Raw genomic sequence first — 273,183 nt, forward strand, 5'->3', positions numbered from 1 at the left:
GCCATGAGCCATCCAGCTTCTGCACAGGCCATATTGGGTGAGAGCAGCCCCAGCACCTGGGCTTGCCCAGGCCTCACAGGGAAGTGCGAGGAGGAAGCGTGCCCTCCCGTGGTGCGAGGGCAGCTGTGACTTTGATGTGGAATGTCCCACTGTGACCCCAGCCCATGTCACCAAGGAGCTGCCAGGCCTCCTGCCACCCCTCCCACAGACCCTGAGAGCCTTTTCCACCTTGGCCAAGGGCAACTGTACTGGGTGTTGTAGGGTGCTGCCTCCACTCCACGCTGTGGCACAGCAAAAACCACGGTGGGGAGGTCCTTGGCTGGGGCTGCATTCCAGAAGCATTCCAGACGTTGAGGGAATTCTTCTGCTCCCCTATAGATCTCAAAGAACCTCACTTGGTTGCCGTGTACATGTGACCACTTTCCAGAGGAATGTGAAAGTCAGCTCATCCTCCCCCACCAACAGAGAGTAGTGTCTGTTTTCCCTGGTTTTTAGGTTGGCTTTAATTAACTAGAAGCCTCTTGTTTTCCTCCTAATCTTGATGGTAGGGGGAAGGGCAGCTGTGGTCTGGCACAGGAGGTGGGCCAGAGAGAGCTAAAAGCCAGGATTGCTTTTCTCCCTAGCACACTTCCTCCTTCTCTGACACTGGGTCCCCCAGTGTTAGTCCAGTTTCACCCCAAAACAGAGTCTTTCCGACCACCTCACGGCCTTCAGTGCCCCTAGCAGGAGGCGGGTAATGGTCTCCGCAGGCTCTGGCTGTGGCAAACAGCACAGGTTTTCTTCTTGTGCCATCGCGAGAGGGCCCACCCCTGGGCATCCTGAGCTTTCCTTGGGGCCTCTTGGGCCTCATGGGAGTGCTACAGCTCGAGGGCTTCTCCCCTCACTGTTGACATGAATGCAAGGACTCCAGTACACCAAATGCTCCAGCAGAGCTGCCTTCTGCTGCAGAGGCTGGCACCCAGCTGCTTGTGAGCACCAGAGGGAGAACAGTCTCATCCGGCACTCAGATAATCTCACCCGGCCTGTGTGTTTTTAGCCTGCTGCAAACAATTCAGGAGAGCTCCTCTAAGGCAGAAGAGGAGGGCAAGCAGGAAGAACTTCTTCAAGCCAGACCTCAAACCGCACTTTGTGTTTGCAGACATCAGAACAGGGCAGAACAGGTGAGCAGAGGAGCTGAGTCGTGGAGACTGCTGTCTCCAAAGAGCAGGCCAGGGGACCATGGTCTTTCAAGCTTGCCTGCTCATGCCTGGCAGGCAGAAGCTGTCCCCAGAAGCCAAAGGGGAGGAGTAGCACTCTGCTATGGTGGGGGCATGAGTGGATCACCCCTCCCTTGAACTTGCAGTGAATGAAGAGGGCCAACCGCACCCGGGGCTCTATTTGCAAGAGCGTAGCCAGCCGGGTGAAGGAAGTGATGCTTCCTCTGTCTTCAGCACTCGCGAGACCTCCCTTGGTGCCCTGGGTCCAAGGGTGGGGCTCCACCATGCAAGACAGGCTTTGATATGCTGGAGCAAATCCAGCGGAGGCTCCCAGGATGCTCAGGGGACTGGAGTACCTGGTGTCCAAGGAGAGGTGGAGAGGACTGTGTTTCTTCAGCCCATTGAAGAGAAAGCTTAAGGGGCAGTGTCCTTGGTGTCTGCAACTACCCAGGGTGAAGGGCTAGAGGCAACTTAGCCAGCTCTTCTCAGAGGCGCACAGTGACAGGATGAGAGGCACAAGGCACAGAGCTGCAAAAGGGTAGCTTCCAGCTGGGTGTTAGGAGAAATGTTTCCACCATGATGGTGGTGAAAGTTGGGAACAGGGCCCCAGAGAGGCTGTGGGATTTCTACCCTTGGAGTCATTCAGCCCTCAGGTGGACACACCCTGGGCAGCGGGCTCTACGTGGCCCTGCTTGGAGCGGGGCCTTGGACCAGAGCTCTCCAGAGGTCCTCTCCAGCCAACCCCGTTCAGTGGCTCCGTGCTGTGGTCTGGTTGAACTCCACTGGAGCATTGCATTTCATGGTTGCAGCTCTGAAAAACAGCCTTTCCCTGCCCTCATTCACCTTGTCACGAGCGACGTCAGCAAGAGAGAGTGGGGCCAGCAGGGAGCTGTGCTGAACCCCGGCCAGGCTATGACTGCAGGGTCCCTGCCTGGGGCCGTGCTTCTCCTGGGGCTTTCTGAGGGCAGACCAGACCAGTTGGGCTGGAGGACGCACAGGCCCTGCAGTTGCTGGCTTCTCCAGTGCTGCGAGTTGAGAGGGCCTGAGGGAGGTTAGAAGCAGCCTCAAATTTGTGCTCTGGTGCCAATGGAGGCTTGGCGGCATCACGGGACACTGCTGGAGGCTTGGCCACCCTCACCAGTGCCCCCGCTTGCAAAAGAGGAGCGGACTGCTGCCTTCGTGCACAGAGCAGAGGAGAAGAGGGGCAAGCCAGAGAGGCTGCCGCGGCTGCACAAAGAGTAAGTGTGCCCCAGCCCCAGCCCCGGCCTGGGAAACTTGAGCGGCAGCAGCTGTCCGAGGTGTGAGGAGCCCCAGTTCCTCAGCTCTGGGGCTGGGTATGGCGTCCGCTGATTTCTCACGGCATGGGAATGACCCGGGCTAGACTCTGATGCTAGGCAGCCCCAAGCTGCCTGGCGAGTTGGAGGCTGTGGGTACCAATGGGAGTGTGTGGGCAGGGGCTGGTAGAGAGCAGAGGCAGGAGAGCCTCAGCCAGAAGGGGAGAGAGCACTCTTCCCTGCTGTTGCAGCCATCTTTCCGTAGGAGCAAGCCACACCCTGCAGCTCTTGGAAACTTACCAAGTGCATTGGGAGGAGTGGAAACAGAGAGTAGAGCTGAACCCCAAGAGAAGCACTTCCTCTGGTAAATTTCTCCGGCTAGGGCTGGTGTTTCCCCTTCCTCTCTACTGGCCTTCCCTCCACACCCAGGAGCACCCAAGGGAAGGCGGGGGGGGGGGGTGTCTTCTGCGGGGGTCCCTCGTGGGAGAGCAAGAGGCTTTGGAGGCTGTGGCCGGGGACCAGGCACCCTTCCAGGCCAGGGGCAGGTGTTGGGCACCCAGGGGTAGGGTTTCCAGATGGCATCGGAACATTGTGGCTACCAAAGAGGAAAGGATTCCTCCAGGCTTTTGGCTCTCCCTTTTCATAACGAACACTCCATCCTTGCCTCCCCAAGTCTCCACACCCAGATGCCTTGCCCTGTGGATCGATGCCGGTTGGATCGTCTCTGCAGGCTGATTACCGGCACATGGGACCTTGTCATGTCCTTGCCTTGGACACTGGGGCCCCTGTCCCATCCTAGAAAGCCCAGAAATGCCAGCAGAAGCAGGTCCCAGAAGACCTGGCCTGCACTAGGCCTGCAGCCTTTCCGTGCCCTTCTGCCTGTGCCTAAAACCAAGCGGTTCCTTTCTAATGCCCTAGCCCCGGGCAGCAGATGACTCTCCAGGATCAAAGGGAGAGGTACCAGGACTTGCTGGCTGCGCAGAAGAAATGTGAACATTGCGGGGAAGTCTGGAAGCATGGTCCTGAGCCATCTTGCTAGCTGCGGAAGCCTGCCTGGGCCTGAAGAGCGACCAGTCCCAAGGCACTGCAGCTGTAGTGCCAAGTGGAGGCCTGTCAGCGTGGGAGCTCCCACGGCTGTTCTCAGTGTGGCGTCCATTGCAGCCATGCAGCTCTTAGCAAAGGAGGTATTAAAATCTACCTACCAGGGCAAAAGAAAAGTGGCAGGTGCTTGTTCACAGCTGCAGTAACCAGCCTGTGCCTCACAAGGGACAGTGCTGCAGGAAAGATGAAAGGAAGAGCTGTTAAAGCCCCTGTGCTCCTCCACAGTTATTTGCAGAGCCCTAACAGAATAACACCCATACATGGCCCGCAGCATACAGACATGCATGCCACAGAGTGGATGTGCATGCCCATCATGTTAAGGAAGTTAGGCTTGTCGGCCACCATAACAGGGCTCGACTCTAGGTTCCCGCAAGTAAAGTTCAGAGCCAAATCAAAACAAATGAAATTTTAATCACGTGCATGCCATAATTACAGCTCGAGCTGGGTGCCTCCTCAGAGGGACCCTAACATAAACAAATCCTGGGCAATTATAGTTTTTTCAACTTACATTTCCCACCCCTCACGTGGTATTTAGACCCATAGTAATTTTTTGGTCTGGGGTCTCCTGCTCCTCATTGGGTCTCATCGTCATTCTGAGGTAAGCTGTTTTTCTCCTTATTTTTGTTTTTTGCGGTCTCTGATGACGGTTGTACCTCTGTTTCTGTTGGGTCTTACTGTTGTGTCTTAAGGTCCTGAGGAGGAGGTGATTCTAAATCATAACAATTAACACTGCCCCAGCAGTGAGCTAAGGCTTTGTCCCTCAAGGTCCTAATGCCCTGCTCCGGTCTTATTTCAAAGTCTTGACACCCTCCCTTTCAGAGTGTGAGACGCATTCCTGCAGACACCCTCCCTTTCGGAATGTGAGACGCAGGAATGCAGACTGCTTGTAACTTCCTTCTCTTCCCAGCTTGAACCAGCTCTGAGGCCCTTTTCTTACTGGACTAAGTAAAAGTTCATTATTTTATCTAAGTGCAGCCTAAGGCTTCAGCAAATTTAGCTACTCATGCTAAGCAAGTTTTATATAAGTTGTGCTAAGCAGCTACCTCTAGACAGTTTCATTTCGTTATTCTTTAACAGTTCCCCCCTTTGTTTTTATGAAGCATCCCTGCTAATTCTTTAAACAGAGTTCTCGAAGCCTTTCAAGGCGTACTATCACGTTCCATAATCTTATGCATAATATGATCATAAGCAATAGGCATAACACAGTTAAAGTTAACACAAGTACTACTGGGTGCAACACATGATTATAAATCGCTGTTGTAGTTGGTGACCACCCTAGAAGATTTTCCCAGCCATGATGTTCTCCGTCCCTTTTCATCGTTTCCGAGACGTGGTGTATCTCTTCCGCATCATGATGAATGGTGATTAGAGTTTTCTGTCCACTGTTTCCGGTGCTTTCTAGCAGTCGACGCAAATCATCATGTTGTAGTAGTTTCTTTACCAGGGTGAGATTCATCCCAATGGGGGTAGGTAGTAAATTTTGAATTAATGTATAATTAGATTGTAACAATTGATAAGATCTAATAGGAGCTGAATAATTAAAGTCGCATCCCATAATCTTTGGTAAAGTTACAAATACAAATATTTGAGTGATTACTTATATCTACAACAGTTATCTATGAATATAAGATTACAAAGTGTTCTTACACATACACATTCTTCTGCAACATATACAAGTACAGTTCAACTTTAACAGCAAAATAAGAACATAGTATGACAGTATATGGCCTGTTCCATTTAGGTTTTAACTTGGATTTTTTGTGAAAATACTTTAACTAAAACTTTATCCCCAGGCTGTATACCAAGCACTTGTATTTCAGGTGGTGTGGATTGATATCATTGAGCATATATATATATATGTTTTAAGATTTTCAAACCTTTTTGCATACTTAGAACATACTGGGTTAGTCGTTCATCTCTGTCTAACAGGCTGGTCTTAGCTGGAATAATAAGTCTCTAGTACAGCTAAATGTCTCCCAAAGAGAATTTCTGCTGGTGTTAGTCCTACGGGTTGCCATGGGACATTTCAAACATCCCATAGAGCTAAGTTTAATGCTTCTGGCCATTTTAGGCTAGCATGTGTGCATTTCTTGCTATTTTTTCTTTTAATGTTCTATTCATTCTTTCTACTTGTCCTGAAGATTGTGGGTGATAAGGGGTACATAGGTTTCTTTTTATTCCTAATGATTTATATAACTGAGTGATTATGCTTGCCATAAAATGGGCACCCCTATCTGAATCAGTGGCTTCTTGGACCCTATACCTGGGTATGATTTCCTTCAGTAAGGCTTTTACCACTCCCCCTGTGTCAGCCTTTCTTGTTGGGAAAGCTTCTACCCAGCCTGATAACTGATCTACTATCACTAACAAGTGTTTGTACCCATTGGCAGATGGCATATCCGCATAATCTATTATGTAGCTTCTGGAAAGGGAAGTAAGCCCATGGTCGCCCCCCCTAAATCTGAGCTTGGCTTGTTATTTGAAAACTTCTGGCAGGTTGGGCAGCTATTTGTTATTCTTTTAGCAGCTGCATGAATTCCTGGAGCGGCCCATACTTTCTGTACCTGCTTAGCTATTGCCTCAGCTCCCCCATGAGCTTTATCGTGAAACCACCTAGCTGTAGTAATTAAATATTTTTTTTTTGGTAGAATTGGTTTTCCTCCAATTGTCCATATTCCATCATCACTTTGTTTTGCTTCCCACTGCTCCCATTGTTTTTTCTCTTCCACTGAGCAGTCTTTTTCATACATAGTTTTGGGGTCTATTAAGTTTGGCCACTCACTCTGGTCCATCCTTGGAACTGCCCCCATACATTCTTTCAGAGGCTGTCGAGCTGCAGCCTTCGCAGCAGCGTCGGCTAAAGCATTTCCTCTGCTAACTTCTGTAGTGTCTTTAGTATGGGCTGGGCAGTGTATTACAGCAATTTCTTTGGGCAGTTGAACTGCTTCCAGCAAATCACGTATTTCTTCTCCATTAGCTAATTTCTTTCCTGATGACGAAAAGAATCCTCGTTCTTTCCATAACATCCCTGTTGCATGACATACTCCAAATGCATATTTAGAATCGGTATAGATATTTACCCGCAAGTTCTTACCTATTTTTGCTGCTTGGGTCGATGCTATTAATTCTGCTCCTTGAGCACTTACAGACAGAGACAAAGGATTGGCCTCAAGTACCTCAAAGACATTAGTGACAGCATAGTCGGAGTGGTGCCTTCCATCCAAATAATAGGATGATCCATCTGTAAACAGAACTAAGTCCGGGTTCTCCAAAGGTTCCTCTTTAAGGTCCTCCCGGGGCTTGCTCAAGCTGACGATCACCTGCTCACAGGAATGATGCGGCTCTCCATCCTCTGGTAGAGGCAATAGTGTTGCTGGATTTAAGATATTGCATCTCTTTAAAGTCACATTATCTGCATGCAGTATTATCAGTTCATAGCGGTGAGCTCTCTGTGGGGATAGTGCTTGAGTCGCGTATTGTTTCATTAACAGTTCTACTTCATGTGGCACATACACAGTCAATGAGTGACCCAAAACTACAGGTCATGTTTTTTTCAATAAGAGCTGCCGTAGCTGCTATTGCTCTGATGCATCCTGGAGTGCCTTTAGCTACCTCATCTAGCTGCGTGGAGTAATAGGCCACTGGTCTACGGTGAGGACCTAGTTTTTGGGTGAGTACCCCACTTGCTACTCCCTGTCGTTCATGGACAAATAATTCAAATAGTTTGCTATAATCTGGTAATCCTAGAGCAGGGGCTGAAACCAATGCTTTTTTCACAGATGTAAAAGCTTTCTCCCTTTCTGGGCCCCAGGCCAAAGGCTCTATCTCCTCCTTTTTTGTTGCCTGTACTAGAGGCTTAGTAAGTTCTGCTAACCCAGGAATCCACGGTCAGCAAAATCCTACAGCTCCTAAAAATCCCCTAAGTTGTTTTTTTGTTACAGGATGAGGCATATTAAGAATTGTCTTCACTCGTTCTGAATCAACTAACCTGTGTCCTTCTTTTAAGATAAAACCCAAATATTTTACCTCTCGTTGACACAGCTGAAGTTTAGACAGAGATGCCCGATGCCCTTTTTCTGCAAGAGCGTTACATAGAGAAACAGTATCTTTTAAACATGTCTCATAATCTTTACTTGCTAATAACAAATCATCCACATATTGTATTAATATAGAATGTCCTGGAAGTTCGATAGCTGAGCGGTCATTTTTGAGTATATGCGAAAAAATAGTCGGAGACCCAGTAAATCCCTGTGGCAACCTCGTCCAAGTTAATTGTTGTCCCTTCCAAGTGAAAGCAAAGAGATCTTGGCTATCTTCAGCTATCAGTATACTAAAAAAGGCTGCCGTTAGGTCAATCACAGTAAAATAAGTTGCCCAATGAGGTATTTGTAGTAAAATGGTTGAGGGGTCGGGAACTACTGAATGTGGAGCAACTACATGTTGGTTTATAGCCCTTAAGTCTTGTACAAACCGATACTCCGGATCACCATCAGAATCTTGCCTGTTCTTTTTAACCGGCAGAATCGGAGTGTTGTACAGGGATTCACAGACTCTAAGGATACCCAGTTTCAAATAATGATTGATTTGTTTTTGGATACTCTTCTCTGCTTCCTTTGGAATAGGGTATTGTTTAACTGTGGGAGGCAACCCCCCCTTTGTTTTTATCAAGACTGGACTAGCTGATTTCAGTAGTCCAACATCCATTCCTGAAGAGCTCCATAACTTTTTAGAAACTGATTCTGAACTTGTTGGAATAGTTGACTCTGGTTCTGGTGTCTTAGCCAGAACACATGAGCCCATAATTATTAAATTTATCCCTTCCAGCTGTAAACAGATCTGAGTATCCGAGGCTTGCAGGAGATCTCTCCCTAAGAGGCAAGAGGGCGGGTCTGTGGAAATTATAAAACGTCCCCACACTGTTTTACCCCCAATAGTGAGCAATAAGGGCTTAGATAACATTCGTTCACCTTTTCCCATCACTCCTTGCATCATTATTTTATCTGATGACTTGCATCCTTTAGGCTCAAAATTTAAGAGGGAAAGGGTGGCTCCAGTATCTACTAGAAAGGGAACTTCTAAACCTTCTATATTTGCCATTACCTGCCCCTCAAATCCAAATTTATATCCCATAAATTTATCCCAATTTCCACAGTATTTTCTGAGTCTCCTATCTCCTGTCATTGTGGACTGACTGGGAATTGCCTGGTCTCATTCTTAGTGTTTGATTTTCTCGTGCTGGCCCCTCTATTCCCAAGTACACAGGGCCTCACTGGGCATTCCTGCTTCCAGTGTCCTTGTTCCCCACAATAATAACAAACATCATTAACTCTTATTTGTACACCACGTTCACTTTGATTCCATCTATCTCCTCCGGTTCTGCCACGCCCCCTCCCCTTGCCAGCCTGGCATATGCTCTTTAAAGTACTTTTGTGTATCAGGGGCTGCTTGATCTATAAAAACATTAATTGCGAGAGCATCATTGAAGTTTTGTGGGGTCATTCCTCCATATTTTAGCAGGGCTTACTGCAAAAGTCCCCCATAGTCGTGGGGGTGTTCATCTAATCACTGTCTGCATTCTTGCACTTCAGTCCAGTTTACTCCTAACTCTCTGCATGCTCTAATTACTTCTGCTAAATTTCAAAGTCCTGTTTGACACACAGCTCTATCTCCTGCATTATTACAATCCCAATTTGGATCATTTGCTAGCCAGAGGTTTCTATTCCCCTGGTTTGCTGTGCTTCTTCCACATCTTTAATTATCCCATTCTTTTGGTTGAAATAATTCCCTCAAAAGAATTTGGGTATCACTCCAGTTTGGGTTGTGCCCAGTGCATATATTAGAAAACAACTGGACACATTGCTCTGCATCTTTTCTTAATCTCTGCATTTTACCCCCGTCCCATAAGGCGAGATCGCCAGGGTCCCGGGGTTGATTAGTAAATACCCACAGCACAGGAGGGGGGGACTGGCCCCTCCCTTTCCCCCGGCTGTAAAGCGGCAGGATTAGTCAGCACATTGGAGATCATAGGATAGAATCCGGCAGCCGGTAGAGAAGAGGGAGAAGGAGGAGGAGAAGGAGTAGTAATGACAGATAGAACATCAGGCATATAAGGTGGAGCAGAAAATTTTGGAGCACAGTCCGGGATACTAGTATCTGCTAACACGAGTGTTACCTTCAGCAGGTTTCTTTCCTCCCTCCCTCCTGGCTCAAATGCTCCCGTGCCCATGCCCAGTTATCCCAAACATACCAGTAATCCATTTGAGTTGGAAACCTGTCTTCTAGACGATTTCACAAGAAAGTTAGTTCCTGCTGATCAAAAGTCCCTTGCGGTGGCCACCGTTCCGCTGGGTTTCCCTCCTTTGTCAGGAATGGGCAATCCTCCTGACGCAGTTGGATCAACCTTTTTTCCTTAGATTTTTTTGGTACTCCAGTTTTCCAAAATTTCGGCTAAGGGCGTCCCCTTTTCTATGCCGAAATTATTCCCCATATTGAGTTCCTGAAAAGTGCGTCTTAAGCAAGTCAAGCAGCGCACTTCCTTACCAGTAACACCAGTCCCTGTGTCTGGTGGGATCACACACTCTCTCTCACTCTCTGGGAACCGCACTCACACCACCCGAGTCTTTAACTGCTAGGACTGCTGTGCCTTCGCAGCGGGTGGCTTCATCAGCTGATGGGCGCCCTGGTTGGTTCCCAGGCTACACGCGCGCACACACACACACACACAGAGTACTGTTCACACTCACACCAGTCACAGTGACTCTAGATTTCTGTCTTACAGTCTTGCAGTGTGCCTTATGCTGATCAGGCTGCGCACCCCTCCTCCGGCTGGACCGAGCTGGGACTTACAACCCACTCAAACCCTGGGGATGGGACTCGCACCCGTCTCCCTGGGGATGGCACTCGCACCCGTCCCCTTGGTACACCTTACGGTGGCCAGCCCACGTACCCCCCTGCCTGGTACGCCTTACGGTGATCAGCCTGTGTACCCCTTCAGTGCACTGTTACCAGACCAGAATTTAGAATTTAGGTGGGAATTGAAGACTCACCTTCTCCGTGCCTCTCGTTGCCAAAGATCCCAGGTGAACTCACCTGATGGCGCCAGATGATCGTTTGGAGACGAGAGGCCCGGACAATGGTCACATAGGGTCCCATCTGGGGTGCCAAACTGTTAAGGAAATTAGGCTTGTTGGCCACCATAACAGGGCTCGACCCTAGGTTCCCGCAAGTAAAGTTCAGAGCCAAATCAAAACAAATGAAATTTTAATCACGTCCGTGCCATAATTATAGCTCGAGCTGGGTGCCTCCTAAGAGGGACCCTAACATAAACAAATCCTGGGCAATTATAGTTTTTTCAACTTACATTTCCCACCCCTCACGTGGTATTTAGACCCATAGTAATTTTTTGGTCTGGGGTCTCCTTCTCCTCATTGGGTCTCATCGTCATTCTGAGGTAAGCTGTTTTTCTCCTTATTTTTGTTTTTTGCGGTCTCTGATGACGGTTGTACCTCTGTTTCTGTTGGGTCTTACTGTTGTGTCTTAAGGTCCTGAGGAGGAGGTGATTCTAAATCATAACAATTAACACTGTCCCAGCAGTGAGCTAAGGCTTTGTCCCTCAAGGTCCTAATGCCCTGCTCCGGTCTTATTTCAAAGTCTTGACACCCTCCCTTTCGGAGTGTGAGACGCATTCCTGCAGACACCCTCCCTTTCGGAGTGTGAGACGCAGGAATGCAGACTGCTTGTAACTTCCTTCTCTTCCCAGCTTGAACCAGCTCTGAGGCCCTTTTCTTACTGGACTAAGTAAAAGTTCATTATTTTATCTAAGTGCAGCCTAAGGCTTCAGCAAATTTAGCTACTCATGCTAAGCAAGTTTTATATAAGTTGTGCTAAGCGGCTACCTCTAGACAGTTTCAGTTCGCTATTCTTTAACACACCAACTCCTAACCCACAGTCAGGACAGCGCGCATGCGCGCGCGCGCACACACACACACACACAACCACACATGACCCTTCCTTCACACCTGTGTTCATGTATGGAGTAATGCGGAAGAATGTCGAGGAGACAGGTGATGGGAACTAGGTAGACTGTCCCAGGAGGGAAAAGAAAGAGTGTAAGCTGTCCTGCACATCTAATCTCTTACAACCCCTAGCTTGGCATGCTTTAGTGGCTATAATATCACACAACCATTTCACAATCATAACATAATTCTGTTTATTGCGTGTGTGCCTGTTGCATAAAAACCTATTAGTTCCCCCTCCCCGGGTTCCTTGCCATGGACCGACGGTCAGTGGTGCCAGGGATTCTCCGATCTTCTTATTGCCTCGATTGGGATAACAGTGGGGAACTCCCGCATAGACCCAGAGGTAATATAAACACCTTCTAACGATCCTTGTGTGCTTTGTATTTGTGTATCCGTCCCTGCCTGGGGTCGGGGCGGCGCCCCTGCCTTGCACCCACAATTGCGATAGTCAGCAGGACACACAAATAACAATGCCATGGTCTAAGAAGGCGAAGGGGGAAGGCGAGAGCCGAGGGAAGTTGCTCACCCTCGACCACCTGGATGGCCCCAGACTGAGCAGTGGGGGCTGGTAGCCACATTTCTTGCCATGCTGGCAGTCCCAGCGGACTGGCTGGAGCTGGCAAAAGGAGAAGACGTCACCCCGAAGGCAGCTGAATCTGCTTTGTGAGCTATGCCCTTTCGAGCTGCCTCGGAAGCCTCTCAAAAGTTAGCCGGACGGCTTGGCTGGGTGTTGCTAGCTGCTATTAGAGCCTTCGATAATGATATAGTATCTTTGCAGCACCAAGTGAAAAAGTTGGAAAGGAGGTGGGGGATTTGCGAGATGCAAAAGCGATAGCCCAAGAAGTGATTACAGCATGAGCTGAGAAAAGCCAAGATTTAACCCATAAGATGGAGCAGCTAGCTTTATGGATGGCTAACAAGTGCCACGGGCATTATGGGAAGGTAGCTGCTTACTGTTTCTCAGGTGTGGGCGATTGTAACTCAGCCTTCCTGGGATCCAGAGGAGTGGGATGGTAGTATTTGGAGTACCTCATCTGACTTGGAAATTGAGTTTGATATCGAGCAAGAACCCAGTAACACTCAGGTGCGGCCGCTTGTTCAGATGCGGGGGGAGCGACAGATAAATAGGCATACCATAGAGCAGTCAAGGCCTCATACGCCAAAGGAATTATGTGAGTTTTTGACTACATTTCAGCAACAACCGGGGGAGTTATTACCAGCATGGATGGTGAGAGCCTGGGACAATGGGGCTGGATCATTAACGTTATTAAGGGAAGAGTTGAATTTAATGAGCCTGTTGTCCACGGACGCTCAAGTGCAGCATTATCTCTCCCAACTTACGTTTGCATGAGACAACGCTGGTTACCCTGTAGTTGCTCCTTCGCTGTATCAGTGGTTACGTGCCGCGGTGGTAGGGGCTTACCCGCCTGTGGGTGAGCTGGCTGCCATGGTGGGGACTTGGCGTACCATGGAAGAAGGAATAAATATGTTGCAACAGTTGAGGGCAGCCACTGGATTAGCGGACGGTAATGGTCCAGATGGTGTAGAAATAACACAGCAAATGAAAACGCAGCTATCGAAAGGGCCCCCAAGTGCCTTGAAACCATTCCTGTTAGGGATGGCGATGCCTGCTACTGGTACAGTAGGAGTGCTGGCGAATAATTTGCGAGACCTGGCTTTGGTGGGTGGACCAGATTCTACACAGCTAAGGGTGGCTCAGAAAGTTGGAGCAAAGAGACAGGGAGGAACGACTGAAGCGAGAGGAAAGGTCACACAAAAACAGGCGTGGACTGACTTGCTGCAGGTGGGGATATCGTGGGATGAGATCAGTGGCTTGCCCACTGCTGATTTATCCAAGCACTGGCAGCATTTGCCTGCCAATCAACAAAACTGAGCTAAGTCTGCTGCCCCACCTGCACCAAGTGCTCCCTGGAAGCTGCCTGCTAAGACACAATGAAGGAGAGGCAGGTGCCCTGAAATCCGAGCGTGGGTTGCAGCGCATCATCCGGGGGACCGATGCCCATACGTCCCCCGGCGAATTAGATGGCGCTCGGGAGGGGAAATAGCTGTGCTTGCTTTAGTAGATACGGGAGCAGAAGTTACAGCGTTACACAGTGCCCCAAACCTTGGAAAAGCAACAGCGCACATCTGCGGTTTGGGCGGCTCTGCCACCCTCGCTGTGCAGGCAATAGTTACTTTAGTGACTGGGAAAAGCCCTCCCTTCTCCACTCCAGTCTTATTGGCACCTATTCATGAATCTATTTTAGGAATTGATGTGTTCCTAGGTTGAGATATACACACAATGCAAGCATTGTTCTCTTTTGGAAGGAGTCCCTCACTGCCACAAGTGCGAGTAATCACTCTAATCAGAGGCTACCAAAATGGGACCCTGTAGATTTGCCTATACCACCTGTCGTTGTGCAAATAAAACAGTAGAGCACACCAGGAGGAGAAACAGAAATTCAGGAAACAATAGATGCTCTGTCCCATGCACAGATAATACACCTTGCCCTTTAAATCGGCCTTTAATAGCCCAGTGTGGCCTGTGCGGAAGCTGGATGGCTCATGGCGTATGACTGTGGACTACAGAGAACTGAATAAGGTGGTCCCACCCCTGATGGCAGTGGTCCCCAATATGGTGACCTTGTTAAAAGAAGTGGGCAAAAATTTGCAGGAATGGAAGGCTGTGGTGGATCTGGCAAATGCCTTTTCCCCTGTTGCTATATCCCCAGCCTCACAGGGACCACTTTGCCTTCACTTGGAATGCTAAGCAGTATACATTCCAGGTGCTTCCGCAGGGATATAGGCATAGCCCCATAATATGTCATCAAATGGTCGCTGCCGACCTCCCAACACCTCTCCCAGAATGCACTAGTCATCATTACATCAATCATATTTTGATAATGGGACCATCTGAAAATCAGGTGAAAGAGCAGCTAATGGCACTGGCACATGCTTTCCAGGATAGGGGGTGGGCCGTGAACCGAAAAAAGGTACAAGGACCAGATATTAGTGTTCACTTTCTAGGAGCAGTATGGACAGGACAAACGAAGGCCACTCCTGCCTGAAATGGTGCATAATACTACCCAGCAATATCCTGTCCCTACAACTGTAGAACAGCTGCAAGCTTTCCTAGGTCTCCTAGGATTCTGGCAAACTTTTATACCTCATTTAGCAGACTTGATGCGGCCCTTGCAGCGTTTAACAAAGCAAAGCAGTCAGTGGCAGTGGACTAAAGGCCTTGCACCCACAGTTCACCACCAGGAAAAGGCCAAGGGGCAGGAAAGCAGCATGCCTGTACTTGCCCTTCTCACCAAGGCTTCTTTAGACCTTCTTCCCCTCTTGCCTCGTGGAAGGGTTTGATTTTTTTACAGCTTTCTTGAATTAGGTTTTCAAAGATGTTGCAGTGGGGCACCTCTACAACGGCTGCGCAAAAGGGTCCAAGAGCCAGCGTGAGCCCAGCCTTTGGGAGGACAGAGCGGCAGAACGATGTCTTGGCAGAGCTGAGCGCAGCCAACAGGATGCACTGCTGGCACGTTCTTGGGAGTGGGGGTGGTGGTGTTTCTCCTGTGCTGGGTGACAGACCGCATAAGTGCCCACTCCATTCCTTGAGCGCCATGCACATTTATCTTTCCTTCTTTGGGTTAATGGCTGTAGTTACTCATTTCATGTACTTCTTCAACGGCCTAAGGTTCTGCTTTCAGAGCAGCCAAAGTGAAAAGAGCATTTTTCCCCACCTCTGGCTCTTTCAGTGTCTGAGGGTGTGGGGAAAAACAGTATCACTGGCAGACAAGACGACGCTGACCAGCACAGGTCAAAGCCCTTGGCATGCCAATCATTGCCCCGTATCAAGGCTGGAGTTCGGACAGGACTTCAGGAGGAGACTGCGGATGCACACAGTGAGGAAGTGCATAGAGACCCATCTGGGAAGCCTCCCCGCCTTGGTGCCGAATCCTACGAGGTGACTGTTCGCGGGTTGGTGCCGCCAGTGCCACTGCCCTCCAGGGCAGTCCCCATCTACTTCCAGAAGCACCCACCTACTTCCTCCTCCTCTTCCTGGAGGAGGAGGCCTAGGAGGCCCTGCAGCTCCATGTCCAGGCAAAGAGGCTGCACCCACAAATGGGGCTTGTCCAGAAAGTCACTGGGAGTGCACGTGCTCCAGGAACCGGTGTCAGCGCCCTAACAGCACCGTGCAGAGACTCACGTCCAGCTCCTCCATTAGCATTCGCATTCACATTCACATTAGCATTAGCATTAGTATCGGCCCTGCCTTCCCTGGGCCACCTGGCACTGTGTGGAGTCACAGCCTGACCCCTTCCCTTGGGAGAAGGATGACATCAGCAGGCGCACAAGAAAGAAACACCAGGGGCTGGACAGTCACAGCAGGGTGAGACTCCTGAGTGGGGCCAGGGAAGCAGTCCTCTTCCTTGGCCAGCAGCTCACCCCGCACCGCCCCCGCCCTCGCACAGTGTCATGAGGCAGGCCATCCTCAAGATCCTGGGGTTACAGCATCTACCCAAAGACTCCTCACACCGAACACAAAGCCCCAGCAAGGATCAGGGGAACAAGGACAGGCGGAGGAAGCCATGGGACCGAATCCATGAGGGAAGACCACGCTGAACTGCCTGCTCCTCTGGCCATCCTAGGAGAGCGATTTGGCCATTGTCCCAAGACAACTCTGTGCGACCTAAGGCGGTTATTGCCGAAAGGGCTGTAGGACTTGTGGGGATGCAGCTGTACCCTGACACCGCTGTTTTGCAGGAACAGAAGCCAAACACATACATTCACAGCCCTGGGCCTGAGACAGCTGTGGTTTTGAGTCTAAGCAGGAGCTTGAATCCATGAGGCACATGCTGCTCTGAGTGAGGCTTAAGCAGGTATGGAAATATTAAGCTGGCAAGTAAAAGAAGAAGAGGGAGGCAGTCAAGGACATTTCTTTCTTTTGTTAAACTCCCTTGCTGTGATGCATTCCTTGGGCTGAGCCCAAAAGCAAATCCTTGATGCACCATGCTCTTCCGGCCACGATAGCCCCTTTGCAGTCTGTCCGGGCAATATTCACAGGAGCCAGTTGCTCCTTCTGCTCGGCCTGTGTCTTTCAGATGAAGAAATACGGGCTGGTGGCAAATAAATACCAGCGTGGGGGGAAGGTATTTGCTTGTTAGCCTGTGTTCCCTCAGACACCTTTTGCCGGCTCCGGGTGTTCTGGAGCAATGGCAAGAGAGAGAAGCATTCCCCTTTGGGGCAAACGCCCTCGAGGCACACACAGGCAGTGGAGCTGTGGTGCAGAAAGATGGGAACCAGTTCTAGCAGTCTGCAGATGACTTCTCCTCCCTGCTCCCATCTCAACGGTCACCAAGAAGGGGCAGCCCAAGGAGGGAAGCATTCAGAAATGCTTGGTGACTGGGGTGTCAGGACAGAGAGGCAGACATGCATTTCGCTGCTGACCTGACCTTTCCCAGCAGTGGACCCATACGCTTCCTCCAAGATGTGGACTTTCTTTCTCTGCCTCTGTGAGGACACGCCAGAGGTAACCCAGTGCTGGAGAGTGCTGAGCAGGGCCAAGTGCTTGTGGTTTCCCCTTTCCTGGCTCTAGCCAGCTAAGCCCTGCTGAAGGACACTTCGCCCTGGCACTCCGTGGCCTGGGGTAGATTGCAAGCCTGGCACACCACGGGGGGCGCACGCTTGCTGCTCCTTGTTGGACGAGGCAAGAGGAAAGCACTTGAGGTGCCAGGTTAATGCCGATGAGCCATGGTGATCACAGGCAGAACTGTTTGCTCGTGGGCTCCAGTCCACCTTTCCAAGTGTGCTCCAGTGGCGCAATGGGCCAGCGCGCAGTACTTATACAGCAGTGCGAAGCAGAGGGATGCTGAGGGTGTGAGTTCAAGCCTCACCTGGAGCATGGGCTTTTGATCAAGCAGTGCTTGCCCTTCCCTTGGGCAGCGCAGCTTTCTAGCAGTGATATCTGTCGCAATACAGACATCCTGGGAACTCTCAATACAGACACCCTGGAACAGCAGAAGCACTCGGGGCCGTTCCAGGCTTGACCTGGGCTCTGCCCGCAGAGCACTCAGTTCGGCAGCCCCGAGGCAGAGCTGGGCTCTCCTCCCTTCTCTGCAGCAGGTGCACCTCTTCCCTGCAGCATCCAGACCCCACCCAGTGCTCAGAGGCTCTCGTTTTCCTTTGGCTTTTCAGCATTTCCCCTCCAGGCAGACACTCTCCCAGCACCAGCTGCCCAGCCTCGCTGTGGCAGATCCTTCCTAGGCAACCTTTCCACCTCCAGGCAGGCCAGGAGGAAGCACTCTTGGCTCCCCACAGCCGCGCACGGGGGTGGAGCTGCAGGCAAAAGCTGCTGCCTCACAGCTCCTCTCACTCTGCAGGCAAGGGAGAAAGGCAGCTCTGCCCTTCCACGGAGGGTGTCCTTCCCACAGCTAGCTTACAGCTTACAGCTGGGCCGGAGCAGGAATGAAGGGTTCAAGCGTGGTGGCATAACCTCAGAAAAGTCCCATGCTCTCCGCAAAGGAAAACATGTCCTCTTTCTCCCAGGGAAGAGCTCGTGGTGCTGGGTCTCTATGGAGTGGGATGGCAGTCGCGGTTGGGCTGGGGTTGCAGGGTGCTTGTGGTGTGGAGCTGAGAGTCTCCTTACTGCAAAATGGGGAGCAAGGGCAAGAGAAAGGGGAGTGAAAAGCTGGGTGCTTTCCAGGCAGGGTCTCTCAGTTCTCAAGCTTTGCCTGGAGAATGGAGAAGCTTGAATGCTTTCCCAGAGGCAGGCGTAGCTGCCACGGCAGCCCCACAGGAGAAGGCACTGCACAGTCACTAGAAACCAGGAAATCATTTTAGGCATGAGCCCACTGAAGGTTTGGAAGAGAGAGCACAGAAGAGCTTGTACCGCCTTCCTAGGCCTTGACATCTGTGGAAACAAACCCCTTGGCCCGTCCTTGCAGATGCCTCCCTTGTCTTTTCAAACTCTCCTTTCCGGGCAGCGGGCTTGGCAAAACCCTTGCTGTGACTCGGATTCGAACCGAGGTTGCTGCGGCCACAGCGCAGAGTACTAACCACTATACGATCACAGCTGCCCGTGTGATTGCCTTGCCTCCCTGGGCCATATTTCCCGCCTGCCTCTTTCAGGCAACAGGGTGGGAACAGCAAGGGCCTCCTAACTGCCCTTCCTGCAGCATCCTGCAGCATCCGTCCCCCATGCGTGCTCACGTGAGCAACGAAAGCTCACCTGACTCTGCAGCCCCATCATGCGCATTTGCCACCAGCCTCAACTGCCAGGACCCCACCACATGCCAGGAGAAGGGGCAGAACAGTAGCCTGCTTCTTAGCTAAGGGAGGCTGGAAGCCTCCTCGCAAGGCGGCAAGCCGACCCAGGGAAGCCCTTCCTTCCCCGGGAGTTACCTCCTTGCCCACCTGAACAGCCCGCTCTCAACACTCCTCAGCAAGCTGTTGGCCCCACAGCCTGTGAGTGCTGGGAACACAATCCTTGCGCCTGGCGACTCAGACCCTGCTCTCAGCAAATGTGTGCATATCCCCATTACCCTGGAGCAGCAAGGCTGAGCAGTCACAGCTGTCAGGTGAAGGCAAGCTAGCAGGGAGCAGTCAGGAAACGTGAGTCTGTGTCCTCGCAGACCAGCACCTGAACGGAGCAAGCCCTCACGTGCCTCCCTAGGGACTGGGCTGGTGTAGGGGGAAGGCAGGTGCATACCGCAGCGGATATGATGTGTGAGGTGATGTAGCTGAGTGGTGTAAGGAGCTGGATTTTGGCTCTGGTTTCTCAGAAAGGTGGGCTCGAAGCCCATGCCATCAGGTTTTGTTGTCTCAGGCTGCTGTGATTTCTGCCCAGCTGATCGTTCCGGAGCACTGTCCCAGCCCTTCTCAAGCTCTCCTTCTCCTCCGCTTTATCTCTTTGCTCTGGTTTTTCACTGTCCCCAGAGGCACAAAGGAGCAAAGGTGAGCCATCCCCCTGGTACCTCCCCGGAGTGACCCATCTGCTCGTCCTAGGAAGAGAGGCCAGGCAAGGCAGGGCTCCTGTGGGTGTTGATGCAGCCCTTTTGTCCCGCCTGCTCAGCTGTGTCCTCAGGGCTCCAAAAGGAGAGTTTTCCTTCTCAGACAAATGCTCTGCTCCAAGACCAAGAGTCAAAGCAGCTGCAGCAACTCCAAGCCAATCTTGGACCCTCCAGCCACTCAAGGGAGAAGACACAAGATTTGCCCGCTGCTACCTCGGCCTTAAGAGCTGGGGTGCCCTGAGAGGTCCTCAGCAGGACAGTTTCACGTCTCTTGGGCAAGTTGGAAAGTTCAGCCCCACACAGACAGCAGCATCACTTCTCGGGCGGGACCTAAGTCTCCTTTGTACAGCGGATGCATAAATTGTGGGGATTTACTTGGACAAGAAAACCATGATGGGATTAAATTAAATTAGGTGGGTCTAAGGAAATTAGATTAAAGTCTTCTGGGCACAGAGTTTGACTCAGGGTCTGGTCACACTTCCCTGGGCAGCAGCCCACTTGCTGGAGAGCTGGTGCTTTCTCTGCCTGGGAGTGGAAGCCCCGCTGGGGAAGGGGAAAAGGCAAATCCTGACTCTCTGCTGAGGACCAGGTGCTGCGGGCTCCTGTGGTCAGGCCCAAGCCAGAGCAAAAGGCTGAGCAGCAGCCTCCTCTGAGGCTTGCCTGCAGGCTCTTCGGGGTATGAGATGGAACTGCTGCTACGGGTGCCAAGAGGCCTCTACCCCAGGGCTCAGTCAGGCCTTGGCACATGGGTTGAGGCAGGGCAGCAGTGCCTGCAAGGGCAGCAGCACAAGAGCAGGCAGCCAGAGCCACTCACTGTGCAGAGGAGCAGTTTCCCGAGAGGAGTGTCACCCGGTGTGGCAAGCCCAGGTGTGCCACCAAAAGGAGGCCGTCCCTGGGTGGGCTCGAACCACCAGCCTCTCAGTTAACAGCCGAGCGCGCTCACCCATTGCGCCACAGAGACCTCCACCAAGGGCTGTCACAGTGATGCTTCCTTCTGTGTCATCACGCACCTCGGCGCTGAGGGACTGGCAGTGCCCCTGATCTTGGGCCCTATCCCAAGAGCCAGGGAAAGGCCGAGCCAGAGCCGCACCCCCGTTCCCAGGCTGCTACCCGCACTGAGAGCAGTGCAGCTCGAGGGCAGGTGCATGCACCGTGTGGTGGAGGTGGCTCAGGGACAAGCCTTTTCTCGCTCTCTTCCAGTGTCACTTTCCCACACACTCTGTGTCGAGAGAGAGCTGCTGGGCGCAGCTCTCCTTAGAGAGAGCGCCCTAGCAGAGCTCCACCTGCTCTGCCCCTGGTGCTGCAGCAGGACAGTGGCCACGCACGCAGCACTGCTGACCTGGCTGAGGTGACTCAGGGCGAGGGATTTGCTCCTCTCCCTCCGGCCCACCTGCATGGAGCAAGGTGTAGAAGTGGTGCCAGCAGTGGGAGGCTCATCTCCTGGACGGGCCCCAAGCACCCGGGGCCCACTGCCCATAGGTCCTGGGTGTTGTCTGCGCTTCCTGTGAGCCCCAGCACCATCAGACCCTGTCAGCGCCCTCAGGACCATTTCTCAGAGACTTCCAGAATAAGAAGTGCTTGGGGCAGGGGCTGTTTCAGAGCAGGCATTTGAGTGAGGCGCACGGTGGTTTCCTCGCTGCGTGGGGATGGACTGACCCTGGCAGAGGACAGACTCCCCTCCCAGGGAGCCAGTTCTGTGCCAATTGAGCACAGCAGTGTGTGAGACCTCCTGGCTCGAGATGGAAATACGGGCAGCTTCGTTCCACAGAGGCACACTTAGGAGAGCTGCAGCTGAGTTCAATGCAGGAGGGTGTTTTTGCCAAGGTGTTAGGAGCCATGCAGCTGGACTGGTGGTGTCCTCCCGGCAGCGTGTTGTGACTAGAGCCGGGGCCATCTCGGCAGCACAAAAGGGCATTTGAACATGCAGAAAGAGCCCCCAAGGCCCTTGCCTGGCTGCCACGCTGCCAATAGCTCATGGCGCAAACCTGTGTCCAGCGGTGACCAGCCCCCCCCCAGCACCACCTTGCGCTCCCTGGGCCTCCCCATTGCAGGGCACCCTCTGCCCAGAGGCCCAGGCCGAGGGCATCCTTCTCAGAAGGAAGGGAGAATGCCTGCCAAGTTGCCCGGGCAGGCTCCAGCTGCCGTGGCAATTTGTCTTGCTGCCCGGCTGTGGTTGGAGGGGCTGGTCCCCTGCAGGGCTGGGCTGGTGCCCACTGGAGGGTGCACAGGCACATTGGGCATCTCCTCCCTGGTGGTCTAGTGGTCAGGATTCGGCACTCTCACTGCCGCGGCCTGGGTTCGATTCCCAGCCAGGGAAAGGGCTCCCTATTGCCACAGCAAGCCAGGCCTTTCACCTTGGGGGCAGCCTGAAATGAAAGGAAGGGCACCCTCTCAGACCCACAACAGAAGAGCTCTCAGCAGCCACAAGGAACAGTTCGGGCATTGCATTGCCTCTGTTACAACAGCCATCCTGGGCTTCCTCCTGCATCCAGCTCCAGGGCACTCCTCCTGTCTTCTGCCAAATCCCCTTGCAGAATACCCTTTTCCTTGTGGCTCCTGGGAGGCACTGGGTGACACAGAAAGGGTCTCTGGCTCTGTGCGATGTGACCCACCTGCCGCAGGAGCTGCCTTCTCTTTCACACCTCAGCTCCCTGCACTACCCAGTCCCACAGAGGCAGGAGCAGGCGACTCTGCAGTAAAGCCCATGAGAGACCCTTCCCATGCTTCCCGGTGTATGGCACCACTGGCATGAGGGCTGGTGCTCTTGCACACTCACCGGGGCATTGGGAAGCTCCCCTTCCGTGGTCTCGACCCATCACTTGCCAGCTATGTCCAGGACAGGGTCCCTACCAGGCTCCCTGACCACTCAGCCCAGCCCTGCAACACAGCCGCCCGTCAGCGGCTCTGGGGCACCCTCAGACGGTCCCCCGTTGCCAGAGCACCAAATCCCAGAGCCAGCTTGGCCCCAATTCAGGAGCTGCCTGTCCTGACTTTGCCAGGCCCCACGGAGAGGGAGCTCCCACTTGCGATGCTGCCCCTTCCTCGCCCAGGGCTGAGCTAGCACTCGGATCTGGGGCCCGAAGACAGGAGAGAGGGAGCAGCACAGAGGCGGGCTGGCGAGCAGAGGCTAGACGGCCACCCTCACAGACAGGCAGACAAGCCCTGTGGGCAGAACTTGCTGTCAAATTGAAGGCATGATGCGTCATGTGAAGAAACAGGGAAGGGAAATGCTACACAGCAGAGGATTTGTGGCTCAATCACCCTTCGGGCCACGGGCCCAGCCTGCTCCTGCTGCACCGCTGCTCTGCCCCTGCCGTGGGCTCTGCCTGGGGTTTTCAGGGCAGGCGCTGCCTTTTGCAGGGCCAAGTGCCCAGATTTGGCTGGGGGGACCATTTCATTCCTCCTGGCTGGGCCTGGCCCTGCAGCTGGGAAATGTCCCCAGGAATCCCAAAGGCCTCATCCTTGGGCTGGAAGGGGGCAGTGCCTTTAGGCACTGTCTCTGGCCTGTGTCAACACTTGTGAGTGCACTGACTTTTGTGCAGCCAAGCGGTGCCTCTGGAGGCATAAGGGAAGCCATGTCTTTGTGGAGATTTCGGGGGAGAGCCTCAACGGTCTTGTGGAGGTGGCCTGGGGTTGATGGTGCGAGTGCAGAGGCACCCAAATGGAAGCCCTGCTCATCGGTGACTCAGGATGCCCAGTGCTCTGTTTGCCCCCACGCTCAACCGGCACAGGAGGCTGCACAGAAGAGCCGGTGAAGGGAGGAGACCCTGGTTGCAGGCCCTGCTGCCATGTTCTGACCCATCCCGGGGGGGAGGGATTGAAAAGAGCAAATAGCCTGCCCAGTGTTAGCCCGTTCTGCCCTTCTGTATGTGTGATGCTTCTCCCTCCCTCTAGCACCAGGGGAAAGCAAATTCCCTCCCTGGGCAGCTGTGCTCACAGGCTCTGTTTGAACCCCACCACGTGCGTTTGCGGTGATGGGACCCTGGAGCAGAAAGAGCCAGTGCTGGGCAGAGGGCTGCCCACAATGCCTGCTGGACACACCTGCCCTCCCCCTGCACCACCCACTGGCCAGCCAGCACCGGGGGCAGCTGTGTGCAGAGCGGGCTCTGCCTTTCCCTGGCGCTTGGGGTACGGGTTGGGATCAGGCACGTTCCCATTTCCCTGGCCCTGGGGGCTATGCCCAGGCAGAAGCCCACCCCTCTGAGACAGCTCCTCACAGGGCTCCTGGTAGCAGCTCCACCTGAACCAGCCAGGAGACGTCCCAGCACTTCTCAGCATGATGGCTTGCTTCACAAGTCCCAAATTCCTGCAAGAGAAAGTGTCGTTCACGTGAGAGGAGGGTACTTGTGTCGCCCATGCTCAGGCCTTTTCCACTGCGCACAGCACATCTCTGCTGGGGCCCCAGCATCAGGACCTGCCCCACACCTGTCCTTCGTGCCTCCTCAGTGCCGCTGGTGAGAAGTCAGTATCATCAGCTGGAGGTCTGCCTGGAGGCCTGTGCTTTGGCAGCCTCAACTGCCAGGACCCCACCACATGCCAGGAGAAGGGGCAGAACAAAAGTCTTCTCTCCAGTAGCCCGCCTCTTAGCTAAGGGAGGCTGGAAGCCTTCTCGCAAGGCAGGAAGCCGACCAAGGGAAGCGCTCCTTCCCTGGGAGCCTCCTTCTTGCCCACCTGAACACCTAGCACACGTTGCCCAGCACCCTGTCCTAATGCAGCCCAGGGTACCATTGGCCTTCCTGGCCACAGGAGCACATTGCTGGCTCATCGTCAACCAGCAGTCCGCCAGGACTCCCAGGTCCTTCTCGGCAGGGCTGCTCTCCAGCAGGTCAGCCCCCAGCCCGTACTGCTGCATGGGTTTTTTTCTCCCTGGGTGCATTCTCTCTGCACTTCCCTTTGTCGAACTTCATGAGGTTCCTCTCTGCCTCCCTCTCCAGCCTGTCGAGGTCCCTCCGAATGGCAGCACAGCCCGCTGGTGTACCAGCCACTCCTGCCAGTTTTGTGTCATCAGCAAACTTGCTGAGGGTGCACTCTGTGCCTCTGAGAGGAGGAAGGTGCAGGAAGAGTAGATGTGTGTGGATGGAGCTGGAGGGAATAGGCAAGACCCACCTGGAGGGGCATGGCACAGGGACATGCCCAGGTGCTTTGGTGGCACAGTGGTGAGCGTGGCTGCCTTCCAAGCAGCTGAGCCCAGTTTGATTCCTCTTCTCAGTGGCTCCCAGTGGAAGAACGAGAGGCAATGGGCACAAACTGAAGTACCGGAAATCCCCCTTAAGCGTACGAAAACCCTTTTTTACTGTACGGGTGAGGGAACACTGGCACTGGTTGCCCAGATAGGCTGTGGTGTACCTAACCAGCACCAGCCCTTGCTTTGCGGAGGCTGAGGAGTACAGCCAGGACCCTCCTCTTTATTCCTTCCCTCCTTTCTCCCTTCCTTTCTTCAGGGCAGAGCCCAGCGCGGCCCCCACAGCCAGCAATGACAGCGCAGCATCCCCGTCTGGGGCCATCGCACTGCTGAGCACCCTGGAAGTGCACGGGGTAGGCCCCAGCCAGGGGACCTCCCCGCCATGGCTCTCGCTGTGGCACAGCGTGGAGTGGAGGCAGCACCCTACAACACCCAGTACAGTCGCCCTTGGCCAAGGTGGGCAAAGGCTGTCAGGGTCTGTGGGAGGGGTGGCAGGAGGCCTGGCAGCTCCTTGGTGACATGGGCTGGGGTCACAGCCACAGCTGCCCTCCCACCACGGGAGGGCACACTTCCTCCTCGCACTTCCCTGGGAGGCCTGGGCAAGCCCAGGTGCTGGGGCTGCTCTCGCCACGGCTCTCCGCTGGAGCAGCTGCTTTGCAGTGCAAAGGAGAGGGCGAAGGGAGGCTGCATGACAGTGCTAGAGCCTGCCAGGGGGCGGGGGGGGGGGGAGTGCAAAGGAGGAGGAGGCGATCGGGAGGAGAAGTTTCCTACTCACCCTCCTGCTCCAGGGCCTAATCGAGTGTGAGGGGTCACGAAGATGGAGAACCTGTGGCCGGACGTGTTTCCAATGCTCAGGAATCTCGGCCATTACGATAAGGCTTGCAGGAGGTATTTCCTGAGTGCTGTAGACGGTATCAGCTAGGAGAAAGCCATGGAAAGGCTGGGCTCTGTGGGGGCGGTCTGGACAGGGCAAGTGGGCGCCACGAGAGGGCGGTCTGCTCATCTGTTCCTGGCCCAGGGGTGAGTTTGGCAGCCGGGAGTCCTGCAGGGGAGACTGCTGGGGCTCCCCTGAGCCTCGGCGACTCCTGTGGGCGCTGCAGCGTCCTCTCGCTGCTGTGGAAAGCTAGTCCCCGTTTCCCTAGCGGGTGGGTCAGCCTTTGGCATCCACACCTGAAAGGAGAGGAGCCTTGCTTAGAAGTGGGCGGAGGTGTCCTTGCCGTGCCCTTGCAGCTCAGCTCTGCAACTCCTGTCCTGTGGAGCACCTGGCGTGTTTTGAATTGGAGTGGCCGTATTTTTCATCTCACCTGCACTTGTCACCTGCCGGGTGAGCAGGGTGCTGAATGGTTGTGAGCTGGCTGACTTGGAGCATGATACCTCTTTGCCTTGCTTTCCAGAGATTGTTACCATTTGGGACAGCGTGTCCAAATACATTCTAGAGCACTTGGCACAGAACGAGGTGGGTCTTGTGTCCTGCTCCTCCCCTCATGAAAGCCTGACAGTTTGCCTCGTCCTGACATCCCTGTGCCATGGAGTGCCGTTGCGTCCCTCCCCTGAGAAGAGCAACGGCACCCCCGCAGGACACTGCCCTGGACAAAGTGCCACAGAGCAGCTTCTCTCGCACCAGAGGTAACAATGGAAGTCCCGATAGAGCAGAAGAGAGTGTTCAGCCCTCTCTGGGGCTCCTCTCTTCTCCAGTGCCAGCGCGGAAAGGCCAAAGCCTGCTACCCGTTTCAGGGTTTGTCCCTGCTGTTGGAAAGCCCTCCGACTGTGTGTAGGGGAGCAATGTTGGCTCAGCTGTTGCTTTTCCCAAGAGATTTTTGGGCAGAGCAGAGGAGCAAGAGCAAAGAAAGGTCTGCAGCATGTGCTTTCTCTCCAGAGCTTTCCCAAGTGCCCCATGTTGCCCTTTGCATGGTAGGGGTGGGCAGGGCACAGAGCGGCCGCCCCACGCTCTGGCAAGACACTGGTCAGTTTTCTCCTCTCCAGGAGGCTGATGCTTGTTCCTTCTCTCCCTCTGCTGTTCTCAGGGTGTCATGGTCTTAGAAGTGGGGACATTCTGTGTTCTTAACCACTACGAGTTCACCGTGAACGGTGAGGTTTCCATTGTTCGGAGACCCATGTTTCGTATATCGGAGGTTGTTGCCAAAGAATACCAGCTCCGATGCGCTCAAGAAGATGTTCCCAGTAAGGAGACAGATGAAAACCTTTGCCTGCCCTAGCACCGAGCTCGAGGGGCATGCAAACCGCTCTGAAGACATGGCCGAATGACTGTGTTCCTCCTCTGCTGCTGACTGGGTGACGTGAGAATCATCCCTCTGCGGTACGAGGATCTACCCGTGTGCGCCCGCAGGCCTTTTACAGCAGTGCAGTGTTCCTAACCAAGACCTCAGTGGTGTTCTTCTGGGCCATCTTGAGAAGACAGCACGTGGACTTTGTCTTCAATGTGGGGAGAAAGACCATGTGGAGCTGATTGGCGACAGGCTGCGAAGCTGTGCCAAAATGTTGCTTCCTTTTGAAGGCTGGTAATTGCAGGCCTTGTGTTGTGAGGACTGAGAATCACCTCGCTAAGCATGTCTTTGGGCTGGATGTGCCAGAAGAGCAAGCCTGGGCATGCGAGCCCCTTAGAGATGTGCAGGAAGCTGTTCCCCTTGTCGTGCAAAGCTATGCCCTCCACCCCGCAGCCACCCCAAAGGAGAGGGTACCTGAGGGTACCAGAGGAATGTGAAAGTCAGCTCATCCTCCCCCACCAACAGAGAGTAGTGTCTGTTTTCCCTGGTTTTTAGGTTGGCTTTAATTAACTAGAAGCCTCTTGTTTTCCTCCTAATCTTGATGGTGGGGGAAGGGCAGCTGTGGTCTGGCACAGGAGGTGGGCCAGAGAGAGCTAAAAGCCAGGATTGCTTTTCTCCCTAGCACACTTCCTCCTTCTCTGACACTGGGCCCCCCAGTGTTAGTCCAGTTCGCCAGAATCCTAGGAGACCTAGGAAAGCTTGCAGCTGTAGGGGCAGGGGAGGGGGGAGGGGAGAAGCCCTCGAGCTGTAGCACTCCCATGAGGCCCAAGAGGCCCCAAGGAAAGCTCAGGATGCCCAGGGGTGGGCCCTCTCGCGATGGCACAAGAAGAAAACCAGTGCCGTTTGCCACAGCCAGAGCCTGCGGAGACCATTACCCGCCTCCTGCTAGGGGCACTGAAGGCAGCGAGGTGGTTGGAAAGACTCTGTTTTGGGGTGAAACTGGACTAACACTGGGGGACCCAGTGTCAGAGAAGGAGGAAGTGTGCTAGGGAGAAAAGCAATCCTGGCTTTTAGCTCTCTCTGGCCCACCTCCTGTGCCAGACCACAGCTGCCCTTCCCCCACCATCAAGATTAGGAGGAAAACAAGAGGCTTCTAGTTAATTAAAGCCAACCTAAAAACCAGGGAAAACAGACACTACTCTCTGTTGGTGGGGGAGGATGAGCTGACTTTCACATTCCTCTGGAAAGTGGTCACATGTACACGGCAACCAAGTGAGGTTCTTTGAGATCTATAGGGGAGCAGAAGAATTCCCTCAACGTCTGGAATGCTTCTGGAATGCAGCCCCAGCCAAGGACCTCCCCGCCGTGGTTTTCGCTGTGCCACAGCGTGGAGTGGAGGCAGCTCCCTACAACACCCAGTACAGTTGCCCTTGGCCAAGGTGGAAAAGGCTCTCAGGGTCTGTGGGAGGGGTGGCAGGAGGCCTGGCAGCTCCTTGGTGACATGGGCTGGGGTCACAGTGGGACATTCCACATCAAAGACACAGCTGCCCTTGCACCACGGGAGGGCACGCTTCCTCCTCGCACTTCCCTGTGAGGCCTGGGCAAGCCCAGGTGCTGGGGCTGCTCTCACCCAATATGGCCTGTGCAGAAGCTGGATAGCTCATGGCGTATGACTGTGGATTACAGAGAACTGAATAAGGTGGTCCCACCCCTGATGGCAGTGGTCCCCAATATGGTGACCTTGTTAGAAGAAGTGGGCAAAAATTTGCAGGAATGGAAGGCTGTGGTGGATCTGGCAAATGCCTTTTCCCCTGTTGCTATATCCCCAGCCTCACAGGGACCACTTTGCCTTCACTTGGAATGCTAAGCAGTATACATTCCAGGTGCTTCCGCAGGGATATAGGCATAGCCCCATAATATGTCATCAAATGGTCGCTGCCGACCTCCCAACACCTCTCCCAGAATGCACTAGTCATCATTACATCAATCATATTTTGATAATGGGACCATCTGAAAATCAGGTGAAAGAGCAGCTAATGGCACTGGCACATGCTTTCCAGGATAGGGGGTGGGCCGTGAACCGAAAAAAGGTACAAGGACCAGATATTAGTGTTCACTTTCTAGGAGCAGTATGGACAGGACAAACGAAGGCCACTCCTGCCTGAAATGGTGCATAATACTACCCAGCAATATCCTGTCCCTACAACTGTAGAACAGCTGCAAGCTTTCCTAGGTCTCCTAGGATTCTGGCAAGCTTTTATACCTCATTTAGCAGACTTGATGCGGCCCTTGCAGCGTTTAACAAAGCAAAGCAGTCAGTGGCAGTGGACTAAAGGCCTTGCACCCACAGTTCACCACCAGGAAAAGGCCAAGGGGCAGGAAAGCAGCATGCCTGTGCTTGCCCTTCTCACCAAGGCTTCTTTAGACCTTCTTCCCCTCTTGCCTCGTGGAAGGGTTTGATTTTTTTACAGCTTTCTTGAATTAGGTTTTCAAAGATGTTGCAGTGGGGCACCTCTACAACGGCTGCGCAAAAGGGTCCAAGAGCCAGCGTGAGCCCAGCCTTTGGGAGGACAGAGCGGCAGAACGATGTCTTGGCAGAGCTGAGCGCAGCCAACAGGATGCACTGCTGGCACGTTCTTGGGAGTGGGGGTGGTGGTGTTTCTCCTGTGCTGGGTGACAGACCGCATAAGTGCCCACTCCATTCCTTGAGCGCCATGCACATTTATCTTTCCTTCTTTGGGTTAATGGCTGTAGTTACTCGTTTCATGTACTTCTTCAACGGCCTAAGGTTCTGCTTTCAGAGCAGCCAAAGTGACAAAGAGCATTTTTCCCCACCTCTGGCTCTTTCAGTGTCTGAGGGTGTGGGGAAAAACAGTATCACTGGCAGACAAACCGACGCTGACCAGCACAGGTCAAAGCCCTTGGCATGCCAATCATTGCCCTGTATCAAGGCTGGAGTTCGGACAGGACTTCAGGAGGAGACTGCGGATGCACACAGTGAGGAAGTGCATAGAGACCCATCTGGGAAGCCTCCCCGCCTTGGTGCCGAATCCTACGAGGTGACTGTTCGCGGGTTGGTGCCGCCAGTGCCACTGCCCTCCAGGGCAGCCCCCATCTACTTCCAGAAGCCCCCACCTACTTCCTCCTCCTCTTCCTGGAGGAGGAGGCCTAGGAGGCCCTGCAGCTCCATGTCCAGGCAAAGAGGCTGCACCCACAAATGGGGCTTGTCCAGAAAGTCACTGGGAGTGCACGTGCTCCAGGAACCGGTGTCAGCGCCCTAACAGCACCGTGCGGAGACTCACGTCCAGCTCCTCCATTAGCATTCGCATTCACATTCACATTAGCATTAGCATTAGTATCGGCCCTGCCTTCCCTGGGCCACCTGGCACTGTGTGGAGTCGCAGCCTGACCCCTTCCCTTGGGAGAAGGATGACATCAGCAGGCGCACAAGAAAGAAACACCAGGGGCTGGACAGTCACAGCAGGGTGAGACTCCTGAGTGGGGCCAGGGAAGCAGTCCTCTTCCTTGGCCAGCAGCTCACCCCGCACCGCCCCCGCCCTCGCACAGTGTCATGAGGCAGGCCATCCTCAAGATCCTGGGGTTACAGCATCTACCCAAAGACTCCTCCCACCGAACACAAAGCCCCAGCAAGGATCAGGGGAACAAGGACAGGCGGAGGAAGCCATGGGACCGAATCCATGAGGGAAGACCACGCTGAACTGCCTGCTCCTCTGGCCATCCTAGGAGAGCGATTTGGCCATTGTCCCAAGACAACTCTGTGCGACCTAAGGCGGTTATTGCCAAAAGGGCTGTAGGACTTGTGGGGATGCAGCTGTACCCTGACACCGCTGTTTTGCAGGAACAGAAGCCAAACACATACATTCACAGCCCTGGGCCTGAGACAGCTGTGGTTTTGAGTCTAAGCAGGAGCTTGAATCCATGAGGCACATGCTGCTCTGAGTGAGGCTTAAGCAGGTATGGAAATATTAAGCTGGCAAGTAAAAGAAGAAGAGGGAGGCAGTCAAGGACATTTCTTTCTTTTGTTAAACTCCCTTGCTGTGATGCATTCCTTGGGCTGAGCCCAAAAGCAAATCCTTGATGCACCATGCTCTTCCGGCCACGATAGCCCCTTTGCAGTCTGTCCGGGCAATATTCACAGGAGCCAGTTGCTCCTTCTGCTCGGCCTGTGTCTTTCAGATGAAGAAATACGGGCTGGTGGCAAATAAATACCAGCGTGGGGGGAAGGTATTTGCTTGTTAGCCTGTGTTCCCTCAGACACCTTTTGCCGGCTCCGGGTGTTCTGGAGCAATGGCAAGAGAGAGAAGCATTCCCCTTTGGGGCAAACGCCCTCGAGGCACACACAGGCAGTGGAGCTGTGGTGCAGAAAGATGGGAACCAGTTCTAGCAGTCTGCAGATGACTTCTCCTCCCTGCTCCCATCTCAACGGTCACCAAGAAGGGGCAGCCCAAGGAGGGAAGCATTCAGAAATGCTTGGTGACTGGGGTGTCAGGACAGAGAGGCAGACATGCATTTCGCTGCTGACCTGACCTTTCCCAGCAGTGGACCCATACGCTTCCTCCAAGATGTGGACTTTCTTTCTCTGCCTCTGTGAGGACACGCCAGAGGTAACCCAGTGCTGGAGAGTGCTGAGCAGGGCCAAGTGCTTGTGGTTTCCCCTTTCCTGGCTCTAGCCAGCTAAGCCCTGCTGAAGGACACTTCGCCCTGGCACTCCGTGGCCTGGGGTAGATTGCAAGCCTGGCACACCACGGGGGGCGCACGCTTGCTGCTCCTTGTTGGACGAGGCAAGAGGAAAGCACTTGAGGTGCCAGGTTAATGCCGATGAGCCATGGTGATCACAGGCAGAACTGTTTGCTCGTGGGCTCCAGTCCACCTTTCCAAGTGTGCTCCAGTGGCGCAATGGGCCAGCGCGCAGTACTTATACAGCAGTGCGAAGCAGAGGGATGCTGAGGGTGTGAGTTCAAGCCTCACCTGGAGCATGGGCTTTTGATCAAGCAGTGCTTGCCCTTCCCTTGGGCAGCGCAGCTTTCTAGCAGTGATATCTGTCGCAATACAGACATCCTGGGAACTCTCAATACAGACACCCTGGAACAGCAGAAGCACTCGGGGCCGTTCCAGGCTTGACCTGGGCTCTGCCCGCAGAGCACTCAGTTCGGCAGCCCCGAGGCAGAGCTGGGCTCTCCTCCCTTCTCTGCAGCAGGTGCACCTCTTCCCTGCAGCATCCAGACCCCACCCAGTGCTCAGAGGCTCTCGTTTTCCTTTGGCTTTTCAGCATTTCCCCTCCAGGCAGACACTCTCCCAGCACCAGCTGCCCAGCCTCGCTGTGGCAGATCCTTCCTAGGCAACCTTTCCACCTCCAGGCAGGCCAGGAGGAAGCACTCTTGGCTCCCCACAGCCGCGCACGGGGGTGGAGCTGCAGGCAAAAGCTGCTGCCTCACAGCTCCTCTCACTCTGCAGGCAAGGGAGAAAGGCAGCTCTGCCCTTCCACGGAGGGTGTCCTTCCCACAGCTAGCTTACAGCTTACAGCTGGGCCGGAGCAGGAATGAAGGGTTCAAGCGTGGTGGCATAACCTCAGAAAAGTCCCATGCTCTCCGCAAAGGAAAACATGTCCTCTTTCTCCCAGGGAAGAGCTCGTGGTGCTGGGTCTCTATGGAGTGGGATGGCAGTCGCGGTTGGGCTGGGGTTGCAGGGTGCTTGTGGTGTGGAGCTGAGAGTCTCCTTACTGCAAAATGGGGAGCAAGGGCAAGAGAAAGGGGAGTGAAAAGCTGGGTGCTTTCCAGGCAGGGTCTCTCAGTTCTCAAGCTTTGCCTGGAGAATGGAGAAGCTTGAATGCTTTCCCAGAGGCAGGCGTAGCTGCCACGGCAGCCCCACAGGAGAAGGCACTGCACAGTCACTAGAAACCAGGAAATCATTTTAGGCATGAGCCCACTGAAGGTTTGGAAGAGAGAGCACAGAAGAGCTTGTACCGCCTTCCTAGGCCTTGACATCTGTGGAAACAAACCCCTTGGCCCGTCCTTGCAGATGCCTCCCTTGTCTTTTCAAACTCTCCTTTCCGGGCAGCGGGCTTGGCAAAACCCTTGCTGTGACTCGGATTCGAACCGAGGTTGCTGCGGCCACAGCGCAGAGTACTAACCACTATACGATCACAGCTGCCCGTGTGATTGCCTTGCCTCCCTGGGCCATATTTCCCGCCTGCCTCTTTCAGGCAACAGGGTGGGAACAGCAAGGGCCTCCTAACTGCCCTTCCTGCAGCATCCTGCAGCATCCGTCCCCCATGCGTGCTCACGTGAGCAACGAAAGCTCACCTGACTCTGCAGCCCCATCATGCGCATTTGCCACCAGCCTCAACTGCCAGGACCCCACCACATGCCAGGAGAAGGGGCAGAACAGTAGCCTGCTTCTTAGCTAAGGGAGGCTGGAAGCCTCCTCGCAAGGCGGCAAGCCGACCCAGGGAAGCCCTTCCTTCCCCGGGAGTTACCTCCTTGCCCACCTGAACAGCCCGCTCTCAACACTCCTCAGCAAGCTGTTGGCCCCACAGCCTGTGAGTGCTGGGAACACAATCCTTGCGCCTGGCGACTCAGACCCTGCTCTCAGCAAATGTGTGCATATCCCCATTACCCTGGAGCAGCAAGGCTGAGCAGTCACAGCTGTCAGGTGAAGGCAAGCTAGCAGGGAGCAGTCAGGAAACGTGAGTCTGTGTCCTCGCAGACCAGCACCTGAACGGAGCAAGCCCTCACGTGCCTCCCTAGGGACTGGGCTGGTGTAGGGGGAAGGCAGGTGCATACCGCAGCGGATATGATGTGTGAGGTGATGTAGCTGAGTGGTGTAAGGAGCTGGATTTTGGCTCTGGTTTCTCAGAAAGGTGGGCTCGAAGCCCATGCCATCAGGTTTTGTTGTCTCAGGCTGCTGTGATTTCTGCCCAGCTGATCGTTCCGGAGCACTGTCCCAGCCCTTCTCAAGCTCTCCTTCTCCTCCGCTTTATCTCTTTGCTCTGGTTTTTCACTGTCCCCAGAGGCACAAAGGAGCAAAGGTGAGCCATCCCCCTGGTACCTCCCCGGAGTGACCCATCTGCTCGTCCTAGGAAGAGAGGCCAGGCAAGGCAGGGCTCCTGTGGGTGTTGATGCAGCCCTTTTGTCCCGCCTGCTCAGCTGTGTCCTCAGGGCTCCAAAAGGAGAGTTTTCCTTCTCAGACAAATGCTCTGCTCCAAGACCAAGAGTCAAAGCAGCTGCAGCAACTCCAAGCCAATCTTGGACCCTCCAGCCACTCAAGGGAGAAGACACAAGATTTGCCCGCTGCTACCTCGGCCTTAAGAGCTGGGGTGCCCTGAGAGGTCCTCAGCAGGACAGTTTCACGTCTCTTGGGCAAGTTGGAAAGTTCAGCCCCACACAGACAGCAGCATCACTTCTCGGGCGGGACCTAAGTCTCCTTTGTACAGCGGATGCATAAATTGTGGGGATTTACTTGGACAAGAAAACCATGATGGGATTAAATTAAATTAGGTGGGTCTAAGGAAATTAGATTAAAGTCTTCTGGGCACAGAGTTTGACTCAGGGTCTGGTCACACTTCCCTGGGCAGCAGCCCACTTGCTGGAGAGCTGGTGCTTTCTCTGCCTGGGAGTGGAAGCCCCGCTGGGGAAGGGGAAAAGGCAAATCCTGACTCTCTGCTGAGGACCAGGTGCTGCGGGCTCCTGTGGTCAGGCCCAAGCCAGAGCAAAAGGCTGAGCAGCAGCCTCCTCTGAGGCTTGCCTGCAGGCTCTTCGGGGTATGAGATGGAACTGCTGCTACGGGTGCCAAGAGGCCTCTACCCCAGGGCTCAGTCAGGCCTTGGCACATGGGTTGAGGCAGGGCAGCAGTGCCTGCAAGGGCAGCAGCACAAGAGCAGGCAGCCAGAGCCACTCACTGTGCAGAGGAGCAGTTTCCCGAGAGGAGTGTCACCCGGTGTGGCAAGCCCAGGTGTGCCACCAAAAGGAGGCCGTCCCTGGGTGGGCTCGAACCACCAGCCTCTCAGTTAACAGCCGAGCGCGCTCACCCATTGCGCCACAGAGACCTCCACCAAGGGCTGTCACAGTGATGCTTCCTTCTGTGTCATCACGCACCTCGGCGCTGAGGGACTGGCAGTGCCCCTGATCTTGGGCCCTATCCCAAGAGCCAGGGAAAGGCCGAGCCAGAGCCGCACCCCCGTTCCCAGGCTGCTACCCGCACTGAGAGCAGTGCAGCTCGAGGGCAGGTGCATGCACCGTGTGGTGGAGGTGGCTCAGGGACAAGCCTTTTCTCGCTCTCTTCCAGTGTCACTTTCCCACACACTCTGTGTCGAGAGAGAGCTGCTGGGCGCAGCTCTCCTTAGAGAGAGCGCCCTAGCAGAGCTCCACCTGCTCTGCCCCTGGTGCTGCAGCAGGACAGTGGCCACGCACGCAGCACTGCTGACCTGGCTGAGGTGACTCAGGGCGAGGGATTTGCTCCTCTCCCTCCGGCCCACCTGCATGGAGCAAGGTGTAGAAGTGGTGCCAGCAGTGGGAGGCTCATCTCCTGGACGGGCCCCAAGCACCCGGGGCCCACTGCCCATAGGTCCTGGGTGTTGTCTGCGCTTCCTGTGAGCCCCAGCACCATCAGACCCTGTCAGCGCCCTCAGGACCATTTCTCAGAGACTTCCAGAATAAGAAGTGCTTGGGGCAGGGGCTGTTTCAGAGCAGGCATTTGAGTGAGGCGCACGGTGGTTTCCTCGCTGCGTGGGGATGGACTGACCCTGGCAGAGGACAGACTCCCCTCCCAGGGAGCCAGTTCTGTGCCAATTGAGCACAGCAGTGTGTGAGACCTCCTGGCTCGAGATGGAAATACGGGCAGCTTCGTTCCACAGAGGCACACTTAGGAGAGCTGCAGCTGAGTTCAATGCAGGAGGGTGTTTTTGCCAAGGTGTTAGGAGCCATGCAGCTGGACTGGTGGTGTCCTCCCGGCAGCGTGTTGTGACTAGAGCCGGGGCCATCTCGGCAGCACAAAAGGGCATTTGAACATGCAGAAAGAGCCCCCAAGGCCCTTGCCTGGCTGCCACGCTGCCAATAGCTCATGGCGCAAACCTGTGTCCAGCGGTGACCAGCCCCCCCCCAGCACCACCTTGCGCTCCCTGGGCCTCCCCATTGCAGGGCACCCTCTGCCCAGAGGCCCAGGCCGAGGGCATCCTTCTCAGAAGGAAGGGAGAATGCCTGCCAAGTTGCCCGGGCAGGCTCCAGCTGCCGTGGCAATTTGTCTTGCTGCCCGGCTGTGGTTGGAGGGGCTGGTCCCCTGCAGGGCTGGGCTGGTGCCCACTGGAGGGTGCACAGGCACATTGGGCATCTCCTCCCTGGTGGTCTAGTGGTCAGGATTCGGCACTCTCACTGCCGCGGCCTGGGTTCGATTCCCAGCCAGGGAAAGGGCTCCCTATTGCCACAGCAAGCCAGGCCTTTCACCTTGGGGGCAGCCTGAAATGAAAGGAAGGGCACCCTCTCAGACCCACAACAGAAGAGCTCTCAGCAGCCACAAGGAACAGTTCGGGCATTGCATTGCCTCTGTTACAACAGCCATCCTGGGCTTCCTCCTGCATCCAGCTCCAGGGCACTCCTCCTGTCTTCTGCCAAATCCCCTTGCAGAATACCCTTTTCCTTGTGGCTCCTGGGAGGCACTGGGTGACACAGAAAGGGTCTCTGGCTCTGTGCGATGTGACCCACCTGCCGCAGGAGCTGCCTTCTCTTTCACACCTCAGCTCCCTGCACTACCCAGTCCCACAGAGGCAGGAGCAGGCGACTCTGCAGTAAAGCCCATGAGAGACCCTTCCCATGCTTCCCGGTGTATGGCACCACTGGCATGAGGGCTGGTGCTCTTGCACACTCACCGGGGCATTGGGAAGCTCCCCTTCCGTGGTCTCGACCCATCACTTGCCAGCTATGTCCAGGACAGGGTCCCTACCAGGCTCCCTGACCACTCAGCCCAGCCCTGCAACACAGCCGCCCGTCAGCGGCTCTGGGGCACCCTCAGACGGTCCCCCGTTGCCAGAGCACCAAATCCCAGAGCCAGCTTGGCCCCAATTCAGGAGCTGCCTGTCCTGACTTTGCCAGGCCCCACGGAGAGGGAGCTCCCACTTGCGATGCTGCCCCTTCCTCGCCCAGGGCTGAGCTAGCACTCGGATCTGGGGCCCGAAGACAGGAGAGAGGGAGCAGCACAGAGGCGGGCTGGCGAGCAGAGGCTAGACGGCCACCCTCACAGACAGGCAGACAAGCCCTGTGGGCAGAACTTGCTGTCAAATTGAAGGCATGATGCGTCATGTGAAGAAACAGGGAAGGGAAATGCTACACAGCAGAGGATTTGTGGCTCAATCACCCTTCGGGCCACGGGCCCAGCCTGCTCCTGCTGCACCGCTGCTCTGCCCCTGCCGTGGGCTCTGCCTGGGGTTTTCAGGGCAGGCGCTGCCTTTTGCAGGGCCAAGTGCCCAGATTTGGCTGGGGGGACCATTTCATTCCTCCTGGCTGGGCCTGGCCCTGCAGCTGGGAAATGTCCCCAGGAATCCCAAAGGCCTCATCCTTGGGCTGGAAGGGGGCAGTGCCTTTAGGCACTGTCTCTGGCCTGTGTCAACACTTGTGAGTGCACTGACTTTTGTGCAGCCAAGCGGTGCCTCTGGAGGCATAAGGGAAGCCATGTCTTTGTGGAGATTTCGGGGGAGAGCCTCAACGGTCTTGTGGAGGTGGCCTGGGGTTGATGGTGCGAGTGCAGAGGCACCCAAATGGAAGCCCTGCTCATCGGTGACTCAGGATGCCCAGTGCTCTGTTTGCCCCCACGCTCAACCGGCACAGGAGGCTGCACAGAAGAGCCGGTGAAGGGAGGAGACCCTGGTTGCAGGCCCTGCTGCCATGTTCTGACCCATCCCGGGGGGGAGGGATTGAAAAGAGCAAATAGCCTGCCCAGTGTTAGCCCGTTCTGCCCTTCTGTATGTGTGATGCTTCTCCCTCCCTCTAGCACCAGGGGAAAGCAAATTCCCTCCCTGGGCAGCTGTGCTCACAGGCTCTGTTTGAACCCCACCACGTGCGTTTGCGGTGATGGGACCCTGGAGCAGAAAGAGCCAGTGCTGGGCAGAGGGCTGCCCACAATGCCTGCTGGACACACCTGCCCTCCCCCTGCACCACCCACTGGCCAGCCAGCACCGGGGGCAGCTGTGTGCAGAGCGGGCTCTGCCTTTCCCTGGCGCTTGGGGTACGGGTTGGGATCAGGCACGTTCCCATTTCCCTGGCCCTGGGGGCTATGCCCAGGCAGAAGCCCACCCCTCTGAGACAGCTCCTCACAGGGCTCCTGGTAGCAGCTCCACCTGAACCAGCCAGGAGACGTCCCAGCACTTCTCAGCATGATGGCTTGCTTCACAAGTCCCAAATTCCTGCAAGAGAAAGTGTCGTTCACGTGAGAGGAGGGTACTTGTGTCGCCCATGCTCAGGCCTTTTCCACTGCGCACAGCACATCTCTGCTGGGGCCCCAGCATCAGGACCTGCCCCACACCTGTCCTTCGTGCCTCCTCAGTGCCGCTGGTGAGAAGTCAGTATCATCAGCTGGAGGTCTGCCTGGAGGCCTGTGCTTTGGCAGCCTCAACTGCCAGGACCCCACCACATGCCAGGAGAAGGGGCAGAACAAAAGTCTTCTCTCCAGTAGCCCGCCTCTTAGCTAAGGGAGGCTGGAAGCCTTCTCGCAAGGCAGGAAGCCGACCAAGGGAAGCGCTCCTTCCCTGGGAGCCTCCTTCTTGCCCACCTGAACACCTAGCACACGTTGCCCAGCACCCTGTCCTAATGCAGCCCAGGGTACCATTGGCCTTCCTGGCCACAGGAGCACATTGCTGGCTCATCGTCAACCAGCAGTCCGCCAGGACTCCCAGGTCCTTCTCGGCAGGGCTGCTCTCCAGCAGGTCAGCCCCCAGCCCGTACTGCTGCATGGGTTTTTTTCTCCCTGGGTGCATTCTCTCTGCACTTCCCTTTGTCGAACTTCATGAGGTTCCTCTCTGCCTCCCTCTCCAGCCTGTCGAGGTCCCTCCGAATGGCAGCACAGCCCGCTGGTGTACCAGCCACTCCTGCCAGTTTTGTGTCATCAGCAAACTTGCTGAGGGTGCACTCTGTGCCTCTGAGAGGAGGAAGGTGCAGGAAGAGTAGATGTGTGTGGATGGAGCTGGAGGGAATAGGCAAGACCCACCTGGAGGGGCATGGCACAGGGACATGCCCAGGTGCTTTGGTGGCACAGTGGTGAGCGTGGCTGCCTTCCAAGCAGCTGAGCCCAGTTTGATTCCTCTTCTCAGTGGCTCCCAGTGGAAGAACGAGAGGCAATGGGCACAAACTGAAGTACCGGAAATCCCCCTTAAGCGTACGAAAACCCTTTTTTACTGTACGGGTGAGGGAACACTGGCACTGGTTGCCCAGATAGGCTGTGGTGTACCTAACCAGCACCAGCCCTTGCTTTGCGGAGGCTGAGGAGTACAGCCAGGACCCTCCTCTTTATTCCTTCCCTCCTTTCTCCCTTCCTTTCTTCAGGGCAGAGCCCAGCGCGGCCCCCACAGCCAGCAATGACAGCGCAGCATCCCCGTCTGGGGCCATCGCACTGCTGAGCACCCTGGAAGTGCACGGGGTAGGCCCCAGCCAGGGGACCTCCCCGCCATGGCTCTCGCTGTGGCACAGCGTGGAGTGGAGGCAGCACCCTACAACACCCAGTACAGTCGCCCTTGGCCAAGGTGGGCAAAGGCTGTCAGGGTCTGTGGGAGGGGTGGCAGGAGGCCTGGCAGCTCCTTGGTGACATGGGCTGGGGTCACAGCCACAGCTGCCCTCCCACCACGGGAGGGCACACTTCCTCCTCGCACTTCCCTGGGAGGCCTGGGCAAGCCCAGGTGCTGGGGCTGCTCTCGCCACGGCTCTCCGCTGGAGCAGCTGCTTTGCAGTGCAAAGGAGAGGGCGAAGGGAGGCTGCATGACAGTGCTAGAGCCTGCCAGGGGGCGGGGGGGGGGGGAGTGCAAAGGAGGAGGAGGCGATCGGGAGGAGAAGTTTCCTACTCACCCTCCTGCTCCAGGGCCTAATCGAGTGTGAGGGGTCACGAAGATGGAGAACCTGTGGCCGGACGTGTTTCCAATGCTCAGGAATCTCGGCCATTACGATAAGGCTTGCAGGAGGTATTTCCTGAGTGCTGTAGACGGTATCAGCTAGGAGAAAGCCATGGAAAGGCTGGGCTCTGTGGGGGCGGTCTGGACAGGGCAAGTGGGCGCCACGAGAGGGCGGTCTGCTCATCTGTTCCTGGCCCAGGGGTGAGTTTGGCAGCCGGGAGTCCTGCAGGGGAGACTGCTGGGGCTCCCCTGAGCCTCGGCGACTCCTGTGGGCGCTGCAGCGTCCTCTCGCTGCTGTGGAAAGCTAGTCCCCGTTTCCCTAGCGGGTGGGTCAGCCTTTGGCATCCACACCTGAAAGGAGAGGAGCCTTGCTTAGAAGTGGGCGGAGGTGTCCTTGCCGTGCCCTTGCAGCTCAGCTCTGCAACTCCTGTCCTGTGGAGCACCTGGCGTGTTTTGAATTGGAGTGGCCGTATTTTTCATCTCACCTGCACTTGTCACCTGCCGGGTGAGCAGGGTGCTGAATGGTTGTGAGCTGGCTGACTTGGAGCATGATACCTCTTTGCCTTGCTTTCCAGAGATTGTTACCATTTGGGACAGCGTGTCCAAATACATTCTAGAGCACTTGGCACAGAACGAGGTGGGTCTTGTGTCCTGCTCCTCCCCTCATGAAAGCCTGACAGTTTGCCTCGTCCTGACATCCCTGTGCCATGGAGTGCCGTTGCGTCCCTCCCCTGAGAAGAGCAACGGCACCCCCGCAGGACACTGCCCTGGACAAAGTGCCACAGAGCAGCTTCTCTCGCACCAGAGGTAACAATGGAAGTCCCGATAGAGCAGAAGAGAGTGTTCAGCCCTCTCTGGGGCTCCTCTCTTCTCCAGTGCCAGCGCGGAAAGGCCAAAGCCTGCTACCCGTTTCAGGGTTTGTCCCTGCTGTTGGAAAGCCCTCCGACTGTGTGTAGGGGAGCAATGTTGGCTCAGCTGTTGCTTTTCCCAAGAGATTTTTGGGCAGAGCAGAGGAGCAAGAGCAAAGAAAGGTCTGCAGCATGTGCTTTCTCTCCAGAGCTTTCCCAAGTGCCCCATGTTGCCCTTTGCATGGTAGGGGTGGGCAGGGCACAGAGCGGCCGCCCCACGCTCTGGCAAGACACTGGTCAGTTTTCTCCTCTCCAGGAGGCTGATGCTTGTTCCTTCTCTCCCTCTGCTGTTCTCAGGGTGTCATGGTCTTAGAAGTGGGGACATTCTGTGTTCTTAACCACTACGAGTTCACCGTGAACGGTGAGGTTTCCATTGTTCGGAGACCCATGTTTCGTATATCGGAGGTTGTTGCCAAAGAATACCAGCTCCGATGCGCTCAAGAAGATGTTCCCAGTAAGGAGACAGATGAAAACCTTTGCCTGCCCTAGCACCGAGCTCGAGGGGCATGCAAACCGCTCTGAAGACATGGCCGAATGACTGTGTTCCTCCTCTGCTGCTGACTGGGTGACGTGAGAATCATCCCTCTGCGGTACGAGGATCTACCCGTGTGCGCCCGCAGGCCTTTTACAGCAGTGCAGTGTTCCTAACCAAGACCTCAGTGGTGTTCTTCTGGGCCATCTTGAGAAGACAGCACGTGGACTTTGTCTTCAATGTGGGGAGAAAGACCATGTGGAGCTGATTGGCGACAGGCTGCGAAGCTGTGCCAAAATGTTGCTTCCTTTTGAAGGCTGGTAATTGCAGGCCTTGTGTTGTGAGGACTGAGAATCACCTCGCTAAGCATGTCTTTGGGCTGGATGTGCCAGAAGAGCAAGCCTGGGCATGCGAGCCCCTTAGAGATGTGCAGGAAGCTGTTCCCCTTGTCGTGCAAAGCTATGCCCTCCACCCCGCAGCCACCCCAAAGGAGAGGGTACCTGAGGGTACCAGAGGAATGTGAAAGTCAGCTCATCCTCCCCCACCAACAGAGAGTAGTGTCTGTTTTCCCTGGTTTTTAGGTTGGCTTTAATTAACTAGAAGCCTCTTGTTTTCCTCCTAATCTTGATGGTGGGGGAAGGGCAGCTGTGGTCTGGCACAGGAGGTGGGCCAGAGAGAGCTAAAAGCCAGGATTGCTTTTCTCCCTAGCACACTTCCTCCTTCTCTGACACTGGGCCCCCCAGTGTTAGTCCAGTTCGCCAGAATCCTAGGAGACCTAGGAAAGCTTGCAGCTGTAGGGGCAGGGGAGGGGGGAGGGGAGAAGCCCTCGAGCTGTAGCACTCCCATGAGGCCCAAGAGGCCCCAAGGAAAGCTCAGGATGCCCAGGGGTGGGCCCTCTCGCGATGGCACAAGAAGAAAACCAGTGCCGTTTGCCACAGCCAGAGCCTGCGGAGACCATTACCCGCCTCCTGCTAGGGGCACTGAAGGCAGCGAGGTGGTTGGAAAGACTCTGTTTTGGGGTGAAACTGGACTAACACTGGGGGACCCAGTGTCAGAGAAGGAGGAAGTGTGCTAGGGAGAAAAGCAATCCTGGCTTTTAGCTCTCTCTGGCCCACCTCCTGTGCCAGACCACAGCTGCCCTTCCCCCACCATCAAGATTAGGAGGAAAACAAGAGGCTTCTAGTTAATTAAAGCCAACCTAAAAACCAGGGAAAACAGACACTACTCTCTGTTGGTGGGGGAGGATGAGCTGACTTTCACATTCCTCTGGAAAGTGGTCACATGTACACGGCAACCAAGTGAGGTTCTTTGAGATCTATAGGGGAGCAGAAGAATTCCCTCAACGTCTGGAATGCTTCTGGAATGCAGCCCCAGCCAAGGACCTCCCCGCCGTGGTTTTCGCTGTGCCACAGCGTGGAGTGGAGGCAGCTCCCTACAACACCCAGTACAGTTGCCCTTGGCCAAGGTGGAAAAGGCTCTCAGGGTCTGTGGGAGGGGTGGCAGGAGGCCTGGCAGCTCCTTGGTGACATGGGCTGGGGTCACAGTGGGACATTCCACATCAAAGACACAGCTGCCCTTGCACCACGGGAGGGCACGCTTCCTCCTCGCACTTCCCTGTGAGGCCTGGGCAAGCCCAGGTGCTGGGGCTGCTCTCACCCAATATGGCCTGTGCAGAAGCTGGATAGCTCATGGCGTATGACTGTGGATTACAGAGAACTGAATAAGGTGGTCCCACCCCTGATGGCAGTGGTCCCCAATATGGTGACCTTGTTAGAAGAAGTGGGCAAAAATTTGCAGGAATGGAAGGCTGTGGTGGATCTGGCAAATGCCTTTTCCCCTGTTGCTATATCCCCAGCCTCACAGGGACCACTTTGCCTTCACTTGGAATGCTAAGCAGTATACATTCCAGGTGCTTCCGCAGGGATATAGGCATAGCCCCATAATATGTCATCAAATGGTCGCTGCCGACCTCCCAACACCTCTCCCAGAATGCACTAGTCATCATTACATCAATCATATTTTGATAATGGGACCATCTGAAAATCAGGTGAAAGAGCAGCTAATGGCACTGGCACATGCTTTCCAGGATAGGGGGTGGGCCGTGAACCGAAAAAAGGTACAAGGACCAGATATTAGTGTTCACTTTCTAGGAGCAGTATGGACAGGACAAACGAAGGCCACTCCTGCCTGAAATGGTGCATAATACTACCCAGCAATATCCTGTCCCTACAACTGTAGAACAGCTGCAAGCTTTCCTAGGTCTCCTAGGATTCTGGCAAGCTTTTATACCTCATTTAGCAGACTTGATGCGGCCCTTGCAGCGTTTAACAAAGCAAAGCAGTCAGTGGCAGTGGACTAAAGGCCTTGCACCCACAGTTCACCACCAGGAAAAGGCCAAGGGGCAGGAAAGCAGCATGCCTGTGCTTGCCCTTCTCACCAAGGCTTCTTTAGACCTTCTTCCCCTCTTGCCTCGTGGAAGGGTTTGATTTTTTTACAGCTTTCTTGAATTAGGTTTTCAAAGATGTTGCAGTGGGGCACCTCTACAACGGCTGCGCAAAAGGGTCCAAGAGCCAGCGTGAGCCCAGCCTTTGGGAGGACAGAGCGGCAGAACGATGTCTTGGCAGAGCTGAGCGCAGCCAACAGGATGCACTGCTGGCACGTTCTTGGGAGTGGGGGTGGTGGTGTTTCTCCTGTGCTGGGTGACAGACCGCATAAGTGCCCACTCCATTCCTTGAGCGCCATGCACATTTATCTTTCCTTCTTTGGGTTAATGGCTGTAGTTACTCGTTTCATGTACTTCTTCAACGGCCTAAGGTTCTGCTTTCAGAGCAGCCAAAGTGACAAAGAGCATTTTTCCCCACCTCTGGCTCTTTCAGTGTCTGAGGGTGTGGGGAAAAACAGTATCACTGGCAGACAAACCGACGCTGACCAGCACAGGTCAAAGCCCTTGGCATGCCAATCATTGCCCTGTATCAAGGCTGGAGTTCGGACAGGACTTCAGGAGGAGACTGCGGATGCACACAGTGAGGAAGTGCATAGAGACCCATCTGGGAAGCCTCCCCGCCTTGGTGCCGAATCCTACGAGGTGACTGTTCGCGGGTTGGTGCCGCCAGTGCCACTGCCCTCCAGGGCAGCCCCCATCTACTTCCAGAAGCCCCCACCTACTTCCTCCTCCTCTTCCTGGAGGAGGAGGCCTAGGAGGCCCTGCAGCTCCATGTCCAGGCAAAGAGGCTGCACCCACAAATGGGGCTTGTCCAGAAAGTCACTGGGAGTGCACGTGCTCCAGGAACCGGTGTCAGCGCCCTAACAGCACCGTGCGGAGACTCACGTCCAGCTCCTCCATTAGCATTCGCATTCACATTCACATTAGCATTAGCATTAGTATCGGCCCTGCCTTCCCTGGGCCACCTGGCACTGTGTGGAGTCGCAGCCTGACCCCTTCCCTTGGGAGAAGGATGACATCAGCAGGCGCACAAGAAAGAAACACCAGGGGCTGGACAGTCACAGCAGGGTGAGACTCCTGAGTGGGGCCAGGGAAGCAGTCCTCTTCCTTGGCCAGCAGCTCACCCCGCACCGCCCCCGCCCTCGCACAGTGTCATGAGGCAGGCCATCCTCAAGATCCTGGGGTTACAGCATCTACCCAAAGACTCCTCCCACCGAACACAAAGCCCCAGCAAGGATCAGGGGAACAAGGACAGGCGGAGGAAGCCATGGGACCGAATCCATGAGGGAAGACCACGCTGAACTGCCTGCTCCTCTGGCCATCCTAGGAGAGCGATTTGGCCATTGTCCCAAGACAACTCTGTGCGACCTAAGGCGGTTATTGCCAAAAGGGCTGTAGGACTTGTGGGGATGCAGCTGTACCCTGACACCGCTGTTTTGCAGGAACAGAAGCCAAACACATACATTCACAGCCCTGGGCCTGAGACAGCTGTGGTTTTGAGTCTAAGCAGGAGCTTGAATCCATGAGGCACATGCTGCTCTGAGTGAGGCTTAAGCAGGTATGGAAATATTAAGCTGGCAAGTAAAAGAAGAAGAGGGAGGCAGTCAAGGACATTTCTTTCTTTTGTTAAACTCCCTTGCTGTGATGCATTCCTTGGGCTGAGCCCAAAAGCAAATCCTTGATGCACCATGCTCTTCCGGCCACGATAGCCCCTTTGCAGTCTGTCCGGGCAATATTCACAGGAGCCAGTTGCTCCTTCTGCTCGGCCTGTGTCTTTCAGATGAAGAAATACGGGCTGGTGGCAAATAAATACCAGCGTGGGGGGAAGGTATTTGCTTGTTAGCCTGTGTTCCCTCAGACACCTTTTGCCGGCTCCGGGTGTTCTGGAGCAATGGCAAGAGAGAGAAGCATTCCCCTTTGGGGCAAACGCCCTCGAGGCACACACAGGCAGTGGAGCTGTGGTGCAGAAAGATGGGAACCAGTTCTAGCAGTCTGCAGATGACTTCTCCTCCCTGCTCCCATCTCAACGGTCACCAAGAAGGGGCAGCCCAAGGAGGGAAGCATTCAGAAATGCTTGGTGACTGGGGTGTCAGGACAGAGAGGCAGACATGCATTTCGCTGCTGACCTGACCTTTCCCAGCAGTGGACCCATACGCTTCCTCCAAGATGTGGACTTTCTTTCTCTGCCTCTGTGAGGACACGCCAGAGGTAACCCAGTGCTGGAGAGTGCTGAGCAGGGCCAAGTGCTTGTGGTTTCCCCTTTCCTGGCTCTAGCCAGCTAAGCCCTGCTGAAGGACACTTCGCCCTGGCACTCCGTGGCCTGGGGTAGATTGCAAGCCTGGCACACCACGGGGGGCGCACGCTTGCTGCTCCTTGTTGGACGAGGCAAGAGGAAAGCACTTGAGGTGCCAGGTTAATGCCGATGAGCCATGGTGATCACAGGCAGAACTGTTTGCTCGTGGGCTCCAGTCCACCTTTCCAAGTGTGCTCCAGTGGCGCAATGGGCCAGCGCGCAGTACTTATACAGCAGTGCGAAGCAGAGGGATGCTGAGGGTGTGAGTTCAAGCCTCACCTGGAGCATGGGCTTTTGATCAAGCAGTGCTTGCCCTTCCCTTGGGCAGCGCAGCTTTCTAGCAGTGATATCTGTCGCAATACAGACATCCTGGGAACTCTCAATACAGACACCCTGGAACAGCAGAAGCACTCGGGGCCGTTCCAGGCTTGACCTGGGCTCTGCCCGCAGAGCACTCAGTTCGGCAGCCCCGAGGCAGAGCTGGGCTCTCCTCCCTTCTCTGCAGCAGGTGCACCTCTTCCCTGCAGCATCCAGACCCCACCCAGTGCTCAGAGGCTCTCGTTTTCCTTTGGCTTTTCAGCATTTCCCCTCCAGGCAGACACTCTCCCAGCACCAGCTGCCCAGCCTCGCTGTGGCAGATCCTTCCTAGGCAACCTTTCCACCTCCAGGCAGGCCAGGAGGAAGCACTCTTGGCTCCCCACAGCCGCGCACGGGGGTGGAGCTGCAGGCAAAAGCTGCTGCCTCACAGCTCCTCTCACTCTGCAGGCAAGGGAGAAAGGCAGCTCTGCCCTTCCACGGAGGGTGTCCTTCCCACAGCTAGCTTACAGCTTACAGCTGGGCCGGAGCAGGAATGAAGGGTTCAAGCGTGGTGGCATAACCTCAGAAAAGTCCCATGCTCTCCGCAAAGGAAAACATGTCCTCTTTCTCCCAGGGAAGAGCTCGTGGTGCTGGGTCTCTATGGAGTGGGATGGCAGTCGCGGTTGGGCTGGGGTTGCAGGGTGCTTGTGGTGTGGAGCTGAGAGTCTCCTTACTGCAAAATGGGGAGCAAGGGCAAGAGAAAGGGGAGTGAAAAGCTGGGTGCTTTCCAGGCAGGGTCTCTCAGTTCTCAAGCTTTGCCTGGAGAATGGAGAAGCTTGAATGCTTTCCCAGAGGCAGGCGTAGCTGCCACGGCAGCCCCACAGGAGAAGGCACTGCACAGTCACTAGAAACCAGGAAATCATTTTAGGCATGAGCCCACTGAAGGTTTGGAAGAGAGAGCACAGAAGAGCTTGTACCGCCTTCCTAGGCCTTGACATCTGTGGAAACAAACCCCTTGGCCCGTCCTTGCAGATGCCTCCCTTGTCTTTTCAAACTCTCCTTTCCGGGCAGCGGGCTTGGCAAAACCCTTGCTGTGACTCGGATTCGAACCGAGGTTGCTGCGGCCACAGCGCAGAGTACTAACCACTATACGATCACAGCTGCCCGTGTGATTGCCTTGCCTCCCTGGGCCATATTTCCCGCCTGCCTCTTTCAGGCAACAGGGTGGGAACAGCAAGGGCCTCCTAACTGCCCTTCCTGCAGCATCCTGCAGCATCCGTCCCCCATGCGTGCTCACGTGAGCAACGAAAGCTCACCTGACTCTGCAGCCCCATCATGCGCATTTGCCACCAGCCTCAACTGCCAGGACCCCACCACATGCCAGGAGAAGGGGCAGAACAGTAGCCTGCTTCTTAGCTAAGGGAGGCTGGAAGCCTCCTCGCAAGGCGGCAAGCCGACCCAGGGAAGCCCTTCCTTCCCCGGGAGTTACCTCCTTGCCCACCTGAACAGCCCGCTCTCAACACTCCTCAGCAAGCTGTTGGCCCCACAGCCTGTGAGTGCTGGGAACACAATCCTTGCGCCTGGCGACTCAGACCCTGCTCTCAGCAAATGTGTGCATATCCCCATTACCCTGGAGCAGCAAGGCTGAGCAGTCACAGCTGTCAGGTGAAGGCAAGCTAGCAGGGAGCAGTCAGGAAACGTGAGTCTGTGTCCTCGCAGACCAGCACCTGAACGGAGCAAGCCCTCACGTGCCTCCCTAGGGACTGGGCTGGTGTAGGGGGAAGGCAGGTGCATACCGCAGCGGATATGATGTGTGAGGTGATGTAGCTGAGTGGTGTAAGGAGCTGGATTTTGGCTCTGGTTTCTCAGAAAGGTGGGCTCGAAGCCCATGCCATCAGGTTTTGTTGTCTCAGGCTGCTGTGATTTCTGCCCAGCTGATCGTTCCGGAGCACTGTCCCAGCCCTTCTCAAGCTCTCCTTCTCCTCCGCTTTATCTCTTTGCTCTGGTTTTTCACTGTCCCCAGAGGCACAAAGGAGCAAAGGTGAGCCATCCCCCTGGTACCTCCCCGGAGTGACCCATCTGCTCGTCCTAGGAAGAGAGGCCAGGCAAGGCAGGGCTCCTGTGGGTGTTGATGCAGCCCTTTTGTCCCGCCTGCTCAGCTGTGTCCTCAGGGCTCCAAAAGGAGAGTTTTCCTTCTCAGACAAATGCTCTGCTCCAAGACCAAGAGTCAAAGCAGCTGCAGCAACTCCAAGCCAATCTTGGACCCTCCAGCCACTCAAGGGAGAAGACACAAGATTTGCCCGCTGCTACCTCGGCCTTAAGAGCTGGGGTGCCCTGAGAGGTCCTCAGCAGGACAGTTTCACGTCTCTTGGGCAAGTTGGAAAGTTCAGCCCCACACAGACAGCAGCATCACTTCTCGGGCGGGACCTAAGTCTCCTTTGTACAGCGGATGCATAAATTGTGGGGATTTACTTGGACAAGAAAACCATGATGGGATTAAATTAAATTAGGTGGGTCTAAGGAAATTAGATTAAAGTCTTCTGGGCACAGAGTTTGACTCAGGGTCTGGTCACACTTCCCTGGGCAGCAGCCCACTTGCTGGAGAGCTGGTGCTTTCTCTGCCTGGGAGTGGAAGCCCCGCTGGGGAAGGGGAAAAGGCAAATCCTGACTCTCTGCTGAGGACCAGGTGCTGCGGGCTCCTGTGGTCAGGCCCAAGCCAGAGCAAAAGGCTGAGCAGCAGCCTCCTCTGAGGCTTGCCTGCAGGCTCTTCGGGGTATGAGATGGAACTGCTGCTACGGGTGCCAAGAGGCCTCTACCCCAGGGCTCAGTCAGGCCTTGGCACATGGGTTGAGGCAGGGCAGCAGTGCCTGCAAGGGCAGCAGCACAAGAGCAGGCAGCCAGAGCCACTCACTGTGCAGAGGAGCAGTTTCCCGAGAGGAGTGTCACCCGGTGTGGCAAGCCCAGGTGTGCCACCAAAAGGAGGCCGTCCCTGGGTGGGCTCGAACCACCAGCCTCTCAGTTAACAGCCGAGCGCGCTCACCCATTGCGCCACAGAGACCTCCACCAAGGGCTGTCACAGTGATGCTTCCTTCTGTGTCATCACGCACCTCGGCGCTGAGGGACTGGCAGTGCCCCTGATCTTGGGCCCTATCCCAAGAGCCAGGGAAAGGCCGAGCCAGAGCCGCACCCCCGTTCCCAGGCTGCTACCCGCACTGAGAGCAGTGCAGCTCGAGGGCAGGTGCATGCACCGTGTGGTGGAGGTGGCTCAGGGACAAGCCTTTTCTCGCTCTCTTCCAGTGTCACTTTCCCACACACTCTGTGTCGAGAGAGAGCTGCTGGGCGCAGCTCTCCTTAGAGAGAGCGCCCTAGCAGAGCTCCACCTGCTCTGCCCCTGGTGCTGCAGCAGGACAGTGGCCACGCACGCAGCACTGCTGACCTGGCTGAGGTGACTCAGGGCGAGGGATTTGCTCCTCTCCCTCCGGCCCACCTGCATGGAGCAAGGTGTAGAAGTGGTGCCAGCAGTGGGAGGCTCATCTCCTGGACGGGCCCCAAGCACCCGGGGCCCACTGCCCATAGGTCCTGGGTGTTGTCTGCGCTTCCTGTGAGCCCCAGCACCATCAGACCCTGTCAGCGCCCTCAGGACCATTTCTCAGAGACTTCCAGAATAAGAAGTGCTTGGGGCAGGGGCTGTTTCAGAGCAGGCATTTGAGTGAGGCGCACGGTGGTTTCCTCGCTGCGTGGGGATGGACTGACCCTGGCAGAGGACAGACTCCCCTCCCAGGGAGCCAGTTCTGTGCCAATTGAGCACAGCAGTGTGTGAGACCTCCTGGCTCGAGATGGAAATACGGGCAGCTTCGTTCCACAGAGGCACACTTAGGAGAGCTGCAGCTGAGTTCAACGCAGGAGGGTGTTTTTGCCAAGGTGTTAGGAGCCATGCAGCTGGACTGGTGGTGTCCTCCCGGCAGCGTGTTGTGACTAGAGCCGGGGCCATCTCGGCAGCACAAAAGGGCATTTGAACATGCAGAAAGAGCCCCCAAGGCCCTTGCCTGGCTGCCACGCTGCCAATAGCTCATGGCGCAAACCTGTGTCCAGCGGTGACCAGCCCCCCCCAGCACCACCTTGCGCTCCCTGGGCCTCCCCATTGCAGGGCACCCTCTGCCCAGAGGCCCAGGCCGAGGGCATCCTTCTCAGAAGGAAGGGAGAATGCCTGCCAAGTTGCCCGGGCAGGCTCCAGCTGCCGTGGCAATTTGTCTTGCTGCCCGGCTGTGGTTGGAGGGGCTGGTCCCCTGCAGGGCTGGGCTGGTGCCCACTGGAGGGTGCACAGGCACGTTGGGCATCTCCTCCCTGGTGGTCTAGTGGTCAGGATTCGGCACTCTCACTGCCGCGGCCTGGGTTCGATTCCCAGCCAGGGAAAGGGCTCCCTATTGCCACAGCAAGCCAGGCCTTTCACCTTGGGGGCAGCCTGAAATGAAAGGAAGGGCACCCTCTCAGACCCACAACAGAAGAGCTCTCAGCAGCCACAAGGAACAGTTCGGGCATTGCATTGCCTCTGTTACAACAGCCATCCTGGGCTTCCTCCTGCATCCAGCTCCAGGGCACTCCTCCTGTCTTCTGCCAAATCCCCTTGCAGAATACCCTTTTCCTTGTGGCTCCTGGGAGGCACTGGGTGACACAGAAAGGGTCTCTGGCTCTGTGCGATGTGACCCACCTGCGGCAGGAGCTGCCTTCTCTTTCACACCTCAGCTCCCTGCACTACCCAGTCCCACAGAGGCAGGAGCAGGCGACTCTGCAGTAAAGCCCATGAGAGACCCTTCCCATGCTTCCCGGTGTATGGCACCACTGGCATGAGGGCTGGTGCTCTTGCACACTCACCAGGGCATTGGGAAGCTCCCCTTCCGTGGTCTCGACCCATCACTTGCCAGCTATGTCCAGGACAGGGTCCCTACCAGGCTCCCTGACCACTCAGCCCAGCCCTGCAACACAGCCGCCCGTCAGCGGCTCTGGGGCACCCTCAGACGGTCCCCCGTTGCCAGAGCACCAAATCCCAGAGCCAGCTTGGCCCCAATTCAGGAGCTGCCTGTCCTGACTTTGCCAGGCCCCACGGAGAGGGAGCTCCCACTTGCGATGCTGCCCCTTCCTCGCCCAGGGCTGAGCTAGCACTCGGATCTGGGGCCCGAAGACAGGAGAGAGGGAGCAGCACAGAGGCGGGCTGGCGAGCAGAGGCTAGACGGCCACCCTCACAGACAGGCAGACAAGCCCTGTGGGCAGAACTTGCTGTCAAATTGAAGGCATGATGCGTCATGTGAAGAAACAGGGAAGGGAAATGCTACACAGCAGAGGATTTGTGGCTCAATCACCCTTCGGGCCACGGGCCCAGCCTGCTCCTGCTGCACCGCTGCTCTGCCCCTGCCGTGGGCTCTGCCTGGGGTTTTCAGGGCAGGCGCTGCCTTTTGCAGGGCCAAGTGCCCAGATTTGGCTGGGGGGACCATTTCATTCCTCCTGGCTGGGCCTGGCCCTGCGGCTGGGAAATGTCCCCAGGAATCCCAAAGGCCTCATCCTTGGGCTGGAAGGGGGCAGTGCCTTTAGGCACTGTCTCTGGCCTGTGTCAACACTTGTGAGTGCACTGACTTTTGTGCAGCCAAGTGGTGCCTCTGGAGGCATAAGGGAAGCCATGTCTTTGTGGAGATTTCGGGGGAGAGCCTCAACGGTCTTGTGGAGGTGGCCTGGGGTTGATGGTGCGAGTGCAGAGGCACCCAAATGGAAGCCCTGCTCATCGGTGACTCAGGATGCCCAGTGCTCTGTTTGCCCCCACGCTCAACCGGCACAGGAGGCTGCACAGAAGAGCCGGTGAAGGGAGGAGACCCTGGTTGCAGGCCCTGCTGCCATGTTCTGACCCATCCCGGAGGGGAGGGATTGAAAAGAGCAAATAGCCTGCCCAGTGTTAGCCAGTTCTGCCCTTCTGTATGTGTGATGCTTCTCCCTCCCTCTAGCACCAGGGGAAAGCAAATTCCCTCCCTGGGCAGCTGTGCTCACAGGCTCTGTTTGAACCCCACCACGTGCGTTTGCGGTGATGGGACCCTGGAGCAGAAAGAGCCAGTGCTGGGCAGAGGGCTGCCCACAGTGCCTGCTGGACACACCTGCCCTCCCCCTGCACCACCCACTGGCCAGCCAGCACCGGGGGCAGCTGTGTGCAGAGCGGGCTCTGCCTTTCCCTGGCGCTTGGGGTACGGGTTGGGATCAGGCACGTTCCCATTTCCCTGGCCCTGGGGGCTATGCCCAGGCAGAAGCCCACCCCTCTGAGACAGCTCCTCACAGGGCTCCTGGTAGCAGCTCCACCTGAACCAGCCAGGAGACGTCCCAGCACTTCTCAGCATGATGGCTTGCTTCACAAGTCCCAAATTCCTGCAAGAGAAAGTGTCGTTCACGTGAGAGGAGGGTACTTGTGTCGCCCATGCTCAGGCCTTTTCCACTGCGCACAGCACATCTCTGCTGGGGCCCCAGCATCAGGACCTGCCCCACACCTGTCCTTCGTGCCTCCTCAGTGCCGCTGGTGAGAAGTCAGTATCATCAGCTGGAGGTCTGCCTGGAGGCCTGTGCTTTGGCAGCCTCAACTGCCAGGACCCCACCACATGCCAGGAGAAGGGGCAGAACAAAAGTCTTCTCTCCAGTAGCCCGCCTCTTAGCTAAGGGAGGCTGGAAGCCTTCTCGCAAGGCAGGAAGCCGACCAAGGGAAGCGCTCCTTCCCTGGGAGCCTCCTTCTTGCCCACCTGAACACCTAGCACACGTTGCCCAGCACCCTGTCCTAATGCAGCCCAGGGTACCATTGGCCTTCCTGGCCACAGGAGCACATTGCTGGCTCATCGTCAACCAGCAGTCCACCAGGACTCCCAGGTCCTTCTCGGCAGGGCTGCTCTCCAGCAGGTCAGCCCCCAGCCCGTACTGCTGCATGGGTTTTTTTCTCCCTGGGTGCATTCTCTCTGCACTTCCCTTTGTCGAACTTCATGAGGTTCCTCTCTGCCTCTCTCTCCAGCCTGTCGAGGTCCCTCCGAATGGCAGCACAGCCCGCTGGTGTACCAGCCACTCCTGCCAGTTTTTGTGTCATCAGCAAACTTGCTGAGGGTGCACTCTGTGCCTCTGAGAGGAGGAAGGTGCAGGAAGAGTGGATGGAGCTCCATGTCACCATGGAGCTGGAGGGAATAGGCAAGACCCACCTGGAGGGGCATGGCACAGGGACATGCCCAGGTGCTTTGGTGGCACAGTGGTGAGCGTGGCTGCCTTCCAAGCAGCTGAGCCCAGTTTGATTCCTCTTCTCAGTGGCTCCCAGTGGAAGAACGAGAGGCAATGGGCACAAACTGAAGGAGGGCCCACCCCTGGGCATCCTGAGCTTTCCTTGGGGCCTCTTGGGCCTCATGGGAGTGCTACAGCTCGAGGGCTTCTCCCCTCCCCCCTCCCCTGCCCCTACAGCTGCAAGCTTTCCTAGGTCTCCTAGGATTCTGGCGAACTGGACTAACACTGGGGGACCCAGTGTCAGAGAAGGAGGAAGTGTGCTAGGGAGAAAAGCAATCCTGGCTTTTAGCTCTCTCTGGCCCACCTCCTGTGCCAGACCACAGCTGCCCTTCCCCCACCATCAAGATTAGGAGGAAAACAAGAGGCTTCTAGTTAATTAAAGCCAACCTAAAAACCAGGGAAAACAGACACTACTCTCTGTTGGTGGGGGAGGATGAGCTGACTTTCACATTCCTCTGGTACCCTCAGGTACCCTCTCCTTTGGGGTGGCTGCGGGGTGGAGGGCATAGCTTTGCACGACAAGGGGAACAGCTTCCTGCACATCTCTAAGGGGCTCGCATGCCCAGGCTTGCTCTTCTGGCACATCCAGCCCAAAGACATGCTTAGCGAGGTGATTCTCAGTCCTCACAACACAAGGCCTGCAATTACCAGCCTTCAAAAGGAAGCAACATTTTGGCACAGCTTCGCAGCCTGTCGCCAATCAGCTCCACATGGTCTTTCTCCCCACATTGAAGACAAAGTCCACGTGCTGTCTTCTCAAGATGGCCCAGAAGAACACCACTGAGGTCTTGGTTAGGAACACTGCACTGCTGTAAAAGGCCTGCGGGCGCACACGGGTAGATCCTCGTACCGCAGAGGGATGATTCTCACGTCACCCAGTCAGCAGCAGAGGAGGAACACAGTCATTCGGCCATGTCTTCAGAGCGGTTTGCATGCCCCTCGAGCTCGGTGCTAGGGCAGGCAAAGGTTTTCATCTGTCTCCTTACTGGGAACATCTTCTTGAGCGCATCGGAGCTGGTATTCTTTGGCAACAACCTCCGATATACGAAACATGGGTCTCCGAACAATGGAAACCTCACCGTTCACGGTGAACTCGTAGTGGTTAAGAACACAGAATGTCCCCACTTCTAAGACCATGACACCCTGAGAACAGCAGAGGGAGAGAAGGAACAAGCATCAGCCTCCTGGAGAGGAGAAAACTGACCAGTGTCTTGCCAGAGCGTGGGGCGGCCGCTCTGTGCCCTGCCCACCCCTACCATGCAAAGGGCAACATGGGGCACTTGGGAAAGCTCTGGAGAGAAAGCACATGCTGCAGACCTTTCTTTGCTCTTGCTCCTCTGCTCTGCCCAAAAATCTCTTGGGAAAAGCAACAGCTGAGCCAACATTGCTCCCCTACACACAGTCGGAGGGCTTTCCAACAGCAGGGACAAACCCTGAAACGGGTAGCAGGCTTTGGCCTTTCCGCGCTGGCACTGGAGAAGAGAGGAGCCCCAGAGAGGGCTGAACACTCTCTTCTGCTCTATCGGGACTTCCATTGTTACCTCTGGTGCGAGAGAAGCTGCTCTGTGGCACTTTGTCCAGGGCAGTGTCCTGCGGGGGTGCCGTTGCTCTTCTCAGGGGAGGGACGCAACGGCACTCCATGGCACAGGGATGTCAGGACGAGGCAAACTGTCAGGCTTTCATGAGGGGAGGAGCAGGACACAAGACCCACCTCGTTCTGTGCCAAGTGCTCTAGAATGTATTTGGACACGCTGTCCCAAATGGTAACAATCTCTGGAAAGCAAGGCAAAGAGGTATCATGCTCCAAGTCAGCCAGCTCACAACCATTCAGCACCCTGCTCACCCGGCAGGTGACAAGTGCAGGTGAGATGAAAAATACGGCCACTCCAATTCAAAACACGCCAGGTGCTCCACAGGACAGGAGTTGCAGAGCTGAGCTGCAAGGGCACGGCAAGGACACCTCCGCCCACTTCTAAGCAAGGCTCCTCTCCTTTCAGGTGTGGATGCCAAAGGCTGACCCACCCGCTAGGGAAACGGGGACTAGCTTTCCACAGCAGCGAGAGGACGCTGCAGCGCCCACAGGAGTCGCCGAGGCTCAGGGGAGCCCCAGCAGTCTCCCCTGCAGGACTCCCGGCTGCCAAACTCACCCCTGGGCCAGGAACAGATGAGCAGACCGCCCTCTCGTGGCGCCCACTTGCCCTGTCCAGACCGCCCCCACAGAGCCCAGCCTTTCCATGGCTTTCTCCTAGCTGATACCGTCTACAGCACTCAGGAAATACCTCCTGCAAGCCTTATCGTAATGGCCGAGATTCCTGAGCATTGGAAACACGTCCGGCCACAGGTTCTCCATCTTCGTGACCCCTCACACTCGATTAGGCCCTGGAGCAGGAGGGTGAGTAGGAAACTTCTCCTCCCGATCGCCTCCTCCTCCTTTGCACTCCCCCCCCCCCGCCCCCTGGCAGGCTCTAGCACTGTCATGCAGCCTCCCTTCGCCCTCTCCTTTGCACTGCAAAGCAGCTGCTCCAGCGGAGAGCCGTGGCGAGAGCAGCCCCAGCACCTGGGCTTGCCCAGGCCTCCCAGGGAAGTGCGAGGAGGAAGTGTGCCCTCCCGTGGTGGGAGGGCAGCTGTGGCTGTGACCCCAGCCCATGTCACCAAGGAGCTGCCAGGCCTCCTGCCACCCCTCCCACAGACCCTGACAGCCTTTGCCCACCTTGGCCAAGGGCGACTGTACTGGGTGTTGTAGGGTGCTGCCTCCACTCCACGCTGTGCCACAGCGAGAGCCATGGCGGGGAGGTCCCCTGGCTGGGGCCTACCCCGTGCACTTCCAGGGTGCTCAGCAGTGCGATGGCCCCAGACGGGGATGCTGCGCTGTCATTGCTGGCTGTGGGGGCCGCGCTGGGCTCTGCCCTGAAGAAAGGAAGGGAGAAAGGAGGGAAGGAATAAAGAGGAGGGTCCTGGCTGTACTCCTCAGCCTCCGCAAAGCAAGGGCTGGTGCTGGTTAGGTACACCACAGCCTATCTGGGCAACCAGTGCCAGTGTTCCCTCACCCGTACAGTAAAAAAGGGTTTTCGTACGCTTAAGGGGGATTTCCGGTACTTCAGTTTGTGCCCATTGCCTCTCGTTCTTCCACTGGGAGCCACTGAGAAGAGGAATCAAACTGGGCTCAGCTGCTTGGAAGGCAGCCACGCTCACCACTGTGCCACCAAAGCACCTGGGCATGTCCCTGTGCCATGCCCCTCCAGGTGGGTCTTGCCTATTCCCTCCAGCTCCATCCACACACATCTACTCTTCCTGCACCTTCCTCCTCTCAGAGGCACAGAGTGCACCCTCAGCAAGTTTGCTGATGACACAAAACTGGCAGGAGTGGCTGGTACACCAGCGGGCTGTGCTGCCATTCGGAGGGACCTCGACAGGCTGGAGAGGGAGGCAGAGAGGAACCTCATGAAGTTCGACAAAGGGAAGTGCAGAGAGAATGCACCCAGGGAGAAAAAAACCCATGCAGCAGTACGGGCTGGGGGCTGACCTGCTGGAGAGCAGCCCTGCCGAGAAGGACCTGGGAGTCCTGGCGGACTGCTGGTTGACGATGAGCCAGCAATGTGCTCCTGTGGCCAGGAAGGCCAATGGTACCCTGGGCTGCATTAGGACAGGGTGCTGGGCAACGTGTGCTAGGTGTTCAGGTGGGCAAGAAGGAGGCTCCCAGGGAAGGAGCGCTTCCCTTGGTCGGCTTCCTGCCTTGCGAGAAGGCTTCCAGCCTCCCTTAGCTAAGAGGCGGGCTACTGGAGAGAAGACTTTTGTTCTGCCCCTTCTCCTGGCATGTGGTGGGGTCCTGGCAGTTGAGGCTGCCAAAGCACAGGCCTCCAGGCAGACCTCCAGCTGATGATACTGACTTCTCACCAGCGGCACTGAGGAGGCACGAAGGACAGGTGTGGGGCAGGTCCTGATGCTGGGGCCCCAGCAGAGATGTGCTGTGCGCAGTGGAAAAGGCCTGAGCATGGGCGACACAAGTACCCTCCTCTCACGTGAACGACACTTTCTCTTGCAGGAATTTGGGACTTGTGAAGCAAGCCATCATGCTGAGAAGTGCTGGGACGTCTCCTGGCTGGTTCAGGTGGAGCTGCTACCAGGAGCCCTGTGAGGAGCTGTCTCAGAGGGGTGGGCTTCTGCCTGGGCATAGCCCCCAGGGCCAGGGAAATGGGAACGTGCCTGATCCCAACCCGTACCCCAAGCGCCAGGGAAAGGCAGAGCCCGCTCTGCACACAGCTGCCCCCGGTGCTGGCTGGCCAGTGGGTGGTGCAGGGGGAGGGCAGGTGTGTCCAGCAGGCATTGTGGGCAGCCCTCTGCCCAGCACTGGCTCTTTCTGCTCCAGGGTCCCATCACCGCAAACGCACGTGGTGGGGTTCAAACAGAGCCTGTGAGCACAGCTGCCCAGGGAGGGAATTTGCTTTCCCCTGGTGCTAGAGGGAGGGAGAAGCATCACACATACAGAAGGGCAGAACGGGCTAACACTGGGCAGGCTATTTGCTCTTTTCAATCCCTCCCCCCCGGGATGGGTCAGAACATGGCAGCAGGGCCTGCAACCAGGGTCTCCTCCCTTCACCGGCTCTTCTGTGCAGCCTCCTGTGCCGGTTGAGCGTGGGGGCAAACAGAGCACTGGGCATCCTGAGTCACCGATGAGCAGGGCTTCCATTTGGGTGCCTCTGCACTCGCACCATCAACCCCAGGCCACCTCCACAAGACCGTTGAGGCTCTCCCCCGAAATCTCCACAAAGACATGGCTTCCCTTATGCCTCCAGAGGCACCGCTTGGCTGCACAAAAGTCAGTGCACTCACAAGTGTTGACACAGGCCAGAGACAGTGCCTAAAGGCACTGCCCCCTTCCAGCCCAAGGATGAGGCCTTTGGGATTCCTGGGGACATTTCCCAGCTGCAGGGCCAGGCCCAGCCAGGAGGAATGAAATGGTCCCCCCAGCCAAATCTGGGCACTTGGCCCTGCAAAAGGCAGCGCCTGCCCTGAAAACCCCAGGCAGAGCCCACGGCAGGGGCAGAGCAGCGGTGCAGCAGGAGCAGGCTGGGCCCGTGGCCCGAAGGGTGATTGAGCCACAAATCCTCTGCTGTGTAGCATTTCCCTTCCCTGTTTCTTCACATGACGCATCATGCCTTCAATTTGACAGCAAGTTCTGCCCACAGGGCTTGTCTGCCTGTCTGTGAGGGTGGCCGTCTAGCCTCTGCTCGCCAGCCCGCCTCTGTGCTGCTCCCTCTCTCCTGTCTTCGGGCCCCAGATCCGAGTGCTAGCTCAGCCCTGGGCGAGGAAGGGGCAGCATCGCAAGTGGGAGCTCCCTCTCCGTGGGGCCTGGCAAAGTCAGGACAGGCAGCTCCTGAATTGGGGCCAAGCTGGCTCTGGGATTTGGTGCTCTGGCAACGGGGGACCGTCTGAGGGTGCCCCAGAGCCGCTGACGGGCGGCTGTGTTGCAGGGCTGGGCTGAGTGGTCAGGGAGCCTGGTAGGGACCCTGTCCTGGACATAGCTGGCAAGTGATGGGTCGAGACCACGGAAGGGGAGCTTCCCAATGCCCTGGTGAGTGTGCAAGAGCACCAGCCCTCATGCCAGTGGTGCCATACACCGGGAAGCATGGGAAGGGTCTCTCATGGGCTTTACTGCAGAGTCGCCTGCTCCTGCCTCTGTGGGACTGGGTAGTGCAGGGAGCTGAGGTGTGAAAGAGAAGGCAGCTCCTGCCGCAGGTGGGTCACATCGCACAGAGCCAGAGACCCTTTCTGTGTCACCCAGTGCCTCCCAGGAGCCACAAGGAAAAGGGTATTCTGCAAGGGGATTTGGCAGAAGACAGGAGGAGTGCCCTGGAGCTGGATGCAGGAGGAAGCCCAGGATGGCTGTTGTAACAGAGGCAATGCAATGCCCGAACTGTTCCTTGTGGCTGCTGAGAGCTCTTCTGTTGTGGGTCTGAGAGGGTGCCCTTCCTTTCATTTCAGGCTGCCCCCAAGGTGAAAGGCCTGGCTTGCTGTGGCAATAGGGAGCCCTTTCCCTGGCTGGGAATCGAACCCAGGCCGCGGCAGTGAGAGTGCCGAATCCTGACCACTAGACCACCAGGGAGGAGATGCCCAACGTGCCTGTGCACCCTCCAGTGGGCACCAGCCCAGCCCTGCAGGGGACCAGCCCCTCCAACCACAGCCGGGCAGCAAGACAAATTGCCATGGCAGCTGGAGCCTGCCCGGGCAACTTGGCAGGCATTCTCCCTTCCTTCTGAGAAGGATGCCCTTGGCCTGGGCCTCTGGGCAGAGGGTGCCCTGCAATGGGGAGGCCCAGGGAGCGCAAGGTGGTGCTGGGGGGGGGCTGGTCACCGCTGGACACAGGTTTGCGCCATGAGCTATTGGCAGCGTGGCAGCCAGGCAAGGGCCTTGGGGGCTCTTTCTGCATGTTCAAATGCCCTTTTGTGCTGCCGAGATGGCCCCGGCTCTAGTCACAACACGCTGCCGGGAGGACACCACCAGTCCAGCTGCATGGCTCCTAACACCTTGGCAAAAACACCCTCCTGCATTGAACTCAGCTGCAGCTCTCCTAAGTGTGCCTCTGTGGAACGAAGCTGCCCGTATTTCCATCTCGAGCCAGGAGGTCTCACACACTGCTGTGCTCAATTGGCACAGAACTGGCTCCCTGGGAGGGGAGTCTGTCCTCTGCCAGGGTCAGTCCATCCCCACGCAGCGAGGAAACCACCGTGCGCCTCACTCAAATGCCTGCTCTGAAACAGCCCCTGCCCCAAGCACTTCTTATTCTGGAAGTCTCTGAGAAATGGTCCTGAGGGCGCTGACAGGGTCTGATGGTGCTGGGGCTCACAGGAAGCGCAGACAACACCCAGGACCTATGGGCAGTGGGCCCCGGGTGCTTGGGGCCCGTCCAGGAGATGAGCCTCCCACTGCTGGCACCACTTCTACACCTTGCTCCATGCAGGTGGGCCGGAGGGAGAGGAGCAAATCCCTCGCCCTGAGTCACCTCAGCCAGGTCAGCAGTGCTGCGTGCGTGGCCACTGTCCTGCTGCAGCACCAGGGGCAGAGCAGGTGGAGCTCTGCTAGGGCGCTCTCTCTAAGGAGAGCTGCGCCCAGCAGCTCTCTCTCGACACAGAGTGTGTGGGAAAGTGACACTGGAAGAGAGCGAGAAAAGGCTTGTCCCTGAGCCACCTCCACCACACGGTGCATGCACCTGCCCTCGAGCTGCACTGCTCTCAGTGCGGGTAGCAGCCTGGGAACGGGGGTGCGGCTCTGGCTCGGCCTTTCCCTGGCTCTTGGGATAGGGCCCAAGATCAGGGGCACTGCCAGTCCCTCAGCGCCGAGGTGCGTGATGACACAGAAGGAAGCATCACTGTGACAGCCCTTGGTGGAGGTCTCTGTGGCGCAATGGGTGAGCGCGCTCGGCTGTTAACTGAGAGGCTGGTGGTTCGAGCCCACCCAGGGACGGCCTCCTTTTGGTGGCACACCTGGGCTTGCCACACCGGGTGACACTCCTCTCGGGAAACTGCTCCTCTGCACAGTGAGTGGCTCTGGCTGCCTGCTCTTGTGCTGCTGCCCTTGCAGGCACTGCTGCCCTGCCTCAACCCATGTGCCAAGGCCTGACTGAGCCCTGGGGTAGAGGCCTCTTGGCACCCGTAGCAGCAGTTCCATCTCATACCCCGAAGAGCCTGCAGGCAAGCCTCAGAGGAGGCTGCTGCTCAGCCTTTTGCTCTGGCTTGGGCCTGACCACAGGAGCCCGCAGCACCTGGTCCTCAGCAGAGAGTCAGGATTTGCCTTTTCCCCTTCCCCAGCGGGGCTTCCACTCCCAGGCAGAGAAAGCACCAGCTCTCCAGCAAGCGGGCTGCTGCCCAGGGAAGTGTGACCAGACCCTGAGTCAAACTCTGTGCCCAGAAGACATTAATCTAATTTCCTTAGACCCACCTAATTTAATTTAATCCCATCATGGTTTTCTTGTCCAAGTAAATCCCCACAATTTATGCATCCGCTGTACAAAGGAGACTTAGGTCCCGCCCGAGAAGTGATGCTGCTGTCTGTGTGGGGCTGAACTTTCCAACTTGCCCAAGAGACGTGAAACTGTCCTGCTGAGGACCTCTCAGGGCACCCCAGCTCTTAAGGCCGAGGTAGCAGCGGGCAAATCTTGTGTCTTCTCCCTTGAGTGGCTGGAGGGTCCAAGACTGGCTTGGAGTTGCTGCAGCTGCTTTGACTCTTGGTCTTGGAGCAGAGCATTTGTCTGAGAAGGAAAACTCTCCTTTTGGAGCCCTGAGGACACAGCTGAGCAGGCGGGACAAAAGGGCTGCATCAACACCCACAGGAGCCCTGCCTTGCCTGGCCTCTCTTCCTAGGACGAGCAGATGGGTCACTCCGGGGAGGTACCAGGGGGATGGCTCACCTTTGCTCCTTTGTGCCTCTGGGGACAGTGAAAAACCAGAGCAAAGAGATAAAGCGGAGGAGAAGGAGAGCTTGAGAAGGGCTGGGACAGTGCTCCGGAACGATCAGCTGGGCAGAAATCACAGCAGCCTGAGACAACAAAACCTGATGGCATGGGCTTCGAGCCCACCTTTCTGAGAAACCAGAGCCAAAATCCAGCTCCTTACACCACTCAGCTACATCACCTCACACATCATATCCGCTGCGGTATGCACCTGCCTTCCCCCTACACCAGCCCAGTCCCTAGGGAGGCACGTGAGGGCTTGCTCCGTTCAGGTGCTGGTCTGCGAGGACACAGACTCACGTTTCCTGACTGCTCCCTGCTAGCTTGCCTTCACCTGACAGCTGTGACTGCTCAGCCTTGCTGCTCCAGGGTAATGGGGATATGCACACGTTTGCTGAGAGCAGGGTCTGAGTCGCCAGGCGCAAGGATTGTGTTCCCAGCACTCACAGGCTGTGGGGCCAACAGCTTGCTGAGGAGTGTTGAGAGCGGGCTGTTCAGGTGGGCAAGGAGGTGACTCCCGGGGAAGGAAGGGCTTCCCTGGGTCGGCTTGCCGCCTTGCGAGGAGGCTTCCAGCCTCCCTTAGCTAAGAAGCAGGCTACTGTTCTGCCCCTTCTCCTGGCATGTGGTGGGGTCCTGGCAGTTGAGGCTGGTGGCAAATGCGCATGATGGGGCTGCAGAGTCAGGTGAGCTTTCGTTGCTCACGTGAGCACGCATGGGGGACGGATGCTGCAGGATGCTGCAGGAAGGGCAGTTAGGAGGCCCTTGCTGTTCCCACCCTGTTGCCTGAAAGAGGCAGGCGGGAAATATGGCCCAGGGAGGCAAGGCAATCACACGGGCAGCTGTGATCGTATAGTGGTTAGTACTCTGCGCTGTGGCCGCAGCAACCTCGGTTCGAATCCGAGTCACAGCAAGGGTTTTGCCAAGCCCGCTGCCCGGAAAGGAGAGTTTGAAAAGACAAGGGAGGCATCTGCAAGGACGGGCCAAGGGGTTTGTTTCCACAGATGTCAAGGCCTAGGAAGGCGGTACAAGCTCTTCTGTGCTCTCTCTTCCAAACCTTCAGTGGGCTCATGCCTAAAATGATTTCCTGGTTTCTAGTGACTGTGCAGTGCCTTCTCCTGTGGGGCTGCCGTGGCAGCTACGCCTGCCTCTGGGAAAGCATTCAAGCTTCTCCATTCTCCAGGCAAAGCTTGAGAACTGAGAGACCCTGCCTGGAAAGCACCCAGCTTTTCACTCCCCTTTCTCTTGCCCTTGCTCCCCATTTTGCAGTAAGGAGACTCTCAGCTCCACACCACAAGCACCCTGCAACCCCAGCCCAACCGCGACTGCCATCCCACTCCATAGAGACCCAGCACCACGAGCTCTTCCCTGGGAGAAAGAGGACATGTTTTCCTTTGCGGAGAGCATGGGACTTTTCTGAGGTTATGCCACCACGCTTGAACCCTTCATTCCTGCTCCGGCCCAGCTGTAAGCTGTAAGCTAGCTGTGGGAAGGACACCCTCCGTGGAAGGGCAGAGCTGCCTTTCTCCCTTGCCTGCAGAGTGAGAGGAGCTGTGAGGCAGCAGCTTTTGCCTGCAGCTCCACCCCCGTGCGCGGCTGTGGGGAGCCAAGAGTGCTTCCTCCTGGCCTGCCTGGAGGTGGAAAGGTTGCCTAGGAAGGATCTGCCACAGCGAGGCTGGGCAGCTGGTGCTGGGAGAGTGTCTGCCTGGAGGGGAAATGCTGAAAAGCCAAAGGAAAACGAGAGCCTCTGAGCACTGGGTGGGGTCTGGATGCTGCAGGGAAGAGGTGCACCTGCTGCAGAGAAGGGAGGAGAGCCCAGCTCTGCCTCGGGGCTGCCGAACTGAGTGCTCTGCGGGCAGAGCCCAGGTCAAGCCTGGAACGGCCCCGAGTGCTTCTGCTGTTCCAGGGTGTCTGTATTGAGAGTTCCCAGGATGTCTGTATTGCGACAGATATCACTGCTAGAAAGCTGCGCTGCCCAAGGGAAGGGCAAGCACTGCTTGATCAAAAGCCCATGCTCCAGGTGAGGCTTGAACTCACACCCTCAGCATCCCTCTGCTTCGCACTGCTGTATAAGTACTGCGCGCTGGCCCATTGCGCCACTGGAGCACACTTGGAAAGGTGGACTGGAGCCCACGAGCAAACAGTTCTGCCTGTGATCACCATGGCTCATCGGCATTAACCTGGCACCTCAAGTGCTTTCCTCTTGCCTCGTCCAACAAGGAGCAGCAAGCGTGCGCCCCCCGTGGTGTGCCAGGCTTGCAATCTACCCCAGGCCATGGAGTGCCAGGGCGAAGTGTCCTTCAGCAGGGCTTAGCTGGCTAGAGCCAGGAAAGGGGAAACCACAAGCACTTGGCCCTGCTCAGCACTCTCCAGCACTGGGTTACCTCTGGCGTGTCCTCACAGAGGCAGAGAAAGAAAGTCCACATCTTGGAGGAAGCGTATGGGTCCACTGCTGGGAAAGGTCAGGTCAGCAGCGAAATGCATGTCTGCCTCTCTGTCCTGACACCCCAGTCACCAAGCATTTCTGAATGCTTCCCTCCTTGGGCTGCCCCTTCTTGGTGACCGTTGAGATGGGAGCAGGGAGGAGAAGTCATCTGCAGACTGCTAGAACTGGTTCCCATCTTTCTGCACCACAGCTCCACTGCCTGTGTGTGCCTCGAGGGCGTTTGCCCCAAAGGGGAATGCTTCTCTCTCTTGCCATTGCTCCAGAACACCCGGAGCCGGCAAAAGGTGTCTGAGGGAACACAGGCTAACAAGCAAATACCTTCCCCCCACGCTGGTATTTATTTGCCACCAGCCCGTATTTCTTCATCTGAAAGACACAGGCCGAGCAGAAGGAGCAACTGGCTCCTGTGAATATTGCCCGGACAGACTGCAAAGGGGCTATCGTGGCCGGAAGAGCATGGTGCATCAAGGATTTGCTTTTGGGCTCAGCCCAAGGAATGCATCACAGCAAGGGAGTTTAACAAAAGAAAGAAATGTCCTTGACTGCCTCCCTCTTCTTCTTTTACTTGCCAGCTTAATATTTCCATACCTGCTTAAGCCTCACTCAGAGCAGCATGTGCCTCATGGATTCAAGCTCCTGCTTAGACTCAAAACCACAGCTGTCTCAGGCCCAGGGCTGTGAATGTATGTGTTTGGCTTCTGTTCCTGCAAAACAGCGGTGTCAGGGTACAGCTGCATCCCCACAAGTCCTACAGCCCTTTCGGCAATAACCGCCTTAGGTCGCACAGAGTTGTCTTGGGACAATGGCCAAATCGCTCTCCTAGGATGGCCAGAGGAGCAGGCAGTTCAGCGTGGTCTTCCCTCATGGATTCGGTCCCATGGCTTCCTCCGCCTGTCCTTGTTCCCCTGATCCTTGCTGGGGCTTTGTGTTCGGTGGGAGGAGTCTTTGGGTAGATGCTGTAACCCCAGGATCTTGAGGATGGCCTGCCTCATGACACTGTGCGAGGGCGGGGGCGGTGCGGGGTGAGCTGCTGGCCAAGGAAGAGGACTGCTTCCCTGGCCCCACTCAGGAGTCTCACCCTGCTGTGACTGTCCAGCCCCTGGCGTATGACTGTGGATTACAGAGAACTGAATAAGGTGGTCCCACCCCTGATGGCAGTGGTCCCCAATACGGTGACCTTGTTAGAAGAAGTGGGCAAAAATTTGCAGGAATGGAAGGCTGTGGTGGATCTGGCAAATGCCTTTTCCCCTGTTGCTATATCCCCAGCCTCGCAGGGACCACTTTGCCTTCACTTGGAATGCTAAGCAGTATACATTCCAGGTGCTTCCGCAGGGTTATAGGCATAGCCCCATAATATGTCATCAAATGGTCGCTGCCGACCTCCCAACACCTCTCCCAGAATGCACTAGTCATCATTACATCAATGATATTTTGATAATGGGACCATCTGAAAATCAGGTGAAAGAGCAGCTAATGGCACTGGCACATGCTTTCCAGGATAGGGGGTGGGCCGTGAACCGAAAAAAGGTACAAGGACCAGATATTAGTGTTCACTTTCTAGGAGCAGTATGGACAGGACAAACGAAGGCCACTCCTGCCTGAAATGGTGCATAATACTACCCAGCAATATCCTGTCCCTACAACTGTAGAACAGCTGCAAGCTTTCCTAGGTCTCCTAGGATTCTGGCAAACTTTTATGCCTCATTTAGCAGACTTGATGCAGCCCTTGCAGCGTTTAACAAAGCAAAGCAGTCAGTGGCAGTGGACTAAAAGCCTTGCACCCACAGTTCACCACCAGGAAAAGGCCAAGGGGCAGGAAAGCAGCATGCCTGCGCTTTACCCTTCTCACCAAGGCTTCTTTAGACCTTCCTCCCCTCTTGCCTCGTGGAAGGGTTTGATTTTTTTACAGCTTTCTTGAATTAGGTTTTCAAAGATGTTGCAGTGGGGCACCTCTACAACGGCTGTGCAAAAGGGTCCAAGAGCCAGCGTGAGCCCAGCCTTTGGGAGGACAGAGCGGCAGAGCGATGTCTTGGCAGAGCTGAGCTCAGCCAACAGGATGCACTTCTGGCACGTTCTTGGGGGGGTGGTGGTGGTGTTTCTCCTGTGCTGGGTGACAGACCAGGAGCACCCAAGGGAAGGGGTGGGGGGGGCGGTCTTCTGCGGGGGTCCCTCGTGGGAGAGCAAGAGGCTTTCGAGGCTGTGGCCGGGGACCAGGCACCCTTCCAGGCCAGGGGCAGGTGTTGGGCACCCAGGGGTAGGGTTTCCAGATGGCATCGGAACATTGTGGCTACCAAAGAGGAAAGGATTCCTCCAGGCTTTTGGCTCTCCCTTTTCATAACGAACACTCCATCCTTGCCTCCCCAAGTCTCCACACCCAGATGCCTTGCCCTGTGGATCGATGCCAGTTGGGTCATCCAAAGTCTCATGCCCCACCTGACTCCTCTGCAGGCTGATTACCGGCACATGGGACCTTGTCATGTCCTTGCCTTGGACACTGGGGCCCCTGTCCCATCCTAGAAAGCCCAGAAATGCCAGCAGAAGCAGGTCCCAGAAGACCTGGCCTGCACTAGGCCTGCAGCCTTTCCGTGCCCTTCTGCCTGTGCCTAAAACCAAGCGGTTCCTTTCTAATGCCCTAGCCCCGGGCAGCAGATGACTCTCCAGGATCAAAGGGAGAGGTACCAGGACTTGCTGGCTGCGCAGAAGAAATGTGAACATTGCGGGGAAGTCTGGAAGCATGGTCCTGAGCCATCTTGCTAGCTGCGGAAGCCTGCCTGGGCCTGAAGAGCGACCAGTCCCAAGGCACTGCAGCTCCAGGGCCAAGTGGAGGCCTGTCAGCGTGGGAGCTCCCACGGCTGTTCTCAGTGTGGCGTCCATTGCAGCCATGCAGCTCTTAGCAAAGGGGGTATTAAAATCTACCTACCAGGGCAAAAGAAAAGTGGCGGGTGCTTGTTCACAGCTGCAGTAACCAGCCTGTGCCTCACAAGGGACAGTGCTGCAGGAAAGATGAAAGGAAGAGCTGTTAAACCCCCTGTGCTCCTCCACAGTTATTTGCAGAGCCCTAACAGAATAACGCCCAAACATGACCCGTAGCATACAGACACACATGCAAAGAGTGGATGTGCATGCAGGAGCAGACCTCAGCAGTTCCTGAGTACCCAGCAGGATCAGTCTGTGCTGTGGGCAGGAGAGGGACCAGGACAGTGACAGGGCCCAGGGATGGGCCTTAGGGCCTGCTATATGCTGCGACGGGTGGGTGAGCAGAGGAAGGATGCGGGACAAATCTGTCTTCGGTGAGTTGGGGGCCTTGCCTCCTCCTTGGAGATGGCTGGCAGGCCTGGCGCTCTGTGAGGCCAGCTGGAGACCTCTCCAGGCACCCGTGGCTGAACAAAAGCCAAAGAGAGAAAGGGCAGCATTTGCAACACTGAAACCGAGGAAAGCAGAGGGAGAGCTACAGAGGCCCGGGTACGGCAAGCTTTTGCTAAAAAGCCCGACAGGCAAGAGTAACAATCTGTTGTGATGAGGCATAAATTTATCATCCCTCCCTTCAACAGGGAGCTGACAGCAAGCTTTTGTGCTTTTGGGGCCCAAAGTGACTGCACCGGTGTCTGAACACAATCACAGCCTGACACTCAGGACGTTACTCCCTGTGCCAGGCCACAGGGCAAAAGAGCAGCCTCTACTTGGTGTGATGGGAGCAGGAATTTGATGGCGGTGTTCTGCGGTGCCTGGGTTGAATACAAAGGTGTCGCCTGGTTCATTTAAAGCCTTTGAACCCTGAGTTGCAGAACTGGACACAGCTTCTACCCATCCCTTTCTTCTCCCACAAAGTGGGGCGCCCCGTGGTGATGCTGCAGTGGGCTCTGAGCAAGCTGCCTCAGGCTTTGGAGGCAGGAGAGCTGCCCCAGCTGGTGCAGTGCCAGGGAGCCCCAAGAGCACTGCACCATGGCAATTATTTTGTTTAACTGTGGCCCAAGTAATGCAAATACACAATCCTCTGTGGTGTTGCAGTGGGGCACCTCTACAACGGCTGCGCAAAAGGGTCCAAGAGCCAGCGTGAGCCCAGCCTTTGGGAGGACGGAGTGACATCTTGGCAGAGCTGAGCTCAGCCAACAGGATGCACTTCTGGCACGTTCTTGGGGTGGTGGTGGTGGTGTTTCTCCTGTGCTGGGTGACAGACTGCATAAGTGCCCACTCCATTCCTTGAGCGCCATGCACATTTATCTTTCCTTCTTTGGGTTAATGGCTGTAGTTACTCGTTTCATGTACTTCTTCAATGGCCTAAGGTTCTGCTTTCAGAGCAGCCAAAGTGAAAAGAGCACTTTTCCCCACCTCTGGCTCTTTCAGTGTCTGAGGGTGTGGGGAAAATCAGGAGCAGTATCACTGGCAGACAAGACGACGCTGACCAACACAGGTCAAAGCCCTTGGCATGCCAATCGTTGCCCCGTATCAAGGCTGGAGTTGGGACAGGACTTCAGGAGGAGACTGCGGATGCACACAGTGAGGAAGTGCATAGAGACCCATCTGGGAAGCCTCCCCGCCTTGGTGCCGAATCCTACGAGGTGACTGTTCGCAGGTTGGTGCTGCCAGTGCCAACACAACAAAACAACAACAAAACCATGATGGGATTAAATTAAATTAGGTGAGTCTAATGAAATTAGATTAAAGTCTTCTGGGCACAGAGTTTGACTCAGGGTCTGGTCACACTTCCTTGGCCGCAGCCCGCTTGCTGGAGAGCTGGTGCTTTCTCTGCCTGGGAGTGGAAGCCCCGCTGGGAAAGGGGAAAAGGCAAATCCTGACTCTCTGCTGAGGACAAGGTGCTGCAGGCTCCTGGCACCCGGCTGGCTACGCTCTTGCAAATAGAGCCCCGGGTGCGGTTGGCCCTCTTCTCCTCCGCTTTGGCTTCTGGGGACAGCTTCTGCCTGCCAGGCATGAGCAGGCAAGCTTGAAAGACCATGGTCCCCTGGCCTGCTCTTTGGAGACAGCAGTCTCCACGACTCAGCTCCTCTGCTCACCTGTTCTGCCCTGTTCTGATGTCTGCAAACACAAAGTGCAGTTTGAGGTCTGGCTTGAAGAAGTTCTTCCTGCTTGCCCTCCTCTTCTGCCTTAGAGGAGCTCTCCTGAATTGTTTGCAGCAGGCTAAAAACACACAAGCCGGGTGAAGTTATCTGAGTGCCGGATGAGACTGTTCTCCCTCTGGTGCTCACAAGCAGCTGGGTGCCAGCCTCTGCAGCAGAAGGCAGCTCTGCTGGAGCATTTGGCGTACTGGAGTCCTTGCATTCATGTCAACAGTGAGGGGAGAAGCCCTCGAGCTGTAGCACTCCCATGAGGCCCAAGAGGCCCCAAGGAAAGCTCAGGATGCCCAGGGGTGGGCCCTCTCGCGATGGCACAAGAAGAAAACCAGTGCCGTTTGCCACAGCCAGAGCCTGCGGAGACCATTACCCGCCTCCTGCTAGGGGCACTGAAGGCAGTGAGGTGGTTGGAAAGACTCTGTTTTGGGGTGAAACTGGACTAACACTAGGGGACCCAGTCTCAGAGAAGGAGGAAGTGTGCTAGGGAGAAAAGCAATCCTGGCTTTTAGCTCTCTCTGGCCCACCTCCTGTGCCAGACCACAGCTGCCCTTCCCCCACCATCAAGATTAGGAGGAAAACAAGAGGCTTCTAGTTAATTAAAGCCAACCTAAAAACCAGGGAAAACAGACACTACTCTCTGTTGGTGGGGGAGGATGAGCTGACTTTCACATTCCTCTGGTACCCTCAGGTACCCTCCCCTTTGGGGTGGCTGCGGGGTGGAGGGCATAGTTTCACACGACAAGGGGAACAGCTTCCTGCACATCTCTAAGGGGCTCGCATGCCCAGGCTTGCTCTTCTGGCACATCCAGCCCAAAGACATGCTTAGCGAGGTGATCCTCAGTCCTCACAACACAAGGCCTGCAATTACCAGCCTTCAAATGGAAGCAACGTTTTGGCACAGCTTCGCAGCCTATCGCCAATCATCTCCACATGGTCTTTCTCCCCCCATTCAAGCGCGCTGGTTCCCTGGGAAAGGTAGACCCCTCCGCCACTGGCTGCTCAAGGTCGCATTTTGATCCCCTGCAGAGTGCTGAGGGATCTTCCTAAATTTCTGCTGCCTCCGCACAGGCAGATTCCTGTAACTAAGGAGCGGCTTGCAAGGTATACCAGGGCACGGAATGCCAGGGCAAAGTGCCCCTCAGCAGTGGCAGCTGCAGTTGGTGCTGCAGGCCTGCCCTGAGATACCTTCCAGGAGGAGTCCCCTGAGATCTGCCGTGATGAGTAAGCAGAGGCACAAGAGAAGCAGCCTACCATGGCAGGCCTCGCATTTTAAGCTTGGCTCCAGTCACCTACTGCGGAGGCCCAAAGGAAAACCAACACACCGCTCTCACCAGTCAGCTGTGGCATGACCTTTTCCCTCGGTCTGCTTGGTGCGCTCTCTGTCCTTCGCCTCCCGGCCTTTGGCGGCCTTCCAAGAGCCTCTGGAGGAAGAGGCTGGTCTCAGAGGCGTGATCTCAGTTGCAGTGCTGGAAACAAGAAAGGGACCAGAGGGAAGCTGACACAAGAGCCTCGCAGAAACCTGCCACATGCTTGCCGCCAATCTGGAAAGATTAAGTCATGGAAAGACTTGTTGGCTGCCCTTCAGATTTCATTCTGACAGAGTGAACGGAAGAAACAGCTCCTTCAAAGAACTCCAAGAGCACCTCAGCCTTTTCTCCAAGAGGCTCACCTGGCCAACGACTTGCTTCCTTTGGTTTTCCACCCCTTTTGCTTTTTCTGGCCAGTGCCAGATAATGCGGGTGGCAAAGGCCTTTCTTGAGAAAGGAGGCGTGCAACGGGAGCACTCCCTGGAAGCAGGAAGGGAGAAGACTCTTCAGCAAGCGTCTTTGTGAGCAGTTGAGCACAAACACACGTGCACATGCACGCTCCCCTCTCTCTCAAGAGTCAGCTGGGACATGACCTTTTCTGTCCACCTGCTCTTTGTCACCAGTGTGTTCCAGGGATCCCTTGGAGGGAGATTCCACTTGTTTTTCCGGGGGAAGCTTCCAATCAAATCTGGAAAGGCGAAGACGACAGGTTGAAGAAAAGGCACCACTTTGGCACTTGCATTCACAATCCAGTCACAGAGAGATTTGAGAAGGCCAGCCAAGCCCATAGCTTTCCAAAGCAGACTATGCAATGTCCTTGAGAACTCTGTTAGAAACCGGAGAGACACAGTCAAGACCGCCACGGCCTGTGAGCACACAAGAGGCCCCACCAGTCCATGCCAGGGCTTCCCTATCCTAACGTGGAGAAAGTGTACTCCTGGCCTCCTCGCTGCCCCTGGAGACCATCTCGCATCTCCTCTTCCTATTCGCCAAGCAGGAGCTGAGAAGCAAATGTACTGTGGCAATACGAAGACACTGCCAGGTCCCCTGCGAAAAGCTGTGCTTGCTCTTCCTGATACCACCAGCTGTCTCGTCCCTGGGGTCTGAAACAGAGACAGAGCTACGTGAGAGCATTCCAGCGACATTACTGCATTGCTTGTAAAGGCAGCAACTCTTTCTGTGGTCAGGGAAGGGGCTGCCACCGGGACACCCTGAAACAAAGTTTTCTTTCCTAACGTTAGCCCTCAACTAGGAAAGCAGAAGATGCACAGCTCACAGTTGAGAATGAGGAACAACATTGCCAGGTGTTTTGCGAGGGCAAGATTCAAGACAGGCAAGCAGGACACTCCTCCTCTGTTACTGGAGAAGTCAGCCACAGGAGAAGGCATTCGGTTAGCCAGGGTTTCTGCAGACTGGATTTTGCCTCTTGGCTTGTTATGACCCTGCCCAGAAAGAGAACACCTGGCTCAGACGTGCTGTTAGCCTCACAGTCTCTCCAAGGATTCAGATGGTTGCATCCATTGCATGGAAGAGGACAGAGACCTGGCCCTTGCTTTGTCTTTGCCCAGTGGGTAAGACCTGGCATAGAACTAGGCGTAGCACGGGGAAGCGATCGACTTACCTCAAGGAGAGCTTCTAGCAGCTTTCCAGTGCCATCCACCATGAGGAGGAAGTCATCGTAAAATCACATGGTCGCTTCCTTGTTCTGTACAGAGAGAATGCCAATGGCCTTGAAGACAAAGTCCACGTGCTGTCTTCTCGAGATGGCCTGGAAGAATGCCATTGAGGTCTTGGTTAGGCAACACTGCACTGCTGTAAAAGGCCTGCGGGCGCACACGGGTAGATCCTCGTACCGCAGAGGGATGATTCTTACGTCACCTAGTCAGCAGCAGAGGAGGAACACAGTCATTCGGCCATGTCTTCAGAGCGGTTTGCATGCCCCTCGAGCTCGGTGCTAGGGCAGGCAAAGGTTTTCATCTGTCTCCTTACCGGGAACAATTTCTTGAGCACATCGGAGCTGGTATTCTTTGGCAACAACCTCCGATATACAAAACATGGGTCTCCGAACAATGGAAACCTCACCGTTCACGGTGAACTCCTAGTGGTTAAGAACATAGAGTGTCCCCACTAGGAAGAGACAGGAGGAGTGCCCTGGAGCTGGATGCAGGAGGAAGCCCAGGATGGCTGTTGTAACAGAGGCAATGCAATGCCCGAACTGTTCCTTGTGGCTGCTGAGAGCTCTTCTGTTGTGGGTCTGAGAGGGTGCCCTTCCTTTCATTTCAGGCTGCCCCCAAGGTGAAAGGCCTGGCTTGCTGTGGCAATAGGGAGCCCTTTCCCTGGCTGGGAATCGAACCCAGGCCGCGGCAGTGAGAGTGCCGAATCCTGACCACTAGACCACCAGGGAGGAGATGCCCAACGTGCCTGTGCACCCTCCAGTGGGCACCAGCCCAGCCCTGCAGGGGACCAGCCCCTCCAACCACAGCCGGGCAGCAAGACAAATTGCCACGGCAGCTGGAGCCTGCCCGGGCAACTTGGCAGGCATTCTTCCTTCCTTCTGAGAAGGATGCCCTCGGCCTGGGCCTCTGGGCAGAGGGTGCCCTGCAATGGGGAGGCCCAGGGAGCGCAAGGTGGTGCTGGGGGGGGGCTGGTCACCGCTGGACACAGGTTTGCGCCATGAGCTATTGGCAGCGTGGCAGCAAGGCAAGGGCCTTGGGGGCTCTTTCTGCATGTTCAAATGCCCTTTTGTGCTGCCGAGATGGCCCCGGCTCTAGTCACAACACGCTGCCGGGAGGACACCACCAGTCCAGCTGCATGGCTCCTAACACCTTGGCAAAAACACCCTCCTGCGTTGAACTCAGCTGCAGCTCTCCTAAGTGTGCCTCTGTGGAACGAAGCTGCCCGTATTTCCATCTCGAGCCAGGAGGTCTCACACACTGCTGTGCTCAATTGGCACAGAACTGGCTCCCTGGGAGGGGAGTCTGTCCTCTGCCAGGGTCAGTCCATCCCCACGCAGCGAGGAAACCACCGTGCGCCTCACTCAAATGCCTGCTCTGAAACAGCCCCTGCCCCAAGCACTTCTTATTCTGGAAGTCTCTGAGAAATGGTCCTGAGGGCGCTGACAGGGTCTGATGGTGCTGGGGCTCACAGGAAGCGCAGACAACACCCAGGACCTATGGGCAGTGGGCCCCGGGTGCTTGGGGCCCGTCCAGGAGATGAGCCTCCCACTGCTGGCACCACTTCTACACCTTGCTCCATGCAGGTGGGCCGGAGGGAGAGGAGCAAATCCCTCGCCCTGAGTCACCTCAGCCAGGTCAGCAGTGCTGCGTGCGTGGCCACTGTCCTGCTGCAGCACCAGGGGCAGAGCAGGTGGAGCTCTGCTAGGGCGCTCTCTCTAAGGAGAGCTGCGCCCAGCAGCTCTCTCTCGACACAGAGTGTGTGGGAAAGTGACACTGGAAGAGAGCGAGAAAAGGCTTGTCCCTGAGCCACCTCCACCACACGGTGCATGCACCTGCCCTCGAGCTGCACTGCTCTCAGTGCGGGTAGCAGCCTGGGAACGGGGGTGCGGCTCTGGCTCGGCCTTTCCCTGGCTCTTGGGATAGGGCCCAAGATCAGGGGCACTGCCAGTCCCTCAGCGCCGAGGTGCGTGATGACACAGAAGGAAGCATCACTGTGACAGCCCTTGGTGGAGGTCTCTGTGGCGCAATGGGTGAGCGCGCTCGGCTGTTAACTGAGAGGCTGGTGGTTCGAGCCCACCCAGGGACGGCCTCCTTTTGGTGGCACACCTGGGCTTGCCACACCGGGTGACACTCCTCTCGGGAAACTGCTCCTCTGCACAGTGAGTGGCTCTGGCTGCCTGCTCTTGTGCTGCTGCCCTTGCAGGCACTGCTGCCCTGCCTCAACCCATGTGCCAAGGCCTGACTGAGCCCTGGGGTAGAGGCCTCTTGGCACCCGTAGCAGCAGTTCCATCTCATACCCTGAAGAGCCTGCAGGCAAGCCTCAGAGGAGGCTGCTGCTCAGCCTTTTGCTCTGGCTTGGGCCTGACCACAGGAGCCCGCAGCACCTGGTCCTCAGCAGAGAGTCAGGATTTGCCTTTTCCCCTTCCCCAGCGGGGCTTCCACTCCCAGGCAGAGAAAGCACCAGCTCTCCAGCAAGTGGGCTGCTGCCCAGGGAAGTGTGACCAGACCCTGAGTCAAACTCTGTGCCCAGAAGACTTTAATCTAATTTCCTTAGACCCACCTAATTTAATTTAATCCCATCATGGTTTTCTTGTCCAAGTAAATCCCCACAATTTATGCATCCGCTGTACAAAGGAGACTTAGGTCCCGCCCGAGAAGTGATGCTGCTGTCTGTGTGGGGCTGAACTTTCCAACTTGCCCAAGAGACGTGAAACTGTCCTGCTGAGGACCTCTCAGGGCACCCCAGCTCTTAAGGCCGAGGTAGCAGCGGGCAAATCTTGTGTCTTCTCCCTTGAGTGGCTGGAGGGTCCAAGATTGGCTTGGAGTTGCTGCAGCTGCTTTGACTCTTGGTCTTGGAGCAGAGCATTTGTCTGAGAAGGAAAACTCTCCTTTTGGAGCCCTGAGGACACAGCTGAGCAGGCGGGACAAAAGGGCTGCATCAACACCCACAGGAGCCCTGCCTTGCCTGGCCTCTCTTCCTAGGACGAGCAGATGGGTCACTCCGGGGAGGTACCAGGGGGATGGCTCACCTTTGCTCCTTTGTGCCTCTGGGGACAGTGAAAAACCAGAGCAAAGAGATAAAGCGGAGGAGAAGGAGAGCTTGAGAAGGGCTGGGACAGTGCTCCGGAACGATCAGCTGGGCAGAAATCACAGCAGCCTGAGACAACAAAACCTGATGGCATGGGCTTCGAGCCCACCTTTCTGAGAAACCAGAGCCAAAATCCAGCTCCTTACACCACTCAGCTACATCACCTCACACATCATATCCGCTGCGGTATGCACCTGCCTTCCCCCTACACCAGCCCAGTCCCTAGGGAGGCACGTGAGGGCTTGCTCCGTTCAGGTGCTGGTCTGCGAGGACACAGACTCACGTTTCCTGACTGCTCCCTGCTAGCTTGCCTTCACCTGACAGCTGTGACTGCTCAGCCTTGCTGCTCCAGGGTAATGGGGATATGCACACGTTTGCTGAGAGCAGGGTCTGAGTCGCCAGGCGCAAGGATTGTGTTCCCAGCACTCACAGGCTGTGGGGCCAACAGCTTGCTGAGGAGTGTTGAGAGCGGGCTGTTCAGGTGGGCAAGGAGGTGACTCCCGGGGAAGGAAGGGCTTCCCTGGGTCGGCTTGCCGCCTTGCGAGGAGGCTTCCAGCCTCCCTTAGCTAAGAAGCAGGCTACTGTTCTGCCCCTTCTCCTGGCATGCGGTGGGGTCCTGGCAGTTGAGGCTGGTGGCAAATGCGCATGATGGGGCTGCAGAGTCAGGTGAGCTTTCGTTGCTCACGTGAGCACGCATGGGGGACGGATGCTGCAGGATGCTGCAGGAAGGGCAGTTAGGAGGCCCTTGCTGTTCCCACCCTGTTGCCTGAAAGAGGCAGGCGGGAAATATGGCCCAGGGAGGCAAGGCAATCACACGGGCAGCTGTGATCGTATAGTGGTTAGTACTCTGCGCTGTGGCCGCAGCAACCTCGGTTCGAATCCGAGTCACAGCAAGGGTTTTGCCAAGCCCGCTGCCCGGAAAGGAGAGTTTGAAAAGACAAGGGAGGCATCTGCAAGGACGGGCCAAGGGGTTTGTTTCCACAGATGTCAAGGCCTAGGAAGGCGGTACAAGCTCTTCTGTGCTCTCTCTCTTCCAAACCTTCAGTGGGCTCATGCCTAAAATGATTTCCTGGTTTCTAGTGACTGTGCAGTGCCTTCTCCTGTGGGGCTGCCGTGGCAGCTACGCCTGCCTCTGGGAAAGCATTCAAGCTTCTCCATTCTCCAGGCAAAGCTTGAGAACTGAGAGACCCTGCCTGGAAAGCACCCAGCTTTTCACTCCCCTTTCTCTTGCCCTTGCTCCCCATTTTGCAGTAAGGAGACTCTCAGCTCCACACCACAAGCACCCTGCAACCCCAGCCCAACCGCGACTGCCATCCCACTCCATAGAGACCCAGCACCACGAGCTCTTCCCTGGGAGAAAGAGGACATGTTTTCCTTTGCGGAGAGCATGGGACTTTTCTGAGGTTATGCCACCACGCTTGAACCCTTCATTCCTGCTCCGGCCCAGCTGTAAGCTGTAAGCTAGCTGTGGGAAGGACACCCTCCGTGGAAGGGCAGAGCTGCCTTTCTCCCTTGCCTGCAGAGTGAGAGGAGCTGTGAGGCAGCAGCTTTTGCCTGCAGCTCCACCCCCGTGCGCGGCTGTGGGGAGCCAAGAGTGCTTCCTCCTGGCCTGCCTGGAGGTGGAAAGGTTGCCTAGGAAGGATCTGCCACAGCGAGGCTGGGCAGCTGGTGCTGGGAGAGTGTCTGCCTGGAGGGGAAATGCTGAAAAGCCAAAGGAAAACGAGAGCCTCTGAGCACTGGGTGGGGTCTGGATGCTGCAGGGAAGAGGTGCACCTGCTGCAGAGAAGGGAGGAGAGCCCAGCTCTGCCTCGGGGCTGCCGAACTGAGTGCTCTGCGGGCAGAGCCCAGGTCAAGCCTGGAACGGCCCCGAGTGCTTCTGCTGTTCCAGGGTGTCTGTATTGAGAGTTCCCAGGATGTCTGTATTGCGACAGATATCACTGCTAGAAAGCTGCGCTGCCCAAGGGAAGGGCAAGCACTGCTTGATCAAAAGCCCATGCTCCAGGTGAGGCTTGAACTCACACCCTCAGCATCCCTCTGCTTCGCACTGCTGTATAAGTACTGCGCGCTGGCCCATTGCGCCACTGGAGCACACTTGGAAAGGTGGACTGGAGCCCACGAGCAAACAGTTCTGCCTGTGATCACCATGGCTCATCGGCATTAACCTGGCACCTCAAGTGCTTTCCTCTTGCCTCGTCCAACAAGGAGCAGCAAGCGTGCGCCCCCCGTGGTGTGCCAGGCTTGCAATCTACCCCAGGCCACGGAGTGCCAGGGCGAAGTGTCCTTCAGCAGGGCTTAGCTGGCTAGAGCCAGGAAAGGGGAAACCACAAGCACTTGGCCCTGCTCAGCACTCTCCAGCACTGGGTTACCTCTGGCGTGTCCTCACAGAGGCAGAGAAAGAAAGTCCACATCTTGGAGGAAGCGTATGGGTCCACTGCTGGGAAAGGTCAGGTCAGCAGCGAAATGCATGTCTGCCTCTCTGTCCTGACACCCCAGTCACCAAGCATTTCTGAATGCTTCCCTCCTTGGGCTGCCCCTTCTTGGTGACCGTTGAGATGGGAGCAGGGAGGAGAAGTCATCTGCAGACTGCTAGAACTGGTTCCCATCTTTCTGCACCACAGCTCCACTGCCTGTGTGTGCCTCGAGGGCGTTTGCCCCAAAGGGGAATGCTTCTCTCTCTTGCCATTGCTCCAGAACACCCGGAGCCGGCAAAAGGTGTCTGAGGGAACACAGGCTAACAAGCAAATACCTTCCCCCCACGCTGGTATTTATTTGCCACCAGCCCGTATTTCTTCATCTGAAAGACACAGGCCGAGCAGAAGGAGCAACTGGCTCCTGTGAATATTGCCCGGACAGACTGCAAAGGGGCTATTGTGGCCGGAAGAGCATGGTGCATCAAGGATTTGCTTTTGGGCTCAGCCCAAGGAATGCATCACAGCAAGGGAGTTTAACAAAAGAAAGAAATGTCCTTGACTGCCTCCCTCTTCTTCTTTTACTTGCCAGCTTAATATTTCCATACCTGCTTAAGCCTCACTCAGAGCAGCATGTGCCTCATGGATTCAAGCTCCTGCTTAGACTCAAAACCACAGCTGTCTCAGGCCCAGGGCTGTGAATGTATGTGTTTGGCTTCTGTTCCTGCAAAACAGCGGTGTCAGGGTACAGCTGCATCCCCACAAGTCCTACAGCCCTTTCGGCAATAACCGCCTTAGGTCGCACAGAGTTGTCTTGGGACAATGGCCAAATCGCTCTCCTAGGATGGCCAGAGGAGCAGGCAGTTCAGCGTGGTCTTCCCTCATGGATTCGGTCCCATGGCTTCCTCCGCCTGTCCTTGTTCCCCTGATCCTTGCTGGGGCTTTGTGTTTGGGTAGATGCTGTAACCCCAGGATCTTGAGGATGGCCTGCCTCATGACACTGTGCGAGGGCGGGGGCGGTGCGGGGTGAGCTGCTGGCCAAGGAAGAGGACTGCTTCCCTGGCCCCACTCAGGAGTCTCACCCTGCTGTGACTGTCCAGCCCCTGGTGTTTCTTTCTTGTGCGCCTGCTGATGTCATCCTTCTCCCAAGGGAAGGGGTCAGGCTGTGACTCCACACAGTGCCAGGTGGCCCAGGGAAGGCAGGGCTGATACTAATGCTAATGCTAATGTGAATGTGAATGCGAATGCTAATGGAGGAGCTGGACGTGAGTCTCCGCATGGTGCTGTTAGAGCGCTGACACCGGTTCCTGGAGCACGTGCACTCCCAGTGACTTTCTGGACAAGCCCCATTTGTGGGTGCAGCCTCTTTGCCTGGACATGGAGCTGCAGGGCCTCCTAGGCCTCCTCCTCCAGGAAGAGGAGGAGGAAGTAGCTGGGGGCTTCTGGAAGTAGATGGGGGCTGCCCTGGAGGGCAGTGGCACTGGCGGCACCAACCTGCGAACAGTCACCTCGTAGGATTCGGCACCAAGGCGGGGAGGCTTCCCAGATGGGTCTCTGTGCACTTCCTCACTGTGTGCATCCGCAGTCTCCTCCTGAAGTCCTGTCCCAACTCCAGCCTTGATACAGGGCAATGATTGGCATGCCAAGGGCTTTGACCTGTGCTGGTCAGCGTCGTCTTGTCTGCCAGTGATACTGTTTTTCCCCACACCCTCAGACACTGAAAGAGCCAGAGGTGGGGAAAAGTGCTCTTCTCACTTTGGCTGCTCTGAAAGCAGAACCTTAGGCCGTTGAAGAAGTACATGAAACGAGTAGCTACAGCCATTAACCCAAAGAAGGAAAGATAAATGTGCATGGCGCTCAAGGAATGGAGTGGGCACTTATGCGGTCTGTCACCCAGCACAGGAGAAACACCACCACCACCACTCCCAAGAACGTGCCAGAAGTGCATCCTGTTGGCTGTGCTCAGCTCTGCCAAGATGTTGCTCTGTCCTCCCAAAGGCTGGGCTCACGCTGGCTCTTGGACCCTTTTGCGCAGCTGTTGTAGAGGTGCCCCACTGCAACATCTTTGAAAACCTAATTCAAGAAAGCTCTAAGAAAATCAACCCCTTCCACGAGGCAAGAGGGGAAGAAGGTCTAAAGAAGCCTTGGTGAGAAGGGCAAGCACAGGCATGCTGCTTTCCTGCCCCTTGGCCTTTTCCTGGTGGTGAACTGTGGGTGCAAGGCCTTTAGTCCACTGCCACTGACTGCTTTGCTTTGTTAAACGCTGCAAGGGCCGCATCAAGTCTGCTAAATGAGGTATAAAAGCTTGCCAGAATCCTAGGAGACCTAGGAAAGCTTGCAGCTGTTCTACAGTCGTAGGGACAGGATATTGCTGGGTAGTATTATGCACCATTTCAGGCAGGAGTGGCCTTCGTTTGTCCTGTCCATACTGCTCCTAGAAAGTGAACACTAATATCTGGTCCTTGTACCTTTTTTTGGTTCACGGCCCACCCCCTATCCTGGAAAGCATGTGCCAGTGCCATTAGCTGCTCTTTCACCTGATTTTCAGATGGTCCCATTATCAAAATATCATTGATGTAATGATGACTAGTGCATTCTGGGAGAGGTGTTGGGAGGTCGGCAGCGACCATTTGATGACATATTATGGGGCTATGCCTATATCCCTGCGGAAGTACCTGGAATGTATACTGCTTAGCATTCCAAGTGAAGGCAAAGTGGTCCCTGTGAGGCTGGGGATATAGCAACAGGGGAAAAGGCATTTGCCAGATCCACCACAGCCTTCCATTCCTGCAAATTTTTGCCCACTTCTTCTAACAAGGTCACCATATTGGGGACCACTGCCATCAGGGGTGGGACCACCTTATTCAGTTCTCTGTAATCCACAGTCATACGCCATGAGCCATCCAGCTTCTGCACAGGCCATATTGGGTGAGAGCAGCCCCAGCACCTGGGCTTGCCCAGGCCTCACAGGGAAGTGCGAGGAGGAAGCGTGCCCTCCCGTGGTGCGAGGGCAGCTGTGACTTTGATGTGGAATGTCCCACTGTGACCCCAGCCCATGTCACCAAGGAGCTGCCAGGCCTCCTGCCACCCCTCCCACAGACCCTGAGAGCCTTTTCCACCTTGGCCAAGGGCAACTGTACTGGGTGTTGTAGGGAGCTGCCTCCACTCCACGCTGTGGCACAGCGAAAACCACGGCGGGGAGGTCCTTGGCTGGGGCTGCATTCCAGAAGCATTCCAGACGTTGAGGGAATTCTTCTGCTCCCCTATAGATCTCAAAGAACCTCACTTGGTTGCCGTGTACATGTGACCACTTTCCAGAGGAACGTGAAAGTCAGCTCATCCTCCCCCACCAACAGAGAGTAGTGTCTGTTTTCCCTGGTTTTTAGGTTGGCTTTAATTAACTAGAAGCCTCTTGTTTTCCTCCTAATCTTGATGGTAGGGGGAAGGGCAGCTGTGGTCTGGCACAGGAGGTGGGCCAGAGAGAGCTAAAAGCCAGGATTGCTTTTCTCCCTAGCACACTTCCTCCTTCTCTGAGACTGGGTCCCCTAGTGTTAGTTCAGTTTCACCCCAAAACAGAGTCTTTCCGACCACCTCACTGCCTTCAGTGCCCCTAGCAGGAGGCGGGTAATGGTCTCCGCAGGCTCTGGCTGTGGCAAACGGCACTGGTTTTCTTCTTGTGCCATCGCGAGAGGGCCCACCCCTGGGCATCCTGAGCTTTCCTTGGGGCCTCTTGGGCCTCATGGGAGTGCTACAGCTCGAGGGCTTCTCCCCTCACTGTTGACATGAATGCAAGGACTCCAGTACGCCAAATGCTCCAGCAGAGCTGCCTTCTGCTGCAGAGGCTGGCACCCAGCTGCTTGTGAGCACCAGAGGGAGAACAGTCTCATCCGGCACTCAGATAATCTCACCCGGCCTGTGTGTTTTTAGCCTGCTGCAAACAATTCAGGAGAGCTCCTCTAAGGCAGAAGAGGAGGGCAAGCAGGAAGAACTTCTTCAAGCCAGACCTCAAACTGCACTTTGTGTTTGCAGACATCAGAACAGGGCAGAACAGGTGAGCAGAGGAGCTGAGTCGTGGAGACTGCTGTCTCCAAAGAGCAGGCCAGGGGACCATGGTCTTTCAAGCTTGCCTGCTCATGCCTGGCAGGCAGAAGCTGTCCCCAGAAGCCAAAGGGGAGGAGTAGCACTCTGCTATGGTGGGGGCATGAGTGGATCACCCCTCCCTTGAACTTGCAGTGAATGAAGAGGGCCAACCGCACCCGGGGCTCTATTTGCAAGAGCGTAGCCAGCCGGGTGAAGGAAGTGATGCTTCCTCTGTCTTCAGCACTCGCGAGACCTCCCTTGGTGCCCTGGGTCCAAGGGTGGGGCTCCACCATGCAAGACAGGCTTTGATATGCTGGAGCAAATCCAGCGGAGGCTCCCAGGATGCTCAGGGGACTGGAGTACCTGGTGTCCAAGGAGAGGTGGAGAGGACTGTGTTTCTTCAGCCCATTGAAGAGACGGCTTAAGGGGCAGTGTCCTTGGTGTCTGCAACTACCCAGGGTGAAGGGCTAGAGGCAACTTAGCCAGCTCTTCTCAGAGGCGCACAGTGACAGGATGAGAGGCACAAGGCACAGAGCTGCAAAAGGGTAGCTTCCAGCTGGGTGTTAGGAGAAATGTTTCCACCATGATGGTGGTGAAAGTTGGGAACAGGGCCCCAGAGAGGCTGTGGGATTTCTACCCTTGGAGTCATTCAGCCCTCAGGTGGACACACCCTGGGCAGCAGGCTCTACGTGGCCCTGCTTGGAGCGGGGCCTTGGACCAGAGCTCTCCAGAGGTCCCCTCCAACCAACCCCGTTCAGTGGCTCCGTGCTGTGGTCTGACTGGTTGAACTCCACTGGAGCATTGCATTTCATGGTTGCAGCTCTGAAAAACAGCCTTTCCCTGCCCTCATTCACCTTGTCACGAGCGACATCAGCAAGAGAGAGTGGGGCCAGCAGGGAGCTGTGCTGAACCCCGGCCAGGCTATGACTGCAGGGTCCCTGCCTGGGGCCGTGCTTCTCCTGGGGCTTTCTGAGGGCAGACCAGACCAGTTGGGCTGGAGGACGCACAGGCCCTGCAGTTAATGGCTTCTGCAGTGCTGTGAGTTGAGAGTGCCTGAGGGAGGTTAGAAGCAGCCTCAAATTTGTGCTCTGGTGCCAATGGAGGCTTGGCGGCATCACGGGACACTGCTGGAGGCTTGGCCACCCTCACCAGTGCCCCCGCTTGCAAAAGAGGAGCGGACTGCTGCCTTCGTGCACAGAGCAGAGGAGAAGAGGGGCAAGCCAGAGAGGCTGCCGCGGCTGCACAAAGAGTAAGTGTGCCCCAGCCCCAGCCCCGGCCTGGGAAACTTGAGCGGCAGCAGCTGTTCGAGGTGTGAGGAGCCCCAGTTCCTCAGCTCTGGGGCTGGGTATGGCGTCCGCTGATTTCTCACGGCATGGGAATGACCCGGGCTAGACTCTGATGCTAGGCAGCCCCAAGCTGCCTGGCGAGTTGGAGGCTGTGGGTACCAGTGGGAGCGTGTGGGCAGGGGCTGGTAGAGAGCAGAGGCAGGAGAGCCTCAGCCAGAAGGGGAGAGAGCACTCTTCCCTGCTGTTGCAGCCATCTTTCCGTAGGAGCAAGCCACACCCTGCAGCTCTTGGAAACTTACCAAGTGCATTGGGAGGAGTGGAAACAGAGAGTAGAGCTGAACCCCAAGAGAAGCACTTCCTCTGGTAAATTTCTCCGGCTAGGGCTGGTGTTTCCCCTTCCTCTCTACTGGCCTTCCCTCCACACCCAGGAGCACCCAAGGGAAGGCGGGGGGGGGGGGGGTCTTCTGCGGGGGTCCCTCGTGGGAGAGCAAGAGGCTTTGGAGGCTGTGGCCGGGGACCAGGCACCCTTCCAGGCCAGGGGCAGGTGTTGGGCACCCAGGGGTAGGGTTTCCAGATGGCATCAGAACATTGTGGCTACCAAAGAGGAAAGGATTCCTCCAGGCTTTTGGCTCTCCCTTTTCATAACGAACACTCCATCCTTGCCTCCCCAAGTCTCCACACCCAGATGCTTTGCCCTGTGGATCGATGCCGGTTGGATCATCTCTGCAGGCTGATTACCGGCACATGGGACCTTGTCATGTCCTTGCCTTGGACACTGGGGCCCCTGTCCCATCCTAGAAAGCCCAGAAATGCCAGCAGAAGCAGGTCCCAGAAGACCTGGCCTGCACTAGGCCTGCAGCCTTTCCGTGCCCTTCTGCCTGTGCCTAAAACCAAGCGGTTCCTTTCTAATGCCCTAGCCCTGGGCAGCAGATGACTCTCCAGGATCAAAGGGAGAGGTACCAGGACTTGCTGGCTGCGCAGAAGAAATGTGAACATTGCGGGGAAGTCTGGAAGCATGGTCCTGAGCCATCTTGCTAGCTGCGGAAGCCTGCCTGGGCCTGAAGAGCGATCAGTCCCAAGGCACTGCAGCTCCAGGGCCAAGTGGAGGCCTGTCAGCGTGGGAGCTCCCACGGCTGTTCTCAGTGTGGCGTCCATTGCAGCCATGCAGCTCTTAGCAAAGGGGGTATTAAAATCTACCTACCAGGGCAAAAGAAAAGTGGCGGGTGCTTGTTCACAGCTGCAGTAACCAGCCTGTGCCTCACAAGGGACAGTGCTGCAGGAAAGATGAAAGGAAGAGCTGTTAAACCCCCTGTGCTCCTCCACAGTTATTTGCAGAGCCCTAACAGAATAACACCCATACATGGCCCGCAGCATACAGACATGCATGCCACAGAGTGGATGTGCATGCCCACCATGTTAAGGAAATTAGGCTTGTCGGCCACCATAACAGGGCTCGACCCTAGGTTCCTGCAAGTAAAGTTCAGAGTCAAATCAAAACAAATGAAATTTTAATCACGTGCATGCCATAATTACAGCTCGAGCTGGGTGCCTCCTCAGAGGGACCCTAACATAAACAAATCCTGGGCAATTATAGTTTTTTCAACTTACATTTCCCACCCCTCACGTGGTATTTAGACCCATAGTAATTTTTTGGTCTGGGGTCTCCTTCTCCTCATTGGGTCTCATCGTCATTCTGAGGTAAGCTGTTTTTCTCCTTATTTTTGTTTTTTGCGGTCTCTGATGATGGTTGTACCTCTGTTTCTGTTGGGTCTTACTGTTGTGTCTTAAGGTCCTGAGGAGGAGGTGATTCTAAATCATAACAATTAACACTGCCCCAGCAGTGAGCTAAGGCTTTGTCCCTCAAGGTCCTAATGCCCTGCTCCGGTCTTATTTCAAAGTCTTGACATCCTCCCTTTCGGAGTGTGAGACGCGGGAATGCAGACTGCTTGTAACTTCCTTCTCTTCCCAGCTTGAACCAGCTCTGAGGCCCTTTTCTTACTGGACTAAGTAAGAAAGTTCATTATTTTATCTAAGTGCAGCTTAAGGCTTCAGCAAATTTAGCTACTCATGCTAAGCAAGTTTTATATAAGTTGTGCTAAGCGGCTACCTCTAGACAGTTTCAGTTCGCTATTCTTTAACACACCAACTCCTAACCCACAGTCAGGACAGCGCACATGCGCGCGCGCACACACACACACACACACAACCACACATGACCCTTCCTTCACACCTGTGTTCATGTATGGAGTAATGCGGAAGAATGTCGAGGAGACAGGTGATGGGAACTAGGTAGACTGTCCCAGGAGGGAAAAGAAAGAGTGTAAGCTGTCCTGCACATCTAATCTCTTACAACCCCTAGCTTGGCATGCTTTAGCAGCTATAGTATCACACAACCATTTCACGATCATAACATAATTCTGTTTATTGCGTGTGTGCCTGTTGCATAAAAACCTATTAGTTCCCCCTCCCTGGGTTCCTTGCCATCACTGACAGTCAGTGGTGCCAGGGATTCTCCCATCTTCTTATTGCCTCGATTGGGATAACAGTGGGGAACCCCCGCATAGACCCAGAGGTAATATAAACACCTTCTAACGATCCTTGTGTGCTTTGTATTTGTGTATCCGTCCCTGCCTGGGGTTGGGGCGGCGCCCCTGCCTTGCACCCACAGTTGCGATAGTCAGCAGGACACACAAATAACAATGCCATGGTCTAAGAAGGCGAAGGGGGAAGGCGAGAGCCGAGGGAAGTTGCTCACCCTCGACCACCTGGATGGCCCCAGACTGAGCGGTGGGGGCTGGTAGCCACATTTCTTGCCACGTTGGCAGTCCCAGCAGACTGGCTGGAGCTGGCAAAAGGAGAAGACGTCACCCCGAAGGCAGTTGAATCTGCTTTGTGAGCTATGCCCTTTCGAGCTGCCTCGGAAGCCTCTCGAAAGTTAGCCGGACGGCTTGGCTGGGCCTTGCTAGCTGCTATTAGAGCCTTTGATAAATGATATCGTATCCTTGCAGCACCAAGTGAAAAAGTTGGAAAGGAGGTGGGGGATTTGTGAGATGCAAAAGCGATAGCCCAAGAAGTGATTACAGCATGAGCTGAGAAAAGCCAAGATTTAACCCATAAGATGGAGCGGCTAGCTTTGCGGATGGCTAACAAGTGCCACGGGCATTATGGGAAGGTAGCTGCTTACTGTTTCTCAGGTGTGGGCGATTGTAACTCAGCCTTCCTGGGATCCAGAGGAGTGGGATGGTAGTATTTGGAGTACCTCATCTGACTTGGAAATTGAGTTTGATATCGAGCAAGAACCCAGTAACACTCAGGTGCGGCCGCTTGTTCAGATGCGGGGGGAGCGACAGATAAATAGGCATACCATAGAGCAGTCAAGGCCTCATACGCCAAAGGAATTATGTGAGTTTTTGACTACATTTCAGCAACAACCGGGGGAGTTATTACCAGCATGGATGGTGAGAGCCTGGGACAATGGGGCTGGATCATTAACGTTATTAAGGGAAGAGTTGAATTTAATGAGCCCGTTGTCCACGGATGCTCAAGTGCAGCATTATCTCTCCCAACTTACGTTTGCATGGGACAACGCTGGTTACCCTGTAGTTGCTCCTTCGCTGTATCAGTGGTTACGTGCCGCGGTGGTAGGGGCTTACCCGCCTGTGGGTGAGCTGGCCGCCATGGTGGGGACTTGGCGTACCATGGAAGAAGGAATAAATATGTTGCAACAGTTGAGGGCAGCCACTGGATTAGCGGACGGTAATGGTCCAGATGGTGTAGAAATAACACAGCAAATGAAAACGCAGCTATCGAAAGGGCCCCCAAGTGCCTTGAAACCATTCCTGTTAGGGATGGCGATGCCTGCTACTGGTACAGTAGGAGTGCTGGCGAATAATTTGCGAGACCTGGCTTTGGTGGGTGGACCAGATTCTACACAGCTAAGGGTGGCTCAGAAAGTTGGAGCAAAGAGACAGGGAGGAACGACTGAAGCGAGAGGAAAGGTCACACAAAAACAGGCGTGGACTGACTTGCTGCAGGTGGGGATATCGTGGGATGAGATCAGTGGCTTGCCCACTGCTGATTCATTCAAGCACTGGCAGCATTTGCCTGCCAATCAACAAAACTGAGCTAAGTCTGCTGCCCCACCTGCACCAAGTGCCCCCTGGAAGCTGCCTGCTAAGACACAATGAAGGAGAGGCAGGTGCCCTGAAATCCGAGCGTGGGTTGCAGCGCATCATCCGGGGGACCAATGCCCATACGTCCCTCGGCGAATTAGATGGCGCTCGGGAGGGGAAATAGCTGTGCTTGCTTTAGTAGATACGGGAGCAGAAGTTACAGCATTACACAGTGCCCCAAACCTTGGAAAAGCAACAGCGCACATCTGCGGTTTGGGCGGCTCTGCCACCCTCGCTGTGCGGGCAATAGTTACTTTAGTGACTGGGAAAAGCCCTCCCTTCTCCACTCCAGTCTTATTGGCACCTATTCATGAATCTATTTTAGGAATTGATGTGTTCCTAGGTTGAGATATACACACAATGCAAGCATTGTTCTCTTTTGGAAGGAGTCCCTCACTGCCACAAGTGCGAGTAATCACTCTAATCAGAGGCTACCAAAATGGGACCCTGTAGATTTGCCTATACCACCTGTCGTTGTGCAAATAAAACAGTAGAGCACACCAGGAGGAGAAACAGAAATTCAGGAAACAATAGATGCTCTGTCCCATGCACAGATAATACGCCTTGCCCTTTAAATCGGCCTTTAATAGCCCAGTGTGGCCTGTGCAGAAGCTGGGATGGCTCATGGCGTATGACTGTGGATTACAGAGAACTGAATAAGGTGGTCCCACCCCTGATGGCAGTGGTCCCCAATATGGTGACCTTGTTAGAAGAAGTGGGCAAAAGTTTGCAGGAATGGAAGGCTGTGGTGGATCTGGCAAATGCCTTTTCCCCTGTTGCTATATCCCCAGCCTCGCAGGGACCACTTTGCCTTCACTTGGAATGCTAAGCAGTATACATTCCAGGTGCTTCCGCAGGGATATAGGCATAGCCCCATAATATGTCATCAAATGGTCGCTGCCGACCTCCCAGCACCTCTCCCAGAATGCACTAGTCATCATTACATCAATGATATTTTGATAATGGGACCATCTGAAAATCAGGTGAAAGAGCAGCTAATGGCACTGGCACATGCTTTCCAGGATAGGGGGTGGGCCGTGAACCGAAAAAAGGTACAAGGACCAGATATTAGTGTTCACTTTCTAGGAGCAGTACGGACAGGACAAACGAAGGCCACTCCTGCCTGAAATGGTGCATAATACTACCCAGCAATATCCTGTCCCTACAACTGTAGAACAGCTGCAAGCTTTCCTAGGTCTCCTAGGATTCTGGCAAACTTTTATGCCTCATTTAGCAGACTTGATGCAGCCCTTGCAGCGTTTAACAAAGCAAAGCAGTCAGTGGCAGTGGACTAAAAGCCTTGCACCCACAGTTCACCACCAGGAAAAGGCCAAGGGGCAGGAAAGCAGCATGCCTGCGCTTGCCCTTCTCACCAAGGCTTCTTTAGACCTTCCTCCCCTCTTGCCTCGTGGAAGGGTTTGATTTTTTTACAGCTTTCTTGAATTAGGTTTTCAAAGATGTTGCAGTGGGGCACCTCTACAACGGCTGTGCAAAAGGGTCCAAGAGCCAGCGTGAGCCCAGCCTTTGGGAGGACAGAGCGGCAGAGCGATGTCTTGGCAGAGCTGAGCTCAGCCAACAGGATGCACTTCTGGCACGTTCTTGGGGGGGTGGTGGTGGTGTTTCTCCTGTGCTGGGTGACAGACCAGGAGCACCCAAGGGAAGGGGTGGGGGGGGCGGTCTTCTGCGGGGGTCCCTCGTGGGAGAGCAAGAGGCTTTCGAGGCTGTGGCCGGGGACCAGGCACCCTTCCAGGCCAGGGGCAGGTGTTGGGCACCCAGGGGTAGGGTTTCCAGATGGCATCGGAACATTGTGGCTACCAAAGAGGAAAGGATTCCTCCAGGCTTTTGGCTCTCCCTTTTCATAACGAACACTCCATCCTTGCCTCCCCAAGTCTCCACACCCAGATGCCTTGCCCTGTGGATCGATGCCAGTTGGGTCATCCAAAGTCTCATGCCCCACCTGACTCCTCTGCAGGCTGATTACCGGCACATGGGACCTTGTCATGTCCTTGCCTTGGACACTGGGGCCCCTGTCCCATCCTAGAAAGCCCAGAAATGCCAGCAGAAGCAGGTCCCAGAAGACCTGGCCTGCACTAGGCCTGCAGCCTTTCCGTGCCCTTCTGCCTGTGCCTAAAACCAAGCGGTTCCTTTCTAATGCCCTAGCCCCGGGCAGCAGATGACTCTCCAGGATCAAAGGGAGAGGTACCAGGACTTGCTGGCTGCGCAGAAGAAATGTGAACATTGCGGGGAAGTCTGGAAGCATGGTCCTGAGCCATCTTGCTAGCTGCGGAAGCCTGCCTGGGCCTGAAGAGCGACCAGTCCCAAGGCACTGCAGCTCCAGGGCCAAGTGGAGGCCTGTCAGCGTGGGAGCTCCCACGGCTGTTCTCAGTGTGGCGTCCATTGCAGCCATGCAGCTCTTAGCAAAGGGGGTATTAAAATCTACCTACCAGGGCAAAAGAAAAGTGGCGGGTGCTTGTTCACAGCTGCAGTAACCAGCCTGTGCCTCACAAGGGACAGTGCTGCAGGAAAGATGAAAGGAAGAGCTGTTAAACCCCCTGTGCTCCTCCACAGTTATTTGCAGAGCCCTAACAGAATAACGCCCAAACATGACCCGTAGCATACAGACACACATGCAAAGAGTGGATGTGCATGCAGGAGCAGACCTCAGCAGTTCCTGAGTACCCAGCAGGATCAGTCTGTGCTGTGGGCAGGAGAGGGACCAGGACAGTGACAGGGCCCAGGGATGGGCCTTAGGGCCTGCTATATGCTGCGACGGGTGGGTGAGCAGAGGAAGGATGCGGGACAAATCTGTCTTCGGTGAGTTGGGGGCCTTGCCTCCTCCTTGGAGATGGCTGGCAGGCCTGGCGCTCTGTGAGGCCAGCTGGAGACCTCTCCAGGCACCCGTGGCTGAACAAAAGCCAAAGAGAGAAAGGGCAGCATTTGCAACACTGAAACCGAGGAAAGCAGAGGGAGAGCTACAGAGGCCCGGGTACGGCAAGCTTTTGCTAAAAAGCCCGACAGGCAAGAGTAACAATCTGTTGTGATGAGGCATAAATTTATCATCCCTCCCTTCAACAGGGAGCTGACAGCAAGCTTTTGTGCTTTTGGGGCCCAAAGTGACTGCACCGGTGTCTGAACACAATCACAGCCTGACACTCAGGACGTTACTCCCTGTGCCAGGCCACAGGGCAAAAGAGCAGCCTCTACTTGGTGTGATGGGAGCAGGAATTTGATGGCGGTGTTCTGCGGTGCCTGGGTTGAATACAAAGGTGTCGCCTGGTTCATTTAAAGCCTTTGAACCCTGAGTTGCAGAACTGGACACAGCTTCTACCCATCCCTTTCTTCTCCCACAAAGTGGGGCGCCCCGTGGTGATGCTGCAGTGGGCTCTGAGCAAGCTGCCTCAGGCTTTGGAGGCAGGAGAGCTGCCCCAGCTGGGGCAGTGCCAGGGAGCCCCAAGAGCACTGCACCATGGCAATTATTTTGTTTAACTGTGGCCCAAGTAATGCAAATACACAATCCTCTGTGGTGTTGCAGTGGGGCACCTCTACAACGGCTGCGCAAAAGGGTCCAAGAGCCAGCGTGAGCCCAGCCTTTGGGAGGACGGAGTGACATCTTGGCAGAGCTGAGCTCAGCCAACAGGATGCACTTCTGGCACGTTCTTGGGGTGGTGGTGGTGGTGTTTCTCCTGTGCTGGGTGACAGACTGCATAAGTGCCCACTCCATTCCTTGAGCGCCATGCACATTTATCTTTCCTTCTTTGGGTTAATGGCTGTAGTTACTCGTTTCATGTACTTCTTCAACGGCCTAAGGTTCTGCTTTCAGAGCAGCCAAAGTGAAAAGAGCACTTTTCCCCACCTCTGGCTCTTTCAGTGTCTGAGGGTGTGGGGAAAATCAGGAGCAGTATCACTGGCAGACAAGACGACGCTGACCAACACAGGTCAAAGCCCTTGGCATGCCAATCGTTGCCCCGTATCAAGGCTGGAGTTGGGACAGGACTTCAGGAGGAGACTGCGGATGCACACAGTGAGGAAGTGCATAGAGACCCATCTGGGAAGCCTCCCCGCCTTGGTGCCGAATCCTACGAGGTGACTGTTCGCAGGTTGGTGCTGCCAGTGCCAACACAACAAAACAACAACAAAACCATGATGGGATTAAATTAAATTAGGTGAGTCTAATGAAATTAGATTAAAGTCTTCTGGGCACAGAGTTTGACTCAGGGTCTGGTCACACTTCCTTGGCCGCAGCCCGCTTGCTGGAGAGCTGGTGCTTTCTCTGCCTGGGAGTGGAAGCCCCGCTGGGGAAGGGGAAAAGGCAAATCCTGACTCTCTGCTGAGGACAAGGTGCTGCAGGCTCCTGGCACCCGGCTGGCTACGCTCTTGCAAATAGAGCCCCGGGTGCGGTTGGCCCTCTTCTCCTCCGCTTTGGCTTCTGGGGACAGCTTCTGCCTGCCAGGCATGAGCAGGCAAGCTTGAAAGACCATGGTCCCCTGGCCTGCTCTTTGGAGACAGCAGTCTCCACGACTCAGCTCCTCTGCTCACCTGTTCTGCCCTGTTCTGATGTCTGCAAACACAAAGTGCAGTTTGAGGTCTGGCTTGAAGAAGTTCTTCCTGCTTGCCCTCCTCTTCTGCCTTAGAGGAGCTCTCCTGAATTGTTTGCAGCAGGCTAAAAACACACAAGCCGGGTGAAGTTATCTGAGTGCCGGATGAGACTGTTCTCCCTCTGGTGCTCACAAGCAGCTGGGTGCCAGCCTCTGCAGCAGAAGGCAGCTCTGCTGGAGCATTTGGCGTACTGGAGTCCTTGCATTCATGTCAACAGTGAGGGGAGAAGCCCTCGAGCTGTAGCACTCCCATGAGGCCCAAGAGGCCCCAAGGAAAGCTCAGGATGCCCAGGGGTGGGCCCTCTCGCGATGGCACAAGAAGAAAACCAGTGCCGTTTGCCACAGCCAGAGCCTGCGGAGACCATTACCCGCCTCCTGCTAGGGGCACTGAAGGCAGTGAGGTGGTTGGAAAGACTCTGTTTTGGGGTGAAACTGGACTAACACTAGGGGACCCAGTCTCAGAGAAGGAGGAAGTGTGCTAGGGAGAAAAGCAATCCTGGCTTTTAGCTCTCTCTGGCCCACCTCCTGTGCCAGACCACAGCTGCCCTTCCCCCACCATCAAGATTAGGAGGAAAACAAGAGGCTTCTAGTTAATTAAAGCCAACCTAAAAACCAGGGAAAACAGACACTACTCTCTGTTGGTGGGGGAGGATGAGCTGACTTTCACATTCCTCTGGTACCCTCAGGTACCCTCCCCTTTGGGGTGGCTGCAGGGTGGAGGGCATAGTTTCACACGACAAGGGGAACAGCTTCCTGCACATCTCTAAGGGGCTCGCATGCCCAGGCTTGCTCTTCTGGCACATCCAGCCCAAAGACATGCTTAGCGAGGTGATCCTCAGTCCTCACAACACAAGGCCTGCAATTACCAGCCTTCAAATGGAAGCAACGTTTTGGCACAGCTTCGCAGCCTATCGCCAATCATCTCCACATGGTCTTTCTCCCCCCATTCAAGCGCGCTGGTTCCCTGGGAAAGGTAGACCCCTCCGCCACTGGCTGCTCAAGGTCGCATTTTGATCCCCTGCAGAGTGCTGAGGGATCTTCCTAAATTCCTGCTGCCTCCGCACAGGCAGATTCCTGTAACTAAGGAGTGGCTTGCAAGGTATACCAGGGCACGGAATGCCAGGGCAAAGTGCCCCTCAGCAGTGGCAGCTGCAGTTGGTGCTGCAGGCCTGCCCTGAGATACCTTCCAGGAGGAGTCCCCTGAGATCTGCCGTGATGAGTAAGCAGAGGCACAAGAGAAGCAGCCTACCATGGCAGGCCTCGCATTTTAAGCTTGGCTCCAGTCACCTACTGCGGAGGCCCAAAGGAAAACCAACACACCGCTCTCACCAGTCAGCTGTGGCATGACCTTTTCCCTCGGTCTGCTTGGTGCGCTCTCTGTCCTTTGCCTCCCGGCCTTTGGCGGCCTTCCAAGAGCCTCTGGAGGAAGAGGCTGGTCTCAGAGGCGTGATCTCAGTTGCAGTGCTGGAAACAAGAAAGGGACCAGAGGGAAGCTGACACAAGAGCCTCGCAGAAACCTGCCACATGCTTGCCGCCAATCTGGAAAGATTAAGTCATGGAAAGACTTGTTGGCCGCCCTTCAGATTTCATTCTGACAGAGTGAACGGAAGAAACAGCTCCTTCAAAGAACTCCAAGAGCACCTCAGCCTTTTCTCCAAGAGGCTCACCTGGCCAATGACTTGCTTCCTTTGGTTTTCCACCCCTTTTGCTTTTTCTGGCCAGTGCCAGATAATGCAGGTGGCAAAGGCCTTTCTTGAGAAAGGAGGCGTGCAACGGGAGCACTCCCTGGAAGTAGGAAGGGAGAAGACTCTTCAGCAAGCGTCTTTGTGAGCAGTTGAGCACAAACACACGTGCACATGCACGCTCCCCTCTCTCTCAAGAGTCAGCTGGGACATGACCTTTTCTGTCCACCTGCTCTTTGTCACCAGTGTGTTCCAGGGATCCCTTGGAGGGAGATTCCACTTGTTTTTCCGGGGGAAGCTTCCAATCAAATCTGGAAAGGCGAAGACGACAGGTTGAAGAAAAGGCACCACTTTGGCACTTGCATTCACAATCCAGTCACAGAGAGATTTGAGAAGGCCAGCCAAGCCCATAGCTTTCCAAAGCAGACTATGCAATGTCCTTGAGAACTCTGTTAGAAACCGGAGAGACACAGTCAAGACCGCCACGGCCTGTGAGCACACAAGAGGCCCCACCAGTCCGTGCCAGGGCTTCCCTATCCTAACGTGGAGAAAGTGTACTCCTGGCCTCCTCGCTGCCCCTGGAGACCATCTTGCATCTCCTCTTCCTATTCGCCAAGCAGGAGCTGAGAAGCAAATGTACTGTGGCAATACGAAGACACTGCCAGGTCCCCTGCGAAAAGCTGTGCTTGCTCTTCCTGATACCACCAGCTGTCTCGTCCCTGGGGTCTGAAACAGAGACAGAGCTACGTGAGAGCATTCCAGCGACATTACTGCATTGCTTGTAAAGGCAGCAACTCTTTCTGTGGTCAGGGAAGGGGCTGCCACCGGGACACCCTGAAACAAAGTTTTCTTTCCTAACGTTAGCCCTCAACTAGGAAAGCAGAAGATGCACAGCTCAGAGTTGAGAATGAGGAACAACATTGCCAGGCAAGATTCAAGACAGGCAAGGAGGACACTCCTCCTCTGTTACTGGAGAAGTCAGCCGCAGGAGAAGGCGTTCGGTTAGCCAGGGTTTCTGCAGACTGGATTTTGCCGCTTGGCTTGTTATGACCCTGCCCAGAAAGAGAACACCTGGCTCAGACGTGCTGTTAGCCTCACAGTCTCTCCAAGGATTCAGATGGTTGCATCCATTGCATGGAAGAGGACAGAGACCTGGCCCTTGCTTTGTCTTTGCCCAGTGGGTAAGACCTGGCATAGAACTAGGCGTAGCACGGGGAAGCGATCGACTTACCTCAAGGAGAGCTTCTAGCAGCTTTCCAGTGCCATCCACCATGAGGAGGAAGTCATCGTAAAATCATATGGTCGCTTCCTTGTTCTATACAGAGAGAATGCCAATGGCCTTGAAGACAAAGTCCACGTGCTGTCTTCTCGAGATGGCCTGGAAGATTGCTATTGCGGTCTTGGTTAGGCAACACTGCACTGCTGTAAAAGGCCTGCGGGCGCACACGGGTAGATCCTCGTACCGCAGAGGGATGATTCTTACGTCACCTAGTCAGCAGCAGAGGAGGAACACAGTCATTCGGCCATGTCTTCAGAGCGGTTTGCATGCCCCTCGAGCTCGGTGCTAGGGCAGGCAAAGGTTTTCATCTGTCTCCTTACCGGGAACATCTTCTTGAGCACATCGGAGCTGGTATTCTTTGGCAACAACCTCCGATATACAAAACATGGGTCTCCGAACAATGGAAACCTCACCGTTCACGGTGAACTCCTAGTGGTTAAGAACATAGAGTGTCCCCACTAGGGAGAGACAGGAGGAGTGCCCTGGAGCTGGATGCAGGAGGAAGCCCAGGATGGCTGTTGTAACAGAGGCAATGCAATGCCCGAACTGTTCCTTGTGGCTGCTGAGAGCTCTTCTGTTGTGGGTCTGAGAGGGTGCCCTTCCTTTCATTTCAGGCTGCCCCCAAGGTGAAAGGCCTGGCTTGCTGTGGCAATAGGGAGCCCTTTCCCTGGCTGGGAATCGAACCCAGGCCGCGGCAGTGAGAGTGCCGAATCCTGACCACTAGACCACCAGGGAGGAGATGCCCAACGTGCCTGTGCACCCTCCAGTGGGCACCAGCCCAGCCCTGCAGGGGACCAGCCCCTCCAACCACAGCCGGGCAGCAAGACAAATTGCCACGGCAGCTGGAGCCTGCCCGGGCAACTTGGCAGGCATTCTCCCTTCCTTCTGAGAAGGATGCCCTCGGCCTGGGCCTCTGGGCAGAGGGTGCCCTGCAATGGGGAGGCCCAGGGAGCGCAAGGTGGTGCTGTGGGGGGGCTGGTCACCGCTGGACACAGGTTTGCGCCATGAGCTATTGGCAGCGTGGCAGCCAGGCAAGGGCCTTGGGGGCTCTTTCTGCATGTTCAAATGCCCTTTTGTGCTGCTGAGATGGCCCCGGCTCTAGTCACAACACGCTGCCGGGAGGACACCACCAGTCCAGCTGCATGGCTCCTAACACCTTGGCAAAAACACCCTCCTGCATTGAACTCAGCTGCAGCTCTCCTAAGTGTGCCTCTGTGGAACGAAGCTGCCCGTATTTCCATCTCGAGCCAGGAGGTCTCACACACTGCTGTGCTCAATTGGCACAGAACTGGCTCCCTGGGAGGGGAGTCTGTCCTCTGCCAGGGTCAGTCCATCCCCACGCAGCGAGGAAACCACCGTGCGCCTCACTCAAATGCCTGCTCTGAAACAGCCCCTGCCCCAAGCACTTCTTATTCTGGAAGTCTCTGAGAAATGGTCCTGAGGGCGCTGACAGGGTCTGATGGTGCTGGGGCTCACAGGAAGCGCAGACAACACCCAGGACCTATGGGCAGTGGGCCCCGGGTGCTTGGGGCCCGTCCAGGAGATGAGCCTCCCACTGCTGGCACCACTTCTACACCTTGCTCCATGCAGGTGGGCCGGAGGGAGAGGAGCAAATCCCTCGCCCTGAGTCACCTCAGCCAGGTCAGCAGTGCTGCGTGCGTGGCCACTGTCCTGCTGCAGCACCAGGGGCAGAGCAGGTGGAGCTCTGCTAGGGCGCTCTCTCTAAGGAGAGCTGCGCCCAGCAGCTCTCTCTCGACACAGAGTGTGTGGGAAAGTGACACTGGAAGAGAGCGAGAAAAGGCTTGTCCCTGAGCCACCTCCACCACACGGTGCATGCACCTGCCCTCGAGCTGCACTGCTCTCAGTGCGGGTAGCAGCCTGGGAACGGGGGTGCGGCTCTGGCTCGGCCTTTCCCTGGCTCTTGGGATAGGGCCCAAGATCAGGGGCACTGCCAGTCCCTCAGCGCCGAGGTGCGTGATGACACAGAAGGAAGCATCACTGTGACAGCCCTTGGTGGAGGTCTCTGTGGCGCAATGGGTGAGCGCGCTCGGCTGTTAACTGAGAGGCTGGTGGTTCGAGCCCACCCAGGGACGGCCTCCTTTTGGTGGCACACCTGGGCTTGCCACACCGGGTGACACTCCTCTCGGGAAACTGCTCCTCTGCACAGTGAGTGGCTCTGGCTGCCTGCTCTTGTGCTGCTGCCCTTGCAGGCACTGCTGCCCTGCCTCAACCCATGTGCCAAGGCCTGACTGAGCCCTGGGGTAGAGGCCTCTTGGCACCCGTAGCAGCAGTTCCATCTCATACCCCGAAGAGCCTGCAGGCAAGCCTCAGAGGAGGCTGCTGCTCAGCCTTTTGCTCTGGCTTGGGCCTGACCACAGGAGCCCGCAGCACCTGGTCCTCAGCAGAGAGTCAGGATTTGCCTTTTCCCCTTCCCCAGCGGGGCTTCCACTCCCAGGCAGAGAAAGCACCAGCTCTCCAGCAAGCGGGCTGCTGCCCAGGGAAGTGTGACCAGACCCTGAGTCAAACTCTGTGCCCAGAAGACTTTAATCTAATTTCCTTAGACCCACCTAATTTAATTTAATCCCATCATGGTTTTCTTGTCCAAGTAAATCCCCACAATTTATGCATCCGCTGTACAAAGGAGACTTAGGTCCCGCCCGAGAAGTGATGCTGCTGTCTGTGTGGGGCTGAACTTTCCAATTTGCCCAAGAGACGTGAAACTGTCCTGCTGAGGACCTCTCAGGGCACCCCAGCTCTTAAGGCCGAGGTAGCAGCGGGCAAATCTTGTGTCTTCTCCCTTGAGTGGCTGGAGGGTCCAAGACTGGCTTGGAGTTGCTGCAGCTGCTTTGACTCTTGGTCTTGGAGCAGAGCATTTGTCTGAGAAGGAAAACTCTCCTTTTGGAGCCCTGAGGACACAGCTGAGCAGGCGGGACAAAAGGGCTGCATCAACACCCACAGGAGCCCTGCCTTGCCTGGCCTCTCTTCCTAGGACGAGCAGATGGGTCACTCCGGGGAGGTACCAGGGGGATGGCTCACCTTTGCTCCTTTGTGCCTCTGGGGACAGTGAAAAACCAGAGCAAAGAGATAAAGCGGAGGAGAAGGAGAGCTTGAGAAGGGCTGGGACAGTGCTCCGGAACGATCAGCTGGGCAGAAATCACAGCAGCCTGAGACAACAAAACCTGATGGCATGGGCTTCGAGCCCACCTTTCTGAGAAACCAGAGCCAAAATCCAGCTCCTTACACCACTCAGCTACATCACCTCACACATCATATCCGCTGCGGTATGCACCTGCCTTCCCCCTACACCAGCCCTCTTCAGACAGCTCTTCAGACAGCTGTCCAGCTGGCTACACGAGCCGCCCTTTGCAGAGTTGTCCTTTCCTCATCACCAGCCCCTGCACATGCTGTGAAACCAGCCCGTAACTTCCTTCAGTTCCGTTCTTTGCCATCCCCAAGAACTGATAGCTCTGAAACGGCAAATACAGAGAGTGAATTTGCCTCCCCACTCCTAGGGAGGCACGTGAGGGCTTGCTCCGTTCAGGTGCTGGTCTGCGAGGACACAGACTCACGTGTCCTGACTGCTCCCTGCTAGCTTGCCTTCACCTGACAGCTGTGACTGCTCAGCCTTGCTGCTCCAGGGTAATGGGGATATGCACACGTTTGCTGAGAGCAGGGTCTGAGTCGCCAGGCGCAAGGATTGTGTTCCCAGCACTCACAGGCTGTGGGGCCAACAGCTTGCTGAGGAGTGTTGAGAGCGGGCTGTTCAGGTGGGCAAGGAGGTGACTCCCGGGGAAGGAAGGGCTTCCCTGGGTCGGCTTGCCGCCTTGCGAGGAGGCTTCCAGCCTCCCTTAGCTAAGAAGCAGGCTACTGTTCTGCCCCTTCTCCTGGCATGCGGTGGGGTCCTGGCAGTTGAGGCTGGTGGCAAATGCGCATGATGGGGCTGCAGAGTCAGGTGAGCTTTCGTTGCTCACGTGAGCACGCATGGGGGACGGATGCTGCAGGATGCTGCAGGAAGGGCAGTTAGGAGGCCCTTGCTGTTCCCACCCTGTTGCCTGAAAGAGGCAGGCGGGAAATATGGCCCAGGGAGGCAAGGCAATCACACGGGCAGCTGTGATCGTATAGTGGTTAGTACTCTGCGCTGTGGCCGCAGCAACCTCGGTTCGAATCCGAGTCACAGCAAGGGTTTTGCCAAGCCCGCTGCCCGGAAAGGAGAGTTTGAAAAGACAAGGGAGGCATCTGCAAGGACGGGCCAAGGGGTTTGTTTCCACAGATGTCAAGGCCTAGGAAGGCGGTACAAGCTCTTCTGTGCTCTCTCTCTTCCAAACCTTCAGTGGGCTCATGCCTAAAATGATTTCCTGGTTTCTAGTGACTGTGCAGTGCCTTCTCCTGTGGGGCTGCCGTGGCAGCTACGCCTGCCTCTGGGAAAGCATTCAAGCTTCTCCATTCTCCAGGCAAAGCTTGAGAACTGAGAGACCCTGCCTGGAAAGCACCCAGCTTTTCACTCCCCTTTCTCTTGCCCTTGCTCCCCATTTTGCAGTAAGGAGACTCTCAGCTCCACACCACAAGCACCCTGCAACCCCAGCCCAACCGCGACTGCCATCCCACTCCATAGAGACCCAGCACCACGAGCTCTTCCCTGGGAGAAAGAGGACATGTTTTCCTTTGCGGAGAGCATGGGACTTTTCTGAGGTTATGCCACCACGCTTGAACCCTTCATTCCTGCTCCGGCCCAGCTGTAAGCTGTAAGCTAGCTGTGGGAAGGACACCCTCCGTGGAAGGGCAGAGCTGCCTTTCTCCCTTGCCTGCAGAGTGAGAGGAGCTGTGAGGCAGCAGCTTTTGCCTGCAGCTCCACCCCCGTGCGCGGCTGTGGGGAGCCAAGAGTGCTTCCTCCTGGCCTGCCTGGAGGTGGAAAGGTTGCCTAGGAAGGATCTGCCACAGCGAGGCTGGGCAGCTGGTGCTGGGAGAGTGTCTGCCTGGAGGGGAAATGCTGAAAAGCCAAAGGAAAACGAGAGCCTCTGAGCACTGGGTGGGGTCTGGATGCTGCAGGGAAGAGGTGCACCTGCTGCAGAGAAGGGAGGAGAGCCCAGCTCTGCCTCGGGGCTGCCGAACTGAGTGCTCTGCGGGCAGAGCCCAGGTCAAGCCTGGAACGGCCCCGAGTGCTTCTGCTGTTCCAGGGTGTCTGTATTGAGAGTTCCCAGGATGTCTGTATTGCGACAGATATCACTGCTAGAAAGCTGCGCTGCCCAAGGGAAGGGCAAGCACTGCTTGATCAAAAGCCCATGCTCCAGGTGAGGCTTGAACTCACACCCTCAGCATCCCTCTGCTTCGCACTGCTGTATAAGTACTGCGCGCTGGCCCATTGCGCCACTGGAGCACACTTGGAAAGGTGGACTGGAGCCCACGAGCAAACAGTTCTGCCTGTGATCACCATGGCTCATCGGCATTAACCTGGCACCTCAAGTGCTTTCCTCTTGCCTCGTACAACAAGGAGCAGCAAGCGTGCGCCCCCCGTGGTGTGCCAGGCTTGCAATCTACCCCAGGCCACGGAGTGCCAGGGCGAAGTGTCCTTCAGCAGGGCTTAGCTGGCTAGAGCCAGGAAAGGGGAAACCACAAGCACTTGGCCCTGCTCAGCACTCTCCAGCACTGGGTTACCTCTGGCGTGTCCTCACAGAGGCAGAGAAAGAAAGTCCACATCTTGGAGGAAGCGTATGGGTCCACTGCTGGGAAAGGTCAGGTCAGCAGCGAAATGCATGTCTGCCTCTCTGTCCTGACACCCCAGTCACCAAGCATTTCTGAATGCTTCCCTCCTTGGGCTGCCCCTTCTTGGTGACCGTTGAGATGGGAGCAGGGAGGAGAAGTCATCTGCAGACTGCTAGAACTGGTTCCCATCTTTCTGCACCACAGCTCCACTGCCTGTGTGTGCCTCGAGGGCGTTTGCCCCAAAGGGGAATGCTTCTCTCTCTTGCCATTGCTCCAGAACACCCGGAGCCGGCAAAAGGTGTCTGAGGGAACACAGGCTAACAAGCAAATACCTTCCCCCCACGCTGGTATTTATTTGCCACCAGCCCGTATTTCTTCATCTGAAAGACACAGGCCGAGCAGAAGGAGCAACTGGCTCCTGTGAATATTGCCCGGACAGACTGCAAAGGGGCTATTGTGGCCGGAAGAGCATGGTGCATCAAGGATTTGCTTTTGGGCTCAGCCCAAGGAATGCATCACAGCAAGGGAGTTTAACAAAAGAAAGAAATGTCCTTGACTGCCTCCCTCTTCTTCTTTTACTTGCCAGCTTAATATTTCCATACCTGCTTAAGCCTCACTCAGAGCAGCATGTGCCTCATGGATTCAAGCTCCTGCTTAGACTCAAAACCACAGCTGTCTCAGGCCCAGGGCTGTGAATGTATGTGTTTGGCTTCTGTTCCTGCAAAACAGCGGTGTCAGGGTACAGCTGCATCCCCACAAGTCCTACAGCCCTTTCGGCAATAACCGCCTTAGGTCGCACAGAGTTGTCTTGGGACAATGGCCAAATCGCTCTCCTAGGATGGCCAGAGGAGCAGGCAGTTCAGCGTGGTCTTCCCTCATGGATTCGGTCCCATGGCTTCCTCCGCCTGTCCTTGTTCCCCTGATCCTTGCTGGGGCTTTGTGTTTGGGTAGATGCTGTAACCCCAGGATCTTGAGGATGGCCTGCCTCATGACACTGTGCGAGGGCGGGGGCGGTGCGGGGTGAGCTGCTGGCCAAGGAAGAGGACTGCTTCCCTGGCCCCACTCAGGAGTCTCACCCTGCTGTGACTGTCCAGCCCCTGGTGTTTCTTTCTTGTGCGCCTGCTGATGTCATCCTTCTCCCAAGGGAAGGGGTCAGGCTGTGACTCCACACAGTGCCAGGTGGCCCAGGGAAGGCAGGGCTGATACTAATGCTAATGCTAATGTGAATTTGAATGCGAATGCTAATGGAGGAGCTGGACGTGAGTCTCCGCATGGTGCTGTTAGGGCGCTGACACCGGTTCCTGGAGCACGTGCACTCCCAGTGACTTTCTGGACAAGCCCCATTTGTGGGTGCAGCCTCTTTGCCTGGACATGGAGCTGCAGGGCCTCCTAGGCCTCCTCCTCCAGGAAGAGGAGGAGGAAGTAGCTGGGGGCTTCTGGAAGTAGATGGGGGCTGCCCTGGAGGGCAGTGGCACTGGCGGCACCAACCTGCGAACAGTCCCCTCGTAGGATTCGGCACCAAGGCGGGGAGGCTTCCCAGATGGGTCTCTGTGCACTTCCTCACTGTGTGCATCCGCAGTCTCCTCCTGAAGTCCTGTCCCAACTCCAGCCTTGATACAGGGCAATGATTGGCATGCCAAGGGCTTTGACCTGTGCTGGTCAGCGTCGTCTTGTCTGCCAGTGATACTGTTTTTCCCCACACCCTCAGACACTGAAAGAGCCAGAGGTGGGGAAAAGTGCTCTTCTCACTTTGGCTGCTCTGAAAGCAGAACCTTAGGCCGTTGAAGAAGTACATGAAACGAGTAGCTACAGCCATTAACCCAAAGAAGGAAAGATAAATGTGCATGGCGCTCAAGGAATGGAGTGGGCACTTATGCGGTCTGTCACCCAGCACAGGAGAAACACCACCACCACCACTCCCAAGAACGTGCCAGAAGTGCATCCTGTTGGCTGTGCTCAGCTCTGCCAAGATGTTGCTCTGTCCTCCCAAAGGCTGGGCTCACGCTGGCTCTTGGACCCTTTTGCACAGCCGTTGTAGAGGTGCCCCACTGCAACATCTTTGAAAACCTAATTCAAGAAAGCTCTAAGAAAATCAACCCCTTCCACGAGGCAAGAGGGGAAGAAGGTCTAAAGAAGCCTTGGTGAGAAGGGCAAGCACAGGCATGCTGCTTTCCTGCCCCTTGGCCTTTTCCTGGTGGTGAACTGTGGGTGCAAGGCCTTTAGTCCACTGCCACTGACTGCTTTGCTTTGTTAAACGCTGCAAGGGCCGCATCAAGTCTGCTAAATGAGGTATAAAAGCTTGCCAGAATCCTAGGAGACCTAGGAAAGCTTGCAGCTGTTCTACAGTCGTAGGGACAGGATATTGCTGGGTAGTATTATGCACCATTTCAGGCAGGAGTGGCCTTCGTTTGTCCTGTCCATACTGCTCCTAGAAAGTGAACACTAATATCTGGTCCTTGTACCTTTTTTCGGTTCACGGCCCACCCCCTATCCTGGAAAGCATGTGCCAGTGCCATTAGCTGCTCTTTCACCTGATTTTCAGATGGTCCCATTATCAAAATATCATTGATGTAATGATGACTAGTGCATTCTGGGAGAGGTGTTGGGAGGTCGGCAGCGACCATTTGATGACATATTATGGGGCTATGCCTATATCCCTGCGGAAGTACCTGGAATGTATACTGCTTAGCATTCCAAGTGAAGGCAAAGTGGTCCCTGTGAGGCTGGGGATATAGCAACAGGGGAAAAGGCATTTGCCAGATCCACCACAGCCTTCCATTCCTGCAAATTTTTGCCCACTTCTTCTAACAAGGTCACCATATTGGGGACCACTGCCATCAGGGGTGGGACCACCTTATTCAGTTCTCTGTAGTCCACAGTCATACGCCATGAGCCATCCAGCTTCTGCACAGGCCATATTGGGTGAGAGCAGCCCCAGCACCTGGGCTTGCCCAGGCCTCACAGGGAAGTGCGAGGAGGAAGCGTGCCCTCCCGTGGTGCGAGGGCAGCTGTGACTTTGATGTGGAATGTCCCACTGTGACCCCAGCCCATGTCACCAAGGAGCTGCCAGGCCTCCTGCCACCCCTCCCACAGACCCTGAGAGCCTTTTCCACCTTGGCCAAGGGCAACTGTACTGGGTGTTGTAGGGAGCTGCCTCCACTCCACGCTGTGGCACAGCGAAAACCACGGCGGGGAGGTCCTTGGCTGGGGCTGCATTCCAGAAGCATTCCAGACGTTGAGGGAATTCTTCTGCTCCCCTATAGATCTCAAAGAACCTCACTTGGTTGCCGTGTACATGTGACCACTTTCCAGAGGAACGTGAAAGTCAGCTCATCCTCCCCCACCAACAGAGAGTAGTGTCTGTTTTCCCTGGTTTTTAGGTTGGCTTTAATTAACTAGAAGCCTCTTGTTTTCCTCCTAATCTTGATGGTAGGGGGAAGGGCAGCTGTGGTCTGGCACAGGAGGTGGGCCAGAGAGAGCTAAAAGCCAGGATTGCTTTTCTCCCTAGCACACTTCCTCCTTCTCTGAGACTGGGTCCCCTAGTGTTAGTTCAGTTTCACCCCAAAACAGAGTCTTTCCGACCACCTCACTGCCTTCAGTGCCCCTAGCAGGAGGCGGGTAATGGTCTCCGCAGGCTCTGGCTGTGGCAAACGGCACTGGTTTTCTTCTTGTGCCATCGCGAGAGGGCCCACCCCTGGGCATCCTGAGCTTTCCTTGGGGCCTCTTGGGCCTCATGGGAGTGCTACAGCTCGAGGGCTTCTCCCCTCACTGTTGACATGAATGCAAGGACTCCAGTACACCAAATGCTCCAGCAGAGCTGCCTTCTGCTGCAGAGGCTGGCACCCAGCTGCTTGTGAGCACCAGAGGGAGAACAGTCTCATCCGGCACTCAGATAATCTCACCCGGCCTGTGTGTTTTTAGCCTGCTGCAAACAATTCAGGAGAGCTCCTCTAAGGCAGAAGAGGAGGGCAAGCAGGAAGAACTTCTTCAAGCCAGACCTCAAACTGCACTTTGTGTTTGCAGACATCAGAACAGGGCAGAACAGGTGAGCAGAGGAGCTGAGTCGTGGAGACTGCTGTCTCCAAAGAGCAGGCCAGGGGACCATGGTCTTTCAAGCTTGCCTGCTCATGCCTGGCAGGCAGAAGCTGTCCCCAGAAGCCAAAGGGGAGGAGTAGCACTCTGCTATGGTGGGGGCATGAGTGGATCACCCCTCCCTTGAACTTGCAGTGAATGAAGAGGGCCAACCGCACCCGGGGCTCTATTTGCAAGAGCGTAGCCAGCCGGGTGAAGGAAGTGATGCTTCCTCTGTCTTCAGCACTCGCGAGACCTCCCTTGGTGCCCTGGGTCCAAGGGTGGGGCTCCACCATGCAAGACAGGCTTTGATATGCTGGAGCAAATCCAGCGGAGGCTCCCAGGATGCTCAGGGGACTGGAGTACCTGGTGTCCAAGGAGAGGTGGAGAGGACTGTGTTTCTTCAGCCCATTGAAGAGACGGCTTAAGGGGCAGTGTCCTTGGTGTCTGCAACTACCCAGGGTGAAGGGCTAGAGGCAACTTAGCCAGCTCTTCTCAGAGGCGCACAGTGACAGGATGAGAGGCACAAGGCACAGAGCTGCAAAAGGGTAGCTTCCAGCTGGGTGTTAGGAGAAATGTTTCCACCATGATGGTGGTGAAAGTTGGGAACAGGGCCCCAGAGAGGCTGTGGGATTTCTACCCTTGGAGTCATTCAGCCCTCAGGTGGACACACCCTGGGCAGCAGGCTCTACGTGGCCCTGCTTGGAGCGGGGCCTTGGACCAGAGCTCTCCAGAGGTCCCCTCCAACCAACCCCGTTCAGTGGCTCCGTGCTGTGGTCTGACTGGTTGAACTCCACTGGAGCATTGCATTTCATGGTTGCAGCTCTGAAAAACAGCCTTTCCCTGCCCTCATTCACCTTGTCACGAGCGACATCAGCAAGAGAGAGTGGGGCCAGCAGGGAGCTGTGCTGAACCCCGGCCAGGCTATGACTGCAGGGTCCCTGCCTGGGGCCGTGCTTCTCCTGGGGCTTTCTGAGGGCAGACCAGACCAGTTGGGCTGGAGGACGCACAGGCCCTGCAGTTAATGGCTTCTGCAGTGCTGTGAGTTGAGAGTGCCTGAGGGAGGTTAGAAGCAGCCTCAAATTTGTGCTCTGGTGCCAATGGAGGCTTGGCGGCATCACGGGACACTGCTGGAGGCTTGGCCACCCTCACCAGTGCCCCCGCTTGCAAAAGAGGAGCGGACTGCTGCCTTCGTGCACAGAGCAGAGGAGAAGAGGGGCAAGCCAGAGAGGCTGCCGCGGCTGCACAAAGAGTAAGTGTGCCCCAGCCCCAGCCCCGGCCTGGGAAACTTGAGCGGCAGCAGCTGTTCGAGGTGTGAGGAGCCCCAGTTCCTCAGCTCTGGGGCTGGGTATGGCGTCCGCTGATTTCTCACGGCATGGGAATGACCCGGGCTAGACTCTGATGCTAGGCAGCCCCAAGCTGCCTGGCGAGTTGGAGGCTGTGGGTACCAGTGGGAGCGTGTGGGCAGGGGCTGGTAGAGAGCAGAGGCAGGAGAGCCTCAGCCAGAAGGGGAGAGAGCACTCTTCCCTGCTGTTGCAGCCATCTTTCCGTAGGAGCAAGCCACACCCTGCAGCTCTTGGAAACTTACCAAGTGCATTGGGAGGAGTGGAAACAGAGAGTAGAGCTGAACCCCAAGAGAAGCACTTCCTCTGGTAAATTTCTCCGGCTAGGGCTGGTGTTTCCCCTTCCTCTCTACTGGCCTTCCCTCCACACCCAGGAGCACCCAAGGGAAGGCGGGGGGGGGGGGGGTCTTCTGCGGGGGTCCCTCGTGGGAGAGCAAGAGGCTTTGGAGGCTGTGGCCGGGGACCAGGCACCCTTCCAGGCCAGGGGCAGGTGTTGGGCACCCAGGGGTAGGGTTTCCAGATGGCATCAGAACATTGTGGCTACCAAAGAGGAAAGGATTCCTCCAGGCTTTTGGCTCTCCCTTTTCATAACGAACACTCCATCCTTGCCTCCCCAAGTCTCCACACCCAGATGCTTTGCCCTGTGGATCGATGCCGGTTGGATCATCTCTGCAGGCTGATTACCGGCACATGGGACCTTGTCATGTCCTTGCCTTGGACACTGGGGCCCCTGTCCCATCCTAGAAAGCCCAGAAATGCCAGCAGAAGCAGGTCCCAGAAGACCTGGCCTGCACTAGGCCTGCAGCCTTTCCGTGCCCTTCTGCCTGTGCCTAAAACCAAGCGGTTCCTTTCTAATGCCCTAGCCCTGGGCAGCAGATGACTCTCCAGGATCAAAGGGAGAGGTACCAGGACTTGCTGGCTGCGCAGAAGAAATGTGAACATTGCGGGGAAGTCTGGAAGCATGGTCCTGAGCCATCTTGCTAGCTGCGGAAGCCTGCCTGGGCCTGAAGAGCGATCAGTCCCAAGGCACTGCAGCTGCAGGGCCAAGTGGAGGCCTGTCAGCGTGGGAGCTCCCACGGCTGTTCTCAGTGTGGCGTCCATTGCAGCCATGCAGCTCTTAGCAAAGGGGGTATTAAAATCTACCTACCAGGGCAAAAGAAAAGTGGCGGGTGCTTGTTCACAGCTGCAGTAACCAGCCTGTGCCTCACAAGGGACAGTGCTGCAGGAAAGATGAAAGGAAGAGCTGTTAAACCCCCTGTGCTCCTCCACAGTTATTTGCAGAGCCCTAACAGAATAACACCCATACATGGCCCGCAGCATACAGACATGCATGCCACAGAGTGGATGTGCATGCCCACCATGTTAAGGAAATTAGGCTTGTCGGCCACCATAACAGGGCTCGACCCTAGGTTCCTGCAAGTAAAGTTCAGAGTCAAATCAAAACAAATGAAATTTTAATCACGTGCATGCCATAATTACAGCTCGAGCTGGGTGCCTCCTCAGAGGGACCCTAACATAAACAAATCCTGGGCAATTATAGTTTTTTCAACTTACATTTCCCACCCCTCACGTGGTATTTAGACCCATAGTAATTTTTTGGTCTGGGGTCTCCTTCTCCTCATTGGGTCTCATCGTCATTCTGAGGTAAGCTGTTTTTCTCCTTATTTTTGTTTTTTGCGGTCTCTGATGATGGTTGTACCTCTGTTTCTGTTGGGTCTTACTGTTGTGTCTTAAGGTCCTGAGGAGGAGGTGATTCTAAATCATAACAATTAACACTGCCCCAGCAGTGAGCTAAGGCTTTGTCCCTCAAGGTCCTAATGCCCTGCTCCGGTCTTATTTCAAAGTCTTGACATCCTCCCTTTCGGAGTGTGAGACGCGGGAATGCAGACTGCTTGTAACTTCCTTCTCTTCCCAGCTTGAACCAGCTCTGAGGCCCTTTTCTTACTGGACTAAGTAAGAAAGTTCATTATTTTATCTAAGTGCAGCTTAAGGCTTCAGCAAATTTAGCTACTCATGCTAAGCAAGTTTTATATAAGTTGTGCTAAGCGGCTACCTCTAGACAGTTTCAGTTCGCTATTCTTTAACACACCAACTCCTAACCCACAGTCAGGACAGCGCACATGCGCGCGCGCACACACACACACACACACAACCACACATGACCCTTCCTTCACACCTGTGTTCATGTATGGAGTAATGCGGAAGAATGTCGAGGAGACAGGTGATGGGAACTAGGTAGACTGTCCCAGGAGGGAAAAGAAAGAGTGTAAGCTGTCCTGCACATCTAATCTCTTACAACCCCTAGCTTGGCATGCTTTAGCAGCTATAGTATCACACAACCATTTCACGATCATAACATAATTCTGTTTATTGCGTGTGTGCCTGTTGCATAAAAACCTATTAGTTCCCCCTCCCTGGGTTCCTTGCCATCACTGACAGTCAGTGGTGCCAGGGATTCTCCCATCTTCTTATTGCCTCGATTGGGATAACAGTGGGGAACCCCCGCATAGACCCAGAGGTAATATAAACACCTTCTAACGATCCTTGTGTGCTTTGTATTTGTGTATCCGTCCCTGCCTGGGGTTGGGGCGGCGCCCCTGCCTTGCACCCACAGTTGCGATAGTCAGCAGGACACACAAATAACAATGCCATGGTCTAAGAAGGCGAAGGGGGAAGGCGAGAGCCGAGGGAAGTTGCTCACCCTCGACCACCTGGATGGCCCCAGCCTGAGCGGTGGGGGCTGGTAGCCACATTTCTTGCCACGTTGGCAGTCCCAGCAGACTGGCTGGAGCTGGCAAAAGGAGAAGACGTCACCCCGAAGGCAGTTGAATCTGCTTTGTGAGCTATGCCCTTTCGAGCTGCCTCGGAAGCCTCTCGAAAGTTAGCCGGACGGCTTGGCTGGGCCTTGCTAGCTGCTATTAGAGCCTTTGATAAATGATATCGTATCCTTGCAGCACCAAGTGAAAAAGTTGGAAAGGAGGTGGGGGATTTGTGAGATGCAAAAGCGATAGCCCAAGAAGTGATTACAGCATGAGCTGAGAAAAGCCAAGATTTAGCCCATAAGATGGAGCGGCTAGCTTTGCGGATGGCTAACAAGTGCCACGGGCATTATGGGAAGGTAGCTGCTTACTGTTTCTCAGGTGTGGGCGATTGTAACTCAGCCTTCCTGGGATCCAGAGGAGTGGGATGGTAGTATTTGGAGTACCTCATCTGACTTGGAAATTGAGTTTGATATCGAGCAAGAACCCAGTAACACTCAGGTGCGGCCGCTTGTTCAGATGCGGGGGGAGCGACAGATAAATAGGCATACCATAGAGCAGTCAAGGCCTCATACGCCAAAGGAATTATGTGAGTTTTTGACTACATTTCAGCAACAACCGGGGGAGTTATTACCAGCATGGATGGTGAGAGCCTGGGACAATGGGGCTGGATCATTAACGTTATTAAGGGAAGAGTTGAATTTAATGAGCCCGTTGTCCACGGATGCTCAAGTGCAGCATTATCTCTCCCAACTTACGTTTGCATGGGACAACGCTGGTTACCCTGTAGTTGCTCCTTCGCTGTATCAGTGGTTACGTGCCGCGGTGGTAGGGGCTTACCCGCCTGTGGGTGAGCTGGCTGCCATGGTGGGGACTTGGCGTACCATGGAAGAAGGAATAAATATGTTGCAACAGTTGAGGGCAGCCACTGGATTAGCGGACGGTAATGGTCCAGATGGTGTAGAAATAACACAGCAAATGAAAACGCAGCTATCGAAAGGGCCCCCAAGTGCCTTGAAACCATTCCTGTTAGGGATGGCGATGCCTGCTACTGGTACAGTAGGAGTGCTGGCGAATAATTTGCGAGACCTGGCTTTGGTGGGTGGACCAGATTCTACACAGCTAAGGGTGGCTCAGAAAGTTGGAGCAAAGAGACAGGGAGGAACGACTGAAGCGAGAGGAAAGGTCACACAAAAACAGGCGTGGACTGACTTGCTGCAGGTGGGGATATCGTGGGATGAGATCAGTGGCTTGCCCACTGCTGATTCATTCAAGCACTGGCAGCATTTGCCTGCCAATCAACAAAACTGAGCTAAGTCTGCTGCCCCACCTGCACCAAGTGCCCCCTGGAAGCTGCCTGCTAAGACACAATGAAGGAGAGGCAGGTGCCCTGAAATCCGAGCGTGGGTTGCAGCGCATCATCCGGGGGACCGATGCCCATACGTCCCTCGGCGAATTAGATGGCGCTCGGGAGGGGAAATAGCTGTGCTTGCTTTAGTAGATACGGGAGCAGAAGTTACAGCGTTACACAGTGCCCCAAACCTTGGAAAAGCAACAGCGCACATCTGCGGTTTGGGCGGCTCTGCCACCCTCGCTGTGCGGGCAATAGTTACTTTAGTGACTGGGAAAAGCCCTCCCTTCTCCACTCCAGTCTTATTGGCACCTATTCATGAATCTATTTTAGGAATTGATGTGTTCCTAGGTTGAGATATACACACAATGCAAGCATTGTTCTCTTTTGGAAGGAGTCCCTCACTGCCACAAGTGCGAGTAATCACTCTAATCAGAGGCTACCAAAATGGGACCCTGTAGATTTGCCTATACCACCTGTCGTTGTGCAAATAAAACAGTAGAGCACACCAGGAGGAGAAACAGAAATTCAGGAAACAATAGATGCTCTGTCCCATGCACAGATAATACGTCTTGCCCTTTAAATCGGCCTTTAATAGCCCAGTGTGGCCTGTGCAGAAGCTGGGATGGCTCATGGCGTATGACTGTGGATTACAGAGAACTGAATAAGGTGGTCCCACCCCTGATGGCAGTGGTCCCCAATATGGTGACCTTGTTAGAAGAAGTGGGCAAAAGTTTGCAGGAATGGAAGGCTGTGGTGGATCTGGCAAATGCCTTTTCCCCTGTTGCTATATCCCCAGCCTCGCAGGGACCACTTTGCCTTCACTTGGAATGCTAAGCAGTATACATTCCAGGTGCTTCCGCAGGGATATAGGCATAGCCCCATAATATGTCATCAAATGGTCGCTGCCGACCTCCCAGCACCTCTCCCAGAATGCACTAGTCATCATTACATCAATGATATTTTGATAATGGGACCATCTGAAAATCAGGTGAAAGAGCAGCTAATGGCACTGGCACATGCTTTCCAGGATAGGGGGTGGGCCGTGAACCGAAAAAAGGTACAAGGACCAGATATTAGTGTTCACTTTCTAGGAGCAGTACGGACAGGACAAACGAAGGCCACTCCTGCCTGAAATGGTGCATAATACTACCCAGCAATATCCTGTCCCTACAACTGTAGAACAGCTGCAAGCTTTCCTAGGTCTCCTAGGATTCTGGCAAACTTTTATACCTCATTTAGCAGACTTCATGCAGCCCTTGCAGCGTTTAACAAAGCAAAGCAGTCAGTGGCAGTGGACTAAAAGCCTTGCACCCACAGTTCACCACCAGGAAAAGGCCAAGGGGCAGGAAAGCAGCATGCCTGCGCTTTACCCTTCTCACCAAGGCTGCTTTAGACCTTCCTCCCCTCTTGCCTCGTGGAAGGGTTTGATTTTTTTACAGCTTTCTTGAATTAGGTTTTCAAAGATGTTGCAGTGGGGCACCTCTACAACGGCTGTGCAAAAGGGTCCAAGAGCCAGCGTGAGCCCAGCCTTTGGGAGGACAGAGCGGCAGAGCGATGTCTTGGCAGAGCTGAGCTCAGCCAACAGGATGCACTTCTGGCACGTTCTTGGGGGGGTGGTGGTGGTGTTTCTCCTGTGCTGGGTGACAGACCAGGAGCACCCAAGGGAAGGGGTGGGGGGGGCGGTCTTCTGCGGGGGTCCCTCGTGGGAGAGCAAGAGGCTTTCGAGGCTGTGGCCGGGGACCAGGCACCCTTCCAGGCCAGGGGCAGGTGTTGGGCACCCAGGGGTAGGGTTTCCAGATGGCATCGGAACATTGTGGCTACCAAAGAGGAAAGGATTCCTCCAGGCTTTTGGCTCTCCCTTTTCATAACGAACACTCCATCCTTGCCTCCCCAAGTCTCCACACCCAGATTCCTTGCCCTGTGGATCGATGCCAGTTGGGTCATCCAAAGTCTCATGCCCCACCTGACTCCTCTGCAGGCTGATTACCGGCACATGGGACCTTGTCATGTCCTTGCCTTGGACACTGGGGCCCCTGTCCCATCCTAGAAAGCCCAGAAATGCCAGCAGAAGCAGGTCCCAGAAGACCTGGCCTGCACTAGGCCTGCAGCCTTTCCGTGCCCTTCTGCCTGTGCCTAAAACCAAGCGGTTCCTTTCTAATGCCCTAGCCCCGGGCAGCAGATGACTCTCCAGGATCAAAGGGAGAGGTACCAGGACTTGCTGGCTGCGCAGAAGAAATGTGAACATTGCGGGGAAGTCTGGAAGCATGGTCCTGAGCCATCTTGCTAGCTGCGGAAGCCTGCCTGGGCCTGAAGAGCGACCAGTCCCAAGGCACTGCAGCTCCAGGGCCAAGTGGAGGCCTGTCAGCGTGGGAGCTCCCACGGCTGTTCTCAGTGTGGCGTCCATTGCAGCCATGCAGCTCTTAGCAAAGGGGGTATTAAAATCTACCTACCAGGGCAAAAGAAAAGTGGCGGGTGCTTGTTCACAGCTGCAGTAACCAGCCTGTGCCTCACAAGGGACAGTGCTGCAGGAAAGATGAAAGGAAGAGCTGTTAAACCCCCTGTGCTCCTCCACAGTTATTTGCAGAGCCCTAACAGAATAACGCCCAAACATGACCCGTAGCATACAGACACACATGCAAAGAGTGGATGTGCATGCAGGAGCAGACCTCAGCAGTTCCTGAGTACCCAGCAGGATCAGTCTGTGCTGTGGGCAGGAGAGGGACCAGGACAGTGACAGGGCCCAGGGATGGGCCTTAGGGCCTGCTATATGCTGCGACGGGTGGGTGAGCAGAGGAAGGATGCGGGACAAATCTGTCTTCGGTGAGTTGGGGGCCTTGCCTCCTCCTTGGAGATGGCTGGCAGGCCTGGCGCTCTGTGAGGCCAGCTGGAGACCTCTCCAGGCACCCGTGGCTGAACAAAAGCCAAAGAGAGAAAGGGCAGCATTTGCAACACTGAAACCGAGGAAAGCAGAGGGAGAGCTACAGAGGCCCGGGTACGGCAAGCTTTTGCTAAAAAGCCCGACAGGCAAGAGTAACAATCTGTTGTGATGAGGCATAAATTTATCATCCCTCCCTTCAACAGGGAGCTGACAGCAAGCTTTTGTGCTTTTGGGGCCCAAAGTGACTGCACCGGTGTCTGAACACAATCACAGCCTGACACTCAGGACGTTACTCCCTGTGCCAGGCCACAGGGCAAAAGAGCAGCCTCTACTTGGTGTGATGGGAGCAGGAATTTGATGGCGGTGTTCTGCGGTGCCTGGGTTGAATACAAAGGTGTCGCCTGGTTCATTTAAAGCCTTTGAACCCTGAGTTGCAGAACTGGACACAGCTTCTACCCATCCCTTTCTTCTCCCACAAAGTGGGGCGCCCCGTGGTGATGCTGCAGTGGGCTCTGAGCAAGCTGCCTCAGGCTTTGGAGGCAGGAGAGCTGCCCCAGCTGGGGCAGTGCCAGGGAGCCCCAAGAGCACTGCACCATGGCAATTATTTTGTTTAACTGTGGCCCAAGTAATGCAAATACACAATCCTCTGTGGTGTTGCAGTGGGGCACCTCTACAACGGCTGCGCAAAAGGGTCCAAGAGCCAGCGTGAGCCCAGCCTTTGGGAGGACGGAGTGACATCTTGGCAGAGCTGAGCTCAGCCAACAGGATGCACTTCTGGCACGTTCTTGGGGTGGTGGTGGTGGTGTTTCTCCTGTGCTGGGTGACAGACTGCATAAGTGCCCACTCCATTCCTTGAGCGCCATGCACATTTATCTTTCCTTCTTTGGGTTAATGGCTGTAGTTACTCGTTTCATGTACTTCTTCAACGGCCTAAGGTTCTGCTTTCAGAGCAGCCAAAGTGAAAAGAGCACTTTTCCCCACCTCTGGCTCTTTCAGTGTCTGAGGGTGTGGGGAAAATCAGGAGCAGTATCACTGGCAGACAAGACGACGCTGACCAACACAGGTCAAAGCCCTTGGCATGCCAATCGTTGCCCCGTATCAAGGCTGGAGTTGGGACAGGACTTCAGGAGGAGACTGCGGATGCACACAGTGAGGAAGTGCATAGAGACCCATCTGGGAAGCCTCCCCGCCTTGGTGCCGAATCCTACGAGGTGACTGTTCGCAGGTTGGTGCTGCCAGTGCCAACACAACAAAACAACAACAAAACCATGATGGGATTAAATTAAATTAGGTGAGTCTAATGAAATTAGATTAAAGTCTTCTGGGCACAGAGTTTGACTCAGGGTCTGGTCACACTTCCTTGGCCGCAGCCCGCTTGCTGGAGAGCTGGTGCTTTCTCTGCCTGGGAGTGGAAGCCCCGCTGGGGAAGGGGAAAAGGCAAATCCTGACTCTCTGCTGAGGACAAGGTGCTGCAGGCTCCTGGCACCCGGCTGGCTACGCTCTTGCAAATAGAGCCCCGGGTGCGGTTGGCCCTCTTCTCCTCCGCTTTGGCTTCTGGGGACAGCTTCTGCCTGCCAGGCATGAGCAGGCAAGCTTGAAAGACCATGGTCCCCTGGCCTGCTCTTTGGAGACAGCAGTCTCCACGACTCAGCTCCTCTGCTCACCTGTTCTGCCCTGTTCTGATGTCTGCAAACACAAAGTGCAGTTTGAGGTCTGGCTTGAAGAAGTTCTTCCTGCTTGCCCTCCTCTTCTGCCTTAGAGGAGCTCTCCTGAATTGTTTGCAGCAGGCTAAAAACACACAAGCCGGGTGAAGTTATCTGAGTGCCGGATGAGACTGTTCTCCCTCTGGTGCTCACAAGCAGCTGGGTGCCAGCCTCTGCAGCAGAAGGCAGCTCTGCTGGAGCATTTGGCGTACTGGAGTCCTTGCATTCATGTCAACAGTGAGGGGAGAAGCCCTCGAGCTGTAGCACTCCCATGAGGCCCAAGAGGCCCCAAGGAAAGCTCAGGATGCCCAGGGGTGGGCCCTCTCGCGATGGCACAAGAAGAAAACCAGTGCCGTTTGCCACAGCCAGAGCCTGCGGAGACCATTACCCGCCTCCTGCTAGGGGCACTGAAGGCAGTGAGGTGGTTGGAAAGACTCTGTTTTGGGGTGAAACTGGACTAACACTAGGGGACCCAGTCTCAGAGAAGGAGGAAGTGTGCTAGGGAGAAAAGCAATCCTGGCTTTTAGCTCTCTCTGGCCCACCTCCTGTGCCAGACCACAGCTGCCCTTCCCCCACCATCAAGATTAGGAGGAAAACAAGAGGCTTCTAGTTAATTAAAGCCAACCTAAAAACCAGGGAAAACAGACACTACTCTCTGTTGGTGGGGGAGGATGAGCTGACTTTCACATTCCTCTGGTACCCTCAGGTACCCTCCCCTTTGGGGTGGCTGCAGGGTGGAGGGCATAGTTTCACACGACAAGGGGAACAGCTTCCTGCACATCTCTAAGGGGCTCGCATGCCCAGGCTTGCTCTTCTGGCACATCCAGCCCAAAGACATGCTTAGCGAGGTGATCCTCAGTCCTCACAACACAAGGCCTGCAATTACCAGCCTTCAAATGGAAGCAACGTTTTGGCACAGCTTCGCAGCCTATCGCCAATCATCTCCACATGGTCTTTCTCCCCCCATTCAAGCGCGCTGGTTCCCTGGGAAAGGTAGACCCCTCCGCCACTGGCTGCTCAAGGTCGCATTTTGATCCCCTGCAGAGTGCTGAGGGATCTTCCTAAATTCCTGCTGCCTCCGCACAGGCAGATTCCTGTAACTAAGGAGCGGCTTGCAAGGTATACCAGGGCACGGAATGCCAGGGCAAAGTGCCCCTCAGCAGTGGCAGCTGCAGTTGGTGCTGCAGGCCTGCCCTGAGATACCTTCCAGGAGGAGTCCCCTGAGATCTGCCGTGATGAGTAAGCAGAGGCACAAGAGAAGCAGCCTACCATGGCAGGCCTCGCATTTTAAGCTTGGCTCCAGTCACCTACTGCGGAGGCCCAAAGGAAAACCAACACACCGCTCTCACCAGTCAGCTGTGGCATGACCTTTTCCCTCGGTCTGCTTGGTGCGCTCTCTGTCCTTTGCCTCCCGGCCTTTGGCGGCCTTCCAAGAGCCTCTGGAGGAAGAGGCTGGTCTCAGAGGCGTGATCTCAGTTGCAGTGCTGGAAACAAGAAAGGGACCAGAGGGAAGCTGACACAAGAGCCTCGCAGAAACCTGCCACATGCTTGCCGCCAATCTGGAAAGATTAAGTCATGGAAAGACTTGTTGGCCGCCCTTCAGATTTCATTCTGACAGAGTGAACGGAAGAAACAGCTCCTTCAAAGAACTCCAAGAGCACCTCAGCCTTTTCTCCAAGAGGCTCACCTGGCCAATGACTTGCTTCCTTTGGTTTTCCACCCCTTTTGCTTTTTCTGGCCAGTGCCAGATAATGCAGGTGGCAAAGGCCTTTCTTGAGAAAGGAGGCATGCAACGGGAGCACTCCCTGGAAGTAGGAAGGGAGAAGACTCTTCAGCAAGCGTCTTTGTGAGCAGTTGAGCACAAACACACGTGCACATGCACGCTCCCCTCTCTCTCAAGAGTCAGCTGGGACATGACCTTTTCTGTCCACCTGCTCTTTGTCACCAGTGTGTTCCAGGGATCCCTTGGAGGGAGATTCCACTTGTTTTTCCGGGGGAAGCTTCCAATCAAATCTGGAAAGGCGAAGACGACAGGTTGAAGAAAAGGCACCACTTTGGCACTTGCATTCACAATCCAGTCACAGAGAGATTTGAGAAGGCCAGCCAAGCCCATAGCTTTCCAAAGCAGACTATGCAATGTCCTTGAGAACTCTGTTAGAAACCGGAGAGACACAGTCAAGACCGCCACGGCCTGTGAGCACACAAGAGGCCCCACCAGTCCGTGCCAGGGCTTCCCTATCCTAACGTGGAGAAAGTGTACTCCTGGCCTCCTCGCTGCCCCTGGAGACCATCTCGCATCTCCTCTTCCTATTCGCCAAGCAGGAGCTGAGAAGCAAATGTACTGTGGCAATACGAAGACACTGCCAGGTCCCCTGCGAAAAGCTGTGCTTGCTCTTCCTGATACCACCAGCTGTCTCGTCCCTGGGGTCTGAAACAGAGACAGAGCTACGTGAGAGCATTCCAGCGACATTACTGCATTGCTTGTAAAGGCAGCAACTCTTTCTGTGGTCAGGGAAGGGGCTGCCACCGGGACACCCTGAAACAAAGTTTTCTTTCCTAACGTTAGCCCTCAACTAGGAAAGCAGAAGATGCACAGCTCAGAGTTGAGAATGAGGAACAACATTGCCAGGCAAGATTCAAGACAGGCAAGGAGGACACTCCTCCTCTGTTACTGGAGAAGTCAGCCGCAGGAGAAGGCGTTCGGTTAGCCAGGGTTTCTGCAGACTGGATTTTGCCGCTTGGCTTGTTATGACCCTGCCCAGAAAGAGAACACCTGGCTCAGACGTGCTGTTAGCCTCACAGTCTCTCCAAGGATTCAGATGGTTGCATCCATTGCATGGAAGAGGACAGAGACCTGGCCCTTGCTTTGTCTTTGCCCAGTGGGTAAGACCTGGCATAGAACTAGGCGTAGCACGGGGAAGCGATCGACTTACCTCAAGGAGAGCTTCTAGCAGCTTTCCAGTGCCATCCACCATGAGGAGGAAGTCATCGTAAAATCATATGGTCGCTTCCTTGTTCTATACAGAGAGAATGCCAATGGCCTTGAAGACAAAGTCCACGTGCTGTCTTCTCGAGATGGCCTGGAAGATTGCTATTGCGGTCTTGGTTAGGCAACACTGCACTGCTGTAAAAGGCCTGCGGGCGCACACGGGTAGATCCTCGTACCGCAGAGGGATGATTCTTACGTCACCTAGTCAGCAGCAGAGGAGGAACACAGTCATTCGGCCATGTCTTCAGAGCGGTTTGCATGCCCCTCGAGCTCGGTGCTAGGGCAGGCAAAGGTTTTCATCTGTCTCCTTACCGGGAACATCTTCTTGAGCACATCGGAGCTGGTATTCTTTGGCAACAACCTCCGATATACAAAACATGGGTCTCCGAACAATGGAAACCTCACCGTTCATGGTGAACTCCTAGTGGTTAAGAACATAGAGTGTCCCCACTAGGGAGAGACAGGAGGAGTGCCCTGGAGCTGGATGCAGGAGGAAGCCCAGGATGGCTGTTGTAACAGAGGCAATGCAATGCCCGAACTGTTCCTTGTGGCTGCTGAGAGCTCTTCTGTTGTGGGTCTGAGAGGGTGCCCTTCCTTTCATTTCAGGCTGCCCCCAAGGTGAAAGGCCTGGCTTGCTGTGGCAATAGGGAGCCCTTTCCCTGGCTGGGAATCGAACCCAGGCCGCGGCAGTGAGAGTGCCGAATCCTGACCACTAGACCACCAGGGAGGAGATGCCCAACGTGCCTGTGCACCCTCCAGTGGGCACCAGCCCAGCCCTGCAGGGGACCAGCCCCTCCAACCACAGCCGGGCAGCAAGACAAATTGCCACGGCAGCTGGAGCCTGCCCGGGCAACTTGGCAGGCATTCTCCCTTCCTTCTGAGAAGGATGCCCTCGGCCTGGGCCTCTGGGCAGAGGGTGCCCTGCAATGGGGAGGCCCAGGGAGCGCAAGGTGGTGCTGTGGGGGGGCTGGTCACCGCTGGACACAGGTTTGCGCCATGAGCTATTGGCAGCGTGGCAGCCAGGCAAGGGCCTTGGGGGCTCTTTCTGCATGTTCAAATGCCCTTTTGTGCTGCCGAGATGGCCCCGGCTCTAGTCACAACACGCTGCCGGGAGGACACCACCAGTCCAGCTGCATGGCTCCTAACACCTTGGCAAAAACACCCTCCTGCATTGAACTCAGCTGCAGCTCTCCTAAGTGTGCCTCTGTGGAACGAAGCTGCCCGTATTTCCATCTCGAGCCAGGAGGTCTCACACACTGCTGTGCTCAATTGGCACAGAACTGGCTCCCTGGGAGGGGAGTCTGTCCTCTGCCAGGGTCAGTCCATCCCCACGCAGCGAGGAAACCACCGTGCGCCTCACTCAAATGCCTGCTCTGAAACAGCCCCTGCCCCAAGCACTTCTTATTCTGGAAGTCTCTGAGAAATGGTCCTGAGGGCGCTGACAGGGTCTGATGGTGCTGGGGCTCACAGGAAGCGCAGACAACACCCAGGACCTATGGGCAGTGGGCCCCGGGTGCTTGGGGCCCGTCCAGGAGATGAGCCTCCCACTGCTGGCACCACTTCTACACCTTGCTCCATGCAGGTGGGCCGGAGGGAGAGGAGCAAATCCCTCGCCCTGAGTCACCTCAGCCAGGTCAGCAGTGCTGCGTGCGTGGCCACTGTCCTGCTGCAGCACCAGGGGCAGAGCAGGTGGAGCTCTGCTAGGGCGCTCTCTCTAAGGAGAGCTGCGCCCAGCAGCTCTCTCTCGACACAGAGTGTGTGGGAAAGTGACACTGGAAGAGAGCGAGAAAAGGCTTGTCCCTGAGCCACCTCCACCACACGGTGCATGCACCTGCCCTCGAGCTGCACTGCTCTCAGTGCGGGTAGCAGCCTGGGAACGGGGGTGCGGCTCTGGCTCGGCCTTTCCCTGGCTCTTGGGATAGGGCCCAAGATCAGGGGCACTGCCAGTCCCTCAGCGCCGAGGTGCGTGATGACACAGAAGGAAGCATCACTGTGACAGCCCTTGGTGGAGGTCTCTGTGGCGCAATGGGTGAGCGCGCTCGGCTGTTAACTGAGAGGCTGGTGGTTCGAGCCCACCCAGGGACGGCCTCCTTTTGGTGGCACACCTGGGCTTGCCACACCGGGTGACACTCCTCTCGGGAAACTGCTCCTCTGCACAGTGAGTGGCTCTGGCTGCCTGCTCTTGTGCTGCTGCCCTTGCAGGCACTGCTGCCCTGCCTCAACCCATGTGCCAAGGCCTGACTGAGCCCTGGGGTAGAGGCCTCTTGGCACCCGTAGCAGCAGTTCCATCTCATACCCCGAAGAGCCTGCAGGCAAGCCTCAGAGGAGGCTGCTGCTCAGCCTTTTGCTCTGGCTTGGGCCTGACCACAGGAGCCCGCAGCACCTGGTCCTCAGCAGAGAGTCAGGATTTGCCTTTTCCCCTTCCCCAGCGGGGCTTCCACTCCCAGGCAGAGAAAGCACCAGCTCTCCAGCAAGTGGGCTGCTGCCCAGGGAAGTGTGACCAGACCCTGAGTCAAACTCTGTGCCCAGAAGACTTTAATCTAATTTCCTTAGACCCACCTAATTTAATTTAATCCCATCATGGTTTTCTTGTCCAAGTAAATCCCCACAATTTATGCATCCGCTGTACAAAGGAGACTTAGGTCCCGCCCGAGAAGTGATGCTGCTGTCTGTGTGGGGCTGAACTTTCCAACTTGCCCAAGAGACGTGAAACTGTCCTGCTGAGGACCTCTCAGGGCACCCCAGCTCTTAAGGCCGAGGTAGCAGCGGGCAAATCTTGTGTCTTCTCCCTTGAGTGGCTGGAGGGTCCAAGATTGGCTTGGAGTTGCTGCAGCTGCTTTGACTCTTGGTCTTGGAGCAGAGCATTTGTCTGAGAAGGAAAACTCTCCTTTTGGAGCCCTGAGGACACAGCTGAGCAGGCGGGACAAAAGGGCTGCATCAACACCCACAGGAGCCCTGCCTTGCCTGGCCTCTCTTCCTAGGACGAGCAGATGGGTCACTCCGGGGAGGTACCAGGGGGATGGCTCACCTTTGCTCCTTTGTGCCTCTGGGGACAGTGAAAAACCAGAGCAAAGAGATAAAGCGGAGGAGAAGGAGAGCTTGAGAAGGGCTGGGACAGTGCTCCGGAACGATCAGCTGGGCAGAAATCACAGCAGCCTGAGACAACAAAACCTGATGGCATGGGCTTCGAGCCCACCTTTCTGAGAAACCAGAGCCAAAATCCAGCTCCTTACACCACTCAGCTACATCACCTCACACATCATATCTGCTGCGGTATGCACCTGCCTTCCCCCTACACAAGCCCTCTTCAGACAGCTCTTCAGACAGCTGTCCAGCTGGCTACACGAGCCGCCCTTTGCAGAGTTGTCCTTTCCTCATCACCAGCCCCTGCACATGCTGTGAAACCAGCCCGTAACTTCCTTCAGTTCCGTTCTTTGCCATCCCCAAGAACTGATAGCTCTGAAACGGCAAATACAGAGAGTGAATTTGCCTCCCCACTCCTAGGGAGGCACGTGAGGGCTTGCTCCGTTCAGGTGCTGGTCTGCGAGGACACAGACTCACGTTTCCTGACTGCTCCCTGCTAGCTTGCCTTCACCTGACAGCTGTGACTGCTCAGCCTTGCTGCTCCAGGGTAATGGGGATATGCACACGTTTGCTGAGAGCAGGGTCTGAGTCGCCAGGCGCAAGGATTGTGTTCCCAGCACTCACAGGCTGTGGGGCCAACAGCTTGCTGAGGAGTGTTGAGAGCGGGCTGTTCAGGTGGGCAAGGAGGTGACTCCCGGGGAAGGAAGGGCTTCCCTGGGTCGGCTTGCCGCCTTGCGAGGAGGCTTCCAGCCTCCCTTAGCTAAGAAGCAGGCTACTGTTCTGCCCCTTCTCCTGGCATGTGGTGGGGTCCTGGCAGTTGAGGCTGGTGGCAAATGCGCATGATGGGGCTGCAGAGTCAGGTGAGCTTTCGTTGCTCACGTGAGCACGCATGGGGGACGGATGCTGCAGGATGCTGCAGGAAGGGCAGTTAGGAGGCCCTTGCTGTTCCCACCCTGTTGCCTGAAAGAGGCAGGCGGGAAATATGGCCCAGGGAGGCAAGGCAATCACACGGGCAGCTGTGATCGTATAGTGGTTAGTACTCTGCGCTGTGGCCGCAGCAACCTCGGTTCGAATCCGAGTCACAGCAAGGGTTTTGCCAAGCCCGCTGCCCGGAAAGGAGAGTTTGAAAAGACAAGGGAGGCATCTGCAAGGACGGGCCAAGGGGTTTGTTTCCACAGATGTCAAGGCCTAGGAAGGCGGTACAAGCTCTTCTGTGCTCTCTCTCCCAAACCTTCAGTGGGCTCATGCCTAAAATGATTTCCTGGTTTCTAGTGACTGTGCAGTGCCTTCTCCTGTGGGGCTGCCGTGGCAGCTACGCCTGCCTCTGGGAAAGCATTCAAGCTTCTCCATTCTCCAGGCAAAGCTTGAGAACTGAGAGACCCTGCCTGGAAAGCACCCAGCTTTTCACTCCCCTTTCTCTTGCCCTTGCTCCCCATTTTGCAGTAAGGAGACTCTCAGCTCCACACCACAAGCACCCTGCAAGCACCCCAGCCCAACCGCGACTGCCATCCCACTCCATAGAGACCCAGCACCACGAGCTCTTCCCTGGGAGAAAGAGGACATGTTTTCCTTTGCGGAGAGCATGGGACTTTTCTGAGGTTATGCCACCACGCTTGAACCCTTCATTCCTGCTCCGGCCCAGCTGTAAGCTGTAAGCTAGCTGTGGGAAGGACACCCTCCGTGGAAGGGCAGAGCTGCCTTTCTCCCTTGCCTGCAGAGTGAGAGGAGCTGTGAGGCAGCAGCTTTTGCCTGCAGCTCCACCCCCGTGCACGGCTGTGGGGAGCCAAGAGTGCTTCCTCCTGGCCTGCCTGGAGGTGGAAAGGTTGCCTAGGAAGGATCTGCCACAGCGAGGCTGGGCAGCTGGTGCTGGGAGAGTGTCTGCCTGGAGGGGAAATGCTGAAAAGCCAAAGGAAAACGAGAGCCTCTGAGCACTGGGTGGGGTCTGGATGCTGCAGGGAAGAGGTGCACCTGCTGCAGAGAAGGGAGGAGAGCCCAGCTCTGCCTCGGGGCTGCCGAACTGAGTGCTCTGCGGGCAGAGCCCAGGTCAAGCCTGGAACGGCCCCGAGTGCTTCTGCTGTTCCAGGGTGTCTGTATTGAGAGTTCCCAGGATGTCTGTATTGCGACAGATATCACTGCTAGAAAGCTGCGCTGCCCAAGGGAAGGGCAAGCACTGCTTGATCAAAAGCCCATGCTCCAGGTGAGGCTTGAACTCACACCCTCAGCATCCCTCTGCTTCGCACTGCTGTATAAGTACTGCACGCTGGCCCATTGCGCCACTGGAGCACACTTGGAAAGGTGGACTGGAGCCCACGAGCAAACAGTTCTGCCTGTGATCACCATGGCTCATCGGCATTAACCTGGCACCTCAAGTGCTTTCCTCTTGCCTCGTCCAACAAGGAGCAGCAAGCGTGCGCCCCCCGTGGTGTGCCAGGCTTGCAATCTACCCCAGGCCACGGAGTGCCAGGGCGAAGTGTCCTTCAGCAGGGCTTAGCTGGCTAGAGCCAGGAAAGGGGAAACCACAAGCACTTGGCCCTGCTCAGCACTCTCCAGCACTGGGTTACCTCTGGCGTGTCCTCACAGAGGCAGAGAAAGAAAGTCCACATCTTGGAGGAAGCGTATGGGTCCACTGCTGGGAAAGGTCAGGTCAGCAGCGAAATGCATGTCTGCCTCTCTGTCCTGACACCCCAGTCACCAAGCATTTCTGAATGCTTCCCTCCTTGGGCTGCCCCTTCTTGGTGACCGTTGAGATGGGAGCAGGGAGGAGAAGTCATCTGCAGACTGCTAGAACTGGTTCCCATCTTTCTGCACCACAGCTCCACTGCCTGTGTGTGCCTCGAGGGCGTTTACCCCAAAGGGGAATGCTTCTCTCTCTTGCCATTGCTCCAGAACACCCGGAGCCGGCAAAAGGTGTCTGAGGGAACACAGGCTAACAAGCAAATACCTTCCCCCCACGCTGGTATTTATTTGCCACCAGCCCGTATTTCTTCATCTGAAAGACACAGGCCGAGCAGAAGGAGCAACTGGCTCCTGTGAATATTGCCCGGACAGACTGCAAAGGGGCTATCGTGGCCGGAAGAGCATGGTGCATCAAGGATTTGCTTTTGGGCTCAGCCCAAGGAATGCATCACAGCAAGGGAGTTTAACAAAAGAAAGAAATGTCCTTGACTGCCTCCCTCTTCTTCTTTTACTTGCCAGCTTAATATTTCCATACCTGCTTAAGCCTCACTCAGAGCAGCATGTGCCTCATGGATTCAAGCTCCTGCTTAGCAGCTTTTCCCTTGTTTCTTTCCTTGACCCGTCTTGGTGGGTCTTGTCTTGGGACAATGGCCAAATCGCTCTCCTAGGATGGCCAGAGGAGCAGGCAGTTCAGCGTGGTCTTCCCTCATGGATTCGGTCCCATGGCTTCCTCCGCCTGTCCTTGTTCCCCTGATCCTTGCTGGGGCTTTGTGTTCGGTGGGAGGAGTCTTTGGGTAGATGCTGTAACCCCAGGATCTTGAGGATGGCCTGCCTCATGACACTGTGCGAGGGCGGGGGCGGTGCGGGGTGAGCTGCTGGCCAAGGAAGAGGACTGCTTCCCTGGCCCCACTCAGGAGTCTCACCCTGCTGTGACTGCCCAGCCCTTGGTGTTTCTTTCTTGTGCGCCTGCTGATGTCATCCTTCTCCGAGGGAAGGGGTCAGGCTGTGACTCCACACAGTGCCAGGTGGCCCAGGGAAGGCAGGGCCGATACTAATGCTAATGCTAATGTGAATGTGAATGCGAATGCTAATGGAGGAGCTGGACGTGAGTCTCCGCATGGTGCTGTTAGAGCGCTGACACCGGTTCCTGGAGCACGTGCACTCCCAGTGACTTTCTGGACAAGCCCCATTTGTGGGTGCAGCCTCTTTGCCTGGACATGGAGCTGCAGGGCCTCCTAGGCCTCCTCCTCCAGGAAGAGGAGGAGGAAGTAGCTGGGGGCTTCTGGAAGTAGATGGGGGCTGCCCTGGAGGGCAGTGGCACTGGCGGCACCAACCTGCGAACAGTCACCTCGTAGGATTCGGCACCAAGGCGGGGAGGCTTCCCAGATGGGTCTCTGTGCACTTCCTCACTGTGTGCATCCACAGTCTCCTCCTGAAGTCCTGTCCCAACTCCAGCCTTGATACAGGGCAACGATTGGCATGCCAAGGGCTTTGACCTGTGTTGGTCAGTGTCGTCTTGTCTGCCAGTGATACTGTTTTTCCCCACACCCTCAGACACTGAAAGAGCCAGAGGTGGGGAAAAGTGCTCTTTTCACTTTGGCTGCTCTGAAAGCAGAACCTTAGGCCGTTGAAGAAGTACATGCAACGAGTAGCTACAGCCATTAACCCAAAGAAGGAAAGATAAATGTGCATGGCACTCAAGGAATGGAGTGGGCACTTATGCGGTCTGTCACCCAGCACAGGAGAAACACCACAACCCCCACCCCCAAGAACGTGCCAGAAGTGCATCCTGTTGGCTGAGCTCAGCTCTGCCAAGATGTCGCTCTGTCCTCCCAAAGGCTGGGCTCACGCTGGCTCTTGGACCCTTTTGCGCAGCCGTTGTAGAGGTGCCCCACTGCAACATCTTTGAAAACCTAATTCAAGAAAGCTGTAAAAAAATCAAACCCTTCCACGAGGCAAGAGGGGAGGAAGGTCTAAAGAAGCCTTGGTGAGAAGGGTAAAGCGCAGGCATGCTGCTTTCCTGCCCCTTGGCCTTTTCCTGGTGGTGAACTGTGGGTGCAAGGCTTTTAGTCCACTGCCACTGACTGCTTTGCTTTGTTAAACGCTGCAAGGGCTGCATCAAGTCTGCTAAATGAGGCATAAAAGTTTGCCAGAATCCTAGGAGACCTAGGAAAGCTTGCAGCTGTTCTACAGTTGTAGGGACAGGATATTGCTGGGTAGTATTATGCACCATTTCAGGCAGGAGTGGCCTTCGTTTGTCCTGTCCATACTGCTCCTAGAAAGTGAACACTAATATCTGGTCCTTGTACCTTTTTTCGGTTCACGGCCCACCCCCTATCCTGGAAAGCATGTGCCAGTGCCATTAGCTGCTCTTTCACCTGATTTTCAGATGGTCCCATTATCAAAATATCATTGATGTAATGATGACTAGTGCATTCTGGGAGAGGTGTTGGGAGGTCGGCAGCGACCATTTGATGACATATTATGGGGCTATGCCTATATCCCTGCGGAAGCACCTGGAATGTATACTGCTTAGCATTCCAAGTGAAGGCAAAGTGGTCCCTGCGAGGCTGGGGATATAGCAACAGGGGAAAAGGCATTTGCCAGATCCACCACAGCCTTCCATTCCTGCAAATTTTTGCCCACTTCTTCTAACAAGGTCACCATATTGGGGACCACTGCCATCAGGGGTGGGACCACCTTATTCAGTTCTCTGTAATCCACAGTCATACGCCAGGGGCTGGACAGTCACAGCAGGGTGAGACTCCTGAGTGGGGCCAGGGAAGCAGTCCTCTTCCTTAGCCAGCAGCTCACCCCGCACCGCCCCCGCCCTCGCACAGTGTCATGAGGCAGGCCATCCTCAAGATCCTGGGGTTACAGCATCTACCCAAAGACTCCTCCCACCGAACACAAAGCCCCAGCAAGGATCAGGGGAACAAGGACAGGCGGAGGAAGCCATGGGACCGAATCCATGAGGGAAGACCACGCTGAACTGCCTGCTCCTCTGGCCATCCTAGGAGAGCGATTTGGCCATTGTCCCAAGACAACTCTGTGCGACCTAAGGCGGTTATTGCCGAAAGGGCTGTAGGACTTGTGGGGATGCAGCTGTACCCTGACACCGCTGTTTTGCAGGAACAGAAGCCAAACACATACATTCACAGCCCTGGGCCTGAGACAGCTGTGGTTTTGAGTCTAAGCAGGAGCTTGAATCCATGAGGCACATGCTGCTCTGAGTGAGGCTTAAGCAGGTATGGAAATATTAAGCTGGCAAGTAAAAGAAGAAGAGGGAGGCAGTCAAGGACATTTCTTTCTTTTGTTAAACTCCCTTGCTGTGATGCATTCCTTGGGCTGAGCCCAAAAGCAAATCCTTGATGCACCATGCTCTTCCGGCCACGATAGCCCCTTTGCAGTCTGTCCGGGCAATATTCACAGGAGCCAGTTGCTCCTTCTGCTCGGCCTGTGTCTTTCAGATGAAGAAATACGGGCTGGTGGCAAATAAATACCAGCGTGGGGGGAAGGTATTTGCTTGTTAGCCTGTGTTCCCTCAGACACCTTTTGCCGGCTCCGGGTGTTCTGGAGCAATGGCAAGAGAGAGAAGCATTCCCCTTTGGGGTAAACGCCCTCGAGGCACACACAGGCAGTGGAGCTGTGGTGCAGAAAGATGGGAACCAGTTCTAGCAGTCTGCAGATGACTTCTCCTCCCTGCTCCCATCTCAACGGTCACCAAGAAGGGGCAGCCCAAGGAGGGAAGCATTCAGAAATGCTTGGTGACTGGGGTGTCAGGACAGAGAGGCAGACATGCATTTCGCTGCTGACCTGACCTTTCCCAGCAGTGGACCCATACGCTTCCTCCAAGATGTGGACTTTCTTTCTCTGCCTCTGTGAGGACACGCCAGAGGTAACCCAGTGCTGGAGAGTGCTGAGCAGGGCCAAGTGCTTGTGGTTTCCCCTTTCCTGGCTCTAGCCAGCTAAGCCCTGCTGAAGGACACTTCGCCCTGGCACTCCGTGGCCTGGGGTAGATTGCAAGCCTGGCACACCACGGGGGGCGCACGCTTGCTGCTCCTTGTTGGACGAGGCAAGAGGAAAGCACTTGAGGTGCCAGGTTAATGCCGATGAGCCATGGTGATCACAGGCAGAACTGTTTGCTCGTGGGCTCCAGTCCACCTTTCCAAGTGTGCTCCAGTGGCGCAATGGGCCAGCGTGCAGTACTTATACAGCAGTGCGAAGCAGAGGGATGCTGAGGGTGTGAGTTCAAGCCTCACCTGGAGCATGGGCTTTTGATCAAGCAGTGCTTGCCCTTCCCTTGGGCAGCGCAGCTTTCTAGCAGTGATATCTGTCGCAATACAGACATCCTGGGAACTCTCAATACAGACACCCTGGAACAGCAGAAGCACTCGGGGCCGTTCCAGGCTTGACCTGGGCTCTGCCCGCAGAGCACTCAGTTCGGCAGCCCCGAGGCAGAGCTGGGCTCTCCTCCCTTCTCTGCAGCAGGTGCACCTCTTCCCTGCAGCATCCAGACCCCACCCAGTGCTCAGAGGCTCTCGTTTTCCTTTGGCTTTTCAGCATTTCCCCTCCAGGCAGACACTCTCCCAGCACCAGCTGCCCAGCCTCGCTGTGGCAGATCCTTCCTAGGCAACCTTTCCACCTCCAGGCAGGCCAGGAGGAAGCACTCTTGGCTCCCCACAGCCGCGCACGGGGGTGGAGCTGCAGGCAAAAGCTGCTGCCTCACAGCTCCTCTCACTCTGCAGGCAAGGGAGAAAGGCAGCTCTGCCCTTCCACGGAGGGTGTCCTTCCCACAGCTAGCTTACAGCTTACAGCTGGGCCGGAGCAGGAATGAAGGGTTCAAGCGTGGTGGCATAACCTCAGAAAAGTCCCATGCTCCCCGCAAAGGAAAACATGTCCTCTTTCTCCCAGGGAAGAGCTCGTGGTGCTGGGTCTCTATGGAGTGGGATGGCAGTCGCGGTTGGGCTGGGGTTGCAGGGTGCTTGTGGTGTGGAGCTGAGAGTCTCCTTACTGCAAAATGGGGAGCAAGGGCAAGAGAAAGGGGAGTGAAAAGCTGGGTGCTTTCCAGGCAGGGTCTCTCAGTTCTCAAGCTTTGCCTGGAGAATGGAGAAGCTTGAATGCTTTCCCAGAGGCAGGCGTAGCTGCCACGGCAGCCCCACAGGAGAAGGCACTGCACAGTCACTAGAAACCAGGAAATCATTTTAGGCATGAGCCCACTGAAGGTTTGGGAGAGAGAGAGCACAGAAGAGCTTGTACCGCCTTCCTAGGCCTTGACATCTGTGGAAACAAACCCCTTGGCCCGTCCTTGCAGATGCCTCCCTTGTCTTTTCAAACTCTCCTTTCCGGGCAGCGGGCTTGGCAAAACCCTTGCTGTGACTCGGATTCGAACCGAGGTTGCTGCGGCCACAGCGCAGAGTACTAACCACTATACGATCACAGCTGCCCGTGTGATTGCCTTGCCTCCCTGGGCCATATTTCCCGCCTGCCTCTTTCAGGCAACAGGGTGGGAACAGCAAGGGCCTCCTAACTGCCCTTCCTGCAGCATCCTGCAGCATCCGTCCCCCATGCGTGCTCACGTGAGCAACGAAAGCTCACCTGACTCTGCAGCCCCATCATGCGCATTTGCCACCAGCCTCAACTGCCAGGACCCCACCGCATGCCAGGAGAAGGGGCAGAACAGTAGCCTGCTTCTTAGCTAAGGGAGGCTGGAAGCCTCCTCGCAAGGCGGCAAGCCGACCCAGGGAAGCCCTTCCTTCCCCGGGAGTCACCTCCTTGCCCACCTGAACAGCCCGCTCTCAACACTCCTCAGCAAGCTGTTGGCCCCACAGCCTGTGAGTGCTGGGAACACAATCCTTGCGCCTGGCGACTCAGACCCTGCTCTCAGCAAACGTGTGCATATCCCCATTACCCTGGAGCAGCAAGGCTGAGCAGTCACAGCTGTCAGGTGAAGGCAAGCTAGCAGGGAGCAGTCAGGAAACGTGAGTCTGTGTCCTCGCAGACCAGCACCTGAACGGAGCAAGCCCTCACGTGCCTCCCTAGGAGTGGGGAGGCAAATCCTGACTCTCTGCTGAGCACAAGGTGCTGCGGGCTCCTGTGGTCAGGCCCAAGCCAAAGCAAAAGGCTGAGCAGCAGCCTCCTCTGAGGCTTGCCTGCAGGATCTTCAGGGTATGAGATGGAACTGCTGCTACGGGTGCCAAGAGGCCTCTACCCCAGGGCTCAGTCAGGCCTTGGCACATGGGTTGAGGCAGGGCAGCAGTGCCTGCAAGGGCAGCAGCACAAGAGCAGGCAGCCAGAGCCACTCACTGTGCAGAGGAGCAGTTTCCCGAGAGGAGTGTCACCCGGTGTGGCAAGCCCAGGTGTGCCACCAAAAGGAGGCCGTCCCTGGGTGGGCTCGAACCACCAGCCTCTCAGTTAACAGCCGAGCGCGCTCACCCATTGCGCCACAGAGACCTCCACCAAGGGCTGTCACAGTGATGCTTCCTTCTGTGTCATCACGCACCTCGGTGCTGAGGGACTGGCAGTGCCCCTGATCTTGGGCCCTATCCCAAGAGCCAGGGAAAGGCCGAGCCAGAGCCGCACCCCCGTTCCCAGGCTGCTACCCGCACTGAGAGCAGTGCAGCTCGAGGGCAGGTGCATGCACCGTGTGGTGGAGGTGGCTCAGGGACAAGCCTTTTCTCGCTCTCTTCCAGTGTCACTTTCCCACACACTCTGTGTCGAGAGAGAGCTGCTCGCAGCTCTCCTTAGAGAGAGCGCCCTAGCAGAGCTCCACCTGCTCTGCCCCTGGTGCTGCAGCAGGACAGTGGCCACGCACGCAGCACTGCTGACCTGGCTGAGGTGACTCAGGGCGAGGGATTTGCTCCTCTCCCTCCGGCCCACCTGCATGGAGCAAGGTGTAGAAGTGGTGCCAGCAGTGGGAGGCTCATCTCCTGGACGGGCCCCAAGCACCCGGGGCCCACTGCCCATAGGTCCTGGGTGTTGTCTGCGCTTCCTGTGAGCCCCAGCACCATCAGACCCTGTCAGCGCCCTCAGGACCATTTCTCAGAGACTTCCAGAATAAGAAGTGCTTGGGGCAGGGGCTGTTTCAGAGCAGGCATTTGAGTGAGGCGCACGGTGGTTTCCTCGCTGCGTGGGGATGGACTGACCCTGGCAGAGGACAGACTCCCCTCCCAGGGAGCCAGTTCTGTGCCAATTGAGCACAGCAGTGTGTGAGACCTCCTGGCTCGAGATGGAAATACGGGCAGCTTCGTTCCACAGAGGCACACTTAGGAGAGCTGCAGCTGAGTTCAATGCAGGAGGGTGTTTTTGCCAAGGTGTTAGGAGCCATGCAGCTGGACTGGTGGTGTCCTCCCGGCAGCGTGTTGTGACTAGAGCCGGGGCCATCTCGGCAGCACAAAAGGGCATTTGAACATGCAGAAAGAGCCCCCAAGGCCCTTGCCTGGCTGCCACGCTGCCAATAGCTCATGGCGCAAACCTGTGTCCAGCGGTGACCAGCCCCCCCCCAGCACCACCTTGCGCTCCCTGGGCCTCCCCATTGCAGGGCACCCTCTGCCCAGAGGCCCAGGCCGAGGGCATCCTTCTCAGAAGGAAGGGAGAATGCCTGCCAAGTTGCCCGGGCAGGCTCCAGCTGCCGTGGCAATTTGTCTTGCTGCCCGGCTGTGGTTGGAGGGGCTGGTCCCCTGCAGGGCTGGGCTGGTGCCCACTGGAGGGTGCACAGGCACGTTGGGCATCTCCTCCCTGGTGGTCTAGTGGTCAGGATTCGGCACTCTCACTGCCGCGGCCTGGGTTCGATTCCCAGCCAGGGAAAGGGCTCCCTATTGCCACAGCAAGCCAGGCCTTTCACCTTGGGGGCAGCCTGAAATGAAAGGAAGGGCACCCTCTCAGACCCACAACAGAAGAGCTCTCAGCAGCCACAAGGAACAGTTCGGGCATTGCATTGCCTCTGTTACAACAGCCATCCTGGGCTTCCTCCTGCATCCAGCTCCAGGGCACTCCTCCTGTCTCTCCCTAGTCCCACTCTATGTTCTTAACCACTAGGAGTTCACCGTGAACGGTGAGGTTTCCATTGTTTGGAGACCCATGTTTTGTATATCGGAGGTTGTTGCCAAAGAATACCAGCTCCGATGTGCTCAGGAAGATGTTCCCGGTAAGGAGACAGATGAAAACCTTTGCCTGCCCTAGCACCGAGCTCGAGGGGCATGCAAACCGCTCTGAAGACATGGCCGAATGACTGTGTTCCTCCTCTGCTGCTGACTAGGTGACGTAAGAATCATCCCTCTGCGGTACGAGGATCTACCCGTGTGCGCCCGCAGGCCTTTTACAGCAGTGCAGTGTTGCCTAACCAAGACCGCAATAGCAATCTTCCAGGCCATCTCGAGAAGACAGCACGTGGACTTTGTCTTCAAGGCCATTGGCATTCTCTCTGTATAGAACAAGGAAGCGACCATATGATTTTACGATGACTTCCTCCTCATGGTGGATGGCACTGGAAAGCTGCTAGAAGCTCTCCTTGAGGTAAGTCGATCGCTTCCCCGTGCTACGCCTAGTTCTATGCCAGGTCTTACCCACTGGGCAAAGACAAAGCAAGGGCCAGGTCTCTGTCCTCTTCCATGCAATGGATGCAACCATCTGAATCCTTGGAGAGACTGTGAGGCTAACAGCACGTCTGAGCCAGGTGTTCTCTTTCTGGGCAGGGTCATAACAAGCCAAGCGGCAAAATCCAGTCTGCAGAAACCCTGGCTAACCGAATGCCTTCTCCTGTGGCTGACTTCTCCAGTAACAGAGGAGGAGTGTCCTCCTTGCCTGTCTTGAATCTTGCCCTCGCAAAACACCTGGCAATGTTGTTCCTCATTCTCAACTCTGAGCTGTGCATCTTCTGCTTTCCTAGTTGAGGGCTAACGTTAGGAAAGAAAACTTTGTTTCAGGGTGTCCCGGTGGCAGCCCCTTCCCTGACCACAGAAAGAGTTGCTGCCTTTACAAGCAATGCAGTAATGTCGCTGGAATGCTCTCACGTAGCTCTGTCTCTGTTTCAGACCCCAGGGACGAGACAGCTGGTGGTATCAGGAAGAGCAAGCACAGCTTTTCGCAGGGGACCTGGCAGTGTCTTCGTATTGCCACAGTACATTTGCTTCTCAGCTCCTGCTTGGCGAATAGGAAGAGGAGATGCAAGATGGTCTCCAGGGGCAGCGAGGAGGCCAGGAGTACACTTTCTCCACGTTAGGATAGGGAAGCCCTGGCACGGACTGGTGGGGCCTCTTGTGTGCTCACAGGCCGTGGCGGTCTTGACTGTGTCTCTCCGGTTTCTAACAGAGTTCTCAAGGACATTGCATAGTCTGCTTTGGAAAGCTATGGGCTTGGCTGGCCTTCTCAAATCTCTCTGTGACTGGATTGTGAATGCAAGTGCCAAAGTGGTGCCTTTTCTTCAACCTGTCGTCTTCGCCTTTCCAGATTTGATTGGAAGCTTCCCCCGGAAAAACAAGTGGAATCTCCCTCCAAGGGATCCCTGGAACACACTGGTGACAAAGAGCAGGTGGACAGAAAAGGTCATGTCCCAGCTGACTCTTGAGAGAGAGGGGAGCGTGCATGTGCACGTGTGTTTGTGCTCAACTGCTCACAAAGACGCTTGCTGAAGAGTCTTCTCCCTTCCTGCTTCCAGGGAGTGCTCCCGTTGCACGCCTCCTTTCTCAAGAAAGGCCTTTGCCACCCGCATTATCTGGCACTGGCCAGAAAAAGCAAAAGGGGTGGAAAACCAAAGGAAGCAAGTCGTTGGCCAGGTGAGCCTCTTGGAGAAAAGGCTGAGGTGCTCTTGGAGTTCTTTGAAGGAGCTGTTTCTTCCGTTCACTCTGTCAGAATGAAATCTGAAGGGCAGCCAACAAGTCTTTCCATGACTTAATCTTTCCAGATTGGCGGCAAGCATGTGGCAGGTTTCTGCGAGGCTCTTGTGTCAGCTTCCCTCTGGTCCCTTTCTTGTTTCCAGCACTGCGACTGAGATCACGCCTCTGAGACCAGCCTCTTCCTCCAGAGGCTCTCGGAAGGCCGCCAAAGGCCGGGAGGCGAAGGACAGAGAGCGCACCAAGCAGACCGAGGGAAAAGGTCATGCCACAGCTGACTGGTGAGAGCGGTGTGTTGGTTTTCCTTTGGGCCTCCGCAGTAGGTGACTGGAGCCAAGCTTAAAATGCGAGGCCTGCCATGGTAGGCTGCTTCTCTTGTGCCTCTGCTTACTCATCACGGCAGATCTCAGGGGACTCCTCCTGGAAGGTATCTCAGGGCAGGCCTGCAGCACCAACTGCAGCTGCCACTGCTGAGGGGCACTTTGCCCTGGCATTCCGTGCCCTGGTATACCTTGCAAGCCGCTCCTTAGTTACAGGAATCTGCCTGTGCGGAGGCAGCAGGAATTTAGGAAGATCCCTCAGCACTCTGCAGGGGATCAAAATGCGACCTTGAGCAGCCAGTGGCGGAGGGGTCTACCTTTCCCAGGGAACCAGCGCGCTTGAATGGGGGGAGAAAGACCATGTGGAGATGATTGGTGATAGGCTGCGAAGCTGTGCTAAAACGTTGCTTCCATTTGAAGGCTGGTAATTGCAGGCCTTGTGTTGTGAGGACTGAGGATCACCTCGCTAAGCATGTCTTTGGGCTGGATGTGCCAGAAGAGCAAGCCTGGGCATGCGAGCCCCTTAGAGATGTGCAGGAAGCTGTTCCCCTTGTCGTGTGAAACTATGCCCTCCACCCTGCAGCCACCCCAAAGGGGAGGGTACCTGAGGGTACCAGAGGAATGTGAAAGTCAGCTCATCCTCCCCCACCAACAGAGAGTAGTGTCTGTTTTCCCTGGTTTTTAGGTTGGCTTTAATTAACTAGAAGCCTCTTGTTTTCCTCCTAATCTTGATGGTGGGGGAAGGGCAGCTGTGGTCTGGCACAGGAGGTGGGCCAGAGAGAGCTAAAAGCCAGGATTGCTTTTCTCCCTAGCACACTTCCTCCTTCTCTGACACTGGGTCCCCTAGTGTTAGTCCAGTTTCACCCCAAAACAGAGTCTTTCCGACCACCTCACTGCCTTCAGTGCCCCTAGCAGGAGGCGGGTAATGGTCTCCGCAGGCTCTGGCTGTGGCAAACGGCACTGGTTTTCTTCTTGTGCCATCGCGAGAGGGCCCACCCCTGGGCATCCTGAGCTTTCCTTGGGGCCTCTTGGGCCTCATGGGAGTGCTACAGCTCGAGGGCTTCTCCCCTCACTGTTGACATGAATGCAAGGACTCCAGTACACCAAATGCTCCAGCAGAGCTGCCTTCTGCTGCAGAGGCTGGCACCCAGCTGCTTGTGAGCACCAGAGGGAGAACAGTCTCATCTGGCACTCAGATAACTTCACCCGGCTTGTGTGTTTTTAGCCTGCTGCAAACAATTCAGGAGAGCTCCTCTAAGGCAGAAGAGGAGGGCAAGCAGGAAGAACTTCTTCAAGCCAGACCTCAAACTGCACTTTGTGTTTGCAGACATCAGAACAGGGCAGAACAGGTGAGCAGAGGAGCTGAGTCGTGGAGACTGCTGTCTCCAAAGAGCAGGCCAGGGGACCATGGTCTTTCAAGCTTGCCTGCTCATGCCTGGCAGGCAGAAGCTGTCCCCAGAAGCCAAAGCGGAGGAGAAGAGGGCCAACCGCACCCGGGGCTCTATTTGCAAGAGCGTAGCCAGCCGGGTGCCAGGAGCCTGCAGCACCTTGTCCTCAGCAGAGAGTCAGGATTTGCCTTTTCCCCTTCCCCAGCGGGGCTTCCACTCCCAGGCAGAGAAAGCACCAGCTCTCCAGCAAGCGGGCTGCGGCCAAGGAAGTGTGACCAGACCCTGAGTCAAACTCTGTGCCCAGAAGACTTTAATCTAATTTCATTAGACTCACCTAATTTAATTTAATCCCATCATGGTTTTGTTGTTGTTTTGTTGTGTTGGCACTGGCAGCACCAACCTGCGAACAGTCACCTCGTAGGATTTGGCACCAAGGCGGGGAGGCTTCCCAGATGGGTCTCTATGCACTTCCTCACTGTGTGCATCCGCAGTCTCCTCCTGAAGTCCTGTCCCAACTCCAGCCTTGATACGGGGCAACGATTGGCATGCCAAGGGCTTTGACCTGTGTTGGTCAGCATCGTCTTGTCTGCCAGTGATACTGCTCCTGATTTTCCCCACACCCTCAGACACTGAAAGAGCCAGAGGTGGGGAAAAATGCTCTTTTCACTTTGGCTGCTCTGAAAGCAGAACCTTAGGCCATTGAAGAAGTACATGAAACGAGTAACTACAGCCATTAACCCAAAGAAGGAAAGATAAATGTGCATGGCGCTCAAGGAATGGAGTGGGCACTTATGCAGTCTGTCACCCAGCACAGGAGAAACACCACCACCACCACCCCAAGAACGTGCCAGAAGTGCATCCTGTTGGCTGAGCTCAGCTCTGCCAAGATGTCACTCCGTCCTCCCAAAGGCTGGGCTCACACTGGCTCTTGGACCCTTTTGCGCAGCCGTTGTAGAGGTGCCCCACTGCAACACCACAGAGGATTGTGTATTTGCATTACTTGGGCCACAGTTAAACAAAATAATTGCCATGGTGCAGTGCTCTTGGGGCTCCCTGGCACTGCCCCAGCTGGGGCAGCTCTCCTGCCTCCAAAGCCTGAGGCAGCTTGCTCAGAGCCCACTGCAGCATCACCACGGGGCGCCCCACTTTGTGGGAGAAGAAAGGGATGGGTAGAAGCTGTGTCCAGTTCTGCAACTCAGGGTTCAAAGGCTTTAAATGAACCAGGCGACACCTTTGTATTCAACCCAGGCACCGCAGAACACCGCCATCAAATTCCTGCTCCCATCACACCAAGTAGAGGCTGCTCTTTTGCCCTGTGGCCTGGCACAGGGAGTAACGTCCTGAGTGTCAGGCTGTGATTGTGTTCAGACACCGGTGCAGTCACTTTGGGCCCCAAAAGCACAAAAGCTTGCTGTCAGCTCCCTGTTGAAGGGAGGGATGATAAATTTATGCCTCATCACAACAGATTGTTACTCTTGCCTGTCGGGCTTTTTAGCAAAAGCTTGCCGTACCCGGGCCTCTGTAGCTCTCCCTCTGCTTTCCTCGGTTTCAGTGTTGCAAATACTGCCCTTTCTCTCTTTGGCTTTTGTTCAGCCACGGGTGCCTGGAGAGGTCTCCAGCTGGCCTCACAGAGCGCCAGGCCTGCCAGCCATCTCCAAGGAGGAGGCAAGGCCCCCAACTCACCGAAGACAGATTTGTCCCGCATCCTTCCTCTGCTCACCCACCCGTCGCAGCATATAGCAGGCCCTAAGGCCCATCCCTGGGCCCTGTCACTGTCCTGGTCCCTCTCCTGCCCACAGCACAGACTGATCCTGCTGGGTACTCAGGAACTGCTGAGGTCTGCTCCTGCATGCACATCCACTCTTTGCATGTGTGTCTGTATGCTACGGGTCATGTTTGGGCGTTATTCTGTTAGGGCTCTGCAAATAACTGTGGAGGAGCACAGGGGGTTTAACAGCTCTTCCTTTCATCTTTCCTGCAGCACTGTCCCTTGTGAGGCACAGGCTGGTTACTGCAGCTGTGAACAAGCACCCGCCACTTTTCTTTTGCCCTGGTAGGTAGATTTTAATACCCCCTTTGCTAAGAGCTGCATGGCTGCAATGGACGCCACACTGAGAACAGCCGTGGGAGCTCCCACGCTGACAGGCCTCCACTTGGCCCTGCAGCTGCAGTGCCTTGGGACTGGTCGCTCTTCAGGCCCAGGCAGGCTTCCGCAGCTAGCAAGATGGCTCAGGACCATGCTTCCAGACTTCCCCGCAATGTTCACATTTCTTCTGCGCAGCCAGCAAGTCCTGGTACCTCTCCCTTTGATCCTGGAGAGTCATCTGCTGCCCGGGGCTAGGGCATTAGAAAGGAACCGCTTGGTTTTAGGCACAGGCAGAAGGGCACAGAAAGGCTGCAGGCCTAGTGCAGGCCAGGTCTTCTGGGACCTGTTTCTGCTGGCATTTCTGGGCTTTCTAGGATGGGACAGGGGCCCCAGTGTCCAAGGCAAGGACATGACAAGGTCCCATGTGCCGGTAATCAGCCTGCAGAGGAGTCAGGTGGGGCATGAGACTTTGGATGACCCAACTGGCATCGATCCACAGGGCAAGGCATCTGGGTGTGGAGACTTGGGGAGGCAAGGATGGAGTGTTCGTTATGAAAAGGGAGAGCCAAAAGCCTGGAGGAATCCTTTCCTCTTTGGTAGCCACAATGTTCCGATGCCATCTGGAAACCCTACCCCTGGGTGCCCAACACCTGCCCCTGGCCTGGAAGGGTGCCTGGTCCCCGGCCACAGCCTCGAAAGCCTCTTGCTCTCCCACGAGGGACCCCCGCAGAAGACCGCCCCCCCCACCCCTTCCCTTGGGTGCTCCTGGTCTGTCACCCAGCACAGGAGAAACACCACCACCACCCCCCCAAGAACGTGCCAGAAGTGCATCCTGTTGGCTGAGCTCAGCTCTGCCAAGACATCGCTCTGCCGCTCTGTCCTCCCAAAGGCTGGGCTCACGCTGGCTCTTGGACCCTTTTGCACAGCCGTTGTAGAGGTGCCCCACTGCAACATCTTTGAAAACCTAATTCAAGAAAGCTGTAAAAAAATCAAACCCTTCCACGAGGCAAGAGGGGAGGAAGGTCTAAAGAAGCCTTGGTGAGAAGGGCAAGCACAGGCATGCTGCTTTCCTGCCCCTTGGCCTTTTCCTGGTGGTGAACTGTGGGTGCAAGGCTTTTAGTCCACTGCCACTGACTGCTTTGCTTTGTTAAACACTGCAAGGGCCGCATCAAGTCTGCTAAATGAGGCATAAAAGTTTGCCAGAATCCTAGGAGACCTAGGAAAGCTTGCAGCTGTTCTACAGTTGTAGGGACAGGATATTGCTGGGTAGTATTATGCACCATTTCAGGCAGGAGTGGCCTTCGTTTGTCCTGTCCGTACTGCTCCTAGAAAGTGAACACTAATATGTAGTCCTTGTACCTTTTTTCGGTTCACAGCCCACCCCCTATCCTGGAAAGCATGTGCCAGTGCCATTAGCTGCTCTTTCACCTGATTTTCAGATGGTCCCATTATCAAAATATCATTGATGTAATGATGACTAGTGCATTCTGGGAGAGGTGCTGGGAGGCTGGCAGCGACCATTTGATGACATATTATGGGGCTATGCCTATATCCCTGCGGAAGCACCTGGAATGTATACTGCTTAGCATTCCAAGTGAAGGCAAAGTGGTCCCTGCGAGGCTGGGGATATAGCAACAGGGGAAAAGGCATTTGCCAGATCCACCACAGCCTTCCATTCCTGCAAACTTTTGCCCACTTCTTCTAACAAGGTCACCATATTGGGGACCACTGCCATCAGGGGTGGGACCACCTTATTCAGTTCTCTGTAATCCACAGTCATACGCCATGAGCCATCCCAGCTTCTGCACAGGCCACACTGGGCTATTAAAGGCCGATTTAAAGGGCAAGGCGTATTATCTGTGCATGGGACAGAGCATCTATTGTTTCCTGAATTTCTGTTTCTCCTCCTGGTGTGCTCTACTGTTTTATTTGCACAACGACAGGTGGTATAGGCAAATCTACAGGGTCCCATTTTGGTAGTCTCTGATTAGAGTGATTACTCGCACTTGTGGCAGTGAGGGACTCCTTCCAAAAGAGAACAATGCTTGCATTGTGTGTATATCTCAACCTAGGAACACATCAATTCCTAAAATAGATTCATGAATAGGTGCCAATAAGACTGGAGTGGAGAAGGGAGGGCTTTTCCCAGTCACTAAAGTAACTATTGCCCGCACAGCGAGGGTGGCAGAGCCGCCCAAACCGCAGATGTGCGCTGTTGCTTTTCCAAGGTTTGGGGCACTGTGTAACGCTGTAACTTCTGCTCCCGTATCTACTAAAGCAAGCACAGCTATTTCCCCTCCCGAGCGCCATCTAATTCGCCGGGGGACGTATGGGCATCGGTCCCCCGGATGATGCGCTGCAACCCACGCTCGGATTTCAGGGCACCTGCCTCTCCTTCATTGTGTCTTAGCAGGCAGCTTCCAGGGAGCACTTGGTGCAGGTGGGGTAGCAGACTTAGCTCAGTTTTGTTGATTGGCAGGCAAATGCTGCCAGTGCTTGAATGAATCAGCAGTGGGCAAGCCACTGATCTCATCCCACGATATCCCCACCTGCAGCAAGTCAGTCCACGCCTGTTTTTGTGTGACCTTTCCTCTCGCTTCAGTCGTTCCTCCCTGTCTCTTTGCTCCAACTTTCTGAGCCACCCTTAGCTGTGTAGAATCTGGTCCACCCACCAAAGCCAGGTCTCGCAAATTATTCGCCAGCACTCCTACTGTACCAGTAGCAGGCATCGCCATCCCTAACAGGAATGGTTTCAAGGCACTTGGGGGCCCTTTCGATAGCTGCGTTTTCATTTGCTGTGTTATTTCTACACCATCTGGACCATTACCGTCCGCTAATCCAGTGGCTGCCCTCAACTGTTGCAACATATTTATTCCTTCTTCCATGGTACGCCAAGTCCCCACCATGGCGGCCAGCTCACCCACAGGCGGGTAAGCCCCTACCACCGCGGCACGTAACCACTGATACAGCGAAGGAGCAACTACAGGGTAACCAGCGTTGTCCCATGCAAACGTAAGTTGGGAGAGATAATGCTGCACTTGAGCATCCGTGGACAACGGGCTCATTAAATTCAACTCTTCCCTTAATAACGTTAATGATCCAGCCCCATTGTCCCAGGCTCTCACCATCCATGCTGGTAATAACTCCCCCGGTTGTTGCTGAAATGTAGTCAAAAACTCACATAATTCCTTTGGCGTATGAGGCCTTGACTGCTCTATGGTATGCCTATTTATCTGTCGCTCCCCCCGCATCTGAACAAGCGGCCGCACCTGAGTGTTACTGGGTTCTTGCTCGATATCAAACTCAATTTCCAAGTCAGATGAGGTACTCCAAATACTACCATCCCACTCCTCTGGATCCCAGGAAGGCTGAGTTACAATCGCCCACACCTGAGAAACAGTAAGCAGCTACCTTCCCATAATGCCCGTGGCACTTGTTAGCCATCCGCAAAGCTAGCCGCTCCATCTTATGGGTTAAATCTTGGCTTTTCTCAGCTCATGCTGTAATCACTTCTTGGGCTATCGCTTTTGCATCTCACAAATCCCCCACCTCCTTTCCAACTTTTTCACTTGGTGCTGCAAGGATATGATATCATTTATCAAAGGCTCTAATAGCAGCTAGCAAGGCCCAGCCAAGCCGTCCGGCTAACTTTCGAGAGGCTTCCGAGGCAGCTCGAAAGGGCATAGCTCACAAAGCAGATTCAACTGCCTTCGGGGTGACGTCTTCTCCTTTTGCCAGCTCCAGCCAGTCCGCTGGGACTGCCAACGTGGCAAGAAATGTGGCTACCAGCCCCCACCGCTCAGTCTGGGGCCATCCAGGTGGTCGAGGGTGAGCAACTTCCCTCGGCTCTCGCCTTCCCCCTTCGCCTTCTTAGACCATGGCATTGTTATTTGTGTGTCCTGCTGACTATCGCAACTGTGGGTGCAAGGCAGGGGCGCCGCCCCAACCCCAGGCAGGGACGGATACACAAATACAAAGCACACAAGGATCGTTAGAAGGTGTTTATATTACCTCTGGGTCTATGCGGGGGTTCCCCACTGTTATCCCAATCGAGGCAATAAGAAGATGGGAGAATCCCTGGCACCACTGACTGTCAGTGATGGCGAGGAACCCAGGGAGGGGGAACTAATAGGTTTTTATGCAACAGGCACACACGCAATAAACAGAATTATGTTATGATCGTGAAATGGTTGTGTGATACTATAGCTGCTAAAGCATGCCAAGCTAGGGGTTGTAAGAGATTAGATGTGCAGGACAGCTTACACTCTTTCTTTTCCCTCCTGGGACAGTCTACCTAGTTCCCATCACCTGTCTCCTCGACATTCTTCCGCATTACTCCATACATGAACACAGGTGTGAAGGAAGGGTCATGTGTGGTTGTGTGTGTGTGTGTGTGTGCGCGTGCGCATGTGCGCTGTCCTGACTGTGGGTTAGGAGTTGGTGTGTTAAAGAATAGCGAACTGAAACTGTCTAGAGGTAGCCGCTTAGCACAACTTACATAAAACTTGCTTAGCATGAGTAGCTAAATTTGCTGAAGCCTTAAGCTGCACTTAGATAAAATAATGAACTTTCTTACTTAGTCCAGTAAGAAAAGGGCCTCAGAGCTGGTTCAAGCTGGGAAGAGAAGGAAGTTACAAGCAGTCTGCATTCCCGCGTCTCACACTCCGAAAGGGAGGATGTCAAGACTTTGAAATAAGACCGGAGCAGGGCATTAGGACCTTGAGGGACAAAGCCTTAGCTCACTGCTGGGGCAGTGTTAATTGTTATGATTTAGAATCACCTCCTCCTCAGGACCTTAAGACACAACAGTAAGACCCAACAGAAACAGAGGTACAACCATCATCAGAGACCGCAAAAAACAAAAATAAGGAGAAAAACAGCTTACCTCAGAATGACGATGAGACCCAATGAGGAGAAGGAGACCCCAGACCAAAAAATTACTATGGGTCTAAATACCACGTGAGGGGTGGGAAATGTAAGTTGAAAAAACTATAATTGCCCAGGATTTGTTTATGTTAGGGTCCCTCTGAGGAGGCACCCAGCTCGAGCTGTAATTATGGCACGCACGTGATTAAAATTTCATTTGTTTTGATTTGACTCTGAACTTTACTTGCAGGAACCTAGGGTCGAGCCCTGTTATGGTGGCCGACAAGCCTAATTTCCTTAACATGGTGGGCATGCACATCCACTCTGTGGCATGCATGTCTGTATGCTGCGGGCCATGTATGGGTGTTATTCTGTTAGGGCTCTGCAAATAACTGTGGAGGAGCACAGGGGGTTTAACAGCTCTTCCTTTCATCTTTCCTGCAGCACTGTCCCTTGGGAGGCACAGGCTGGTTACTGCAGCTGTGAACAAGCACCCGCCACTTTTCTTTTGCCCTGGTAGGTAGATTTTAATACCCCCTTTGCTAAGAGCTGCATGGCTGCAATGGACGCCACACTGAGAACAGCCGTGGGAGCTCCCACGCTGACAGGCCTCCACTTGGCCCTGCAGCTGCAGTGCCTTGGGACTGGTCGCTCTTCAGGCCCAGGCAGGCTTCCGCAGCTAGCAAGATGGCTCAGGACCATGCTTCCAGACTTCCCCGCAATGTTCACATTTCTTCTGCGCAGCCAGCAAGTCCTGGTACCTCTCCCTTTGATCCTGGAGAGTCATCTGCTGCCCGGGGCTAGGGCATTAGAAAGGAACCGCTTGGTTTTAGGCACAGGCAGAAGGGCACGGAAAGGCTGCAGGCCTAGTGCAGGCCAGGTCTTCTGGGACCTGCTTCTGCTGGCATTTCTGGGCTTTCTAGGATGGGACAGGGGCCCCAGTGTCCAAGGCAAGGACATGACAAGGTCCCATGTGCCGGTAATCAGCCTGCAGAGATGATCCAACCGGCATCGATCCACAGGGCAAAGCATCTGGGTGTGGAGACTTGGGGAGGCAAGGATGGAGTGTTCGTTATGAAAAGGGAGAGCCAAAAGCCTGGAGGAATCCTTTCCTCTTTGGTAGCCACAATGTTCCGATGCCATCTGGAAACCCTACCCCTGGGTGCCCAACACCTGCCCCTGGCCTGGAAGGGTGCCTGGTCCCCGGCCACAGCCTCGAAAGCCTCTTGCTCTCCCACGAGGGACCCCTGCAGAAGACCCCCCCCCCCGCCTTCCCTTGGGTGCTCCTGGGTGTGGAGGGAAGGCCAGTAGAGAGGAAGGGGAAACACCAGCCCTAGCCGGAGAAATTTACCAGAGGAAGTGCTTCTCTTGGGGTTCAGCTCTACTCTCTGTTTCCACTCCTCCCAATGCACTTGGTAAGTTTCCAAGAGCTGCAGGGTGTGGCTTGCTCCTACGGAAAGATGGCTGCAACAGCAGGGAAGAGTGCTCTCTCCCCTTCTGGCTGAGGCTCTCCTGCCTCTGCTCTCTACCAGCCCCTGCCCACACGCTCCCATTGGTACCCACAGCCTCCAACTCGCCAGGCAGCTTGGGGCTGCCTAGCATCAGAGTCTAGCCCGGGTCATTCCCATGCCGTGAGAAATCAGCGGACGCCATACCCAGCCCCAGAGCTGAGGAACTGGGGCTCCTCACACCTCGGACAGCTGCTGCCGCTCAAGTTTCCCAGGCCGGGGCTGGGGCTGGGGCACACTTACTCTTTGTGCAGCCACGGCAGCCTCTCTGGCTTGCCCCTCTTCTCCTCTGCTCTGTGCACGAAGGCAGCAGTCCGCTCCTCTTTTGCAAGCGGGGGCACTGGTGAGGGTGGCCAAGCCTCCAGCAGTGTCCCGTGATGCCGCCAAGCCTCCATTGGCACCAGAGCACAAATTTGAGGCTGCTTCTAACCTCCCTCAGGCCCTCTCAACTCGCAGCACTGGAGAAGCCAGCAACTGCAGGGCCTGTGCGTCCTCCAGCCCAACTGGTCTGGTCTGCCCTCAGAAAGCCCCAGGAGAAGCACGGCCCCAGGCAGGGACCCTGCAGTCATAGCCTGGCCGGGGTTCAGCACAGCTCCCTGCTGGCCCCACTCTCTCTTGCTGACGTCGCTCGTGACAAGGTGAATGAGGGCAGGGAAAGGCTGTTTTTCAGAGCTGCAACCATGAAATGCAATGCTCCAGTGGAGTTCAACCAGTCAGACCACAGCACGGAGCCACTGAACGGGGTTGGTTGGAGGGGACCTCTGGAGAGCTCTGGTCCAAGGCCCCGCTCCAAGCAGGGCCACGTAGAGCCTGCTGCCCAGGGTGTGTCCACCTGAGGGCTGAATGACTCCAAGGGTAGAAATCCCACAGCCTCTCTGGGGCCCTGTTCCCAACTTTCACCACCATCATGGTGGAAACATTTCTCCTAACACCCAGCTGGAAGCTACCCTTTTGCAGCTCTGTGCCTTGTGCCTCTCATCCTGTCACTGTGCGCCTCTGAGAAGAGCTGGCTAAGTTGCCTCTAGCCCTTCACCCTGGGTAGTTGCAGACACCAAGGACACTGCCCCTTAAGCCGTCTCTTCAATGGGCTGAAGAAACACAGTCCTCTCCACCTCTCCTTGGACACCAGGTACTCCAGTCCCCTGAGCATCCTGGGAGCCTCCGCTGGATTTGCTCCAGCATATCAAAGCCTGTCTTGCATGGTGGAGCCCCACCCTTGGACCCAGGGCACCAAGGGAGGTCTCGCGAGTGCTGAAGACAGAGGAAGCATCACTTCCTTCACCCGGCTGGCTACGCTCTTGCAAATAGAGCCCCGGGTGCGGTTGGCCCTCTTCATTCACTGCAAGTTCAAGGGAGGGGTGATCCACTCATGCCCCCACCATAGCAGAGTGCTACTCCTCCCCTTTGGCTTCTGGGGACAGCTTCTGCCTGCCAGGCATGAGCAGGCAAGCTTGAAAGACCATGGTCCCCTGGCCTGCTCTTTGGAGACAGCAGTCTCCACGACTCAGCTCCTCTGCTCACCTGTTCTGCCCTGTTCTGATGTCTGCAAACACAAAGTGCAGTTTGAGGTCTGGCTTGAAGAAGTTCTTCCTGCTTGCCCTCCTCTTCTGCCTTAGAGGAGCTCTCCTGAATTGTTTGCAGCAGGCTAAAAACACACAAGCCGGGTGAGATTATCTGAGTGCCGGATGAGACTGTTCTCCCTCTGGTGCTCACAAGCAGCTGGGTGCCAGCCTCTGCAGCAGAAGGCAGCTCTGCTGGAGCATTTGGTGTACTGGAGTCCTTGCATTCATGTCAACAGTGAGGGGAGAAGCCCTCGAGCTGTAGCACTCCCATGAGGCCCAAGAGGCCCCAAGGAAAGCTCAGGATGCCCAGGGGTGGGCCCTCTCGCGATGGCACAAGAAGAAAACCAGTGCCGTTTGCCACAGCCAGAGCCTGCGGAGACCATTACCCGCCTCCTGCTAGGGGCACTGAAGGCAGTGAGGTGGTCGGAAAGACTCTGTTTTGGGGTGAAACTGGACTAACACTAGGGGACCCAGTCTCAGAGAAGGAGGAAGTGTGCTAGGGAGAAAAGCAATCCTGGCTTTTAGCTCTCTCTGGCCCACCTCCTGTGCCAGACCACAGCTGCCCTTCCCCCTACCATCAAGATTAGGAGGAAAACAAGAGGCTTCTAGTTAATTAAAGCCAACCTAAAAACCAGGGAAAACAGACACTACTCTCTGTTGGTGGGGGAGGATGAGCTGACTTTCACGTTCCTCTGGAAAGTGGTCACATGTACACGGCAACCAAGTGAGGTTCTTTGAGATCTATAGGGGAGCAGAAGAATTCCCTCAACGTCTGGAATGCTTCTGGAATGCAGCCCCAGCCAAGGACCTCCCCGCCGTGGTTTTCGCTGTGCCACAGCATGGAGTGGAGGCAGCTCCCTACAACACCCAGTACAGTTGCCCTTGGCCAAGGTGGAAAAGGCTCTCAGGGTCTGTGGGAGGGGTGGCAGGAGGCCTGGCAGCTCCTTGGTGACATGGGCTGGGGTCACAGTGGGACATTCCACATCAAAGACACAGCTGCCCTTGCACCACGGGAGGGCACGCTTCCTCCTCGCACTTCCCTATGAGGCCTGGGCAAGCCCAGGTGCTGGGGCTGCTCTCACCCAATATGGCCTGTGCAGAAGCTGGATAGCTCATGGCATATGACTGTGGATTACAGAGAACTGAATAAGGTGGTCCCACCCCTGATGGCAGTGGTCCCCAATATGGTGACCTTGTTAGAAGAAGTGGGCAAAAGTTTGCAGGAATGGAAGGCTGTGGTGGATCTGGCAAATGCCTTTTCCCCTGTTGCTATATCCCCAGCCTCGCAGGGACCACTTTGCCTTCACTTGGAATGCTAAGCAGTATACATTCCAGGTGCTTCCGCAGGGTTATAGGCATAGCCCCATAATATGTCATCAAATGGTCGCTGCCGACCTCCCAGCACCTCTCCCAGAATGCACTAGTCATCATTACATCAATGATATTTTGATAATGGGACCGTCTGAAAATCAGGTGAAAGAGCAGCTAATGGCACTGGCACATGCTTTCCAGGATAGGGGGTGGGCCGTGAACCGAAAAAAGGTACAAGGACTACATATTAGTGTTCACTTTCTAGGAGCAGTACGGACAGGACAAACGAAGGCCACTCCTGCCTGAAATGGTGCATAATACTACCCAGCAATATCCTGTCCCTACGACTGTAGAACAGCTGCAAGCTTTCCTAGGTCTCCTAGGATTCTGGCAAACTTTTATGCCTCATTTAGCAGACTTGATGCGGCCCTTGCAGCGTTTAACAAAGTAAAGCAGTCAGTGGCAGTGGACTAAAGGCCTTGCACCCACAGTTCACCACCAGGAAAAGGCCAAGGGGCAGGAAAGCAGCATGCCTGTGCTTGCCCTTCTCACCAAGGCTTCTTTAGACCTTCCTCCCCTCTTGCCTCGTGGAAGGGTTTGATTTTTTTACAGCTTTCTTGAATTAGGCTTTCAAAGATGTTGCAGTGGGGCACCTCTACAACGGCTGCGCAAAAGGGTCCAAGAGCCAGCGTGAGCCCAGCCTTTGGGAGGACAGAGCGGCAGAGCGATGTCTTGGCAGAGCTGAGCACAGCCAACAGGATGCACTGCTGGCACGTTCTTGGGGGTGGTGGTGGTGGTGTTTCTCCTGTGCTGGGTGACAGACCGCATAAGTGCCCACTCCGTTCCTTGAGCGCCATGCACATTTATCTTTCCTTCTTTGGGTTAATGGCTGTAGTTACTCATTTCATGTACTTCTTCAACGGCCTAAGGTTCTGCTTTCAGAGCAGCCAAAGTGACAAAGAGCATTTTTCCCCACCTCTGGCTCTTTCAGTGTCTGAGGGTGTGGGGAAAAACAGTATCACTGGCAGACAAGACGACGCTGACCAGCACAGGTCAAAGCCCTTGGCATGCCAATCGTTGCCCTGTATCAAGGCTGGAGTTGGGACAGGACTTCAGGAGGAGACTGCGGATGCACACAGGAAGTGCATAGAGACCCATCTGGGAAGCCTCCCCGCCTTGGTGCCGAATCCTACGAGGGGACTGTTCGCGGGTTGGTGCCGCCAGTGCCACTGCCCTCCAGGGCAGCCCCCATCTACTTCCAGAAGCCCCCACCTACTTCCTCCTCCTATTCCTGGAGCAGGAGGCCTAGGAGGCCCTGCAGCTCCATGTCCAGGCAAAGAGGCTGCACCCACAAATGGGGCTTGTCCAGAAAGTCACTGGGAGTGCACGTGCTCCAGGAACCGGTGTCAGCGCCCTAACAGCACCATGCGGAGACTCACGTCCAGCTCCTCCATTAGCATTCGCATTCACATTCACATTAGCATTAGCATTAGTATCGGCCCTGCCTTCCCTGGGCCACCTGGCACTGTGTGGAGTCGCAGCCTGACCCCTTCCCTTGGGAGAAGGATGACATCAGCAGGCGCACAAGAAAGAAACACCAGGGGCTGGACAGTCACAGCAGGGTGAGACTCCTGAGTGGGGCCAGGGAAGCAGTCCTCTTCCTTGGCCAGCAGCTCACCCCGCACCGCCCCCGCCCTCGCACAGTGTCATGAGGCAGGCCATCCTCAAGATCCTGGGGTTACGGCATCTACCCAAACACAAAGCCCCAGCAAGGATCAGGGGAACAAGGACAGGCGGAGGAAGCCATGGGACCGAATCCATGAGGGAAGACCACGCTGAACTGCCTGCTCCTCTGGCCATCCTAGGAGAGCGATTTGGCCATTGTCCCAAGACAAGACCCACCAAGACGGGTCAAGGAAAGAAACAAGGGAAAAGCTGCTAAGCAGGAGCTTGAATCCATGAGGCACATGCTGCTCTGAGTGAGGCTTAAGCAGGTATGGAAATATTAAGCTGGCAAGTAAAAGAAGAAGAGGGAGGCAGTCAAGGACATTTCTTTCTTTTGTTAAATTCCCTTGCTGTGATGCATTCCTTGGGCTGAGCCCAAAAGCAAATCCTTGATGCACCATGCTCTTCCGGCCACAATAGCCCCTTTGCAGTCTGTCCGGGCAATATTCACAGGAGCCAGTTGCTCCTTCTGCTCGGCCTGTGTCTTTCAGATGAAGAAATACGGGCTGGTGGCAAATAAATACCAGCGTGGGGGGAAGGTATTTGCTTGTTAGCCTGTGTTCCCTCAGACACCTTTTGCCGGCTCCGGGTGTTCTGGAGCAATGGCAAGAGAGAGAAGCATTCCCCTTTGGGGCAAACGCCCTCGAGGCACACACAGGCAGTGGAGCTGTGGTGCAGAAAGATGGGAACCAGTTCTAGCAGTCTGCAGATGACTTCTCCTCCCTGCTCCCATCTCAACGGTCACCAAGAAGGGGCAGCCCAAGGAGGGAAGCATTCAGAAATGCTTGGTGACTGGGGTGTCAGGACAGAGAGGCAGACATGCATTTCGCTGCTGACCTGACCTTTCCCAGCAGTGGACCCATACGCTTCCTCCAAGATGTGGACTTTCTTTCTCTGCCTCTGTGAGGACACGCCAGAGGTAACCCAGTGCTGGAGAGTGCTGAGCAGGGCCAAGTGCTTGTGGTTTCCCCTTTCCTGGCTCTAGCCAGCTAAGCCCTGCTGAAGGACACTTCGCCCTGGCACTCCGTGGCCTGGGGTAGATTGCAAGCCTGGCACACCACGGGGGGCGCACGCTTGCTGCTCCTTGTTGGACGAGGCAAGAGGAAAGCACTTGAGGTGCCAGGTTAATGCCGATGAGCCATGGTGATCACAGGCAGAACTGTTTGCTCGTGGGCTCCAGTCCACCTTTCCAAGTGTGCTCCAGTGGCGCAATGGGCCAGCGCGCAGTACTTATACAGCAGTGCGAAGCAGAGGGATGCTGAGGGTGTGAGTTCAAGCCTCACCTGGAGCATGGGCTTTTGATCAAGCAGTGCTTGCCCTTCCCTTGGGCAGCGCAGCTTTCTAGCAGTGATATCTGTCGCAATACAGACATCCTGGGAACTCTCAATACAGACACCCTGGAACAGCAGAAGCACTCGGGGCCGTTCCAGGCTTGACCTGGGCTCTGCCCGCAGAGCACTCAACTCAGTTCGGCAGCCCCGAGGCAGAGCTGGGCTCTCCTCCCTTCTCTGCAGCTCAGAGGCTCTCGTTTTCCTTTGGCTTTTCAGCATTTCCCCTCCAGGCAGACACTCTCCCAGCACCAGCTGCCCAGCCTCGCTGTGGCAGATCCTTCCTAGGCAACCTTTCCACCTCCAGGCAGGCCAGGAGGAAGCACTCTTGGCTCCCCACAGCCGCGCACGGGGGTGGAGCTGCAGGCAAAAGCTGCTGCCTCACAGCTCCTCTCACTCTGCAGGCAAGGGAGAAAGGCAGCTCTGCCCTTCCACGGAGGGTGTCCTTCCCACAGCTAGCTTACAGCTGGGCCGGAGCAGGAATGAAGGGTTCAAGCGTGGTGGCATAACCTCAGAAAAGTCCCATGCTCCCCGCAAAGGAAAACATGTCCTCTTTCTCCCAGGGAAGAGCTCGTGGTGCTGGGTCTCTATGGAGTGGGATGGCAGTCGCGGTTGGGCTGGGGTTGCAGGGTGCTTGTGGTGTGGAGCTGAGAGTCTCCTTACTGCAAAATGGGGAGCAAGGGCAAGAGAAAGGGGAGTGAAAAGCTGGGTGCTTTCCAGGCAGGGTCTCTCAGTTCTCAAGCTTTGCCTGGAGAATGGAGAAGCTTGAATGCTTTCCCAGAGGCAGGCGTAGCTGCCACGGCAGCCCCACAGGAGAAGGCACTGCACAGTCACTAGAAACCAGGAAATCATTTTAGGCATGAGCCCACTGAAGGTTTGGAAGAGAGAGAGCACAGAAGAGCTTGTACCGCCTTCCTAGGCCTTGACATCTGTGGAAACAAACCCCTTGGCCCATCCTTGCAGATGCCTCCCTTGTCTTTTCAAACTCTCCTTTCCGGGCAGCGGGCTTGGCAAAACCCTTGCTGTGACTCGGATTCGAACCGAGGTTGCTGCGGCCACAGCGCAGAGTACTAACCACTATACGATCACAGCTGCCTGTGTGATTGCCTTGCCTCCCTGGGCCATATTTCCCGCCTGCCTCTTTCAGGCAACAGGGTGGGAACAGCAAGGGCCTCCTAACTGCCCTTCCTGCAGCATCCTGCAGCATCCGTCCCCCATGCGTGCTCACGTGAGCAACGAAAGCTCACCTGACTCTGCAGCCCCATCATGCGCATTTGCCACCAGCCTCAACTGCCAGGACCCCACCGCATGCCAGGAGAAGGGGCAGAACAGTAGCCTGCTTCTTAGCTAAGGGAGGCTGGAAGCCTCCTCGCAAGGCGGCAAGCCGACCCAGGGAAGCCCTTCCTTCCCTGGGAGTCACCTCCTTGCCTACCTGAACAGCCCGCTCTCAACACTCCTCAGCAAGCTGTTGGCCCCACAGCCTGTGAGTGCTGGGAACACAATCCTTGCGCCTGGCGACTCAGACCCTGCTCTCAGCAAACGTGTGCATATCCCCATTACCCTGGAGCAGCAAGGCTGAGCAGTCACAGCTGTCAGGTGAAGGCAAGCTAGCAGGGAGCAGTCAGGAAACGTGAGTCTGTGTCCTCGCAGACCAGCACCTGAACGGAGCAAGCCCTCACGTGCCTCCCTAGGAGTGGGGAGGCAAATCCTGACTCTCTGCTGAGCACAAGGTGCTGCGGGCTCCTGTGGTCAGGCCCAAGCCAAAGCAAAAGGCTGAGCAGCAGCCTCCTCTGAGGCTTGCCTGCAGGATCTTCAGGGTATGAGATGGAACTGCTGCTACGGGTGCCAAGAGGCCTCTACCCCAGGGCTCAGTCAGGCCTTGGCACATGGGTTGAGGCAGGGCAGCAGCACAAGAGCAGGCAGCCAGAGCCACTCACTGTGCAGAGGAGCAGTTTCCCGAGAGGAGTGTCACCCGGTGTGGCAAGCCCAGGTGTGCCACCAAAAGGAGGCCGTCCCTGGGTGGGCTCGAACCACCAGCCTCTCAGTTAACAGCCGAGCGCGCTCACCCATTGCGCCACAGAGACCTCCACCAAGGGCTGTCACAGTGATGCTTCCTTCTGTGTCATCACGCACCTCGGTGCTGAGGGACTGGCAGTGCCCCTGATCTTGGGCCCTATCCCAAGAGCCAGGGAAAGGCCGAGCCAGAGCCGCACCCCCGTTCCCAGGCTGCTACCCGCACAGAGAGCCGTGCAGCTCGAGGGCAGGTGCATGCACCGTGTGGTGGAGGTGGCTCAGGGACAAGCCTTTTCTCACTCTCTTCCAGTGTCACTTTCCCACACACTCTGTGTCAAGAGAGAGCTGCTGGGCGCAGCTCTCCTTAAAGAGAGCGCCCTAGCAGAGCTCCACCTGCTCTGCCCCTGGTGCTGCAGCAGGACAGTGGCCACGCACGCAGCACTGCTGACCTGGCTGAGGTGACTCAGGGCGAGGGATTTGCTCCTCTCCCTCCGGCCCACCTGCATGGAGCAAGGTGTAGAAGTGGTGCCAGCAGTGGGAGGCTCATCTCCTGGACGGGCCCCAAGCACCCGGGGCCCACTGCTCATAGGTCCTGGGTGTTGTCTGCGCTTCCTGTGAGCCCCAGCACCATCAGACCCTGTCAGCGCCCTCAGGACCATTTCTCAGAGACTTCCAGAATAAGAAGTGCTTGGGGCAGGGGCTGTTTCAGAGCAGGCATTTGAGTGAGGCGCACGGTGGTTTCCTCGCTGCGTGGGGATGGACTGACCCTGGCAGAGGACAGACTCCCCTCCCAGGGAGCCAGTTCTGTGCCAATTGAGCACAGCAGTGTGTGAGACCTCCTGGCTCGAGATGGAAATACGGGCAGCTTCGTTCCACAGAGGCACACTTAGGAGAGCTGCAGCTGAGTTCAATGCAGGAGGGTGTTTTTGCCAAGGTGTTAGGAGCCATGCAGCTGGACTGGTGGTGTCCTCCCGGCAGCGTGTTGTGACTAGAGCCGGGGCCATCTCGGCAGCACAAAAGGGCATTTGAACATGCAGAAAGAGCCCCCAAGGCCCTTGCCTGGCTGCCACGCTGCCAATAGCTCATGGCGCAAACCTGTGTCCAGCGGTGACCAGCCCCCCCCCCAGCACCACCTTGCGCTCCCTGGGCCTCCCCATTGCAGGGCACCCTCTGCCCAGAGGCCCAGGCCGAGGGCATCCTTCTCAGAAGGAAGGGAGAATGCCTGCCAAGTTGCCCGGGCAGGCTCCAGCTGCCGTGGCAATTTGTCTTGCTGCCCGGCTGTGGTTGGAGGGGCTGGTCCCCTGCAGGGCTGGGCTGGTGCCCACTGGAGGGTGCACAGGCACGTTGGGCATCTCCTCCCTGGTGGTCTAGTGGTCAGGATTCGGCACTCTCACTGCCGCGGCCTGGGTTCGATTCCCAGCCAGGGAAAGGGCTCCCTATTGCCACAGCAAGCCAGGCCTTTCACCTTGGGGGCAGCCTGAAATGAAAGGAAGGGCACCCTCTCAGACCCACAACAGAAGAGCTCTCAGCAGCCACAAGGAACAGTTCGGGCATTGCATTGCCTCTGTTACAACAGCCATCCTGGGCTTCCTCCTGCATCCAGCTCCAGGGCACTCCTCCTGTCTCTCCCTAGTGGGGACACTCTATGTTCTTAACCACTAGGAGTTCACCGTGAACGGTGAGGTTTCCATTGTTCGGAGACCCATGTTTTGTATATCGGAGGTTGTTGCCAAAGAATACCAGCTCCGATGTGCTCAAGAAGATGTTCCCGGTAAGGAGACAGATGAAAACCTTTGCCTGCCCTAGCACCGAGCTCGAGGGGCATGCAAACCGCTCTGAAGACATGGCCGAATGACTGTGTTCCTCCTCTGCTGCTGACTAGGTGACGTAAGAATCATCCCTCTGCGGTACGAGGATCTACCCGTGTGCGCCCGCAGGCCTTTTACAGCAGTGCAGTGTTGCCTAACCAAGACCGCAATAGCAATCTTCCAGGCCATCTCGAGAAGACAGCACGTGGACTTTGTCTTCAAGGCCATTGGCATTCTCTCTGTATAGAACAAGGAAGCGACCATATGATTTTACGATGACTTCCTCCTCATGGTGGATGGCACTGGAAAGCTGCTAGAAGCTCTCCTTGAGGTAAGTCGATCGCTTCCCCGTGCTACGCCTAGTTCTATGCCAGGTCTTACCCACTGGGCAAAGACAAAGCAAGGGCCAGGTCTCTGTCCTCTTCCATGCAATGGATGCAACCATCTGAATCCTTGGAGAGACTGTGAGGCTAACAGCACGTCTGAGCCAGGTGTTCTCTTTCTGGGCAGGGTCATAACAAGCCAAGCGGCAAAATCCAGTCTGCAGAAACCCTGGCTAACCGAACGCCTTCTCCTGCGGCTGACTTCTCCAGTAACAGAGGAGGAGTGTCCTCCTTGCCTGTCTTGAATCTTGCCTGGCAATGTTGTTCCTCATTCTCAACTCTGAGCTGTGCATCTTCTGCTTTCCTAGTTGAGGGCTAACGTTAGGAAAGAAAACTTTGTTTCAGGGTGTCCCGGTGGCAGCCCCTTCCCTGACCACAGAAAGAGTTGCTGCCTTTACAAGCAATGCAGTAATGTCGCTGGAATGCTCTCACGTAGCTCTGTCTCTGTTTCAGACCCCAGGGACGAGACAGCTGGTGGTATCAGGAAGAGCAAGCACAGCTTTTCGCAGGGGACCTGGCAGTGTCTTCGTATTGCCACAGTACATTTGCTTCTCAGCTCCTGCTTGGCGAATAGGAAGAGGAGATGCGAGATGGTCTCCAGGGGCAGCGAGGAGGCCAGGAGTACACTTTCTCCACGTTAGGATAGGGAAGCCCTGGCACGGACTGGTGGGGCCTCTTGTGTGCTCACAGGCCGTGGCGGTCTTGACTGTGTCTCTCCGGTTTCTAACAGAGTTCTCAAGGACATTGCATAGTCTGCTTTGGAAAGCTATGGGCTTGGCTGGCCTTCTCAAATCTCTCTGTGACTGGATTGTGAATGCAAGTGCCAAAGTGGTGCCTTTTCTTCAACCTGTCGTCTTCGCCTTTCCAGATTTGATTGGAAGCTTCCCCCGGAAAAACAAGTGGAATCTCCCTCCAAGGGATCCCTGGAACACACTGGTGACAAAGAGCAGGTGGACAGAAAAGGTCATGTCCCAGCTGACTCTTGAGAGAGAGGGGAGCGTGCATGTGCACGTGTGTTTGTGCTCAACTGCTCACAAAGACGCTTGCTGAAGAGTCTTCTCCCTTCCTGCTTCCAGGGAGTGCTCCCGTTGCACGCCTCCTTTCTCAAGAAAGGCCTTTGCCACCCGCATTATCTGGCACTGGCCAGAAAAAGCAAAAGGGGTGGAAAACCAAAGGAAGCAAGTCGTTGGCCAGGTGAGCCTCTTGGAGAAAAGGCTGAGGTGCTCTTGGAGTTCTTTGAAGGAGCTGTTTCTTCCGTTCACTCTGTCAGAATGAAATCTGAAGGGCAGCCAACAAGTCTTTCCATGACTTAATCTTTCCAGATTGGCGGCAAGCATGTGGCAGGTTTCTGCGAGGCTCTTGTGTCAGCTTCCCTCTGGTCCCTTTCTTGTTTCCAGCACTGCGACTGAGATCACGCCTCTGAGACCAGCCTCTTCCTCCAGAGGCTCTTGGAAGGCCGCCAAAGGCCGGGAGGCGAAGGACAGAGAGCGCACCAAGCAGACCGAGGGAAAAGGTCATGCCACAGCTGACTGGTGAGAGCGGTGTGTTGGTTTTCCTTTGGGCCTCCGCAGTAGGTGACTGGAGCCAAGCTTAAAATGCGAGGCCTGCCATGGTAGGCTGCTTCTCTTGTGCCTCTGCTTACTCATCACGGCAGATCTCAGGGGACTCCTCCTGGAAGGTATCTCAGGGCAGGCCTGCAGCACCAACTGCAGCTGCCACTGCTGAGGGGCACTTTGCCCTGGCATTCCGTGCCCTGGTATACCTTGCAAGCCGCTCCTTAGTTACAGGAATCTGCCTGTGCGGAGGCAGCAGGAATTTAGGAAGATCCCTCAGCACTCTGCAGGGGATCAAAATGCGACCTTGAGCAGCCAGTGGCGGAGGGGTCTACCTTTCCCAGGGAACCAGCGCGCTTGAATGGGGGGAGAAAGACCATGTGGAGATGATTGGCGATAGGCTGCGAAGCTGTGCTAAAACGTTGCTTCCATTTGAAGGCTGGTAATTGCAGGCCTTGTGTTGTGAGGACTGAGGATCACCTCGCTAAGCATGTCTTTGGGCTGGATGTGCCAGAAGAGCAAGCCTGGGCATGCGAGCCCCTTAGAGATGTGCAGGAAGCTGTTCCCCTTGTCGTGTGAAACTATGCCCTCCACCCTGCAGCCACCCCAAAGGGGAGGGTACCTGAGGGTACCAGAGGAATGTGAAAGTCAGCTCATCCTCCCCCACCAACAGAGAGTAGTGTCTGTTTTCCCTGGTTTTTAGGTTGGCTTTAATTAACTAGAAGCCTCTTGTTTTCCTCCTAATCTTGATGGTGGGGGAAGGGCAGCTGTGGTCTGGCACAGGAGGTGGGCCAGAGAGAGCTAAAAGCCAGGATTGCTTTTCTCCCTAGCACACTTCCTCCTTCTCTGACACTGGGTCCCCTAGTGTTAGTCCAGTTTCACCCCAAAACAGAGTCTTTCCAACCACCTCACTGCCTTCAGTGCCCCTAGCAGGAGGCGGGTAATGGTCTCCGCAGGCTCTGGCTGTGGCAAACGGCACGGGTTTTCTTCTTGTGCCATCGCGAGAGGGCCCACCCCTGGGCATCCTGAGCTTTCCTTGGGGCCTCTTGGGCCTCATGGGAGTGCTACAGCTCGAGGGCTTCTCCCCTCACTGTTGACATGAATGCAAGGACTCCAGTACGCCAAATGCTCCAGCAGAGCTGCCTTCTGCTGCAGAGGCTGGCACCCAGCTGCTTGTGAGCACCAGAGGGAGAACAGTCTCATCTGGCACTCAGATAACTTCACCCGGCTTGTGTGTTTTTAGCCTGCTGCAAACAATTCAGGAGAGCTCCTCTAAGGCAGAAGAGGAGGGCAAGCAGGAAGAACTTCTTCAAGCCAGACCTCAAACTGCACTTTGTGTTTGCAGACATCAGAACAGGGCAGAACAGGTGAGCAGAGGAGCTGAGTCGTGGAGACTGCTGTCTCCAAAGAGCAGGCCAGGGGACCATGGTCTTTCAAGCTTGCCTGCTCATGCCTGGCAGGCAGAAGCTGTCCCCAGAAGCCAAAGGGGAGGAGTAGCACTCTGCTATGGTGGGGGCATGAGTGGATCACCCCTCCCTTGAACTTGCAGTGAATGAAGAGGGCCAACCGCACCCGGGGCTCTATTTGCAAGAGCGTAGCCAGCCGGGTGAAGGAAGTGATGCTTCCTCTGTCTTCAGCACTCGCGAGACCTCCCTTGGTGCCCTGGGTCCAAGGGTGGGGCTCCACCATGCAAGACAGGCTTTGATATGCTGGAGCAAATCCAGCGGAGGCTCCCAGGATGCTCAGGGGACTGGAGTACCTGGTGTCCAAGGAGAGGTGGAGAGGACTGTGTTTCTTCAGCCCATTGAAGAGACGGCTTAAGGGGCAGTGTCCTTGGTGTCTGCAACTACCCAGGGTGAAGGGCTAGAGGCAACTTAGCCAGCTCTTCTCAGAGGCGCACAGTGACAGGATGAGAGGCACAAGGCACAGAGCTGCAAAAGGGTAGCTTCCAGCTGGGTGTTAGGAGAAATGTTTCCACCATGATGGTGGTGAAAGTTGGGAACAGGGCCCCAGAGAGGCTGTGGGATTTCTACCCTTGGAGTCATTCAGCCCTCAGGTGGACACACCCTGGGCAGCAGGCTCTACGTGGCCCTGCTTGGAGCGGGGCCTTGGACCAGAGCTCTCCAGAGGTCCCCTCCAACCAACCCCGTTCAGTGGCTCCGTGCTGTGGTCTGACTGGTTGAACTCCACTGGAGCATTGCATTTCATGGTTGCAGCTCTGAAAAACAGCCTTTCCCTGCCCTCATTCACCTTGTCACGAGCGACATCAGCAAGAGAGAGTGGGGCCAGCAGGGAGCTGTGCTGAACCCCGGCCAGGCTACGACTGCAGGGTCCCTGCCTGGGGCCGTGCTTCTCCTGGGGCTTTCTGAGGGCAGACCAGACCAGTTGGGCTGGAGGACGCACAGGCCCTGCAGTTAATGGCTTCTGCAGTGCTGTGAGTTGAGAGTGCCTGAGGGAGGTTAGAAGCAGCCTCAAATTTGTGCTCTGGTGCCAATGGAGGCTTGGCGGCATCACGGGACACTGCTGGAGGCTTGGCCACCCTCACCAGTGCCCCCGCTTGCAAAAGAGGAGCGGACTGCTGCCTTCGTGCACAGAGCAGAGGAGAAGAGGGGCAAGCCAGAGAGGCTGCCGCGGCTGCACAAAGAGTAAGTGTGCCCCAGCCCCAGCCCCGGCCTGGGAAACTTGAGCGGCAGCAGCTGTCCGAGGTGTGAGGAGCCCCAGTTCCTCAGCTCTGGGGCTGGGTATGGCGTCCGCTGATTTCTCACGGCATGGGAATGACCCGGGCTAGACTCTGATGCTAGGCAGCCCCAAGCTGCCTGGCGAGTTGGAGGCTGTGGGTACCAATGGGAGCGTGTGGGCAGGGGCTGGTAGAGAGCAGAGGCAGGAGAGCCTCAGCCAGAAGGGGAGAGAGCACTCTTCCCTGCTGTTGCAGCCATCTTTCCGTAGGAGCAAGCCACACCCTGCAGCTCTTGGAAACTTACCAAGTGCACTGGGAGGAGTGGAAACAGAGAGTAGAGCTGAACCCCAAGAGAAGCACTTCCTCTGGTAAATTTCTCCGGCTAGGGCTGGTGTTTCCCCTTCCTCTCTACTGGCCTTCCCTCCACACCCAGGAGCACCCAAGGGAAGGCGGGGGGGGGGGGGGGGTCTTCTGCGGGGGTCCCTCGTGGGAGAGCAAGAGGCTTTGGAGGCTGTGGCCGGGGACCAGGCACCCTTCCAGGCCAGGGGCAGGTGTTGGGCACCCAGGGGTAGGGTTTCCAGATGGCATCGGAACATTGTGGCTACCAAAGAGGAAAGGATTCCTCCAGGCTTTTGGCCTCGGACACTGGGGCCCCTGTCCCATCCTAGAAAGCCCAGAAATGCCAGCAGAAGCAGGTCCCAGAAGACCTGGCCTGCACTAGGCCTGCAGCCTTTCCGTGCCCTTCTGCCTGTGCCTAAAACCAAGCGGTTCCTTTCTAATGCCCTAGCCCCGGGCAGCAGATGACTCTCCAGGATCAAAGGGAGAGGTACCAGGACTTGCTGGCTGCGCAGAAGAAATGTGAACATTGCGGGGAAGTCTGGAAGCATGGTCCTGAGCCATCTTGCTAGCTGCGGAAGCCTGCCTGGGCCTGAAGAGCGACCAGTCCCAAGGCACTGCAGCTCCAGGGCCAAGTGGAGGCCTGTCAGCGTGGGAGCTCCCACGGCTGTTCTCAGTGTGGCGTCCATTGCAGCCATGCAGCTCTTAGCAAAGGGGGTATTAAAATCTACCTACCAGGGCAAAAGAAAAGTGGCGGGTGCTTGTTCACAGCTGCAGTAACCAGCCTGTGCCTCCCAAGGGACAGTGCTGCAGGAAAGATGAAAGGAAGAGCTGTTAAACCCCCTGTGCTCCTCCACAGTTATTTGCAGAGCCCTAACAGAATAACGCCCAAACACAGATGGCAGCATATAGACATGTATGCCACAGAGTGGATGTGCATGCCCACCACCTCCTAACCCACTGTCAGGACAGCGCACGCACACACACACAAACACATGCGACCCTTCCTTCACACAAGTGTGTGTAATGCCCCATGGGCCAGCGCAGCTGCTCACTCACCCAGGTGGGGCTCTGAGGTTGGGGAGCAGATCCCCTTTTCCCTCCTGCACGGCCCCTGCTGGGCCACTCTTCAACTCAGCGGGGCTCTGCAGGGAGGGCTGGGCCTGGTACCCACATGCCTGTGGTCTCTGTGCATTTCAGGGAGGGCCAGGGAGAGTAGGCCCCACAGGGCTGATGAGTGGGGAGCACCCCACTCACCCAGGGGAGGAAGGCAGAGCCCCGGCCCACCCCAGGAGCTGTATGAGGCCATGAACTCCCCCCCTCCTAGGGCTGGGGGCATCCCCATCCCCACAGGCTGTTCTCCTTCTCCCCACAGGGCATGACAGAGAGCCATGTCTTGCTCCTTCCCGGGATCGAGCCCTGTCTTGCTCTGTCATTTGCCTCAGGGATACTCCCAGGCCCCTCCTGTCCCCTGGACCTGCTAGGCCAGGAGCACCTCCAAGGTCCAGCTCTGCAACCCTGCTGTGGTATGTGGTGGGGAGACAGGCCACCAGGACTCTTGGGTCCTCCATGGCTCTGCGAGTCCCTGGCTGCAGCAGAAAAGAGAGTGGCTGAGCTCCTCAGGCAGGGGCAGGTCCAGTCTGTGCTGTGGGCAGGAGAGGGACCAGGACAGCGACAGGGCCCAGAGATGGGCCTTGGGGCCTGCTGTATGCTGGGGTGGGTGGGTGAGCAGAGGAAGGCTGGGAGGGGGTGAGTTGTGGGCCTTGCCTCCTCCTTGGGGATAGCTGGCAGGCCTGGGGCTCTGTGAGGCCAGCTGGGGCCCCAGAGTGAACCAGCAGGAGCAAGTGACCCTCCTGTGCCCCCCGCTGAAATGGAGCAGCACACATGGACACCCCCACACGCCTGTGTTCATGTATGGAGTAATGCGGAAGAATGTCGAGGAGACAGGTGATGGGAACTAGGCAGACTGTCCCAGGAGGGAAAAGAAAGAGTGTAAGCTGTCCTGCACATCTTATCTGTTACAACCCCTAGCTTGGCATGCTTTAGCAGCTATAGTATCACACAACCATTTCACGATCATAACATAATTCTGTTTATTGCGTGTGCGCCTGTTGCATAAAAACCTATTAGTTCCCCCTCCCCGGGTTCCTCGCCATGGACTGACAGTCAGTGGTGCCAGGGATTCTCCCATCTTCTTATTGCCTCGATTGGGATAACAGTGGGGAACCCCCGCATAGACCCAGAGGTAATATAAATGCCTCCTAACGAACCTTGTGTGCTTTGTATTTGTGTATCCGTCCCTGCCTGGGGTTGGGGTGGCACCCCTGCCTTGCACCCACAATTGCGATAGTCAGCAGGACACACAAATAACAATGCCATGGTCTAAGAAGGCGAAGGGGGAAGGCGAGAGCCGAGGGAAGTTGCTCACCCTCGACCACCTGGATGGCCCCAGACTGAGCGGTGGGGGCTGGTAGCCACATTTCTTGCCACGTTGGCAGTCCCAGCGGACTGGCTGGAGCTGGCAAAAGGAGAAGACGTCACCCCGAAGGCAGTTGAATCTGCTTTGTGAGCTATGCCCTTTCGAGCTGCCTCGGAAGCCTCTCAAAAGTTAGCCGGACGGCTTGGCTGGGTGTTGCTAGCTGCTATTAGAGCCTTTGATAAATGATATAGTATCTTTGCAGCACCAAGTGAAAAAGTTGGAAAGGAGGTGGGGGATTTGCGAGATGCAAAAGCGATAGCCCAAGAAGTGATTACAGCATGAGCTGAGAAAAGCCAAGATTTAACCCATAAGATGGAGCAGCTAGCTTTATGGATGGCTAACAAGTGCCACGGGCATTATGGGAAGGTAGCTGCTTACTGTTTCTCAGGTGTGGGCGATTGTAACTCAGCCTTCCTGGGATCCAGAGGAGTGGGATGGTAGTATTTGGAGTACCTCATCTGACTTGGAAATTGAGTTTGATATCGAGCAAGAACCCAGTAACACTCAGGTGCAGCCGCTTGTTCAGATGCGGGGGGAGCGACAGATAAATAGGCATACCATAGAGCAGTCAAGGCCTCATACGCCAAAGGAATTATGTGAGTTTTTGACTACATTTCAGCAACAACCGGGGGAGTTATTACCAGCATGGATGGTGAGAGCCTGGGACAATGGGGCTGGATCATTAACGTTATTAAGGGAAGAGTTGAATTTAATGAGCCTGTTGTCCACGGACGCTCAAGTGCAGCATTATCTCTCCCAACTTACGTTTGCATGAGACAACGCTGGTTACCCTGTAGTTGCTCCTTCGCTGTATCAGTGGTTACGTGCCGCGGTGGTAGGGGCTTACCCGCCTGTGGGTGAGCTGGCCGCCATGGTGGGGACTTGGCGTACCATGGAAGAAGGAATAAATATGTTGCAACAGTTGAGGGCAGCCACTGGATTAGCGGACGGTAATGGTCCAGATGGTGTAGAAATAACACAGCAAATGAAAACGCAGCTATCGAAAGGGCCCCCAAGTGCCTTGAAACCATTCCTGTTAGGGATGGCGATGCCTGCTACTGGTACAGTAGGAGTGCTGGTGAATAATTTGCGAGACCTGGCTTTGGTGGGTGGACCAGATTCTACACAGCTAAGGGTGGCTCAGAAAGTTGGAGCAAAGAGACAGGGAGGAACGACTGAAGCGAGAGGAAAGGTCACACAAAAACAGGCGTGGACTGACTTGCTGCAGGTGGGGATATCGTGGGATGAGATCAGTGGCTTGCCCACTGCTGATTTATCCAAGCACTGGCAGCATTTGCCTGCCAATCAACAAAACTGAGCTAAGTCTGCTGCCCCACCTGCACCAAGTGCTCCCTGGAAGCTGCCTGCTAAGACACAATGAAGGAGAGGCAGGTGCCCTGAAATCCGAGCGTGGGTTGCAGCGCATCATCCGGGGGACCGATGCCCATACGTCCCCCGGCGAATTAGATGGCGCTCGGGAGGGGAAATAGCTGTGCTTGCTTTAGTAGATACGGGAGCAGAAGTTACAGCGTTACACAGTGCCCCAAACCTTGGAAAAGCAACAGCGCACATCTGCGGTTTGGGCGGCTCTGCCACCCTCGCTGTGCGGGCAATAGTTACTTTAGTGACTGGGAAAAGCCCTCCCTTCTCCACTCCAGTCTTATTGGCACCTATTCATGAATCTATTTTAGGAATTGATGTGTTCCTAGGTTGAGATATACACACAATGCAAGCATTGTTCTCTTTTGGAAGGAGTCCCTCACTGCCACAAGTGCGAGTAATCACTCTAATCAGAGGCTACCAAAATGGGACCCTGTAGATTTGCCTATACCACCTGTCGTTGTGCAAATAAAACAGTAGAGCACACCAGGAGGAGAAACAGAAATTCAGGAAACAATAGATGCTCTGTCCCATGCACAGATAATACACCTTGCCCTTTAAATCGGCCTTTAATAGCCCAGTGTGGCCTGTGCGGAAGCTGGATGGCTCATGGCGTATGACTGTGGACTACAGAGAACTGAATAAGGTGGTCCCACCCCTGATGGCAGTGGTCCCCAAAACGGTGACCTTGTTAGAAGAAGTGGGCAAAAGTTTGCAGGAATGGAAGGCTGTGGTGGATCTGGCAAATGCCTTTTCCCCTGTTGCTATATCCCCAGCCTCGCAGGGACCACTTTGCCTTCACTTGGAATGCTAAGCAGTATACATTCCAGGTGCTTCCGCAGGGATATAGGCATAGCCCCATAATATGTCATCAAATGGTTGCTGCCGACCTCCCAACACCTCTCCCAGAATGCACTAGTCATCATTACATCAATGATATTTTGATAATGGGACCGTCTGAAAATCAGGTGAAAGAGCAGCTAATGGCACTGGCACATGCTTTCCAGGATAGGGGGTGGGCCGTGAACCGAAAAAAGGTACAAGGACCAGATATTAGTGTTCACTTTCTAGGAGCAGTATGGACAGGACAAACGAAGGCCACTCCTGCCTGAAATGGTGCATAATACTACCCAGCAATATCCTGTCCCTACGACTGTAGAACAGCTGCAAGCTTTCCTAGGTCTCCTAGGATTCTGGCAAACTTTTATACCTCATTTAGCAGACTTGATGCGGCCCTTGCAGCGTTTAACAAAGCAAAGCAGTCAGTGGCAGTGGACTAAAAGCCTTGCACCCACAGTTCACCACCAGGAAAAGGCCAAGGGGCAGGAAAGCAGCATGCCTGTGCTTGCCCTTCTCACCAAGGCTTCTTTAGACCTTCTTCCCCTCTTGCCTCGTGGAAGGGGTTGATTTTCTTAGAGCTTTCTTGAATTAGGTTTTCAAAGATGTTGCAGTGGGGCACCTCTACAACGGCTGCGCAAAAGGGTCCAAGAGCCAGCGTGAGCCCAGCCTTTGGGAGGACGGAGCGACATCTTGGCAGAGCTGAGCTCAGCCAACAGGATGCACTTCTGGCACGTTCTTGGGGGTGGGGGTTGTGGTGTTTCTCCTGTGCTGGGTGACAGACCGCATAAGTGCCCACTCCGTTCCTTGAGCGCCATGCACATTTATCTTTCCTTCTTTGGGTTAATGGCTGTAGTTACTCGTTTCATGTACTTCTTCAACGGCCTAAGGTTCTGCTTTCAGAGCAGCCAAAGTGAAAAGAGCACTTTTCCCCACCTCTGGCTCTTTCAGTGTCTGAGGGTGTGGGGAAAAACAGTATCACTGGCAGACAAGACGACGCTGACCAACACAGGTCAAAGCCCTTGGCATGCCAATCGTTGCCCTGTATCAAGGCTGGAGTTGGGACAGGACTTCAGGAGGAGACTGCGGATGCACACAGTGAGGAAGTGCATAGAGACCCATCTGGGAAGCCTCCCCGCCTTGGTGCCGAATCCTACGAGGTGACTGTTCGCAGGTTGGTGCCGCCAGTGCCACTGCCCTCCAGGGCAGCCCCCATCTACTTCCAGAAGCCCCCACCTACTTCCTCCTCCTCTTCCTGGAGGAGGAGGCCTAGGAGGCCCTGCAGCTCCATGTCCAGGCAAAGAGGCTGCACCCACAAATGGGGCTTGTCCAGAAAGTCACTGGGAGTGCACGTGCTCCAGGAACCGGTGTCAGCGCTCTAACAGCACCATGCGGAGACTCACGTCCAGCTCCTCCATTAGCATTCGCATTCACATTCACATTAGCATTAGCATTAGTATCAGCCCTGCCTTCCCTGGGCCACCTGGCACTGTGTGGAGTCACAGCCTGACCCCTTCCCTTGGGAGAAGGATGACATCAGCAGGCGCACAAGAAAGAAACACCAGGGGCTGGACAGTCACAGCAGGGTGAGACTCCTGAGTGGGGCCAGGGAAGCAGTCCTCTTCCTTGGCCAGCAGCTCACCCCGCACCGCCCCCGCCCTCGCACAGTGTCATGAGGCAGGCCATCCTCAAGATCCTGGGGTTACAGCATCTACCCAAAGACTCCTCACACCGAACACAAAGCCCCAGCAAGGATCAGGGGAACAAGGACAGGCGGAGGAAGCCATGGGACCGAATCCATGAGGGAAGACCACGCTGAACTGCCTGCTCCTCTGGCCATCCTAGGAGAGCGATTTGGCCATTGTCCCAAGACAACTCTGTGCGACCTAAGGCGGTTATTGCCGAAAGGGCTGTAGGACTTGTGGGGATGCAGCTGTACCCTGACACCGCTGTTTTGCAGGAACAGAAGCCAAACACATACATTCACAGCCCTGGGCCTGAGACAGCTGTGGTTTTGAGTCTAAGCAGGAGCTTGAATCCATGAGGCACATGCTGCTCTGAGTGAGGCTTAAGCAGGTATGGAAATATTAAGCTGGCAAGTAAAAGAAGAAGAGGGAGGCAGTCAAGGACATTTCTTTCTTTTGTTAAACTCCCTTGCTGTGATGCATTCCTTGGGCTGAGCCCAAAAGCAAATCCTTGATGCACCATGCTCTTCCGGCCACGATAGCCCCTTTGCAGTCTGTCCGGGCAATATTCACAGGAGCCAGTTGCTCCTTCTGCTCGGCCTGTGTCTTTCAGATGAAGAAATACGGGCTGGTGGCAAATAAATACCAGCGTGGGGGGAAGGTATTTGCTTGTTAGCCTGTGTTCCCTCAGACACCTTTTGCCGGCTCCGGGTGTTCTGGAGCAATGGCAAGAGAGAGAAGCATTCCCCTTTGGGGCAAACGCCCTCGAGGCACACACAGGCAGTGGAGCTGTGGTGCAGAAAGATGGGAACCAGTTCTAGCAGTCTGCAGATGACTTCTCCTCCCTGCTCCCATCTCAACGGTCACCAAGAAGGGGCAGCCCAAGGAGGGAAGCATTCAGAAATGCTTGGTGACTGGGGTGTCAGGACAGAGAGGCAGACATGCATTTCGCTGCTGACCTGACCTTTCCCAGCAGTGGACCCATACGCTTCCTCCAAGATGTGGACTTTCTTTCTCCGCCTCTGTGAGGACACTCCAGAGGTAACCCAGTGCTGGAGAGTGCTGAGCAGGGCCAAGTGCTTGTGGTTTCCCCTTTCCTGGCTCTAGCCAGCTAAGCCCTGCTGAAGGACACTTCGCCCTGGCACTCCGTGGCCTGGGGTAGATTGCAAGCCTGGCACACCACGGGGGGCGCACGCTTGCTGCTCCTTGTTGGACGAGGCAAGAGGAAAGCACTTGAGGTGCCAGGTTAATGCCGATGAGCCATGGTGATCACAGGCAGAACTGTTTGCTCGTGGGCTCCAGTCCACCTTTCCAAGTGTGCTCCAGTGGCGCAATGGGCCAGCGCGCAGTACTTATACAGCAGTGCGAAGCAGAGGGATGCTGAGGGTGTGAGTTCAAGCCTCACCTGGAGCATGGGCTTTTGATCAAGCAGTGCTTGCCCTTCCCTTGGGCAGCGCAGCTTTCTAGCAGTGATATCTGTCGCAATACAGACATCCTGGGAACTCTCAATACAGACACCCTGGAACAGCAGAAGCACTCGGGGCCGTTCCAGGCTTGACCTGGGCTCTGCCCGCAGAGCACTCAGTTCGGCAGCCCCGAGGCAGAGCTGGGCTCTCCTCCCTTCTCTGCAGCAGGTGCACCTCTTCCCTGCAGCATCCAGACCCCACCCAGTGCTCAGAGGCTCTCGTTTTCCTTTGGCTTTTCAGCATTTCCCCTCCAGGCAGACACTCTCCCAGCACCAGCTGCCCAGCCTCGCTGTGGCAGATCCTTCCTAGGCAACCTTTCCACCTCCAGGCAGGCCAGGAGGAAGCACTCTTGGCTCCCCACAGCCGCGCACGGGGGTGGAGCTGCAGGCAAAAGCTGCTGCCTCACAGCTCCTCTCACTCTGCAGGCAAGGGAGAAAGGCAGCTCTGCCCTTCCACGGAGGGTGTCCTTCCCACAGCTAGCTTACAGCTTACAGCTGGGCCGGAGCAGGAATGAAGGGTTCAAGCGTGGTGGCATAACCTCAGAAAAGTCCCATGCTCCCCGCAAAGGAAAACATGTCCTCTTTCTCCCAGGGAAGAGCTCGTGGTGCTGGGTCTCTATGGAGTGGGATGGCAGTCGCGGTTGGGCTGGGGTTGCAGGGTGCTTGTGGTGTGGAGCTGAGAGTCTCCTTACTGCAAAATGGGGAGCAAGGGCAAGAGAAAGGGGAGTGAAAAGCTGGGTGCTTTCCAGGCAGGGTCTCTCAGTTCTCAAGCTTTGCCTGGAGAATGGAGAAGCTTGAATGCTTTCCCAGAGGCAGGCGTAGCTGCCACGGCAGCCCCACAGGAGAAGGCACTGCACAGTCACTAGAAACCAGGAAATCATTTTAGGCATGAGCCCACTGAAGGTTTGGAAGAGAGAGAGCACAGAAGAGCTTGTACCGCCTTCCTAGGCCTTGACATCTGTGGAAACAAACCCCTTGGCCCATCCTTGCAGATGCCTCCCTTGTCTTTTCAAACTCTCCTTTCCGGGCAGCGGGCTTGGCAAAACCCTTGCTGTGACTCGGATTCGAACCGAGGTTGCTGCGGCCACAGCGCAGAGTACTAACCACTATACGATCACAGCTGCCCGTGTGATTGCCTTGCCTCCCTGGGCCATATTTCCCGCCTGCCTCTTTCAGGCAACAGGGTGGGAACAGCAAGGGCCTCCTAACTGCCCTTCCTGCAGCATCCTGCAGCATCCGTCCCCCATGCGTGCTCACGTGAGCAACGAAAGCTCACCTGACTCTGCAGCCCCATCATGCGCATTTGCCACCAGCCTCAACTGCCAGGACCCCACCGCATGCCAGGAGAAGGGGCAGAACAGTAGCCTGCTTCTTAGCTAAGGGAGGCTGGAAGCCTCCTCGCAAGGCGGCAAGCCGACCCAGGGAAGCCCTTCCTTCCCCGGGAGTCACCTCCTTGCCCACCTGAACAGCCCGCTCTCAACACTCCTCAGCAAGCTGTTGGCCCCACAGCCTGTGAGTGCTGGGAACACAATCCTTGCGCCTGGCGACTCAGACCCTGCTCTCAGCAAACGTGTGCATATCCCCATTACCCTGGAGCAGCAAGGCTGAGCAGTCACAGCTGTCAGGTGAAGGCAAGCTAGCAGGGAGCAGTCAGGAAACGTGAGTCTGTGTCCTCGCAGACCAGCACCTGAACGGAGCAAGCCCTCACGTGCCTCCCTAGGAGTGGGGAGGCAAATCCTGACTCTCTGCTGAGCACAAGGTGCTGCGGGCTCCTGTGGTCAGGCCCAAGCCAAAGCAAAAGGCTGAGCAGCAGCCTCCTCTGAGGCTTGCCTGCAGGATCTTCAGGGTATGAGATGGAACTGCTGCTACGGGTGCCAAGAGGCCTCTACCCCAGGGCTCAGTCAGGCCTTGGCACATGGGTTGAGGCAGGGCAGCAGCACAAGAGCAGGCAGCCAGAGCCACTCACTGTGCAGAGGAGCAGTTTCCCGAGAGGAGTGTCACCCGGTGTGGCAAGCCCAGGTGTGCCACCAAAAGGAGGCCGTCCCTGGGTGGGCTCGAACCACCAGCCTCTCAGTTAACAGCCGAGCGCGCTCACCCATTGCGCCACAGAGACCTCCACCAAGGGCTGTCACAGTGATGCTTCCTTCTGTGTCATCACGCACCTCGGTGCTGAGGGACTGGCAGTGCCCCTGATCTTGGGCCCTATCCCAAGAGCCAGGGAAAGGCCGAGCCAGAGCCGCACCCCCGTTCCCAGGCTGCTACCCGCACAGAGAGCCGTGCAGCTCGAGGGCAGGTGCATGCACCGTGTGGTGGAGGTGGCTCAGGGACAAGCCTTTTCTCGCTCTCTTCCAGTGTCACTTTCCCACACACTCTGTGTCAAGAGAGAGCTGCTGGGCGCAGCTCTCCTTAGAGAGAGCGCCCTAGCAGAGCTCCACCTGCTCTGCCCCTGGTGCTGCAGCAGGACAGTGGCCACGCACGCAGCACTGCTGACCTGGCTGAGGTGACTCAGGGCGAGGGATTTGCTCCTCTCCCTCCGGCCCACCTGCATGGAGCAAGGTGTAGAAGTGGTGCCAGCAGTGGGAGGCTCATCTCCTGGACGGGCCCCAAGCACCCGGGGCCCACTGCTCATAGGTCCTGGGTGTTGTCTGCGCTTCCTGTGAGCCCCAGCACCATCAGACCCTGTCAGCGCCCTCAGGACCATTTCTCAGAGACTTCCAGAATAAGAAGTGCTTGGGGCAGGGGCTGTTTCAGAGCAGGCATTTGAGTGAGGCGCACGGTGGTTTCCTCGCTGCGTGGGGATGGACTGACCCTGGCAGAGGACAGACTCCCCTCCCAGGGAGCCAGTTCTGTGCCAATTGAGCACAGCAGTGTGTGAGACCTCCTGGCTCGAGATGGAAATACGGGCAGCTTCGTTCCACAGAGGCACACTTAGGAGAGCTGCAGCTGAGTTCAATGCAGGAGGGTGTTTTTGCCAAGGTGTTAGGAGCCATGCAGCTGGACTGGTGGTGTCCTCCCGGCAGCGTGTTGTGACTAGAGCCGGGGCCATCTCGGCAGCACAAAAGGGCATTTGAACATGCAGAAAGAGCCCCCAAGGCCCTTGCCTTGCTGCCACGCTGCCAATAGCTCATGGCGCAAACCTGTGTCCAGCGGTGACCAGCCCCCCCACAGCACCACCTTGCGCTCCCTGGGCCTCCCCATTGCAGGGCACCCTCTGCCCAGAGGCCCAGGCCGAGGGCATCCTTCTCAGAAGGAAGGGAGAATGCCTGCCAAGTTGCCCGGGCAGGCTCCAGCTGCCGTGGCAATTTGTCTTGCTGCCCGGCTGTGGTTGGAGGGGCTGGTCCCCTGCAGGGCTGGGCGCACAGGCACGTTGGGCATCTCCTCCCTGGTGGTCTAGTGGTCAGGATTCGGCACTCTCACTGCCGCGGCCTGGGTTCGATTCCCAGCCAGGGAAAGGGCTCCCTATTGCCACAGCAAGCCAGGCCTTTCACCTTGGGGGCAGCCTGAAATGAAAGGAAGGGCACCCTCTCAGACCCACAACAGAAGAGCTCTCAGCAGCCACAAGGAACAGTTCGGGCATTGCATTGCCTCTGTTACAACAGCCATCCTGGGCTTCCTCCTGCATCCAGCTCCAGGGCACTCCTCCTGTCTCTCCCTAGTCCCACTCTATGTTCTTAACCACTAGGAGTTCACCGTGAACGGTGAGGTTTCCATTGTTTGGAGACCCATGTTTTGTATATCGGAGGTTGTTGCCAAAGAATACCAGCTCCGATGTGCTCAGGAAGATGTTCCCGGTAAGGAGACAGATGAAAACCTTTGCCTGCCCTAGCACCGAGCTCGAGGGGCATGCAAACCGCTCTGAAGACATGGCCGAATGACTGTGTTCCTCCTCTGCTGCTGACTAGGTGACGTAAGAATCATCCCTCTGCGGTACGAGGATCTACCCGTGTGCGCCCGCAGGCCTTTTACAGCAGTGCAGTGTTGCCTAACCAAGACCTCAATGGCATTCTTCCAGGCCATCTCGAGAAGACAGCACGTGGACTTTGTCTTCAAGGCCATTGGCATTCTCTCTGTACAGAACAAGGAAGCGACCATGTGATTTTACGATGACTTCCTCCTCATGGTGGATGGCACTGGAAAGCTGCTAGAAGCTCTCCTTGAGGTAAGTCGATCGCTTCCCCGTGCTACGCCTAGTTCTATGCCAGGTCTTACCCACTGGGCAAAGACAAAGCAAGGGCCAGGTCTCTGTCCTCTTCCATGCAATGGATGCAACCATCTGAATCCTTGGAGAGACTGTGAGGCTAACAGCACGTCTGAGCCAGGTGTTCTCTTTCTGGGCAGGGTCATAACAAGCCAAGCGGCAAAATCCAGTCTGCAGAAACCCTGGCTAACCGAATGCCTTCTCCTGTGGCTGACTTCTCCAGTAACAGAGGAGGAGTGTCCTGCTTGCCTGTCTTGAATCTTGCCCTCGCAAAACACCTGGCAATGTTGTTCCTCATTCTCAACTCTGAGCTGTGCATCTTCTGCTTTCCTAGTTGAGGGCTAACGTTAGGAAAGAAAACTTTGTTTCAGGGTGTCCCGGTGGCAGCCCCTTCCCTGACCACAGAAAGAGTTGCTGCCTTTACAAGCAATGCAGTAATGTCGCTGGAATGCTCTCACGTAGCTCTGTCTCTGTTTCAGACCCCAGGGACGAGACAGCTGGTGGTATCAGGAAGAGCAAGCACAGCTTTTCGCAGGGGACCTGGCAGTGTCTTCGTATTGCCACAGTACATTTGCTTCTCAGCTCCTGCTTGGCGAATAGGAAGAGGAGATGCAAGATGGTCTCCAGGGGCAGCGAGGAGGCCAGGAGTACACTTTCTCCACGTTAGGATAGGGAAGCCCTGGCACGGACTGGTGGGGCCTCTTGTGTGCTCACAGGCCGTGGCGGTCTTGACTGTGTCTCTCCGGTTTCTAACAGAGTTCTCAAGGACATTGCATAGTCTGCTTTGGAAAGCTATGGGCTTGGCTGGCCTTCTCAAATCTCTCTGTGACTGGATTGTGAATGCAAGTGCCAAAGTGGTGCCTTTTCTTCAACCTGTCGTCTTCGCCTTTCCAGATTTGATTGGAAGCTTCCCCCGGAAAAACAAGTGGAATCTCCCTCCAAGGGATCCCTGGAACACACTGGTGACAAAGAGCAGGTGGACAGAAAAGGTCATGTCCCAGCTGACTCTTGAGAGAGAGGGGAGCGTGCATGTGCACGTGTGTTTGTGCTCAACTGCTCACAAAGACGCTTGCTGAAGAGTCTTCTCCCTTCCTGCTTCCAGGGAGTGCTCCCGTTGCACGCCTCCTTTCTCAAGAAAGGCCTTTGCCACCTGCATTATCTGGCACTGGCCAGAAAAAGCAAAAGGGGTGGAAAACCAAAGGAAGCAAGTCATTGGCCAGGTGAGCCTCTTGGAGAAAAGGCTGAGGTGCTCTTGGAGTTCTTTGAAGGAGCTGTTTCTTCCGTTCACTCTGTCAGAATGAAATCTGAAGGGCGGCCAACAAGTCTTTCCATGACTTAATCTTTCCAGATTGGCGGCAAGCATGTGGCAGGTTTCTGCGAGGCTCTTGTGTCAGCTTCCCTCTGGTCCCTTTCTTGTTTCCAGCACTGCGACTGAGATCACGCCTCTGAGACCAGCCTCTTCCTCCAGAGGCTCTTGGAAGGCCGCCAAAGGCCGGGAGGCGAAGGACAGAGAGCGCACCAAGCAGACCGAGGGAAAAGGTCATGCCACAGCTGACTGGTGAGAGCGGTGTGTTGGTTTTCCTTTGGGCCTCCGCAGTAGGTGACTGGAGCCAAGCTTAAAATGCGAGGCCTGCCATGGTAGGCTGCTTCTCTTGTGCCTCTGCTTACTCATCACGGCAGATCTCAGGGGACTCCTCCTGGAAGGTATCTCAGGGCAGGCCTGCAGCACCAACTGCAGCTGCCACTGCTGAGGGGCACTTTGCCCTGGCATTCCGTGCCCTGGTATACCTTGCAAGCCGCTCCTTAGTTACAGGAATCTGCCTGTGCGGAGGCAGCAGGAATTTAGGAAGATCCCTCAGCACTCTGCAGGGGATCAAAATGCGACCTTGAGCAGCCAGTGGCGGAGGGGTCTACCTTTCCCAGGGAACCAGCGCGCTTGAATGGGGGGAGAAAGACCATGTGGAGATGATTGGCGATAGGCTGCGAAGCTGTGCCAAAACGTTGCTTCCATTTGAAGGCTGGTAATTGCAGGCCTTGTGTTGTGAGGACTGAGGATCACCTCGCTAAGCATGTCTTTGGGCTGGATGTGCCAGAAGAGCAAGCCTGGGCATGCGAGCCCCTTAGAGATGTGCAGGAAGCTGTTCCCCTTGTCGTGTGAAACTATGCCCTCCACCCTGCAGCCACCCCAAAGGGGAGGGTACCTGAGGGTACCAGAGGAATGTGAAAGTCAGCTCATCCTCCCCCACCAACAGAGAGTAGTGTCTGTTTTCCCTGGTTTTTAGGTTGGCTTTAATTAACTAGAAGCCTCTTGTTTTCCTCCTAATCTTGATGGTGGGGGAAGGGCAGCTGTGGTCTGGCACAGGAGGTGGGCCAGAGAGAGCTAAAAGCCAGGATTGCTTTTCTCCCTAGCACACTTCCTCCTTCTCTGAGACTGGGTCCCCTAGTGTTAGTCCAGTTTCACCCCAAAACAGAGTCTTTCCAACCACCTCACTGCCTTCAGTGCCCCTAGCAGGAGGCGGGTAATGGTCTCCGCAGGCTCTGGCTGTGGCAAACGGCACTGGTTTTCTTCTTGTGCCATCGCGAGAGGGCCCACCCCTGGGCATCCTGAGCTTTCCTTGGGGCCTCTTGGGCCTCATGGGAGTGCTACAGCTCGAGGGCTTCTCCCCTCACTGTTGACATGAATGCAAGGACTCCAGTACGCCAAATGCTCCAGCAGAGCTGCCTTCTGCTGCAGAGGCTGGCACCCAGCTGCTTGTGAGCACCAGAGGGAGAACAGTCTCATCCGGCACTCAGATAACTTCACCCAGCTTGTGTGTTTTTAGCCTGCTGCAAACAATTCAGGAGAGCTCCTCTAAGGCAGAAGAGGAGGGCAAGCAGGAAGAACTTCTTCAAGCCAGACCTCAAACTGCACTTTGTGTTTGCAGACATCAGAACAGGGCAGAACAGGTGAGCAGAGGAGCTGAGTCGTGGAGACTGCTGTCTCCAAAGAGCAGGCCAGGGGACCATGGTCTTTCAAGCTTGCCTGCTCATGCCTGGCAGGCAGAAGCTGTCCCCAGAAGCCAAAGCGGAGGAGAAGAGGGCCAACCGCACCCGGGGCTCTATTTGCAAGAGCGTAGCCAGCCGGGTGCCAGGAGCCTGCAGCACCTTGTCCTCAGCAGAGAGTCAGGATTTGCCTTTTCCCCTTCCCCAGCGGGGCTTCCACTCCCAGGCAGAGAAAGCACCAGCTCTCCAGCAAGCGGGCTGCGGCCAAGGAAGTGTGACCAGACCCTGAGTCAAACTCTGTGCCCAGAAGACTTTAATCTAATTTCATTAGACTCACCTAATTTAATTTAATCCCATCATGGTTTTGTTGTTGTTTTGTTGTGTTGGCACTGGCAGCACCAACCTGCGAACAGTCACCTCGTAGGATTCGGCACCAAGGCGGGGAGGCTTCCCAGATGGGTCTCTATGCACTTCCTCACTGTGTGCATCCGCAGTCTCCTCCTGAAGTCCTGTCCCAACTCCAGCCTTGATACGGGGCAACGATTGGCATGCCAAGGGCTTTGACCTGTGTTGGTCAGCGTCGTCTTGTCTGCCAGTGATACTGCTCCTGATTTTCCCCACACCCTCAGACACTGAAAGAGCCAGAGGTGGGGAAAAGTGCTCTTTTCACTTTGGCTGCTCTGAAAGCAGAACCTTAGGCCATTGAAGAAGTACATGAAACGAGTAACTACAGCCATTAACCCAAAGAAGGAAAGATAAATGTGCATGGCGCTCAAGGAATGGAGTGGGCACTTATGCAGTCTGTCACCCAGCACAGGAGAAACACCACCACCACCACCCCAAGAACGTGCCAGAAGTGCATCCTGTTGGCTGAGCTCAGCTCTGCCAAGATGTCACTCCGTCCTCCCAAAGGCTGGGCTCACGCTGGCTCTTGGACCCTTTTGCGCAGCCGTTGTAGAGGTGCCCCACTGCAACACCACAGAGGATTGTGTATTTGCATTACTTGGGCCACAGTTAAACAAAATAATTGCCATGGTGCAGTGCTCTTGGGGCTCCCTGGCACTGCCCCAGCTGGGGCAGCTCTCCTGCCTCCAAAGCCTGAGGCAGCTTGCTCAGAGCCCACTGCAGCATCACCACGGGGCGCCCCACTTTGTGGGAGAAGAAAGGGATGGGCAGAAGCTGTGTCCAGTTCTGCAACTCAGGGTTCAAAGGCTTTAAATGAACCAGGCGACACCTTTGTATTCAACCCAGGCACCGCAGAACACCGCCATCAAATTCCTGCTCCCATCACACCAAGTAGAGGCTGCTCTTTTGCCCTGTGGCCTGGCACAGGGAGTAACGTCCTGAGTGTCAGGCTGTGATTGTGTTCAGACACCGGTGCAGTCACTTTGGGCCCCAAAAGCACAAAAGCTTGCTGTCAGCTCCCTGTTGAAGGGAGGGATGATAAATTTATGCCTCATCACAACAGATTGTTACTCTTGCCTGTCGGGCTTTTTAGCAAAAGCTTGCCGTACCCGGGCCTCTGTAGCTCTCCCTCTGCTCTCCTCGGTTTCAGTGTTGCAAATGCTGCCCTTTCTCTCTTTGGCTTTTGTTCAGCCACGGGTGCCTGGAGAGGTCTCCAGCTGGCCTCACAGAGCGCCAGGCCTGCCAGCCATCTCCAAGGAGGAGGCAAGGCCCCCAACTCACCGAAGACAGATTTGTCCCGCATCCTTCCTCTGCTCACCCACCCGTCGCAGCATATAGCAGGCCCTAAGGCCCATCCCTGGGCCCTGTCACTGTCCTGGTCCCTCTCCTGCCCACAGCACAGACTGATCCTGCTGGGTACTCAGGAACTGCTGAGGTCTGCTCCTGCATGCACATCCACTCTTTGCATGTGTGTCTGTATGCTACGGGTCATGTTTGGGCGTTATTCTGTTAGGGCTCTGCAAATAACTGTGGAGGAGCACAGGGGGTTTAACAGCTCTTCCTTTCATCTTTCCTGCAGCACTGTCCCTTGTGAGGCACAGGCTGGTTACTGCAGCTGTGAACAAGCACCCGCCACTTTTCTTTTGCCCTGGTAGGTAGATTTTAATACCCCCTTTGCTAAGAGCTGCATGGCTGCAATGGACGCCACACTGAGAACAGCCGTGGGAGCTCCCACGCTGACAGGCCTCCACTTGGCCCTGCAGCTGCAGTGCCTTGGGACTGGTCGCTCTTCAGGCCCAGGCAGGCTTCCGCAGCTAGCAAGATGGCTCAGGACCATGCTTCCAGACTTCCCCGCAATGTTCACATTTCTTCTGTGCAGCCAGCAAGTCCTGGTACCTCTCCCTTTGATCCTGGAGAGTCATCTGCTGCCCGGGGCTAGGGCATTAGAAAGGAACCGCTTGGTTTTAGGCACAGGCAGAAGGGCACGGAAAGGCTGCAGGCCTAGTGCAGGCCAGGTCTTCTGGGACCTGCTTCTGCTGGCATTTCTGGGCTTTCTAGGATGGGACAGGGGCCCCAGTGTCCAAGGCAAGGACATGACAAGGTCCCATGTGCCGGTAATCAGCCTGCAGAGGAGTCAGGTGGGGCATGAGACTTTGGATGACCCAACTGGCATCGATCCACAGGGCAAGGCATCTGGGTGTGGAGACTTGGGGAGGCAAGGATGGAGTGTTCGTTATGAAAAGGGAGAGCCAAAAGCCTGGAGGAATCCTTTCCTCTTTGGTAGCCACAATGTTCCGATGCCATCTGGAAACCCTACCCCTGGGTGCCCAACACCTGCCCCTGGCCTGGAAGGGTGCCTGGTCCCCGGCCACAGCCTCGAAAGCCTCTTGCTCTCCCACGAGGGACCCCCGCAGAAGACCGCCCCCCCCACCCCTTCCCTTGGGTGCTCCTGGTCTGTCACCCAGCACAGGAGAAACACCACCACCACCCCCCCAAGAACGTGCCAGAAGTGCATCCTGTTGGCTGAGCTCAGCTCTGCCAAGACATCGCTCTGCCGCTCTGTCCTCCCAAAGGCTGGGCTCACGCTGGCTCTTGGACCCTTTTGCACAGCCGTTGTAGAGGTGCCCCACTGCAACATCTTTGAAAACCTAATTCAAGAAAGCTGTAAAAAAATCAAACCCTTCCACGAGGCAAGAGGGGAGGAAGGTCTAAAGAAGCCTTGGTGAGAAGGGTAAAGCGCAGGCATGCTGCTTTCCTGCCCCTTGGCCTTTTCCTGGTGGTGAACTGTGGGTGCAAGGCTTTTAGTCCACTGCCACTGACTGCTTTGCTTTGTTAAACGCTGCAAGGGCTGCATCAAGTCTGCTAAATGAGGCATAAAAGTTTGCCAGAATCCTAGGAGACCTAGGAAAGCTTGCAGCTGTTCTACAGTTGTAGGGACAGGATATTGCTGGGTAGTATTATGCACCATTTCAGGCAGGAGTGGCCTTCGTTTGTCCTGTCCGTACTGCTCCTAGAAAGTGAACACTAATATGTAGTCCTTGTACCTTTTTTCGGTTCACGGCCCACCCCCTATCCTGGAAAGCATGTGCCAGTGCCATTAGCTGCTCTTTCACCTGATTTTCAGATGGTCCCATTATCAAAATATCATTGATGTAATGATGACTAGTGCATTCTGGGAGAGGTGCTGGGAGGTCGGCAGCGACCATTTGATGACATATTATGGGGCTATGCCTATATCCCTGCGGAAGCACCTGGAATGTATACTGCTTAGCATTCCAAGTGAAGGCAAAGTGGTCCCTGCGAGGCTGGGGATATAGCAACAGGGGAAAAGGCATTTGCCAGATCCACCACAGCCTTCCATTCCTGCAAATTTTTGCCCACTTCTTCTAACAAGGTCACCATATTGGGGACCACTGCCATCAGGGGTGGGACCACCTTATTCAGTTCTCTGTAATCCACAGTCATACGCCAGGGGCTGGACAGTCACAGCAGGGTGAGACTCCTGAGTGGGGCCAGGGAAGCAGTCCTCTCCCTTGGCCAGCAGCTCACCCCGCACCGCCCCCGCCCTCGCACAGTGTCATGAGGCAGGCCATCCTCAAGATCCTGGGGTTACGGCATCTACCCAAAGACTCCTCCCACCGAACACAAAGCCCCAGCAAGGATCAGGGGAACAAGGACAGGCGGAGGAAGCCATGGGACCGAATCCATGAGGGAAGACCACGCTGAACTGCCTGCTCCTCTGGCCATCCTAGGAGAGCGATTTGGCCATTGTCCCAAGACAACTCTGTGCGACCTAAGGCGGTTATTGCCGAAAGGGCTGTAGGACTTGTGGGGATGCAGCTGTACCCTGACACCGCTGTTTTGCAGGAACAGAAGCCAAACACATACATTCACAGCCCTGGGCCTGAGACAGCTGTGGTTTTGAGTCTAAGCAGGAGCTTGAATCCATGAGGCACATGCTGCTCTGAGTGAGGCTTAAGCAGGTATGGAAATATTAAGCTGGCAAGTAAAAGAAGAAGAGGGAGGCAGTCAAGGACATTTCTTTCTTTTGTTAAACTCCCTTGCTGTGATGCATTCCTTGGGCTGAGCCCAAAAGCAAATCCTTGATGCACCATGCTCTTCCGGCCACGATAGCCCCTTTGCAGTCTGTCCGGGCAATATTCACAGGAGCCAGTTGCTCCTTCTGCTCGGCCTGTGTCTTTCAGATGAAGAAATACGGGCTGGTGGCAAATAAATACCAGCGTGGGGGGAAGGTATTTGCTTGTTAGCCTGTGTTCCCTCAGACACCTTTTGCCGGCTCCGGGTGTTCTGGAGCAATGGCAAGAGAGAGAAGCATTCCCCTTTGGGGCAAACGCCCTCGAGGCACACACAGGCAGTGGAGCTGTGGTGCAGAAAGATGGGAACCAGTTCTAGCAGTCTGCAGATGACTTCTCCTCCCTGCTCCCATCTCAACGGTCACCAAGAAGGGGCAGCCCAAGGAGGGAAGCATTCAGAAATGCTTGGTGACTGGGGTGTCAGGACAGAGAGGCAGACATGCATTTCGCTGCTGACCTGACCTTTCCCAGCAGTGGACCCATACGCTTCCTCCAAGATGTGGACTTTCTTTCTCCGCCTCTGTGAGGACACTCCAGAGGTAACCCAGTGCTGGAGAGTGCTGAGCAGGGCCAAGTGCTTGTGGTTTCCCCTTTCCTGGCTCTAGCCAGCTAAGCCCTGCTGAAGGACACTTCGCCCTGGCACTCCGTGGCCTGGGGTAGATTGCAAGCCTGGCACACCACGGGGGGCGCACGCTTGCTGCTCCTTGTTGGACGAGGCAAGAGGAAAGCACTTGAGGTGCCAGGTTAATGCCGATGAGCCATGGTGATCACAGGCAGAACTGTTTGCTCGTGGGCTCCAGTCCACCTTTCCAAGTGTGCTCCAGTGGCGCAATGGGCCAGCGCGCAGTACTTATACAGCAGTGCGAAGCAGAGGGATGCTGAGGGTGTGAGTTCAAGCCTCACCTGGAGCATGGGCTTTTGATCAAGCAGTGCTTGCCCTTCCCTTGGGCAGCGCAGCTTTCTAGCAGTGATATCTGTCGCAATACAGACATCCTGGGAACTCTCAATACAGACACCCTGGAACAGCAGAAGCACTCGGGGCCGTTCCAGGCTTGACCTGGGCTCTGCCCGCAGAGCACTCAGTTCGGCAGCCCCGAGGCAGAGCTGGGCTCTCCTCCCTTCTCTGCAGCAGGTGCACCTCTTCCCTGCAGCATCCAGACCCCACCCAGTGCTCAGAGGCTCTCGTTTTCCTTTGGCTTTTCAGCATTTCCCCTCCAGGCAGACACTCTCCCAGCACCAGCTGCCCAGCCTCGCTGTGGCAGATCCTTCCTAGGCAACCTTTCCACCTCCAGGCAGGCCAGGAGGAAGCACTCTTGGCTCCCCACAGCCGCGCACGGGGGTGGAGCTGCAGGCAAAAGCTGCTGCCTCACAGCTCCTCTCACTCTGCAGGCAAGGGAGAAAGGCAGCTCTGCCCTTCCACGGAGGGTGTCCTTCCCACAGCTAGCTTACAGCTTACAGCTGGGCCGGAGCAGGAATGAAGGGTTCAAGCGTGGTGGCATAACCTCAGAAAAGTCCCATGCTCCCCGCAAAGGAAAACATGTCCTCTTTCTCCCAGGGAAGAGCTCGTGGTGCTGGGTCTCTATGGAGTGGGATGGCAGTCGCGGTTGGGCTGGGGTTGCAGGGTGCTTGTGGTGTGGAGCTGAGAGTCTCCTTACTGCAAAATGGGGAGCAAGGGCAAGAGAAAGGGGAGTGAAAAGCTGGGTGCTTTCCAGGCAGGGTCTCTCAGTTCTCAAGCTTTGCCTGGAGAATGGAGAAGCTTGAATGCTTTCCCAGAGGCAGGCGTAGCTGCCACGGCAGCCCCACAGGAGAAGGCACTGCACAGTCACTAGAAACCAGGAAATCATTTTAGGCATGAGCCCACTGAAGGTTTGGAAGAGAGAGAGCACAGAAGAGCTTGTACCGCCTTCCTAGGCCTTGACATCTGTGGAAACAAACCCCTTGGCCCGTCCTTGCAGATGCCTCCCTTGTCTTTTCAAACTCTCCTTTCCGGGCAGCGGGCTTGGCAAAACCCTTGCTGTGACTCGGATTCGAACCGAGGTTGCTGCGGCCACAGCGCAGAGTACTAACCACTATACGATCACAGCTGCCCGTGTGATTGCCTTGCCTCCCTGGGCCATATTTCCCGCCTGCCTCTTTCAGGCAACAGGGTGGGAACAGCAAGGGCCTCCTAACTGCCCTTCCTGCAGCATCCTGCAGCATCCGTCCCCCATGCGTGCTCACGTGAGCAACGAAAGCTCACCTGACTCTGCAGCCCCATCATGCGCATTTGCCACCAGCCTCAACTGCCAGGACCCCACCGCATGCCAGGAGAAGGGGCAGAACAGTAGCCTGCTTCTTAGCTAAGGGAGGCTGGAAGCCTCCTCGCAAGGCGGCAAGCCGACCCAGGGAAGCCCTTCCTTCCCCGGGAGTCACCTCCTTGCCCACCTGAACAGCCCGCTCTCAACACTCCTCAGCAAGCTGTTGGCCCCACAGCCTGTGAGTGCTGGGAACACAATCCTTGCGCCTGGCGACTCAGACCCTGCTCTCAGCAAACGTGTGCATATCCCCATTACCCTGGAGCAGCAAGGCTGAGCAGTCACAGCTGTCAGGTGAAGGCAAGCTAGCAGGGAGCAGTCAGGAAACGTGAGTCTGTGTCCTCGCAGACCAGCACCTGAACGGAGCAAGCCCTCACGTGCCTCCCTAGGGACTGGGCTGGTGTAGGGGGAAGGCAGGTGCATACCGCAGCGGATATGATGTGTGAGGTGATGTAGCTGAGTGGTGTAAGGAGCTGGATTTTGGCTCTGGTTTCTCAGAAAGGTGGGCTCGAAGCCCATGCCATCAGGTTTTGTTGTCTCAGGCTGCTGTGATTTCTGCCCAGCTGATCGTTCCGGAGCACTGTCCCAGCCCTTCTCAAGCTCTCCTTCTCCTCCGCTTTATCTCTTTGCTCTGGTTTTTCACTGTCCCCAGAGGCACAAAGGAGCAAAGGTGAGCCATCCCCCTGGTACCTCCCCGGAGTGACCCATCTGCTCGTCCTAGGAAGAGAGGCCAGGCAAGGCAGGGCTCCTGTGGGTGTTGATGCAGCCCTTTTGTCCCGCCTGCTCAGCTGTGTCCTCAGGGCTCCAAAAGGAGAGTTTTCCTTCTCAGACAAATGCTCTGCTCCAAGACCAAGAGTCAAAGCAGCTGCAGCAACTCCAAGCCAATCTTGGACCCTCCAGCCACTCAAGGGAGAAGACACAAGATTTGCCCGCTGCTACCTCGGCCTTAAGAGCTGGGGTGCCCTGAGAGGTCCTCAGCAGGACAGTTTCACGTCTCTTGGGCAAGTTGGAAAGTTCAGCCCCACACAGACAGCAGCATCACTTCTCGGGCGGGACCTAAGTCTCCTTTGTACAGCGGATGCATAAATTGTGGGGATTTACTTGGACAAGAAAACCATGATGGGATTAAATTAAATTAGGTGGGTCTAAGGAAATTAGATTAAAGTCTTCTGGGCACAGAGTTTGACTCAGGGTCTGGTCACACTTCCCTGGGCAGCAGCCCACTTGCTGGAGAGCTGGTGCTTTCTCTGCCTGGGAGTGGAAGCCCCGCTGGGGAAGGGGAAAAGGCAAATCCTGACTCTCTGCTGAGGACCAGGTGCTGCGGGCTCCTGTGGTCAGGCCCAAGCCAGAGCAAAAGGCTGAGCAGCAGCCTCCTCTGAGGCTTGCCTGCAGGCTCTTCGGGGTATGAGATGGAACTGCTGCTACGGGTGCCAAGAGGCCTCTACCCCAGGGCTCAGTCAGGCCTTGGCACATGGGTTGAGGCAGGGCAGCAGTGCCTGCAAGGGCAGCAGCACAAGAGCAGGCAGCCAGAGCCACTCACTGTGCAGAGGAGCAGTTTCCCGAGAGGAGTGTCACCCGGTGTGGCAAGCCCAGGTGTGCCACCAAAAGGAGGCCGTCCCTGGGTGGGCTCGAACCACCAGCCTCTCAGTTAACAGCCGAGCGCGCTCACCCATTGCGCCACAGAGACCTCCACCAAGGGCTGTCACAGTGATGCTTCCTTCTGTGTCATCACGCACCTCGGCGCTGAGGGACTGGCAGTGCCCCTGATCTTGGGCCCTATCCCAAGAGCCAGGGAAAGGCCGAGCCAGAGCCGCACCCCCGTTCCCAGGCTGCTACCCGCACTGAGAGCAGTGCAGCTCGAGGGCAGGTGCATGCACCGTGTGGTGGAGGTGGCTCAGGGACAAGCCTTTTCTCGCTCTCTTCCAGTGTCACTTTCCCACACACTCTGTGTCGAGAGAGAGCTGCTGGGCGCAGCTCTCCTTAGAGAGAGCGCCCTAGCAGAGCTCCACCTGCTCTGCCCCTGGTGCTGCAGCAGGACAGTGGCCACGCACGCAGCACTGCTGACCTGGCTGAGGTGACTCAGGGCGAGGGATTTGCTCCTCTCCCTCCGGCCCACCTGCATGGAGCAAGGTGTAGAAGTGGTGCCAGCAGTGGGAGGCTCATCTCCTGGACGGGCCCCAAGCACCCGGGGCCCACTGCCCATAGGTCCTGGGTGTTGTCTGCGCTTCCTGTGAGCCCCAGCACCATCAGACCCTGTCAGCGCCCTCAGGACCATTTCTCAGAGACTTCCAGAATAAGAAGTGCTTGGGGCAGGGGCTGTTTCAGAGCAGGCATTTGAGTGAGGCGCACGGTGGTTTCCTCGCTGCGTGGGGATGGACTGACCCTGGCAGAGGACAGACTCCCCTCCCAGGGAGCCAGTTCTGTGCCAATTGAGCACAGCAGTGTGTGAGACCTCCTGGCTCGAGATGGAAATACGGGCAGCTTCGTTCCACAGAGGCACACTTAGGAGAGCTGCAGCTGAGTTCAACGCAGGAGGGTGTTTTTGCCAAGGTGTTAGGAGCCATGCAGCTGGACTGGTGGTGTCCTCCCGGCAGCGTGTTGTGACTAGAGCCGGGGCCATCTCGGCAGCACAAAAGGGCATTTGAACATGCAGAAAGAGCCCCCAAGGCCCTTGCCTTGCTGCCACGCTGCCAATAGCTCATGGCGCAAACCTGTGTCCAGCGGTGACCAGCCCCCCCACAGCACCACCTTGCGCTCCCTGGGCCTCCCCATTGCAGGGCACCCTCTGCCCAGAGGCCCAGGCCGAGGGCATCCTTCTCAGAAGGAAGGAAGAATGCCTGCCAAGTTGCCCGGGCAGGCTCCAGCTGCCGTGGCAATTTGTCTTGCTGCCCGGCTGTGGTTGGAGGGGCTGGTCCCCTGCAGGGCTGGGCTGGTGCCCACTGGAGGGTGCACAGGCACGTTGGGCATCTCCTCCCTGGTGGTCTAGTGGTCAGGATTCGGCACTCTCACTGCCGCGGCCTGGGTTCGATTCCCAGCCAGGGAAAGGGCTCCCTATTGCCACAGCAAGCCAGGCCTTTCACCTTGGGGGCAGCCTGAAATGAAAGGAAGGGCACCCTCTCAGACCCACAACAGAAGAGCTCTCAGCAGCCACAAGGAACAGTTCGGGCATTGCATTGCCTCTGTTACAACAGCCATCCTGGGCTTCCTCCTGCATCCAGCTCCAGGGCACTCCTCCTGTCTCTCCCTAGTCCCACTCTATGTTCTTAACCACTAGGAGTTCACCGTGAACGGTGAGGTTTCCATTGTTTGGAGACCCATGTTTTGTATATCGGAGGTTGTTGCCAAAGAATACCAGCTCCGATGTGCTCAGGAAGATGTTCCCGGTAAGGAGACAGATGAAAACCTTTGCCTGCCCTAGCACCGAGCTCGAGGGGCATGCAAACCGCTCTGAAGACATGGCCGAATGACTGTGTTCCTCCTCTGCTGCTGACTAGGTGACATAAGAATCATCCCTCTGTGGTACGAGGATCTACCCGTGTGCGCCCGCAGGCCTTTTACAGCAGTGCAGTGTTGCCTAACCAAGACCTCAATGGCATTCTTCCAGGCCATCTCGAGAAGACAGCACGTGGACTTTGTCTTCAAGGCCATTGGCATTCTCTCTGTACAGAACAAGGAAGCGACCATGTGATTTTACGATGACTTCCTCCTCATGGTGGATGGCACTGGAAAGCTGCTAGAAGCTCTCCTTGAGGTAAGTCGATCGCTTCCCCGTGCTACGCCTAGTTCTATGCCAGGTCTTACCCACTGGGCAAAGACAAAGCAAGGGCCAGGTCTCTGTCCTCTTCCATGCAATGGATGCAACCATCTGAATCCTTGGAGAGACTGTGAGGCTAACAGCACGTCTGAGCCAGGTGTTCTCTTTCTGGGCAGGGTCATAACAAGCCAAGCGGCAAAATCCAGTCTGCAGAAACCCTGGCTAACCGAATGCCTTCTCCTGTGGCTGACTTCTCCAGTAACAGAGGAGGAGTGTCCTGCTTGCCTGTCTTGAATCTTGCCCTCGCAAAACACCTGGCAATGTTGTTCCTCATTCTCAACTCTGAGCTGTGCATCTTCTGCTTTCCTAGTTGAGGGCTAACGTTAGGAAAGAAAACTTTGTTTCAGGGTGTCCCGGTGGCAGCCCCTTCCCTGACCACAGAAAGAGTTGCTGCCTTTACAAGCAATGCAGTAATGTCGCTGGAATGCTCTCACGTAGCTCTGTCTCTGTTTCAGACCCCAGGGACGAGACAGCTGGTGGTATCAGGAAGAGCAAGCACAGCTTTTCGCAGGGGACCTGGCAGTGTCTTCGTATTGCCACAGTACATTTGCTTCTCAGCTCCTGCTTGGCGAATAGGAAGAGGAGATGCAAGATGGTCTCCAGGGGCAGCGAGGAGGCCAGGAGTACACTTTCTCCACGTTAGGATAGGGAAGCCCTGGCACGGACTGGTGGGGCCTCTTGTGTGCTCACAGGCCGTGGCGGTCTTGACTGTGTCTCTCCGGTTTCTAACAGAGTTCTCAAGGACATTGCATAGTCTGCTTTGGAAAGCTATGGGCTTGGCTGGCCTTCTCAAATCTCTCTGTGACTGGATTGTGAATGCAAGTGCCAAAGTGGTGCCTTTTCTTCAACCTGTCGTCTTCGCCTTTCCAGATTTGATTGGAAGCTTCCCCCGGAAAAACAAGTGGAATCTCCCTCCAAGGGATCCCTGGAACACACTGGTGACAAAGAGCAGGTGGACAGAAAAGGTCATGTCCCAGCTGACTCTTGAGAGAGAGGGGAGCGTGCATGTGCACGTGTGTTTGTGCTCAACTGCTCACAAAGACGCTTGCTGAAGAGTCTTCTCCCTTCCTGCTTCCAGGGAGTGCTCCCGTTGCACGCCTCCTTTCTCAAGAAAGGCCTTTGCCACCCGCATTATCTGGCACTGGCCAGAAAAAGCAAAAGGGGTGGAAAACCAAAGGAAGCAAGTCGTTGGCCAGGTGAGCCTCTTGGAGAAAAGGCTGAGGTGCTCTTGGAGTTCTTTGAAGGAGCTGTTTCTTCCGTTCACTCTGTCAGAATGAAATCTGAAGGGCAGCCAACAAGTCTTTCCATGACTTAATCTTTCCAGATTGGCGGCAAGCATGTGGCAGGTTTCTGCGAGGCTCTTGTGTCAGCTTCCCTCTGGTCCCTTTCTTGTTTCCAGCACTGCGACTGAGATCACGCCTCTGAGACCAGCCTCTTCCTCCAGAGGCTCTCGGAAGGCCGCCAAAGGCCGGGAGGCGAAGGACAGAGAGCGCACCAAGCAGACCGAGGGAAAAGGTCATGCCACAGCTGACTGGTGAGAGCGGTGTGTTGGTTTTCCTTTGGGCCTCCGCAGTAGGTGACTGGAGCCAAGCTTAAAATGCGAGGCCTGCCATGGTAGGCTGCTTCTCTTGTGCCTCTGCTTACTCATCACGGCAGATCTCAGGGGACTCCTCCTGGAAGGTATCTCAGGGCAGGCCTGCAGCACCAACTGCAGCTGCCACTGCTGAGGGGCACTTTGCCCTGGCATTCCGTGCCCTGGTATACCTTGCAAGCCGCTCCTTAGTTACAGGAATCTGCCTGTGCGGAGGCAGCAGGAATTTAGGAAGATCCCTCAGCACTCTGCAGGGGATCAAAATGCGACCTTGAGCAGCCAGTGGCGGAGGGGTCTACCTTTCCCAGGGAACCAGCGCGCTTGAATGGGGGGAGAAAGACCATGTGGAGATGATTGGCGATAGGCTGCGAAGCTGTGCTAAAACGTTGCTTCCATTTGAAGGCTGGTAATTGCAGGCCTTGTGTTGTGAGGACTGAGGATCACCTCGCTAAGCATGTCTTTGGGCTGGATGTGCCAGAAGAGCAAGCCTGGGCATGCGAGCCCCTTAGAGATGTGCAGGAAGCTGTTCCCCTTGTCGTGTGAAACTATGCCCTCCACCCTGCAGCCACCCCAAAGGGGAGGGTACCTGAGGGTACCAGAGGAATGTGAAAGTCAGCTCATCCTCCCCCACCAACAGAGAGTAGTGTCTGTTTTCCCTGGTTTTTAGGTTGGCTTTAATTAACTAGAAGCCTCTTGTTTTCCTCCTAATCTTGATGGTGGGGGAAGGGCAGCTGTGGTCTGGCACAGGAGGTGGGCCAGAGAGAGCTAAAAGCCAGGATTGCTTTTCTCCCTAGCACACTTCCTCCTTCTCTGAGACTGGGTCCCCTAGTGTTAGTCCAGTTTCACCCCAAAACAGAGTCTTTCCGACCACCTCACTGCCTTCAGTGCCCCTAGCAGGAGGCGGGTAATGGTCTCCGCAGGCTCTGGCTGTGGCAAACGGCACTGGTTTTCTTCTTGTGCCATCGCGAGAGGGCCCACCCCTGGGCATCCTGAGCTTTCCTTGGGGCCTCTTGGGCCTCATGGGAGTGCTACAGCTCGAGGGCTTCTCCCCTCACTGTTGACATGAATGCAAGGACTCCAGTACGCCAAATGCTCCAGCAGAGCTGCCTTCTGCTGCAAAGGCTGGCACCCAGCTGCTTGTGAGCACCAGAGGGAGAACAGTCTCATCTGGCACTCAGATAACTTCACCCGGCTTGTGTGTTTTTAGCCTGCTGCAAACAATTCAGGAGAGCTCCTCTAAGGCAGAAGAGGAGGGCAAGCAGGAAGAACTTCTTCAAGCCAGACCTCAAACTGCACTTTGTGTTTGCAGACATCAGAACAGGGCAGAACAGGTGAGCAGAGGAGCTGAGTCGTGGAGACTGCTGTCTCCAAAGAGCAGGCCAGGGGACCATGGTCTTTCAAGCTTGCCTGCTCATGCCTGGCAGGCAGAAGCTGTCCCCAGAAGCCAAAGGGGAGGAGTAGCACTCTGCTATGGTGGGGGCATGAGTGGATCACCCCTCCCTTGAACTTGCAGTGAATGAAGAGGGCCAACCGCACCCGGGGCTCTATTTGCAAGAGCGTAGCCAGCCGGGTGAAGGAAGTGATGCTTCCTCTGTCTTCAGCACTCGCGAGACCTCCCTTGGTGCCCTGGGTCCAAGGGTGGGGCTCCACCATGCAAGACAGGCTTTGATATGCTGGAGCAAATCCAGCGGAGGCTCCCAGGATGCTCAGGGGACTGGAGTACCTGGTGTCCAAGGAGAGGTGGAGAGGACTGTGTTTCTTCAGCCCATTGAAGAGACGGCTTAAGGGGCAGTGTCCTTGGTGTCTGCAACTACCCAGGGTGAAGGGCTAGAGGCAACTTAGCCAGCTCTTCTCAGAGGCGCACAGTGACAGGATGAGAGGCACAAGGCACAGAGCTGCAAAAGGGTAGCTTCCAGCTGGGTGTTAGGAGAAATGTTTCCACCATGATGGTGGTGAAAGTTGGGAACAGGGCCCCAGAGAGGCTGTGGGATTTCTACCCTTGGAGTCATTCAGCCCTCAGGTGGACACACCCTGGGCAGCAGGCTCTACGTGGCCCTGCTTGGAGCGGGGCCTTGGACCAGAGCTCTCCAGAGGTCCCCTCCAACCAACCCCGTTCAGTGGCTCCGTGCTGTGGTCTGACTGGTTGAACTCCACTGGAGCATTGCATTTCATGGTTGCAGCTCTGAAAAACAGCCTTTCCCTGCCCTCATTCACCTTGTCACGAGCGACATCAGCAAGAGAGAGTGGGGCCAGCAGGGAGCTGTGCTGAACCCCGGCCAGGCTACGACTGCAGGGTCCCTGCCTGGGGCCGTGCTTCTCCTGGGGCTTTCTGAGGGCAGACCAGACCAGTTGGGCTGGAGGACGCACAGGCCCTGCAGTTAATGGCTTCTGCAGTGCTGTGAGTTGAGAGTGCCTGAGGGAGGTTAGAAGCAGCCTCAAATTTGTGCTCTGGTGCCAATGGAGGCTTGGCGGCATCACGGGACACTGCTGGAGGTTTGGCCACCCTCACCAGTGCCCCCGCTTGCAAAAGAGGAGCGGACTGCTGCCTTCGTGCACAGAGCAGAGGAGAAGAGGGGCAAGCCAGAGAGGCTGCCGCGGCTGCACAAAGAGTAAGTGTGCCCCAGCCCCAGCCCCGGCCTGGGAAACTTGAGCGGCAGCAGCTGTCCGAGGTGTGAGGAGCCCCAGTTCCTCAGCTCTGGGGCTGGGTATGGCGTCCGCTGATTTCTCACGGCATGGGAATGACCCGGGCTAGACTCTGATGCTAGGCAGCCCCAAGCTGCCTGGCGAGTTGGAGGCTGTGGGTACCAATGGGAGCGTGTGGGCAGGGGCTGGTAGAGAGCAGAGGCAGGAGAGCCTCAGCCAGAAGGGGAGAGAGCACTCTTCCCTGCTGTTGCAGCCATCTTTCCGTAGGAGCAAGCCACACCCTGCAGCTCTTGGAAACTTACCAAGTGCACTGGGAGGAGTGGAAACAGAGAGTAGAGCTGAACCCCAAGAGAAGCACTTCCTCTGGTAAATTTCTCCGGCTAGGGCTGGTGTTTCCCCTTCCTCTCTACTGGCCTTCCCTCCACACCCAGGAGCACCCAAGGGAAGGCGGGGGGGGGGGGGGGGTCTTCTGCGGGGGTCCCTCGTGGGAGAGCAAGAGGCTTTGGAGGCTGTGGCCGGGGACCAGGCACCCTTCCAGGCCAGGGGCAGGTGTTGGGCACCCAGGGGTAGGGTTTCCAGATGGCATCGGAACATTGTGGCTACCAAAGAGGAAAGGATTCCTCCAGGCTTTTGGCCTCGGACACTGGGGCCCCTGTCCCATCCTAGAAAGCCCAGAAATGCCAGCAGAAGCAGGTCCCAGAAGACCTGGCCTGCACTAGGCCTGCAGCCTTTCCGTGCCCTTCTGCCTGTGCCTAAAACCAAGCGGTTCCTTTCTAATGCCCTAGCCCCGGGCAGCAGATGACTCTCCAGGATCAAAGGGAGAGGTACCAGGACTTGCTGGCTGCGCAGAAGAAATGTGAACATTGCGGGGAAGTCTGGAAGCATGGTCCTGAGCCATCTTGCTAGCTGCGGAAGCCTGCCTGGGCCTGAAGAGCGACCAGTCCCAAGGCACTGCAGCTGTAGTGCCAAGTGGAGGCCTGTCAGCGTGGGAGCTCCCACGGCTGTTCTCAGTGTGGCGTCCATTGCAGCCATGCAGCTCTTAGCAAAGGGGGTATTAAAATCTACCTACCAGGGCAAAAGAAAAGTGGCGGGTGCTTGTTCACAGCTGCAGTAACCAGCCTGTGCCTCCCAAGGGACAGTGCTGCAGGAAAGATGAAAGGAAGAGCTGTTAAACCCCCTGTGCTCCTCCACAGTTACTTGCAGAGCCCTAACAGAATAACGCCCAAACACAGATGGCAGCATATAGACATGTATGCCACAGAGTGGATGTGCATGCCCACCACCTCCTAACCCACTGTCAGGACAGCGCACGCACACACACACAAACACATGCGACCCTTCCTTCACACAAGTGTGTGTAATGCCCCATGGGCCAGCGCAGCTGCTCACTCACCCAGGTGGGGCTCTGAGGTTGGGGAGCAGATCCCCTTTTCCCTCCTGCACGGCCCCTGCTGGGCCACTCTTCAACTCAGCGGGGCTCTGCAGGGAGGGCTGGGCCTGGTACCCACATGCCTGTGGTCTCTGTGCATTTCAGGGAGGGCCAGGGAGAGTAGGCCCCACAGGGCTGATGAGTGGGGAGCACCCCACTCACCCAGGGGAGGAAGGCAGAGCCCCGGCCCACCCCAGGAGCTGTATGAGGCCATGAACTCCCCCCCTCCTAGGGCTGGGGGCATCCCCATCCCCACAGGCTGTTCTCCTTCTCCCCACAGGGCATGACAGAGAGCCATGTCTTGCTCCTTCCCGGGATCGAGCCCTGTCTTGCTCTGTCATTTGCCTCAGGGATACTCCCAGGCCCCTCCTGTCCCCTGGACCTGCTAGGCCAGGAGCACCTCCAAGGTCCAGCTCTGCAACCCTGCTGTGGTATGTGGTGGGGAGACAGGCCACCAGGACTCTTGGGTCCTCCATGGCTCTGCGAGTCCCTGGCTGCAGCAGAAAAGAGAGTGGCTGAGCTCCTCAGGCAGGGGCAGGTCCAGTCTGTGCTGTGGGCAGGAGAGGGACCAGGACAGCGACAGGGCCCAGAGAAGCTGTCCCCAGAAGCCAAAGCGGAGGAGAAGAGGGCCAACCGCACCCGGGGCTCTATTTGCAAGAGCGTAGCCAGCCGGGTGCCAGGAGGCTGCAGCACCTTGTCCTCAGCAGAGAGTCAGGATTTGCCTTTTCCCCTTCCCCAGCGGGGCTTCCACTCCCAGGCAGAGAAAGCACCAGCTCTCCAGCAAGCGGGCTGCGGCCAAGGAAGTGTGACCAGACCCTGAGTCAAACTCTGTGCCCAGAAGACTTTAATCTAATTTCATTAGACTCACCTAATTTAATTTAATCCCATCATGGTTTTGTTGTTGTTTTGTTGTGTTGGCACTGGCAGCACCAACCTGCGAACAGTCACCTCGTAGGATTCGGCACCAAGGCGGGGAGGCTTCCCAGATGGGTCTCTATGCACTTCCTCACTGTGTGCATCCGCAGTCTCCTCCTGAAGTCCTGTCCCAACTCCAGCCTTGATACGGGGCAACGATTGGCATGCCAAGGGCTTTGACCTGTGTTGGTCAGCGTCGTCTTGTCTGCCAGTGATACTGCTCCTGATTTTCCCCACACCCTCAGACACTGAAAGAGCCAGAGGTGGGGAAAAGTGCTCTTTTCACTTTGGCTGCTCTGAAAGCAGAACCTTAGGCCGTTGAAGAAGTACATGAAACGAGTAACTACAGCCATTAACCCAAAGAAGGAAAGATAAATGTGCATGGCGCTCAAGGAATGGAGTGGGCACTTAGGCAGTCTGTCACCCAGCACAGGAGAAACACCACCACCACCACCCCAAGAACGTGCCAGAAGTGCATCCTGTTGGCTGAGCTCAGCTCTGCCAAGATGTCACTCCGTCCTCCCAAAGGCTGGGCTCACACTGGCTCTTGGACCCTTTTGCGCAGCTGTTGTAGAGGTGCCCCACTGCAACACCACAGAGGATTGTGTATTTGCATTACTTGGGCCACAGTTAAACAAAATAATTGCCATGGTGCAGTGCTCTTGGGGCTCCCTGGCACTGCCCCAGCTGGGGCAGCTCTCCTGCCTCCAAAGCCTGAGGCAGCTTGCTCAGAGCCCACTGCAGCATCACCACGGGGCGCCCCACTTTGTGGGAGAAGAAAGGGATGGGCAGAAGCTGTGTCCAGTTCTGCAACTCAGGGTTCAAAGGCTTTAAATGAACCAGGCGACACCTTTGTATTCAACCCAGGCACCGCAGAACACCGCCATCAAATTCCTGCTCCCATCACACCAAGTAGAGGCTGCTCTTTTGCCCTGTGGCCTGGCACAGGGAGTAACGTCCTGAGTGTCAGGCTGTGATTGTGTTCAGACACCGGTGCAGTCACTTTGGGCCCCAAAAGCACAAAAGCTTCCCTCTGTTGAAGGGAGGGATGATAAATTTATGCCTCATCACAACAGATTGTTACTCTTGCCTGTCGGGCTTTTTAGCAAAAGCTTGCCGTACCCGGGCCTCTGTAGCTCTCCCTCTGCTCTCCTCGGTTTCAGTGTTGCAAATGCTGCCCTTTCTCTCTTTGGCTTTTGTTCAGCCACGGGTGCCTGGAGAGGTCTCCGCTCCTACGGCCTGGGGGGCTAGCCTATGTCCTAGAGGGCCATAGGCAGCATTAGTCTGCCCTGATTCTTCTGGGGGCAGAGGCTGGTTCCACAGTGTCCAGGAGATGCACAAGTGCTGTGGAACCCCAGTGCAGGGGGCAGCAGAAATGAGGTCCAAAGCCCTTGCCCCTTTACTCAGCTGAATGTCTGCAAGCGAAGCAGCTGCCTAGTAAGAGGCCGCACTTGCAGGGACAGTGCGCTGTTTGGAGCATCAGGTATTAGGAAAAGGAAGACAACAGAAGAAGAGGCTCCTCCCAGCAACAGACCAAAAGGACACGGCCGTCACCCAGCCCCTCAGGAAGGATTCACAAAGCCCCTTCCTGAGTCTGATGAAGGACAGGGAGATGCTTTGCTCCCGGTTCAGAGGAGACGCATGGACAGCCTTCAAGGACCCTAGAATTTGAGAAAGGCTGACAGGGCTGTCAAGCAGCCTTGAGCTGACCGTGGTTTACAGGGAGCAACTAGGTGCAGCTTTGAAAACCTAATTCGAGAAAGCTCTAAGAAAATCAACCCCGTCCACGAGGCAAGAGGGGAGGAAGGTCTAAAGAAGCCTTGGTGAGAAGGGCAAGCACAGGCATGCTGCTTTCCTGCCCCTTGGCCTTTTCCTGGTGGTGAACTGTGGGTGCAACGCCTTTAGTCCACTGCCACTGACTGCTTTGCTTTGTTAAACGCTGCAAGGGCCGCATCAAGTCTGCTAAATGAGGTACAAAAGTTCGCCAGAATCCTAGGAGACCTAGGAAAGCTTGCAGCTGTAGGGGCAGGGGTGGGGGGAGGGGAGAAGCCCTCGAGCTGTAGCACTTCCATGAGGCCCAAGAGGCCCCAAGGAAAGCTCAGGATGCCCAGGGGTGGGCCCTCTCGCGATGGCACAAGAAGAAAACCAGTGCCGTTTGCCACAGCCAGAGCCTGCGGAGACCATTACCCGCCTCCTGCTAGGGGCACTGAAGGCAGCGAGGTGGTTGGAAAGACTCTGTTTTGGGGTGAAACTGGACTAACACTAGGGGACCCAGTCTCAGAGAAGGAGGAAGTGTGCTAGGGAGAAAAGCAATCCTGGCTTTTAGCTCTCTCTGGCCCACCTCCTGTGCCAGACCACAGCTGCCCTTCCCCCACCATCAAGATTAGGAGGAAAACAAGAGGCTTCTAGTTAATTAAAGCCAACCTAAAAACCAAGGAAAACAGACACTACTCTCTGTTGGTGGGGGAGGATGAGCTGACTTTCACATTCCTCTGGTACCCTCAGGTACCCTCTCCTTTGGGGTGGCTGCGGGGTGGAGGGCATAGCTTTGCACGACAAGGGGAACAGCTTCCTGCACATCTCTAAGGGGCTCGCATGCCCAGGCTTGCTCTTCTGGCACATCCAGCCCAAAGACATGCTTAGCGAGGTGATTCTCAGTCCTCACAACACAAGGCCTGCAATTACCAGCCTTCAAAAGGAAGCAACATTTTGGCACAGCTTCGCAGCCTGTCGCCAATCATCTCCACATGGTCTTTCTCCCCACATTGAAGACAAAGTCCACGTGCTGTCTTCTCGAGATGGCCTGGAAGAACACCACTGAGGTCTTGGTTAGGAACACTGCACTGCTGTAAAAGGCCTGCGGGCGCACACGGGTAGATCCTCGTACCGCAGAGGGATGATTCTCACGTCACCCAGTCAGCAGCAGAGGAGGAACACAGTCATTCGGCCATGTCTTCAGAGCGGTTTGCATGCCCCTCGAGCTCGGTGCTAGGGCAGGCAAAGGTTTTCATCTGTCTCCTTACCGGGAACATCTTCTTGAGCGCATCGGAGCTGGTATTCTTTGGCAACAACCTCCGATATACGAAACATGGGTCTCCGAACAATGGAAACCTCACCGTTCACGGTGAACTCGTAGTGGTTAAGAACACAGAATGTCCCCACTTCTAAGACCATGACACCCTGAGAACAGCAGAGGGAGAGAAGGAACAAGCATCAGCCTCCTGGAGAGGAGAAAACTGACCAGTGTCTTGCCAGAGCGTGGGGCGGCCGCTCTGTGCCCTGCCCACCCCTACCATGCAAAGGGCAACATGGGGCACTTGGGAAAGCTCTGGAGAGAAAGCACATGCTGCAGACCTTTCTTTGCTCTTGCTCCTCTGCTCTGCCCAAAAATCTCTTGGGAAAAGCAACAGCTGAGCCAACATTGCTCCCCTACACACAGTCGGAGGGCTTTCCAACAGCAGGGACAAACCCTGAAACGGGTAGCAGGCTTTGGCCTTTCCGCGCTGGCACTGGAGAAGAGAGGAGCCCCAGAGGGGGCTGAACACTCTCTTCTGCTCTATCAGGACTTCCATTGTTACCTCTGGTGCAAGAGAAGCTGCTCTGTGGCACTTTGTCCAGGGCAGTGTCCTGCGGGGGTGCCGTTGCTCTTCTCAGGGGAGGGACGCAACGGCACTCCATGGCACAGGGATGTCAGGACGAGGCAAACTGTCAGGCTTTCATGAGGGGAGGAGCAGGACACAAGACCCACCTCGTTCTGTGCCAAGTGCTCTAGAATGTATTTGGACACGCTGTCCCAAATGGTAACAATCTCTGGAAAGCAAGGCAAAGAGGTATCATGCTCCAAGTCAGCCAGCTCACAACCATTCAGCACCCTGCTCACCCGGCAGGTGACAAGTGCAGGTGAGATGAAAAATACGGCCACTCCAATTCAAAACACGCCAGGTGCTCCACAGGACAGGAGTTGCAGAGCTGAGCTGCAAGGGCACGGCAAGGACACCTCCGCCCACTTCTAAGCAAGGCTCCTCTCCTTTCAGGTGTGGATGCCAAAGGCTGACCCACCCGCTAGGGAAACGGGGACTAGCTTTCCACAGCAGCGAGAGGACGCTGCAGCGCCCACAGGAGTCGCCGAGGCTCAGGGGAGCCCCAGCAGTCTCCCCTGCAGGACTCCCGGCTGCCAAACTCACCCCTGGGCCAGGAACAGATGAGCAGACCGCCCTCTCGTGGCGCCCACTTGCCCTGTCCAGACCGCCCCCACAGAGCCCAGCCTTTCCATGGCTTTCTCCTAGCTGATACCGTCTACAGCACTCAGGAAATACCTCCTGCAAGCCTTATCGTAATGGCCGAGATTCCTGAGCATTGGAAACACGTCCGGCCACAGGTTCTCCATCTTCGTGACCCCCTCACGCTCGATTAGGCCCTGGAGCAGGAGGGTGAGTAGGAAACTTCTCCTCCCGATCGCCTCCTCCTCCTTTGCACTCCCCCCCCCCCGCCCCCTGGCAGGCTCTAGCACTGTCATGCAGCCTCCCTTCGCCCTCTCCTTTGCACTGCAAAGCAGCTGCTCCAGCGGAGAGCCGTGGCGAGAGCAGCCCCAGCACCTGGGCTTGCCCAGGCCTCCCAGGGAAGTGCGAGGAGGAAGTGTGCCCTCCCGTGGTGGGAGGGCAGCTGTGGCTGTGACCCCAGCCCATGTCACCAAGGAGCTGCCAGGCCTCCTGCCACCCCTCCCACAGACCCTGACAGCCTTTGCCCACCTTGGCCAAGGGCGACTGTACTGGGTGTTGTAGGGTGCTGCCTCCACTCCACGCTGTGCCACAGCGAGAGCCATGGCGGGGAGGTCCCCTGGCTGGGGCCTACCCCGTGCACTTCCAGGGTGCTCAGCAGTGCGATGGCCCCAGACGGGGATGCTGCGCTGTCATTGCTGGCTGTGGGGGCCGCGCTGGGCTCTGCCCTGAAGAAAGGAAGGGAGAAAGGAGGGAAGGAATAAAGAGGAGGGTCCTGGCTGTACTCCTCAGCCTCCGCAAAGCAAGGGCTGGTGCTGGTTAGGTACACCACAGCCTATCTGGGCAACCAGTGCCAGTGTTCCCTCACCCGTACAGTAAAAAAGGGTTTTCGTACGCTTAAGGGGGATTTCCGGTACTTCAGTTTGTGCCCATTGCCTCTCGTTCTTCCACTGGGAGCCACTGAGAAGAGGAATCAAACTGGGCTCAGCTGCTTGGAAGGCAGCCACGCTCACCACTGTGCCACCAAAGCACCTGGGCATGTCCCTGTGCCATGCCCCTCCAGGTGGGTCTTGCCTATTCCCTCCAGCTCCATCCACACACATCTACTCTTCCTGCACCTTCCTCCTCTCAGAGGCACAGAGTGCACCCTCAGCAAGTTTGCTGATGACACAAAACTGGCAGGAGTGGCTGGTACACCAGCGGGCTGTGCTGCCATTCGGAGGGACCTCGACAGGCTGGAGAGGGAGGCAGAGAGGAACCTCATGAAGTTCGACAAAGGGAAGTGCAGAGAGAATGCACCCAGGGAGAAAAAAACCCATGCAGCAGTACGGGCTGGGGGCTGACCTGCTGGAGAGCAGCCCTGCCGAGAAGGACCTGGGAGTCCTGGCGGACTGCTGGTTGACGATGAGCCAGCAATGTGCTCCTGTGGCCAGGAAGGCCAATGGTACCCTGGGCTGCATTAGGACAGGGTGCTGGGCAACGTGTGCTAGGTGTTCAGGTGGGCAAGAAGGAGGCTCCCAGGGAAGGAGCGCTTCCCTTGGTCGGCTTCCTGCCTTGCGAGAAGGCTTCCAGCCTCCCTTAGCTAAGAGGCGGGCTACTGGAGAGAAGACTTTTGTTCTGCCCCTTCTCCTGGCATGTGGTGGGGTCCTGGCAGTTGAGGCTGCCAAAGCACAGGCCTCCAGGCAGACCTCCAGCTGATGATACTGACTTCTCACCAGCGGCACTGAGGAGGCACGAAGGACAGGTGTGGGGCAGGTCCTGATGCTGGGGCCCCAGCAGAGATGTGCTGTGCGCAGTGGAAAAGGCCTGAGCATGGGCGACACAAGTACCCTCCTCTCACGTGAACGACACTTTCTCTTGCAGGAATTTGGGACTTGTGAAGCAAGCCATCATGCTGAGAAGTGCTGGGACGTCTCCTGGCTGGTTCAGGTGGAGCTGCTACCAGGAGCCCTGTGAGGAGCTGTCTCAGAGGGGTGGGCTTCTGCCTGGGCATAGCCCCCAGGGCCAGGGAAATGGGAACGTGCCTGATCCCAACCCGTACCCCAAGCGCCAGGGAAAGGCAGAGCCCGCTCTGCACACAGCTGCCCCCGGTGCTGGCTGGCCAGTGGGTGGTGCAGGGGGAGGGCAGGTGTGTCCAGCAGGCATTGTGGGCAGCCCTCTGCCCAGCACTGGCTCTTTCTGCTCCAGGGTCCCATCACCGCAAACGCACGTGGTGGGGTTCAAACAGAGCCTGTGAGCACAGCTGCCCAGGGAGGGAATTTGCTTTCCCCTGGTGCTAGAGGGAGGGAGAAGCATCACACATACAGAAGGGCAGAACGGGCTAACACTGGGCAGGCTATTTGCTCTTTTCAATCCCTCCCCCCCGGGATGGGTCAGAACATGGCAGCAGGGCCTGCAACCAGGGTCTCCTCCCTTCACCGGCTCTTCTGTGCAGCCTCCTGTGCTGGTTGAGCGTGGGGGCAAACAGAGCACTGGGCATCCTGAGTCACCGATGAGCAGGGCTTCCATTTGGGTGCCTCTGCACTCGCACCATCAACCCCAGGCCACCTCCACAAGACCGTTGAGGCTCCCCCCGAAATCTCCACAAAGACATGGCTTCCCTTATGCCTCCAGAGGCACCGCTTGGCTGCACAAAAGTCAGTGCACTCACAAGTGTTGACACAGGCCAGAGACAGTGCCTAAAGGCACTGCCCCCTTCCAGCCCAAGGATGAGGTCTTTGGGACTCCTGGGGACATTTCCCAGCCGCAGGGCCAGGCCCAGCCAGGAGGAATGAAATGGTCCCCCCAGCCAAATCTGGGCACTTGGCCCTGCAAAAGGCAGCGCCTGCCCTGAAAACCCCAGGCAGAGCCCACGGCAGGGGCAGAGCAGCGGTGCAGCAGGAGCAGGCTGGGCCCGTGGCCCGAAGGGTGATTGAGCCACAAATCCTCTGCTGTGTAGCATTTCCCTTCCCTGTTTCTTCACATGACGCATCATGCCTTCAATTTGACAGCAAGTTCTGCCCACAGGGCTTGTCTGCCTGTCTGTGAGGGTGGCCGTCTAGCCTCTGCTCGCCAGCCCGCCTCTGTGCTGCTCCCTCTCTCCTGTCTTCGGGCCCCAGATCCGAGTGCTAGCTCAGCCCTGGGCGAGGAAGGGGCAGCATCGCAAGTGGGAGCTCCCTCTCCGTGGGGCCTGGCAAAGTCAGGACAGGCAGCTCCTGAATTGGGGCCAAGCTGGCTCTGGGATTTGGTGCTCTGGCAACGGGGGACCGTCTGAGGGTGCCCCAGAGCCGCTGACGGGCGGCTGTGTTGCAGGGCTGGGCTGAGTGGTCAGGGAGCCTGGTAGGGACCCTGTCCTGGACATAGCTGGCAAGTGATGGGTCGAGACCACGGAAGGGGAGCTTCCCAATGTCCTGGTGAGTGTGCAAGAGCACCAGCCCTCATGCCAGTGGTGCCATACACCGGGAAGCATGGGAAGGGTCTCTCATGGGCTTTACTGCAGAGTCGCCTGCTCCTGCCTCTGTGGGACTGGGTAGTGCAGGGAGCTGAGGTGTGAAAGAGAAGGCAGCTCCTGCGGCAGGTGGGTCACATCGCACAGAGCCAGAGACCCTTTCTGTGTCACCCAGTGCCTCCCAGGAGCCACAAGGAAAAGGGTATTCTGCGAGGGGATTTGGCAGAAGACAGGAGGAGTGCCCTGGAGCTGGATGCAGGAGGAAGCCCAGGATGGCTGTTGTAACAGAGGCAATGCAATGCCCAAACTGTTCCTTGTGGCTGCTGAGAGCTCTTCTGTTGTGGGTCTGAGAGGGTGCCCTTCCTTTCATTTCAGGCTGCCCCCAAGGTGAAAGGCCTGGCTTGCTGTGGCAATAGGGAGCCCTTTCCCTGGCTGGGAATCGAACCCAGGCCGCGGCAGTGAGAGTGCCGAATCCTGACCACTAGACCACCAGGGAGGAGATGCCCAACGTGCCTGTGCACCCTCCAGTGGGCACCAGCCCAGCCCTGCAGGGGACCAGCCCCTCCAACCACAGCCGGGCAGCAAGACAAATTGCCACGGCAGCTGGAGCCTGCCCGGGCAACTTGGCAGGCATTCTCCCTTCCTTCTGAGAAGGATGCCCTCGGCCTGGGCCTCTGGGCAGAGGGTGCCCTGCAATGGGGAGGCCCAGGGAGCGCAAGGTGGTGCTGGGGGGGGGCTGGTCACCGCTGGACACAGGTTTGCGCCATGAGCTATTGGCAGCGTGGCAGCAAGGCAAGGGCCTTGGGGGCTCTTTCTGCATGTTCAAATGCCCTTTTGTGCTGCCGAGATGGCCCCGGCTCTAGTCACAACACGCTGCCGGGAGGACACCACCAGTCCAGCTGCATGGCTCCTAACACCTTGGCAAAAACACCCTCCTGCGTTGAACTCAGCTGCAGCTCTCCTAAGTGTGCCTCTGTGGAACGAAGCTGCCCGTATTTCCATCTCGAGCCAGGAGGTCTCACACACTGCTGTGCTCAATTGGCACAGAACTGGCTCCCTGGGAGGGGAGTCTGTCCTCTGCCAGGGTCAGTCCATCCCCACGCAGCGAGGAAACCACCGTGCGCCTCACTCAAATGCCTGCTCTGAAACAGCCCCTGCCCCAAGCACTTCTTATTCTGGAAGTCTCTGAGAAATGGTCCTGAGGGCGCTGACAGGGTCTGATGGTGCTGGGGCTCACAGGAAGCGCAGACAACACCCAGGACCTATGGGCAGTGGGCCCCGGGTGCTTGGGGCCCGTCCAGGAGATGAGCCTCCCACTGCTGGCACCACTTCTACACCTTGCTCCATGCAGGTGGGCCGGAGGGAGAGGAGCAAATCCCTCGCCCTGAGTCACCTCAGCCAGGTCAGCAGTGCTGCGTGCGTGGCCACTGTCCTGCTGCAGCACCAGGGGCAGAGCAGGTGGAGCTCTGCTAGGGCGCTCTCTCTAAGGAGAGCTGCGAGCAGCTCTCTCTCGACACAGAGTGTGTGGGAAAGTGACACTGGAAGAGAGCGAGAAAAGGCTTGTCCCTGAGCCACCTCCACCACACGGTGCATGCACCTGCCCTCGAGCTGCACTGCTCTCAGTGCGGGTAGCAGCCTGGGAACGGGGGTGCGGCTCTGGCTCGGCCTTTCCCTGGCTCTTGGGATAGGGCCCAAGATCAGGGGCACTGCCAGTCCCTCAGCGCCGAGGTGCGTGATGACACAGAAGGAAGCATCACTGTGACAGCCCTTGGTGGAGGTCTCTGTGGCGCAATGGGTGAGCGCGCTCGGCTGTTAACTGAGAGGCTGGTGGTTCGAGCCCACCCAGGGACGGCCTCCTTTTGGTGGCACACCTGGGCTTGCCACACCGGGTGACACTCCTCTCGGGAAACTGCTCCTCTGCACAGTGAGTGGCTCTGGCTGCCTGCTCTTGTGCTGCTGCCCTGCCTCAACCCATGTGCCAAGGCCTGACTGAGCCCTGGGGTAGAGGCCTCTTGGCACCCGTAGCAGCAGTTCCATCTCATACCCCGAAGATCCTGCAGGCAAGCCTCAGAGGAGGCTGCTGCTCAGCCTTTTGCTTTGGCTTGAGCCTGACCACAGGAGCCCGCAGCACCTTGTGCTCAGCAGAGAGTCAGGATTTGCCTCCCCACTCCTAGGGAGGCACGTGAGGGCTTGCTCCGTTCAGGTGCTGGTCTGCGAGGACACAGACTCACGTTTCCTGACTGCTCCCTGCTAGCTTGCCTTCACCTGACAGCTGTGACTGCTCAGCCTTGCTGCTCCAGGGTAATGGGGATATGCACACGTTTGCTGAGAGCAGGGTCTGAGTCGCCAGGCGCAAGGATTGTGTTCCCAGCACTCACAGGCTGTGGGGCCAACAGCTTGCTGAGGAGTGTTGAGAGCGGGCTGTTCAGGTGGGCAAGGAGGTGACTCCCAGGGAAGGAAGGGCTTCCCTGGGTCGGCTTGCCGCCTTGCGAGGAGGCTTCCAGCCTCCCTTAGCTAAGAAGCAGGCTACTGTTCTGCCCCTTCTCCTGGCATGCGGTGGGGTCCTGGCAGTTGAGGCTGGTGGCAAATGCGCATGATGGGGCTGCAGAGTCAGGTGAGCTTTCGTTGCTCACGTGAGCACGCATGGGGGACGGATGCTGCAGGATGCTGCAGGAAGGGCAGTTAGGAGGCCCTTGCTGTTCCCACCCTGTTGCCTGAAAGAGGCAGGCGGGAAATATGGCCCAGGGAGGCAAGGCAATCACACGGGCAGCTGTGATCGTATAGTGGTTAGTACTCTGCGCTGTGGCCGCAGCAACCTCGGTTCGAATCCGAGTCACAGCAAGGGTTTTGCCAAGCCCGCTGCCCAGAAAGGAGAGTTTGAAAAGACAAGGGAGGCATCTGCAAGGACGGGCCAAGGGGTTTGTTTCCACAGATGTCAAGGCCTAGGAAGGCGGTACAAGCTCTTCTGTGCTCTCTCTTCCAAACCTTCAGTGGGCTCATGCCTAAAATGATTTCCTGGTTTCTAGTGACTGTGCAGTGCCTTCTCCTGTGGGGCTGCCGTGGCAGCTACGCCTGCCTCTGGGAAAGCATTCAAGCTTCTCCATTCTCCAGGCAAAGCTTGAGAACTGAGAGACCCTGCCTGGAAAGCACCCAGCTTTTCACTCCCCTTTCTCTTGCCCTTGCTCCCCATTTTGCAGTAAGGAGACTCTCAGCTCCACACCACAAGCACCCTGCAACCCCAGCCCAACCGCGACTGCCATCCCACTCCATAGAGACCCAGCACCACGAGCTCTTCCCTGGGAGAAAGAGGACATGTTTTCCTTTGCGGGGAGCATGGGACTTTTCTGAGGTTATGCCACCACGCTTGAACCCTTCATTCCTGCTCCGGCCCAGCTGTAAGCTGTAAGCTAGCTGTGGGAAGGACACCCTCCGTGGAAGGGCAGAGCTGCCTTTCTCCCTTGCCTGCAGAGTGAGAGGAGCTGTGAGGCAGCAGCTTTTGCCTGCAGCTCCACCCCCGTGCGCGGCTGTGGGGAGCCAAGAGTGCTTCCTCCTGGCCTGCCTGGAGGTGGAAAGGTTGCCTAGGAAGGATCTGCCACAGCGAGGCTGGGCAGCTGGTGCTGGGAGAGTGTCTGCCTGGAGGGGAAATGCTGAAAAGCCAAAGGAAAACGAGAGCCTCTGAGCACTGGGTGGGGTCTGGATGCTGCAGGGAAGAGGTGCACCTGCTGCAGAGAAGGGAGGAGAGCCCAGCTCTGCCTCGGGGCTGCCGAACTGAGTGCTCTGCGGGCAGAGCCCAGGTCAAGCCTGGAACGGCCCCGAGTGCTTCTGCTGTTCCAGGGTGTCTGTATTGAGAGTTCCCAGGATGTCTGTATTGCGACAGATATCACTGCTAGAAAGCTGCGCTGCCCAAGGGAAGGGCAAGCACTGCTTGATCAAAAGCCCATGCTCCAGGTGAGGCTTGAACTCACACCCTCAGCATCCCTCTGCTTCGCACTGCTGTATAAGTACTGCGCGCTGGCCCATTGCGCCACTGGAGCACACTTGGAAAGGTGGACTGGAGCCCACGAGCAAACAGTTCTGCCTGTGATCACCATGGCTCATCGGCATTAACCTGGCACCTCAAGTGCTTTCCTCTTGCCTCGTCCAACAAGGAGCAGCAAGCGTGCGCCCCCCGTGGTGTGCCAGGCTTGCAATCTACCCCAGGCCACGGAGTGCCAGGGCGAAGTGTCCTTCAGCAGGGCTTAGCTGGCTAGAGCCAGGAAAGGGGAAACCACAAGCACTTGGCCCTGCTCAGCACTCTCCAGCACTGGGTTACCTCTGGCATGTCCTCACAGAGGCAGAGAAAGAAAGTCCACATCTTGGAGGAAGCGTATGGGTCCACTGCTGGGAAAGGTCAGGTCAGCAGCGAAATGCATGTCTGCCTCTCTGTCCTGACACCCCAGTCACCAAGCATTTCTGAATGCTTCCCTCCTTGGGCTGCCCCTTCTTGGTGACCGTTGAGATGGGAGCAGGGAGGAGAAGTCATCTGCAGACTGCTAGAACTGGTTCCCATCTTTCTGCACCACAGCTCCACTGCCTGTGTGTGCCTCGAGGGCGTTTGCCCCAAAGGGGAATGCTTCTCTCTCTTGCCATTGCTCCAGAACACCCGGAGCCGGCAAAAGGTGTCTGAGGGAACACAGGCTAACAAGCAAATACCTTCCCCCCACGCTGGTATTTATTTGCCACCAGCCCGTATTTCTTCATCTGAAAGACACAGGCCGAGCAGAAGGAGCAACTGGCTCCTGTGAATATTGCCTGGACAGACTGCAAAGGGGCTATCGTGGCCGGAAGAGCATGGTGCATCAAGGATTTGCTTTTGGGCTCAGCCCAAGGAATGCATCACAGCAAGGGAGTTTAACAAAAGAAAGAAATGTCCTTGACTGCCTCCCTCTTCTTCTTTTACTTGCCAGCTTAATATTTCCATACCTGCTTAAGCCTCACTCAGAGCAGCATGTGCCTCATGGATTCAAGCTCCTGCTTAGACTCAAAACCACAGCTGTCTCAGGCCCAGGGCTGTGAATGTATGTGTTTGGCTTCTGTTCCTGCAAAACAGCGGTGTCAGGGTACAGCTGCATCCCCACAAGTCCTACAGCCCTTTCGGCAATAACCGCCTTAGGTCGCACAGAGTTGTCTTGGGACAATGGCCAAATCGCTCTCCTAGGATGGCCAGAGGAGCAGGCAGTTCAGCGTGGTCTTCCCTCATGGATTCGGTCCCATGGCTTCCTCCGCCTGTCCTTGTTCCCCTGATCCTTGCTGGGGCTTTGTGTTTGGGTAGATGCTGTAGCCCCAGGATCTTGAGGATGGCCTGCCTCATGACACTGTGCGAGGGCGGGGGCGGTGCGGGGTGAGCTGCTGGCCAAGGGAGAGGACTGCTTCCCTGGCCCCACTCAGGAGTCTCACCCTGCTGTGACTGTCCAGCCCCTGGTGTTTCTTTCTTGTGCGCCTGCTGATGTCATCCTTCTCCCAAGGGAAGGGGTCAGGCTGCGACTCCACACAGTGCCAGGTGGCCCAGGGAAGGCAGGGCCGATACTAATGCTAATGCTAATGTGAATGTGAATGCGAATGCTAATGGAGGAGCTGGACGTGAGTCTCCGCATGGTGCTGTTAGGGCGCTGACACCGGTTCCTGGAGCACGTGCACTCCCAGTGACTTTCTGGACAAGCCCCATTTGTGGGTGCAGCCTCTTTGCCTGGACATGGAGCTGCAGGGCCTCCTAGGCCTCCTCCTCCAGGAAGAGGAGGAGGAAGTAGGTGGGGGCTTCTGGAAGTAGATGGGGGCTGCCCTGGAGGGCAGTGGCACTGGCGGCACCAACCTGCGAACAGTCCCCTCGTAGGATTCGGCACCAAGGCAGGGAGGCTTCCCAGATGGGTCTCTGTGCACTTCCTCACTGTGTGCATCCACAGTCTCCTCCTGAAGTCCTGTCCCAACTCCAGCCTTGATACAGGGCAACGATTGGCATGCCAAGGGCTTTGACCTGTGCTGGTCAGCGTCGTCTTGTCTGCCAGTGATACTGTTTTTCCCCACACCCTCAGACACTGAAAGAGCCAGAGGTGGGGAAAAGTGCTCTTTTCACTTTGGCTGCTCTGAAAGCAGAACCTTAGGCCGTTGAAGAAGTACATGAAACGAGTAACTACAGCCATTAACCCAAAGAAGGAAAGATAAATGTGCATGGCGCTCAAGGAACGGAGTGGGCACTTATGCGGTCTGTCACCCAGCGCAGGAGAAACACCACCACCACCACCCCAAGAACGTGCCAGAAGTGCATCCTGTTGGCTGTGCTCAGCTCTGCCAAGATGTTGCTCTGTCCTCCCAAAGGCTGGGCTCACGCTGGCTCTTGGACCCTTTTGCGCAGCTGTTGTAGAGGTGCCCCACTGCAACATCTTTGAAAACCTAATTCAAGAAAGCTCTAAGAAAATCAACCCCTTCCACGAGGCAAGAGGGGAAGAAGGTCTAAAGAAGCCTTGGTGAGAAGGGCAAGCACAGGCATGCTGCTTTCCTGCCCCTTGGCCTTTTCCTGGTGGTGAACTGTGGGTGCAAGGCCTTTAGTCCACTGCCACTGACTGCTTTGCTTTGTTAAACGCTGCAAGGGCCGCATCAAGTCTGCTAAATGAGGTATAAAAGCTTGCCAGAATCCTAGGAGACCTAGGAAAGCTTGCAGCTGTTCTACAGTCGTAGGGACAGGATATTGCTGGGTAGTATTATGCACCATTTCAGGCAGGAGTGGCCTTCGTTTGTCCTGTCCATACTGCTCCTAGAAAGTGAACACTAATATCTGGTCCTTGTACCTTTTTTTGGTTCACGGCCCACCCCCTATCCTGGAAAGCATGTGCCAGTGCCATTAGCTGCTCTTTCACCTGATTTTCAGATGGTCCCATTATCAAAATATCATTGATGTAATGATGACTAGTGCATTCTGGGAGAGGTGTTGGGAGGTCGGCAGCGACCATTTGATGACATATTATGGGGCTATGCCTATATCCCTGCGGAAGTACCTGGAATGTATACTGCTTAGCATTCCAAGTGAAGGCAAAGTGGTCCCTGTGAGGCTGGGGATATAGCAACAGGGGAAAAGGCATTTGCCAGATCCACCACAGCCTTCCATTCCTGCAAATTTTTGCCCACTTCTTCTAACAAGGTCACCATATTGGGGACCACTGCCATCAGGGGTGGGACCACCTTATTCAGTTCTCTGTAGTCCACAGTCATACGCCATGAGCCATCCAGCTTCTGCACAGGCCATATTGGGTGAGAGCAGCCCTAGCACCTGGGCTTGCCCAGGCCTCACAGGGAAGTGCGAGGAGGAAGCGTGCCCTCCCGTGGTGCGAGGGCAGCTGTGACTTTGATGTGGAATGTCCCACTGTGACCCCAGCCCATGTCACCAAGGAGCTGCCAGGCCTCCTGCCACCCCTCCCACAGACCCTGAGAGCCTTTTCCACCTTGGCCAAGGGCAACTGTACTGGGTGTTGTAGGGAGCTGCCTCCACTCCACGCTGTGGCACAGCGAAAACCACGGCGGGGAGGTCCTTGGCTGGGGCTGCATTCCAGAAGCATTCCAGACGTTGAGGGAATTCTTCTGCTCCCCTATAGATCTCAAAGAACCTCACTTGGTTGCCGTGTACATGTGACCACTTTCCAGAGGAACGTGAAAGTCAGCTCATCCTCCCCCACCAACAGAGAGTAGTGTCTGTTTTCCCTGGTTTTTAGGTTGGCTTTAATTAACTAGAAGCCTCTTGTTTTCCTCCTAATCTTGATGGTAGGGGGAAGGGCAGCTGTGGTCCGGCACAGGAGGTGGGCCAGAGAGAGCTAAAAGCCAGGATTGCTTTTCTCCCTAGCACACTTCCTCCTTCTCTGAGACTGGGTCCCCTAGTGTTAGTTCAGTTTCACCCCAAAACAGAGTCTTTCCGACCACCTCACTGCCTTCAGTGCCCCTAGCAGGAGGCGGGTAATGGTCTCTGCAGGCTCTGGCTGTGGCAAACGGCACTGGTTTTCTTCTTGTGCCATCGCGAGAGGGCCCACCCCTGGGCATCCTGAGCTTTCCTTGGGGCCTCTTGGGCCTCATGGGAGTGCTACAGCTCGAGGGCTTCTCCCCTCACTGTTGACATGAATGCAAGGACTCCAGTACGCCAAATGCTCCAGCAGAGCTGCCTTCTGCTGCAGAGGCTGGCACCCAGCTGCTTGTGAGCACCAGAGGGAGAACAGTCTCATCCGGCACTCAGATAACTTCACCCGGCTTGTGTGTTTTTAGCCTGCTGCAAACAATTCAGGAGAGCTCCTCTAAGGCAGAAGAGGAGGGCAAGCAGGAAGAACTTCTTCAAGCCAGACCTCAAACTGCACTTTGTGTTTGCAGACATCAGAACAGGGCAGAACAGGTGAGCAGAGGAGCTGAGTCGTGGAGACTGCTGTCTCCAAAGAGCAGGCCAGGGGACCATGGTCTTTCAAGCTTGCCTGCTCATGCCTGGCAGGCAGAAGCTGTCCCCAGAAGCCAAAGGGGAGGAGTAGCACTCTGCTATGGTGGGGGCATGAGTGGATCACCCCTCCCTTGAACTTGCAGTGAATGAAGAGGGCCAACCGCACCCGGGGCTCTATTTGCAAGAGCGTAGCCAGCCGGGTGAAGGAAGTGATGCTTCCTCTGTCTTCAGCACTCGCGAGACCTCCCTTGGTGCCCTGGGTCCAAGGGTGGGGCTCCACCATGCAAGACAGGCTTTGATATGCTGGAGCAAATCCAGCGGAGGCTCCCAGGATGCTCAGGGGACTGGAGTACCTGGTGTCCAAGGAGAGGTGGAGAGGACTGTGTTTCTTCAGCCCATTGAAGAGACGGCTTAAGGGGCAGTGTCCTTGGTGTCTGCAACTACCCAGGGTGAAGGGCTAGAGGCAACTTAGCCAGCTCTTCTCAGAGGCGCACAGTGACAGGATGAGAGGCACAAGGCACAGAGCTGCAAAAGGGTAGCTTCCAGCTGGGTGTTAGGAGAAATGTTTCCACCATGATGGTGGTGAAAGTTGGGAACAGGGCCCCAGAGAGGCTGTGGGATTTCTACCCTTGGAGTCATTCAGCCCTCAGGTGGACACACCCTGGGCAGCAGGCTCTACGTGGCCCTGCTTGGAGCGGGGCCTTGGACCAGAGCTCTCCAGAGGTCCCCTCCAACCAACCCCGTTCAGTGGCTCCGTGCTGTGGTCTGACTGGTTGAACTCCACTGGAGCATTGCATTTCATGGTTGCAGCTCTGAAAAACAGCCTGTCCCTGCCCTCATTCACCTTGTCACGAGCGACATCAGCAAGAGAGAGTGGGGCCAGCAGGGAGCTGTGCTGAACCCCGGCCAGGCTATGACTGCAGGGTCCCTGCCTGGGGCCGTGCTTCTCCTGGGGCTTTCTGAGGGCAGACCAGACCAGTTGGGCTGGAGGACGCACAGGCCCTGCAGTTAATGGCTTCTGCAGTGCTGTGAGTTGAGAGTGCCTGAGGGAGGTTAGAAGCAGCCTCAAATTTGTGCTCTGGTGCCAATGGAGGCTTGGCGGCATCACGGGACACTGCTGGAGGTTTGGCCACCCTCACCAGTGCCCCCGCTTGCAAAAGAGGAGCGGACTGCTGCCTTCGTGCACAGAGCAGAGGAGAAGAGGGGCAAGCCAGAGAGGCTGCCGCGGCTGCACAAAGAGTAAGTGTGCCCCAGCCCCAGCCCCGGCCTGGGAAACTTGAGCGGCAGCAGCTGTCCGAGGTGTGAGGAGCCCCAGTTCCTCAGCTCTGGGGCTGGGTATGGCGTCCGCTGATTTCTCACGGCATGGGAATGACCCGGGCTAGACTCTGATGCTAGGCAGCCCCAAGCTGCCTGGCGAGTTGGAGGCTGTGGGTACCAATGGGAGCGTGTGGGCAGGGGCTGGTAGAGAGCAGAGGCAGGAGAGCCTCAGCCAGAAGGGGAGAGAGCACTCTTCCCTGCTGTTGCAGCCATCTTTCCGTAGGAGCAAGCCACACCCTGCAGCTCTTGGAAACTTACCAAGTGCACTGGGAGGAGTGGAAACAGAGAGTAGAGCTGAACCCCAAGAGAAGCACTTCCTCTGGTAAATTTCTCCGGCTAGGGCTGGTGTTTCCCCTTCCTCTCTACTGGCCTTCCCTCCACACCCAGGAGCACCCAAGGGAAGGCGGGGGGGGGGGGTCTTCTGCGGGGGTCCCTCGTGGGAGAGCAAGAGGCTTTGGAGGCTGTGGCCGGGGACCAGGCACCCTTCCAGGCCAGGGGCAGGTGTTGGGCACCCAGGGGTAGGGTTTCCAGATGGCATCGGAACATTGTGGCTACCAAAGAGGAAAGGATTCCTCCAGGCTTTTGGCCTCGGACACTGGGGCCCCTGTCCCATCCTAGAAAGCCCAGAAATGCCAGCAGAAGCAGGTCCCAGAAGACCTGGCCTGCACTAGGCCTGCAGCCTTTCCGTGCCCTTCTGCCTGTGCCTAAAACCAAGCGGTTCCTTTCTAATGCCCTAGCCCCGGGCAGCAGATGACTCTCCAGGATCAAAGGGAGAGGTACCAGGACTTGCTGGCTGCGCAGAAGAAATGTGAACATTGCGGGGAAGTCTGGAAGCATGGTCCTGAGCCATCTTGCTAGCTGCGGAAGCCTGCCTGGGCCTGAAGAGCGACCAGTCCCAAGGCACTGCAGCTCCAGGGCCAAGTGGAGGCCTGTCAGCGTGGGAGCTCCCACGGCTGTTCTCAGTGTGGCGTCCATTGCAGCCATGCAGCTCTTAGCAAAGGGGGTATTAAAATCTACCTACCAGGGCAAAAGAAAAGTGGCGGGTGCTTGTTCACAGCTGCAGTAACCAGCCTGTGCCTCCCAAGGGACAGTGCTGCAGGAAAGATGAAAGGAAGAGCTGTTAAACCCCCTGTGCTCCTCCACAGTTATTTGCAGAGCCCTAACAGAATAACGCCCAAACACAGATGGCAGCATATAGACATGTATGCCACAGAGTGGATGTGCATGCCCACCACCTCCTAACCCACTGTCAGGACAGCGCACGCACACACACACAAACACATGCGACCCTTCCTTCACACAAGTGTGTGTAATGCCCCATGGGCCAGCGCAGCTGCTCACTCACCCAGGTGGGGCTCTGAGGTTGGGGAGCAGATCCCCTTTTCCCTCCTGCACGGCCCCTGCTGGGCCACTCTTCAACTCAGCGGGGCTCTGCAGGGAGGGCTGGGCCTGGTACCCACATGCCTGTGGTCTCTGTGCATTTCAGGGAGGGCCAGGGAGAGTAGGCCCCACAGGGCTGATGAGTGGGGAGCACCCCACTCACCCAGGGGAGGAAGGCAGAGCCCCGGCCCACCCCAGGAGCTGTATGAGGCCATGAACTCCCCCCCTCCTAGGGCTGGGGGCATCCCCATCCCCACAGGCTGTTCTCCTTCTCCCCACAGGGCATGACAGAGAGCCATGTCTTGCTCCTTCCCGGGATCGAGCCCTGTCTTGCTCTGTCATTTGCCTCAGGGATACTCCCAGGCCCCTCCTGTCCCCTGGACCTGCTAGGCCAGGAGCACCTCCAAGGTCCAGCTCTGCAACCCTGCTGTGGTATGTGGTGGGGAGACAGGCCACCAGGACTCTTGGGTCCTCCATGGCTCTGCGAGTCCCTGGCTGCAGCAGAAAAGAGAGTGGCTGAGCTCCTCAGGCAGGGGCAGGTCCAGTCTGTGCTGTGGGCAGGAGAGGGACCAGGACAGCGACAGGGCCCAGAGATGGGCCTTGGGGCCTGCTGTATGCTGGGGTGGGTGGGTGAGCAGAGGAAGGCTGGGAGGGGGTGAGTTGTGGGCCTTGCCTCCTCCTTGGGGATAGCTGGCAGGCCTGGGGCTCTGTGAGGCCAGCTGGGGCCCCAGAGTGAACCAGCAGGAGCAAGTGACCCTCCTGTGCCCCCCGCTGAAATGGAGCAGCACACATGGACACCCCCACACGCCTGTGTTCATGTATGGAGTAATGCGGAAGAATGTCGAGGAGACAGGTGATGGGAACTAGGCAGACTGTCCCAGGAGGGAAAAGAAAGAGTGTAAGCTGTCCTGCACATCTTATCTGTTACAACCCCTAGCTTGGCATGCTTTAGCAGCTATAGTATCACACAACCATTTCACGATCATAACATAATTCTGTTTATTGCGTGTGCGCCTGTTGCATAAAAACCTATTAGTTCCCCCTCCCCGGGTTCCTCGCCATGGACTGACAGTCAGTGGTGCCAGGGATTCTCCCATCTTCTTATTGCCTCGATTGGGATAACAGTGGGGAACCCCCGCATAGACCCAGAGGTAATATAAATGCCTCCTAACGATCCTTGTGTGCTTTGTATTTGTGTATCCGTCCCTGCCTGGGGTCGGGGTGGCACCCCTGCCTTGCACCCACAATTGCGATAGTCAGCAGGACACACAAATAACAATGCCATGGTCTAAGAAGGCGAAGGGGGAAGGCGAGAGCCGAGGGAAGTTGCTCACCCTCGACCACCTGGATGGCCCCAGACTGAGCGGTGGGGGCTGGTAGCCACATTTCTTGCCACGTTGGCAGTCCCAGCGGACTGGCTGGAGCTGGCAAAAGGAGAAGACGTCACCCCGAAGGCAGTTGAATCTGCTTTGTGAGCTATGCCCTTTCGAGCTGCCTCGGAAGCCTCTCAAAAGTTAGCCGGACGGCTTGGCTGGGTGTTGCTAGCTGCTATTAGAGCCTTTGATAAATGATATAGTATCTTTGCAGCACCAAGTGAAAAAGTTGGAAAGGAGGTGGGGGATTTGCGAGATGCAAAAGCGATAGCCCAAGAAGTGATTACAGCATGAGCTGAGAAAAGCCAAGATTTAACCCATAAGATGGAGCAGCTAGCTTTATGGATGGCTAACAAGTGCCACGGGCATTATGGGAAGGTAGCTGCTTACTGTTTCTCAGGTGTGGGCGATTGTAACTCAGCCTTCCTGGGATCCAGAGGAGTGGGATGGTAGTATTTGGAGTACCTCATCTGACTTGGAAATTGAGCTTGATATCGAGCAAGAACCCAGTAACACTCAGGTGCAGCCGCTTGTTCAGATGCGGGGGGAGCGACAGATAAATAGGCATACCATAGAGCAGTCAAGGCCTCATACGCCAAAGGAATTATGTGAGTTTTTGACTACATTTCAGCAACAACCGGGGGAGTTATTACCAGCATGGATGGTGAGAGCCTGGGACAATGGGGCTGGATCATTAACGTTATTAAGGGAAGAGTTGAATTTAATGAGCCTGTTGTCCACGGACGCTCAAGTGCAGCATTATCTCTCCCAACTTACGTTTGCATGAGACAACGCTGGTTACCCTGTAGTTGCTCCTTCGCTGTATCAGTGGTTACGTGCCGCGGTGGTAGGGGCTTACCCGCCTGTGGGTGAGCTGGCCGCCATGGTGGGGACTTGGCGTACCATGGAAGAAGGAATAAATATGTTGCAACAGTTGAGGGCAGCCACTGGATTAGCGGACGGTAATGGTCCAGATAGTGTAGAAATAACACAGCAAATGAAAACGCAGCTATCGAAAGGGCCCCCAAGTGCCTTGAAACCATTCCTGTTAGGGATGGCGATGCCTGCTACTGGTACAGTAGGAGTGCTGGCGAATAATTTGCGAGACCTGGCTTTGGTGGGTGGACCAGATTCTACACAGCTAAGGGTGGCTCAGAAAGTTGGAGCAAAGAGACAGGGAGGAACGACTGAAGCGAGAGGAAAGGTCACACAAAAACAGGCGTGGACTGACTTGCTGCAGGTGGGGATATCGTGGGATGAGATCAGTGGCTTGCCCACTGCTGATTTATCCAAGCACTGGCAGCATTTGCCTGCCAATCAACAAAACTGAGCTAAGTCTGCTGCCCCACCTGCACCAAGTGCTCCCTGGAAGCTGCCTGCTAAGACACAATGAAGGAGAGGCAGGTGCCCTGAAATCCGAGCGTGGGTTGCAGCGCATCATCCGGGGGACCGATGCCCATACGTCCCCCGGCGAATTAGATGGCGCTCGGGAGGGGAAATAGCTGTGCTTGCTTTAGTAGATACGGGAGCAGAAGTTACAGCGTTACACAGTGCCCCAAACCTTGGAAAAGCAACAGCGCACATCTGCGGTTTGGGCGGCTCTGCCACCCTCGCTGTGCGGGCAATAGTTACTTTAGTGACTGGGAAAAGCCCTCCCTTCTCCACTCCAGTCTTATTGGCACCTATTCATGAATCTATTTTAGGAATTGATGTGTTCCTAGGTTGAGATATACACACAATGCAAGCATTGTTCTCTTTTGGAAGGAGTCCCTCACTGCCACAAGTGCGAGTAATCACTCTAATCAGAGGCTACCAAAATGGGACCCTGTAGATTTGCCTATACCACCTGTCGTTGTGCAAATAAAACAGTAGAGCACACCAGGAGGAGAAACAGAAATTCAGGAAACAATAGATGCTCTGTCCCATGCACAGATAATACACCTTGCCCTTTAAATCGGCCTTTAATAGCCCAGTGTGGCCTGTGCGGAAGCTGGATGGCTCATGGCGTATGACTGTGGACTACAGAGAACTGAATAAGGTGGTCCCACCCCTGATGGCAGTGGTCCCCAAAACGGTGACCTTGTTAGAAGAAGTGGGCAAAAGTTTGCAGGAATGGAAGGCTGTGGTGGATCTGGCAAATGCCTTTTCCCCTGTTGCTATATCCCCAGCCTCGCAGGGACCACTTTGCCTTCACTTGGAATGCTAAGCAGTATACATTCCAGGTGCTTCCGCAGGGATATAGGCATAGCCCCATAATATGTCATCAAATGGTCGCTGCCGACCTCCCAACACCTCTCCCAGAATGCACTAGTCATCATTACATCAATGATATTTTGATAATGGGACCGTCTGAAAATCAGGTGAAAGAGCAGCTAATGGCACTGGCACATGCTTTCCAGGATAGGGGGTGGGCCGTGAACCGAAAAAAGGTACAAGGACCAGATATTAGTGTTCACTTTCTAGGAGCAGTATGGACAGGACAAACGAAGGCCACTCCTGCCTGAAATGGTGCATAATACTACCCAGCAATATCCTGTCCCTACGACTGTAGAACAGCTGCAAGCTTTCCTAGGTCTCCTAGGATTCTGGCAAACTTTTATACCTCATTTAGCAGACTTGATGCGGCCCTTGCAGCGTTTAACAAAGCAAAGCAGTCAGTGGCAGTGGACTAAAGGCCTTGCACCCACAGTTCACCACCAGGAAAAGGCCAAGGGGCAGGAAAGCAGCATGCCTGTGCTTGCCCTTCTCACCAAGGCTTCTTTAGACCTTCTTCCCCTCTTGCCTCGTGGAAGGGGTTGATTTTTTTACAGCTTTCTTGAATTAGGTTTTCAAAGATGTTGCAGTGGGGCACCTCTACAACGGCTGCGCAAAAGGGTCCAAGAGCCAGCGTGAGCCCAGCCTTTGGGAGGACAGAGCGACATCTTGGCAGAGCTGAGCTCAGCCAACAGGATGCACTTCTGGCACGTTCTTGGGGTGGTGGTGGTGGTGTTTCTCCTGTGCTGGGTGACAGACCGCGTAAGTGCCCACTCCGTTCCTTGAGCGCCATGCACATTTATCTTTCCTTCTTTGGGTTAATGGCTGTAGTTACTCGTTTCATGTACTTCTTCAACGGCCTAAGGTTCTGCTTTCAGAGCAGCCAAAGTGAAAAGAGCACTTTTCCCCACCTCTGGCTCTTTCAGTGTCTGAGGGTGTGGGGAAAAACAGTATCACTGGCAGACAAGACGACGCTGACCAGCACAGGTCAAAGCCCTTGGCATGCCAATCGTTGCCCTGTATCAAGGCTGGAGTTGGGACAGGACTTCAGGAGGAGACTGTGGATGCACACAGTGAGGAAGTGCATAGAGACCCATCTGGGAAGCCTCCCCGCCTTGGTGCCGAATCCTACGAGGTGACTGTTCGCAGGTTGGTGCCGCCAGTGCCACTGCCCTCCAGGGCAGCCCCCATCTACTTCCAGAAGCCCCCACCTACTTCCTCCTCCTCTTCCTGGAGGAGGAGGCCTAGGAGGCCCTGCAGCTCCATGTCCAGGCAAAGAGGCTGCACCCACAAATGGGGCTTGTCCAGAAAGTCACTGGGAGTGCACGTGCTCCAGGAACCGGTGTCAGCGCTCTAACAGCACCATGCGGAGACTCACGTCCAGCTCCTCCATTAGCATTCACATTCAAATTCACATTAGCATTAGCATTAGTATCGGCCCTGCCTTCCCTGGGCCACCTGGCACTGTGTGGAGTCACAGCCTGACCCCTTCCCTTGGGAGAAGGATGACATCAGCAGGCGCACAAGAAAGAAACACCAGGGGCTGGGCAGTCACAGCAGGGTGAGACTCCTGAGTGGGGCCAGGGAAGCAGTCCTCTTCCTTGGCCAGCAGCTCACCCCGCACCGCCCCCGCCCTCGCACAGTGTCATGAGGCAGGCCATCCTCAAGATCCTGGGGTTACAGCATCTACCCAAAGACTCCTCACACCGAACACAAAGCCCCAGCAAGGATCAGGGGAACAAGGACAGGCGGAGGAAGCCATGGGACCGAATCCATGAGGGAAGACCACGCTGAACTGCCTGCTCCTCTGGCCATCCTAGGAGAGCGATTTGGCCATTGTCCCAAGACAAGACCCACCAAGACGGGTCAAGGAAAGAAACAAGGGAAAAGCTGCTAAGCAGGAGCTTGAATCCATGAGGCACATGCTGCTCTGAGTGAGGCTTAAGCAGGTATGGAAATATTAAGCTGGCAAGTAAAAGAAGAAGAGGGAGGCAGTCAAGGACATTTCTTTCTTTTGTTAAACTCCCTTGCTGTGATGCGTTCCTTGGGCTGAGCCCAAAAGCAAATCCTTGATGCACCATGCTCTTCCGGCCACGATAGCCCCTTTGCAGTCTGTCCGGGCAATATTCACAGGAGCCAGTTGCTCCTTCTGCTCGGCCTGTGTCTTTCAGATGAAGAAATACGGGCTGGTGGCAAATAAATACCAGCGTGGGGGGAAGGTATTTGCTTGTTAGCCTGTGTTCCCTCAGACACCTTTTGCCGGCTCCGGGTGTTCTGGAGCAATGGCAAGAGAGAGAAGCATTCCCCTTTGGGGCAAACGCCCTCGAGGCACACACAGGCAGTGGAGCTGTGGTGCAGAAAGATGGGAACCAGTTCTAGCAGTCTGCAGATGACTTCTCCTCCCTGCTCCCATCTCAACGGTCACCAAGAAGGGGCAGCCCAAGGAGGGAAGCATTCAGAAATGCTTGGTGACTGGGGTGTCAGGACAGAGAGGCAGACATGCATTTCGCTGCTGACCTGACCTTTCCCAGCAGTGGACCCATACGCTTCCTCCAAGATGTGGACTTTCTTTCTCCGCCTCTGTGAGGACACGCCAGAGGTAACCCAGTGCTGGAGAGTGCTGAGCAGGGCCAAGTGCTTGTGGTTTCCCCTTTCCTGGCTCTAGCCAGCTAAGCCCTGCTGAAGGACACTTCGCCCTGGCACTCCGTGGCCTGGGGTAGATTGCAAGCCTGGCACACCACGGGGGGCGCACGCTTGCTGCTCCTTGTTGGACGAGGCAAGAGGAAAGCACTTGAGGTGCCAGGTTAATGCCGATGAGCCATGGTGATCACAGGCAGAACTGTTTGCTCGTGGGCTCCAGTCCACCTTTCCAAGTGTGCTCCAGTGGCGCAATGGGCCAGCGCGCAGTACTTATACAGCAGTGCGAAGCAGAGGGATGCTGAGGGTGTGAGTTCAAGCCTCACCTGGAGCATGGGCTTTTGATCAAGCAGTGCTTGCCCTTCCCTTGGGCAGCGCAGCTTTCTAGCAGTGATATCTGTCGCAATACAGACATCCTGGGAACTCTCAATACAGACACCCTGGAACAGCAGAAGCACTCGGGGCCGTTCCAGGCTTGACCTGGGCTCTGCCCGCAGAGCACTCAGTTCGGCAGCCCCGAGGCAGAGCTGGGCTCTCCTCCCTTCTCTGCAGCAGGTGCACCTCTTCCCTGCAGCATCCAGACCCCACCCAGTGCTCAGAGGCTCTCGTTTTCCTTTGGCTTTTCAGCATTTCCCCTCCAGGCAGACACTCTCCCAGCACCAGCTGCCCAGCCTCGCTGTGGCAGATCCTTCCTAGGCAACCTTTCCACCTCCAGGCAGGCCAGGAGGAAGCACTCTTGGCTCCCCACAGCCGCGCACGGGGGTGGAGCTGCAGGCAAAAGCTGCTGCCTCACAGCTCCTCTCACTCTGCAGGCAAGGGAGAAAGGCAGCTCTGCCCTTCCACGGAGGGTGTCCTTCCCACAGCTAGCTTACAGCTTACAGCTGGGCCGGAGCAGGAATGAAGGGTTCAAGCGTGGTGGCATAACCTCAGAAAAGTCCCATGCTCCCCGCAAAGGAAAACATGTCCTCTTTCTCCCAGGGAAGAGCTCGTGGTGCTGGGTCTCTATGGAGTGGGATGGCAGTCGCGGTTGGGCTGGGGTTGCAGGGTGCTTGTGGTGTGGAGCTGAGTCTCCTTACTGCAAAATGGGGAGCAAGGGCAAGAGAAAGGGGAGTGAAAAGCTGGGTGCTTTCCAGGCAGGGTCTCTCAGTTCTCAAGCTTTGCCTGGAGAATGGAGAAGCTTGAATGCTTTCCCAGAGGCAGGCGTAGCTGCCACGGCAGCCCCACAGGAGAAGGCACTGCACAGTCACTAGAAACCAGGAAATCATTTTAGGCATGAGCCCACTGAAGGTTTGGAAGAGAGAGAGCACAGAAGAGCTTGTACCGCCTTCCTAGGCCTTGACATCTGTGGAAACAAACCCCTTGGCCCGTCCTTGCAGATGCCTCCCTTGTCTTTTCAAACTCTCCTTTCCGGGCAGCGGGCTTGGCAAAACCCTTGCTGTGACTCGGATTCGAACCGAGGTTGCTGCGGCCACAGCGCAGAGTACTAACCACTATACGATCACAGCTGCCCGTGTGATTGCCTTGCCTCCCTGGGCCATATTTCCCGCCTGCCTCTTTCAGGCAACAGGGTGGGAACAGCAAGGGCCTCCTAACTGCCCTTCCTGCAGCATCCTGCAGCATCCGTCCCCCATGCGTGCTCACGTGAGCAACGAAAGCTCACCTGACTCTGCAGCCCCATCATGCGCATTTGCCACCAGCCTCAACTGCCAGGACCCCACCGCATGCCAGGAGAAGGGGCAGAACAGTAGCCTGCTTCTTAGCTAAGGGAGGCTGGAAGCCTCCTCGCAAGGCGGCAAGCCGACCCAGGGAAGCCCTTCCTTCCCTGGGAGTCACCTCCTTGCCCACCTGAACAGCCCGCTCTCAACACTCCTCAGCAAGCTGTTGGCCCCACAGCCTGTGAGTGCTGGGAACACAATCCTTGCGCCTGGCGACTCAGACCCTGCTCTCAGCAAACGTGTGCATATCCCCATTACCCTGGAGCAGCAAGGCTGAGCAGTCACAGCTGTCAGGTGAAGGCAAGCTAGCAGGGAGCAGTCAGGAAACGTGAGTCTGTGTCCTCGCAGACCAGCACCTGAACGGAGCAAGCCCTCACGTGCCTCCCTAGGAGTGGGGAGGCAAATTCACTCTCTGTATTTGCCGTTTCAGAGCTATCAGTTCTTGGGGATGGCAAAGAACGGAACTGAAGGAAGTTACGGGCTGGTTTCACAGCATGTGCAGGGGCTGGTGATGAGGAAAGGACAACTCTGCAAAGGGCGGCTCGTGTAGCCAGCTGGACAGCTGTCTGAAGAGCTGTCTGAAGAGGGCTGGTGTAGGGGGAAGGCAGGTGCATACCGCAGCGGATATGATGTGTGAGGTGATGTAGCTGAGTGGTGTAAGGAGCTGGATTTTGGCTCTGGTTTCTCAGAAAGGTGGGCTCGAAGCCCATGCCATCAGGTTTTGTTGTCTCAGGCTGCTGTGATTTCTGCCCAGCTGATCGTTCCGGAGCACTGTCCCAGCCCTTCTCAAGCTCTCCTTCTCCTCCGCTTTATCTCTTTGCTCTGGTTTTTCACTGTCCCCAGAGGCACAAAGGAGCAAAGGTGAGCCATCCCCCTGGTACCTCCCCGGAGTGACCCATTTGCTCGTCCTAGGAAGAGAGGCCAGGCAAGGCAGGGCTCCTGTGGGTGTTGAAGCAGCCCTTTTGTCCCGCCTGCTCAGCTGTGTCCTCAGGGCTCCAAAAGGAGAGTTTTCCTTCTCAGACAAATGCTCTGCTCCAAGACCAAGAGTCAAAGCAGCTGCAGCAACTCCAAGCCAGTCTTGGACCCTCCAGCCACTCAAGGGAGAAGACACAAGATTTGCCCGCTGCTACCTCGGCCTTAAGAGCTGGGGTGCCCTGAGAGGTCCTCAGCAGGACAGTTTCACGTCTCTTGGGCAAGTTGGAAAGTTCAGCCCCACACAGACAGCAGCATCACTTCTCGGGCGGGACCTAAGTCTCCTTTGTACAGCAGATGCATAAATTGTGGGGATTTACTTGGACAAGAAAACCATGATGGGATTAAATTAAATTAGGTGGGTCTAAGGAAATTAGATTAAAGTCTTCTGGGCACAGAGTTTGACTCAGGGTCTGGTCACACTTCCCTGGGCAGCAGCCCACTTGCTGGAGAGCTGGTGCTTTCTCTGCCTGGGAGTGGAAGCCCCGCTGGGGAAGGGGAAAAGGCAAATCCTGACTCTCTGCTGAGGACCAGGTGCTGCGGGCTCCTGTGGTCAGGCCCAAGCCAGAGCAAAAGGCTGAGCAGCAGCCTCCTCTGAGGCTTGCCTGCAGGCTCTTCGGGGTATGAGATGGAACTGCTGCTACGGGTGCCAAGAGGCCTCTACCCCAGGGCTCAGTCAGGCCTTGGCACATGGGTTGAGGCAGGGCAGCAGCACAAGAGCAGGCAGCCAGAGCCACTCACTGTGCAGAGGAGCAGTTTCCCGAGAGGAGTGTCACCCGGTGTGGCAAGCCCAGGTGTGCCACCAAAAGGAGGCCGTCCCTGGGTGGGCTCGAACCACCAGCCTCTCAGTTAACAGCCGAGCGCGCTCACCCATTGCGCCACAGAGACCTCCACCAAGGGCTGTCACAGTGATGCTTCCTTCTGTGTCATCACACACCTCGGCGCTGAGGGACTGGCAGTGCCCCTGATCTTGGGCCCTATCCCAAGAGCCAGGGAAAGGCCGAGCCAGAGCCGCACCCCCGTTCCCAGGCTGCTACCCGCACAGAGAGCAGTGCAGCTCGAGGGCAGGTGCATGCACCGTGTGGTGGAGGTGGCTCAGGGACAAGCCTTTTCTCACTCTCTTCCAGTGTCACTTTCCCACACACTCTGTGTCGAGAGAGAGCTGCTCGCAGCTCTCCTTAGAGAGAGCGCCCTAGCAGAGCTCCACCTGCTCTGCCCCTGGTGCTGCAGCAGGACAGTGGCCACGCACGCAGCACTGCTGACCTGGCTGAGGTGACTCAGGGCGAGGGATTTGCTCCTCTCCCTCCGGCCCACCTGCATGGAGCAAGGTGTAGAAGTGGTGCCAGCAGTGGGAGGCTCATCTCCTGGACGGGCCCCAAGCACCCGGGGCCCACTGCCCATAGGTCCTGGGTGTTGTCTGCGCTTCCTGTGAGCCCCAGCACCATCAGACCCTGTCAGCGCCCTCAGGACCATTTCTCAGAGACTTCCAGAATAAGAAGTGCTTGGGGCAGGGGCTGTTTCAGAGCAGGCATTTGAGTGAGGCGCACGGTGGTTTCCTCGCTGCGTGGGGATGGACTGACCCTGGCAGAGGACAGACTCCCCTCCCAGGGAGCCAGTTCTGTGCCAATTGAGCACAGCAGTGTGTGAGACCTCCTGGCTCGAGATGGAAATACGGGCAGCTTCGTTCCACAGAGGCACACTTAGGAGAGCTGCAGCTGAGTTCAATGCAGGAGGGTGTTTTTGCCAAGGTGTTAGGAGCCATGCAGCTGGACTGGTGGTGTCCTCCCGGCAGCGTGTTGTGACTAGAGCCGGGGCCATCTCGGCAGCACAAAAGGGCATTTGAACATGCAGAAAGAGCCCCCAAGGCCCTTGCCTGGCTGCCACGCTGCCAATAGCTCATGGCGCAAACCTGTGTCCAGCGGTGACCAGCCCCCCCCCAGCACCACCTTGCGCTCCCTGGGCCTCCCCATTGCAGGGCACCCTCTGCCCAGAGGCCCAGGCCGAGGGCATCCTTCTCAGAAGGAAGGGAGAATGCCTGCCAAGTTGCCCGGGCAGGCTCCAGCTGCCGTGGCAATTTGTCTTGCTGCCCGGCTGTGGTTGGAGGGGCTGGTCCCCTGCAGGGCTGGGCTGGTGCCCACTGGAGGGTGCACAGGCACGTTGGGCATCTCCTCCCTGGTGGTCTAGTGGTCAGGATTCGGCACTCTCACTGCCGCGGCCTGGGTTCGATTCCCAGCCAGGGAAAGGGCTCCCTATTGCCACAGCAAGCCAGGCCTTTCACCTTGGGGGCAGCCTGAAATGAAAGGAAGGGCACCCTCTCAGACCCACAACAGAAGAGCTCTCAGCAGCCACAAGGAACAGGGCACTGCATTGCCTCTGTTACAACAGCCATCCTGGGCTTCCTCCTGCATCCAGCTCCAGGGCACTCCTCCTGTCTTCTGCCAAATCCCCTCGCAGAATACCCTTTTCCTTGTGGCTCCTGGGAGGCACTGGGTGACACAGAAAGGGTCTCTGGCTCTGTGCGATGTGACCCACCTGCCGCAGGAGCTGCCTTCTCTTTCACACCTCAGCTCCCTGCACTACCCAGTCCCACAGAGGCAGGAGCAGGCGACTCTGCAGTAAAGCCCATGAGAGACCCTTCCCATGCTTCCCGGTGTATGGCACCACTGGCATGAGGGCTGGTGCTCTTGCACACTCACTAGGGCATTGGGAAGCTCCCTGCCAGCACCCACCCACTTGAGTACAGTAATGAAATGAAAGTTGATTTCACAGAGCACAACAGGGATGACCTCCTTTTTCTCTCAGAAAGAGTCATCATACTCCTGCCATCAAGTGATGGGGATGGAGCCAGCTGCACTTGGGACTGAAGGGCTGGCTGGGCACCAGGACAGGAGCTTTTCCTTATTGTGGTTGCAATAAATGCAGGGCCAGCGGGGGAGGAATGGGACAACAGCCTACCTCTTGCTCTGGATTTGCTCCCCCTTCCCTGGCCCTCTGGAACACAAACCCAACCACTCCTAACTAAGGACAGCAGCTCTCCTCTTCTCTGAGTCCAGGTGCCCATCCTGACTCCAGGGTTCCCTAGCCTGGACTTGATATACCTGTGAGGTTCATCAAGGGCTGGGTGATAAGTTTACTGTTTTCCCAGTATCATAGCAACATGGTCTGAGCTTTGGCCCCTCACACCCCCACCCCCAAGGATGAGCTGATGGACCCTCAGCCTCATGCACAGCACTGCTGCACACTAGTAGACAAGAGTGGTTTATCCTCACTGTCTCACCCTTTGTTGGTGCTGTGCCCTCTTCCCACACAGCTCTCCGCTCCTGCCATTGCATCCCAGCCCCCCAGGCAGACAGCCTGCTTGCTGTACTCCCTCAGCTGGGCTCGCTGCAGCTTATCTGCACTCCCAGGAGCTCTCTTTCTTCCTCTCTCTTCCCACAGTTTCTTCTCTCTAATCCTGTCTCTTACCCCCCTCCTTCCCACACAGCCCTTTCTCTGGTGCCCCAGCAGAGTCCAGGCCAGTTTTCAACCCTCCCTCTGAGCTGATTGCTGTCCCATGGCTCCAGTATCCTGTCCTGAGCCCTAAGGTCACAGAAATCTGATGCAGAGCAGTTAGATCCCATGGTAAGCAAGACGGTAACCCTGTGCCATCTCCGTCCTCCCTGCTGCTGCCCACACAAAGCCACTGCATCCCACACCTGCCTGAAAAGGCAGCTCAGTTCCTTCCCAGTCCCACAGCTGGTCCTCACCTGGCTCCCATTGCACACAGCTGCTTTCCAAATGCATCCAGCCACACCCCGGTGCTTACCCAGAATGCCTGTCTCCAGCCTCGTGGCCCTGCCAGGCAGGAGCCCATGCATGGTAGTTCAGTGCCAGTTCTGGATGCTTTGCAGCCTCTCATGCTGGAGGAGCCTTCCCTTGTGCCCTGAAGTTTGGGGAGGTCCCGGCTCGTCCTACCACCCCAAGGCCACAGCAGCCCCTCTCTCCTAAGGTGGAGTCTGGTGGATGTCCTGCTAGCCCTGCACTTTTTTTGTCCCAACTTTCTTGTCATCCTTTCTTTCTGTGACTAACCAATAAACCCCTACAATGGAAGAAGGGTCAGAGGAGATGGAAAAGGATGATATGCCCATTAAGCTCAGGGAAGAGTGTAGGGAGTGACTAACCACAGCTGTTGCAAAGAAAGCTGAATTTATCTCAACACAAATGGCACTGGAAGGTGGCCTTTTTTAAAACAGCTATATCAGTTGAGTGGATTAACTGGTTGTGTAAATGTTTCTCCCTGTGTTCATGAAAAGAGTGTGAATGTTCTGCAAGACTTGATGTGTTGCCTTCCTTAGTAGCTTCACAGAAGAGCTTCACAGAAAGTTGTTTTTATCTAGTTTCTACTTTTCTGGGGGAATTTCAGGTCTCATAAAGCTCCCTGGCATCTTCCAGCCTTTTACCTCTCCCCCAGAAAGCAGAAGTGGAGTGGCCGTCCTGCTCCTTCGCTTCTTCCACACCTTATTGCTGAATGTGGCCCTAAAATATAACCACATCTTATATAAATCCCCCCACCCCTGAGAAATGGCTTATTTGAATATATCTGAATTTTTTGGAAAATCAGTGTGTCACATGCACAGGATAAACTGCAGCCCAGGCCACAGACTGCAGGGAAGGCAGTGCAATGCAATACCGAGGAAGAGCTCCTGCCTGCCACCATGCTCAGCCTGAGGACAGTCCTCATGCTTGTGCTGATCCTCATCCTCCTCACCCCATACTCCCATCAGGCTGCTCTCACCTGCCACTGCTGCAGGTCAGGGGCTCAGGGACCCTGGGGCTCCCATTGGGGACGTCCTGTTGAGGAGATCAGGCAGAGAAACTTGGGGGGGAATGGGGACAGTTCCACTGCCAGGAGGAGCAACCCTGGAGGGCTCCAGGTCGAGGCAGGCCTGAATGTCCTGGGGCTGGTTGTCAATTCATTTCACTGATAAATGTGGAGCTTCATCTCTGGCTGCCTCAGGGAGATGCTGCAGGAATTGGGAGATGATGACTTTGGTGACCATTTCCCAGAGCTCAGCTGGATGAACAAAACGCTGGAGGGAGCCTGATCTGGGGAACATGTATGGCTGATTGAATCCTGGGAGCCTACCAAAACACATTGCAAGTTGTATCCCAGCTCGGAGCCCTGTCTCCCCATCCTCAGTCCTTATACCTGGTCCCCCAACCTCACTTGCAATTTGGTGGCTGCAGCACCCCTCATGAAAAGAGCGGTAGTGTGCCAGGGTCAGGGACATTCATATCTCCAGCTTTGTCAGCATTTCTGAGTTCTGCACTTGTCACCATAAAGGGAAATGAATCCCTGCCATGGGTGCACTGAACTGAGCCTCTGGCTGGAAAGTCCCAAATCCTGTGGCAGGAAGTCAGGCAAATGTTCAGAGCTTTCACATTTTCTTGATGCAATACAAGGGAGTATGGAGAAATTCCATTGTGTTACATACTGTATAGTATATGATGTAGTTGTCTAACAATACAACTTGCCCAGTGCTGTTTAACAGCATTTGCAATGTGTCTCTCCCTCATTTTCTTTTGCAGTGCTCTCCATATCCAGTGAATGTTGTTTTGATCATGTACATTAACCTGTTTGACTTCTTAAACTGCAGAGTTTCTGTGGGACTCCCAAAGACAATCCTTTGCCAGCAGTTGTATAAGTGCACTGGCCTCCCACCTCAGCCAGATCATTATGGTTAGGAACCAGAGCAGCTCTCACCTATCCCATCCTGCTCCAGAGACACCTCAGTGTGCTGAAAGATGGGATCCAGCTGGGATCACATGCCTGACTGTGGTAGGACAGTAGCCCTGTGGAATTCATAGTGGAGAAAAGACGAAACTTTGGTCCCCTCTGCACAACAATGCTAATACCAGGAGCTCAGGAAGACTCAAATGCACTGTTCAGCCTACATGAGGAAAGCAGTACCTGCCAGATGAGTCGTTGCTAAGTCCCCATCTGTGCTGGAGCCGCATACAGGTCTGCAAGGAAGGGGCAAAGTGGTACATGGAAAGGGAAGGGCTCACAGTTCTTGTTTTCACTGACTTTTTCTCACTGAGCTCTTGCATTTCTCGTTGCACATTTATGACTGTTAATGGTGCCCAGGCCTGTGCTGACCCAGGGAAGGTCTGGGTGAAGAAAGCAACAAATAAGCTTCAAATAAAAAAATGAAATCCTCATTCTGCCATCCATAGTCAGACTTGCAAATCCAGGGGAGAATATTTACTGCACTTCAAAGGGTTGCATGGCAGATGGCACAGTCATACACACCCAGCCAGCCTGTCGATGCGATGGTATGGACTGGTCAGACACCAACTACTTCACACTATCACTGCTCTGCCAGGATGTGCCTGGTGGAGCAAATATGTGTAAAAAAAAATAATTTCCACGCTGCCTGTGACCTGTTCCTTGTGCCCCAGGCAGTTATTAACTGTGCAGGGCCTGACATCTGTGGAGGACTAGTCAGATGCTGGTGCCAAAAACTCTGATCAGGGCAGTCTCCTCTCTGCCAGCCTCCTGTTTGTCTGAGCTTTCCCCAGGCTCCCTATTTCATCACAGCAAGTTGGTCAGACAGCTCCCTAGTGCATGGTTGTACATCCATCTGGGGTCTGTGAGAACAGATCTTGCTCTCTGCAACCCAGCCCAAGCTGCAGTTAGTTTTTGTCCCAGTTCTTCAGCCCAAGGAGCAGATCCTAAAAACCTGGAGAATGGTGTGACCAAAACACCTGATTGGCATAGGCATATGTTTCACTTGGGCTCAAAGCTAACCATGCCTCTGTTAAAGAATATTGAACTGAAACTGTGTAGAGGTAGCCGCTTAGTACAACTTACATAAAACCTGCTTAGCATGAGTAGCTAAATTTGCTGAAGCCTTAGGCTGCACTTAGATAAAATAATGAACTTTTACTTAGTCCAGTAAGAAAAGGGCCTCAGAGCTGGTTCAAGCTGAGAAGAGAAGGAAGCTACAAGCAGTCTGCATTCCTGTGTCTCACACACCAAAAGGGAGGATGTCAAAACTTTGAAATAAGACCAGTGCAAGGCATTAGGACCGTGAGAAACAAAGCCACCCCTCACTGCTGGGACAGTGTTAATTGTTATGATTTAGAATCACCTCCTCCTTCTCAGGACCTTGAGAGACAACGGTAAGACCCAACAAGGAACAAAGGTACAGCCATTAGCAGAAACCACAACAGTAAACATAAGGAAAGAAACAGCCTGCTAGGAACAGCAATGAGACCCAATAAGGAACGGGAAGACCCCAGACCTGAATATTACTATTGGTCTGAACTACCACATGAGGGGTGGAGAACTTAGATTGAAAAGTTATAACTGCCCAGGGATTTCTTTGTTTGGGGTCCCTCTTCAGAGGCATCCAGCTCGAGCTGTAATTACTGCATGCGCATCATTAAAATTTGTTTATTTAATTCGCTTTGATTTGGCTCTGAACTTCTCGGTGGGAACCTAGGGTCAGACCCTGTTATGGTGGCCAGCGAGCCTAACCTTCCATAACACCTCTTCACAGCCTGCCTGAAACAGTGGGGTCAGAGGCTTGATCTGTGTGTTAGGCTACATCCTTCACAGCATATTTTCATCCTCACTGACTTTGCAGGCACTTCAAAATTAGGTGATGTTAGGATTTGCCAAATCTGATAATCTGATAGAGGTGATGCTGCCACAGCTTCATGCCCAGATCCATCTAGCAGCAGGGCTGAGCATGTATGCCCAGTAGGTGCACACACAAACATACATACACAACATATAGATACATACACACAGTTGGCCACACAGACCAACACAGACAGAAACACTCAGCAATTGCACAAACACAAACAGCACCAATGGCCTCATCTTGTTCCCCTCTCTGGCTGATCAGCATAAAGGTCCATTAGTGAGAAATAAACTCAACATGTATCCCTCCCGTAGCTGAGCTTGGACATGCAGTCTATCCAGTAGCTGTTCCCGGCTCCAATGTCTCCCCAGCTTCTGGCACCTGCACTTACAATTGCCCAAGACCTGCAGCCCTACTCCAGCTACTGCTACAGACTCTTTCACAGACACACACACATGCACTCCCCCCACACACACATTGTGGACTGCCCAGTAGCTGTGTTTAGACACACAGTCCACCCAATAGCTGGGCCTGGCTCCCAGTTCTCCTCAGCTGCTGGCATCTGGACACACGAGCCACTGAAGCCCACAGCCCCACTTGGTTTGCTGGTAAAGATTACATACACACACACACACACACACACACACACACTCACTCAGTTCCCCCAGTTGCTGGGTTTAGACACGCAGTCCATTCAGCAGCTGGCCATGGATCCTCAATCTCCCTAGGTGCCTCCTGCAGAAGCTCACACATAAACAGGTCTCTCAGTCAACACCCAGCTCCCATGGTCTCTCCAGCAGTTGGCCTGGATCCTCTGGCCCCTCTGGTAACCAGCTCCTTCAGTTGTCTCACTCCCAGAGACACACATGCAAATCTGGCTCTCAAGCCACTTAAACCACTTGGAAGGTAGTCCAGCTTGTTATTTGCTGGTGATCACACACTAGCTTACGTACATTTTCTCAATTCAGTCCCTGGCACTTAGACCTCTATACACACATGCACACAAAATAGTTTCCTCACCCAGGTAGGTAGAAATGGAGTTTAATGAGAAGACAGGACAGACTGCACTGGTCAGGTGCAGGGCATGGCCAGACAAGCGTACTGATCAGCAATCTGTTTACAGGTGACCGGCCCCTTTTATCCCCTTATCACTGTATTTTCCCACACTTGTTCCTCCCCAGACCATGCTGATCCCTCCCTTTCTCTGCATTTGGTTCCTTCCCTAAACATGCTATAGTAAGCCTTGTGCAATCCCAAAATGCTCTTCTCCTCCACCCTGTAACGTGTCCCATACCCCCAGGCAATAACCTCCCTCAGTCTGGAAGGTGCTTCCCATTGACTCATCACAATAGGTGTCACCTCTGGCCCACAGGGCTGATGCTCTCTGGGGACGGTCCAGGGGGGCTGAAGCAGGAGTATTTCTCTGACTGGGTTATTGGGGTTCCCTTGCCTGCCACTGCTCCTCTGTGCTCCTTCATATGTTGGCAGGAGCCTTTTATGGGCTGATCACTCTCCTGTGATGGGCCTGGGAGCAGCTAGGCCAGGGTATTATTCAGGTTCTCTACCTGCCATTGTTCCTCTGTGGCCCTTTGTGTGTGTAAAGACAAGCTTTTTATCACATAACCTAACTGGTGGTTTGTGTTTTTAAGAGAGAATACAGTGATTGGCCAGGCACAGTTGTTTCCCCAGTACCCCTCATCTGCCTAGGAGTGTAGGTGGCCAGCACAAAGCAATCAAGAAAGATGAGAAACACAATATCCACTATGCCTGAATGGTAAGGATGCAATTCCCCTTTCAGATGTATTTTGCAGATATTGTGCAGATTGTGCATGAAATAAAGTGCCCTGACTGCAGATCCTGTGCAGAGCTGGAGAAGGTTTACAGCATCACAAGTATTAAAACCTGAATATTGAAAACAGACTGATTGTCCATGATTCTATGTAAGAAGTGAAAAGCCTGTGTGGAAAAACCTCACATGTCTAAAGGCAGGAAATGCAGCATGTGCTACAGACAGATCTTAAATGTAAATAAGCACCAATGTTTTCATGCTCATAATCAGAAAATTGTAAACAAGAAAGGACTGTTTTCTATGACATTAAATGTCTGCCAGAAATGGGACACCTGTCCAAATTACATTTTTCCTTGAGAGTTAGTAGTAGAATCACTGTGGGATGAAGAAGGGATGAAATGGAAAGCTGAAGGAAAATGGAATTTTAAAGAGGACAAATATCTTCTGGACTTTTCTTGGTTGTCTACGGACACTAAGTTTCAGGGCTATAACTTCATAGCATGTAACACCAAAGACTACCATGGCCACTTTGTTGTTGGTCAACTTCTGTAAGAAAAAATGGAGGTGCAATTAATTATCCAAGGTTGTAAACTCATGTATAGGTGTCCCCAGTCTGAGTATGTTTCATAGGCTCCTCAGATGCTTTGCTTGTGAAACCTAGCAGCCTTTCCCAAGCATTTGGATTCAAGATTTGCAAAGGTTTTTTTTTTTTTCCATATTTTTTTAACACTGCTGAAAATCGAAATTACACAGGCCCTCTTCCACAACCTTAATATTATGGAGTGGACAACACGATGCTCGAGGAGAAAAAGCAGATCTTGGCTAATCAGAAAACTCTGGCCTGCAGAAAGAGCTGAGTCACTATTGCCAACAAGATGTGAAAATTCTGAGACAAACCAGCAGATCGTAGAGTAAGGAGATTATGGGGATGACACATTGCACCCTCTATGAGAAAGTGGGTGACGAAAATGTGAAGGTGGATCACTCTATAGCCCTTTCAGTATACTACACAAGCCTCTGCTTGCCTAGCCATGTACTGGTTTGTGTTTCTTAAACCCAGTGGTGTAGCACACCTCTCCCTGCATGATTATAACAGGAGAAAAGAGACAGTCAACCCTCTCTATTAAATTGCTCATTCAAATCCACGTTGCATTACAAGATGGTGAATATCAAGTGGGGTCACCTTCTTGGATGGCTACACAGTCATCGACAGGGTGTCGACAGTTTTCAAATTTAGCATGTTTTTCCCACAGCTGTATCAAATACTAATATGAAAAAGACTGGGGCACTCTTGCTGCGGATACTTTTGGGTATTTATTTTATACAACACAGCAAAAGGTGGACCACCTGAAGAGAGCGGACTTTAACATCACATCAGTATAGGAGTACAAATGGGCCACTATGACAAAATCAGATGGAGAGCTCGGAAAGTTCTTAGCCAGAACCAGACTGCCTACACCACTGCCCCAGAGATGCTCTTTTTGGTGGCAGGACAGATACTGTCTGTCTATCACAAAACAGCCCCCAATGAAAACAAAATCATTACTATGCTTTTACTAGTATCTCTACCATCATCATCAACAACAAAAAAATATCCCCTTGGACACCCTAAGGTAATTTTTGAGAATTTCAAAGGCCTGACAGCCTATTTCAAGCTGATCAAAGTGAAAGTATTACAACAGCTGAAATTTCACAGAGTTCCCTCAGTACTATCCACCTTCTCCATCTCAGATTCACCTCATCCTTCAGTTTCTTAACCACTGTCACAACCATCATTTCTTCTGAAGCACGTGGTCATTTTGGGCAAGGAAAGCCAAAATATGCCTTTGCAGCACTGTGTCAGGAGCCGAGGCAGTGGAGTCCTTGCAAAGGTGAATGACAGCAGTTTCTGAAGGAAACGTCATCTTTGCAAGCTGGATTTTGCATGTTCAGATTGATAGGATATTTCTAAATAAAATGTCAGCTTTCTTGATGCCAAGGAGGAGATGATCTGGCCAACATATTTAGACTTTCGGGCCATAAGGCACAGGCATCCTGATCCTGGTGCAGAACAGCTATTGGAAGAGCCTAATAGCTCACTCCCTGTACAGTATCAGACTTCAGTGTCCCATTAGATGCTCTTGTCCTGATTGAGTTATTGGCATGCCCCGTAGCAGTTATAACACTGGACAGAGATGTAGCAAGCTGGGTCTTATTTCTGCCCATGCTCAGTTGCTTTAGTGGTCTTGGGAAAATCATGAGGCTTAGACTGCTTTCACTCCTTTACAGAAAGCCCATGGCATCTTTACAATACATTTTCACCAGTTTACAAAGTGTGAAGGGCATGTATCTTCAAGCATCTGCAGCAGATGTTCCAGTATCTCTGGAACATGGTACCCATAATCTCTTGGAAGATGGTAGAGAGCAGGAAAAGTGCTTCTCTACTTGCCTGCTCCTTACATTGTTGATTCTATAACCTCTAGCCCATTTTCCCTAGTTGTCCCTTTCTTAGGCTGAAGAGGGCTAGTGTAGTTCCTCACTCCTCATTTACTGGCCACTTTCTACTTCTGATTGACTGCAGGCTTTTCGCTGCAACTAGTGTGTTCTGGGAAAGGGTTCTGGTGAAGGAGAAGGACAGCATGGTCAGCCAGACATAGCTATGTGAGTCCACTGAGCCCCAGTCCCTCAGAAGCTGTTTAATGGCTTAGCTCAGCCTGAACCTCCTGCTCCATTTCCTCTGCCACCTCAGGGATCAGCCAAATAATAGAGAAGGAGCCCAAGGTTCCCGACATCATCGCAACGGGGTCAGGGTCTGCCCTGTCTTCTGTTAGGCATGCAAAGAGTAAAAGCCTAGAAAGGCAGTCACGCTGTCATGAGGAGAGCAAACTGCATTGGCCCGCAGGCTGGGATGTGGCAGAGGAAGGCTGTGTGGCTTGGTTTGTTCAGCCTTAATGAAACATATCCTGACAATGTGTGGAGGACAGCCCTGCTCATTGTGTGAAGGAACCGTGCATGATCTGACTCTTTTGCTAAGACACTCGCCTGCATGCAAACACACATACATGCACATGTGCTCAGCAGCCTGTTATTTTCTTTTCCCCTTTCCAACCCAAGGTGTCATGTGTTTAGCCCTGGCTGGATGAGCAGTAGTGTATAGGGATTATCTGCACTTCCCAAGTAATGAAACTCAAAAGGCAGAAGAAAAGACCAAGAAAAACTTGGGAACTCAGCTGATATGTTTACTGGTCATGGGTTCCACTGTGTGGCAGGGTTTGTTTCCAGCCAAATCTTGGCAAGCTGGTTTCTCACCAAGAGGCTCTACTTCTATGCCAGCCAATGAAGGAGACATTATCCTTCTCAGTGAGCATGGAAATCACCTTGACCAGGCCTTGAGTGCTTTCCTTTGCAGTCTGGGGGGGCCTGCAGAAGAAAAGAAAGGCTCTTAGGGAAGACAAAACCTGCATATGCCGAATCAAATATATTAACCACAAGGAAGAGCTCTTTGCTTGGCACCTTATGTTCTTAGAGATGTGAGGCAGAGAACCACATTTGTGTTACACTGGGACTTCCCACACTACTGCAGGTCTACAATGAAAGGCAGCATCCTCAAAACTCCTATCTTTACACAGAATCTGAGCCAAAGCTGTGCCTTTGTCCTAAAACATCAATGACTCTTCCACCTTTGAGGAAACAGTGTGTTCCTTGCATGCCACCACTGAATTGATAGCTACTGTCACTGAGCTGCTAGCCCCTCCTCAGTCACATGTAGCACAGAAAAGTCCTAAGGGCAGGACTTCAGGGAGTCCTGCTCCTGTAGCCAAGGACCTTTCAGGAAAGTCTAGCAACACATGCTGGCAGGTGGGGACCCTGGCCCAGCATGTGCCATGGTGTTGCAATGACAGGAGGAGGTGTGGCAGGGAGCAGGTTTCTGTAAAGGGACATTAAGGTTAGAAACAGGCCATGGCATCTGGGTGGCTTTGGAGAAAGCAGATGGGGGCACCAGTTTGTAGACATCAGAGTTCACCTACGGGTTTAAAGAAATTGTGTGGTTTTTCACATTGCAGCCGCTTTTTTGGAACACCTTACCAGGCTTGGGCGTGTATTGGCTTTATGCAAGAGAAGTTCAATAATAAAAACAGAATTCAGTGACAATGTCATGCTAAACTGGATTAACAAGTCAGGTCCTGTTAGCAAAACTATGCAAAGTTCTGGCTGTATTTCCTGGGTGTGCAGTGCTTGCTCTAGGAATAACGTCAAAGTTGCTGATACGTGTTTCTAGCCAAAGTTCTCATTTGCATTGTTGAAAATGTTCAGGAAACCCACCTGCTCTGTTTTCATTCTGATTTTCACCCAGCCAGGCTGTACACAGGTGCAGATAATCCCATAATCCTTGTACTCTAAGGCCAGGCAAATGGTAAGCATGTTGAGAGCAGCCTGCAGACAAAACACACCATAAGCATAGGCAAAGTCCTATGGTAGAGGGCTTGGCCCCTGCCTCACACACAGCCCTGCCAGAGGAGAAGAAGAAGGGCAGGTCTGTGGGGAGAGGAGGTGCCCAGCCAGTGTGGGAATTGTACGGCCCATATGCAGCAGCGCTGTAGAGTTGCAGAGCAGCTCCAGTGTCCGTCACCAGAGAAAACTACTGCACCATTAGTAAGGTGGACCAAGGAAGACTCTAACTCCCTGAACAGCCTAGCTTGAGCCTTAGAGTGCAGGAACAGTAAAGAAAACAGTGGACAAACCCAGCTGTTAGCTCTGGCCAGAGCTCTCCCTAGGATCACAGGCCACCCTGGATCATCAAAGATGACAGAATGGAGGAAATCAACAGCCCCACTACTATGGCTCACAGCTTTGTGTTACACAGATATCAATAACAATCAATAACAATCAGTAACCTGGGAGAAGTGAGGGGCCCACATTAAGCCAATGCCTGGCCCCCTCCCCAGCTCCAGCAGAGCGAGCAGGCCTGTGATGCTGCTGCCATGTTTCCATGCACAGTTGCTGCTTGAGCATGAGCTTCGCAGTGAAGTAACAGCTCTGACTGCTGGCTAAGAGCAGGAAGGGAGGTGGTACGGGATAGTCACCTGTATCCCAGTCCTACATGGTATCTTGCTGAAGCAATAACCAGGATTTTGATGAAAGTCCCAGAAACCAACTACTTCTAGAGAACCAGCTAAGCTGGCCATGTTGACAGTGGCAGCTTTTCAGGAGCTCAGCCCTCTCTGCTGGTTCCCCTGGGCAGCCTTCTTCAGAAAGTGCAGGAATGCCTAGAGTGTGTCCCTCAGTTGGATTGTACTCTTGATGCTGTCCTAATATCTCAAGAGAAGAGAAAAGCAGAGACCATGGCCTCTGGCCTGAGTCTTTGGTTCAGACAGCAGCTGGGAACAATTCTGCAGCTTTTGGATCAGAAAATCTGAACCTTGGGGTCCTAAAAATGAGTCATTTCCAGAATCATAAAAAGGCCCCCTAACCACCCCATGCCTTAGATTCCCAGCCGAGCTACCTCTGCTCAGTACATGACAGTACTGTGAATCTCCAGATTCTCTGGAGAATCCTTAGCTGGCTCACTTGCAGGGGCCTAGTTGTGTTGGTCGGGTGTCTAAGCAATGCATTCTCTGTGTTGTCCACCTCCAGTGCGCTGTTCTGCATGATGCCAGCATTGTTTATTAATAGGTTCAGTCTGCACCCTCTAACATGCTCCTCAACTCTCTTGGCTGCAGCTTTTATGCTGTTGGGGTCAGTGACATCTGTCGAGATACTGCATGACATTGCAGAGCATCATCTATGCGTCAAGACTGCCTTTTCTTTTAGTCCTGCTAGCTATCAGGCTGCCAATGCAACTTCACCAGAAGGAAGGTAGCCTTAATCTCCAGTAGAGCACGTGTCCTCAAAAATCCTCTCCCTGCTCTCTCCCAGCACCCCACCACTTCTAGCAATCCTAGGGACAATTTCCCATTAAAATTCATTAAAATAATCCTTTCCACCTTAAAACTCCTCCACAAACCAACCTGTGCTATTGTATTTGTCAATCATCTTCCCTTGGTAGGCATTTACTACAAGCCAAGATGATGGCTTTTTCACCTCCATTCCTTGCTTGTTTTCCTCTCCCACTTCTGCCCCAACATTTGTAATGCTGCCTAGCACAGGAACAGAGAGCTCTTTGAAACAGGTCATTCTTTATTACCCCAGCCTCTGCAGTGCCTGTCATAACAGGTCTCTGAGCCTGAGCAATGGAATCCCAGTCCCTGTCCTAAGAGAAACCTGAAGTTCAAGTTAGGGAACATCCGCTCCTGGCCCCAAAGGAGCCCATCCACCACCAGCCTTGGGTGGCATCTGCAAAATCCTGGGGCAATTCTTTCTTCCCTGCTGCATCTGCTTCAGGACAAGGGGGAAGGATGGTCTACCTGGCACAGGTACATGCAGCACACACAAGAAAGCATCATATTTTCCACCCAGCTCCATATTTTCCTCCCAAAACATCTGCAGTCTGGAGGGGCAGGTGCCAAAATAGCCATATACCCAGCTGCAGCATGACCATGTTCTGGTACATGGCAGCTAGCTCCTTTAATTCCTGACAAGAAAATTTTTGTAGATTAGGAAATCATCGACATATAGGTGGGGACCTGGCATTGGTCTCCCCGTAGCTGCCAGCTGGAGCTGTGGGATGGGAAGGCTGGAGGATCAGCCAGTTCTCAGCAGTCCCCACTAGCAAAGGAGCTGCAGGAGGTACCTTGAGGAGGTTTTTCTGTGCTGAGTTGTGCAGGGAATGGGTCCCAAAACCTCTAGTTCCAGTGCCAACACCAGCGGTTGTGTGAAAGCAGGAGTGACTTCCTACCCTTCTCAAAAGCTGTAAAGGGCTACCTTCACACCCTATCTGGGTCCCATAAGGCCACAAGAAATGGAGGAAAACAATACCTTGTACTAAAACATGAGCATACTTTGCTGCTTCTCTGCTCCCTGGGCTGGGTGATCCATTGCACTGGACTCTGCTATCAGTCCTTCAGCTTGGTCTTTTTTAGCCTCATTAATATGCTGCAGCAGGTCCTGCTTCCTCCCAGTTTCCAGCTCCATGCTCACAGCTTGCACTGTAGGGAGTCCACTGCCCAAGCCATGCAGGCCTCCTTGGGATGTTCACTCTTACAAAAGCAAAACCCTTCCCACATGCTCACCTCTCCTTGTGACCCATCTGGCTCCCTGCAAGTGGAAAAGATCCACTCTGAAGGGGCTGGTAGCTCAAGAAATCACTTCAACAGCCCCAGGCTGATTCCACAATTGTATCTGGTCACCAGGACACTCTGAATGTTGAAGTCTGCCATCACCACAGAGACACAGAGTTCAGGCTCCAGACTACATGCTCTGCACAGGCCATTGATTCCACCTGCCTAAAGCCAGTGAGACTATAGAGTCATCTCTGAAAATGCTGGATCTCCAAGCCATGTTAGAGGATCAGATTGCTCATTATGAGCTCTAATGATACAGAAACTGTGCAATGAGACCAACATGTATGGCTGCAGGAGGACTGTATATGCAGCCCCTGCCTCAGTTCTGTGTCCCAGTCCCTGAGCATGGCATGCAAATCAACAGCCAAATGCTTAGTCATCACACAGTTAACTAAGGAATTGTTTACAGCTAGGAGTTAACAGGCAGGTCCCACCAGCTTTCTCTGGGAATAGAACAAAGATCTTATTAACTACCAGGAGTTTTAGGCACTAATATCTTATTTCTACAGGAGAGTAATTAGTCATGCTGGGTGTTTGAACAGTGAATAAGTATTTTACCCATGCCACAGCTGTTCAGAAGGGCCTTTTAGTCTCCTAAGGGAATGATTTCGAAAATGTTTTCAGCTGACATACGTGTCAGCTGCTCCCAAAAGGAGGAGTTGCTCAGGATGGCAAGACCCACAGGTTAAAAATACGCTGAGGAGTTGTATGATGCTAGGAACATTCCTGAGCATGGGAATGCAGTTGCCTATACTGCAGAACTACTAGAACAGTCCCTGGCAGAATTTTGGTCGCAGTCAGCTTGCATGGTCCCTAGTACACCCTGTACGTGGTTCAGAAGTAAGGATGTTCCACCTTGTTCTGGTGGTTAAGACTCATCCCTTGGATAGGTTCGAGCCACTTGGTGTCAGATGATCTCAATGCCTGGAAATCTTCCCAAACCCACCTAATCTGCAGACAACTAATATGGATGCTGTAAGTGCAAAGTTTGGGTACAGGTAGAGCCATAAAACTGAAAAATAAATATGGATGTGATATTCGAGCATGTATTCGACCACATAGCTTTGTTGCAGTACCTTGATGATTTTGGTAAAACAGAAGAAACATTGTTGCTGTGTTACACCTTCATTTGGGGTCCTGTGATGACTCTTTAGAATTTTAGAGCAACCATACTATGACCTATCTGTCCAAGTAGAGAACATATCTAAGGGAATAAATATGACATTACAATCCTACCTGTTGTATACCACACATGGGCCAAGGCAACTCCCCACCCCCTGCGAGTTTCCCTGCACCATCTGTGAAACGCCGCTTCACCTTTATAACGAATATCACTAATCTCCTCTGTACAAATTGAGCATGCTGCAGGAAAACAGGAGCGTCTTTTTCTCAGCAGGAACTGATCACATGACAAATCTTACGAATTGTATTTGTTAAATGTTTCAGATATTCCTCTACTGATGTGAACTTGAGATGGTGGAGTTCAGAATCTTGAGAGAAGGTGAAAAAAGCAAAAAGTGGGATCCCAGCTCCGGACTTTCGGAGAACAGACTTTGGCCTGTTCAGGGATCTTCTTGGAAGAAGCTTGTAGGAGACCATCCTGCAGAGAAGAGAGGTCCAGGAGAGCTAGTCAGTTTTCAAGAATCACCTCTTCCAATCTCAAGAATGGTCCATCCCGATGAGCAGGGAGGCAGGAGGCCTGCATGGATGAAAAGGGAGCTCCTGATTAAACTCAAACACAACAAGAAAGCATACAGGAGGTGGAATCAGGGACAGGTGACCCAGGAGGAATATAGACACTGCATCCAAGTATTCAGGCATGGTTTTTGGAAAGCCAAAGCCCACCTAGAGTTAAATCTGGAGGGGGGTGTGAAAGGCAACAAGAAAAGTTTCTACAGGTACATAAGGAACAAAAAGAAGACTAGGGAAAATGTGGGCCCGCTGCTGAATGGGAAGGGAACCTAGTCACAAAGAACATGGAGAGAGTCAAGGTACTGAATGCCTTCTTCACTTCACTCTTTACTGGTAAGACAAGCCTTCAACAACCCCAGGTCTTTAACACCAATGGGAAAGTCCAGGGCAAGGTAGACTTACCCGCAGTGGAGGCAGATCAGATTAGGGAACACTTAAACAAACTGGACATACACAAGTCCATAGGCCCTGACGGGATGCACCCATGACCGCTGAGGGAACTGGTCAATGTCATTCCAAGATTACTGTTGATTATCTCTGAGAGGTCTTGACAATCAAAAGAGGTTCTTGAAGACTGGAAGAGAGAAAATGTCACTCCTGTCTAAGATAGGCAAGAAGGAGGATCCAGGGAACTACTGGCTGGTCAGCGTCGACTGGGAAGGTGATGGAGCAATTAATCCTGGAAACAGTTTCCAGAAAAATGAAGGACAGGAAGGTAGTAGTCAGCATGGATTTATGAAGGGGAAATCATGCTTGACCAACCCGATAGCCTTCCAGGACAGGGGCCTAGTGAAAAAGGACACCGAAAAGGCCAAAATACTGAATGCTTTCTTTGCCTCAGACTTAGCCTTGGTGGAGGAGGATCAGGTTAGGGAACACCGAAAACAAGTGGACATACACGAGTCCATGGGCCCTGATGGGATGCACCCATGAGTGCTGAGGGAGCTAGCTGATGTCATTGTGAAGACACTCTTGATTATCTTTGAAAGATCATGGTGATCAGGAGAGGTGCCTGAGGACCGGGAGAAAGCAAATGTCACTCCTATTGGCAAGAAGGGCAAGAAGGAGGACCGAGGGAACTACAGACCAGTCAGCCTCACCTTGATCCCTGGGAAGGTGATGGAGTGACAAATCCTGGATACTGTTTGCAGACATGTGAAGGACTGGAAGGTGCAAAGGGGAAATTATGCTCAACCAACTTGATAGCCTTCTATGATGAGATGACTGGCTTGGTGGATGAGAGGAGAGCAGTCAGTGTTGTTTATCTCACCTTTATTAAGGCTTTTGACGCTGTCTCCCATAACATCGTCCCAGACAAGCTGATGAAGTGCAGGCTAGATAAATGATCAGTGAGGTGGACTGAAAACTGGCTGAACTGCTGGACTCAGAGGATTGTTATCAGCAGCACAAGTCCAGCTGGCGGCCTGTCATTAGTAGGATTGAGACTGGGGCCAGTACTGTTTAATGTCTTCATTAATGATCTGGATGATGCACCCTCAGCAACGCTGCAGATGTCACAAAACTGGGAGGAGTGGCTGATACGTGAGATAGTTGTGGTGCCATTCAGAGGGACCTCACAGGCTGGAGAACTTCATGAAGTTCAGCAAGGGAAATGCAAAGTCCTGCACCTGGGGAGGAATAACCTCATGCACCAGTAAAGGCTGGGGGCTGACCTGCTGGAGAGCAGCCCCGCAGAGAAGGACTTGGGAGTCCTGGTGGACGCTGAGCTGAATGTGGGCCAGCAATATGCCCTTGTGGCCAAGAATGCCAACAGTATCCTGGGCTGCATTAGGAAGAGCATTGCCAACAGGTCAAGGATCTGGCAGGATGCCAGAGCCTGAGTCCCTCTGACTGATGTTGGAGTGCTCCTGCAGCCTGACACTCTTCCCCAGCTGCAGGCAGGTCCCCACGCTGGATTTCCCCAGCAAGTCTTCTCTGTTCCCTCTCCTTCTCCAGCCACTGCACTGCTTTGGACATAGCACTCAGCCTGCCATGCCATTTTTTTGAAGCCCAGTGAACTGCCAGGCTCTTTTAATGTTTCCTTCAAGTAGTGACAAACTCTGAGCTAACAGCTCATGACAGAGGACCTGAAATGCTCACTACCCATGTGCTACTTCAGATTGCAGGCACCCAAAATGTGTTTCCTTCCCTGTTTGTCCTTGAGGATGGTGAATAAGCCGCATTGGTTCCTGAGCTGCTTTTTTAATTTGAGAGGTGTTTGCACGCCAGCCCTCCTGGGAAGGTACTTGTGCTTTACAAAATGTTTGCTTCAGCCATATCCTTCCTCAGCAGAGAAATGGTCTTCCGCTCAACACCAAGATATACTCTGCCTTTTTGGCAAGCTCTTTTGCATGCAAGAACATCAAACTTTTATTGTCTACCCAGCAGTGCTGCTGGTGTGAGCTATGAAGAGCACATGGACTGAGTATGTGGGGTCACCTTGGCCCTGCTGGGTCACCTCAGACAAGTCCATGGCTGTACCTGACACTCCTTTTGAAATGCTTCCTCTTAGCCTAATTAATTAATGGTGTCAAAAGTGAGATAGCATCTCTTGCTTCTGGGATGAAAAGAGAGGTAGCAGCAGCCACAGGAAAGTAGAGCTTCAGAAACCATCCTACCACATGAAAACTTCCGCACTGAGCTACCACACAGAAATCAGTTCTTCTTGCCCTTCTCAGTAACTGGTATGATCCCAACAGCAAGCCTGCATACTCTGTGTCAGGAGACAACTAGTAGAAGACTCAGCAGAGAAGAACTGGGATAGAGAATCTGCACTCCAAGTACAGTATATACACAAGAGAGACCTGGGAGAGGGATTCACTCCAAGAGACAAAGCTAAGTCCAAGCTATCATGGAATCTCTTAGAATTGTCCTCCAAGCATCTCTCCATACTATTCCCTGAAGACAGAATGTGCCATATCAGGGCTCAGAAGGAGAGGCTGTCCAGACTTGGGGACTCAGGCAGGGCAAGAATGGTCAGTCAAGGCTACCTCAGCCTACCTCACTGCTGAGGTTCAGCATGACCTGAGTTGATGACTGGCTTTTTTCAGTAGGAGATCCATCTCTCCTTTCTCCCTGCTCATTTCACTGTTCTTCCGGAAGATCCGAGCTGCTGAGGAGGGCTCTGTCAGGGGTCAATGGGGCAAACCCTCCCTGATGATGGACTTGGTGCCTACCCACTAACCCCCATAAAATAGAAAGGTGAGCTGCTATGTTCCATCACAAGCAGGGTTATCCATGGAGCTCAGCGGAGTGAGGAACAACCCATTGTAGCATTGTTCCATCAGGAAGGGTGGCGCAACTAGGCCTTTTCACTTTCTGCCACAACACAGCCTCAACACATGCTTCGTCTCTTCCTAACTTGTGTCTCTTGGTTGCCATGTGGAACAGACCTCAGACTCTGCTGATACACATGGTTTAGCTCACATTTCCACATAGTGGGCAGGGACGAGCATGTTCATATGCTGGACAACTGTAGAATCCATAAATGAGAATTCCTCAGAACCTCTGGCATTTTTAGTTTGACCCAAGGCCCCTTCAGCTAGTGGGAGTCTTTCAACAAGCTCAGGATCAGAAGCACATTTATAAAGCACAGTTCATTTCCCATTATCACACCACTACTATCTGTATCTCAGAGTGGAAAGCAGCTCAGCCAATTGCAGGTGGATTGCTCTGTTGGGCATAGGCAAAGTGAGTCTTCACCATCACTGTATGTGATGGGACCCACATACAAACAACCGGACTGTTTGTTAGGTTCTGGGTAGCTGTTCTCCTTCCAGCCAAACCACAAGAGGAGTAGGATACAGCTCTCCTTGAAATTTATCTGGTGCGTTGCACTAGGCATCCAGCACTTCCACAAAATGCAAGAGGAGAAGGCTATGGGGGGCAGTAGGAAATGCAGATCTCCAGATCTGGGCAAGGGCCAGTAATGCAAGCTGCAGTGTAGTGCTCCAGGGCAAAGAGAGAGATAAAGGCAAGAGTTTGGGTTCAGACATGCCTTCCACTTCAGTTTCTCTTTATATATGGGCAAACTGGAGTCAGAGCTAAAATTGCCTTTCAATTGGTTTAAGTGTATCCTTAGTTCCATGTGTTTCATTTAATGCTTGTCCTGGAGGAAACAACACATCCTTCTAGTGGTTTTGCCCATTAGTGGATGACTTATAATTTTTCTTAGTGTTCGAGCCAAGACTTTATAACTGTCCCCTAGAGAAGCTGTCAAGTATACCTAAGCAACTGTAGGTATGCACCCACCTGCTTTGATGCTTGGTAAGCTTGAGTCTTGCAGGACTTTCTGTGCTGTGAGTGTGGGGATATGCCCTGGCATGTCACAGCCCCTGCATGTGGTCTGTAGCTTCAAGCAGGAATGCACTGCTGAAGCATAGGCCCTGAGCTGATTCTACCTTCCCTAAGGAAGCAGATTACTGCCACAAAGGTCTGGAATGGAAGCGAAACTCCCCTGAATTAGAAAATTCAAACCTTGATGGACTGAAGCTGAATGAAAAAAAGAGCCAAACGCACATGCAGGATTTTGTTCTTTCCAGGCTGCTCTGATCAATTGCATGGGCAAATCCTCTCAGTTATGGAAGAAGTTCTTCTCTGCTCTGTCCTCACCACGTGCAGGGGCCGGATGGTGCTCATCATATATATAACTGCCATGTTCTTGGTATTCTCCACCTCCACAGCACTCAGCCATGCAGTGCCAATATTTTTATTAGGAAACTCAGCCACATGCTTTGAAGTGCTCCTCAACTTCTTTGATGGCAATTTTTATGCTGTTGGGATAGGGAAATCTGTGGGGCCAAAAATGAGTGTTCCAGCTGTGTTGCCTGGTTTATTGGCCTTGTTTCCATACTCAGCCATCAACTCTTCTCCTTCAGCCAGGAGGAAGACTTGGTCACTGACTCTGTGCTTCACCCTCAGGGCCCCACTCTAGACTTCATACAGCACCTTTCATCTTGGGAAAATTCCCTTCTGCAGTTCGTCAAACCATTGTTTGTCCTCCTCACAGCTTCCCTGTGACACTGGGCAGAAACAGAGTGGACAGAGACATCTGATTTTCTTTTGTCCTCTTCTCTCTTCATCACTTCTGAGGAGTTGCCCTTAAAGGAGATGTTGCTGACTCAGGCTGTTGATTGTAGTTGGTGCTCCATAAGTGCAAAGTGTGATACATTACAAAAGGGGTTTAGTTCAGTTACCTTATTCCCTACAGGATGGATGGGCTGTGACGCTCCATAGTGCACAGGTTAACATGGGATTTGTAGTGCTGGCTCTGAAGAATCTCATCCCATGGTGTCCAATCCATCTTCCCTGTTCACAGGGGGAGATGCTGACATGACAACATACCCAGAACCACCACATCCTGGCATCTGGCCATGAGTCTCTTTAATTCCTGGCAAGAGAGATTGTGCTGGTTATTGTGTTTTGTATTCACAGTGCTCTACCTTAGGAGAGATTAGAAAGAGGGTCTCAGGTCTTGCACTGTGCCCAAAACTCCTCAGAGAAAGTAGCTGTCCTCTTAAGAAATGGAAGGCCAGCATAGGTTTAGGGACAAATTCCAGCTAAACCAAAGAAAAAAGACATAGAACTGAGCTGAGGCTCACTGATACCAAAAGGAGCCATTTTAATCCCCTTCCCATCTCTCTCCCTTCCCAGCTATGTATTTCTGACAAAACTCTAGTCCTCAACAGACCAATTCAAGAGTCAAAGCACTGGCCCATGGATCTCTGGTGCCCACTGAGCACCAGATCAGAGACCAGGCCCTTCCCTTCAGCCCTTCTCACCTGCCTGGGATGTCCCAGCTTGGGGAGCTGGAGCTGAGGGAAAGGGATGGTCCCTGGGGATGAGCTGCAAAGCCACAGATGGGGGTCCTCACCTGGCTCACCAGCAGCGGCCCAATCGTGTTGGTGGCATACATCTGGGACATGTCCGCCAGTGTCTCAGTATCTAAATAGCTCAACTTTGCAATTCCAGCATTGTTGATGAGGAGGTTAAGCCTCTGCCTGGTTCTTCCAGGGCAAGCACAGAGGCTGCCAGCCCTGGGTCCAGCAGCATCTGGGATGGAGCCTTGTGGGCTGGTTGTGCCAATGCTTTACTGCGGGGCAAAGTCCCATTTCCCAGCCACACACACCTCCTGGCTAGCAAATCCCCCTCCTCCCGCCTACATGCTCCATTGGGCTGTGCATCGGATTGCTAGAGGTCCCCATGTACCCATACCGTGCCAGCAAGGTGAGGTGCCAGGGGACGTGCTGGGGATGCACCTCGGGGTGTAGGAGGGCCCCCAGGTACCTATACCATTCCAGCAAGGTGACATGTCAGGGGATGTCCTGGGCCTGCACCTTGGGGTGCTGGAGGCCCCCATGTACCATGCCATGCCAGCAACAAGATGAGGTGCCAGAGGATGTGCAGGGGCTGCTCTGCTGGCTCCGTGCACAGTGGCCACGGAGGGGAGCCCATGGGACACCCACACATACCTGCCCCAAGACATCCAGCCTCTGCCTGGTTCTCCCAGGGCAAGCACAGAGGCTGCCAGCCCTGGGTCCAGCAGCATCTGGGATGGAGCCTTGTGGGCTGGTTGTGCCAATGCTTTACTGCGAGGCAAAGTCCCATTTCCCAGCCACACACACCTCCTGGCTAGCAAATCCCCCCGCTCCCGCCTACATGCACCCCAGCATCCATCCACTCCCCTGAGTCACGCTGGCACGGCGGTGCCTCTTCCAGGCTGCACAGAACATGATGACAAGGTGCATGGCCGCAGAGCCCAAAGACAAGGGGATCTTGTGCACAGCGATCCATCCCGGCTGGGTGAAGACTGACATGGGGACAGAGAAGGTACTGTGCTGTGCAGGGAAGGGGCAGCAGGACTGGGTCCGCCTGTTGCTCTGTGTGCTGCCGTAACCCCACCTTTCAGGGAGGGCAGTGGCACTTAGGTCCTGAAGCCCTAGGGGCAGCTCTGAAGTCTGCGTCTCTGCACATGCAGAGGTGGAGGGTCTGGAGCCGCTCAGGTGGGGCAAGGAGGGGGACCACAGGCCGTGGCAGTCCTGCCGACACTGGATCCAGGAAGGAATAGCAGGGAGGGAAGTGGGGAAAATGACAAAGGCTACCCAGAGACCCAACATCAGTTGGATCATCTCAGGGCATCCAGCACAAGGGCTTCCAGCTGTTGCCAAGGCCACACCAAGTGGGCCTCCTGCCAGCATGCCGTGACAGATGGGAAGCTGCAGAACACATGCCATTTGTGATACATGTCAGGAGAAGAGCATCACGATAGCCTGGGGATGTGCCAGGAGGATAGGTGTGCTAGCCTAAGGGACAAGATTCATGATGATGAGATGCTAGGATAGATGTGCTATTGCAAGAGGTGTGCAGCGCCCAGCAGAGCTCTGCTATGAGACGTGGGGGATTGTGGCTGATGTGCCATTGTAATGGGTATGTCACCAGTGTAGAAACCCCCATGATAGACGAGGTACCATGCTGTATCTGCCATTGCAGTGTACATGCTACCCTGATAGAAGTGTTTCATGACAGACAAGATACCATGACAGATGTGCTGTCTTTGGCAGAAGAGTTGCAGGTGTGATTACAGGGCTGTAGCTGTGCCACGGCAGCAGATGTGGTACCACGATGAAAGAGTATCGCAAGAGGATGTTGTGTGATGCCATCAGCTGCCAGGACAATCTCCTGGGGCAGAGCTGGCCGCAAGCAGGCAGCAAGCTGTGGTGTGCCAGGTGCATGGATAGCCAGCCCCTGTCCCGCCCAGCAGAGCCCTGAGAGAGGTGGGAAAAAGGAAAAAGGCTCCCGCGACCATCCTACCCTGCTACGGCTAGGGGAAAAGGGAGCAGCAGTGCTCCAGGCTGTGCATCCTCCAGTCTGGTCAGACCCTGCTGCTTTCTGTGCCAGTCTTGGTCCACGGCAGTGACCTTCACCCTTGTCCCCTCTGCAGGCCCCTCTGACTGTGGAGAACAGTGTACGGGGCATCCTAACCGTGCTGGCCAGCCTCTCGCAGGACACCACCAGTGCCTTCCTCGACTGGGAAGGAAACAGCGTGCCGTGGTGACAGACTGCCAGCCAGGAGCTGCAGCAGCGCCAGAGCCCCACGTCCGCTGTCCCTGCCAGCCTCCCCCTTGCCTGCTCGTCTACCTGCTGCAGTGCCCACGCTCTGCTGCTCATCTTTTGCTGGACCCAGGCTGCCAGGGAGACGGGAAGGACATGGGAGTCAGCTGCTCTCTCCCTTCTTTCCCACCCCATGTGCAGAGTCTTGCAGCGCCCTTGTACCCCTGCCTCTGTAAACGGCGGGAGCTGACACCTCTCTCCTCCGACTCTGCATCCACGGCCTTTTGCCAGTATGGGGCTTGTGCCGGGTGATGATGCCCCAGCTCCTTGCCCCTGTCCCCTCGGTCCCTGGGAGTCGGTGCCCCTCCCCAGTGTGCTCCTGCTCCCCCATCCTGGTTGCTGTTTGCCAGCAGCAGGTGTCTGCCCCCCATGAGGCCCGCTGCAGTGGCCCTCCCAGCCATGGGGCAGGGCGTCCCCCATCACCTCTTGCTCCAGGCCCTGTCCCTGCAGTGATGCCTGGGAAGAGGCCTGTACCCAGCCAGCCCTTCGCTTGCCCATGCTCCCGTGCCAGCTTGCTGCCCGCAGCCCTTTGCAGCACCCCTTGGGGCAGGCACACAGCCCCTCAGCCCTTCCCGGGACCTGGGTGCCTCTTGCTGCCCTCCCAGTGCAGGCCAGGGGCCAGAAACGGCAGCTGGAAGTGTCTCTCTGCTCAGGCATCTCTGGGGAGCAATGGAGCCTGCAGGCAGGAGAGGGGGCCAGGCCCCAGCAGCCCAATTGCCATCATGGGGTCTGACTGTTGCCAGGCTCTATCAGCCCCATGTTGTCACCGTGGGGCCAGAGCCAGTCGGCCCCAGGCTGTCACCACGGGGCCAGGCCTTGTCAGCCCTGGGCCGTCACTGTGGGCCAGGCCATGTTGGCTGTGTGCTATCACCATGGGGCCAGGCCCAGTTGGCCCTGGGCTGTCGCTGTGGAGCTGGGCCCGCTGGCCCCAGGGGAAGTGCGAGGACCCAGCTGAGCTGTCATGGCCCCACACATCCACAGCCCAAATGGCTGGTGCCCCCCTCAGCCCAGGGACGTGCTGGGAGCCCTTCTCCTCTCTTGGCATGCGTGGCGCCAGCAATGCCTGGGGCACGTGCTCAGTCCCTCTCCGAAGCGGGCTGCCTCACGCGCACTGAGCCTCCCTCCTGCCCTCCCGGGGGCTGGGGGTCACCGTCCCCAGGCTAGGGCTCCCCTGTTCCCTTGAGGGGCTTTGTCCAGCTGGGCATGCCGTGGGCACTGTTCCCCCACCCTCGCCTCAGCTAGCAGCCTCCATGTCCTGGGTGAGCTGCATCTGCAGAGTGACCAGGAAGGGACAGGACATGCCACCCTGAGCTCCCTGATGGGATGGTAGCACCTGGCTGAGCCCGGAGCCTGGCTCTCCACGCGTTGCCCCTTGGCTGTGTGAGTACCTTGTGTGTCCTGCCTAAGACCAGCAGTTCCCTGCAGGCTCCAGCCCCATGGGAGAGGATGCAGGAGGCAGGACAGTTTGCTGTAGGACAGACCTTTTGCAGCCCCACATGGGGAGAGGGCCCATGAGTCCCCATGACTCCCCAGCCCCACTGAGCTATCCCAGGCCGGACTGGTGTCTACGTGGCCCCTGAGCACAGCTATCTGGGGGAAAGTGAGCCCTACGGCTGCTCGGGGTGTTTGCCAGCCCTGTGCTGCCTTCCCTCAGCACCCATCTGGGCCCCATTGCCCCTGGGCTGACCAGCTCCTCAGAGATGGGCATCAGCCTGAGAAGCCAGCCCCCAGCTCCCTTGCCTCCTGGAGGGGATGTTTCCAGAGCCCAGTTATGCTCCCACAGGACCCGCAGGCTGACACTTACGGGGATCCCCATGCACAGCCACGAGTCAGGAGAGCTGGCTTGCAGCACTGCTATACACAACAATGAGCAGTCCATCCCAGGAAGAGGGCTACCTTCTGCAAGTTCACACCCCACACACGTCCTGTTGCAGGTGCAGACGGACACAGCAGCACTGCTGCTCATGGACACGGGTTTATTGAGGAAATGGGCACAGCACAGTGCAGCAGCAAAGGGACCTGCTTCTCCTTCAATCCCTCCAGCGCTCATGAGGCAGCCTCTGCTTCATGCATTGCAATCTCTCTTTCTGTAGGCCAACCACATAACAGACTGCAGGAGACCTGCTTGTCCCCCAGGAAGTGCTACCAACCTTGGAATTCATAAACAAAATCATTTCCTCATTAATGAGCCTGCAAATGGTTCTCCAGTTTTCCCTGTACCAGCTACAACCTCAAGTTTGCCCTTGTAGTGCCTGCCTTGATAGAGAAATCTGCAGGGCTTGGACCTCATGCAGGCACATCGCTGAAAAGTGTAAGTGTATGAACACATGAGCAGAGACACTTGGAGAGAGACGAGATGAAACTCCTCTCCTGTAGCACTGCTCTTTTTCCTGGAAGATGCATGAGAGATAAGGGAATATGTAGCATTTGGGGATGAGACCCCCTACACTCAGGGCTAAGACTAGAGCCACCTCCCTGACAGGATGATGGCCAGGCCCCTCTGGCAGAAGAGATCTGAAGTTCAGATTAAATCAGCTCCATTAGCCACAGAAAAAATTCTGAGGAGTTCTATCAAAGGAAAAGCAAAGACCCTTATGCTAACTATGAAAGTTAATAGGAGAAGAAGAAGAAGGCCCAGACAGTGCTACTTGTTGCTTAGAAACACGGGTTTATTGAGGAAATGGGCACAGCACAGTGCAGCAGCAAAGGGACCTGCTGCCAGGATCCCGGCACGACGCTGGGCTGGTGTCTCACCATGGCACTACTTTCCCTTCCCAGTCCAGGAAAGTCCCATTGTCCTTCTCGGACAGGGAGCAGAGCACGTTCAGCATCCCTTGTACGCTCACGTCCAGTGTCAATGGAGGCTGCAGGGACACAGGAGAAACACGGTCATGTGCCCAAGGCCTTCTGAAGGTCTGCCCTGGCTCCTGCTTGGGCCACTGTCTCCCTGAGCCTGGGGCTCAGGGCTCTCTGGGGTGAGTGAAGTGAGGAGACACCAGCACTTCACAGGAAGAGTCCCTGTCTGTCATCTCCTTCCCTCCTGTGCCTCAAGCTCAGAGCATTGTCCAGACAGCTCCACCGGAGCCCGGCAGGTCTCAGGATGTTCAGGACACAGGGCTCTCCGGGTTCCTGAACGATGAGGTTCTTCTGGACCTGCCCCAGAAAAAATCCTACCTTATGTCCTGCTACGTTCCCCATGTCTGTTTGCACCCAGCCAGGGTGGAGAGCAGCACAGAGGATGCCGTGTTGCCGGTACCCCAAGGACTGGCACTTGGTGAGCATGTTCAGAGCAGCCTGCAGGGAGACATCGCAGGGATCACTGTGAGGAGGAAAGAAGTCCCCTCCCAAAGGGAACATGTGCAGACCCCAAGGCAGGGGCAGAGGAGGGCAGGCGAGGAGAGCTCCCCAGGACACACAGTGCTGCTGCAGTCTCCATGCACAGACACCCAGCACAGCTGAAGGCTGGTCCCAGCACAGCCCTCCAAGAATGGGGCCAGGAACTGGGCTAGAGCGTCTCCAGGGAGAAAGGGACTCCCGAGAACTGTTGCAAGTGGAGAGGGGTGGAGGGAGGGAGGGGAGTCACAAGAGGGCTTGGAGGGGGTTTTGGAGAAAAATAAATGTGGGGGCTCACGCCCAGCACAGCCTGGCAATACCTTGCTGCAGCGGTATGAGACACTTTGCCCCAAATCCCATAAATGTACTTCCTTAATGGAGCCCCCATAGCTGGACATGTTGATGATGGCTGCCTTGCTGCAGCTCAGCTCAGAACTTGGGCTTCCCTGGGCAGCCTTCTTCAGCAAGGGCAGGAACGCCTGCAAGGAGAGGAATGAAGGGCCTGTGCAGATGTGGTTCAGGAGAGAGGACCTGCTCCTTCCAGAGCGTGTCACATCAGCACCAAATCAGTGAGCAGATTCCTGCTCTCACAGCCTCAGACCACCAGGTTCCTCCTCCTTGGCACTGGCCGATGGCTCCTTGCACTCCCCATCTGAGCTGGAGAATGCAAGGCCCTTTGCCAGGACAAGAGCCCATCGGGCACCAGAGCAGAGACCAGGCCCTTCCCTTCAGCCCTTCCCACCTGCCTGGGATGTCCCGGCTCGGGGAGCTGGAGCCGAGGGAAAGGGATGGTCCCTGGGGATGAGCTGCAAAGCCACAGATGGGGGTCCTCACCTGGCTCACCAGCAGCGGCCCAATCGTGTTGGTGGCATACACCTGGGACATGTCCGCCAGCGTCTCGGTATCTAAATAGCTCAACTTTGCAATTCCAGCATTGTTGATGAGGAGGTTCAGCCCAGAGTCCTTCAGGTGCTCCCTGACTCTGGCTGCAGCTGCCTGGATGCTGGCAGGGTCGGTGACTTCTACAGAGCCAGCACAGGGGGAGGTAAGCGCCCGCTTCCCCTCCAAGGCTCCTATCACGCCGGATGCCAGGGGACAGGAACCCCGTCTGCCCTCAGGGACGTGCCGGGACAGGAATCAGGGCACCTGGGAGAAAGAGCCCCAGAGGAGAGAGGAGCCCAGGGCCACAGGGCCACTGCCAGGCAGGAAGGCAGGGCCCCAGCATGGCTGCAGACAGGCTGTGGGCAGCAGTGACAGCAGCGAGCCTGTTTCCCCCACAATGTGCTGGGGCTGTTGGCATGGCTCCCTCCTCATGCTGGGCTGCTGGGGTGTGTGGGAGAAGACAGTGCCAGGCAAGGAGGGGAGCTTGGGCAAGGGACCCTCACCCTTGGGGCACAGGCAGGAGCACCTACCAAGCGGGACGATGACCAGGCTGGGGTGCTTGGAGGCCAAATGCTGCAACTCCTGCAAGAGAGGGGACAACATGGGCACAGAGAGGCAGGGACACCTGGGCAGAGGGCAGCTCTCAGCCTGTCCCAGGCACAGCCACTGTCACTCCTGCTCTGCCCCTGCACTCCCCCATGCCCAGCAGCCTACCCCGGATGCCCTGCTCCAGTCAGACAGGGCTCCGTGCCTCCTGCCCACACCATGTGCCACTGCTTTACTCTCTGCCCTCCTGTTGCAGACACAAGCCCTTTCCCTCTAGCCCTTGAGGAGATGGGTGCCAGACTGTGTCAGAGCTCCCTTGCTGTCCTCCAGGAGACCTGGCCCCTCTGAACACCCCAGGCACAGCTCGCCCCATGGCCATGCCAGCTGGGCTGCCCTGTGCCCTGGCAGCTGTGGTGCAGGGTTGCAGCTTCCCATCTGAGCCCTCACAAATCTTCTCACATGCTGCCCTGCGCTTCCGTCCCCCAGCAAAGCCAGCTCCGCTGAGCCTCACCTGTGCTCGCTCTCCCTTGGGGTCCCGGCAGGCTGCAAAGAGCCACTTGGGAGGGTTTGGCAGCTGCAGAAGCTGCTTGACAATTCCCAGGCCAATTCCTCGATTGGCCCCAGTGACCAGAGCAGAGTGGACACAAAGCCCTGCCATGCTGCTCCTCCTGCCTCTGCTCTAGCCTGCATAGTTCACTCAGTTCCCTAATGCTACTTATAGCCTGTTCAACTGCCACCCCACCCACTTAGGGCTTGCACAAAGCCGTGGCTCTAGGTACAGTCTCTCCAGCTCTTCAAACTCTCTAGGACCCAGTTCCTGGCAGGGAGCCGGCCCTCATCACTGCAAAGGGCAAAAATCACTTGGCTTCTGAGCTGCCTGTAGCTCGGCCCTGTGAAGCAGGAGCAATCGGCCACTCCGCCCAGGAGAGGCTGTGCTGAGGGAGGAGGAAGGGAGCAGCCTGTGGAAAGGACTCAGGGTGCCCCATGGCTCAGGTGGGCTTGACAGCTTCGCAGGCTTCCTGCGTCTTACCCATGTAACACCAGAGGCAGGTTGAACTCGTTCCCCTTCTGCTGGTTTCCAGAGCCCCTCAGATGGAGCTGCAGGAGGCTACTCTGCTCTCCCCTGTCTTCCAAGTAAATGTCCCATCCCTGATCGTCCCATAAAAGACCTGCAGAGCAAACCATCAGCATTGCCTTCTTGCAGAAGGAAGTGGACCCTGCACAGTCTGCACATCACCTCTCTGCTCTTAGTGCACTCCATCCCGTTGGATGCCGTCTCCAGCCTTGAGCTTCCCTCTGGGAGTTGTGGCACACAATCCCAGTGTGATGTGCATCTCTGCCATGTTGGTTGCAGAGCAGCTGCTCCATGAGAAATCATATGGCAGAAGCAGTCCTGAGTGGAGCAGTCCTTCCACCAGGGCTGCAGGAGGACTCAGGTGCCATGGGTTGTCTTCCTGCAAGGATAAGTGCCTTAGTCAAAGCCCCCCTCTCCACATTGCCCATAGGAGCTAGGTGCAGACAGCTCCACACTAGCACCAGTGAAGCTTGGTACTGCCACCAGGCTGACTGTGCTGCCCAATAGCTCATGCCAAGCATTACAGCCAGGATGTGCAGTATGGCAATTGGGCTGCACGCACTTTGTGTGTACCTGCTCCCCCAAGTGTCTCTGCACTCAGCTGGGCTGCAAAGAGCCCCAGAAACCTCTTGGCAATCCCTTGCTTTCAAGCACTGAGTCCCAAAGCCATGGAAGACTGGGGTGCTGGGTAGAAGGGCAGCAGTTGAGTCACTTCTGAGGTGTCTCCTTCTCCCCCAGGATGTCTTGGCAGCAGTGTTAACCAGCTGCACTGCCAAGTGAGCTCTCATGCTCCGGCGGCAGCAGCCCCTTTCCTCCTCCCCACTCCTGCCTGTTTTCTGGAGCTAGGCTGGCAGACTCCACAAGTCAGGCAGCTCCTCCCCGCCCTTCTGGGGCAACACTGCCTGGGGCGCCCTCACCAAACCCAGTCAGAGGAACATGGCTTGGGGCCAGGGAAAGGATGTCCACCAGAGGGTCCATCTCTGCCCCCCGCTCAGTCCTACACCTGCATCTGACTCAGTTCTGCTCTGAGCCTGCAGCACCTCACCCTCACATCATTGCTGCATTCACCTTCCCCCCAAACAAAACATCTTCAAAATATTGCTGTGCCCAAGTTTATTCCTGGGGACCCCTCTGCACCTCAGGCCAGTTGTACAGCCACCATGGTGCCACCAAAACAGGCAGTCCTGCCATGCTGCACCCATCTCACTGTCTGCCCTGTGCCAGCGCTCCTATTCAGGCAGCAGAGTTGTGGTCTGGATCAGGGAACTGATCCAAAATGGAAACTAATGAGGCTTGTTTACCTCTGTCTCCATAGGCCCCTTCCTTCCTCGCTGCCCATTCTTGCCTCCCCTCCAGCCATGCTGGCCTGCACCTTGCTGGGAGTGCTGGAGGCCTTTGTGCTCTGGCTGCCTCTAGTTGCAGCACAGAGTGCAGGGTGCTGCCACCAGCTACCCTCTGAACAGTTCCCAACGACACCAAAAGCACAAGGCTCCATTACCGTGGCAGAGTCCGCTCTGCCTCTTTGTGTCTGACTTGGCATGGTCCAGCTGCCTGAGTGATCTAGTCTTCCTTTCCTAGCCTTCATATGCTAGACTCTCCCTCAGGCAGTGGCTCAGGTGGTCACAGTCCATGTTTTTCCAGAACAGGACAGATCAGTGTTTCTTATCAAATCAGCATGGGTCTCATTTAGATCTGGACTTTGCACCTCTGACAAATATTCTCATCTGTACTTTGTGTCTTGCATCAGCCCTTGCCTCTGGGGAATTCTCTGACTCTGCCTCAGTCTCTTGGTCAGGATCCACTTTTCCCTATGGCTAAGGGATGATACAAGGGGAGCTGAGTGTCCTGGCCAGGCAGGAAGCTCCATTCACCCTCCAGCAAAGCTCTCCCACGGTTTCACACAGCTGGGATATTCTCCCTTGGGGAGCTCAGCCCTGTGCTGTTTACTCAAACAGTGACCAGGCAGCAGAGATCAGGCTGTACAATAACGCAAGTTAAACATGGCAGGGAGGTGTGCTAAGGCTCTGTTATGGGTGCAAAACCCGAGAAGAGACAATTTTCTTCAGGAGTGGGACGAACGAATCCTTTCTCAGCTCTTGCACCACCCCATGGCCAGCACCGTATCCTGGTTGCCCTTGTCCTGTCAGATGGGTCTCCTGCACACACCTTGTGCCGCTGTCTCACTTTCTGCCTTTTCATCTGAGATACCAGTCTTTCCCCTCCTCCAAGGAGAGAATAAGAGGATGTTGTAAACTTTGATTTCAGCAAGGTTTTTGACATAGTGTCCCATGGTATGTTTATTGCCAAACTGAGGCGTACTGGTTGGGGAGGGTGAATTATGTGATGAGTGAAAAACTGACTAGATCACCAGGCTAAAGGAGCTGTGATTAGCTGCAGAAATTCCAGCTGGTGGCCAGTCATTTGTGGTGTTCCTTAGGAATCAATACTAAGAGGTATCCTGTTTAATGTCTTTATCAGACCTGGCTGATGGGCCAGAGTCCACTCTCAGCAGGTCTGGTACCAGACCAAAGGGAGCAATCGATATCTTGGAGGGCAGGGCTGCTATTCAGTGGGACTTCGACAGGCTGGAGGATTGGGCCATCAGGAATGTCATGGAGCTGAGCAAAGGCAAACACGACATACTCCCCTGGGAGGAAGCAGCCCAGCATGCAGGCCAGGCTGGGGTGGCTGCTGGAGGAGCAAGGCTACAGAAGAAGCACTTGGGATGCTGAGAAACAAAAAGCTGGCCAAAAGTCAGTAGGGTGCCCCTGTGCCAAAGCACCAGGGCAGGCTTAGCAAGAATGCAGCCAGTGTGGTGAGGAGAGGGACTACTGCCTTCCATTCAGCTCTGGTGAGATCACATCTGGACACTGACACAGTTTGGGCTCCCTGGTGCAAGACAGACAGTAACAGTTTGGAGCAAGTCTGAGAGCCAAGAAAGGCTGTGGGGTCTCCATCCTTAGAGATTTTCACATCTTCACTGGACACTGCCCTGAACAACCTCTAGCTCTAACTGGACCACTTTGGAGCAGGGGTTGGAGCAGAGACCTCCAGAGGTCCCCTCCAACTGAACCAGTTCTGTGATGTTATGCCTGAACCACACTGTGCAAAGGAAGGTGGACACCTCATAGATCCTCAGGCAGTGCAGGCTCAGGATCTGGGGAAGGGGCCTGAGTGTCCTAGTGATGGTCCCAAAAGTTTCCAGGAGCCCTGTGTTTCCACCAGAACACACAGTTCACATCCATGTACTCTCCAGAGCATGAGGACAACAGGCAGCCCTCAGTGACTGCATTAGGCCAGGAAGTTCCCCATGCAAAGGCATTCCTGGATTGCATGATGCAAAGTGATAGCACAGCACACTGAGATGGCATATCCCCACTCCTCTGGAAGACATCCTTCTTCAGTTGGCCAGAGCAGCAGTTGTCACAGCACCAGATGCTCTACCTGTTCCCTATATAAGCCAGACTGCAAAGATGCAACGTGGCAACTCCATAAGCACAGGGGGAGTCTGCAGTGCACAGCCTACCTCTTCCTTACTTCCCTCCCCTTGTCTGTGTCTGCTTCCCCACCGCCAGGTTGCATGTTCAGCCACAGTCTGTGCCAAGACACAGTGTCAATGGGTATAGCATAAGGGTACTGCTTTTCTTGCTATTTCAGGATCTACTCTGGCCTTGGCAGGCAAGTAGTGACAGGAAGAATGGGCACAGGGTCAATCACCCATAGTGCATTTCTCCAAACACTCTTCAGAGCTCAGAGGGTTTCTCTTGACATCTTCCTTTCACAGAGGCCCTGGGAGCAGCCAGGCTGTGTCTGGAGGCTACCCAAACCACTGCAGGTGTGAAGATTGGCAGCCCCCATCCATTACCTTCAGCTGCAGCCAGAGGGCCTGGCAGAGGAAGAGGGTGGATGCCAGCATGCACAGGCCTCCAGGACTGGAACCCAGAGGCAGAGACATTGTCATGGGATAGGAAGGGGCTGAATAACCAAAACATCAGCCTGAGCAGGAGCTGATTGTGATGGGGGAAGGACAGACAGTTGTGAAGCTGGCTGCCTGTGTAAGGTGCACAGGTGGAAAGTGCACCAAGGATGTCACAGCAAGGACACAGCAAGGATAGTTGCAAGCAGGCTCTGACTTTGCAGCTGTAGGGGACAGGGCAGAGGCAGTGGGTGCTGACAGAGCCAGAGGAGAGCCAGAGGAGAGCCAGGAGTCAGACTGTGTGGAGAAGCAGGGACTGGGTTATTTAGCAAAGGTTGAGCACATGAGGAGCAGGTACAGAGGGGCAGAGGACAGATCTGTTTTCCAGTATCTGTGGGCAAAGGGCTCAGTGGTCAGGACTGGAGAGGGCTGAGAGGGAATAGCCCAGAGCCTGCTGGCCTCCTAGGGCCTCCTCCACTTCTCCCCACCTCCCTCCCATCAGGGTTTGGGAGGCCAACGAGGCCAGGCGGGCTGGACGGGAGTGGAGGGCCCTCTCCAGCACAACTGGCTCTCCTAGTTATACAGGGCACAGCAGGTGGAAATGATGCACACAGTATTGACCATGCAGACACTTGGCACCCACCACCCTGCAGTCAGCCAGCTGCATGCAGGGCCCAGCTGAAGGGACTAAATGGCTTAAGGCCAGCATCAAATGGCTGCACTACCCAGGATCATACCTGAGTAAGAACTATTTGCTACAATAAGAAACAGCCCTCAGCCCCATGCAGGGTGATGTCTGGAGGGAGCGGTTGTCTCTGGCCTCACTCATCGAGAGTAGAACCTGCAAAGACACATATGGTGTGTGTGGCCAGACCAGGTGACTCCAGAGTGTACAAAAGTTCCCCTGTGGTCCCAAAGCTCGCTGGCACCAGTGTAAAAGCCTGTGGTGGACAGATGAGTGAACTTTTGCCTTAAACATTTCTTGGTACATAAGGTGCAAGCAAACTATGACCCCAAACAAGCCATCTGTCCCCGTCGGAAACAGGACTAAGCTGCTGCGACCCCCTAAATGGTCTTCCTGCGACCACCCAGGACACACCGAGCCTGTGATGAACCACACCACGATCAGGCAGAGACTTTGGGACCTGGACTATAAATTATTGCCGCTTAGCACAACTTCTATAAAACTTGCTTAGCATGAGTAGCTAGATTTGTTGAAGCCTTTGGCTGCACTTAGATAAAATAATGAACTTTTACCTACTTCAGTAAGAAAAGGGCCTGAGAGCTGTTTCAAACTGGAATGATGAGGGAGTTACCAGCAGTTTGCATTCCTGTGCACTGCTGAAACAGTGTTAATTGCTGGAATTACCACCTCTTTGTCAGTACCTTGAGAGACAATGGCGGGACCCGAGGAATGAAGAGGCATCCATCAGCAGAAACGGTAAAGATAAACAGCCTACCTAGGGACAGTGATGAGACCCAATAAGGAGCAGGAGACCCCAGACCTAAATATTACTATTGGTCCAAACTACCGCATGAGGGGTGGAGAGCTTAGATTGGAAAGTGTAATTGCCCAGGGATTTCTTTGTTCGGGGTCCCTCTTCGGAGGCACCCAACTCAAGCTGTAACTACTGCACACGTGTCATTACAATTTATTTATTTTGCCTTGATTTGGCTCTGAACTTTTCAGCGGGAACCTAGGGCCGGACCCTGCTCGAGTTGCAATTACTGCACGTGCATTGCTAAAATTTACACCCAGGGTGAAGAGGAGCAATGGGACGCCGCTGGATCCATGAGTGGTGATATCTCTTTCTCTCTCTCTCTCTTTCTCTCTCCCCCGCCCCTTTCTCGCTCCTCCCCTTTGCCTTTCCCCACGTTTTCTCCCCAATTCGTGGAAAATAAAGTTAAGAGGTTGTATGATATTTGACCAGTTTTAGCGTCTTAATCTCGTCCTTGGGATCGTAATGAAAACCCTCCCGATATTGGATCGGGACAAAGCCCTGGCAGTTGGTGTACTTCTGTGAATGGGGGTCCCCACAGAGAAGGGAAAGCCACCCTCGACAAAGGCTTTCAGAACCACACTGCTGTTGTGGATGTGGATCAGGCTGGGTAGAAGAGCTCGGTGAGTACCTAAGCCACCTCAATCACAATCCCACCTGTCTTCCACTTGCCAGTGCCTAACAAGTTGCCCTTGATGGGTAAGAGTCAGGGGCAGCAAAGCTCTCAGGTACAGTGTCCACCACTCCCCCCCACTGGGACAGCTTGGAAGTTGGTGGCTGTTGATCTGACCACATCCTTTCTCTGCAAAATTACCAAAGGCAGTCTACTGCAAGAAACCCCCACTGCTCATCATCCCATGCACACAGCATTAGGTGGTCCCACAAGCAAGGAACGGTCTCCCAAGGCCCAAACTAATTCTTCATGGTGGGGAGTATGTGGAGGGCAAAGACTGAATTTTCTGTCTTGGCCCCTGCTATTGTTCTGCTGGCCCTGACCTGAAGAAAGAGACACAGCTCCCCATGAGTTGAGAACTGCAACGGTACCACCAGACAAGCAATCCAAGGGCATGGGGGCTGTGAGCTCTTCTGAGAAGTCTGTGGCATGATGAAGCCACATACAGGGGTCAGTTCAGCAGGGAGTGACACTGGGCAGGTACACAGCATGACCCAATGCAAAGGCCTGTGTGTATGCTCTGAGCCAAGCCTGTTCCAGCCAACGGGCAGGCGAGACGTGGCTGCCATTGCAGCATACACATGGGCTGTGCCTCAGTAGCTGGCTTCTGTGCCAAAGAACATGCCCTGGCCCATTTGACTGATTAGTCAACATGCACCCATTAGATCAGATGTACTGTGACTCTCAAGGGCAGTAAGCTAGAAGTAGGAAACAGCTTACGCCCAGCAAGGCATCAAGAAGGAATATAATCCTACTCCTCTTGAGCACTTCCTGCTTTGACATTGTCAGTATGATACCAGTAAACACATACACACTGACTTCTTTTAAGGTTTCTTGTTTCTAATCTTGATATCCACTTTCATCTCATTCCTATGCGCATAGTTTTCCACAACAAACCCCTTGACAAGGAGGCCTGCAGGTGGGTAGCACGTGCCAGCCAGGACGGCTCTGGTTGCTGCAAGGACAAAGGGCAGAACTACGTCTCTGGCATCAGTATGGTGCTCAGGTTTGTTAGTTTTTATGCCAGGTTGTGGGTGATTTTCCCCCTGCCCTGCCCCAACCTGAAGAAGCTCCGTTCTGCCATCACAAGCTTTCGCCCTTTTAAAATGGCAACCTGCTACCACCAGCAGACGCTGGCTTCTTCTTGCCTTCAGGTGGAGAATCTCCCAAGAGAGCATATAACCCCCTATATGTGGCCCAGCCCTTCACTGAGGGCAGAGAAGATTGTTATTCTTCCTGCCTGTTCACTGTCCCAAATCCAAATCTACCCTATTACTGTGGAACTGTGCCACCTCACTTTTTCACATCCAAACACCTCAGTGCTGAACCCTCCCATGCTGGTCCCTCTCCCTCTGGTGGTGTGAGATTGTACAGCTCCTCTTGAAAGTTGTTTCTCTGGGTTTGTGTATGCTAGAGAGTCTTGGTTTTTCCACTCTTAGCTGGCAAACCGAGACTTGTAGTTGCAGCCAGGATGTTACAGTAAAAAAATTACAGACAAAAAAATTGTCCAAAGGGTGACACTGTCCCAAGTGTTCAGATTAGCGATGCAACACAGTATTTCTTTGGCATCTTCTCCTATTTGAGATAACCAATCCAGACTGCCCAGATTCTTTCTTGCTTGCTCATTTTTAAAGGCTTGCTCATTTTGAAAGGCTTTCCAGCTTTGCTGAGCTGCCTTCCCACTGGTTATGAGCACACAGCTCTCTGTGGCAGACAGTTGTAGGCCGTGATTTCTGTGGCAATCTTAGCTAGCTTCAACCACGTTTATTGTCTCCAAGGGCTGCTTGTGCCATGTGTGATCACCAGACAGTCAGGCCCTGTTCCCCTAGTATTCATTTGACATGAGAAAGCATATCACTGCCTGCACAGAGCCAGCTGCTTGGTAAGTTATTGCTCAATAGAAATAGAATTAGCACAGTAAAGTCAAGCTAAAGGACAGTGAGCTTTAACAGGTCAAAGGAAAGGCCAGAAAAGCCAACAGAAAGAGTAGTGAAACAGGTAAGGAGCTCCTGATGCTTTAAAGGTGTGCGTGACAAATCCGTGTAAAGACATCAAAAATCAAAGCTGTTAACAAAATCAAACTACTGCTCCAATCAGGATTTGCTGTTTAACTTGCTGTTTCTATTCACATATTACACCAGAACTCCTGTTACACTGAGCATAACATGTAACACTTCCTCTCCTTTTGTAGCTCACCTGATTTAGCTGAATTATGAGGATTACCACTGCCAAAGAGCTAAGAGTGATGCAGTGGCCTTTGCCTCAGTGAATAGTTTCTGAATTGCCATGTTTGTGAGCCTTTAGAATCAGCTGCCTGTCTCTGACCCTGTCCGAGTCCATCAACCTACCTCAGTTCTCCTATCTCATTTGCATCACTCCACATGCTGGGGAAGAACCACCTTTAGGACAAACACAGATGTTGTGGACTTATCTCACCTGGTATAACTGGTGCTAGACTGCCTGGTGATGCCAAGGCTGCCTCCAAACCCGGACTGGTGTGGACTGGCTGGGAGGAAAACCCATTGCCACCATCTCCTGAGGACCTGACAGAAGAGACTAAATTGGCCACAGGGTTTTCAGGGCTCTGTGTAAGCACTTGGGTTGTCCTGGTTAAACTTCTGGTTCGTGTTGATGTTTGGATAAAAGGGAACCTGGTCCCTGCTTTGTACCTTGAGAACCATGGGCCTGCAGTGGGCTGGGGCTGGGGGTGGTGTGAGCATCTCTGGTCAACTAGGTTCGGATAGGAGAATGAGCATGTCTGTGCAAGTCATGAGGACAGGCCGGAGTGTATGCTAGTAATACAGGCACTGCTCAAGGGTCATATTTGCTTTCTCTGCAGTATAGTGATGGGGTCATTGTACTGTTGGCCAGATTTGGACCATGAAGCATCAAAAACACACCTCACAGCCACAGAGCAATGCAGGAGGCAGTTGAGAGCAGTGGAAAGGTGTCCAGAGTGTCTGGGAACAGATCTGCTTTTCCAGATCTTTGCAAACTTTCAAATCCCTGGTGACAACTTGTAAGGGGTGAATTTAGGCCTGCCAAGTGCTCCAGGAGATGCTTGGTTTGCCTGAATTTCTGAGTCACAGATGAGACTGGCCACACTTTGCAATTATCTCTCAGAATTTGAACCCAGCTCCCATTGCTACTAGACGACCTGACAAAGTCATGCGCAAATTTCATGTGTGTTCCATGTTTTCTATCTGTCTGTCATGTGTGGCAGTGATGACTTCTGCATGACTCTACCCAGAGCTGTTGTGTTCCCAAGGTGTCCATTTTGATGCCCTTGTCCCTGCTGAACTATCCCAGCAGTAAGAGCAGAGCTGGGTGCCATGATACATGTTCCTCAGGGGGGCACTAGATGGTCAGTTATCACCCAGAAAACAGTGTCCAGGCCTTTGCTGGTTCTCTGCAACAGTTTCTCTCCCCACAGACTGCTCAGCAACACAAAACCAGTACTAGAAAGTATTTGGGAAGGAACTTGACAGAGGACAGAAGACATCACGATCTATCCCATGCTGCACCCACATCTGGAATGCTGCTCTGGCTTCTACCTCTCAAAAGCACCGAGCAGAATGAGGGAGGTGTGTGAAAGGGATGGGATGGGGCTTCACTGAGCAGATATACAGAATGACCTCTGGAAAGGAGAGACTGAGGACCTAGATCTTGTCTGCTTGGGAAAAAGATGGAGGAATGGACATTTGTAGCAATTTTGCCAAATCATGACACTTATAGGAAGGATAGATAGGAAATGCTGAGCCCACTTCTCAGAATGCAGTAATGTGTGGATACCCTGGGAAAGAGACCAGGCAAAGAAGTTATAGCAACCCAGAAACAACCCATCTCCACACAGACCATAATTACATGGCCATGGAGACAAAAAAAGACTGGACAAAGGATGAGAGAAAGCCATTCTCCTTCAATCCCTCCAGCGCTCATGAGGCAGCCCCTGCTTCATGCATTGCAATCTCTCTTTCTGTAGGCCAACCACATAACAGACTGCAGGAGACCTGCTTGTCCCCCAGGAAGTGCTACCAACCTTGGAATTCATAAACAAAATCATTTCCTCATTAATGAGCCTGCAAATGGTTCTCCAGTTTTCCCTGTACCAGCTACAACCTCAAGTTTGCCCTTGTAGTGCCTGCCTTGATAGAGAAATCTGCAGGGCTTGGACCTCATGCAGGCACATCGCTGAAAAGTGTAAGTGTATGAACACATGAGCAGAGACACTTGGAGAGAGACGAGATGAAACTCCTCTCCTGTAGCACTGCTCTTTTTCCTGGAAGATGCATGAGAGATAAGGGAATATGTAGCATTTGGGGATGAGACCCCCTACACTCAGGGCTAAGACTAGAGCCACCTCCCTGACAGGATGATGGCCAGGCCCCTCTGGCAGAAGAGATCTGAAGTTCAGATTAAATCAGCTCCATTAGCCACAGAAAAAATTCTGAGGAGTTCTATCAAAGGAAAAGCAAAGACCCTTATGCTAACTATGAAAGTTAATAGGAGAAGAAGAAGAAGGCCCAGACAGTGCTACTTGTTGCTTAGAAACACGGGTTTATTGAGGAAATGGGCACAGCACAGTGCAGCAGCAAAGGGACCTGCTGCCAGGATCCCGGCACGACGCTGGGCTGGTGTCTCACCATGGCACTACTTTCCCTTCCCAGTCCAGGAAAGTCCCATTGTCCTTCTCGGACAGGGAGCAGAGCACGTTCAGCATCCCTTGTACGCTCACGTCCAGTGTCAATGGAGGCTGCAGGGACACAGGAGAAACACGGTCATGTGCCCAAGGCCTTCTGAAGGTCTGCCCTGGCTCCTGCTTGGGCCACTGTCTCCCTGAGCCTGGGGCTCAGGGCTCTCTGGGGTGAGTGAAGTGAGGAGACACCAGCACTTCACAGGAAGAGTCCCTGTCTGTCATCTCCTTCCCTCCTGTGCCTCAAGCTCAGAGCATTGTCCAGACAGCTCCACCGGAGCCCGGCAGGTCTCAGGATGTTCAGGACACAGGGCTCTCTGGGTTCCTGAACGATGAGGTTCTTCTGGACCTGCCCCAGAAAAAATCCTACCTTATGTCCTGCTACGTTCCCCATGTCTGTTTGCACCCAGCCAGGGTGGAGAGCAGCACAGAGGATGCCGTGTTGCCGGTACCCCAAGGACTGGCACTTGGTGAGCATGTTCAGAGCAGCCTGCAGGGAGACATCGCAGGGATCACTGTGAGGAGGAAAGAAGTCCCCTCCCAAAGGGAACATGTGCAGACCCCAAGGCAGGGGCAGAGGAGGGCAGGCGAGGAGAGCTCCCCAGGACACACAGTGCTGCTGCAGTCTCCATGCACAGACACCCAGCACAGCTGAAGGCTGGTCCCAGCACAGCCCTCCAAGAATGGGGCCAGGAACTGGGCTAGAGCGTCTCCAGGGAGAAAGGGACTCCCGAGAACTGTTGCAAGTGGAGAGGGGTGGAGGGAGGGAGGGGAGTCACAAGAGGGCTTGGAGGGGGTTTTGGAGAAAAATAAATGTGGGGGCTCACGCCCAGCACAGCCTGGCAATACCTTGCTGCAGCGGTATGAGACACTTTGCCCCAAATCCCATAAATGTACTTCCTTAATGGAGCCCCCATAGCTGGACATGTTGATGATGGCTGCCTTGCTGCAGCTCAGCTCAGAACTTGGGCTTCCCTGGGCAGCCTTCTTCAGCAAGGGCAGGAACGCCTGCAAGGAGAGGAATGAAGGGCCTGTGCAGATGTGGTTCGGGAGAGAGGACCTGCTCCTTCCAGAGCGTGTCACATCAGCACCAAATCAGTGAGCAGATTCCTGCTCTCACAGCCTCAGACCACCAGGTTCCTCCTCCTTGGCACTGGCCGATGGCTCCTTGCACTCCCCATCTGAGCTGGAGAATGCAAGGCCCTTTGCCAGGACAAGAGCCCATCGGGCACCAGAGCAGAGACCAGGCCCTTCCCTTCAGCCCTTCCCACCTGCCTGGGATGTCCCGGCTCGGGGAGCTGGAGCCGAGGGAAAGGGATGGTCCCTGGGGATGAGCTGCAAAGCCACAGATGGGGGTCCTCACCTGGCTCACCAGCAGCGGCCCAATCGTGTTGGTGGCATACACCTGGGACATGTCCGCCAGCGTCTCGGTATCTAAATAGCTCAACTTTGCAATTCCAGCATTGTTGATGAGGAGGTTCAGCCCAGAGTCCTTCAGGTGCTCCCTGACTCTGGCTGCAGCTGCCTGGATGCTGGCAGGGTCGGTGACTTCTACAGAGCCAACACAGGGGGAGGTAAGCGCCCGCTTCCCCTCCAAGGCTCCTATCACGCCGGATGCCAGGGGACAGGAACCCCGTCTGCCCTCAGGGACGTGCCGGGGCAGGAATCAGGGCACCTGGGAGAAAGAGCCCCAGAGGAGAGAGGAGCCCAGGGCCACAGGGCCACTGCCAGGCAGGAAGGCAGGGCCCCAGCATGGCTGCAGACAGACTGTGGGCAGCAGTGACAGCAGCGAGCCTGTTTCCCCCACAACGTGCTGGGGCTGTTGGCATGGCTCCCTCCTCATGCTGGGCTGCTGGGGTGTGTGGGAGAAGACAGTGCCAGGCAAGGAGGGGAGCTTGGGCAAGGGACCCTCACCCTTGGGGCACAGGCAGGAGCACCTACCAAGCGGGACGATGACCAGGCTGGGGTGCTTGGAGGCCAAATGCTGCAACTCCTGCAAGAGAGGGGACAACATGGGCACAGAGAGGCAGGGACACCTGGGCAGAGGGCAGCTCTCAGCCTGTCCCAGGCACAGCCACTGTCACTCCTGCTCTGCCCCTGCACTCCCCCATGCCCAGCAGCCTACCCCGGATGCCCTGCTCCAGTCAGACAGGGCTCCGTGCCTCCTGCCCACACCATGTGCCACTGCTTTACCCTCTGCCCTCCTGTTGCAGACACAAGCCCTTTCCCTCTAGCCCTTGAGGAGATGGGTGCCAGGCTGTGTCAGAGCTCCCTTGCTGTCCTCCAGGAGACCTGGCCCCTCTGAACACCCCAGGCACAGCTCGCCCCATGGCCATGCCAGCTGGGCTGCCCTGTGCCCTGGCAGCTGTGGTGCAGGGTTGCAGCTTCCCATCTGAGCCCTCACAAATCTTCTCACATGCTGCCCTGCGCTTCCGTCCCCCAGCAAAGCCAGCTCCGCTGAGCCTCACCTGTGCTCGCTCTCCCTTGGGGTCCCGGCAGGCTGCAAAGAGCCACTTGGGAGGGTTTGGCAGCTGCAGAAGCTGCTTGATGATTCCCAGGCCAATTCCTCGATTGGCCCCAGTGACCAGAGCAGAGTGGACACAAAGCCCTGCCATGCTGCTCCTCCTGCCTCTGCTCTAGCCTGCATAGTTCACTCAGTTCCCTAATGCTACTTATAGCCTGTTCAACTGCCACCCCACCCACTTAGGGCTTGCACAAAGCCGTGGCTCTAGGTACAGTCTCTCCAGCTCTTCAAACTCTCTAGGACCCAGTTCCTGGCAGGGAGCCGGCCCTCATCACTGCAAAGGGCAAAAATCACTTGGCTTCTGAGCTGCCTGTAGCTCGGCCCTGTGAAGCAGGAGCAATCGGCCACTCCGCCCAGGAGAGGCTGTGCTGAGGGAGGAGGAAGGGAGCAGCCTGTGGAAAGGACTCAGGGTGCCCCATGGCTCAGGTGGGCTTGACAGCTTCGCAGGCTTCCTGCGTCTTACCCATGTAACACCAGAGGCAGGTTGAACTCGTTCCCCTTCTGCTGGTTTCCAGAGCCCCTCAGATGGAGCTGCAGGAGGCTACTCTGCTCTCCCCTGTCTTCCAAGTAAATGTCCCATCCCTGATCGTCCCATAAAAGACCTGCAGAGCAAACCACCAACATTGCCTTCTTGCAGAAGGAAGTGGACCCTGCACAGTCTGCACATCACCTCTCTGCTCTTAGTGCACTCCATCCTGTCGGACGCTATCTCACTGTGGACTAAGCTCAGCAACCACTCCAAGCACTTCTGCCTGCAGGTATTATGCTGGGGCCATCACTGTTGTCATGAGCTCAACTCCTGCCTTTCCACTTTGCCTATTAAATGATTTTATTGTGATTCCTTACACTTCATTTTCTGACTGTTGTCATGCTTGTTGGGAGCAGGATAAAACTGGACCTTTTGCCTAACAGAGTTAGCTTGTCCAAACACAGCTGGCTCTGGAGGCTGTTGAGTCTCATTTTTAGGGCCACAGCCTGAACCTGGTCATCAGCAGTGTATCCATTCACATAGCACACTGTTGTCTGTGAATTCAGTATCTATATGGTCCCCACCACAGAACGAGTCTTCACTCTCTGGAATGAGCCAGAGTGACGGGGATTGAGACCATGGGCTGCAGAGCTCCTCTGCCCACCCTAAGGAGCAGGGAGGCTGAGAGGCAGCTCAGGCCAGCCCCAGCCCCAGCCACTCTTCACTCCTCCCCACCTGGAGCTCCTGCCTCCCCCAGGCTGGCTGTGCTGGCATTGTCCTTCCCTGGGAAATGCCAGAGCCAAGGGGACCTGTCCCATCCATGGGGCATCCTCCCCATCCACTGCCTTTCTGCCTAGGGTGTCTGTCCATCTCCCCATCGGTGGTCTGGGTCAGGGACCTTCAGGACAATTCTCTAACTGAGGGTTTCTCCTGTATTAACAGAGCACTGGTGTCTTTGTGTCAGGAATTTCTGCCCCTCTTGGAGAAGGTGGCAAAGGGCCTGGGGAAGGAGCTGCAGCAGGTCTGTGATCACCATGTCAAACAAAGTGGGCTCCATCGGGCTGTGCATCGGGATGCTAGAGGTCCCCATGTACCCATACCGTGCCAGCAAGGTGAGGTGCCAGGGGACGTGCTGGGGATGCACCTCGAGGAGCAGGAGGCCCCCCAGGTACCTATACCATTCCAGCAAGGTGACATGTCAGGGGATGTCCTGGGCCTGCACCTTGGGGTGCTGGAGGCCCCCATGTACCATGCCATGCCAGCAACAAGATGAGGTGCCAGAGGATGTGCAGGGGCTGCTCTGCTGGCTCCGTGCACAGTGGCCATGGAGGGGAGCCCATGGGACACCCACACATACCTGCCCCAAGACATCCAGCCTCTGCCTGGTTCTCCCAGGGCAAGCACAGAGGCTGCCAGCCCTGGGTCCAGCAGCATCTGGGATGGAGCCTTGTGGGCTGGTTGTGCCAATGCTTTACTGCGGGGCAAAGTCCCATTTCCCAGCCACACACACCTCCTGGCTAGCAAATCCCCCCGCTCCCGCCTACATGCACCCCAGCATCCATCCACTCCCCTGAGTCACGCTGGCACGGCAGTGCCTCTTCCAGGCTGCACAGAACATGATGACAAGGTGCATGGCCGCAGAGCTCAAAGACAAGGGGATCTTGTGCACAGCGATCCATCCCGGCTGGGTGAAGACTGACATGGGGACAGAGAAGGTACTGTGCTGTGCAGGGAAGGGGCAGCAGGACTGGGTCCGCCTGTTGCTCTGTGTGCTGCCGTAACCCCACCTTTCAGGGAGGGCAGTGGCACTTAGGTCCTGAAGCCCTAGGGGCAGCTCTGAAGTCTGCGTCTCTACACATGCAGAGGTGGAGGGTCTGGAGCCGCTCAGGTGGGGCAAGGAGGGGGACCACAGGCCATGGCAGTCCTGCCGACACTGGATCCAGGAAGGAATAGCAGGGAGGGAAGTGGGGAAAATGACAAAGGCTACCCAGAGACCCAACATCAGTTGGATCATCTCAGGGCATCCAGCACAAGGGCTTCCAGCTGTTGCCAAGGCCACACCAAGTGGGCCTCCTGCCAGCATGCCGTGACAGATGGGAAGCTGCAGAACACATGCCATTTGTGATACATGTCAGGAGAAGAGCATCACGATAGCCTGGGGATGTGCCAGGAGGATAGGTGTGCTAGCCTAAGGGACAAGATTCATGATGATGAGATGCTAGGATAGATGTGCTATTGCAAGAGGTGTGCAGCGCCCAGCAGAGCTCTGCTATGAGACGTGGGGGATTGTGGCTGATGTGCCATTGTAATGGGTATGTCACCAGTGTAGAAACCCCCATGATAGACGAGGTACCATGCTGTATCTGCCATTGCAGTGTACATGCTACCCTGATAGAAGTGTTTCATGACAGACAAGATACCATGACAGATGTGCTGTCTTTGGCAGAAGAGTTGCAGGTGTGATTACAGGGCTGTAGCTGTGCCACGGCAGCAGATGTGGTACCACGATGAAAGAGTATCGCAAGAGGATGTTGTGTGATGCCATCAGCTACCAGGACAATCTCCTGGGGCAGAGCTGGCCGCAAGCAGGCAGCAAGCTGTGGTGTGCCAGGTGCATGGATAGCCAGCCCCTGTCCCGCCCAGCAGAGCCCTGAGAGAGGTGGGAAAAAGGAAAAAGGCTCCCGCGACCATCCTACCCTGCTACGGCTAGGGGAAAAGGGAGCAGCAGTGCTCCAGGCTGTGCATCCTCCAGTCTGGTCAGACCCTGCTGCTTTCTGTGCCAGTCTTGGTCCACGGCAGTGACCTTCACCCTTGTCCCCTCTGCAGGCCCCTCTGACTGTGGAGAACAGTGTACGGGGCATCCTAACCGTGCTGGCCAGCCTCTCGCAGGACACCACCAGTGCCTTCCTCGACTGGGAAGGAAACAGCGTGCCGTGGTGACAGACTGCCAGCCAGGAGCTGCAGCAGCGCCAGAGCCCCACGTCCGCTGTCCCTGCCAGCCTCCCCCTTGCCTGCTCATCTACCTGCTGCAGTGCCCACGCTCTGCTGCTCATCTTTTGCTGGTCCCAGGCTGCCAGGGAGACGGGAAGGACATGGGAGTCAGCTGCTCTCTCCCTTCTTTCCCACCCCATGCGCGGAGTCTTGCAGCACCCCTGTACCCCTGCCTCTGTAAACGGCGGGAGCTGACACCTCTCTCCTCCGACTCTGCATCCACGGCCTTTTGCCAGTATGGGGCTTGTGCCGGGTGATGATGCCCCAGCTCCTTGCCCCTGTCCCCTCGGTCCCTGGGAGTGGGTGCCCCTCCCCAGTGTGCTCCTGCTCCCCCATCCTGGTTGCTGTTTGCCAGCAGCAGGTGTCTGCCCCCCCCACGAGGCCCGCTGCAGTGGCCCTCCCAGCCATGGGGCAGGGCGTCCCCCATCACCTCTTGCTCCAGGCCCCGGTCCTGCAGTGATGCCTGTGAAGGGGCCTGTACCCAGCCAGCCCTTCGCTTGCCCATGCTCCCGTGCCAGCTTGCTGCCCGCAGCCCTTTGCAGCACCCCTTGGGGCAGGCACACAGCCCCTCAGCCCTTCCCGGGACCTGGGTGCCTCTTGCTGCCCTCCCAGTGCAGGCCAGGGGCCAGAAACGGCAGCTGGAAGTGTCTCTCTGCTCAGGCATCTCTGGGGAGCAATGGAGCCTGCAGGCAGGAGAGGGGGCCAGGCCCCAGCAGCCCAATTGCCATCATGGGGTCTAATTGTTGCCAGGCTCTATCAGCCCCATGTTGTCACCGTGGGGCCAGAGCCAGTCGGCCCCAGGCTGTCACCACGGGGCCAGGCCTTGTCAGCCCTGGGCCGTCACTGTGGGCCAGGCCATGTTGGCTGTGTGCTATCACCATGGGGCCAGGCCCAGTTGGCCCTGGGCTGTCGCTGTGGAGCTGGGCCCGCTGGCCCCAGGGGAAGTGCGAGGACCCAGCTGAGCTGTCATGGCCCCACACATCCACAGCCCAAATGGCTGGTGCCCCCCTCAGCCCAGGGACGTGCTGGGAGCCCTTCTCCTCTCTTGGCATGCGTGGCGCCAGCAATGCCTGGGGCACGTGCTCAGTCCCTCTCCGAAGCGGGCTGCCTCACGCGCACTGAGCCTCCCTCCTGCCCTCCCGGGGGCTGGGGGTCACCGTCCCCAGGCTAGGGCTCCCCTGTTCCCTTGAGGGGCTTTGTCCAGCTGGGCATGCCGTGGGCACTGTTCCCCCACCCTCGTCTCAGCTAGCAGCCTCCATGTCCTGGGTGAGCTGCATCTGCAGAGTGACCAGGAAGGGACAGGACATGCCACCCTGAGCTCCCTGATGGGATGGTAGCACCTGGCTGAGCCCGGAGCCTGGCTCTCCACGCGTTGCCCCTTGGCTGTGTGAGTACCTTGTGTGTCCTGCCTAAGACCAGCAGTTCCCTGCAGGCTCCAGCCCCATGGGAGAGGATGCAGGAGGCAGGACAGTTCGCTGTAGGACAGACCTTTTGCAGCCCCACATGGGGAGAGGGCCCATGAGTCCCCATGACTCCCCAGCCCCACTGAGCTATCCCAGGCCGGACTGGTGTCTACGTGGCCCCTGAGCACAGCTATCTGGGGGAAAGTGAGCCCTACAGCTGCTCGGGGTGTTTGCCAGCCCTGTGTTGCCTTCCCTCAGCACCCATCTGGGCCCCATTGCCCCTGGGCTGACCAGCTCCTCAGAGATGGGCATCAGCCTGAGAAGCCAGCCCCCAGCTCCCTTGCCTCCTGGAGGGGATGTTTCCAGAGCCCAGTTATGCTCCCACAGGACCCGCAGGCTGACACTTACGGGGATCCCCATGCACAGCCACGAGTCAGGAGAGCTGGCTTGCAGCACTGCTATACACAACAATGAGCAGTCCATCCCAGGAAGAGGGCTACCTTCTGCAAGTTCACACCCCACACACGTCCTGTTGCAGGTGCAGATGGACACAGCAGCACTGCTGCTCATGGACACGGGTTTATTGAGGAAATGGACACGGGTTTATTGAGGAAATGGGCACAGCACAGTGCAGCAGCAAAGGGACCTGCTGCCAGGATCCCGGCACGACGCTGGGCTGGTGTCTCACCATGGCACTACTTTCCCTTCCCAGTTCAGGAAAGTCCCATTGTCCTTCTCGGACAGGGAGCAGAGCACGTTCAACATCCCTTGTACGCTCACGTCCAGTGTCAATGGAGGCTGCAGGGACACAGGAGAAACACGGTCATGTGCCCAAGGCCTTCTGAAGGTCTGCCCTGGCTCCTGCTTGGGCCACTGTCTCCCTGAGCCTGGGGCTCAGGGCTCTCTGGGGTGAGTGAAGTGAGGAGACACCAGCACTTCACAGGAAGAGTCCCTGTCTGTCATCTCCTTCCCTCCTGTGCCTCAAGCTCAGAGCATTGTCCAGACAGCTCCACCGGAGCCCGGCAGGTCTCAGGATGTTCAGGACACAGGGCTCTCTGGGTTCCTGAATGATGAGGTTCTTCTGGACCTGCCCCAGAAAAAATCCTACCTTGATTTCCGCTGCGCTCCCCATGTCTGTTTGCACCCAGCCAGGGTGGAGAGCAGCACAGAGGATGCCGTGTTGCCGGTACCCCAAGGACTGGCACTTGGTGAGCATGTTCAGAGCAGCCTGCAGGGAGACATCACAGGGATCACTGTGAGGAGGAAAAAAGTCCCCTCCCAAAGGGAACATGTGCAGACCCCAAGGCAGGGGCAGAGGAGGGCAGGCGAGGAGAGCTCCCCAGGACACACAGTGCTGCTGCAGTCTCCATGCACAGACACCCAGCACAGCTGAAGGCTGGTCCCAGCACAGCCCTCCAAGAATGGGGCCAGGAACTGGGCTAGAGCGTCTCCAGGGAGAAAGGGACTCCCGAGAACTGTTGCAAGTGGAGAGGGGTGGAGGGAGGGAGGGGAGTCACAAGAGGGCTTGGAGGGGGTTTTGGAGAAAAATAAATGTGGGGGCTCACGCCCAGCACAGCCTGGCAATACCTTGCTGCAGCGGTATGAGACACTTTGCCCCAAATCCCATAAATACACTTCCTCAATGGAGCCAGCAGAGCTGGACATGTTGATGATGGCTGCCTTGCTGCAGCTCAGCTCAGAACTTGGGCTTCCCTGGGCAGCCTTCTTCAGCAAGGGCAGGAACGCCTGCAAGGAGAGGAATGAAGGGCCTGTGCAGATGTGGTTCAGGAGAGAGGACCTGCTCCTTCCAGAGCGTGTCACATCAGCACCAAATCAGTGAGCAGATTCCTGCTCTCACAGCCTCAGACCACCAGGTTCCTCCTCCTTGGCACTGGCCGATGGCTCCTTGCACTCCCCATCTGAGCTGGAGAATGCAAGGCCCTTTGCCAGGACAAGAGCCCATCGGGCACCAGAGCAGAGACCAGGCCCTTCCCTTCAGCCCTTCCCACCTGCCTGGGATGTCCCAGCTCGGGGAGCTGGAGCCGAGGGAAAGGGATGGTCCCTGGGGATGAGCTGCAAAGCCACAGATGGGGGTCCTCACCTGGCTCACCAGCAGCGGCCCAATCGTGTTGGTGGCATACACCTGGGACATGTCCGCCAGCGTCTCGGTATCTAAATAGCTCAACTTTGCAATTCCAGCATTGTTGATGAGGAGGTTCAGCCCAGAGTCCTTCAGGTGCTCCCTGACTCTGGCTGCAGCTGCCTGGATGCTGGCAGGGTCGGTGACTTCTACAGAGCCAACACAGGGGGAGGTAAGCGCCCGCTTCCCCTCCAAGGCTCCTATCACGCCGGATGCCAGGGGACAGGAACCCCGTCTGCCCTCAGGGACGTGCCGGGACAGGAATCAGGGCACCTGGGAGAAAGAGCCCCAGAGGAGAGAGGAGCCCAGGGCCACAGGGCCACTGCCAGGCAGGAAGGCAGGGCCCCAGCATGGCTGCAGACAGGCTGTGGGCAGCAGTGACAGCAGCGAGCCTGTTTCCCCCACAACGTGCTGGGGCTGTTGGCATGGCTCCCACCTCTCACTGGGTTGCTGGGGTGTGCACAGCATCCCAGGCGAGTGCCAGGGCCGTGGGAGGAGACAGCACTTGTTAAAGAGGGGAGCCCGGACAAGGGGCCCTCACCCTTGGGGCACAGGCAGGAGCACCTACCAAGCGGGACGATGACCAGGTTGGGGTGCTTGGAGGCCAAATGCTGCAACTCCTGCAAGAGAGGGGACAACATGGGCACAGAGAGGCAGGGACACCTGGGCAGAGGGCAGCTCTCAGCCTGTCCCAGGCACAGCCACTGTCACTCCTGCTCTGCCCCTGCACTCCCCCATGCCCAGCAGCCTACCCCGGATGCCCTGCTCCAGTCAGACAGGGCTCCGTGCCTCCTGCCCACACCATGTGCCACTGCTTTACTCTCTGCCCTCCTGTTGCAGACACAAGCCCTTTCCCTCTAGCCCTTGAGGAGATGGGTGCCAGACTGTGTCAGAGCTCCCTTGCTGTCCTCCAGGAGACCTGGCCCCTCTGAACACCCCAGGCACAGCTCGCCCCATGGCCATGCCAGCTGGGCTGCCCTGTGCCCTGGCAGCTGTGGTGCAGGGTTGCAGCTTCCCATCTGAGCCCTCACAAATCTTCTCACATGCTGCCCTGCGCTTCCGTCCCCCAGCAAAGCCAGCTCCGCTGAGCCTCACCTGTGCTCGCTCTCCCTTGGGGTCCCGGCAGGCTGCAAAGAGCCACTTGGGAGGGTTTGGCAGCTGCAGAAGCTGCTTGACAATTCCCAGGCCAATTCCTCGATTGGCCCCAGTGACCAGAGCAGAGTGGACACAAAGCCCTGCCATGCTGCTCCTCCTGCCTCTGCTCTAGCCTGCATAGTTCACTCAGTTCCCTAATGCTACTTATAGCCTGTTCAACTGCCACCCCACCCACTTAGGGCTTGCACAAAGCCGTGGCTCTAGGTACAGTCTCTCCAGCTCTTCAAACTCTCTAGGACCCAGTTCCTGGCAGGGAGCCGGCCCTCATCACTGCAAAGGGCAAAAATCACTTGGCTTCTGAGCTGCCTGTAGCTCGGCCCTGTGAAGCAGGAGCAATCGGCCACTCCGCCCAGGAGAGGCTGTGCTGAGGGAGGAGGAAGGGAGCAGCCTGTGGAAAGGACTCAGGGTGCCCCATGGCTCAGGTGGGCTTGACAGCTTCGCAGGCTTCCTGCGTCTTACCCATGTAACACCAGAGGCAGGTTGAACTCGTTCCCCTTCTGCTGGTTTCCAGAGCCCCTCAGATGGAGCTGCAGGAGGCTACTCTGCTCTCCCCTGTCTTCCAAGTAAATGTCCCATCCCTGATCGTCCCATAAAAGACCTGCAGAGCAAACCATCAGCATTGCCTTCTTGCAGAAGGAAGTGGACCCTGCACAGTCTGCACATCACCTCTCTGCTCTTAGTGCACTCCATCCCGTTGGATGCCGTCTCCAGCCTTGAGCTTCCCTCTGGGAGTTGTGGCACACAATCCCAGTGTGATGTGCATCTCTGCCATGTTGGTTGCAGAGCAGCTGCTCCATGAGAAATCATATGGCAGAAGCAGTCCTGAGTGGAGCAGTCCTTCCACCAGGGCTGCAGGAGGACTCAGGTGCCATGGGTTGTCTTCCTGCAAGGATAAGTGCCTTAGTCAAAGCCCCCCTCTCCACATTGCCC

The 273,183-nt window shown here is 55.4% G+C and overlaps 3 protein-coding genes and 52 non-coding genes across 55 annotated transcripts; 26 read left to right on the top strand and 29 right to left on the bottom strand.

Moving 5' to 3' along the window:
- The first annotated feature begins 17,394 nt into the window (after positions 1-17,394).
- Positions 17,395-17,488, top strand: TRNAI-UAU (transfer RNA isoleucine (anticodon UAU)). The gene is made up of 2 exons: positions 17,395-17,432; positions 17,453-17,488. It is a non-coding gene; the product is annotated as a tRNA-Ile (tRNA).
- A 1,099-nt stretch (positions 17,489-18,587) lies between these two features.
- Positions 18,588-18,659, bottom strand: TRNAH-GUG (transfer RNA histidin (anticodon GUG)). Its single transcript has one exon. It is a non-coding gene; the product is annotated as a tRNA-His (tRNA).
- A 1,823-nt stretch (positions 18,660-20,482) lies between these two features.
- On the bottom strand, positions 20,483-20,556 carry TRNAN-GUU (transfer RNA asparagine (anticodon GUU)). Its single transcript has one exon. It is a non-coding gene; the product is annotated as a tRNA-Asn (tRNA).
- Positions 20,557-21,840: 1,284 nt separating this feature from the next.
- Positions 21,841-21,912, top strand: TRNAE-CUC (transfer RNA glutamic acid (anticodon CUC)). Its single transcript has one exon. It is a non-coding gene; the product is annotated as a tRNA-Glu (tRNA).
- A 9,993-nt stretch (positions 21,913-31,905) lies between these two features.
- On the top strand, positions 31,906-31,999 carry TRNAI-UAU (transfer RNA isoleucine (anticodon UAU)). The gene is made up of 2 exons: positions 31,906-31,943; positions 31,964-31,999. It is a non-coding gene; the product is annotated as a tRNA-Ile (tRNA).
- A 1,099-nt stretch (positions 32,000-33,098) lies between these two features.
- TRNAH-GUG (transfer RNA histidin (anticodon GUG)) lies at positions 33,099-33,170 on the bottom strand. The gene has a single exon. It is a non-coding gene; the product is annotated as a tRNA-His (tRNA).
- Positions 33,171-34,993: 1,823 nt separating this feature from the next.
- On the bottom strand, positions 34,994-35,067 carry TRNAN-GUU (transfer RNA asparagine (anticodon GUU)). The gene has a single exon. It is a non-coding gene; the product is annotated as a tRNA-Asn (tRNA).
- A 1,284-nt stretch (positions 35,068-36,351) lies between these two features.
- On the top strand, positions 36,352-36,423 carry TRNAE-CUC (transfer RNA glutamic acid (anticodon CUC)). The gene has a single exon. It is a non-coding gene; the product is annotated as a tRNA-Glu (tRNA).
- Positions 36,424-46,416: 9,993 nt separating this feature from the next.
- Positions 46,417-46,510, top strand: TRNAI-UAU (transfer RNA isoleucine (anticodon UAU)). The gene is made up of 2 exons: positions 46,417-46,454; positions 46,475-46,510. It is a non-coding gene; the product is annotated as a tRNA-Ile (tRNA).
- A 1,099-nt stretch (positions 46,511-47,609) lies between these two features.
- On the bottom strand, positions 47,610-47,681 carry TRNAH-GUG (transfer RNA histidin (anticodon GUG)). Its single transcript has one exon. It is a non-coding gene; the product is annotated as a tRNA-His (tRNA).
- Positions 47,682-49,504: 1,823 nt separating this feature from the next.
- Positions 49,505-49,578, bottom strand: TRNAN-GUU (transfer RNA asparagine (anticodon GUU)). The gene has a single exon. It is a non-coding gene; the product is annotated as a tRNA-Asn (tRNA).
- A 1,283-nt stretch (positions 49,579-50,861) lies between these two features.
- On the top strand, positions 50,862-50,933 carry TRNAE-CUC (transfer RNA glutamic acid (anticodon CUC)). The gene has a single exon. It is a non-coding gene; the product is annotated as a tRNA-Glu (tRNA).
- Positions 50,934-59,838: 8,905 nt separating this feature from the next.
- Positions 59,839-59,910, bottom strand: TRNAE-CUC (transfer RNA glutamic acid (anticodon CUC)). The gene has a single exon. It is a non-coding gene; the product is annotated as a tRNA-Glu (tRNA).
- Positions 59,911-61,194: 1,284 nt separating this feature from the next.
- TRNAN-GUU (transfer RNA asparagine (anticodon GUU)) lies at positions 61,195-61,268 on the top strand. The gene has a single exon. It is a non-coding gene; the product is annotated as a tRNA-Asn (tRNA).
- A 1,823-nt stretch (positions 61,269-63,091) lies between these two features.
- On the top strand, positions 63,092-63,163 carry TRNAH-GUG (transfer RNA histidin (anticodon GUG)). Its single transcript has one exon. It is a non-coding gene; the product is annotated as a tRNA-His (tRNA).
- Positions 63,164-64,262: 1,099 nt separating this feature from the next.
- On the bottom strand, positions 64,263-64,356 carry TRNAI-UAU (transfer RNA isoleucine (anticodon UAU)). Its single transcript has 2 exons — positions 64,319-64,356; positions 64,263-64,298 (listed from the first exon to the last, which is right to left on the bottom strand). It is a non-coding gene; the product is annotated as a tRNA-Ile (tRNA).
- A 9,048-nt stretch (positions 64,357-73,404) lies between these two features.
- TRNAE-CUC (transfer RNA glutamic acid (anticodon CUC)) lies at positions 73,405-73,476 on the bottom strand. The gene has a single exon. It is a non-coding gene; the product is annotated as a tRNA-Glu (tRNA).
- Positions 73,477-74,760: 1,284 nt separating this feature from the next.
- TRNAN-GUU (transfer RNA asparagine (anticodon GUU)) lies at positions 74,761-74,834 on the top strand. Its single transcript has one exon. It is a non-coding gene; the product is annotated as a tRNA-Asn (tRNA).
- Positions 74,835-76,657: 1,823 nt separating this feature from the next.
- Positions 76,658-76,729, top strand: TRNAH-GUG (transfer RNA histidin (anticodon GUG)). The gene has a single exon. It is a non-coding gene; the product is annotated as a tRNA-His (tRNA).
- A 1,101-nt stretch (positions 76,730-77,830) lies between these two features.
- Positions 77,831-77,924, bottom strand: TRNAI-UAU (transfer RNA isoleucine (anticodon UAU)). Its single transcript has 2 exons — positions 77,887-77,924; positions 77,831-77,866 (listed from the first exon to the last, which is right to left on the bottom strand). It is a non-coding gene; the product is annotated as a tRNA-Ile (tRNA).
- An 18,077-nt stretch (positions 77,925-96,001) lies between these two features.
- On the bottom strand, positions 96,002-96,073 carry TRNAE-CUC (transfer RNA glutamic acid (anticodon CUC)). Its single transcript has one exon. It is a non-coding gene; the product is annotated as a tRNA-Glu (tRNA).
- A 1,284-nt stretch (positions 96,074-97,357) lies between these two features.
- On the top strand, positions 97,358-97,431 carry TRNAN-GUU (transfer RNA asparagine (anticodon GUU)). The gene has a single exon. It is a non-coding gene; the product is annotated as a tRNA-Asn (tRNA).
- A 2,014-nt stretch (positions 97,432-99,445) lies between these two features.
- On the top strand, positions 99,446-99,517 carry TRNAH-GUG (transfer RNA histidin (anticodon GUG)). Its single transcript has one exon. It is a non-coding gene; the product is annotated as a tRNA-His (tRNA).
- A 1,101-nt stretch (positions 99,518-100,618) lies between these two features.
- On the bottom strand, positions 100,619-100,712 carry TRNAI-UAU (transfer RNA isoleucine (anticodon UAU)). The gene is made up of 2 exons: positions 100,675-100,712; positions 100,619-100,654 (listed from the first exon to the last, which is right to left on the bottom strand). It is a non-coding gene; the product is annotated as a tRNA-Ile (tRNA).
- Positions 100,713-118,790: 18,078 nt separating this feature from the next.
- TRNAE-CUC (transfer RNA glutamic acid (anticodon CUC)) lies at positions 118,791-118,862 on the bottom strand. The gene has a single exon. It is a non-coding gene; the product is annotated as a tRNA-Glu (tRNA).
- A 1,284-nt stretch (positions 118,863-120,146) lies between these two features.
- Positions 120,147-120,220, top strand: TRNAN-GUU (transfer RNA asparagine (anticodon GUU)). Its single transcript has one exon. It is a non-coding gene; the product is annotated as a tRNA-Asn (tRNA).
- Positions 120,221-122,234: 2,014 nt separating this feature from the next.
- On the top strand, positions 122,235-122,306 carry TRNAH-GUG (transfer RNA histidin (anticodon GUG)). The gene has a single exon. It is a non-coding gene; the product is annotated as a tRNA-His (tRNA).
- A 1,102-nt stretch (positions 122,307-123,408) lies between these two features.
- Positions 123,409-123,502, bottom strand: TRNAI-UAU (transfer RNA isoleucine (anticodon UAU)). Its single transcript has 2 exons — positions 123,465-123,502; positions 123,409-123,444 (listed from the first exon to the last, which is right to left on the bottom strand). It is a non-coding gene; the product is annotated as a tRNA-Ile (tRNA).
- A 4,569-nt stretch (positions 123,503-128,071) lies between these two features.
- TRNAI-UAU (transfer RNA isoleucine (anticodon UAU)) lies at positions 128,072-128,165 on the top strand. Its single transcript has 2 exons — positions 128,072-128,109; positions 128,130-128,165. It is a non-coding gene; the product is annotated as a tRNA-Ile (tRNA).
- Positions 128,166-129,266: 1,101 nt separating this feature from the next.
- TRNAH-GUG (transfer RNA histidin (anticodon GUG)) lies at positions 129,267-129,338 on the bottom strand. Its single transcript has one exon. It is a non-coding gene; the product is annotated as a tRNA-His (tRNA).
- Positions 129,339-130,274: 936 nt separating this feature from the next.
- TRNAN-GUU (transfer RNA asparagine (anticodon GUU)) lies at positions 130,275-130,348 on the bottom strand. The gene has a single exon. It is a non-coding gene; the product is annotated as a tRNA-Asn (tRNA).
- A 1,281-nt stretch (positions 130,349-131,629) lies between these two features.
- TRNAE-CUC (transfer RNA glutamic acid (anticodon CUC)) lies at positions 131,630-131,701 on the top strand. Its single transcript has one exon. It is a non-coding gene; the product is annotated as a tRNA-Glu (tRNA).
- A 17,987-nt stretch (positions 131,702-149,688) lies between these two features.
- Positions 149,689-149,782, top strand: TRNAI-UAU (transfer RNA isoleucine (anticodon UAU)). Its single transcript has 2 exons — positions 149,689-149,726; positions 149,747-149,782. It is a non-coding gene; the product is annotated as a tRNA-Ile (tRNA).
- A 1,057-nt stretch (positions 149,783-150,839) lies between these two features.
- TRNAH-GUG (transfer RNA histidin (anticodon GUG)) lies at positions 150,840-150,911 on the bottom strand. Its single transcript has one exon. It is a non-coding gene; the product is annotated as a tRNA-His (tRNA).
- A 918-nt stretch (positions 150,912-151,829) lies between these two features.
- TRNAN-GUU (transfer RNA asparagine (anticodon GUU)) lies at positions 151,830-151,903 on the bottom strand. Its single transcript has one exon. It is a non-coding gene; the product is annotated as a tRNA-Asn (tRNA).
- Positions 151,904-153,188: 1,285 nt separating this feature from the next.
- On the top strand, positions 153,189-153,260 carry TRNAE-CUC (transfer RNA glutamic acid (anticodon CUC)). Its single transcript has one exon. It is a non-coding gene; the product is annotated as a tRNA-Glu (tRNA).
- Positions 153,261-166,289: 13,029 nt separating this feature from the next.
- On the top strand, positions 166,290-166,383 carry TRNAI-UAU (transfer RNA isoleucine (anticodon UAU)). The gene is made up of 2 exons: positions 166,290-166,327; positions 166,348-166,383. It is a non-coding gene; the product is annotated as a tRNA-Ile (tRNA).
- A 1,101-nt stretch (positions 166,384-167,484) lies between these two features.
- Positions 167,485-167,556, bottom strand: TRNAH-GUG (transfer RNA histidin (anticodon GUG)). Its single transcript has one exon. It is a non-coding gene; the product is annotated as a tRNA-His (tRNA).
- Positions 167,557-168,474: 918 nt separating this feature from the next.
- Positions 168,475-168,548, bottom strand: TRNAN-GUU (transfer RNA asparagine (anticodon GUU)). Its single transcript has one exon. It is a non-coding gene; the product is annotated as a tRNA-Asn (tRNA).
- Positions 168,549-169,814: 1,266 nt separating this feature from the next.
- TRNAE-CUC (transfer RNA glutamic acid (anticodon CUC)) lies at positions 169,815-169,886 on the top strand. The gene has a single exon. It is a non-coding gene; the product is annotated as a tRNA-Glu (tRNA).
- Positions 169,887-178,931: 9,045 nt separating this feature from the next.
- Positions 178,932-179,025, top strand: TRNAI-UAU (transfer RNA isoleucine (anticodon UAU)). The gene is made up of 2 exons: positions 178,932-178,969; positions 178,990-179,025. It is a non-coding gene; the product is annotated as a tRNA-Ile (tRNA).
- Positions 179,026-180,126: 1,101 nt separating this feature from the next.
- TRNAH-GUG (transfer RNA histidin (anticodon GUG)) lies at positions 180,127-180,198 on the bottom strand. Its single transcript has one exon. It is a non-coding gene; the product is annotated as a tRNA-His (tRNA).
- A 1,823-nt stretch (positions 180,199-182,021) lies between these two features.
- On the bottom strand, positions 182,022-182,095 carry TRNAN-GUU (transfer RNA asparagine (anticodon GUU)). Its single transcript has one exon. It is a non-coding gene; the product is annotated as a tRNA-Asn (tRNA).
- A 1,284-nt stretch (positions 182,096-183,379) lies between these two features.
- On the top strand, positions 183,380-183,451 carry TRNAE-CUC (transfer RNA glutamic acid (anticodon CUC)). Its single transcript has one exon. It is a non-coding gene; the product is annotated as a tRNA-Glu (tRNA).
- Positions 183,452-198,868: 15,417 nt separating this feature from the next.
- TRNAE-CUC (transfer RNA glutamic acid (anticodon CUC)) lies at positions 198,869-198,940 on the bottom strand. The gene has a single exon. It is a non-coding gene; the product is annotated as a tRNA-Glu (tRNA).
- A 1,281-nt stretch (positions 198,941-200,221) lies between these two features.
- Positions 200,222-200,295, top strand: TRNAN-GUU (transfer RNA asparagine (anticodon GUU)). Its single transcript has one exon. It is a non-coding gene; the product is annotated as a tRNA-Asn (tRNA).
- Positions 200,296-201,213: 918 nt separating this feature from the next.
- TRNAH-GUG (transfer RNA histidin (anticodon GUG)) lies at positions 201,214-201,285 on the top strand. Its single transcript has one exon. It is a non-coding gene; the product is annotated as a tRNA-His (tRNA).
- Positions 201,286-202,384: 1,099 nt separating this feature from the next.
- Positions 202,385-202,478, bottom strand: TRNAI-UAU (transfer RNA isoleucine (anticodon UAU)). The gene is made up of 2 exons: positions 202,441-202,478; positions 202,385-202,420 (listed from the first exon to the last, which is right to left on the bottom strand). It is a non-coding gene; the product is annotated as a tRNA-Ile (tRNA).
- A 13,609-nt stretch (positions 202,479-216,087) lies between these two features.
- On the top strand, positions 216,088-216,181 carry TRNAI-UAU (transfer RNA isoleucine (anticodon UAU)). The gene is made up of 2 exons: positions 216,088-216,125; positions 216,146-216,181. It is a non-coding gene; the product is annotated as a tRNA-Ile (tRNA).
- Positions 216,182-217,280: 1,099 nt separating this feature from the next.
- On the bottom strand, positions 217,281-217,352 carry TRNAH-GUG (transfer RNA histidin (anticodon GUG)). The gene has a single exon. It is a non-coding gene; the product is annotated as a tRNA-His (tRNA).
- A 1,996-nt stretch (positions 217,353-219,348) lies between these two features.
- TRNAN-GUU (transfer RNA asparagine (anticodon GUU)) lies at positions 219,349-219,422 on the bottom strand. Its single transcript has one exon. It is a non-coding gene; the product is annotated as a tRNA-Asn (tRNA).
- A 1,281-nt stretch (positions 219,423-220,703) lies between these two features.
- TRNAE-CUC (transfer RNA glutamic acid (anticodon CUC)) lies at positions 220,704-220,775 on the top strand. Its single transcript has one exon. It is a non-coding gene; the product is annotated as a tRNA-Glu (tRNA).
- A 26,824-nt stretch (positions 220,776-247,599) lies between these two features.
- On the bottom strand, positions 247,600-250,404 carry LOC135329743 (C-signal-like). The gene is made up of 6 exons (XM_064519301.1): positions 250,227-250,404; positions 249,700-249,751; positions 249,122-249,309; positions 248,608-248,766; positions 248,129-248,248; positions 247,600-247,818 (listed from the first exon to the last, which is right to left on the bottom strand). The coding sequence occupies exons 1-6, from the start codon at positions 250,371-250,373 to the stop codon at positions 247,705-247,707; spliced, it is 780 nt and encodes a 259-aa protein (XP_064375371.1). The 5' UTR covers positions 250,374-250,404; the 3' UTR covers positions 247,600-247,704.
- Positions 250,405-261,412: 11,008 nt separating this feature from the next.
- On the bottom strand, positions 261,413-264,224 carry LOC135329744 (C-signal-like). The gene is made up of 6 exons (XM_064519302.1): positions 264,040-264,224; positions 263,513-263,564; positions 262,935-263,122; positions 262,421-262,579; positions 261,942-262,061; positions 261,413-261,631 (listed from the first exon to the last, which is right to left on the bottom strand). The coding sequence occupies exons 1-6, from the start codon at positions 264,184-264,186 to the stop codon at positions 261,518-261,520; spliced, it is 780 nt and encodes a 259-aa protein (XP_064375372.1). The 5' UTR covers positions 264,187-264,224; the 3' UTR covers positions 261,413-261,517.
- Positions 264,225-269,524: 5,300 nt separating this feature from the next.
- LOC135329745 (C-signal-like) lies at positions 269,525-272,375 on the bottom strand. The gene is made up of 6 exons (XM_064519303.1): positions 272,194-272,375; positions 271,667-271,718; positions 271,060-271,247; positions 270,546-270,704; positions 270,067-270,186; positions 269,525-269,756 (listed from the first exon to the last, which is right to left on the bottom strand). The coding sequence occupies exons 1-6, from the start codon at positions 272,338-272,340 to the stop codon at positions 269,643-269,645; spliced, it is 780 nt and encodes a 259-aa protein (XP_064375373.1). The 5' UTR covers positions 272,341-272,375; the 3' UTR covers positions 269,525-269,642.
- Positions 272,376-273,183: the final 808 nt, after the last annotated feature.

The sequence above is a fragment of the Dromaius novaehollandiae genome, chromosome 13 (genome assembly GCF_036370855.1).
Source record: "Dromaius novaehollandiae isolate bDroNov1 chromosome 13, bDroNov1.hap1, whole genome shotgun sequence".
Classification (NCBI taxonomy): domain Eukaryota; kingdom Metazoa; phylum Chordata; class Aves; order Casuariiformes; family Dromaiidae; genus Dromaius; species Dromaius novaehollandiae.

Coding starts and splice junctions, on each gene's coding strand:
- LOC135329743 (XM_064519301.1), bottom strand. CDS start 250,373: ATGGCAGGGCTTTGTGTCCACTCTGCTCTGGTCACTGGGGCCAATCGA. Junction 249,310..249,699: donor CCTGGTCATCGTCCCGCTTG/GTAGGTGCTCCT, acceptor CTGGCTCTGTAG/AAGTCACCGACCCTGCCAGC. Junction 248,249..248,607: donor TCTCATACCGCTGCAGCAAG/GTATTGCCAGGC, acceptor GTCTCCCTGCAG/GCTGCTCTGAACATGCTCAC.
- LOC135329744 (XM_064519302.1), bottom strand. CDS start 264,186: ATGGCAGGGCTTTGTGTCCACTCTGCTCTGGTCACTGGGGCCAATCGA. Junction 262,580..262,934: donor GGCCGCTGCTGGTGAGCCAG/GTGAGGACCCCC, acceptor CTCTCCTTGCAG/GCGTTCCTGCCCTTGCTGAA. Junction 262,062..262,420: donor TCTCATACCGCTGCAGCAAG/GTATTGCCAGGC, acceptor GTCTCCCTGCAG/GCTGCTCTGAACATGCTCAC.
- LOC135329745 (XM_064519303.1), bottom strand. CDS start 272,340: ATGGCAGGGCTTTGTGTCCACTCTGCTCTGGTCACTGGGGCCAATCGA. Junction 270,187..270,545: donor TCTCATACCGCTGCAGCAAG/GTATTGCCAGGC, acceptor GTCTCCCTGCAG/GCTGCTCTGAACATGCTCAC. Junction 269,757..270,066: donor GGAGCGCAGCGGAAATCAAG/GTAGGATTTTTT, acceptor GTGTCCCTGCAG/CCTCCATTGACACTGGACGT.